The 288,358-nt window shown below is 42.7% G+C and overlaps 6 protein-coding genes across 12 annotated transcripts; 3 read left to right on the top strand and 3 right to left on the bottom strand.

Annotated features, from left to right (window-relative positions):
* Positions 1 to 137,129: 137,129 nt before the first annotated feature.
* TMEM114 (transmembrane protein 114) lies at positions 137,130 to 147,417 on the bottom strand (the record flags this gene model as incomplete). The annotated part of the gene is made up of 4 exons (XM_082064614.1): positions 137,130 to 137,362; positions 139,710 to 139,847; positions 146,144 to 146,224; positions 147,234 to 147,417. 4 exons carry the CDS (start codon positions 147,415 to 147,417, stop codon positions 137,130 to 137,132), a joined length of 636 nt encoding a protein of 211 aa, XP_081920740.1.
* Positions 147,418 to 157,049: 9,632 nt separating this feature from the next.
* On the top strand, positions 157,050 to 166,737 carry METTL22 (methyltransferase 22, Kin17 lysine). 3 transcript variants are annotated; one of them, XM_082064562.1, is made up of 11 exons: positions 157,050 to 157,171; positions 158,731 to 159,067; positions 159,444 to 159,794; positions 160,176 to 160,216; positions 160,298 to 160,442; positions 160,896 to 160,967; positions 161,547 to 161,600; positions 162,848 to 162,928; positions 163,566 to 163,668; positions 164,215 to 164,383; positions 165,889 to 166,737. In XM_082064562.1, the coding sequence occupies exons 2-11, from the start codon at positions 158,962 to 158,964 to the stop codon at positions 165,922 to 165,924; spliced, it is 1,158 nt and encodes a 385-aa protein (XP_081920688.1). In that variant the 5' UTR covers positions 157,050 to 157,171; positions 158,731 to 158,961; the 3' UTR covers positions 165,925 to 166,737. The 3 variants fall into 3 exon arrangements, with proteins under 3 accessions (XP_081920688.1, XP_081920690.1, XP_081920689.1); XM_082064564.1 differs by lacking the exon at positions 157,050 to 157,171 and adding an exon at positions 157,291 to 157,809; XM_082064563.1 differs by lacking the exon at positions 157,050 to 157,171 and adding an exon at positions 158,306 to 158,471.
* A 4,323-nt stretch (positions 166,738 to 171,060) lies between these two features.
* ABAT (4-aminobutyrate aminotransferase) lies at positions 171,061 to 218,507 on the top strand. Of its 3 annotated transcripts, XM_082064394.1 has the most exons (18): positions 171,061 to 171,236; positions 186,618 to 186,671; positions 190,622 to 190,745; positions 197,842 to 197,939; positions 198,794 to 198,823; positions 199,058 to 199,175; positions 206,055 to 206,104; positions 209,190 to 209,270; positions 209,785 to 209,877; positions 210,273 to 210,335; positions 210,748 to 210,811; positions 211,503 to 211,651; positions 212,574 to 212,711; positions 213,987 to 214,154; positions 214,869 to 215,015; positions 216,082 to 216,193; positions 216,428 to 216,545; positions 216,623 to 218,507. In XM_082064394.1, exons 3-18 carry the CDS (start codon positions 190,676 to 190,678, stop codon positions 216,816 to 216,818), a joined length of 1,695 nt encoding a protein of 564 aa, XP_081920520.1. In that variant the 5' UTR covers positions 171,061 to 171,236; positions 186,618 to 186,671; positions 190,622 to 190,675; the 3' UTR covers positions 216,819 to 218,507. The 3 variants fall into 3 exon arrangements, with proteins under 3 accessions (XP_081920520.1, XP_081920519.1, XP_081920521.1); XM_082064393.1 differs by lacking the exon at positions 186,618 to 186,671; XM_082064395.1 differs by lacking the exon at positions 186,618 to 186,671 and having other exon boundaries at positions 216,428 to 216,764.
* Positions 218,508 to 219,380: 873 nt separating this feature from the next.
* On the bottom strand, positions 219,381 to 221,973 carry TMEM186 (transmembrane protein 186). 2 transcript variants are annotated; one of them, XM_082064498.1, is made up of 2 exons: positions 221,843 to 221,973; positions 219,381 to 220,996 (listed from the first exon to the last, which is right to left on the bottom strand). In XM_082064498.1, the coding sequence occupies exons 1-2, from the start codon at positions 221,849 to 221,851 to the stop codon at positions 220,259 to 220,261; spliced, it is 747 nt and encodes a 248-aa protein (XP_081920624.1). In that variant the 5' UTR covers positions 221,852 to 221,973; the 3' UTR covers positions 219,381 to 220,258. The 2 variants fall into 2 exon arrangements, 1 of the variants encoding a protein (XP_081920624.1); XR_014185305.1 differs by lacking the exon at positions 221,843 to 221,973 and adding an exon at positions 221,721 to 221,835 and having other exon boundaries at positions 220,857 to 220,996.
* On the top strand, positions 221,930 to 229,265 carry PMM2 (phosphomannomutase 2). The gene is made up of 8 exons (XM_082064499.1): positions 221,930 to 222,015; positions 222,387 to 222,498; positions 223,436 to 223,512; positions 224,451 to 224,542; positions 225,271 to 225,370; positions 226,382 to 226,457; positions 227,600 to 227,715; positions 228,654 to 229,265. The coding sequence occupies exons 1-8, from the start codon at positions 221,950 to 221,952 to the stop codon at positions 228,756 to 228,758; spliced, it is 744 nt and encodes a 247-aa protein (XP_081920625.1). The 5' UTR covers positions 221,930 to 221,949; the 3' UTR covers positions 228,759 to 229,265.
* A 447-nt stretch (positions 229,266 to 229,712) lies between these two features.
* Positions 229,713 to 262,658, bottom strand: CARHSP1 (calcium regulated heat stable protein 1). Of its 2 annotated transcripts, none has more exons than XM_082064827.1 (4): positions 262,604 to 262,658; positions 245,211 to 245,403; positions 242,427 to 242,549; positions 229,713 to 231,672 (listed from the first exon to the last, which is right to left on the bottom strand). In XM_082064827.1, the coding sequence occupies exons 2-4, from the start codon at positions 245,381 to 245,383 to the stop codon at positions 231,510 to 231,512; spliced, it is 459 nt and encodes a 152-aa protein (XP_081920953.1). In that variant the 5' UTR covers positions 245,384 to 245,403; positions 262,604 to 262,658; the 3' UTR covers positions 229,713 to 231,509. The 2 variants fall into 2 exon arrangements, with proteins under 2 accessions (XP_081920953.1, XP_081920954.1); XM_082064828.1 differs by lacking the exon at positions 262,604 to 262,658 and adding an exon at positions 257,329 to 257,347.
* Between the last annotated feature and the right edge of the window lie 25,700 nt (positions 262,659 to 288,358).

Raw genomic sequence — 288,358 nt, 5'->3', positions numbered from 1 at the left:
CCACAATTCACTATTAAAACTGAAATGCATTTTGCTGGCTTTACTCAGCCCACTAATTGCCCATGAAAATTCAGGTCTGGTATTTGACACATTAATTACTCAAAAAACATTTACACTAGGGCTTGCAGAAAGAAACAAAGGGAAAATGTTACTGAGAGAATAAAAAGCTGGAAAGTGAGGGGAGGAGGATTTTAAGGCAAGTCTTTTGATGCATTAATCACACAATATTCTCTGGGGCCAAACGCTGACCACTGTAACACAGTGTGGAAGTCAGCAAATGCCCATTAGCTGGACCAAAACAGAAGGAGGTTACCAGCTGGGCTACCAGGCACGGTCACTGGTGCACCCACCCACACGTGCTCAAGATTTTGTTAGATGTAGAGGTGAAAACATATTGGGGTGAGGAGAGACCTTCAGGGAGTTTCCCTCAGCCGCTGCATTTATCCAGTCACGCAAGGAATAACCAGTGTCACGGCACGTTCCCACCTCTGCACAATCATCCGGTGTCCCTGAGTGTCCTCTGAGGAGTTGTGTCCTGGTAATATTGACTTTTTCTGTGTAGATGCTGGTGTCACTGCCTTGCCTGCAACAGGCTTATCATCACATACTAACTCTTCGGAGATCACAGACACTGGTGAAGAAACTGGGTGGTAGATCTGGCAGAGAGGGAGAGAACATTAATGGTGTGTTGGTGATTACACCTCATTATGGAACCAATGCCATTTACACAGGAGTAAATAAGAGGTCTGGAGAAATTTGGTCTTTATGAAGCCGCTGAAGAATACAAATGATTTTTTTTTTCTCTCCCAGATTCCATTGATTGTGGTGTAAAAAGTGTTTCTGTTGTGTGCCAGAAAGAAGGGGAGGAGGTTGTTTGCTGTGAGGAGAATTACAGAATGAGTTACTATTGAAATTAGTACTCTTTATCGACTCAATCCAGTCATCTCCAATCATTACAGTTTTACAGAAATGTTAAACTACTTTAAAACTTTCATTTCCCCTTTAAAACTAAATTACTTTTGTGTTTTCTCTGGCAGTAGTGCCACCCTAAGGCAAGCGAGTTACAGTAGAGCAAACATATAAACAACAATCAAGGCATAATTACTAAATGGGAATAACACTTTCTAATGCTGCTTCTCCCAGCCCAGCTCTGTGTGTACTGTAATGGAAACTCTCTCCTGCTATTTACAATCGAGTTCTTCAAGCAGATGTTGGATATGCTTGAGCAGTTTGGGATTGTCTGGTTCACTGATTATGCAGTTCAATCCAAAGCTCTTTCATTCTTTCTCTTAAAATAAGAAAAATCCTTTTTAGGAATAAATAGGAAACTGTGAATAAAATAATAAAACACATGAATATTCCTTCTGTTGTCTGTAGCTTTCACTGAAAATTGAAATCTTATTTTGGATTCCAAGATTCATTTCCCTCATTTTCCTACTATCACCTAATGTTTCTGTCTCAGTCACGAGTATTAATCTAAATTATGGCATGCTTCCTATGGAATAACACAAACAAATTCATCTTAGGCAAGAAAGACTATGGTCCCCTAAACTTTGCTTTACAAAATACTGATTTTGCTCCTGTTTCAGATAGCTTTTCAAAATCTGTGGTGCATATCCTATTAGAGTGTAGGTTCTGAACTTTTTGAGATTTATTCATCACAAATCACCTTGTTCCTGTTCATCTTTTGAAATTTGTCCTTAGAAAGAATTCACACACTGCAAGTTTGGAAAAACTCAGAAAGCTACGGCAAAGGATGGCAAATAACTTCAGATTCCAGGTATCTCTAGATACCACAGGTTCACAGAAGTTCTCTCTAGACATATATTGGGTTAAACTTTTATTGCAGAACTCAAAAACTATTATTGCTGTAAAATATGTAACTGCATACTTTTAGTCCCATTTATTTCTATTATTATAGTAGCCTAAAGCCCTAATCAAACACCAGCATATCATTGGGCAAGACATTGTACGATAGCAGAAGAGGGAAAAATACGTTCCTGCTCTCAAAGAACTTCAAATTTGCATCTTAAGGGAGAAATAGAGGAGAGAACTAAAAAAATCTAAGCAGAAAGAGAGATGCAGTGCTATCGGGGCACCAGCGCGCACTCCCATGGGATTTATTTTGTTTGTCTGTTTGTTTTTAGTTCTAGGGGATATTTAGAAATACTTTCAAGAGGTAACTTTGTGACTCTTTGGAAGGCAACAGAACTGGTGTAGACTTTCTTGGGTAAGAGCTGACATGTTAAGAAATAACAGATTAGATGTTAGGGACAGCTCTAGCATCACCAATGACATCTTTACCAACATGTTAATCCAGAGGTGAACTAGTTTGGCCAAATTTCCAATGCCTGTGCTCAGTTGTAGAGGATTACATGGTTTAATAAGTGGTTAGTTTTCAGACACTGGGTTCCCTAAGCCTACCTAAGCAGTCTGCAGCACTGACTCTTCATTCACGTCTTATACCAGGAATGGACTAAGGCTGGAGATGGGATGGAGAGTGGGGTTTGCTGCTCCTGCTGCCACTGCAGGGTGAGACAGACAGGCTCAGTGGCTGCTCTGCTGCCAGCCCATGGCCCTCAGTCCTGGCACAGCATGTGCCACACACTGGACTTCTCTGCTGGAGGCTCAGACTTTCCAGGGCTCTCACCTGGGCAAAATAAGCAAATTAACCATGGCTATTTTGCCCCCTCATCATTCTGCTGCCCTCCCCAGCCACCCGCTCTACCTGCCAGTGGGAAGCACCCGGGGTCAGGAGTTGCAGTAGTACAGGTCTGGCATCTTCAGTGCCTGCACGCTATGAGCTCAGTGGGTGGGGGAAAGTGCTCAAAACACTGGGAAAGCCAGCATTTTGTTGACTCCCTTTCCAGGTGCATCAAAACCTTTGCTGTGCTCAGCTGCCTTTGGCTGTTACTCTGGATCGGGTATGCAGAGGTGGGACTGGGGAAGGTGCTGTTTCTTTTCTGGTCAATATTTTTCAGTGGATGAAAAAATGACTTCAGTTTTCTGGGATCATAGTCAAGGACTGACAATTCACCTCAGGAAAATCACCCAAACATTGTGATCAGTTGAGCCCAGAGTTTTCAAATGTTGGGTTTCACCTCTTAAAGACAGATGAAAAGAGCTGAATATCTTGGTTCTTCGGTCTCTTCTTAAATTTCCATCCCAAGTCAGATATAATCATGATGCCAATACTTGTAATTTAGCATTAAAGTCACAAATAAGCATTTGGCATTGATAGAGAAAGAGAGTGTCAGAGCCCATCAGTGTGCTGTGCAAGAGTCCTTATGCGCAGAGCTGGCACGGAGACGTTCCTCGATTAGGCATTGCGGTGGAGTAACTCGGACTTGACTTTCTTGTGCTTCTAGTCAGAATCATTTTCTGTGAGTGAGAGTGGAAATGTCCACTGGGTGCGTGCCGTGGCTGTGACAAGAATGCTTCAAGCGGTAACACAGAGAGTTTCAAAATAAATTAACACTCACAGAAACTGAGAACTGCAGAAAGGCATCAAATCTGCCCAGGAATGTGAAGATATGTTCTGTTCAGAGATCAGCCCCCATCCTTTGTCCTCCGCACAAAGTTATTTAAAAGCCCTAATAAGACATTTGGAAGTACTTGGGTGTAATGTATGACAAAATTATTTTCCCTTTTTTTCACTTTTCCAACTTACAGAAAATATTCTTGTTTAAAGTGAGGTTTATTTGGCTCCTGGAGTGAAGTGGCTGCTTCATAAGCCCTAATCTAACAGTATTTTATGCAACAAACGAAACTGAGGTGTGTTCAAGGGCAGTAGAGGAACCCAAGCAAATGTGCATCTGGACATAGTGAGATGTAGAGGGAGACTGCAAATAATTTATTTTGCACTGTAATTGCTGTCTGATAGTTTTTAAGGATCTATGTGTACTTTGATCTCTACAGAGTTATTTGAGAGCCAAGCCTAATGGTGCACATATATATGCAAATAGATATAAACTTAAATGTTCAGGGGCATTGTGTCATTCACAAAATATAATGAGCCAAATTATCCTTTTCTTATGGTGCGAGGCCAAAATTCAGCAAAGCATAGCAACACACACTTAACTTTCACTCTGAAGGCAATGACACTTAGATCCGTGCTTAAAAGCTTCCCTGAATCAGACTGGACTTACATATTTGCTTACACTGAGATGTGCACTGAAGAGAGTTTTGCTTATTTGGAACTTTAAATAACGTTCTGTTCAGACTAGTGGAAACTACAGTATTTATTTCCTTTCTGTCTGAAAAATAAGTGTTAGGGAAGGGGGGAATCTAATTTGGTCCTCAGACAAACCTATTTTACAAAACATCAAAATAGACCTTGCTACCCTATAAAGTAAGTGCCACTCATCAAAAGCCAATCTTGAATGTAGGGAGCAGTAAGTCAGTCATTTGAGCTGGAATGATCATGACCTTACTTTCCTTTTCAACAAGATCAGCTCTTTTCAATTAAGCTACAATATTGTCAGAGGACCTAAGGGACAAGCAGGACACATGGCAGAGGGTGCTCTTGCAACAGCAAAGGCCACCAGAGCAGCGTCCCAGCTGTGCCAGCAGCAGCACAGCCAGCCGGGGAGGGAGCGATCTTTCCCCTCGCTTTGGCACAAGCCAGAGCACATCTGGAGCCACGTGTGCTGGTGCGCGTACAAAAAAAAAATGTTGATAAAATGGAACAAACCCCATGGAAGGTTGTTGAGGTGGCCAGGGGCTGCAGTACATGGGGTACATGAAGAGGCTGAGATGTGTGTCCAGCCCAGAGAAGAGGAGGGTGAGGGAGATTTTTACTGTGGTTCACAGCTGCCTAACGGGAGGTTGTGGAGGAGATGGGACCAGGCTCCTCTCAAGAGGTGCATGGTGGAAGGTCAAGGGGCAACAAGCACAAGGTGGACATGGGAAATGCTATCCACACATACATAAGAGCATTTTTCCTGTGTAGGTGATCAACAAAGGGTGCAGAGAGGTTGTGGCCCCTCCATCCTTGGAGATATCCCAAACTGAACTGAACACAGCCCCGAACAACCTGTGCTACCTGCACCCGCTTTGAGCAGGGGTTGGACTGGAGACCTCCAGCAGGTCCCTTCTGACCAAAATTACACTGTGGAGAAACATTTTTTTCTAAAAGGCACCCGTGTAGTCTCACATTTCTTCTGTCTTCTTTAGCAATGTTAAATCTGCTTGAGTTGCATGCATTTACCACAAGTCAGCATTTTCATTACTGTCTTTCTGTTTAAATGAAGTCTTCCGACCTGGAGCCATTTGGTGAGAGAGGAAAAGTAATTATGCACCAAGCTCTTGTCAACTGCAGATTTCCCACTCATTTTTATGTACCTAGTCATAATCTAACTCTCATAAAATCTAAGCACTGCTGCATCGCTAGCATTTCCATTTTGCTTGGTGAATGTTTTCTGTTAATACTGTGCTACCAATTTACTTGAAAGAGAAGCCAGACCCTCTTTTTATGGATAACATGTCTATTTTTTTTTATGATAACATGTCTGAATTGTGTTTTGATACTCCCAGAAACAGTAAATTGGGTGAAAAAGTCACTGGATTTTCTTTTATTGTATTCCTCCCAAAGAAATCAGTTGGATTATTATTCATCTGCTGACTTAAAAGTAATGTCACCCCCTTAAACTCCTTGTTCAGGCAAACTGAATTATTTCTGACAAGGATTCATCTGTGCTAGTACTGTGCATTGAGCAGTCATTGAAGGAATATGTAGATTTAGCTACTTCTTTCAACATAGGTGGGGTAATGACAGCCCCTCTCACCTGCGCACCTCAGAAATCCATGAGTAATTAAGGTAACCAGCCTTGATTTGTATTTGGAAAAGCCGAGTATTTGTGTGTAGTACTCAGAGAAATGATCTGTAAATGAATGAATACAGCTACATCAGTATTCAGCATTATTTGCTGCCACGGAGCAAAGAGAAGGAGAAAACAAAAACATGGAAATGAGAAGAGGAGGTAATGTGAGAGACGTGAGAAGGACAAAATCCTTCTGAGCAGTGTAATAGCAAGGACATTTTCTTTCTATTGTTTTCTTCCCTCTGCAGCAGAACAGTCGCTATTCCTTGTTGGGCTACAGTCATTGAAATAACCTCAGTGAAGACCAATTCACTTTTTAATTTAAACTCATGTATATCCACAAATTTGGAAATTTCCTCAAATGCTGTCTTGAGGATTTTGTCTCAGGAGGTTTCCAAATCGAATTTATAAGCTGAAGGAATGGGGGTAATTACACGAGGCTTTCCACCCACTTTGAACCCAGACTCATCCTCCTCCTTTTCTAATATAAGGCAGATGCATGTTTAACAGTAAACTTTCTAGATCAGATCACCATTTTATTAGTTCAGGTTTTGGACTGTATCTTTTTATATATTTCTATAATACTTCCCACACTATGATACCATTTAAAGAAAAAATTCTATAGTCCTGATATAAGCAATTTCTTTAGAAAAACAATGAAAATAGCAAGTCCTCATATAATCCCTGACAGAAGAGGTCAGCATTGTTGGTGCTGGTTTACAGAGCAAAGGTGGAAACTATGTCAGACAGAGAAATGACCTGGTTGCCCACCAGACGAGTCGAGAACAAAAGCAAAGGCTGCCTCTTGCAGGCGCATCCAAGATTTTTCAAGTTCACTTCCAATTTTAACCACATTTGTAGCTCTACACTTTGTTGAGCTGTCTTCTGACTTACAGCATCTTACTGCTAACATCAGCTTTGTTAATGTACCCACTGCTAAACTCAGTCCAACTGATGGCTCATGGGGTAACGATGAAGCCTCCACCACTTTTAAACTCGGGATTCCTAGACAGTTATTTAACTGTTATTTAACCCTAGAGGACTTTGTAACTAAGTTCATATAAGACACCTCGCTTTCTCCTATTTCTGTATTGTTACACACATTAGTTTACTATTCTCTGGTCTCCCCAGGAACTGCTGGTACTCCCCAGCACTCCTGTGGGTCCGAGGGAGCAGCCAGGCCAGGGTTGTGGTTAATGAGCTCTGACACTGGGGAGGGAGGTTCTGAAAACCTAATAGCTTTTATATTTTGTTTAGATGGATGAGAAAAATGTGATGCTTGTAAAGATGATGAGGGGAATGGCAGAAAGAATTTGCAGCGTTTAGGAAAACCTCTGGAAGTTGGAGAATCAAATTAATCTGTAAGGTTGGATGCAGTGTGAGAGAGGATCAGTTGACATCATTTTTGACAGCGTGAGTTTGTGTCATGAGAGGAAGAGAGGGCACCTGCATGAGTGAGCTGCTTGGGCTGTGTTCTATAAATGGAAGGCACCAGGGTCTGGTTTCTTTTGCTGGCATACTATTTTGAGGTTTTTAGACAGATGAGTTATGTTAATGTGAGGGTGATGGGTATGACGAGTCAGTCTAGGGAACCTGCAAGTACAGGAAGCTCTCTAAGCCGTCATAGCCTCAGGTTTAGTCCCAAGCTCAGTCCATGACAAACCTCTGCCCTCCCATGTGCATTCAGAAATCTCCTTTCAAGGCTATCAGCTCCTAAACCAGTCAGGGCATAGGAAACTTACATGCTGCTTTCATAAAAGTAAGAAAATTTCTCACTAAAGGCTTAGAAAATCTATGTATTTGCCATCCTTTTAATCCTTCTGGGGCAGTTTCAAACTATACCCTTGGGACACAATTTAATAACCTAAAAATCCGGGTAAAAGATTCACCTATTCCTCCAGGAGAACCTGTAGCTTTTGATGTCCTTTGCATTCCATTATTTAAGATGTTTGACGTATCAGTATTTCACACATGTCAAATATTTACAATGGGTCAAGTGTTATTTGGGCATTTAGAAATGCTCTCCCTCCCCCTTGCAGAGATGCAGCTGTAGCTTCCCCTGCAGAAGGAAGCTGCCGTGGCAGGGAAGAGGGGCTGCTTGGACATAAAGCTCTGTTGGGGACCCAAACTGTGCCAAAGCAGATCTGAAATAATCAGCACCACACCATACAGTGATAAACTCTCTCCTTCATGCAAAAAGAACTGACTGCCATTTGGCAATTGCAAGCAATGTGACCCCCTACTACAGCTATCCTAGCTTGTTCTTTTCAGTTTTTAGTTATTAATACAGACACTTCAGTTATCAAAGATTTGACAGGAATGAAGGATTGACCTCCTGTGATTGAAGACGCCAACAATCTCAGCTTGTTAAAATAATAAATGGGTACCTGTCAAAGAGACACTCGGAGCAAATGTGGCCCCTGTAGATGTCTCTATTGTAGATTTTTAAAAACTCCTTCTGCTTTCTTGTATGGATATTAATTAATAATAATATTTTCTTTCATTGAGATAGATGGAACTGCTAATTACTCTTTCCCCATGAATCCCTCACTAGTACCATTTATCCTGTAATAATTAAACATCTCAATGCAAAAAATGGCTGGTTAGAAGTAGTTAGTAGTGATTTAAGTGTGGGTGAAGAATTGGCACATAAATTACTACAAAGAAGGATGTGGTTGTTTGTAGGACCTATCTCTAAAGCAATTAGAAATAAGAATGTGGGACTGGGTATATTGTTGGGTACAACTCTTCAATTTATTTGCTCTGAACAGAGCAAAAGAACTGCCTGATGCTGGGAACAGCACGCTATAACCCCAGAAGCTGTGCGAGCCCTTCGGAAAGCGAGGCGCAGCCTCGGCAGGCAGGAGCTGGGCTCCCAGGTGCCACCATCTCGGCTGGCTCTGGTCCTGAGCTTGGGAACTATGATGCGGGGGCTAAGAAAATGGAAAAACCCCCAGCTGGTGTTCAGTGACATGCGATGCCTTATCCCCAAGGTCACACGAAACAGCAACGTGAGCTTTTGGCATGCTTTGCTATTCTAGACCAATTGTCATTAACGTCCATCATCCTGACGTGTCTGCTGCTGCTCACTGCACCTATTGCAGCGGCACCTCTTGCCATCAGAGACAGCACCAAACCAGGGGCAGCTTTTGGTACAAACATCTGATAAGTTTGCTTGTGAACTTACCCTGTTGCTGTGGTGCAAGTAAAAGCAATAACAAGCCCTTAATACCTTTGAACTGAGGCAAATCTTCCTCCCACTAGTCTTCAGAACCATTGGTGGTACTGGAATGTAAGACTGCTTAAAAAGGAAAAATAAATCTGTGTTTCCTTAGTCTGTGGGCGGACAGAGATACTTTAATTGAAAAACATTTCTAGTGACTACCTTGCTCTATTGTGAAGATCCTAGTACTATATGAGAAAGGCAATACATTGTTTTGCAAGGAAGTAAAGAAGCTCCCAAAGTAAGGAAACCTGCCCTTCTCTACAGAGAGTAATTGAATACGTGCACATGTTCTTCCATAATAGATTGTTAAAGAACATTAGTTCTGGACATTTGAAGCATGCTGAGTTGGTGTGGAGAGAGATAATGAAATGAGCAGGTATTAAGAAATGGCCATCAGAATCTCCACTGGAAGCAAATCTAACATTTCCAGGTATTTTTAGGGTAATTATTTTAAACTATGAGTAAAAGTGGTATTTTTTACACTGTGTCTGTGTGGAGGGAAGAATATTTTCTTTTCTTTTCTTTTTTTTTTAATTTAAAAAAAGGATAATAGACAGTCTGGGTGGTGTTTTGAATTTTCCACATGCTTCACTTTCTCAATGCAAGAAATTGAACACTAAATGTCTTCTTCCAAAAGCAGGGGGAGGGGGAAAAGAGAAAGGACTAGTTTCTTAGGTTGATTTTCTTGAGTATACATTTAGGTTTGTTTGTCTAATATAAATCTCTGTATTTGAATAGCATCACACAAGCATTTTTAATTTTCACCCTCATCCTTGTGTGCGGACAGCATCCTATAGCATCCTATAGGCATTTTTTATAATCATTCTTCTACGAAAGTCTCTAACAGTTGTATCCGATAGTCTCAAAACAGAAGATGAGCTTTGTAAAACTTCATGGTTCAGATTTAAATATCCAAAACTGATGCTTGGAAATCACTTACAATCTCTCATCATAATGATTTTGAAAAATTATTCCTTAAATAATAAGAAATACAGAAACTAGTTTAGGAAAGTTATGATCTGTTGGTAAACTAATTGGCACATAATATCTGTTACTGGAGGAAGTGGTGAGTGTAATTCTTTGTATTTTTTTTGCTCTACATTACATTCTTCAGCTACTACATTCGTTATTTCAAGTATTCTGGGAAGCAATATCTTTGGTTGGAAGCCCACAGGGAGAATTAACACATAATCATTTATGCTCCTGTTCTGAAATACCCTGCAAGGGAGGGGATCTCCAGCCAGCCTGAGATAGGGGACCATGAACAGAGCCTTTGTGGAAAGAGCTTCATTTTGTAAATAACAAATGACCTTTCAAGTAAAGGGCTTGAGTCACAGCAGCTAAGAAGTTACCATTTCCTTTGCTTTAAGCTACTGCCCTTGCAATGAATTTCAGTGACTAATGATGTACCAGCAGCTTCTCCTTTAATATGAAGTAGGTTTGCAAAGATCACCTTCCGTGGCTGATGTTGTGTTCGAGGAGGCTGAGGGCAGCAATTTTCCTCTTTGATGTTGTTGTTTCTTGTAAGTCCCAGCCCCTAGCTGAGTTCCAGAAGACAGAATCACAAAACAAGAAAATTATGCATACTCAGCTTTAGCAAATACAGACCGAATGATGCTGCAATAGTGGAACTTTAGCAATTGATTCGTTTGTGTTCTATGTAAAGAAATACCTGTGAAGAAAGAATAAGAAAGAAAACGCTAGTGGAATTCTCTCAGGAATCAATGTGGTGGCAGAAATCAGACCATTAGCTCTGAAATACTGGGAGTAGGATGTGAATAACTTTTTTTAACCAACTGAGGACAAAGGAACCAACTCCAGTGTTCATTAGTCGAGCCAATAAAACAGTATCACTGTATCACAGTCTTACTAAGATTGATGGAGATCGAGGCACAAATTTGATTTTTGTCTATGGCTAATAAAAAATCATTTACCACTTTCCAGCCACTGCAATATCTTTGGAACTAAAACTAGACTTGCAACTCAGTAAGTATATCATGATCCTCAAGAAATATCTTCAGTTCTTCATTTATCAAAACATTTCTGAAAGCTTCCAAGATAGAAAGGTTTAAAACAGCTTTGTGAGCATCACATGTGTCGTGGGGAAAGAAGGAATAAAAGTTCTAATATTTTCAGTGTGTACTTTCACATGTGGGATTCTGTACTGAGACCCATAAAGGCAGATTTTGCACTAATGTACTTGCTTCTAGGAGTTTTGGAAAAAAATGAGTGATTTACCCTTGTTTCAAAAGCAAGCTCGTAGAAGCCCTGACAGTTTTGTTTCAGAAGCTGGTCCTGTATGTTGTGCTGGGAGGAGCCTTGTGCTGGGAACAGCACTAGACTTCTCTGTTGGCTATCCTGCTGACTTGTGTCAATAACACTCAGTTGATCTATTTTGTGTATCTGATTCTAGGCTGTAATTATTTTAATACTCAACCCAGCCACACATGAAAAGAATAATAATGTTTTTGCAGCTGTAACATAAGTTAAATTTGCCATCAACGCCCTTAGATTGTTTGGAGTCTACATTTCAAACATAGGGCCATTGTTTTGAACTAACCACCATCGAGCCCAGGTGCATGTCTAATGCATGGTGCTCAAGCCATGCCCTCAGGAAGGAGCCATCATTTCTCCTCCAACAGGAGACATTTGTGATGACTATAAGCAGCTAGGGAAGGATGGGATCCACCTGTCTAGAAGAGGTGAGGGAAAGTTTGGCAGCAGGCTGGCCAACTTGGTGAGGTGGGCGTTCAACTGAAGGGCCTGGGGACAGTGTCCAACGTGGCAACGCTCACGCCACCACATCCAACTGGGGAAAATAAGCCAGGCCAACCAGGGCAGCGACAAATGTTCCTCAGCTGCCTCCCAAGATGAGAACCAGAGTGCCAACCCACCTCCAGGATGTATATGGAGCGTATCTGAGGTGGAACTAACTCCTAGTATTTTCCATGGCTTTTTGGTGCCATCCTCCTCTTGGAAAAAGTTGATAAGCTGAATTTCAAAATGAGATAAATTGGGCCTTTTGTTTCTGAGCTCGGCAGAAACTCAGAAAGTTGAAGGCTGTAGTAGAAACTTGCAGCACAAAGACATTCTAAATTCAGTTCCCGGCTTTTGTCAGATTAACTAGGCTGCTTTTTTTTTTCTCTTCCGCCAGAGACTTCAGGCAGGCAATTTTGCTTTTTCAGTACCTGTTCTTAGCAAACTGTATAAAGTATAAAATATAAAGATGTATGTCATATAAATAAGGTCAAAGAGCAAACAACAAATGAATGGCACATTGTGTTCCACAAGTGTAATGAGGAAATTGTGCTTGCACCAGAATTGCACAGTGAGTTGGTAGCAACAAGGCACTCACTGCTCGACAAAAGGATTCTGTTTGCTTTCTGACAGGGCTGCAAGGAGAACACCTTGCAGGTTGAGCGCATCCGCATCTTTTTCTTCTTGGTGCCTTAGGTTATTATTTTCACGGACCTTGGCACTGTTCAGAAAGCTAGAACACAATGAAAATAAATATATATGCAGCAGCTGCATGTTTCTTGTTTCATCTTCAGAGAATGGATATTGTCACAGATAAGGAGGAGAATATAAATCATAAAATCATTCACATGTGCTACCCTACCAGTACCATCTCTTTGCCTACTAGAGTGTCTTCCATGACGCTAATTCCCTTGGTCTTGAGGAAAGCAGCAATTTCTGCTTCTCACTTCATCAGGTGTCTAACCAGGCAAGTTTTTAAACCCCAAAACACTGTACTTGAAATTCTAGACCATCTGAACACAATACAGAATTGCTATAGCCTTCCCTGCTCTCAAAATTTCGTATTTTAAAGCATAATTCACAAGTTTCTGATTTTTTTTTTTTTCTCATAGCACTCATTTTTAGCATAACAGCTCTAAAAAGCCTCCAATGAGACCCCATTCCATACTGGCAGAAGCTGCACCATCTCTCAGTATCACAATAGGACCTACCCAAAAGACCTCTCAGACAGGCAAGACAGGCTGACAAGGAGTATTAGAAGAGCAGCATTGTTACCATTTTCAAGTTCCTGCTACTGAGTGTCTTCTAAATAGCACAAAGTTCTCCAGTGACTTAATCTTAGAGCCAAAACTGCCTAAGTATGGATGAAAATGTTTCATTTGAAATTACAAGTCAACTCTTCAGCATACAGGGCATAGTTCCTTTGATATCAGTGGGCTAACAATTAATTACTTTTGCTGAATATATAGGACCTATATATTGTTTCATTTAATGATGAAACTTCTCAGGCACTGTCAGTTATCCCTTCATTAAAAGGGGAATGCTCTCCCTCGAGGCCTTGGAGCAGATGGTGCACATCAAAAGGAAGGCTGCCCACAAAGCAGAATTTGCTCAAATGTGCATCCAGCGTTCTCATATCAAGCACTGGAAATAAAAATCAGCACTTCTGTCCCCAAAGTAAAGCTCACAACATCCCTTAAACCACCACAGGAGGATGAGTGCACAGAAAGAAATTCTGTTTGATGGCAACAGGATCCTGTGAAGGCTTCTGCTGTTTGAAGCATCAGGTGTGGAAGTGGTCCACGTTTGCAGTGATCTGCTAATCATCTTTCTCTGTGACTCAGAGAAGAAACACTCAGAGATGGTTCCTAAAGTAGGACTTGGCACCCAGGAGGTTCCCCTGTATGTTCAAAGTGCTATTTAAAGCGTCCCATTGCAGTGTTATGATGTCTGAGTATCTTTTTCTTTCCTTTCTCGTCTAACAAGTACTGATGGCACAGGTCCTTCCTTTGTCACTAGGACCAGATGGAGTTTCTCTGCTCTTGCCTTGTCTGGTTAGCCAGGATCTGGCAAGGTTCATCTAAAGTGCTGACAAAACAATCAAAATCTCCGAGGTCTGTTCAGTTCTGGGTTCCTATTGCAAACTGGAGCCACTCAGAAGCTATAGCTTTGGTCACTAAACCTTTTCAGAAAGTGCCACAAAATAAAATAAAGTTTTACAAAATATTTAAAAGAATGAAAATTTTAAAAAACCCTCTCACCTGATGCTCTTGTACATTGAGCTATTTTGTATTGTTCTGAGTGCAGAAGCAGCAGGGCTGCTGTTTCATTAGTAATTACGTTTGGCTAGTGAGCAGTTAGTGGAAGGCCATGGCCTGTAGCCGTTGACCTTGTTTTATAGCTGGAAATCTTGCATTGAGCTATGGAGGGTTCTGATTTCTTTCATCTTTATGTGAGTTGTTAATCTCAGGGCAGAGGCTGCTTATCCTTTTAGCATTGATGAAAAGAATTGACTAAAAACCAGTTGTTCTGAAGTGTTATTAAGCATTACCCATTTTTCATTCCACTTCTTTTTGCCATAGAAATTATGGAATCCAGTCAGATCACATAAAGTACAAACAAAGAGAAGCCAAGTGGTTTAGTGCAGCGACCAGAATGCCTTGCAGATGGGTTATAATGAGATGAGAGCTGTCTTTGTCAGAACTGAATCCATACTTTTCATGTACCACCTTTACAAATTGTGCCCATGTGGCAGAGTTTGAATTACTATTTTTACAGCTTTAGAAAACAAATGCAAAAATCTTTCAAGTGCATTCAAAGTCATTACGGTACTTTGCTGAACTGAATCAATTGTCGTAACCTCTGTGGGTGTGTAAAATATGAAATTACTATCACTCTCGTAGTCTTTCTGAGTTTGTAAATTAGAAGGAATTGATTATAGGTGCTTTTGGAAAGGACTCTGGTGTATTAAAAGTGTCTTGATGACAAACAACAATATATTATTTGTAAGACCTTGCTTGATGAAACTGTCTTGTCCACTAATGGCTGTTTGTCTTTGTTATTGTTCTGACTTGCCTTCTAACAAATTGATGTGTGGGCTGAGATTTATCATGTGATGACTTCAGGAAATAAGGACTTTGCCTATTAAAATGGTTGTAATACTTGTTTTATTTGATAATTTAAGATATTTTAAAGTTAGTTAATGTCAGTATTTTCCAGTTTAGTCGGTCTTTCCCCAAGAGCCAATTTTTATAAAGAGCTACTTTAAATTTATTTTAAAATCAAGAAAATTATCTGATTTTCTGACTACCTATTTTGCTATTCACATATTTTATTCACTTCAGAGGTTCTATAAATTATGTTGTAGATTTTTCTTTATGTATTGGAATTATTTCTTAACTTGTTATTTTCTTATCTCTTTTTTTTGTTCTCTGAACTTCAGTTAATAGCGATATGTGAACCTCAAAGCACCAAGAGTTTCATCTTTACTAGATTAGTAACCAAATTCAGCTAAAAGTCTATGACACTTTAATCATTAGAATCAAAATAGCCATGCAAAGTATTAGTCTCTGGTTTCAGAAAACAATAGATCAAAGGAACATAAAAATAGGTCATATTTTGAAAAATCTTAGTGAATATATATAGTTGAAAACTGGTTTTCGACTTCTAATTAGTAACGTTTTAATTCTTAATCTTTAGCTTCTTGTTAGGCAGAACATGTTCTGCTTGGTTTTCTCAGAACTGAATAGCTGTTTGTTCATTTTGCAATGCAAAAATGGCATCTCATGTTTCATGTAGGTATGACATTCAAGGAAAACAGGAAGATCATACATGAGAGAGTTGAAATAATGCATGTTGACATAATATATAGATCACTACAACTTGGTTTGAAGGTTGTATTGGTCTGGGTTTTGAATGGTTGGATACAGATAATATTAATACTTAACTATGGCGATAGAGGGAATGCACGTAGGTGAAGACCCACCTTGCTGTCTTTCTCTGAACACCCTCTGCAGCCCACCAACAGACACACCATCAGCCTTGACAGACTGGCCCATTATGGCAATTCTTCATGGGCCGTTATCCCAAATAAGCGCAAAGAAATTCCCTAGGCCAGAGTTCTTCATCCATCACATTGTTGGGAATCAGCCCTGTTGAAAATTGCCACTGGTAACAACAACTGGTTATCACGTGAAGGGCTGAACAGAGTTACCTGGAAGGAACAGAGAGAAACCTTCTCTGTGGCATGTGGGAAGTTTAGAATGTGTCAGGTTGTTAAAGATGATATTCCCATGTTTTTCATTGAAGCTTTTGGAGGTACATGTGATGGAAATAGATTAATAGAGGAACATATTGTTCATCAGGTAGGTTTTCTCTGTGTTGCATCAACTATGTGTGTGTATCAAATGACTGTATATGTGTGGTACAAAAAAATTCACTGGTTGTGCTGCTATTCAATACCCATCACACTTATTTTTTTCACAGACTGAAAAACAGCAGTTACAAACTGAAATGAGGGGTTAAATAAGATAGGAATATCTCAGTCTTAAAAGCATAAAGTGTACGTTTGAATTTGACAGGAAGGGCTTAAAGACTGTTAAAACAGCAACAAAGGCAGGAGCTCTTCAGAGACCTTTAACGCTTCCTTAACGTTGTAAGCTGACTAGGCAGTGAAAACGGTGACAGGTGGAGTTTTTACAGCTCTACTAGTATTTGTGCCAAAATTCGGACAAGCTCTAGTTCAAATGGCAGCTTGCATCCTCAGATGACAAATTATACCTGGTCAGCAGAAGAATGGAAAACAAGCAAGACAACATTTTTTTCTACCTCTGGGTTCTTTATGAAACTAAAATACTGTTTTCCTAGAGCTTGCTTGAAAAAAAACCAAACCAACCTGCCGCAGTGATAAATGTCCAGGCCAGTAAGTTCAACTGACCAGTTCAGAGTGGTCATCCAGGTGTGCTTGTCAAGGAACAAATAGATGATGCTTCTCTGCATGATCCTTAGTTACTCCACGCAGTGCCTCACTGAAACATTTCAGCATGTAATAGCTGTCACTCCTTTTGAAACTGTAAGCCTGTGATGTCTTTATATTGCTTCAGAAACAGTACAGCAGTTCACCATGGCAAACTTTATGGTTTTGACAATATATGCCTTTGCTCTTCTTTAAAACAAAAAGGGTATTGCTGAAATCCCCGTGGCTTTATTACATACAAGTGGCAAGCTCTTTACTTTTTCAGTAATCCACATCTGTCAGCCACTGCTTATGAGATAGCCCAGGGGTTCTCTGCCCTCTGTTATTGCTTTGATTCCTTTCATTTGTTTGCTTGCCCAATTTAATAACAAGGAGAGATCCAGCTTCTTGATGATTTTGTTAGCATAACACCAAGCTCATTGGCTTTAACTCCAAGGTGGTGCTGTGGTTGCAGCTCTACGTGTTGGAAGCTGCTATATTGGGTCAGCATCTTTGCCCAAGCATCTTGCTGTTTGGTTTATTCTTTGTTCTTCCTCTGTTGCTCAATAGTTGTTGTGCAGCAGCCATGTGGGCTTACTTTATCATCTCAGAGAAATGTTTCATAAAGCAACAAAATTTCCTTTGAGTGTAATGAACCCTTCTGTTATGTGAATTGTGGGGTTTTGTCTGTCTAAATGTTTTAAATATGAGGGGATACCACTGCTGTAGTTTCATGTTGTCTACCAGCATGCAGGAAAGCTGTGATGCATAAATAACAGATGCAGAAGAGAACAGAGCAGAAAAATGGCAATTAAAGAACATTGTATAACAACTTCTCCATCTGGGTCACCAGCAGGGTTTGAACCCAGAATGTGCAGCGCTGCAAGCACCAGCAGGCTGTGAGCCCTTTTTTCCAGCAGCCCTGGGAGAGTGATGCACCATAAACCCATTCTCACTTGTGCTGCTTTCCTACTGGTGATGAGGAAGGAGGAGTTTCTCACTTTAGCAGCACCGTGCAATAAAAATTTGGCCAGTTTGTTTTCTAGTGCAGTCAAAGTGTAAGATCTCTCCAGAAAATCACTTCATGCAATTTAGCAGGGTTGGTTGGTTGATTGTTTTTCCCCTTCCACAGGTGCAACCATAGTAACTAACGGTTTTTAAAGCATTGGTGTATATTGAGTTGATGATGTATGAGTTTCCCACCTTCCTGCAGGTGCTGTTGCTCACCTGCATGAATGTTTCCAGCATTGCTGGTCTGTATCTCCTCCTTTCTTGCTGCGCTGTTGAATCACCATCACCAGGCTGCCTAAAAATGAGCAGCTGCTTCCCTGTGGGTACAGAGGAGGAAGGGGAGTGTGAAAAGCATTGCTCTGCCTCCCTCATGGTACAGTCCTGTCTGTACTGCTTTGCAGAGATTGCTGTCTAGCAGAGGGAAATTTGCTCTAGCCATTGGTGTTGGGGATGTCTCCGATTCCATGAAAAATGACCCAGACACTGCTATAACTTCTGGTAATGTTTATTGATAAAAACTAAGTCACCTGCCAGTGTCTTTCCAAGAAGAGATGCAGTCATGGATACTGCAAAACAAATGCACTTCAAACTGCCTGTCTCTTGTTTGAGGAACCTGCCAGGAAGCAGCTCCTGAGCGTTGCTGCCCCCGCTTCCCGCAGCCTGTTTCATAGGCAGAGAGATAACCCTCAAATCATCTCCTCGTGACAGAATTGCCCTTGAGTGCCTGAGCAGCTCTCAGCGTGTGGGATGGCTCACCAGACCGCATGTGGGGGCGATGCTTTCATCAGGTAAAGAAGAGGGTTTCTGACACATCGGCAGGGAACGGTTCCCACAACCCCCCGTGTCAGGCTGGATATGAGGAGGGCTTGGCACCTGTACGCCAGCAGAGGTGTTAGCCTTCATTGTCAGCTTGCAGAGTGATTTACAAAATAATTTTAAAAATTCATGAACCTTCTTCTTTATAAAGCATTGTTGTGAAGTTGAATATTTTATTACACAAAGCAACCATCATTCATTTCTAGGAAAGAGTATGTGACTGCGGTTTTGAAAGGCAGAGATGCTGGGCTGGTTGGTATTGGAGGAAAGGAGTTCTTGGACTGTACTTAGTGACTAATCACTTAAACAAGACTTTCATACCTGGGCCATCCAATAAAGCACTACTGCTCTTTGGTCTGTTTTTTCAGATTTCATTTCTTTATGCAAACCCTGTCTGTGATTTGTTTTTAAAGATTGCATATTCATTCTCATAAATTAAAACCAGATCTCGTTGGAAATAGAAGTTTTCTAGTTAACCTGTTTCAAGGTCAGGTACAAGTTTTCCACATGGCTCACTGCAACTACAGCTGCCCCCCCAGAGCAGGACAGTGTGGATCCTACCAAGCTTTGCAAGTGAGTTCTTTCTGGTTGACAATAAGTAAATACAACAGAACAAAACAGCAATTAGTTCCTTATTTGTTGCTGTGAAGCCTTGTAATACAGTATTGCCTTTGCAGGTGAAAGACCATAATATTTGTCCTGAGTTTGCAAGGCCTCAGGATGGAGGCACATCAGGTCTGTCTTGTCTGAACTCTTCTTGATCTTCATTTGCTTTACTTGTTTCAACTGCGGTGGCAATTTCTGTAATTGATCAGGTGTCTGTTTTACGTTTGTTTGTCTGCGATGGAGATCTGCATTTTTCTACAGAGAGCAGTAACAAGCAGGTGTTCTAGGTACAATGGGATATTTACAACTCCATCACAGTGATGCAGTGTAGAGAAATCAGGGCTCGGTATGGCAGCAGGGACGTGGGGAAGGAGGTGCAGGAGGGGTACAGACATGGGAGGATGAGAGATTGGGCACAGGCTTGGCATTGGAGACGCAACAGCTGTGAACAATTCACTACCTGTCAATTAAAAAATATTTCCAAAAAGTGTGCTTCCTCTTTACCTATAAATGAGAATTTGACTATAACATACTCTATATTATTGTTTGATATTATAATAAGAAATAAAATGCTTCCATGCCATGTTAAGAGGTGATTGGCATACTATGCAAACATGGCCATGAAACTAAAATCCAAAGCACCGAGGACAATTTTAAAATGACTACTACATCTCCATGAGTCATGTAAATCCACACAGCTGCACTGAATGAAAGGTGTTCTGGTCAACTAGAGCATGAGCACAACGCTCTGACTGTGATTAATCATGATAAGGGCCATAGGTTGGGGTTTATGCCTTTGTCTTTTATTGAAAAAGCAACCTTTCTCCCACAATTTATTAGTTTAAAAACTGGTATTGACCTGAATTTGAGATAATATTGGTAGAGTATAACTCTATGCCTCTGTGACGAGCTACAGTGCAAGCACCTCCAAGTTCTCGTTTTTCAGCAGGCGAGATTCTTACATTTTAGGCTCCATCTTGTCCACCCTCACCCCCCTGCAGTCCCTCCGCTGGGAGCCCCCCAGGGCAGCTCTGCCCCCAGGCTCGCACAGACAATAAAGCCTCACTGGGCAGGATTCCCTCTGCCCCCAGCCCAGGGGATGGGTCCCTGTTCTCTGAGTGCTCTGGGCACATTACGCATGTTAAGTGTTGGACAGTGGGATCTTGGTTGGGATTCAAGGACCAGCACTGGAGGTTTTCCTGCTCTTGCTGGCAAGGTGCTATGTTTCAAGAGGGTCTTGTACCCACCTGTGTTCCTATGCAGGGGAAGGAGTTGTTTATGAGCTTTTGCTAACTACTTCAAGGGAGGCCCAGGAGGTGGCACAGTAATACTGGACAATTCTTAGAGTCTTCACTTTGGTTTTTCAGTAATTAATTCAAAACTACTAAATGTCCCCTCTAGGTTGTTTTGGGTTTTTTTGTGGTTTCCAACTTTCGCAATAGTTGAGCTTCAACAACTGGCCAGAAGAGGAGAAATGGCCCTTCCCATGGCATAAGCAGTCTGACAGCACTTTGAGGTATTAAGTATTAAGGTTTCATGCTTGAGAGACCCTGGTCTCCTCGATCTCCTGCCATGAGGGAGGGATGTGTTCTGTATTAGCATCTGATATTGTGGTGAGCAGCAAAAGCAAGCCCTTGAAGCACTCCAATATTAACATTGGTCATGGGAGTTGACAGGTGCTGGCAGGTACACTGCCTTTTGTAATACTGAACGGGATCGTGTGGCTATGGTTAGCTAACAGAAAGCACTCATAAATCAGCATTCCTTTTTCTTAACGTGTTTTATATTCCATGGGCTTCAGCTGCTAGCCGTTGGCCCAGGCTCTCTGCATGTGATGATAACAGCAAGCCCATTAAAACATGAGGCATGAAGGCTACCTTTTTAAATTTTGCTTTGAAAGGGAGAAGGACCACTCACAGCCGGTTACCACGTCGTGACTGTGGAGGACAGGAGGTTAGCCATGAGCTGTGACTGCTCAGCAAGCAGCAAATGTCCATCCCGTCATGTGGGTAAAACAAGCAGAGAGAAAAGCATCATCCTGAATTACAGTTTTAGCAGTAATAACAGTTTCATTAGAAAAGACCACAAAATAGTTCCACTGAATACGAAAGACTGTAGCCAAAGCAGGGGCCTGTTGCACTAATAAAGCATAAGTGTATTAAGCAAGATATTATTAACCTGGGTGTAAACATGCTAAAATAGTGTATCTAATGACAGTAAGTGTGCCCTGATGTTGTAGCACCACTGATAGGGTAAGCAGCAAACATACAAATCTAAGCAGAAATAGAGACACAATGTGTAACAACAAAGTGGTCAATGGGCAATTGTATACTTGCACAAAAGAGGGTACAGGAAAAATTGTACATAGTAAAATCTGCAAGAGAAAAGGGTATAGGACAAGCAGGAAAGGTGTATGGTGAAAGGAAAAAAAAAATCTATATAGGTTTCTTACACATATTTATATGTGTGTGTGTATATACACCACACAGAACAAGCAAGCAAGATGTCTGGTGAAACCAGAACACGTACTGGTCCCCCCAAAAAAAATAAATGGTCAGAAGCAGCTGGGAGCTCCTTTTGGACAGGTGGGCTGTGAGCAGAACTGCAGGAACGATAAGCAAAAGAAAGAGCTGGGTCACCCTGAATCAGCACTAACCACCTGCATCAACCTCGTGGCTGCTCTACACTCACAGCTAATTTAGAATAAGATTCTTAAGGGATAAGTGATTTGAATATGTAATGCTAATTATTCATGAAGACTAATAATTAACTATTGGAAAATTATATTGTTAGTGAATGTTAATCTAGTGAAACTTGAAACCGGCCTGGGCTATCTGTCAAACACTTGCGTCACATTGATCTCTTAATTGCCTCAAGAGTACTTGCAAACATATATGTGTGTGTATCCAGCTGCAAGAAGGGAAAGAGAAAAAACTCCAAGACGTGAGTTGCTCCAGCTACGAAAGCCAGGGCAGAGACTCTGGGCTACAGCCCCTGGCAAGCTGTGTCACAGCGAAGAGGGACAGACAGAAGAGATGCGCTGCCTGGAGTGCTGACCACAGCCAGCAGCAGCCAAAAATCCTTCTTGTTTATGATTCTGAATCAAAGAGTTCTTTCCATTACGCTGTTTGGCCATGAGTTGACCAGCGCCTGCCCGTTTCTGCTGCTGGGGCTGTGATGAATGCTGCTCTGTTGTAAGAAATGCACATCCCTACTGACGTCCATGCAATTCAGAGCTTCTGCTTCATTAGAGACCATATCAGAGGTCGATTTCTGTAATGGAATAAGCTTCGGCCTTTGTGCCACTGATTTTTAAGTGGAGAAAAGGAGGATCATTGACACGACAGGCATCAATTTTCAAATTGTATAATACATATATACTATTTTAAGAGTGTACATTATATATCAAAAGCATTTGACACCTCTTCAACGCATTCCTCTGCCTTCTCTTGTTTCTGATTAGTCTTTCTACCCCAGCACAAATTCTGAAACACTGAGCAGCTGCAAACAGAGATCTTTTATATAACAGCAATATTCAACTTGACATAGAAATGTTCTCATGTTTATCATTTTCTCTCCAAAATTGCTCTCATCCGTGATCGTTGTGTGTTTTTGTTACCTTTGGAAGTAGCAGTCTGGGAACACAAGTGTACTACTCTTTGAATTGGGGATTACCTCCCTTGACAACACTTCTCTCCCTGCAGTTTCAGCACACATCTATGTTTGGGACACCTTTAAATTACCTTGTGCTGCCGAACCCCATGCCGGTTAACCTTCCTCTCAGATACGCTTGCTCAGCACAAATATTGTTTTCAATCAAGATGTATGTATTTATTCAAAAATGTGCAATGTTTAACCCAGCATGGGCAGATATTATTTTTTTAAGTCTCACGAGATTTCCCAAGACAGTTAAACTTGTTTGTACCCCTCACAAAAGACACAGCTGTTGCTGACAGACCAAGGCAGGAGCACCCGTGGGTGTGCACGTACACCCAGGAGCTGGGAGAAGGTGCCTGCTCAATGTGTACAGACACCCTGCCAGTTGCCCCATTGCCATGATCACCTGGGCCACAAAAATATTGCATTTCTAGTCACTGCACTTAGGAATAAACACAGGACCCTTCTGCTGTGTGACCATGCATCTCCAGAGGGAGTGAATGAGCCTTTTGGGTGACATCTCCCTGCATTTGCCTTCAGAAATTCCTGGCAAACTATTTTGCAGGTGTAGAGAGGAATGCTGCTCTTTATTCAGTCACTTATTACATGAGCCTATGGTACTGTTTGAATCACAAATTGCATGCTAATGGCCTAATTCATAAACCATTGACATTTTTTATGAGTCCTTAACATTCAAAAATGAAGAATTTGTGCTCAAAAAATAATTTGCATTGCAAAATTCAATAATTTAGTTTCTTATATTCATTAATGCCTAAGCCCACACCACATAACTTATCCCACTCTAACTACACTTCCCAGCGCATTGATAAAAACAGGATACACAGTAGTTCACATAAAGTGCTTCTGTTTGCAACTAACTCTTTACCTGCACTGATTGATTATATTTGTAGAGAGGAGAAATCCAGCTATGCAGCAAATGTGATGAATGCACTAGGCAGTGACTGCTTTGAAGCTGCTTTCTGCTCTAATCATGTTTTCCTCCAATGGCATTAACTACCATAAAATATGAGATCATAAAGGGTAACGATATCAGACAACAAAATCATCCTACAGACTGCTCAGTCCCACTGTATCATGGAAGGATTCACGTTTCATTAATGAAAACTTGCTTTGCTTTTGACGTAATATCACTGGTTGTCAAAACCAGACGAGAGGACTAATAGTAATGTATAGCTCCTAAATCATCTACTCATTCCAAGTACTGTGTATCACCCCTTTTTACAGAGAGGGAAACTGAGGCATATACTAAGCACATAGCTCAATTGCTCTTGTAGGGTCAGCTGGACCTCTCTGACTCTGCCCAGTGGTCAGCACAGCTCCTGTTAGGTATGAATGTGCAGGGTGCTAGAAGGTAATCAGTGCTATCTAAACAACTTATATAAGCAGTATTTTTGGTACTAGAGGCAGAATAACTATGGCACCCTAGACCTCTGTCCTTTCAGGAGAGTGCATGAGCACATCTGGAAGGGCTGCCCATTTGCAGTTGGATTGTATTGCCCAGACAGCATTTGGTAAAAGGAAGTTACCGCGGGGGTCCTTGCATAAGGTAACGTGCTGTTATCTCCAAAAAAGGATGGTTGGTCGCTGCCTGGGTGGAAATGGGAATCTCTGTTGTAAGCATCCTTGCAGAAGTGTCTTCAACTGGTTTAGGTGAGACCCTTCAAACTACTGTGCTGCTAAATTCTTATAACTCAGCTGGCCTGTGATCCTAGGGGACAGCTCCAGTACATGATTAATTCATCGATATTGGTATTTCTTAACTAAAGACAAAACATCTCTTAAATATGCTAACTACACACAAATGACTTCCCACATACCATTTCTGCAGCAACAGTTTCTATTAACTGTTTACAAATGTCTTAGTGATGCACGAGTTGATCCCTTCCACAACAGAAATCACCTGGAGGGCAGGACCAGCTTCTCCACCCAGGATGTTAACCAGCACATTTAGGCATTCAGACTGGACAAAACACAGCAGGAACTGCCTGGGGCAACTTCTGCAGCTGTCCAAAATTCCCTCCCAGAGAGCTCCTATAACAATCATTCAAAAATTTAATTGTGATGGTTCAGTCAATCACCTCCTTTCCAGCTGCTGTGTTGTCTCGAGCCAGTCCCTTCCCTCATCAGTGCAGAGACTGGCTGGGCTTTCCTGGGTCACCCAGAGAGTTACTGGTACCAGTAACCAGGTGTGCACTCAAGCACAGCCCTGAAACCAAGCTACACCACAACTAGAACTAAAGTTATTTATACTTACATACATATAACTAACTTATAACTTATGTCCCCTAGCTCTTGCTGCACGTGTTTCCTGTACCGTATTCAAAAATGCCTTCAGATATCATCACACTGCACCATAGCTGCAAACTCAGTTTTAATAGATTAAGGATTGTTTTCCCTTTGCAATGACATTTCAAATAATAAACTTTTACTCACATCTTGAGGGGGTTTCTGTTAGGTTTTTGTTCAGTTCTAGTGAAGAAAAAAAAAAAAGATAATCAACAGGATAACTCACCAGCAATCATTCCATCCCCATCCCAGTATAGGGCCTGATCTTGAATTTAAAGCCTTCTCTATAACACAGTAGAGAAAAGGATGCTTACTCTAGACCACTGAGTGCTTTCCAGCATCATTAGCTTGTTGAAAATGAAGTATATATGCTCCCTTTTTTGGGTTGGCCCTGAAATTTTAGCCACAACAGCAGGAATCACGTAGGCCTGCACTTGCTGAATGGTCTGCAGGATCCTGGCCTTTTACTGTACTGTTTCTTTCTTATTTCAGTCAGCTCCTAATGTTTCTTTGGAGTACTGGTGGCTTTTGAACTCCAGTAGCTGAAGTTGCTTACAGTTAATAAAGAAGCAGCTACAATATATTTGCAGCTCTTCCTGTCTGAGGTTGGTTGCTAAACAGACCTGAAGCTCAGTTCCACAATTATAGGATGGCAAAGGCTTTGGGAGCTGCTGAACCATGGATACTTCAGTTTTAAAGGTCAGGTGAAATGCTGATTTGCTATAAAACAAATCAATACTCAAAAAAAAATTTAGCTTCCTCATTGCTAGTAGAAACACGTGATTTGAGACTGGCAGATAATGTATGTGTGTGATAAGTGGGCATCACTTCTTCCTTTCTCTGCCAAAGACAGAGCAGCATGAGACCTACAGGACACCCCTTTCCGTGCAAGATTCTGTGTTTGCAAGGAGACCTGAGTTGGTACCTAATGGTCAAAGGGACCAAGGCAAAAGCTGCCGTTGCAATTCTCTGTATGGGGTGTAGCACAATATAGCGGGTTTGGGATTTTTCAAATCTCCAGGCAAGCTCTGCTGTTTGTTGCTTTTCTACCATGTGAGAAAGGTGCTAGTGACACAGGTACAGATCTTTCCGTGATACCCAGACAAGCTTCCAAATCCTTCCCCTGTTCTGGGCATGTCTTTTTCTAAAATATCGTGTCCAACTCAAGAGAGCAGTCTGGAGCATTGGCAGTCCAGGCCTGGGTGGGTTTGGTCACCTGGAGGGTGGGTTTTGTCACCCATCAGGTGTGACGCCAGCAGCAGTGGGATGGTTTGCTCCTGCAGCGATGGGGTGGGTGACACAGGAACCACCAGTGACCTCCTGCTGTCGTACCCTCCCAGCTCCTGCTCAACGCTGCAATTCCTCATGCCTGAAAATGCTCTTACTGGGACTCTTTAACTTCAAGGGTTCAGAGTTCCTTCGGAAGCAATTTAGAATCTATTTTGCATTTTGATTAAATCTAAGGTTCTGTAGTGCGTCATATGGAGCAAAAGATAACTTTTAGACCCTGGTTGTGCATTCTTAATATTTTACGCACAGTCTATTGTAATTTCTTGCAAGAGGACCTGTCCATGTACAAAAAGAAGCTGAAATTTCCACGCGATCCTGTTGTGCTCAGGTCCAGCTGGGATGCTCTGAACTTCAGCACCTAGTTACAATGTAATTGCTGATGTAAATGAATGTACCTCGGTAGTGTTTTTCTGACCAATATATGAACTTTAATTTTGTATAGGCACATTTCAATATGCCCTCCTCCAAGTTAGAAGCTGTAATTATGAGTCTGCCTTTTATAAGACAGACTACGTTGCCCTTAAAAATGAATAAGCCTTCCTATTATTACTACACAGCAGATGGAGTGGCAGAACAGAGCTGCCTTGTGGATTGTTAAACCAAACTGTTGCTAAGAAAAAAACACCGCTGAAGACTGAGATTGGTAATCATTTCAGAAAAACAGGTTCCTGTGCCCCTCCAGTATATTTATATGTTGCATCCAAACCAAAGACTGACGAACATAGGTATTTGTATGAAATGCTGAAGCAGTGTGAGCTTAATGTTACAAGTGCTCCTAAGTGAAGGTTTCATTTGTAATTCAAAGTTGTTTCAAAGTAGTGAGGGGAACTAGGGAGTTGTTTGGGGCGATAGAATATAGAATATCATTACAAGCACACACAGATCATATTTTGCTTGAACTAATTCTTCCTGCTATTTTAATATCAAACATAACCCATGCCAGTTTTACATCTCAAATATATTTGGTATTTCAAAAAATAATTAATAGTGTCAGTTTTATTAATGTGTTAAAATATGAATTAAAAACACGACAAATCAACGGGAAACAGCAGTCTGTTTTAATGAATATTTCATACTGTACATCAATAAATCATAGATCAAAGGGAATGAAGCACTTCCTGCAATATTTCTTTTCTGTCAATGTGGGGCTACTAAAAGTTTCAGAAGTTGTTTTGGCACTTACGTAGTTGCACATTAGAATTAACGTTTTAGGCAGGAAATAAAAAAGTTATGACTTTGAATCCCGGAAGGCTCTGGTGTTCAAAACAGATTGTCCTGTTCTCTTTCTTGCACTGCTTGAAAAATCTGTGGTTTACCATGTAATTGCGGGTCTGTGTCATGACGCAGGTAGTTTGCTCTTCTGCCTTCCCCAGCTCCTCAAACGTGCACTAGAAGGAGGTGAAAATGTTCCTAACAAAGCACCTTGAGCTCGTGTCCAGCTTCATCACCAATTTGCTGCACGTAACTTGGGATCTCTTACTGCTGTCTCTGTTTTCCCAGAGGACAGGTTGATTTGAATTTCAGGGCTCAAACATGAAGCCCTGTCTTCATCTGTTGTACGTGTATATGTTTAGCCCCTGCAGATCCTTTAATGATGTGTGTTATATAAACACAGAGTTTCACTTTCTTTTTTCCAGTTGAAGCAGGAATCAGAACTGCATAGGAAGCAAAAGATCCATATACACAGTACTGCTCCTAAGCTCTCAATTCAGTGATTGATTAGCACTAGGGACAGTTAACTGGAGATGGGGACATGGGCAATACAGCTTCTCTGGAGAAAGCTCCTCATTCAGAATTTCAGGTTTTCTCTAAGCATATAGTTAAACTCTATCTTTTAGGCTGCAGAAGTGACCTTCAAAACAGGAACTGAATTGACATCTGCAGCAATGTATGCCTGAGTTTGTGCAAATAATGACTGCAGTGGACAAACTTGCCTTGTTTATCCTTCAAGACCTTAAGCTTGATCCAGTCCTGATAATATCACTGCAGTTGTCAGATTCAGTTGTCTACACTTTAAGCAAGAAATTCCTGACTTCCCAAAGATCTCATCAATGGATTAGAAGCAGCATTTAAATTTGCCTGAGTGAACAGAATTCAATTCATGAATCATACTTTAAGTTTATGCTTCTATGCATTTTAACCAATTATCTCCTTCAACAAACATTGGATTGACCCTACCTGAGGTACTTGGTTGGTCTTTGATCCTCAGAATCATTTCTTGGGCCCCAGGACAATTTATTATCAGAAATACATCATGGGTGACAGCTCACAATCAAGACATACTAAGTGCTGTAAAAGGGCAGGCATGTAAGGGAATGCAGTAGGCTAGGGATCAGAGGTTTTTACAAATGTGTTCATGCCTTCCCGTCTGTGAAGCTTTGGATCAATTAGCCATCAGCAGCACAGAAAATTTGCACTGGTGTAGTTTACTGTGGCTACTGCTGCTGTGACATCTCCTGCCAGAGGAGTCGACAAACTTGTCTGTGTGATACCTTCTAGCCAGGAGGATGGGCATACAACCATCCTTGGATAGGAAACCTGGAAAATGGCAATAAATCCCCCAAAGTTTTCCATTTAAACAAAAAAAAAAAAAAAAAAAGACAAAAAGCAGAGCTCTGGCATGTTCTTTGCAGACGAAAGGGCTCAAATCCTGACATCTCGAATTCTGTGGGCACTCACCTGCCCAGTCTTGTGTTGGTACCCATCATCCAGCAGTAGAGGTTTGCCTTAACAGCAGCCTTCTCCTCTTGTTTATTGCAGAAATGCTATACCTGCAATTAGCCCTGCTGAGGACACTATCAAGGTGACTTTTGGAAAAGGTACTATTACGAGTATTTTGTTTTCTCAGGAAGTTTTGTTTAATCCCCATTTCTAGGAGTTGAAATACTTTTGATTTTGTGGACCAAAGTGTTGATGTAACGGTTTGGCTGATAAAGTACCTTCATTTTCAAGGATATATTTATTTGTAAGCTTGATATTTCTGAGTCGGCACTGGGCAATCCGTCAGATATACTACATAACAACAAGTTTTTAAATCTGACCAAACCCCATTCCCACCAATAAAAAAGCTTCCCTGATATCTGTGGGATTTGGTTCTGGTTCAAACTAGGTAAGAGTTAGCTCATAGTCAGAGCTGAGTGAAATACTTGCAGCACACAACTCTTTTCCAGTTTAACAAGCTTCTATTTTCATTAGTTGCCTGTGAGCAGGCCACGAGTTGCATATGTTGAATGTAGCTTTTAGACATAGAGAAAATATCATTTAGCTGTAGTGGATGTGAATCTTTTCAGGAAAAAGGCAGAGGAACAGACAAGAAAGCCTATGGCACTGTCCCCTTCTTTTCCACAAAGGTGTTGGCTACTTATATACAGGTTTATAATGTTTCTTGCCTTGAAATTTTATCTAGAACTTGATACACTGTTTATTCATACTACTTTGTGTAGGCCAAAACAGTCAATAAACATTTTCTCACTGTAGCTGAGCATTCAGGGTTCAGTTTTGTGTCCTTTTTTCTGCAATGCTGAGAACTAGAAATCTATGGGGTGCCTTCTCTTTTTTTAAATGCAAGCTGGCCTTCTCACGCAACTAAATGAATCCAGTTTTGAGACTTAACAACTCTCATAAGAATAGAAATAGTTGGTCAGCCTGTTAAGCTCATTGTTCTCTTATACAGAGTCAAATATTAGAAGTGAACCTCATTCTTGTTCATAGACTCAGTGGTAAAATTATATATGAACATGGTTCTGTCTGAAAGACCCAAGGGTAAAGTTTGTCTGTTTGATCGACTGTAGCTCTCAATTAAAAGAAAGGGCTGGCCTTCCCAAAGAAGCCAGCTAGCTGCCTTCTGTCAAGTCCCTCATTCTTCACTTTCTTCTTTCTACAAGAGGCAAGTGTGCTGTTTGCATAGTGCCATAAGGTAAACGCAGTGCGGGCTGAAGTTGACCATTCTACTGCAGCTCACAGTAACAGATCTTGCTTCGTATCACTGGTCCAAGTAACAGAGGCTGATTTAGCTCAGAGTGGCTCAGAGATTGGTGCTGCACACACACAAAACCCCAAACTGAGAACCACATGTGTAATTCCAGTCAGACTCCTTTATCAAGGTCTCATTTCTGGACCAAAAACAAATGCTTTTTTCTGCAGTGAATTATTTTAATCCATGGGAAAAAAAGGAGTTTCCTAGAGAATCTGACACAGGAAAATACTGTTCAGACTTGGTGCATTTTTTTGGTTTTATAGCAGGAATGATGAAAATCTCCAAATATATTGAAAATCATATTTTCAGTAAGGTAAAATTTAGGAAGCCTGACAAATGACAAATGACCTATGAGCAGAGGAGTTTTGTAAGGAGCAGAGTATCAGAGGCTGACACCATCAGTACTGCACCTGGGTACTCCTGTTGTCACCTTCAGCCAAATAGCGACTCCCCTGAATGCCCTCCTGAGCCGGGACCAGGGGAGGAGCTGCAGAGCGGACAGAAATGAGGTGTAAGAAAGCTTTAAATGGAGACAAAGCTCTATTAAGTTCAGTGTACATCATGCAAAGTTTATGACAGTTCAGTGAAACGTTAGCTGTTTAGAAGGAATGGTGTTAGCACCTGTACATATAATTATAATCTCCCCTTGTTAGTGGCTCATCAGGTGTGGAAATGCAGAACTATCATCCTGCAGGTTCTTGTGGTCTTGGGGGGAGTGGCTTTGCCCCACAGGTTCAGACCATTCCTGTTTGAGTGTCCTACTGGCTACACCTGGAGATGACCAAGCTCTGCTGCTCCTTGGGATCATCCAGCAGCACTCAGCACCCCAGTGATCCCAGAGCTTCTGGCTCACATCCCCAGGAACAGGGAGCCCAGCAAAGGTGGGAACAGATTCCCTACAATTCACCAGGTTGATATTCACATGCAGCATATTTGACTGTGTTATAACACCGATCTCTTTTTGAAACTAGAAAAATAGAGAGGATTACACATATTCATCTAGTTGAAGATGCAAGGCTATTTACAGTAATTAGCTACTGCTAATTAAGTAGCAAGATCGGGGATAGACAGAAATCGTTCAGTGCATAACTGCTGAGCGATGTGGTTTCGCTGTACTCCACTGCTGTTCCACAAGAACAATAAATCCCCGACTTCTGCAGTGCGCAAAGAGGAGTTAAAGCCTAAAAATGATAATACTAGTGCCAGCAAAGGTTACAGGAGGTCTGTCAGGGTGTAGGTAATGGGGTCCATCCTTTTTTCCTTAGAGCCCTGGTCACAGGACTGTATTCTGCTCTATGGATCCCTCTGGGAAAGCTCTCGCTGTGTTGTGACACCCAGTCCCTGTGTAATCCCAGCAAGCAGGACAAAAAGAGCCAGAAAGGGAAAAACCTATTGAACAGCAACAAATAAAAACAACCTCGGTCTGTGAAGACAGAGCTGGAATGTCAGAATGTGCAGAGATGACCAATTGCTTCCCATCATATTCTGTGTATTTCACTTAATTACCTTAAGAATGGTCTGAAAGTGTAACATTGTTAAAGCTGCCCAATGAAAGACATGCTTTGCTGATAGCAAGCATGGCAGATAACGATATTGAAGAGATTTCTGAAAAGTTTTAATTAATCTTTCCCTCTTTTTTCATATAATTGACATTACTTTGGGCTCATTTGTTCTGTGGAACCCAAGCACTTGGGCCCATGGTTACAGGACTTTAATGGATAAAGGTCTCCCTGAAGAGAAATAATAAAAGGGGAGCCTCTGAGCTTATATGAAGGGTACTGCAAGATTACCTTATAGAAAAGATGTTTTCCTCCACTATGTGAAGCAAAAGTTCATATATCAATGTTGACATAAGATGGTGCTAAATGGGTAATTCAAGCGTTTATCTTCTCTAGCTGAGACCCATTATTTTATTGCACCGGTTGGAAACCACCACACTGCGTGACACAACCATGTTTTTAATTAGTCTGAAAAGTTTTAATTGGGAAACAAAGGGAGATATCTTATAGATTATTATTGTAACCTTTAATTGCCTGACTCAAGAGACCATTAATTATCTTGATGGGGAGATGACACACCTTTCTGAACTAAGACACTCGTATTTACAGCACCTTTTGCAGAATACAGTACCTGTTGACTTTCTTCCAGCCTTTCATTAAGGAACTGCTGTGATAGGAATTAACTAGAGTAATTCCATTACAAAACCTGCTGTCCAGTGGAATTTTTCTGGAAGATTAGATTTCTGAAAGGGAAAAAGGCCATTTAAGTTAAGCATTTCCTCAAGGCTCAAAGTAAATAACCGATGAAGAAGGTCAGAATGAATTTAGAACTCTTAAAGGTCTGCTGTACACTTGCATGCAGCGTACGAAAAATAAACAGTGCAGCTTTCCAGTACAGTGCTTTTTATTGTTTTAAATGTTTCACATTTCAGTTTAGGGAGAGATGAGAAACACAGAGGACAGAATCTGATCAAAATGATTTTACTTAGAGGAAGAGCAGCATTTTAAGCAGACATTTCAAGGTTGAAGTGATACTGGTAGCAGTAGCTTGGGATTAACACCAGAAGAAAATACTTGTTAAACCCATTGGGGCAGAAAGGCAGAGAGAAATCCAATGACCTGGGGTTCAGTTTATGCCACGGTGCATTCCCCATCCCTGGGGAGGGTTCATAGCACAGGCTCGGGGGGATATTTGCTGTCTGTTTATCAGGAACTTTGCAGGGTCCTGGTCCCCAGCATCCCTCTGCAGTGGGGGCCATTTGTTGCCTGCTTTCAGCTGCTGTTTTACAATCCAGATGCTTTCAGGGCTTGGTCATTTTTAGTAGGTCTGCATTGAGTAAACTTGTTGGGGGACTTTTAACCTTACTTTATATTGTCTTACTGGAAATTCAAAAGATTACTTTAAACTGTGCTAATATAGTTTCTATTGGGGGGAGGTTGTTTGTGGTTTTTTGGTTGGTTGGTTTGTTTGTTTTCTGGAGGTCAGCAGTATCTACTCTATTCCTGTGAAAGGAAATTAAAATATTCCCTGGGCTACCACAGGCTAACTAGATACTGAGTCTACTTTAAAAGTACAGCCAGGTGACCTCTTTTTTTGTCCAAGAGCAGGTGGACAAGCAGTGGCTGGAGCTTTGATTCCATACAAACCTGCTTCCCCACCAAGCTGCAGCTAATACAGCTCAGTGGGAGACAGAATTACACTCCTGCTATTGGAGTAATGAGGAAGGAAAGGGTTCTGTCAGTCATGGTACCTCACAGGTGATTCACAGGGAGTTGCTCAGAGATGGAACCAACAACACAATTAAAGTTATTGTGCCTTTTCTGTGCACAACAAGAGAGGTAAAGCTAATTCAAGCACAATGAACATATGCTGTATCCCAACCGAGAGTGTACACATACAAGTCCATACAAAAACTCATAGACATGGATTCCTCTTTGTGTGTGCTCTGTCATGCTGAGCAACATGTGGGGAAAAGTTTTAACATGCGTCTTCATTTGGGGAAATCTTTCCATAACCACAAAAGTCATTTCACTGCATCTGCAGTAGCTACAGTCATTGGAAGCAAAGTGGCTCTCAGCGATGCTGGAATGTCGTCTACAGCGGCGCTTTTGCAAATTAAGAGCCTGATGCTGCATACTGATTGAATGCTGCAAACTGCTTCCTCCTTCACTGTCCTTTATTTCTTCTTCTCTCAAGTTGCTGTCAGTAGTAATCCCTCTTCTAATATACTGAGATGGGGAAAATCTCTCTTCAGGGTTTTTCTGGTTGTTTGTTTGCTTTTCAATTAATCTCAGCTAGGGCTGTGTTCGGTTGATGACATTGGTTTGCTATTCACACGTGCGAAATTGCAGACTTGACACGTGCTATTTGCAAAATGTGCTGAGGGTAAGGAGCAGGGCAAAGGAAAAATTCTTCTAGACCAGTGGCCAGTTACACTTGACATCAGCTCCAAAAAGCTACACGTAGCTGTATTATTGGCTACTAATTTTAAAGGACTGTGCACCTGATGGCAAAAAAATACTGTTCTGTAGACAACTTTAGCAGTTTAAAAAAGTAATTACTGGCTCATTCCATCTAACAATGATGGCACAACTCAAGGTCCTGCAGTGTCAACCAGAACGTTTCTTAGTGCAGTGCTATATACAGGGCTACCTAGGTATTATCGGAGAGAAAGCATTAATGTATTAATTTAGCTTAATAAGCTGAATATACAGCTTTTTTTTTTTACTTTTATCTATTCAGATGTGGTCTCGTTTCCCACCTGGGAGATGAGCTGAATGAGCAAAGCCAGTCTGAATGCCTTAAACTTTTCTCTCTTTGAAAACAGTGGCAGCTTCACATCTTCCTGTCATTGAAAATGTGACCAGGAATATGCCAATTTAATTCATTTTATGGGAAATACAGCTATCGTTTCAGGATCTAGTTGAATCCTAGAGTCCTGTAAAAAATTCTTTAGAACCAAAATAAATGGGAAAAAAAAAGTAACTTGGTCTGTAATAATACTAAATTTTAATACATTCTTCAGAAATCCTATTTAATTTGTCTCATCTAAATGTTAGTTTTATCAACTGCCTCTTAAATGTTTAATTTGAAGGGGTGCAAATAAGAGCAGAGCGTACGATGAAGCCATCAGAATGGACTCACTGATTTAGTATGCGTGTCGGTGCTGTAGGAAGTACAGCGCTGGACTGCAGTTACACTCTGTAATTCCTTATTAAACTACAAACTTTAATCACCCGCTGAACCACTTTTAATGTTAACAAGCATTAAACATATTAATTGATGCAAACTCAGCTCCAAAGCTGAGTCTCCGAGATGACAGTAAAAAAGCATGAGAAGCTGCAGGTACCAGTGAGGGAATCTGAGCTGTGTGTGCCTGACAGACCCCATTGTCTTCTCCTTCCCCAGCCACTGGTGCTGGAGAACTGAAGGTGCATCCCGGCTGCTCTGGGCCAAGCGGGAGCCACCAGCACGAAGGGCTGTGACAAAACTTCAAAAGCTTTGAACATTCTACCTTTTGCCTCCTCTTTCTTTTCTGGGTTTTGTTGTGGTGGTTTTGTGTTTGTTTGGAGGTTGGTTTTTTGTGTTTTGGGTTTTTTTAATATCTTTAAGAACTTTTGCATTAATGGAGATTTTCCTTGTGTATCGGGAATTTAAAATATCACCTCAAACTCTTCCCAATATACGGCGTTTTTTCCCTTTGTAAGCAATTTTGGTTGTTGCTAGAAATACATTATATACATGGAAATTACTGGTTTTAATCACTGGTGAGAGAAAGATCATGAAGCAGACTCTCAGCTGTAGTAGGATGTAGTTTAGGGTTAGAAAAACATTGCTTAAAAATATCCTCACCTCTCATCCCTACTTGCACTTGCTAATAGTTGGTTGGTTCTTATCTAAAGACCAATGAAGCCAATGGAAACATGCTCCCAGTGGTATTTGGCCCCAAATAAATTTGTGGACCTGGACTTTCAGGGTACCAAAACTAGATGAGGAAAAATTATCAGGTTTTGATTTTCTTCAGGTTTCAGGATAAAGATGCCTTTTTTTGAAGTGTTTGGAGGTAAGAAGGTGCATGAGCAACTGTGTTCTAAGACCACAAGGATCCTGCTGTCTTTGACATGGTTCATTGCTCATTTACTAGGTTCAGGGAAAATGTGAGTAACTCATGAAAAGCTGCTCTGAGAAGGTGGTAGGCTCATGGCTGTACAAAGCTTCAAAGCAAAATAATGATTGTGTTTAAGATGGTGGTGCCTACAGTCATGAGCACTTGCAAACGAAAGAGAAAACAGCGCATTTTGGCTTTATATACCTTTTCCCCTGCCCTGCCCCTTTGTTTTTTACATTAGAAATGCTTACTGATTATTTGATTATCGTCTGTGTGTTTTTCAGGGAAGACAAAACTCGCCAATAGAAATTCAAAACCTCCTGAGACTAAAATCCTGAAGAAATACTGAATTGAATTGTACGTAGGATGATTGTAGGCACTGAATCTTATGAAGTTTATGAAATTACTGTGCTAAGCTTCATAAAGAATCACGAAAGATGAAAAAAGACCTGTAAGTAGCAGCCAAAACTAGTTCAATATGAAATGAAGCCTCACCATTTCGAACTGTTTAATTCCTATGATAGCCCAGCGCTACTTTCCTCCAGTGTCTGGATTTGGACCCTGGTTCCAGGCATCTCTGCCACCAGGAGGGGCTTGTGCTCCTAAGCCAGACTGAACGGTGGGGTTTATTATGTTTGCACCTAAACTAGATTTTAAACTGGATTTTAAGTGAACATTCTCAATGGAAGAACTCTAAGAACAGCCAGATTGAAGGGAAACACTAAGTTTTGTCTCTGTATTTAATTAATTAAAAAAAAGCCCAAAGGCAAGGTGCAATTATTTGGGACACCCAGGCAGCTTGACGTATCCTGTTAAATGTCTGTGCACCTATTCGTAGAATGAAAAAATTTGGCTGACATTATTGAGTACTTTGTGCTCTAAATGGTGGTGAAACTCACTTATTTCCCGAGTCAGCACTGGAATATTCCTCTCTTTGGCTTGTCACTAGGTTTTTTTCTCATTCCAAAAAGATGGGTAATGCAGCTATTCTGACACACTGGGATACTGACAAGCAACATCAAATCTCATGATAGCTTATAATGACTCTCATTTTCAAACAAGAAAGAGAAAAGGGTGTTATTGCAAAATGTTGTTAGATTTTGTATTAAATCTTGCACAGTAACAGTATAATTATAATGTGTCATCTCTGGCTCAGTAATTTGACAATTCAGTTCTTTTTTTGGGGGGCAGATGGCCTACAACATACCATATTTTTATAATTAGTTTATTCTCTGCAAACTCAGTATGTAATTACTCCCTCATTCATTACTAGTTTCTTTGAAATCTTCCTTTTCAAGAACTAATAAATCCTCCAACACAAGTGAAGCTTAAATCTCTCTTTGTACTGTTCTCTATCCTCTCTAAGGAACTTATATTTTTAATTCTAAACACCCTGCTTATTTCACACTCCATATTACTTTTAAATACGTCCTCAACATCACCCTCTGTATAATGCTTGTCCACCTTTCTTTTTTACCCCTCTTTCATTCAAAGAACTGTGAACTTATTCTTAGCTGAGAAATATGCAATATTATGATGAGGTTTTGTTGCCAGGATGGTTAGGTACATAAATAAGCATAGTCTAAAATGCAAAGAGCTATAGGTAGTTATGTATGTGTGTACACTACATTCTAGTATATGACGTGTCAATGCTGTAGCTCACAGTGCCAGTACAGCAGCATCTGTATAAATAAAAATTCTCAAGTGGTTTTTTTTGTCGTTGTTGTTAGCATTTCAATCCCAGCTGCAGTACCTGGTTTGTTTTAAATTGTGTTAGGTAATGACATAATCTTCTGGCAATAAAGTTTCTTTCCAAATCCACAGCCTCCTATGTAGTTGCAGGTGCTTCAAACTATCTCAACCACTCCTTTGAGCCCAGCTTAACACTCTGCTATGAGCTTTGCTCCCTGAGAACAGCCCCTTTGTTGTGGTGCTTATCTGGGTATTGCCTGTGGCCTGATGCTGCTACTCCAAAGTGGGTCCCACACTGAAAGCACGAGCTCAGATTTTCAGTTTGCCCTCTAAATAAAATGACACTTTTAAAAAAAAAGGCACAAACAAACTACAGGGGAATTCTGGCTCCTCTTTCTTTTAGGTGAGGTTGTGTTCTCTCTGTTTTCAGAATAACACTGTTATCTTAGATGTAAACCATATCATGGAGGCTGAGATTTTCAAAGCAGCTTAAAGGATTTAGAGACATTTTCCATTCAAATTAAGAATCTTTCTTTCAAAATCCTTTTGAGTGATATGTCTCGGTGTTTTTTGTACTTGTTCTTTAACCAGTGCTTCACTTCAATTGCTTAGAAATTCTTTGTGCTGCCGCCTAACATCTCCCAAAAGGGGGAAGAGGGAAAGGAGTGGGAGAAGGGAAACGCTGCACATTGCATTTGCTGTTTGTAGCATCTCACTGGCAGAGCAATGCTGCTCAGAAGTGCTTTAAAGTCTTCCCTACCCCATGCTTAGCTGACTTCAGGTGTTCTCCTGCATCAAAGCATGTGAGAGAACGAAGTTCTCAAGATTTAGGGTAGCAGCTTCATCTCCTGCTGACTAATTTAGTTACCATCATTATCAGCTCTTTTTCTGCCTCTTTCTTTATCCCTTTCCTGCCTGAAATAGGATACTGATTTGTGCCCCACGGTGCTGCACGGGGCTCCTCGCTGCATCGCACCTGTTGGTGTTTCTGTGCCAAAGCACATTCTGGCAGCTGCGATGGCAGGTACGACGGCAGCCTGGGCTGCAAACGGGACAAGTTCATCTTGCGTCCCCCAAGAAGCCTCAGCCAGAGCTCACGGCCTTGCTTGGACCAAGGGACAGGAAGCCACTTAAAGATGCCGAAGCCAAGGTGGGGCTGTGTGTGAGCTGTTGGTGTGCCTCAGGAGCCAAAGGTGTATCGCTCCTTGTCGCCCTTTCAAAACAGTGTGTTTTCTACCCTCTCTCGTAGTCCAAGGCAAGAAATGAGGCACTATTTTCCGCATGAGCCCTGCTTTCTACTCTGCCTGTACAACACAAGCTCCAGAAAACAGATATCTTGTGTCCTCTGCACCATAACTGATGGCTGTGTGGGGAATTTGTTGCAAATATTCAATTTGTAAGAGATGACTGGTGGTGAGCTCTATGCCATTAGAAATTCAGGTTTTTTAGGTCAGAGTCACCTTACTGTATTATATCAGTGGCCTGATTGTTTCAGAAAATGATGTCTGTGACACCGGCACATACTAATAGTTGAAAGAGAGTCTGTAGAAATCATTTTGGAAAAACCTGCACAGAAAACACTTTACATTTGCTAGAAATCATTTGTGCTACATAACTTGAGCCTTGAAGCATCCTACATTAGTTGAGATTTTTTTCTCTGATTTTGGCTGTTAGTGTAACCATTAGCATTTCAATTCTGGGTATCTTTTAATGTTAATTTTGAAAGTGTCCAACCTTTTTTAAGATGTGTTATATATATTCAAAGGGACCACTTTGAGTATTAATAAATGCTGCTGCAGTGAGTACCGAAGACCAGCTGAAAACTTAAGTCTTAATGATTTTGTCTTCGCTTAGGTTCAAAGGGTGTCTTTGTTTCCACAGGGCACATACCTGAAGCAACACATCTACTGATGATGTTGTGCCAGCACAGCCCACCCTTGGGAAATGGACAGGAAAACAAGAATGTGAGTCTAATTGTTGTGTGCATGGAGCCAGCACACAAATACACAAACGGTTTGGGTAGGTGTGTTTTGCAGGCATGGCAATATAAGCTTCTTATAGAGAAAACCTTTTAGATCGTGTTGAGTCACAAATAACTCTTCAGGAGCTACTTTCTTACTCACTGCTTCTTGTAAAGCTGATAGGAAAGGCACGTAGTGGAATGAACAGGCAGCGTATTCGAGACAGCCAAAACTGTTTTAAATTTGCCTAAATGAGATGAGAGCCTTGGTAATGAAGTTATTCCCGCTTGCCTTGTGCTGGACTCAGAGTCCCCTGCCTCCCTATGAGCTCAGCCCTGCCTGTGACATCCCCAGAGCCTCGTCGGAGCTTTTCTGGCTCAGCCGTGCTGCCCCAGCCCATGCAGTCCCCTCCAGACAGGAGCTCTCTCCCATAGATAAACTTGGCCACCCCTGCTGCAATCTAAACCCACGTACCCTTCTGTTTGGTTGCTTTGTGTATCCTGATTAGTGAAGACCTACTGCACTAAACGCATGATGGCTGTAATTGTATCCAGGAGCTTGAAGAAGAAACTGTATTTTTATTGTGAACCCATTATAAACCCTGCATTAAACCATCATTTATTTTTTTTTGCTTTGACATTTCAGTTTCAGACCATTTCCTCCTAAATTGTAAACATGCAGCTCCATGAGCAACGCACCTAATGAAGCCTGCTTTTCAACAGATTCATCTCTCTTTGGTTGGATTCCCTGGTGTCCATGATGATGTAAGCTCATTCTCAAGTTTTTATTGCACTTAGGACTGGCCTTTCTCCTTTCTGCCCACCCTCTAAGCCTTCCCCTTGTGCAGGAACTCTTTGTGTGATGTGTCATGCTGTAGTTTTCCGCTCAGCGAGATCTCTCTCCTCAGTGAGGTCTCCTGTACTTATGGATCAGGTAGACTTGATTCGGTAGCCATGCACCTCTCAAATATGGATCAGATCAGTCAATAGGGTCAGAAGGTGTTAGGAACAGGTGAACAAGCACAGTGTAACTAAAAGAAGAATAAAAATACAGCTTCCTTCCTTTCTCTTATATTTTTCCTTAGTTCCAAATCTGTTTCATACTCCAAAACTTTGCCTCCTCAATCAGGGTTCGGTGATGCCCCCAATGCAGTAGCAGTTACAGCACAAAGAACAAAACACCAGTGCAATTCCAGGGAAAAATGTACCAGCCTTGGCCCTTCTTGAAAACTGAAGTCAATTATTTGTTGATAAAATCCCCTTGACAGTTGCTTCAGTATTTGGCTTCTTCAGTGCAGTGCAACATTGTGTCAGATATTGGAAAGAGAAAGAGATAAAATGGAATACACTTTCTTTCTCTTACTAAACTGCGCATAGGAACAGAATTATTTTAATTATTTTTTCTTTCTCTATGATGAAGCTTTCTAAAAAGCTGCCAAGTTCATTGTCAGTATCTGTATTAAAAGTCTTAGGAAATACAGACAGTTCCTCAAGTTCCTTTCAAATTAATTGTATTATTGGTAAGTCAGCTTCTAGTATTTTCAGGAAGGAAAAGCTGAAAATCAAACAGAAACTTGTTTGTTCGCTTGTCCTCTGTGCTTCTAATGGTTACTGCCAACTGTGATCAGCAGCGAGACAGAGGATTCAGTGAAATTTATTTCAGCAAGTATCTTACAAGGGATATTATTAAATTGAATTTGTTTCTTTCTGTTCAAAGTTCAGCAGATCAAGATGTTTCCTCCATCAGGTCCTTTACTAAAAAGGACAAAGTGATTTGAGGTGTAGCACCTCTGCTTGGAGGAAATTATGGATAACCTATCTATAAAGAAAGCTTCATCTTAATTGGTATCCACTAGCACCAAATCCAAAGCTTACAGAAGTCAATAGAAAGTTTTACATTAACTCATGTGGGCTATGTGCCCACAGTCCACTCATAGGCTTATTTATTATTGTAGATGTTCTGGTCCACAGAAATGTTCAGTCCTTTTCTAAAACCTGCTAAGCTAAATTATATCTACCTCTTCCTTACACATTGCCTAAAAAACAGGGTTACGGAATGTTTCTGTATCATGTTTGATCTCTAAAATTGAACAGACAGGCTCTTGGCAATAATCACACTCGCGAGATTTCGGATACTTCCAGCCTTTTGCCTGGATGGGAGAAACTGCAATTTGCTTTCTTGTCTATCTCTGTAAGGATTTAGCTGTATAAATTTTAGACCAAATCTTAGAGAAAGTTCTGTTGGAATTTAGCATAGATGTGCAAAAGGGGTTTTAACTTGTCTGTGTCAGTTTGTTCAAGTCATTGAGATACCCCTAACTGTTATAAAATAAATAATGCTTTGTGATCTTCTCAATAAACCTTGACATTGTATTTAGCTTCTGTAAATGATGAGATGAGGCAGAACATGAGGGAGCTGGTATATCTGAAAATGCTACACAATTTGCAGTCCTTGGTTAGCAAAATATCCATATACATATAACCTTTACTGAGGTGCTTTATTATCACTGGTGTGACCACTCCAAAGGGAAGGTGTGCTGTCATCTCCAATTCCTGAAAAAAGAAGTGTATGAGCTTTACCACATCATTTACTCCATCCGTATTGATTAACAAATTCTCTAAGAAAAATAATAATATTGTTACAATAACAGTGCACTGACAAGGAATTAGACCTTGGGTTCCTTGCAGCCCGTAACCTGAAATCCATGACCAGATGTTAGGTCCAAAGATGGTCTTTACAGCGTTTTCTGGAGTAATGAATAGTACAATACTGAGTATAGTAACTCAGAGAAGTTTTATTGACATTCTTTTGTAAAACAAAAAGCATTCCAAAACTACATTCCTTAAAATACATTTTGGGAGAGGAATTTGAAAACCAGTGTGGTATAATAGGAGTAAAGCCAAGATAGATTCTCAGTTGAGGTAAAGTGGCTGAGGGAAATAAAAGTAACTACCCTAATGAGCGATGGATTTTGGCCTATTGTTTCTATTAGCCTTCTTCTGAGACTGGTTTTGAATAATGGGTAAAATCTTCTGTTGCACCTGCATGCCTATGCATCGCGCACCATGTGCCTAGGCAAGAAGTCGTGTCATCTCCACTCCGAACTTTTCCGATATGGGCTTTTCTTTCTTTCTTCCTTCAAGTTTTGACTGCTGTTTGTTCCCCTGGCCCCACAGCAGCATTGGCTTCCTCACAGCCAGAGCCAGAAAAAAGCTGCCACGGAGCCAAGCAAACAGCATATTGAGTAACAGAGCTGCTTGCTTCTGAACCGCCGGACCTCATCCATAATTCACTGCTGCCTTTTCCTCCACGCCTTCATCTGCCGTCCAAACAAGGCGGCGCAACAACCCTGCATCTCCAGAAGCAAACAGCAGTTGGTGATGTTGGCCAATTATTTGCTCTGCCCCAAAGGAAACTGGGAAAATCATCTTTGGAAGCACACAAATTTTGCTTCCTGTCACCAGAACGGTTACTTTCTTTTTCTCCAAAGGCTTTGGTGGATCAATTCTTTTGCATGGGAAAATAGATTAGAAACATGCCGTCAGGTACGCTGTGCACAAGATAGACAGATGGAGACAGTAGTATCTGTCTGCTACAGGGAATTGTCAGAGGGGCACAACTCATCGCACTGGTTCTTAGAGGGCTTAATTTGCTGCTGGTAAATAATCTATTTTTTATTACCTCGCATCCCCAGATTGTCAACATTCTCAGCTTTTTGCCACAGCTAATTAGACAGGCAAAAGCCTTATAGCCTAAAGAACAAGTCTGAGCTAAGCACCTGCCAAAATATCTGACTTTTTTTTAAGAACTGGAATGTCAAAGAGTGAAGGGGCTGCAGAACACATTTAAATGCTTTGAGCGTCAATAAGATGATTAGACCCATGAGGCAAACGTTCAGAATTTCTCTTAGACTCACCACTGAGAGAAGGCAAGATAAAACTCTGATAGATAAAAACTACTGTGCAACGGTACCAAAGCTAATTATTCTGCTGAACTCTTGGAGAAATCTTGCAGGGATTTGTTGACATCATGCTCTGTGTGGCCACTTCTGTTCAGGAAAGCAACATTTAATTGCATATTTGAACGAAGTCTCTTTGTGTGAAGCATAGCTTTTGGAAAGGAATTTGTCTGAAGCAAACAACGAATGACCTCGCTGTTAGCCAGCAATGGCAGAGCTGGCAGGGAACACGGGCTGTTTATTCTTTTTTATCGTGGTGTTTGTTTGGTTTTGCCATTCATTAATTAAAACTCCTGTTTCAAAGAATGAATATGAGTTTTTCTGAAGAGCTCTGCACCAAGGACAGAAGGCAGTAAATGATGTCCCTGTAACAGTCATGTCATTATTAAGGTATGCATGTAAATATCAGCAAAGGTGTCCTTACAGTCTCTGTGTGTCCGTAAGGGACAGACTAGCAGTGTCACCATCCCTGTGTCCCCATGCCCCACTGTCTTGTTGTGCCCAAGTCACATAGTGCAGGGACTGCAGCCCAGGCTGCCTGCAGCATCTTGTGGTTTTCCCCACTGAAGGAACAACTTCTTCAAGACCAGGAGAAGCTATAGTGTATCTGGGTATCTATAAAACTGAGGAGTTATGCAGTATTCATATATTTGGAGGAAAAGATGATGGCAGAAATACTGGAGACTAAAAATGGCTACCAGCTTCTCCAGACCTGAATGGTAATTCAGCCGAGTTGGACTGTCACTATTTAAATAGAGTGGTGCAATCAAGCTATTGACTACCTTTGATTTTCCATGGTTTTGAGCCTTAGCACCTATTTGTGCCTTTGGAAGTCATCCCAGAATCTGCTGACTTGCAATTTCTTCTCAGGGACCCTTCTTTCTCAGTTAAAGTGAATAACCTGCTTTTTCCTTGTATTAACTTTTAATGCAATAACTTTTTTGACTTTTATGTTTCTGATATTGCAGAGGTGGAGACGGAGTGGAGTTCAAGCAAGGAAAGTCAAGATATATCATCTGCCCACACTGAAGTATAAGCATTCACCAGCTAATGCCGTATATTGTTCGATGATGTTGATGTTGCTGGAAAAAAACTCTAGGGCTGAAAATAGTAAGGGTAAAAAATTGGCAGACTGTGTGGTTTATTTTCCTGATTGAATACAAGGTGATAAATTTCTTTTAGTTCCATTTATAAGCACAGTCTTGTTTTAAATTGATTTACTGTTCCTAAAAAAATAAAGAAAAAAAAATCAGTTCCAAATAATTTACAGTTATGAGAGAACCCACTCCACTCTGTCAACGGCTTTCCAAGTAGCAAAATCTAAAGTAGATCTTTCTGATTGTCCTCAGCACCCAAAAATGTTCTGCTATATAACTTCAATAATATCTACATCTAGATCTATCTATACGTCTACATCTATCTATATCTACTTCTGTCTACAGAGGTTTGATAAATTCTGAAACCAGCAACACCTTGAGAAATGGATTAAACCTGCTCTCTTGTATGAAGTAACTGCTTCAAGCTCAGTCTCCAAGGCGATACCACCATATTGTTTACAGAGGAATCACTAATGCAGAGTTTTAGTCAAAATGCAGTACATCATCCTCCACATGGCTAGTAACAGCAAAGGGTGGGAAAGGAATTAGTAGAAACTGAGGCAAGGAGCTGGAGTGGTCTTGCTCTCTCTCTTTCACACCTACACATATATATATGCCCACAAACACCCCCCAGGTGCATAGATGATCTTCCCCCCTTCTGGTGTCTTCTCTACAGCCTGCTCCGGGAGAGTTTCTGGGGCTGCCCAAGGCTTGTTGTGCGGTTGTCACCGTGCTGCACAGCTTCCCCGTGGGTGCTGGTGTGGCAGAGGCGTGGCAGTGCTGCCGGGGTGCTCGGTTAAAGAGCTGTGGGGCTGTAGTCGGATTACACACAGGCAGCCAAAGCAACAACTGATACTGTAGCTGGTGATGCACTTCTGCCTTTCCCAGCAGTCAGGTTAAGCCATCTCAGAAGTCCCAGCCTTGGCAGGGAAATCACACAGTTTTCTGGTTCCCCTGGCCTGGGAATGCGTTCCTTCTCTGCCAAGAGTTGATAGAAGTGTAGCCATAATCCACTGCTCCTGTTTATAGGAGCAAAGCTTGCTTTACTTTCCCTGAATTTAAATAAAGGTATTTGCACATCCCTGATGAATATTTTCCACCTGTATTTTGATCCATAATAGACTGTCTCTATACTAGCAGCGACTGATCAATTGTTTGGGGGCTGTTTGTTTTCAAGGCAATGCATGGGTGATTCTCGAGTCTCTCCTGTGGCAGAACATGTTGTTATCAATATGTTACTTTCTTTTCACTGGAAACATAGATTTTAGAAGGTATGTAAAATAAATGGGGTCTGTTTTAATGCAAGTGACAGTTCAGAAACATGTCTGGTAAACCAGCGTCCAAAGCCTCTTCCCCTTTGGAACCGACCAGTGCAAGACCTGCACTCGCAAGGTCTTGGTTTGTTTATCTTTTTCTAATTAACAGGAGGTAGTCTTTCAAAGTATCCGCAATAAGTGAAAGCCAAGAGGCTGGAATGAGTGCTCCTTGAGGTCTCAAAAGAAATGTATTTGCTTTTCAAGAGGAATAGTGAGACTGGAAAGAGGCCTGACATGGGCTGTCAGGTCTCCACAGCAAAATCCATGCTGCAGTGCCTGCGCATGGCTGGGGCCAAGGAAGCAACGCTCACAGAAATGGGTGGGAATAGTGTCTTTCCTCCGAGTTCAGCAGATGCAATGCTGATGAGAGGTGCCTGAACACCAGAGCAGACCGAGGCCAGGGCTCAGCCCAATGGAGATGTTACCATCGGGGTGTTGGGTACCAGCCCAGTGCGGCAGTGAGGACACAGATGCAGGTCTGGAAAAGCAGCTCAGATTCCAGCATCCCTTCACTTTTGGGCAGAGTGTGTCAAAAAGTTGTGTATTCTCACAGACCAGAGATGTGAGCTCTGGCCAGGTTCTCCATATCTCCTTTTCCCCTTCCATATTTAGTGCATTTGCTTTATCTAGACATAAAGAGTAGTCGTCACTCAGTGTGTACCTATCCTACTGCAGTGGGGTTTCTGTCTCATTTAGTGGCTTTAGGCAGCGCTGAAGTTCAATGAGGAGGAGCAGGGACCCAGCTGGAAATGCCAGCGTGCCTGCCAAACTGTCACCTGAGGTGTTTTCAGATGAGGATGTCTGCAGAAATTACACTGAGGCTTGGCATCACCAGGCAAAGCTACTCTCTTACATCTATTGCTGACTAATACAGACAGCATAGTCTGTTGCCCCATTAAGAAGCAGCAGCTGTACTGAAAAAAGACTGGAATTCTTTAGGAGCAATTTTTATTACCAGAAAAGAAACATCTCTCACATAAAAAGTCAGTCCGTTGCTGCAAACTTAACTAATTTACCTCTTATTTCCCCATCTGTTTCACTCCGAAATGGTGCTTCTCCTGGTGCAGCAGTGGGTGCTGATGGCAGGGACAGATGCCATTGCCATGGAGGTACCTGTCCCGAGCCATGGGACCCCAAAGCACCCAGCAGAAGGGCAGGCAGGACCGCCGAGCCCATCAGTCGAAGCCCAAGGCTGCTCACTGCAGCTGTGCAAGTGCTGAAGTTATTCCTGAGCATTGCTGAGCTCGTGCTGGAACTGGACCGCTGAAACCCAGTTCACCTCGAAAGGGGATTTGGAATAAATGTCATTGTTCAACTTTGTGTTTAATGTCTTGCAGAAATTTTTAATAGGGAGGTTTTGTTGTTTTATGTGTAAGGAGGGGGGGTCCCCCCCGCCCATCCACAAGCTCAGCTTGGGATCTCAATGTCAAACTGCTGTCTTTCTGGGTCACACTTCATTACTGACAATAATAAGAGTTTTCCAAATGAGAGAAATCTTGGAGCTTCAGCATTTTTACCATGCAAATGTAAGGATCATCATCTCAGTAGTTCTTGCAGACCTAAATCTTTCTTGCCTGTGTGGCAACCTGCTTCCGTGGCACTAACACAGCTGAGAACGAACAAGCATGAGCCTTTCCTACAGTTCCAATGTCAAGGGCATTGTCTCATCCAGTTCCAGCTTTATGTGCTTCTAAGAGTGAGATTTTTCACACCAAAAATCACCTCTTCACAGATCATCCTACAGACTTGTAGCTTCTTCCTATGCAAGTTTTTCCTGATAGTCAATCTGTATTTTACTGTTTTGTTTTGTGCGGCCTCTTTCTTTCTATTTTACCCTTTTGTTCGTAGTTTCTGGATTCCCAGATTTCCTCTGAGGAACCATCTGGGGCAAAAATACATCTGTCATCCCTCTGAGCTCTCACAGCTGAGAAACCTTCTAATAACAGAATTGCTGTGCTTCTGCTCCAGAGGTTTTGGAGGATGGCTGCAGGGCCATTTGCTGTGGCTGTCGGAGAGAATGCCTGCTCCTCTGCCTACTCTCTCTTACTATGCATTGCAGTTAAAGCTGGTTTTGTTGTCAGATTTTAAAAAGCAAGGAAAAGTTTCTGGTTCTGGGGAGGGTTTGTTTGGGGGATGTCTGAAGTTTGAACACAGTGCTTGGTAAGAACAGGATTGCTGTAGATCAAATAAAACCTTGAGGGGCTTGGAGATTTTTTTTATTATTCTTAAGAATATATTAGCCTTCAGTTCACAAATAAATCACAAATTCTAGAAAATCTGAATCTCTTGCTTGAGCCTCTAACAGGGTAAAAATAAACGTATACTTTGTTGCAGCGTGTTTGGGGAGTTAGAGAGATGTTTTCATTTTCCTAACCCTGATGTCTGTGTTTGATTCTGTATTTACCTTAGCATATATTGAACTGTGGTTCATTATTTTGGGCAATGTCAGTGCTTTTGAAAAATTAAATATCACACTCATATCACCTATTTTAATTTCAGTAATGTTCCACCCAAGAGATGTTAAGCTATGTCATGGCTTCGTGCCCAGTAACAGCATTTCAGGTATTTGCTTCCTGCAAGTAAGTACAGAAAATTTCTTGCAATATCTTGACTGGCTTGTAGAATCCAGTGTTGCTGATTTTCTGTGTAGGCAGAATTGAATAAAGGTATCCCCCCCTATAATTGCAGGTATTTCTATTTAGACCTGAGTTTCCTAGTCTTGCTTTGCTTGTGCATTGCCATCAGCACTGCTGGCAGCAGCCGTATGAAACACATTAACTACAGGGAATACCTCTCCTGGTATCGTTCATACTCTTAATGACTAGTGATTTTGGTGACAGGACTAAAGAAGCCTGGCTATTACACAGTACTGGGAACCGAGTCTTTGGAAATCTTTTACGTACCTTTTAGCTGGACTCTAAAATATATCTTACCACTTCTGACTAATGCTGGAAATGTTACAGTCTCGTTTTCTATAGAAATGAAGCGTGCTTAAGTTCTACAGGTAACTTAGTCTGTGTGTGTGATTTTCTGCCACTACACGTTTCTGAACCCATTGACAGGCTTCAGCTCAGTCTATCACAGGTTAGAAGTCCTAAAAGAAAAATACAGTTAAATTCCTGCATGTTTGCATGAAAGCTGGCAGGCAGAGACCAGTTTCTGAGCTTTCCCAGTAATAGTCCTAATAACTTCTGAACTCTGCTTCAGCATGGATTCAGTGATCACTCATATCCTCCCCAGCCTAATGAATTTTATGACAGCTAAAAACTTAGTATATATTTAGTATATATATATAAAAGTCATCCAGGAGACGCCAACAAATAACAAGCAGCAGTTCTCCATTTCCTTTGCTGATCGAAGAGATCATCTTTCTCCTGGCGTGCCCAGGGAATGTGGATCCCCACTGAGCAGATAAAAAGCAGTCTTGGGCAGAGCTCTCAGACATTCATCAGACTCTATCAAACAGACCTCTGATTCCACCTCTTAAGTCCCTTTGGTTAAATTTGTCTTTAAGAATTAATGTTAAACTCAAATAGTAATTTTTCTAGTTGTTGAAATAGCCTAGATATTTTTTTCTTCAAAAAATGTGCATGTCCAAAGCTTGGACGGAAAGAGAGACATGCTTAAATAAGTCAAAGATGCCATTTGAGGACTCAACTATTCTCAACATTTAAAAGGAGAAAATAACTTATTAATAGATCTATTATTTGTGTTAGTAAAAGAAATTCACACGGAGGCATTTTACAGGATTGTGGCTTTAAGCTGTACATTCCTTATGGCTTTCTGATTTTATCTTTAAATCCTCAGCAACAATGCTTGTGGCACTTGAAATGGCCCTGGAAAAACAAGAGCTAGGAGACCCCACTTGGTAATTCCAGGTGCTCAGTTTGTAGGTGGTAAATTAGCAAATGTGAACCCCATCCAAAATGAGTGACACTCAGCCCATACTGCACAGGTATTGACTTTTCTGCAAGACAGATGAGGGTAGATGTCCAACATTTGTCACTGTTAGGATACAAATATGTTAATCTTTAAGCAAGGAGTTTCTTTAACCGAAGTTGTCTGTAATACTTAATCAAATGTCATACAGCTTTGCTGGAAATATTCCTGGTTTTATCATTCCTAATGGATCTTTCTGTACTGTCTCTCCTGTTTATGACTGTTTAAATTCAAGTATTGTCTTCATATATTCTGAGACTCTTGATTTGAAGCACATGAAGCAAATTCTCAAATTCTTGAAACCAGAGTTGTATTTAACACAAATGCTATTTGCAACCCAATTAGCAAAGCTGGGAAACGCTGTGCTGCCCAGCCCGAGTGAAACTCTTAACAGCTACCAGATACCGGCTGTGCTGAGAAAAAAAATTAGATTCTTTAGAATTCAGTCTGAAAATCATCTGAGGACAAGAACGTGTGAATTCGCCTCACTTTATGCATGTCACCTGCAGTCAGCCGGTCTCTAAGGAGCCATAACTCAGAGCTAAGTGTTTGCAGCACTGTAATACAAACAGTGGCGCAGCTGTCCGGGCGCGATGGCCGTTCCCGGGAGCAGAGGGGCCGGCGCGGGCGCTGGGCTGCGCTCGGAGCTGGTTGGGGCTGCCAGGGAAGGGCAGGAGCAGCCACGCAGCCGGGCAGCCCGGCCATGCCGAGGAGGGACACGGGAGCAGCGCTGTGCCCGACGGCCGCGGCCACGCAAAGCTGTGAAAAGAACTTTGAGACTCAGACAGCGCCAGGAGCTTCACTTATTGGATAGTCACTGGCTACTTTTTGCCAAGTTTCTAGTTAACGCTTGGGATGTTCAAGCTTCATGGGATTTAGTGATTTCTCATCCCTGCCAAGCCCTTTTCCCTATGAACGAGACCTAGAAGTGATACTTCTGAGGGCCAGCAAATGGCAAATGTGAAAGCTGCTAGGAAAATCCCTCCCTGCCAAAAAAAAAAAGCTCATCAAGTTTGGTTTGGGATGTTTCATTATTTTTCTCTTGTTTGTTTGTGGGGTTTTTTGTTTGGTTGGTTTTCAGTTTTGTTGTTTGTGTTGTTGTGCTTTGTTGTTTGTTTTTTGTTTTGTTTTCCCCTGCAAGCAACAATCTAGACAGTATGGGATTGCTCCCAAATCTGAACTCAATCTCTGCTCCTCAACTTTGTTTTTTTCCCCCTCCTCTTCTGGGCATCTTCGGAAGGACAGTGAACACAGAGAACTGGAAGGAATGGGTAATTTGTTATAGGTGACTGAAATATGTGAGGAACATTAGATGTACTTAGTAGACAAAGGTCAGAATTAACATTTAAGTATCTGAACACATACATTTAGAGGAAATGCTGTGTTAAACCTGAATCTCTATTAGCCAGGATCACAAAATTCAAATCAAACATTTTCATATTAGGAAACAGGATTTTCTCACCAATTTGTTGCGTGCTGGCAGTTCTGGTATCCCCATCTATTTGAGATAATCTTCAGACAGAACCTTGCTTCTGAAAGAAACACCAGTCCCAGATAAGCATCCAAGCTCAAGTGCTTTACTGAGCTGGTTTTCAGACCCTGGGTCTGAAGCTTTTCATTTTTAATCTGTGTGCAGATCTGACTCCCTGGAACACTTCTGATTCACTTAGAATTAATTAATCTTGTCTCCCTCCACACTGTTATTTTCTCAATAGCTTCAATTACCTTTTTAAAAAAAAAAAAATAACAAAAAAGAAGAAGACCGTAACTCCCCAGTATAAAAGGCGGTGAGTGCAGTCACTGTCACCCTGGCTGGCACAGAACACTCAGAGCTTCACTTGGGTGCGAGGCTCTCGCTGACCAGGGCAGCCTTTCTGTGCACTGACCACAGTGCCCTCAAAAGCACATCTAAACCTGCCCATCTGATTTCCATCAAAGATCAGGATTCTCAGGTCTGGTTTCTTAGTTCTATTTATTTTGTTCCAGTTCAGCTTTTCAGCACATCACAAACACATTTACAAATACCTTGAATTATGCATTTCCCATGAGACAAAGAGTGTTTAGTCTAAAACCTTTGTATTTTCTTATATCTTATTCTGCTACTATTTCTCCCCAAATGGAAGGCAGCTGTAAAAGCTAATTTACCACAGCACCATGACACAGTCAGTGGTTTCTGGGAGAAGGAAGGTAGGGGTTGCCATGCTGGGGGGTTTGGTGGGTTAAGGGTTGCAATACAATGAGATTTCTATTTTCCTCAGCAATAAACCATAAAGCCCACAATGTATAACACACCAGAACTGAATTACCTAATAATTATGTAGAAGTGATCTGTGATTTGTAGGCGCCACCATCTGGGCATAACTTCTGTTTGCAACTGGAATAAACAGACTCACACAAGAGATTATAAACTTTTCCAAGCCTAACCAAACCTGATAATTATTTCTACTAATAGCATTTTTCTCTAAATAAATATATGTCCGCTTATCCCCGCAACGTACTCAGTCTGTGAGTGGTTAGAATAATAAATTCTAAGTAGTAAAGAAGGATTTTATTTATTTATTTAAGATTTAATTATGTTCTAGACTGCTGGGACTAAATCCACTAAATCAAGATGGAATTTCTAATCTATCAGCATACTGCTCCAAGCATGTCTGCACCCCAGCCAGCTGGTCAGTGAGATGTAAGGCCTGGGTCCAGGCAGGCTGGGAGCCAATGCCTATGCATGGCTGTGAGACCTTCTGACCTTTTGGGTTTCATGCTCCCTGTTTTTTTCACCAGTATTCATAGGAGAATGAAATAGGGTCAAGGGGAAACCCAGAGCATCACTGCATGCTCAGGAGAGCTTCAATCATTTATCTGGTAGTGAGGAAGACTATCCTTTTGTGGTCAAAACATGACCCTTTGTGCGCCCAGCGCAGAACAAGCCTGTGCCAGCGCCACGGCCGCTGCCTGGGCCAGGAGCAGAGGCTGAGCTCCTGTGACTCCAGGCACAGCAGCCAGGCCAGGGTTCAGCTATTTCCTTCCAAGATAAAACCCTTCTGAGATAAGCGTCTCTTCCACAATGAACTGAAAACACTGGGTTTGGTTTGCCTTTCTTTTTTTAAACTGTTCTGATGCTTTTGTGGGGATTCCCTCTGGGAGAAGAGCTCCAGGGCGCTGATGGTTCACAGGGGTTTCCATAGCTGTGACAGCAACAAGGCAATGGACAGTTTGACCCCAAGGGTAAACTCCTGGAAGTCGTGAAGTCAACAGGGCCTCCTAACACCTCTGCTCTGGATATACTGCCCCTGCAGAGTAATCCAAATGAATGAAGTATCTAACGAAATATAAGAAAAACACTGGATTTTTAAATGAGAATCACTTTGAAAACAGCAGAATCGGTATGCTGGGACAGAGCAGATCATACACATGTTGTTGCTGCTTCTTGCCTCCTGCTTTCTTTTCTAAAATTCCTATCGGTCCCATGAGGAGCTGGAGAATAAACCTGTTGTCAGTTTTATTGCAGAGCTGGCTGCCTAAACTGATGTCTTACTGCAACTTGGTTATAAAAAGGAAAAAAAGAAAAACTGCCAAAAAGGCTTGCTGATGTAAATGATATTCCTGTTGCAAGACTCTCCAGGAAAGGCCCTCTAAAACAGGAGAAGCCTAATACATACAGCAGTATTTTCAAAACACTGACTTAAAAATTTAAAGCTCTATGGCTTTTTTTTCACTGCTGTAAGCTGTAAGGAGAGCTGGCAGGGCTCTACTCTGAAAAGGATGGAGGGAACAGACCAACATACAACAAAATAGAGTGGTCTTGTGGTGATATTAAAATCAACCTGTGAGATGAATAATTTCCCACATTTTGGAATACAGCCTGAACTAAAACCATTCACACATTCAGTATATCTTCAGGAAATTACCATCCCTGACACCCTTGATTTTTAGCATCCGACATACAATGCCATTTCTTCTTTCTTTCACTAAGGCAGGTGCTTTGATTACACAATTCCTTGTGTCATTCTGATGAGGCAGCTTGTTGATACGAGTTGTCCCAAGGCCTGGCATGATGCGGAGACAAGGTTCTTAGGGACGTGGTTCAGTGCCAGGGTTGGGTTATGGTTGGACTCAATGATCCTGAGGGTCTCCTCCAACCCAAGTGACTGGATGACTGCTCACTTGCAGGCTGTGTGTGCTCTCCCCCCAGTCAGCACTATGTTCCTCCCCAAAGTCAGGTTTGTCGTGTTGTATTTGAAAATGTCAATACACTTGGAAATTTCATTAAAATCTTAACATTGTCTTGCGTTTGCATAACTAGGATGGAAATCTCATGAGAATATTTTTTCCCAGTAATGCTGCTTATATTTCTTAGTTATAACGAAGCAGAGAGCAATACCAATACAAAGCTTACTGAAGTCATGTACATTAAAATGAAACCAAAGATACTGATTTCTAAATTTCTAGAGTTCAGTTTGGTTTGTGACCAACATACCAAACTATGCATTTGTTCTGTGTGCTATATATGTTCTAACTGGGCTTTCACCGATACCAGGCATCCCAGGAAGTCATGTTCTCTCAGAGCCCTTAATGCCACCTGTGACCAGAACTACTGCTTCTGGGCAGTATCAGCTCTTGCCTATTCTTCATTGCCTGTGCTTCCCTGATATGGGATTTAGTTACTGACTTTCATGGGTCTCTGCTTGAAATTTTAAGAAAAAAATGTGTAAGGATCCATTTGACCTCTCTTCTGAAAAGCAGTGATGTGAAATGAGTATTTGTTGCACTCTTGATCTGTGCTTGTTCTTAAATACACTGTAGCCTTAATAAATGCCTTTGGTCCATCCCTCAGCTGGTGTAAATTACCCCGGCTCGATGAAGCTGAGCAGATTTACATCACCTGAAGACAGAGTCCTTGGCATGCTGGAGCTGCTTTTTGAGATTGTGGCAGTCAGCGAGCCGTTTACAGTGTCTACAGCACAGCTTAGCCTGCACGTGGACTCTTCTGATCACCAGGTAACACCCATTGAAGGACAAGCACCCTCGTTTTTTGTGATGGTTGGTGTCCTGTTTGGTGTGTTGCTTTGCTCAGTTGATGTGCAATAGGAGAGCGAGGGTGAGTTTTGGGGAGCCTGCACACCCAGCAGCCCTCGTGCCACCGCTGCCCCTGTGCTGCTCCTCACCCCTCAGCCAACCCCCTGCCCAAAGCTACCTGGGGCTCCCACTTCCATAGGCGTTTTATGACTCTTATGGTTGGAGCATATCATTTTAATGGGTGGAAACCAAATTAACTAAATCCCACTTGACCAGTGCTTCTTGTAAAGGCAGTGGAAATTCTGTTTGTTGCATTTCTTGCTCTCCAAACCACGGTAACCTCTTGGCCTCCAATACTTGCTCTGTGCATTGGAGTCCAGAAATTAGGGCCATTTAATTCTGCTTTGCTACAATGTGCTATTTCACAACAGTTTGCATTTTCATAAAGTGAAAATCTTAACTAAAAAGCTGTAATACTCTCAACACCAGCACACATGCACACTGATGGATTGAGGATTTATCTCCATTTGCAGAGTACTAATTGTGAAGACTTGCAATAGAACGGGGATTGTGCTGGATTATAGACATTTTAAATAAGACACAAGTGCAGACAGACTTTGAATTTTAAAAAATCTTTGTCCATTTGAGATAGTCAGAGAGCTGGGAATAATTGATCCAATATAAATCTCATGCTTCAGATGTCTGCCCTGTTCCTGTGTGTCTGATCTCTTCTTCCAGTCCTGCTGAAAACCTCTGCACTGCATGGATTTCTGGATATGCTTTTACCTCTTCCAAAAGTTTTCCGTTAACTAGTTGCAATACAAGCAAGAAAATGCACTTAAATGTTGTATCCATTTGCTCATGAGGCACTGCAACTGTGAGATAACTATTTGTTGGGAAACACTATTTGGCATCTCTCAAGTTAAAAACAGATTAAGATTAGAAAAGACCATAAAAACATCCCGGACATTATTCCTGTGTCTATGGGAAAGACTTGCAATGCAGTTATTTCAATAACGAGATGTGTGGGAAAGGAGGGGGGTCACGCTTCAGGTCTCCAAACATTGTACCACTTTTATTGCGATATTATGCATTCCTATGTAGCTTTTCCTCTCTCATATAGTTTTTATTCCCTGCTTGTGTTTAATTATTCCCAATTTTTTTAGGTGCATTTATTTGGTTATAACCCAAAATAGCACATTTTGTAGGTGGCCAGGGCTCATGATTTTCATAATGTGAATGATGCATCATGGCTCATTTGCTCTTTTTTTAAATTATATTTGCTATACAGGTGTGAACACATGTGAAGTTGCACTACTATGTGAACTTGCAGCATCTGTAGTCCTACAATTGCTCCTCACGTAATGCCAAGATGTGATATTATTTAGGTGTCTACATGCCCCATGGTATCAGCAACGTGGTCTTGCTGTCACTTGGGAGGGAACTGGGGTGATACAAGGCAGTTTGGGTTCTTTACCTCCCATCGCAGGATGTCATTTCTTTTAGTTTCGATACAATATTCAGCTGAGAAGCAGTGGCTATGACAGGCACATACCACTCCCAGGAAAGTGAGTGGAAGTTCTACGTGTAGCCAAGGACAGCACTTGTGAGATGAACGCACAGGAAAATCCCCAATCAAAGCCTTTCCAGCAGGAATGGCAAGGTGCAGTTATACTTTCACTATTGGTAGCAATTTGTAGTGTTAGGGCTGTTTGTTTTTTAATCCAAGTTTAATTTTTTGTACAGACGCTACCACCCTCTCCTGAGCACATAGCAAGATTTCCAGTTCTGCTTTTCAGTCCAGCTTAAATGAGCTGAGCCCAGCACTCAGGCCTTGGTGCAAACATTATATCCAGTTGAGCTGGACAGCTGTAAAGGCAAGTCTGGGGTTTAAGGTCTTTCAAGAACTGAGCACTTCCTTCAGTTAATCCTTTGGTCCTTGTCCCCTCTTCACCCATCTTAGCAGTATTTCTCGCTTGAAAGTTTCAGTTCCTTTCACATGATCAAGCTTTGGGTCTCCAGTATTGCAGACAAACAGCTCCCAGGCAACTGTAACCCCCATTGACACCAGTAAGGGACACTTTGAAGAGGAAGGTTTTGTAGGGGATTAAGTGCTTGATCTGCAAATCATACAGAGAGAATGAAAGTGGATTTTCATGGCATTGTTTTACAACATTACTTTTTTTTGCTAACTCTGTGCTTTAGTGATCACAGGTAGGGATATACGCTGACACTGCAGAGCTGGAGTTTGAATCTTTTCCAAACTTCTTTACTAACCAGGAGCCTCAAAGCTTTTTGAGAACTACAGTAACAGAATCCATTGAACACAAGTCTGCCAGGGCCTCTGCAGGGCTACTTGCACCCTGCTTGGTTTCCTGTTATAGATTATTTGAAAGGGGGTTTTGGCATCCAACTCATACTGTCAGATCTTCCAAAAAAAGAGCATCTCTTCTGATCTCATTGTGTTTGCTGTAGTTATTTTTCTGTATATTTCCATCATTCACAGGTTACGATTCACACTGTATTGGAGTGCAGACTCTGTGGAGTCTTTTATGCAAAATACTCCTTTACATTACATACCTTTGACTCCAGTTCTGGTCCCATAAAGAGTTATCCTTATCTTAATCTCCCCTATCCTACTGTGCAGCCACAGGAACCAGCACAACTGGAATCTTCTCAGGTGTAAACTCACGTCTAGATTGTGCTTGTTATCTTGTCCAGTTTTCAATATTTACTCTGCCAGCTGTTTATTAGAAATATCTTTCATCTTTTTAGAAATTGCTTGCATTGGTATCTTGAAAGGTATTGTATCTATGATTAAATTTCTATCATGGTGCTTAAGGAAAAAAATCTACTGCTGATCTCTTGTCTTTGTAGTATTTTCAAGCTATTGATCAACAAGGCTGGGAATGTCTGCGTTCAAGTGGGTATTATATTCCCTGGTGTCCTCTTTAATCTTTTGATTCAGAATTCCAAAATCTTCTTATTCCACCATTATCCTAAATTAGTGCCACTCTTCACAGCATGTCTCTAACAAACAAATTTGAATATTTTATTCCAAAGAGCTTTTACTTCAAATGCTTCACCTTTGTAAATCCTGTTTTCTATGACCTGTAGCAAGTCCTTGACTGACATTTCTAGCAGCCCGACTCTGGTTTTGCAAACATTGGTACAGACCAAGATGTGCTGCTCAACTCAACTGCAGGTTGCCACCGTGACAGCAGCTCAGGTCCTGCGAGATGAAAACTGGGCTTTCTGCTCCAAGCAGCTGTGCTAAGGAGAAACTTCAGGACCACTTTGGTGTCACAAACTGCAGAGCAAAGACAATCTGCAACAAAGCATTTGTAGGAGCAAGTGGATATTTTAACAGTCTCCACTTAGTTTTAAAATACACAGGTAAGTCCCAGAATGGACAAGTCTATCCTTCACCCTTTTGTTCTTAATAAACAGAATCCCTTGCACCCGTAGGTCTTTCATGGCTGACTGGAAAACGAGGGCCTGTCTGTTTTTCATATGCAATTGAAGTTCTCTTCCTGCATAAAAGCAGTCTTGTGTTAAACCTGCTATGTTTGGTCAAAATGCCATGTTTCTCAGTGGTACCGGGCACTACAGGACTCCCACGTATTAGTGTGCTGTCTTGCACACGGGGTTCAGAGTTGGCTTCTGTACCTCTGGTACTGCTGCCACAACTGTAATTACATTCATATAGGAAATGCAGAATATTTTCCTTGGGAAATATATATATGAAGCCTGTAAAGACTTTTTAAATTTTTTTTCATAAAACTGAGATTAGCTGAAAGCATTTCAGGGTAATACATAAAACAAGATGGCACAGCTGTCAAGACCAAATTCTCTGCTGATTTATAGGATTATGCTTCATAGTTATGGGAATGGTCTTTGGGAGTGGGAAGAATGAGAGGGGAGACCATGGTATTTCTCTGAAGTGTGTCATTTCCATGTGGTTTCTTGCTGAACACTTGCACCATGATCTGTATTTACGTGAAAGACTAGTGAGCAGCTAGCCCCGCTGGAGCATTTGACAAATTAAACATTGGGGCCATGACAAATTCCATCACAAATGGAAATGTAAAGGACACAACTTTGGCTATCTGTAGGGTAATGCTAGAGTCTACATAATCTGAGGAATTTTATGTGAACTTGGATGTAGGAAAAAAAATCCTGATAGCCTAAGCAGAAAAATACTAAAATACATTTTGCATGGGTACAATGTGGGGAAAAGGTAATGATGGGTTATTTTGCCTCAGAGACACTATGAACTGTTAGCAGATTTCCTCCACCTCATGTCTAACCTTCTGGATTAGGTTCAGTTTTCCTCTAATAAGCTAAAGAAGAGGGCATGCTGCTGGGTGCTCCTCGACCAGGTATCTGCAAAGAATGGGGAGAAAAACTCATCATGGGTCAGTTCAAGCTGGGCTACATGTTTAGTTTCTAAAGCACAGGGCAGGGAGAGGAGGGTATTGTTTAGGAGAAAGTTTTTCACTGGAGAGAGAACTATTGAACTTCATCATGAGGGACACAAGGAATTACTCAATGATGTAGCTGCTGCCTAGAGATTCATAATCTGAACCTTTCCTCAGCACACACAGAATAAAGCACCTCTTAGGCATGAGGATGCTGACTCCTCGATGACCCTGCTTTGAGTGGAAGGTGGATTAAGTGGCCTCTCGTGGTCCCTTCCAATCTGAATTATTCTATGACTCTATCTGCTTTTTTTTCCAAGCTTGCAGTGGCTGTCAGCATTCCTGACCAGTCACACTGTTGTAATAAAAACTGGAATTTTCAAGGATGGTTTACTGAATGCTCAGGAAGGTACAATTATTCGAACGTGAATAAAATTATGCTGGGCATAGAAACATCTTAATTAGAATGAAATGTGCAAGCAGAGATATAAAAATGAACAAACAAAAAAGCAACACACGATAGTATGAAATAGAGAGAGAATGGGGGGAGAAAGGAAGTAACAGTTTGGTGGCCACAAAGATCAGACACAGAGACTGTGTCTGGATATTCACATTGCAGTTAGTGAATAGTGTTTGATGGCACTTGAAAGTGGAAGAGGTTTTGAATGGGTCCAAGGAACTCCCAGAGCCTTTTGAAGCCAGAAGCAGAGATAATGAGTCTCTGCATGTGTTCATTGTTAAGTTGTTTTAGTTGCAAGATAAATCAAATTTAGACAAAAACCCTTTAAGCACCTAGTTAATGTTGCAGCTGAAATAATTTCTTCATTCATTCAGATACAGAGTGCCCAAATGTTTGAGGCGGTGGCAAACAAGACTGAAGTGGCAGTGAGGGACATCAGTCAGGATGTTTGTATGGCTGTGTGGTAACTACAAGCCAATCTTACACACTGGAAGTTTGTTTGGGTTTTGTTTTTTAACAGTGCCTTGTAGGAATCAAGAGATTGCCTGCAGGATCATTCTCTTCCAGTGCACCGGGCTGCTCTTTTCAGAAGTGCCTGGAGTGATTCCGATGGCTCTGCCCTGGACCCTGAAACAGAACATGTACCAGAGGTTCCCATGTCCTCCCTGGCTGGACTGCGGAAGGGCTTGAGTCTCATCACATGGAACCGGGGGGTGAGGTGGTGACTGAGGAGCTTTTTCCTGACACAGCCCACACCTCACGTTGCCTGTTCAACAAAACAGACTTAGCCCCACCGCACTGCTCGGTGTGCCGTTCCCCCACAGCACCGCGCAAGGAGCAGCACACATCTGCCACCACTGCACAAGCTTCTGGTTTGTGCCTGCAGCTCAGGTGCTGCTTTTTGTGGTTCTTTGAACACCCTGCATCCCATTTGTCACCTAGTTTAGTGTGTGACTCCTTCCCCAGCAGCTCCACAAGCCCATGGCATTAGCTACCCCATCCTTAAGGCTCAAAACAGCTTTTTGCAAGACAAAGATCAGTAAAGGTGCTTGAGAAGGGGCAGGTCCGCGAGGGCAGCGAGCGACCCTTTGTGCTGCTCTGGATGGGGCTTTCGGGGATGACTCTGTGTTGCAACTGGCTCCGTCTCTGTCCTGGTATGTGGAATTCTTTGCACGTGTACAGATGATGGAATGGGAATGTTTCTGTTCATCTACAAATCTAAATTTCTCATTAAAATTGGTCATTAGTGAAATTAGTGAAAGTATCTATTAATATATGCACTATCATTTGCAAATCTGCTGCAGGCCTACCAGTTCCAGAATCAATTTAGATGGCCATTTCTATGGCTTTGGCTATGTAATACATGTGGATGAGTTAATTCACATTAAGCATTAAACCCCTTATTAAACCCCTTACGGTTTTTGTTCTTTTTAACAAGTGTTAGCAATGCATAGAAGTGTTTGGTGGTGGGTTTTTTTTCAATTTCCAGTTTATGGGCTAATTTTGACTTATTCCAATTTTATATTTAAAACAATTTTCTTCTTTAACGTGTTTTCAAGGATAATCTGTTATTGAGAACACTAATGACCTTGGATATTAAGTTCTAACTTTTATTTCCCTGCGGCTGCTCGCTGTATCAAAATGGAGAAGGTACAGGACGATGTTGGCAGCTGTTATGCCCTTTTCCTTCAAATGGACGGATACTTAATGCATTTTCCTTTAGATTGTTTTGTTTTCAGTGGCGTTCTGAAAATTACATTCCTGTCTCATCCCATGAATCAGAAATTATATCTTCTGTGGGGGTTTTAGTATTTGTTTCCATTTCTTGTGATTCCCCCTCATAAACAGATTTTGATGCATATTGTGCTAATATTATGATTGCTGCTGGCTGTGCTGTCTCTATATCAGGTAACCTTATTGATCTTTATTTCACCTCAACTACCAGCAGTTTTGCTGCAACACACCTAATTTCAACCACTGAAGATGCTCTAAAGTATCGATACGAGCAGAGAGGTTATTTTTCTCTAACCATGACAATAAAAATAAGTCTAGCATTATCCCAGGAAGATCCAGATTCTGATAGTTCCATGTAACCATCTGAGCAGTACCGAGGAACTGAGAAGTTATATTCACTTCAGTGGAGGGTCCCGGTCTTGAGGGACTCAATACTTCCAGAGGAGAGGATAAGCACTTTATGAATGCATGAGCATATATACATGCTTGTGCACGCACACACACACGGGCGTCTTGAGGACAATCTCAGACAGAGGGAGACAAATATAGATTCCTGAAGGCCAAGAAATCATTTAATTTAAATAAGAAGTTTCTCTAGAATATATATATATATACACACATAAATAAAAATGAAGGTGCAGTGCAGAAGTTTGGTAAAAAAGTACAACTCTCTCTTCAGCAGAACCTGTACCTACTTTTCTAAAATGCTACGAGGTTTGCTGGCCTTTTTTTAAAGGACTATTTTTTATTGAAAACTGTCCCCTCCTGGCGCCCAAATTACCACATTTGTTGGCTGTGAGCAGTGCCTGAACTGTGAGGGCTGTATATTGATCACACCAGCCTCTGTTTGCATTATTTAGCTCTTGAAGAGCATCTGCTGAGCATCCATCAGGATGGGGTGTGTGCCACCACCATATGGGCTGCCAACTGCTGGTGGAGCCAGGGAGGTGCTGTTACGCTCCCATATATTCCCATACAACAATGCCATTAACATCTGGCGTTCCATGGCACACGCTTACTTTTGTGGTACGATAACAGCAGATTATTCATTCCTAACTACAGCGAAGATCCTTAATGGGAGTGATGGTACTGACTCAAAATGAAGTTAGGGAAACTGTTACTGCAACTCTCTAGCTGTGTGGAGCATTGCATGGGAAGGTCACGTACTGGAATTTTGTTCTTCCTATGAGCAGAAAACAGCCTTTTGGGTATCTGAATGGCGCTTCTAACACTGCCCTCTGCCTCTGGCTGAGACAGGAGGGCAGTGACTATAGGAAAGGTTTTCTCACAGTCAGTTGGAAGGTAGGGTTGATATCACAATAGCTTGATACTTCAATGTGTGCTGGTCTGCAAGCTGTTGATGTAACTGTGAATAAATCATCTGGAAAAAAAAAATATGGCAATTTTCTTCAAAATTCAGTAATATTTTGTCTTGCATAATGTTTCACTGCCATAAGGCCCAAAATTCTAATTAGATGTTGATGACCACGTTTGCTTGTAGCTGTTAGAAATTTTTACTGTTTGATGACCACACTTCCTGCTCTCCAACTATGGCCAGAAGGCAGAGAAAATCATCTCGTTTCCTTTTTCTATGCCATGTGCCCCTGTCCACAGCCCTGAAGTTGCTGTGTGCTTTCAGTTCATGTTCACTCTTAGGTGTTTTGCTGGATTCAGCCTCAAGTCTGAATCCTTCACACTCTGGCAGGATGAGGTTACGTAAATGTTTCAAGTTTTCTTGGAATGTATTTCTGGCTCATGGAAATTTGCTGGCAATATTTTTTCTCTATCCCCAAGTAGCTTCACACTGATCAGAGGATCTTTTGTCCCTCTGAAGTTCCTGAGGGCCCTTTGTTGTGAACTTACCGTTCATTCTTTATCGCTAGGTAGCTGCCAAGGCATGTGAAGTAGCTCTCCTGCCTGTAGATTTGCCAAGGAATCTCATGGCAACATAACAAATGTTCATTTTTCGACACTCTGTAGTACGTGATTTACAGAGGGACACCTGCCAAGAGAATGCACCAGGGCAGATTGTCAGAAAATGCTATTCAGATGTAACAAAGTATTTTCTCCTGTGATTCATCCATACAGGTCATGTATGTAGCTTCATCCATTTCCCTAAAGGAATTCCCTTTTAACTAAAATTTGTTACATGAGCTCAATTAACGGGAAAAAAAAAAAAGGTTTATTTCATATAACCTACCAAATAGCTGTCAGAAAGGGAAAACTGGCTTCCAAAGTGTTTGTCATACATGCAGCACCCATTCAGATGCTTTAAACTGGATGAACATTCAAAGTAGCCTAATTCCCAGAGAGAACGTGCCGGGTTTTCAAGATCTGGCTGCTTTATGCAGGCAGCTTCCTAAGACTTCAGCCCCAGCTTGTAAAAGGTATCCAAGGCTGGACTCCTTGCGACGTCAGCTGGATCCAGATGCTGAGACGCCTGCTGAGAAGCTGCAAACCAGCTCTTCTGTGTTCCCAGCTGCAGCACCGAGCGTTTCTGGTGCAGGGTTGCACAGGTCAGCCTGTGACCGACCCTCACATCGTCACAGTGCAGCGCAGGCCCATTTAGGATTAATTTTGCACTGAAGCGAAAAGAGACTATGATGCAGGAAACTCTGCCTTCTTTACTTTAGGACAGGCAGACTAAGAGAAATGCAGTAGAAAGAAAACGACCCATTCCCTCATGGTTCCTTGCACACTGGACCATAAGCGCAAATACCAGCAATGGGACATTTAACTCCCAAAGCTTGGCTGCACCCCAAAAGGTTGTCTGTAGAGAGCAGAGCACCCTCCTTGTCTAGCAGGAGTGAAATGCAGACAGAAGTGTGATTTCCAGCTACAGCAGAGAAGACATTCAAACTTGACAAATCTTGGTGTTATTCCAGTACTCTGAGGGCCATTTTCTGCCAAAGACATTTAAATGTCCTAAGTACACTTAACCGCTGCTCTTGACACCAGGGTCCATTCAGAGCAGGAGGCTCCTCTAAGCATAATTAAAGAACATATGAATCTGGACTTTATTTGCTTTAAAACCTGGAATAACTGGGATTTTTTTTATAGCTTGTTTCATTATAGATACTTTTAGTTTGTGCTTGCAGAAAATGTACTTTCCACCAACTGCTTTAGATGTGGAGGAACCTAAATATATTCATCCATTTGATTTGCCTCTTGGCATGACCTTAAAATGAGTCCGGGAGAGGAGAGGCAGAGCGGACAGTTCGGTTTCTCTCTGTAGCCAGGAACTGCTGCTGCAATAAAAGGCCAGTGTGGGAACCCCCTCCCCTGTATATTTGTAACCCCATCACTAAACACTCTTTGAGAAAAGATATTTCGCATACTTTTGCTGACTCATATTTATGGTTAGAGTGGTGGAGATAGCACACAGGTTTGAATTTGGTTGTAATTAATTCCCGTAAAAGAAAAACCTAGGCTACTAAACCTCCTCACCCGAAGACTGAAGGCTGCTCCTCCAGTCTGAATAAATTAGAATAAATTTTAAACAAAACAATGTCCAGTGAGGTTTTCCCAAACATGAAGACGATGACCCTCGCTCTGGCTCCTGGAGGGCAGCAGCTCCATCCATATAAATGGCAGCTACAAATGGGAGATATCAGAGGAAGAAAATGCAGAAGTCTTTGGTATCTTCCAACCTTCAAACAGATTAATTTTTGAAAAGTTGTTGGCTAACTTGTATCACAGGAAGAATAAAATGCTTTACAGGTGTTTTGTCACAGGCAAGCTGTATTTCAGAAGAGGTCTTTCTGAAAGACGACTTCTTCTCAGGCTGCCTCGGGTGCAGGACACCTTCCTGACGACACCACCACTCTCATCTCATCTGAATGTCCTGCCAGCATCCGCACCCCTCCAGCACGGCCCAGGGGCTCCCACTGAATTACTTTTCATCTGGCATTTTGACCAGGAAGTTTGCGCTTCCTCCTGAGCCCGATTCCTGCAGCCGTTGCCAAAATCCTGTCAGAGAGTCTGGACAAGGTCATGACTTCAATCCCTCTGTGGCTGGTGAAACCACGCTTCTCAGCTCATTGGTAGACTCCTTAGTTGTCTTTAGGAAGGTTATCATCTCAGGGAATCGCTGCCATCAAAAAGATTATTCTTAAAAGCGGCGGAGTTACTTATTCAGTCTGTCAAGCCTCGTTACATTAGAAGACTCTATGACAGAATATCTAAGAAATTTATCTTTTTGTTCACAGAAGGAAATGATGGTCCCACTAAGGAAACTGCAAATTTAATTATACAGTAGATTTCCTCACAGACAAAATTTCCAAGGACCTCAGTATGTCAGCAGTTGCTTTCAAATCTTAATCCTCAGCACACTGACTTTGGTTTTCACTTGCTAAAGCACTTCAAGTGACACCGTTCATCCAAAGTAGTTCTCTAGGTCCCAGGTCTGCACCCCTAATTCGCTCTGAGCTGTATGTACTTCCAGAAAAGGCCGGGGGATTCCTCGTTTAATATAAAGCTGGTAGAAGGTGCACCCTTAACTGCTGCTTTAAATTCTTTATTAGGCATTATCTGTTCCCGTTGAGCTGAGAGACCCCTGTGCTATTCCTGGAGCTGCCGCTGACTCGCTGCGTGCCTGCAGATAAGTCGCTCAGCTGCTCGGTGCCTCACCTCCCTCATCCCGAAATAGCGGCACTTTCCCTTTGCCAGCACTTTCCATCTGTGGTGTGTGCTGGAGTCAAGGGAGAGACTGCACAAGGTCGTTGTCATTATGCCTGTTTTGCAAAGGAGAAACTGAGGCAGGCAAGGACACAGACTTGCCCCAGCACTAGTAATTCAGCTCCGGTCTCATCACGCCACACCAATTCACCGCTCACTGGACTAGCTGCATCCCCAAGTTATTCCTTAGGTGGTAATCATTGGACTCAGATTAGGTTTCGCTGCTGAATTTCCTGTCTTCTTCCCTGTGTCCTTTCTTTCTATACGACTTCTGCAATATCTGAGCAGACGCTCTTTAAATAGCTGAATTGTTAGAAAGAAATTCCTGACAGATTTGAAAAAGAGCCCCTTCAGACAGCCTTCGCAAAGCTTAAGCTAATGACCTCCCAGTTGTATTTGCCCATTCCTTTGTCTCTGGAGAAGTCTGGCTTTTTCTCTTGGCTCACAATAATTATTAATAGATCTTTTTCAATTGAGGAGAGAAAGATTTAGTCTCTGTATTTGCAATTCTGGCCTTTCAGAGAAAGCCAGTATAAACAGCGCTGTGTCCTGGCCCAAATCCATTCTGCATTATTAGGGTGGCATTGATTTGAGATCTCACTCCATTAAAATTTGAAGTCTAAAGCAGTTTCTGCTACAAATGGGGTCTCTCAAGGTTTATACATTAGTTTAGCCCTCAACATTGCCAGATGGTCAAAAACTAGAATGTGTCACAAATGTTACTGGTGCCCTTCACAAAATGACACTTTAAAATTAGTCTCTATTTCCATCCGTTTATTGTAAGGTGCTACTTCCCATATGTAAAGAATGGTGATTCATTACTCCAACAGAGAAAAAACAGATTTTGTTGAAATGTAGGAACAAATGGCTCAGGTTCTCTTCCCTAGGTGAATGAATAAACATTTTCCTGTCTGCTAGCTGGGTCTTTCCCAAGTCACTTGCACGCTTATTACCTTGTCCCTTCCCAGTGTATCAGAAGGGAGGACAGGAACCGCCGATTTCTCCCTCGGTGGGGCACAGGGGGTGGTCCCGGGCAGGAGAGGACCTGCCTGCACCCCCCTCCACCCCAGCACCTTCCACACTGAGGTCTCCACAAGGCTCAGTGCTGCTGAGTAAGCACATGAGTGGAGCCCATTTGCTTTATTTCACTATGAAGTTCAGGTTTGGAGTCAGCCTAAGATTATTTGGAGCTGAGTAGACTCAGCTCTACTCCCACAGCTTATTGTAATAGCTTTTTTTTTTTTTTCCCTTCAAGTGTGTTCCCCCCAGCACCATTGCAACCAGGACCCTCCCCAGGACTCCAGGACGAGTCCTCTGTACTGACCAAAGCACCTGCACTGCTGGTATCACGCTTATTCCTGCCAAATTCCCTCACTTCCACTCCAGCCACAGATCCAAATGTTGAGCAAAGCTGTAAGATTAGGGGTATGTCTGCTGCCTCTTCCCCACATACAGCTCCTAACTAGTAACCTCTGTGTTGATGAGATCTGGCCTCAGTGCAGGCAGACATGTTGTCAAGTCCCCCAAAATTTCAGCCCTCCAAAATGCAGAGAAGCTGTAATTCTGGGTAGGTTTGTCTATACGTGTGTTGTTTTCTTTCTTTTAAAACACAGTTATATGCTGCATGGTTCGTGATGAAGCAAGAAATTCCTGAGGTTTCACTGTGTCTATCTCATTGATTTTTAAGAGTCCGGGAGTTTGGAGCCTCTGGAAGCAGCTTGACACGTAATGTGAAACCTGCAAGTCCTGCCAATTGCCACGGAAAGGTGAGAGAGGTGAAAAAAAATCATTTTACACTGTGGACTTTGGCTCATTTTTTGACACTGAGAAAACAACTTTTGCCAGCAAAAGCAAAACCTGCAGAGCACGGGGTGGGAACAGAAAGCCAAACAGATAGAGTTGTACTAGCTGCAGTCCCAGACCGATCGTGTGTGCCCTGTGCACCCCCACCACCACAGGGAGGGAAGCCAAATTTTCTCATGCTGACCCCAATTGCTTCTCAAACCTCAGCAAGATTTTATTTGCAGAAGAAGTCTTTGAGGCAAGAAGGTGGTGAGCGGTGTCAGAGTCTGACACTCTGCAAGGACAACTGTGCCACATTTCTATGGCTGTAGCTTACTCATTTCAGTATTAACCTAATATTTGCTTTAACAGCTATGTGATGGGCTTCTTCCTTTTGAAATTTGTGAAGCAAGATGCAGTTGTGATTGTATAATCTTCCTGCTGACAACCACCATCTCGTTCTTTAACTCCTACTTTCAGCATTATCCCAGTGTCAACCTTTGACTCCTACTGATAACAAACTGGTATGTCGCTGCAGCTACAGTGATCTCAAGAACACAGGTAGGACAGGGTAAGGTAAGGACAGGTTTGTAAGTAATGATGATATCTTTCATTAGACCAGCTGGTACACCTGAAAAAAATTAGACAAGCTTTTCAGTGCACAGATAAACAAATGCCTGTGTTGCACTAATGACCCATTCTCCCTAAGGAACTCAAAAAGCTCTAGAGAGATGAGTGAAGTGACTCGGCCGTTTCTGTGTCATTTGCTCACCCCATGAAAATGCATGGAAGCTTCTGTCTCCTGCTTCACCAGGACCAGATTTCAACTGCTGTGCAGTCCAGTACAGCTCTGTTACCTGTCTCACAGCAAGAGAGAGGCAAGATGGCATCTCTTACTTGCAGGGTGACTGCAAGTACAGATAGAGGAGAAGGGAACACTCGTTCCACGTGAGTTTCTCTTATTGCACCTAAGATGAAAAATGGAAGACAGGAAGAGGAGAGGGAGCTAAAAATCAAGACCCAAAACAAAAAGTCTGAGAGCAAAATATACTCCTTCCTGTGAAAAGCCAGGATGTTCTTAAACTATATATTGACATTCATTTGTAAAAGCAGTTAGCAATTATTAACCAGTTCCTGTGTTGGTATAGGGAATGCTGTCATTCCAGTGCCCCGCATTCTCTGTATCTGCCTCTGTTCCCTTGCCATGGTCTTCCACGTATCTGCTTTCAGCAGGTTCAGACCTTTGGGGCAGGGAGTTCGATGTCAGGTCACACTGATACTTGGAGTCAGTTCCAGCAGCATCTCACCCTGTCAGTGGTCCTGCTGAAGCCAGCAAGGCTATTACTGATGCTATACAAGTGAAGATATCATTGCAACTCACAGCCAAATGACTGCAGAGCATTTGAACACTACTGAAGAATAAACAATTGTAAGCAATAATATTATTTCTAAGTGCAAACTAATGCTGAGTATCCTTTAATGCTGTCATTCTCAGCTAGGATCCTGGATCTGTCCATGCCATGCAAGCTAAAATGTCCTTGTTCAAGAGCTTTGTGAAAACCCTGCTAGAAAATATTGCAGTTGCACATATGCCAGACCTAACTATTCATAACCTAACTCAAAATCCACTGAACGGATCATCTTGAGACATGTTTTGGTTTTTTCTTCCTCAATAAGGGCAATAAATCAAGCTAAGTTAAAAATTTTATAGCTACAGCTGGTTTAGACTTATGCAAATGCAACATTTCGATCACAACATATGGGAAAAGCATATTTTTTTCCTCTCCCTCACATAACTCAATAAACACTATCCTGATTTTTCTGAAGCTCTTCAGAAATTATCATCGTTGGGTGGAAGCTACAGGCAGGCAATACAACCCAGTAGGAGTTTGTTCAGCTGAAAGACTGCTGCGCAAATGAAGAAGATTAAATTGGAGATTTTAACTACTATTTGTTTGCTAGCAAGAACTGTAACTGGTAAATATTTATAAGATACCTCAAGTTCAAAATTATGATAATTTATTATGTGGGCTTCTCTAAAAGAGCATGCCTGAAAAAGTTGCTGTAGTAGATCAGTTAGAGTTTTGTTATTTTTCCAGCTCCTCTGTTGTTCGTTGTGCTTAAAGCCGCTTTGTGATGTGATTTCTTTGTTGCAGACACAATTCGAAACCACACGAACTGAATTGCATCCTGATGGAAATGAGTTGTCATCATCTCATGTTTTGCTTTTGAAGCGTCCTCACATCAGAGCGGCTGGGAACACCGGTCGCAAGGGAGGATTTAAGTGTCCTCACCTGCCACCACGGGCTGGGCAGCTGCTGAACTATCTTGTGAAGTACTGACGCTTCAAAAAAACACAGGGACAGCACACATCACACATCCAGAGCTCACTTAACCCCACGGCTTTTTTGTCTCCTGTCTCTCATTATTTAATTATTCCAGAGTTGTTCTAGAGGAACAAACCCTGTGGCTCTGAAACATACTCAATTACAGGTGGATTAATCCTGAACAAACATGCACTAAAACCTTATTCCTAAGAACCTTCTCTACCTACAAAGCACGGCATGCAGCCCCAATTTCCTCCGCTCCCCAAGACTGGGCAGGATGGGAGGGCGGCAGCGGAGAAGGCAGTTTTGTCTGGAGAGGAGTGCAGCGAGAGGGTGGAAGGTCATTAACACATTGGACACATTAGAAGATTAAGCAGATCAAACAGGATGCAGGAAAACCAATCCCAACTGCTACTTCAATGGCTTATTTCAGGATTTCAGCAAATGGCTCAGGTTTTACCAAGGTGCACCTTCTGGGAGGTGACAGATCTCCAGCCTCATCAAGAGGACAAAAGAAAATGCTTTGGGGTCCCCTCTAGACAAAAAGCCTTCATTTATGTATAAAAATGAAATACTCGCTTGCATGTGTGTGAGACTGTACAGTAATGCATACAGGATTTAGACTTGGGAGGTGACTCTGTAATGCACATCCTGCCAGCGTGGGACAGACAAATGGCAAGGACCCTGTACGGGGTCTGTAGGGCCTCTGTGACGAGATGGTAATCTGCAAGTGATTTTCCTTCACCTCAACACATGAGCTTTTCCGTCTTATTTTTACCCTGCTCCTGTTGAGGAGGGGAGTGAGCGAGCGGCTGTGTGGTGCCTGGCAGCCCACCACGGCCAGCCCAGCACCTGTGTCCAGGGAGAGTCCAGCTGCGCTCCAGGCCCAGCTAAAGGACAAATGGCTCGTGTTGGACCCTCAAGAGCCACAGGTGCGAATGCCAAGCACATGCTTACAAGGTTGTTGGTACAGGTTAGAGGACGAACTGCATCTCAGGTTTCTTCTACACATCTCGTTAAGCATAATGCACAACAAAAACACGGGATTCCTTTCCTGAGGCTGCCATTTGTAAATAGGTTCAAATGGGATGTAAATGCCTACATAAAGGATATAGATGTTGCATATTAGCTATTGTGGTCTGAAGGCAATTGGCGGCTCGGAAAATGCTGAACTGCTGGGAGGTGGAAGGGAGGAGCACTGTCTAGGACAGGGCAGCATGGGCGGGAGGCTGCTCAGGACCTGCCTGCCCTTGCAGCATGGCTTGTCGGCCACTGCCAGCGCCAGGCTGCTGAGCTAGACAGACCTTTGATCCCGCAGTTTAAATACATGATCTTGCAGTCTGGTATTGAAAAGGAAGGCTGTCTACAGCTTTTTGCACATCCCTCCACTTGAGGCCACAGGATTCAGTCCCTCTAAGATTACTTTTGGGAGTCTTTTATTTCTCACCCATAATAATGCAAGAGTCCCATTTGGGACTTGGAATTCTAAAATAACACCATCAGAAAAGAGCAGTATTTATTTCTTATTCTCTGAAATACAAAGCATATAAAATGACGGACATATGGATTCCTCTCTCTTCTTCTCAGTTTTGGAAATTATCATGGTTAGAACCAAGTAGTTTTGTCTTCACGGCTACTGTTTAACTAAGCCAGTGCTGAGTTGTCCCTTTCTCCTCTCTCATTATTTCTGTTACATATCACATGAATGTGTACACATGACTCTCCTATCATACATGTTTCCCTGTTTGCCTCAGACTTGAGGCATTAGCAACTTGCAGAGGAGCTGATCTGAAAGACCAGCTGATGCTCAGACAGAATGAACAGACGATGTTTCGGGGTGTGGCAGTTTGCTCATCCTGCTCCCCCAGCACTCACCCCGCTGCTGAACTGCTGGTGCCAGAGCCCATACCCACTCAATGCACATCTGGTTGCAGCTCAGTGCTGCAAGGTGTGGAAAAAAACTCCCCACCTTTTTACCCGTTTTTCTATTTTTCTTTGCTCTCTTTTAAGAGAGGGCAAAATTTTCCCCACAGTAGTAATATCTAGCTCTTCATGCAAGAGAACAGCTGTATTTACTTGACTTACGAGTATCTTTACTGACAGATTTATCCTTTGCATCATAAAATGCCTATTTGGGCTTTAAAAAGTGCACTGAATGCTTCTTTGAAGCTTGCAGCAATAGGCCATTCTCATTTGAAAGAGATATTATTACCCCAAAACTAAACATATTATTTTACACATCCCAGCTACCCTGATTCTTTGTGCCTAAGGGCGTCTAAGCAAAAGGTGTCATTTGGAGCACACGGCAGAGAAAACTCGGTTATGTAGATATTACGTTTCCTTGCTCCTTCTGTTCCAGAAGAGTTGTATTCGCATCTCTCACCAGGAATCTGCTGGGTTTTTCCTATCTGATGGCTAAGTCGTATCTGTGTATATGGTATTGTTATTTTTGGCAGGCACATACTTCACATTCTTAGCATGAAGAACGAGGCCTGGCAGCCAGTCACATTAACTAGCCCCTGATGGTTTGGTGTTTTGCCTTAAGCCAGTGCCTTGGGGAAAGCGCGTCAGGGTGATGCATCGCAGGGCTGCGGGGCGAAGCACTGCGGTGGTGATGGAGCCCTGAGCAGAGACGCTGCGGGATGAGGGACATGGGCAGAACGGGGCCAAGACTGCTCGGCTGGAGCTTTCTGCTGCCTGACGAACACTTGGCCAGGGTGCTGGGAGGTGTACGGTCAATATTGTACATACCTGGATCCCACACCTGCTGCCAGCGGTGTGACAGCACCGCTGCGGCACATGGGGCAGGAAAGCTTGCAGGTGTGGGGACACCACACCAGGACCCACAGAGCCAGCAGATTTCCAGCACAAGTGCCCCACAGCCCACAGATCCCACAGCTGTGGGAGGGAGGGAGCGGGGTCTGACACCCTCCGGCCCCAGGACAGAGTTAGATGAGAGATGTTGCCAGTGAACTGCTTCTGCCTAATGAACTGCTCCTTTTCTCTGCAGCAGCAGATAAGAGCAATTAAACACTAGATAGCAGATTAATGATTACTGCAAAATCATGCTAGCTCATGGTGACAAATCTGTATAAATATTCACCACGGTGGTAGGCGAGGTGTTCAGGCAGTGATGCACCCTCTGTGTGGCAAATCATTCAAAGACGATGCAAAGAGAGAGCGTCTGGTGCTTGTCAGATTCATTAATTATCACTGCAGAGGAAACTGGAGGAAAGGCCAGCTTACATACACTACAGTGCAGTTGCCAAAGGTGGGTTTGGACCCAGCTGCCACCCAGAAAACAAGGCAGGCTCTGGATGTGGATTTTACACCTTGGGAGGACACTTGCTTTGTGGTGTGATGGTCTGCAGCTGTGGAATAGCAGCTTACCTTAGAGCTGGCTTTAGTCTTTGGCTTTTTACTGGAAATTATGAGGAGTTATGTGATGACCTCCGGCTCTCACTTTCTCGTCTGTTCACCTCTTGCTTGCTATCCTTGGAGACAGCAAACGGATCTAAGTGAGTTCAGGGTCTGTTTCCATCTAAGAATGCCCAATAATAAAGAATGGAATGAAAGAGATGAAATTTCTGTCACTTATGTTGAGGCACTGGCTAAATTATTTTCCTGGGTTTTTAAGTGCTCTGTTATACAGCCTTATCGGTGTTTGAGATACACAAAGTGGAAGATATCACTGTGCTGCAATTTGTATAAACAGGTTTGACCGTGGCCTGCTTAGTATTACATGCAAAACACCTACAGACTCCTGGAAAGGCAGAGAAAGCAAGATGCTAATGGGACTTGGCTGAAGAAGGCCTGGATTTCTGCTCTGAAAACTCTCTTTGAGCAATAGATTTTACAGAGCAGCTGTATTCTGAGGATTCTGGGAGTTTTTGCCTTAAAGAGCATTTTGCTAGTGTCTACAAGAACGTTATGTGAAGTCAGGGTACCAAAAGGAATAGACTGCTCTAATATGGTTAAAATCTTAAAAAATAATTAAAGTATTTTGGCTGAGTTTATGTCTGAAAAGTCAATATGAAGTATAGCAATGTGCACAAGAGATGGATGCTCAACACCCTCTGCCACAGCAGCTGCTGGAATATCTCTCAGGGTGGACAGGGCAGTCAAAATCATGAATTGCTGTTTGGAAATCTTGCTTCATTTCAAGCAGACACCTAATCAATGGGTCATCAACCATCACAGAAGACAGCTGGGTTTGAACCGCTATCACGTCCGCCTTACAGAAGATTTCATAAACCTGTGTTCGCATATACATATCTATATAACAGGGAATTTAATGAGATTTATTTCTTAACATATCATCTGTGTCTCATATCAAAGGTATTTAAGTCTTTGCAATATCTTCAATAGTTTTCAGATCAGACCTGTGATGAGTACAACTCTGAAAACAAACAGTCCTTGAACAGTGGCTGGTAATAAGTATTTGAGAAGATGATTGTGCATCAGAATGAATCATAAAATCCCATAAAATGCATCTGTCACTGTAGTGTTTAAACTCTGCTCTCCCCCTGCCCCTACCCACCCTCCCATTTGCACTAATTAGTGCAGCATGAGGTACTGCCTAGATATTAAGAATTCTAGAACATTTAATTGATTTTTAGTTCCTGTAAATACTGTGCCTGAGGACTCAGTGGTAAAGAGCAAGCATGGCTCATATAGACACCATATTTACAGCCTCCTGCCACATTAAGGTGGCCAGAGGGGGTGGCAGCCCCGGCAGGGCGGGTGCCCCAGTCTGAGCTGCCCCGTGCTCCCCTCCGGCTGTCCCATGTGGGCCCTGGGACAACTGTGTCTCACCCACGGTCACCCGGGGGGCGAGTTAGCTGAGCAGTAATGGTCTCCTGGATATACCAGGTGTTTCAGTCCACGGTAACTTTTCAAATCCCGCTTTTTAGGATGCAGAAGCTGGCAAGGATTATGAAGTTTTACTCTTAAAAGTGACTTAATGTAGAATAGTGCTTATTGCACCCCAGTGACTCTCTCCTAAATGTGCTCAGCCGGTATATAAAGATGTGAGCTCTTTTTTACTCATCAGCTCCAAAAATTTACCTTGAATTCCTGCTTTGTCATCCATAATATGTTTTAAAGGCTCCACTGGGCACGTTGTTACCAGTGCACATAAAGCACCACAGCCCCTCGGGGGCCGCTCAGAGCTCCCCTCCAGCAGCCAGGGGGGCATCTGCACCTCCCTCTGACAGCAAACCTCCCAAAGTGCCCGATGCTTTCCTGCCGCACATGCCTCAGCACTACTCTGCCTGTCACACCCCAGCACTTATTTGGGATTTGTAATAATTATTTGCAATTAGGGACATCTTTCCCAGCTCTGCACCCCATGGTTCACCACAGGGTGCGCATGGCCAGAAGGTACCAGGCACATCTGCAGCTGAGCACGAGAGGGGAGAATGTCCCCCACGCCATGTCAGCCCCACTCTGCCCTCATTTCTAGCGGGGTAATGAACCCCAAAATTGCATTGGCAGGACCAAAGTCAGACGTAGCAGAAGCCACGTTTTGCAAGTCACTGCTCAGTGTCAAGAGCTGAGCACAGGAGCATCCAGAGAGACGGGCATCGCAGTAATGCCACGCAAATCGAGCTTGTTCTTGTATTTGTATTCATTATGGCATTTGGTTCAAGCTCTCTGCAGACCTAACCCCAACAAAGTCAATGGAGCAGAGAATTTGGCTATTTTCTTTCATTTAAATTCCTGTCAGAGCTTTTCGCTTGCCTCCTCTGCTCCCCCTCTCCCTTTGCTGGGACGGCTGCCTGGCGGGGCTGGCGGGGCGCGAGGCGGAGGGCAGGCCCAATTAACCGCCTGTGATCAGTTCTTCTGTCTTAAAATCCCACGCGCTTCCAAATTAATTTAGAATAGATTCAATCATAGTCATTTACAAGGTCTGCTGCTGGGCGCTGCAAGGAGCAATTTACTGGTGGGATCCTCATTCTTTGTAATGGCAAATTGTGCAAGTTCGCCATAACCATTTTCCACAGGAATTAAAAGCTGGAATTTAGATCTAATGCAGGTGAATGCTAAATATATGTATCTATTTACTTTGAAACACAGCTCATGATACGCTGGTGTGGCCAGGGGGCTAAAGCCAGACAAAGTCATGGAAGAACAGCTTCATTTTCATTGATCTATGGCCAGGGGGGAGCAGGCGTGGATACTCAGAGGAATATGTCCTGTAGCACAGCAATCTTCCTAAAAGTCCTTCCTCAGATCTCCATTTTCCTGACTGTGACTGTCCACAAAGCAAAGCCACCGCAGCTCAGGGCGTCCTCACTCATTTCCTCTTGTTGCACCACTGTCTTCAGCAAATGGAAGGCTGAAGGCACACTTGGGTGCTCTGATTACAAATGCCTTGTGCTTTGAAGAGAAGTGCCCTCTTCAGACTAATCGTTCAGAAGCCATGTTTTCTTCTTTAAGTCCTGCTTTAAGTATCACTTCTGCTCTGCCACGTCCAGCCAAGCTGACCAGCTTGAGCCTCTCCTGTGATATGGAACAATTCCTAAATAGAAACACCTACCTTGCGAAATTGTATGATCTCCTTGCCATAACCCTTATCATTCGATTCACCTGCTGCCTTTTGTTCCTTCGGGGTCGTTCAGCATGTGATTTCAAGAGTAAACAATCTCTGTTTTGTTTTTAGATCTAATTGATGGCAATGCTCTAATTCAGGATATGGAATTTCTCTGGACATCAACTGGCAAGAAACAGGTGAATCAAAATTGCCTTTTGGGTTTAATAATTATAGTGGAATGTCTATTTTTTTATCTGCCATGTAGCTAATGAAGTAAGGAAAAATTGCTCACCTTTTATTAAGCAGAAAGATTCTCAAACGGTCTTAGGAAAGGCAGGCCATAGGGACCCTACCACCTCCCTCCTGGTCCTGACTCCCCACCCCACACCTGGCAGCCGGGGCGCACAAGGAGTCGTGATCGCCTCAGACGTATGGAGATGTATATATTGACAGTGAAACCAGGCTCAGGTTTAGGGCTTCTCTCTTATCACCTCTAATGACTTCAAAGAATTTGCATCCACTTGGCTAAAAAAAAAGCTAAGGGTGACTGAATGAATGCAAATGAGGCAACTCCTCATCCTGTATTTCTTTATCTGAGGAACAGTTTATAAATTCAACGTAAGTATATCTTTCCACTAGCTTTGCACAGTTCTGCTCTCTCAGGGTGAATAAATTTTTTTGATGGGCGAGTTAAAACATCATTATTTTTTTCATTATCATTGTCATCAGTATAAATGGCAGAGGTGTAGGTTTTTTGCCCAAGCTTTTAAATTTTCATGACAATTTTACTAAGCTATTTTATACGTTATTAAACACACTTGTGATTTGTTTCAACCTATACCTTAATGTGATGGTTTAGGTGAGTGTCCCCAGAAGAGGGCAAAGGGAACCCGTGCCAGGGAGCCCAGCCCTGGGTGTCCCCACTGCCGGGTGCCAGCAGCAGAGCCACACACAGGGACGGCCAAGGTGCCGGAGAGCACCTTTTCTTCCACTGAGGTTTTCTTTTGAGATTCTTTTGAAAATCCCAGCCTAAGGGATTAACAGTGTTGATCATTCTTGAGATCAGGACACCTGTTTTGCTAAGACTCAAAAGAAATGTTTTTGAGAAAACAGGATCTGTGCAGGTTTCTGCTGGGAAAAAAAAAAAAAAAGGCTGTAGATTGAAGCTCTTGTTTACCCAAACAGAAATAATTCGTTCTTGTGGCCATTTCTAGAAACCGAGGTCAACGCTTGTACTTATTTTTTGAACACGACTTTTCAATGTGGTTTTACAGACAGCTGCTTTTTGTAAGCCATCGAAGGAGCAGGGGTACCGGGATTTCAGCACAACTCACACGTAACATCTGACTGCAGGAGCTGAACGGGGCCCTGCTCCCAAGGAGAAGTCTATTTTCGTGGTATTACACTGTTCCTAGTAGTGTATTAGCCATGTATCTTGAGGAAATACTGATTTCTGAAAAATGCAATGAAATTTGCTTGACCAAATCCTGAATGGTACAGTTGTCTGTTGTCACTTTATAACAGCTACAGATCCACCTCTCTAAATTGATAGGACCATGATTTCCAAATATTGGGTTAGTGCTAAGTCTCTAACTAACGGAGATGGGACTTTGCAGGTGTCTAACTCTTTTCTTGTTTGCAAAGCAAACTCTCTGCCAATAATTTTAGATTTCTGCTTTCCCAAATTCATCTCCCATATTATTTTTTTTCTTTTTACTATTGTCATGTAAAAGAATGTCATCTTGCACATACAAATTACCGCTCCCTTCTCCTGGGCCCTCAGATTTCATGTGAAGGACAAAGTCCTGAGTGTTTTTCTCAACTCTTGCTGAAGTTAATGGGAGTTTTTGCTGCAGGATTAGCTTTGAGTAGCCTTCCCAGGGCAGGATAATGCATCACACTAGAGTCAGATGTACCTCCTAGTCTAACTGGATGTGTTTCCAGTCTAAATATAGAAGCTTCCCCTTACCCCAAGGACTGCTTCATTTCCACCACATTTCTCTTCCCCGTGTATTTTTGTACTAGGCACTCAACATGTGTGTTACTATTTCTTTACAAAAGGGCCAGTTATCTATCAGGCTATTCCCCTCCCTTTCACCTCGATAATTTCTTGTTTTTCTGATAAGAGGTTTCAGGCAGAAAGGTTTTTCCTCTTCTTTTATGCTGCATGCTATGGTGTGTCCGCCAGGCCCCTCAGATCTAAAGCACACCATTAGAAAAACCTAACACTCCGTATCCCAAATGGGTCACTTCCCAAGTCTAGTGCCGAAATCCTTTTAGCTAATACTGTTCAGGTGACTTAGTACTAAATTATATTTTAGAAAGATATGGTCTGCCCTTTACTTTTTCATGGGGCTACCATTCAGTCAATTTTAAAGCTGTAATTCTTTTTCAGGGTTGCCATGGAAACAAGTTAGTGTTCCACTGCTGCCTTGTGAAAACGAGCAGAGTGCTCATACATCATTTTACCGCTCCTGGGTCGTTATGCAGTGTTGCCGTTCTGCTGCTCCTCTCCCACACATGCATTAGCAGGGGCAGAGCCTCACGCTGTTTCAGCTCTTCCAGCACCGCGAGTCAATTAGTGCAACCGCAGTCGTATTCCAAGTGTGAATGCTCCATTCGCTCCTTGCTCCTGGTGCTGTTAGCACCGATCTTAATATACACTCCAGCTTTGGATCCTTGGCCTTTGAAGAAGAGCCTTCCTGAAACCTGGGCTTTCTAGTGAAAGGACCGCTCTTCATAGTCAGGTTACACCCACATGGGCAGTACTGGGACTAATACCCAATTCCTGGACAGTATAAACACATTCAGTACAAATAGTGGGCCTTGCAGACAGCTACAAGCACATCGGCAGAAGACAGATGACAAGCCGTGGTGGTAAATAACCTGTTGACCCAGCTGGCCATTGTAACAGCAGCTTAGAGAGTGATCAGAATTAGCAGTCTTCCCTCAAACTTTCAGAATCGCTCTGAGTGCTTTGTATAGGAAGCTTTACCAAACCAAAAACATAACAAAGAAAACCCCTCATGTCTCTCCATCTCTGTGTGTACTAGACACATTTGTAGTCTGTATAAACATTTTAGAAAGACATCTATAAATATGTATACTATGTTAAATACGTCATCCTGATATTTCATTTATGTTCTTACACCCCACCTAACACTACAGCATTTAAATTCTTTTAAGTGGTGTGGTTAACACTCATCATATCATATTTTTTATCTTAGAAAAAAATTGTGCAAGGGAATACTTTGTAATTTGGATTTCTTTTTAATATCCTACTGTAGGCTTTTGTTGGGGAAGGCAGGGTCAAAAGAAAGATTGTTATTGCTTTAGGAGGTTTCTGTTCTCAGAAAGCATCCAAGAAAATATTTGATTAAAATCTTTTTTATGTATTGCTGAAACTCTGTTACCATTTAATATCACAAAAAATTATTTGGGGTACAGTTGTGATGTTGCTCTTTTCCCAGTGTTGGTTCAGGCTCTAACTACGGTAAACATACGGCTTATTCACAAGGAAAGGTGCCACGTGTAAAGACCAGGCTTCAAAGCATTGTTGAACATAGACACCAAACCCAGCCAAGCAAGACTCTTCCCTCTGTCTCCGAGCGAAGCACCATCAACGAGCTGCATTAAGACTTTACCCTATCATCTCATCATTAAGTTGATGTCTTTCATTTCGCTGACGGATGCTGATCAGACGTGAGGCTGCTCTGTCAAGCACTGCTTTAGCAAAAGTGCTCACTGCTTTTGCCAAAAGTAATGAAGGAAGGAAAGGCACGGCCATGGTGTGGAGGGATGACACTTGTGTGCTGCAGCACAAAAGCAAAGCTCCACCAAGTAAGCACGTGGCTCAAATGAGGACGGTCGTCCTTCTTTTCTCTTCAATTTTGTATGTTCCTTAGATCTGTATCTTCCTTGTAACTCACAGAGACTTGGGGTAAAGGAAATTTTTCTCCTAGAAAATATTTTTTTCTGTTTCAGCAGTTTCTCCCATGCCTAAAATCCATTAGGACGTTTTTAGCAGTAGATGTGCACTCAACATGCCCACATGGCCACAGCCACAGCCACTGCTGGTGGTCACTCCACCTGCATCGGGGTCAAGAGTTCTAGGGAAAGGAGCAAGGGTCTCGGGTTAAGAAGTGGGCCTGGATGTCATGATTATTTCTCTTTCTTTTCTGAACATCTTCCACCAGATCTGGTGACCTTGATGACCGTGTTACCTCAGAGCACCAACACCTGCATCGCTGGCATGCAGACACCGGCAGGCAAGAGCCAAGGACGGGTGCCTCACTCAAGGACATTGTCTCCGTTTCTTTGTCCAGTGATACCCAACAAGATGCTGCAAAGGTTAAGGCTACTTGGAAGCACACTGGCTTCGTCGGACACAACATGCTACCACTTGAAAACTGTTCTTCAGTGCTAAATACACCCAAAATAGCAACACACAACACTCATGACTCTGACCCAAACACTCCTCACATATGATGGACTGTTTGGTGAATGATACAGGAGCTTGCCTAAGGTGACCAGGCTGTTGGTTGTGTCATATAGATGCTGTAGGGTTAGTTTTTGTTAAATGTTTTAGTGTTGTCCCGGTGTTCTTGGACCCAAGAAGGCAGAGCAAGGCTGCACATGGAACAGCCAGGCAGCACAAGAGCTCAGAACAGGGCACTGACCGTCCATCCGAGCTGCAAAATGAAGTTGGCCAGATGCTGAGAGTAAACTTGACCCTTATAGAAAGTGACTACCTTCATTTTGTGGTTGTAATGTACTAATAGCAACTCTTGGTATAACCTGCAGGGCTGGAAATAATGAGGGAACTGAATACAATACTCCCAGGGCATGGGCTTAAAGTGATAACTATTCAAGCGTAGCCTTTGACTAATGCAGTTGCTCTTGCACATCAAATAATGTCAGAAATGCCACACTTCATAAGAAAGGGCTATAAAACTTCATTGTGATTCTTCAGCCCAGAACTTCACGCTTAAAGGACTAAAAGTGTTTAAATCTGCTGTATTACATATAGGGAAATGGACACGGGAATGAAAGATATTCCAGGTCACCTGCATTACATTAAAAACATGTTCTCCCTAGTCAATGTTTTTACAACACCACATCCACACACATCACTGTTTTTATATCTGCAACTTTGTTTCTGCAATATTATACCAGACAGATAAGGCTACTGGAGGGCAGCCAGTAGAGTGATACTTAGAGAACAGCATGGATGCCTCTTAAAGCATTTTGGATCTTCGCTCCAAGCAAAGCCATCTTGCAGCAGTGAGTCTGATCCATCATGAGTTCAGCCACGTTGGCAGCCACGATAGCAACAGCTGAAGAAACCGCAAACACAAGCATTTTCTGCCCAGCAAATGAATAGCACATTGGAATGAGTCCTCAATGCTGACTCTTGTGAGGGGAAAAAAAATGCCTTTGTTGTGCTTTCTGGGACAATTCCAATGATAATGACGGTGTAACAGAAACAGACATTCAAAAGAAAAAAAGTCCATCTGAAACACGGGCACAAGTAGCCTGTGTGTTTGTCTGGTGTTCGAGCACCTGGCACAACGTCCCAACCATAATGGTCCACAGACTTACAGAAAACACAGCAGCTCCGCACTGCGCCGCTGGTTGAGGCAGGTGCTTCTGAGGGCCGCTGGCCACCCGGTGAGTCTAACAAGACATTACAGCCTTTATTCCAGGTAAGCGGTATTGAACTCCAACTATTTAAACCATTAAATTAAACCATTATTACGCAACAATTAAATTTAGGTTATGGTTGGACTTGATGATCTTAAGGGTCTCCTCCAACTAAAATGATTCCGTGATTTATGACTGATAGTTCAGGTAAATGAATTTTCATATTTACCAAGACTCAAAGATGCCTCTCAGTCTAAAATAAGGAGCTTCTTTTTCTTTCATGAAGTCCAGGCAAGCTGTTGTTCACAAGTTTGCTGCTTTTGTGAAAGCTGTAGTTCCTCAGATGATGGCAGAGCACCTTTAGTGCTAATGTGGTAGGCAGGCACATTGCTGGCTTTACCCTGCTCTGCCCTTCAGTGTTTTTTTTTTTTGACCAAAGCATGTTTCAATGCTTTTTAGAGTTTTATGAGCTATATAATTTGTTGCAAAATAAGCATTTGAAAAGAGTGACTTTAAAAAAAAAAAAATCCATGTTAGCATCTGATCTTATCACTCCATTCTTGAATGGGATGTTCACCTGTGCTGTCAGACCTTCCACCCTCCTTTCCCTTGCATCCCTCTCTGGGTGTGACATTTCAGCAAATATTACCCAGCATTTTGCAAGATATTTCCAGCTTGGTCATACTTTGACAACATAACAGGTTCTTCAGCTTTCTCCATACGTCCCATCCAGCACAGTGGGGACGGGCCGGGCTCGGCCTGGGAGCCGGCGGTGCCTGCGGGGACCCAATGGATGTCTCAGGTTTGTTGGAGTCCAAATTTGGTTTTCACTTTTCACTCATCTCCATTTTTTTTCCTGGACAATATTCAATACTGAGGCAATCGTCTGCTCTCAGATTTATTACCCTTGGCTCTTCTCTGTCATATAAACCAGCTAATTTTCAAAGTCATCTTCTGACATACACAGAGATACAAGCTGGGCACAAAAATGTTCTGGGCAACCTTTCAAAGCAGTGACACGGCTTCTTGGTGGCAGCAAAGGCAGCCTCTCTCGTTTTCCTGTCTTGCAGTAGCTATTGATTTGGTTTGTTATATAATACAAAGGAAAACTTTATTTTACCACTAGTATTTCCTATCAGTAGCCAGTGAAGAAAAACCAAAAGTGGTATCTGTTGGGGGCTGTTTCTCTCTGACTCCTGACAGTGGACGGTCCAGCACTTGCTGGAATTTACCCTAGACCATTGCTGCAGAAACAGGACACTGCTTACAGCATCAGAAGGGTCATAGTTTTTATATATATACATATATATATATACAAAAAATATATATAAACTTTCTGAAGTTTTCTGAGTGAAATAAAGCCAAGGACTCCGTAAGAGCTGAAAACAGAAATCTCATTTCAAACTTTCTCTTTAGGGTAGTGGGTTAAAAAAAAAAAGGAGATGGCTACATCCTGTGTATTGATAGATCTTTTTTCATCTGAAGAGCTGCTAAGCTACAAAATAAGGGCTCTTGAAACATCTGCCTTTCAAACACTGTTTTTTATTATTCCAGTTTCTTTTATTATTGTTGTTGTCTTGGCATGTACGAGGTACCATCACAGAGCAGGGTCCCACTGGGGACAATTGCTCTGCGAGCACAGATAGTGCTGTAACCAGAGTAACTCGGGTGTTGCATTTCCAAGCGAGCACAAAACTGCCACCAAAAATGTAGAGTCAGCATGGCAGAAAAGAGAGAATGAAAGGGAAAAACTAGGCCTTTAATCTCAAAGGACCGCGTTATGCAAAATTAACTCTTAAAATACTGGTAAGAGAAAAACAATTAGAACACAACTAGAAGGCTGCAGCCAGAAAAGCTTTAAAACATCCCACCTGGGCCAGTGACTACAAAAATGATACCTGTATGCCCTATGAAAACTTAAGCTAAGCAGTAGAAAATGGCTTTATTTGCCATGTGATTCTTTTTTTCTACTGACTCTTCTTATATACCATGAAAAATGTATGCTTTTGTAAAAAAATAATGTGTCTATACAATTACATAAAAATGTCTCATTTTAAGAAAAAAAGATCACTCCAGCCTGTTACTGGACTGAGTGCAGTCATTAAGCATTATACACTGATAGCTTATTGTTCACTTATGTGATAATTTTACTTCCAATTATATGTGGTTAATGAATAATGACAGTTAAGACTTTAACCTATTTTCAGAAACCAGAGTTCTATCAACATGCAGTTATTTATGCTAATGAAAATAATGATCTTTTTATAGTGCTTGTCACTGACATGGAATGATGTCCTGCCAACTGTGCATGTTTGCCAGTGGCTACAAATTAATCAGCTAAACTGGAGTGGTAATTGGAGTAAAGACAAGTCAAGGGGCAGCAAGGCCAGCTCTGGCAGAAAGGCTTTTGAAGACAAATACCCTGTTCAGCACGCGAAACAAAAGAACGTGTTTGTATAATGCTGTTGTTTAATTAAATCTACGCAGCTGTTTCATCAAGAGGCCTTTGAAGACAAATGTGGAAGGTGATGGGCAGGGGAATCACAATATGATGATGATTATGTTATACCAGATTATACTGTACATTTATCTCACACCTGCCTAATGAAATTATTTCGTAGCGCTGCTGATTATAAACTGCAGACAGACACCTGAGTGTAACCCTGGCACTGAGTACACCCCAGCACCACCCTGGAGATGTTGGCTCCAGTGCTTAACTGAGCCCGTACAAAGCTCCGTCTCGGTGGCCCATGTGTGACAGCCTGGGACAGACACCCCTGTGCACAGACATGGAGCAGATCGGTGACATCCCCACTATCCTCCTGGATTTGTTTTGGCTCCCTAGTGCAAACTGTAGGGGTGAAACATGGGAAGTGTTTGTGCCCTGCTTTGCTCAAATGGCCTCATTTTTCTTTTTAACGTTCCTTTTTTTCCACCTTCTTAACTTTTTGCCACTTTCTCTGCTGAGGTTGTTTCTTTTACTCTGTAGGTACAACTAGGAATTGCTGTGAGCAAGACGTACCCAGGCAGTGGTCTGTGCTGGACATTTGTTCCCCATGAGGAGTGGATTCCTCCTGACAACTGCAGGGGGCAGTGAATCCTGGTGGTCCCATAACATGCTGCAGAAGAGGGATGGGTGGAACCTCCTAAGTGCTGAAAGCTTCATGGGCTGGAAACCTTTCTGTTCTCCTTCATGCTGAGCCATTCAGGGAGGTTCTTCCTCTTCCCTGCCCTGATCTTGTGCCAAGAGCTAAAACAATTATATTGGGGGTTTGTTCCTTACCTGAGGGCTCAGAAGCTGTGGTTGGCTAGGTAGGAATAAGTAGCCATAAATAGGAGCCTGGAAATCTCTTCAGAATTGTAGGAAATTGGTAATTATTCATGCATATGACATTTTAAAACACACTTTTAACCTCCACAATGGAAATACAAATGGAAAATTGGAAAACATGACAGTAGTGTACTGGAAAGACTCAAAAACCACAAGGCAGAGAAAAAACATGCCAGACTTTCACCTTCCATAAGCATCCCACACTTTTCTCAGGTTTTTCTCGATTTGACTCCAATCACCACAGCTGTTTGGGTCCAGCCATCCGGCTAGTTCTCTACCCAGAGAAGACTTGGACACTTGGACTTCCTTCTTTTAGTTTGTTCAAACTTAAAAGAATATTTCCTCAATAGCAGATATGGAAGCTTTTTGCTTAAAAATGAAGAATTAATTTCCAAATTTTAATTTTCTGACCAAATGTATTACAAGCAATTCACCTACTGTGAATCATGTAGCCCTTTTTTTCTCACAAAACACGCTATGAGAAACTCACGCTATCACGGACTCAGAAAGACCTTTGTTTGTCATTCAGTCCTGTTTCAGAACTTTCTATAGCCCTTACAAGAGCTGCTGAGCGTTGCTAAGGGCAGAGACCACACTGCATCCCAGAAGACACCACAAGTCATTCCCTCGTGAATATCTTCCTTTAATAGGTCAACAATTTTGATCTGTGCTGGATGGCAACAAGACAGGGAAAAGGAGCTTACTAGCTTTAAGTGCTGTTTAAAGAATGTTTAACACACTGTTGACAAGACACATTTTATCAGAGATCATCAGGTGGCTTTGTGCTGTTAGAACCCAAATCCTATTTCTCTTGCCATACAACAGCACTTCCAGCCTGAGAGAGTATTTTGTGAGCCTTAAATTCAATTGCTTCTCCTCGGTGTGTTGGGCTGGAGAACAGCCGGAATCCTGCAGGCTGTGCTGAGCAGCTGCAGGCGTGATCCTGCTGTCCTTTGTGGCAACAAAGGTGAACTTGTCTAGGATCAGGTCTTGTTTGAGTAAAGCACCATACCATATCGTATTAAACTGGCACCCCTGACTGCTTCTGTGAGCTTGGCCATGTGGAGTTTTCAATAAAACGAGAGTAATTATTTTATCAGGTGTATAAAGAGCTTATTCAAGGTACATGCTGCTTAAGCTCTTTCAGTTATCATTAACCCCTAAAGGACAACAAAGGTAATAATGCAAAAACTGTGGCATTTAATAACAGAGCAGAGTGGAGTGATTTAAAAGCACTAAGCCTCTCTCGCAGCCTTCTGCTGGGGCCAGGAGAATGAGAATGCTCACAATTAGTTAATGATTCTTATCTTACACTTAGACAAAACTGGATGCTTGGTATTTAACTGGAATGAATCTAGCATTCCAGATTGACTTTATGGTGATACACGAGAAGGAGCAGTCAATTCCAGATCAAAAAAAGAGGCCAGGTGAAAGACGCTCGCCGTTTCAAACAGCAGGACAAGGCACCGTGACGCAAGGGGCCTCGGGTGACCCCCTCAGCTGGAGAGGGGCTGGGGAGCAGCTCAACCCGGCGGATCCAGCAGGGAGCTGGGAGGGTGACCACATATGGAGGAGCGATGTGCTCCCACTGGATCTTCACCACAGCAAAAGAACAGGTCACACTTAACAGGCTGTTCTAAATTTGCACCGCAGTAACTGAGACCAGACAGTAGAGGTGGGAAGAAACACCTGCTTTCCTGAGCTCTGGCAGTGCTAAGAAAACTTCTTCACATGACTGAGAGGTCTGATCCACAGGGGCTGCTGGAGCCCCGGTGGAAAAGCAGCGTTATTTCCCCAGCTGCCTCATCCCACTCCCCGGCCTCAACTCCCAGCAGGGGCTGCACACAAGAACCACTAATCCAGTTAACTCAGCCTGCAGTGCCGGCAAGAAATATGTAAAGAAGATTAAAATCAGCAATGGGAAGGGGCAAGGAGTAAGGGTCATAAGGTGAACTGACGGGTCTCTACCCATTTGGCTGTTCCAGGGTCAGCTTCTCTTTTTTTGTTTCCTCTGGTGTATCTTTAATATTCTCCTGCCTCTCTGATACAAATCATTGATTCCTGCTCGAGTACTTGGCTCCTATAAGATTTCAGAGCAGAGCTGAAGGCTACAAGGTTACTGAACAACAAGCAGAACCTGCTTTATTGCCAAGCATTTAATATCCTATTTCAAACAGGCTTAGAGGAAAAGTATGGTATGATCCTTCTCCCAACATCTACAGTGCCTCCAGCATAAAGAAGGTGAGGAGGTACATTCAGAGCCATCAAATAAGAAGACATTCTTCTCATATTAGTCCCTTTTTCAAACAAATCTGCACCTGAAAAACTATTCACAGCCAAACAAGGCCCAAACTGTTGTCACAGTTTTATGTCCATCACCCCCAACTTTACTACTTGCTCATTCCTCACGTATGTGCCATATTGGATTGTAACTGCAATGGGACAAAGAACCAGCATCAGAATAGTCCACAAAATGCCTAAAAACTTAAAAATATTAAAAAATATTCATAAAGCTTTTGTGTGAAAGAAGAGTGTTTGTTGGTGGGGTTTGCTTCTTTTTTTTTGTGGGTTATTTTCTGACAACTAATGCTGGTTTTCTACCCTTAACTTATATTAAGGTCTTTGCTCAAAGATGGAATTTTTTATTATAGGAATTAGCTTTCAGGAAAGTCTTCTGCTTGGAACTTTCAAAATGGTTATGTCCAAAAATTAGTTTAATTCTCTCACTTCTGGGATACATGCAGGTTCTTTATACGGAAAGCTGTGTATATTGCGCATTCCCCACAGCTCACCAGTAGCTTCATGCTGAGTACCATCATTACTACTAAATATATTGTGATCAGAGTGTTTTAGGACGGGGGTTTGCAGGGGTCTGAGTGAAAAGCTGCCTTTAGAGAGCACGTAGCTTGAGGAATAAACATTTAAAGACGACTGTGGAGCAGATTTTGTAATACCATGAATGTGCAGCAGCTCGTGGTCCCTCTAGCTCATTCCGTGGTGAGATGCCTCTCAGGATGCTCCTGCTCTGCCGCTTGCCGCTGCCAAAGCAGCACAGATGGACCTTCCAGCCCTCAGACGCTGCGTTTCCCCAGGTCTCTCCTCCCTGCCATGGGGTCCCCATCCCCAGCAGCCACGTGTCCCGCCTGGCAATGTCCCCATCCCGCCGGCCCACGGCTCTGGGGCACCTCGCTCCTCTGAAGTCTGCAGCCTTGTGCTTGTCATAATCATTCCCCAAGTTATATCCCCATGCACAGGGATCGGGTATGGCTCTGGTTCAACAAGGTATTTAACCATCTGCTGAACTCATCAGCTCCTTCAGCTGGAAGCTGCAGACTGCGATGCAGAGAAAACAGCCTGAGCTCTCAGCGCACCCCACAACTAATGTCAAACCTTTCCCACACAGAGAACTTACCGAGTCCAAAGCGAATTTGGTGAGCGTTGCCGTCCCTGCAGCACGGCTCCCAGCAGCACCGCCGCTCTCTGGCTGGGGCTCGAGGCTGTGCCCTTAGCTCTGGAAAGCTGCAGTTACAGTTCCAGCTAAGATGGTTGTCACTGCACCTGAATCGCGACCACCAGATCACGACTTCTTTGCGGACTCCCCTACAGAAAACTTCTGCTCCACTGGGACTTGTTTCTATACAGCTGAAAAAAAAAAAGAAGGGTTCATTTTGAATAGCATCTCAAGTGACATTCAAAACAATGATAAGCATGTAGTTTGTTCTAGATAAAGGCTAAAGACTTTTATTATTAAAAATATTTCCAGCTTACCGTTTTCCATTCTCCAGGTGCTCATTTATGGGCAGGCCATTATGTGCTATATTTAGCAGTAAAAGTGAATTTGGAAAAAAATTACATTTTAAAGTAAAATGTGGTGAAATTTATTTACCTAGAGAAACATTTATGTAGCTATAGATCGACAGGCAACGGAGATCATAACATCTCAGGACGCACTTGTGTGTGCGAAAAGGTATGCATGATAAAAAAGATGGTGCTGAATAATATAAATATACATACACACATAGAAATCCAAGGAACAAAGACATTCAGGCTGAAACCAATGCATATATTTTTCTTATATTTACTTTTTATTTGGAAAAGAACAACAACAACAAAAAGACACAACTCGAGCGACACAGGTAAATGTGTACATGCACGCCTGCGTGCAGGACTGACGGCAAAATGTCATCAATTGACTTTACCACTAAAGAAAAATCCTCACATATTTAACGCTGAGTGGTTTTCATTGCCCTTTGTTGAAGGCATCTTTTTCTGGTTATAAAACTACTTCAGCCATCTCAGTCCCTAACAAGTGTCTATAAAATGGGGACAGTGGTTCTCCTGTTAACACTTTGAAACCCATAAGGGCAGCTGCTAATGAGAAGCTCTGGAAAAGCTGGATTCAGATGTTGGATATTCTCTTAGATCCTAAGCTCCTCTAAAATCAGAACATAACATACAATAATAAATAAGAACATATAAACCCGCATTGACTGCAGAAATATTCATATTTTGCCATACGTAAGTGGAACTTGGTCCAGCTTGCCATGGCACATGAACGGTCCTTAGGGAGCTTTCAGGACTGCTGGGTATTAGAAGGTCAGGTTTCTTTTAGATCTGGACATCCTAATTTAATTGCAGCTAATGCCTGACTTATGAATAATTTCTAGTATTCCTTAGTTTGGAACTAAACTTCTCAGATAATTTAGTAACTGTGAATATTGCTGCAGTAAACATATGCCGATTATTTTTTAGAAGCTAGAAAATGAGGTTACTCCCAAAAAAGTGGGTAAAATAATTAAAATGTAAATTGAAATAAATTATTCACACTACTAAATTTAAATAAATGACTCGAACACCTAAACTCAATTAAGGCATGTTGTTAGTTAGAATACTCAGTATTGTATAGCAGATGTACAAAGCCAAGAACTGGCACCAAAAAAATGTTCAATGTGCATGAATGTTTTATAGGTAACAGAGTGTATACCCTAAGGGCCTTGAATATTACATTAAATTATACATTTCTAATAAAGAAAATATAAATGAATATGGAACAAATGTCGACTTTCAGCTTAAAACACCAAATACTTCTTTCAAGATCAAGCTTTACCATTGCATAACAGTTGCAATATTATCTTGTTTAATGGCTTAAACACTGTTGTCAGCTAAATAGCTGTGTGTATGTACGAGAAGGCATAAGTGCCATTGGCAACTGTTGTGTAGCGTTATGGAAACCATTCTAAAATAAGACCACATTTACTGTCACTTCAAACTCTTTTAAAATTTTAATAGAAATAACATATTCAGCAGAGAAGACTAATTAATTTGCTGTAACTCTTTTTATTTTTTTAATGGCTCAGTTGCAATCACAAAAGGGAGCTACTGTCAAAACCTAGATATGGGAAGGGAATATTCACAGCTCTGCAATAGGTGCCTCGTGTCAGCAGCAGGACCGAGGGGGAACAATCTGGCAAACATTCAGTAGATTTTTTTTTTGCAATGGTTTTATAAAATACGATATTGCATGTTGAAAGTTTGTGTGTATATATAGTATTTGAGCCTACAGCCTAAGCTCCAAAATAGGAAGAATACTTTGTTTCTTTTCTTTTTTGGACAAAGAGGGGGACAAGCAGCTATGAAAAAGTTTTGTTAATGTATTTGATGTCCAAAAGATTTTTTTCTTCTCTCTAATTAGGTTTGAAGTGAAGATGTAAGCTGGTTTTGCTCCTCTGCAAAGCAACAAACAGATATTGAATTTGCCCTAATTGGATCTGTTAACCACCTAGTGAAGTCGTTGCACATTAACCACTTTCAATTACAGCGGCTGCAAATAAAGATCCAAACACAAGAGCAAGCGAGGAAAACAATGTGCAAACATTTCAGTCCAGGGAACCAAACTAAGTAGGGGTATGGTTTTGAGAGTGTAACACTGGGCTTGAAGGGGAGGGAGCAGTGGGGACTATCAGCCCGTCCTCTCCCTCAAACAGTGAATGTGCCACCTGAACCTGCTCCACGCAGACACAAAGACTTGGAGCAGTTTATTCTCTCAGCCAGCAGCTGAGGGAACAGGAGTGCTGCAAAGGAACGTGCAGGATGCAGCTTGCGCAGAAGCCAAGCTCTGATCCTTCACCTCCAGCACCAGCAGAACCCACTGGGCAGAGCTGCCCCTGGATGCCCGGCAGCGCTGGGGCAGAGCCCCGTCTGAACGGCTCCTCCCTCAGTCCTGCAGGCCCCATCGGGCAGGGGACAAGAAGAGGGTTAATGCTCTTTGCTTGGCAGTGAACACCTCACAGCTGCCTGTCCTCATTTCAGACACTGCCAGGGAACCTGACCGGGGCTGAATTTGTGTCCAGGCCCAGCTGGGGTGAGTTGCCATATCCCACAGGGAGCCATAAACCCCCCTGGCCAGGCTGGCATTTCTCCTGGTCTAACTTGACAGCCAGGTCTTTCCTGTAGGAAGGACGAGGGACCTCTACCAGAGAGGAAGACTCCAGCGTCAGGGCTGAATTAATCAGTTTTATGCATTGTTTTTGCTTATCTGTGATGTGCTCTTGAATAAAGAGAAAATACCTACACCAAGGACCAGTCTTGGCTTCATCATTGACATACGAGTGGTAATAATTCAACTAATGTTGCTAAATGCAAGTAAAATGAAGTTTGAACCAGTACAATATACAGTGATGCCTTAAGAAAGTTGGCTTTATAAAGCCAAAAGCCATTATGAGCAAAATCAACTAGAAGAGGAAATTAGGCAGAAAATATGGGAGCTTCCTAAGAACTACTTAAGAATATCTTATTTCAACAGAAGAAAGAAGGTTGTATCCGTGTAAAAACATACCAAAATACGCTCAGCATAATAAATCAAAAACTTCTGCAGCAAGTAGGGAGTGAATGCAGGCATACAAGTAAGTCTTACCAATGAAAAGGAAAAAGACGAATTTGACAGTAGAAGAGGAGAGATAATGGACAAGAAATACAAAAATGTGTCTTCGAGAACATTAATAAGGGCACAGCATTAGTGAAACATTCTGAAGTGGAAAAAAATAAACAAAACCAAACCCTTGAAACAGACCAATAGGTTTTGTTCCCAAGGAGAAATAATAGATAATTCTTTTTTATTTAGTAACAATGCAAGAGAATTCAATAAAGATGTCTGTTCTGTACTGGGGAGAGAGGATGATGTATTTGTTATATGATGAGGGTAATATACTTTCTATTCCTGCTGTAACTAAAGAGGATATTAATCAACAGCTACTGTAGTTAGACACACTTAAATCAGAAGTTCTGGGTAATTTGCATCGAGGAATTTTAAAGCAGCTGGCTGAGGAGCTTTTTTGGCAGCTAATGTTGATTTTTCAGTAACCCGTGGTCAGAGGAGAATTCCAGAAAGCTTAGAGAATGTTGGTTCCTTGTTAGTTTGCTAAAAAGTATGGGCAAGGGGGCTGAGATAACAGAGGCTGACATCAGTATGGAAAAACAAAGGAAAAGCTCATATTTAATTCAATTAACAGGGACTGGAAGGTGCGTGCTACTGTTAATGCTGATCAACAAAGTATGGAAAATATATCTTCTCAAAGTAACTTTAATCTTGTTAGAGACAGTATTAGCCTGGTTGATATTAGGAAAAGCGTTTAATAAAAATAGGCTTCAGCAAAACTTTGCCATGCAGCTGACAAAATAAAACTATGAACTTTAAAAAGTTTAAAAGAAAACAAATCAATAGGTATGCTGAAAGGTCAAACAGAATAGAAAGATACACAATAACCTAGCTATTGAGTAAGTAACTTGAAAGGTAGGAGCCACCAGAAAGCAGGAAACTCTGCTGAACAAGGAAATCTATAGCAGAACCCAAACTCCTTCAACTTTAAGCAACTCAAATTGTGTATATTCCAGACATATATTTCAAGTTGCTAACAGCAAAGCTTCATAAGCAGAGGAAGAATTTAATGAAGGTCACGATAGTTTTCACCACTAGGAATCTTTATATTAAAGGTGGATATTTTTTCCATCTGAGGCTACAGTTCCGCTATCACTACTGGAAGCTAATAAAGCAGATAAAATGTTTCAAGCCCAGCAGGAAACGCAGTTTGCCCCTGTGGCTCTGGATGCTCTGTTGGGCTTCAACATGTATATTATAGTTTGAGATTCTCACCTCTCCTAGATTTCTTTTCTTCTAATTGCTTTTTTTTCCAGCATGTGGCATTGACTCTTGCAACAGCATCCTAAAAAGTTTATTTATAATGTACTAGAAGATGCAATCTTTGTAGCCAAACCAAATTTACAGTAGCAGCATTTTCGGTGATGAAACTGCAGTGCTCCAAGCTTTGTGAGTGATGCTTTACTTGGCTTGGGTTTATTTCAACTTAAATAAAATGATCTTACTTGTTTTACGTCAAAGAAAGTGGAAGCAGAAGTGACTAATTTGATTGCTCACGCAGAAGCTGCTCACACCAGCTCCTAGAAATTAATATTCTTCAATGTTAGGAGATATAAATTTCAGCCAGGCATTCAAAAATCAAACCTCTTTCCCAGGTGAATTTCAGAGTCTCAATCTGTGACTCTCAAGTAGTAAACAGATGCTGAGGATGGGAGCTTTAGGGACAAAACAGCTGACCTTCAATGATTCTGTAAGTCCTTCCCTCATTTTCCATCAATAGTATGTTTATTGATCACAGAGCTGGCTGGTACTAAATTCCTCTGGAGAAATTCAGTATCAGAAAGGCTAAGAAAAATCTTTAAAGTGCATAGCTTAATTCTCTTGTTTGTTGTCATCAAAATTGAACCTCTGAAACTGCACTTTACTAACTAAAAAGGAGTCTCTTCCCTTGACTCTAATGCCACCGCGGCTTCCAAATTAAAATCTTATCTTCTTTCTAAACCTACTTGTAAGCAGGTGACTGAGTGTGACTTCCCCGACGCGCATCACTGTTTGGGAGCTAAGGTGCATCAGTTCTTCAGGAAACTTCATTGGAGATTAATCTATGAATTATGTAATCTGAGAAGACTTCAGTGAAAATGTCACCTCTGTGATGCCTTACATTTGTATAAGCTTCCCGTGAAGACAGCTGCCAAATGAAATAAGGAATAAGGAATGAGAAATATCTTCAATTTTTCCCTCCAATTACTTGGTTCATCTGCATGCGTATCAGGTGTAATATTATAACATTATTGCAGAAGAGTTGGTTGGTACTCACAAAATAGTTTGAGAGCCCTCTGGCAGTAACCACTGCCTTAGAAACAAGCTGGGAAGCAGTCACAAGTTAAATCAAAAGCCTGCTGACCCTGACCTACCAGGCCAAGGCTCTACACGTCATTTTGGTGTGTAAATACTACGAGCAGAAACCACCCAACACACTCACATTGCAATGTGGGATGGTGGAAAGCTGGAGAGCTGATTCCCAAGCAGCTCCATCGCTTGATGGTCTTGGGGGTCTTTTCCAACCTAAATGATTCTATGATTCTATTCTATGAGCCTTTGAATAGTCACATTCCCTTCAGATTTTAAGTATTCAAATGAGCAAGAAAAACTCATATATGCAGTATACATTGCATATGCAGTTATTGCTGAACACACATACACAGTGCATATAGTACATTATGTTGTACACCATGTTCAGTGTATGTATATTGAAGTTTGCCTCTTCCACTAATGCTTAAACTCCATTGCCAGATGATGTATGGCAATAGTACATCACTGGAGTGATGACAATCTGATGGTATATTACCATCATTTATTACCAGAATATCATCACTGGCATATTATTGCAATGTATCACCACAGCAGCAGCCAGCAGGAATATAGCTGCAAGAGAGGCATGTTATATGTTTTATTAATTCCTAAGTGATTGTTGTTGAATTAGTATGACATGGAATCAGCATACACCCTGCTTTCCTCTCGCTCACATACTTGCAAAACAAACACATATATTTTGTTTGATGTGTTCAGCATAGCCTGTTATTTTCCAGGTGTGAATCATTTCCTTGCTGAAATTTCAGGTTGGGACCCTCCTTTTGAAAGTTTCGTTAGCCATTATGAAATAACAAGAATCAAAAAAGATAATGGAAATCTGATCTTAACTGTCTTGTTTTATCACCATATCATCATCTCTATTGTATATTTAAGGAATATTTTTGTGGCCCTGACCAGGAAATTTTTTCATATTGTGCAGGGTATTATACAAAGACTTATAAAATGGACAAGCTGGTACGATACTCATTTACAATGATTTTTTTTTGGTTGGTTGGTTTTGTGTCTGCCTATGCATTTTAGAATTCAGCATCTCAGTTGTTAGCAAAACTAAAGTATAAACCCCAGTATTTCCTCCTGCCACTCAACCACTCAAACTTGGCAAAACGATATTAGATATTTAAATACCTTCACAAAAACTGAGTGCGCTTTCTCCAATCAATGTTAGTTCTGCCTATCTCACTGCACTTTGCACAAAGTAAGAGTTACGTATAGTCTCTGTTCCCCAGTCATTGCCTGAAGGAATTCTGAAAGCTCCTGCCAATGTCCCCTGGACTTATTTCATTGTACCACCAGAAAATAACGGTTGCTGCAAGCTTTATATAGAGCAACTTCTGCAAAGGGATCTCAGTATCAGCCTGTTCAGTCAGGAGGAGTCTGGTTTAGTCAGTGATAAGGCTCCTATCTGCATCCCACTAGGATCAGATGGGGATACTGGATAACCATAGTTAGTTCAAGTTACTCACTGGAGAGTTGCATTAATCATATCTGTGCTACCTCTGGCCATTATCTATTAGTACATAAATATCTTCATCTTTTTTAGCATCATGTATTTTTAGGCTTAAAAGGTCTCTCTGATAGATTGGTTCAAATATCCATCATTCATCTCTGATATATTGTAGTAGAACTATTAGGAGTGAAATTTAGAGCTATGAGTGCTGTATGTTTTTCAAAAATACTGAGCTAGTTTCAAGTTGCTGCACTAGATGAGATACTCAGCTTGCTTGACTGTAACTGTTCAAGACACAGACAGGAATGGGCAGCCTTGGAGAAGAGCTGCTGATGTGGGTGATGAGATGTAACAGCAAACTAGACGTAAACCATAACAGCACAGCACCTTCTCTGGAATTAATTTTTGGCTAAACCTAGCACCATGGTCACTGTAATAAACTCCACACACTGGAAGACCCTAAATAGTAGACCAAACTGTGAAAGAAGAGGTAGGAGGATGATTTTTGTGGCCCAGAGGGATCCAGGCTCTCTGGAGAGATGCTGAGAAGCACTGTGGCAGAAATCAACCCGTGTAGTGGCACTTCTGGCTGTGACCAGCTCTGTAAGAGCACCGCTCAGACTGGCCATCCTCCCTGAGAGCATGGGGCATTCAGCGATAGAAGTGAAATGTCAAAGGTTATACCAAATCTGTCTGAAAACAATTTCCTGGTGCTGGAGAACTGCCAACATTTTGTTACAATTTTCCCTTCATCCCTCCCAAGAAATGGATAATGTTCACGTAGGAACATGTAGATCTGGAGATTAACCCCAGCACGTGCAGTTTATTAGACAGGACAAAAGTGTACAAAACAACAACATCTGTTTCAAATGACTGTTTCTTGTTTAGCTGCACATCCACTGCTGACAAAAATGGATGACACTCAGCAACAACCCTACCCAAGATGAGCAGTTTGGAAGCCCAAGTCCTCGCGGCTGATGTCAATGAGCTTGTCCCTTGCTAAACACAGGGACCTTCCCAGGACCAGCTACCATCATAACAGCCATTAATTCAATCATGCTGCCTGACATGTTGTAGAGAACTAAGTAAAAACTGGTGAAAGACATACAGAAATAACAGAGATTTAACATCTTGCTTCTTTTTGTATACACTGAATGGAAGTGTTTAAACTCATCCTTAGATGCTGACGCCGTTCTCTGACCATGAGTAGCTGTACTCTTCCAATGCAGTCTGGCTTCTGCCATCAGAAGAAAACACCTAGAGGAAGGCACAAATGTCGGCATCCCTCCAGAGGGATGTTCAAAACCTTTCATCTTCTTTCCCCTCAACACCCCAGCACAGGACTCTGAAAGGATGGGTTGCAAAATGAAGGAATGCGAGTCTGATTAGAATTAAAAAAAAAATAAATAAATACATGCACAACACAGTTTGTACACTGCTACCATCTAGTGAATTACAAGAAAGCAAAACTTTTCCTCTGAAGTAAGATGAACCATATCTAAGGGTGTGAACCTTCACCACTGAAGTCACTGGGACTTTTGCCATTGACTCAACTTGGAAAAATCCTTAATGGAATAGACCATACTAAACATGAGGCATTTGAACTTCAAGCGCAATTACAGAAAGTATCAAAGACTGTTACATATATTTGTGATCTAGATAATTGCCATAATTTGTCCAGAATAACATTGAACCAAAAGAATCATTAGCAATTACTGCTTTAAGTCAGCGCAAATAGGTTCAACTGAATGAAAAGGCACATTTTAAGACTGGAACAAAGGGAAGCTTTTTCAAGGGTACTGCATCTTCTGTTTTAAATTGACTTAAACCTTAGGAAAGAGGTTTATACAGAAGCTTTGAAAAAATCTCAGTTCTGCATTTATGCAAAGAATTTCTCCTCAGAGTTCAGCCAACTTGCCTTCTTGCTCTTTTGTGTTTCCCCAAAGCAAGAAGGAATAAGTCACTCCCATTTACTTTAACTCTTATTTAGTGGGCATTTTTCTCAATTCAGCTGGCACATGCTAACTCATCTCACAAGTCTTTCACACTGAAACATCAGTGTTAATGCCCAGTGCAATTAAAATCCACACCAATTTTGACACTTCCTTTGCAGAGTCACCCTTTTATTTACCCCAAGGCATACATTCACTTGCAATCTGAATTACGGTACAAAGTGTCAGGATCAAATTATCTGTACTAAATTTGCAGCACTTGGTCCTTTTTTCCCTATCCTATGCCAGGAGAAATCTCTTCCAAGATGATTTTCAGGTTACATATGAAACCAGATGACTTGTGCCACTGCTTGGCTGCCCGTGACAACGAGCAACATGTCTGGAGACGCTGAATAGAATCACAGCACACAGTAAAGAGTGGCAGAAGAGGGTTTTTGAGCACTTCTGAAAATGAAGGTATCAGTTTCACTGTGATTCCTCTTCCCTATCTGTAAGCATAGCTAGGAAGAATGCAAGGACCTTAATTACCCAATATTAGTAATACAAATGCACTTCTGTGCAGTCATGCTTTAATCACTTCCACAATATTTATCATCATTAGTCTCATATCATAGTTCAGTGAAGATCTTAAGTGTATTCATAACTCAAAGCACCAGTATTTTACCCTTTACTTCTCAGCCTTAAAATTAGGGCCATTATTTGAGGCTGAGCCTAAAATTTGATCTCACAACAGCCTTACTTTTTGCTAATTCTGATGTGTTTATCTGGAGCTCAGATATACCTAGAAGAGAATGTTTTTAACAACGAAGAACACCTGATTAATTTTCTCCTTTTTTGTTTGCAATTTAATTACTTATATTAAAACTAGTTGTAAAACTGCTCTGCAGGACCTTCTGTCAGTTTTCTGCAGTTTTCTGTCACAAAAAAATTGTTCTTTCAGCAATTAAATCTTCCATAAGTTTGATATTTTAGAAATACTACAATTTATATGTCACAAAAAGGTGACGCTTTAGAAGAAAAAAATGAGTGCATTTAATTTCATTTTGAAAATAGGTTCTTAAATAGCCTATATTAGAGAACATAACGTCAAAAGCAAAAATCAAACCTTTATTTTTTTTCCTGAATTTTCTGTACTGTAGGTTTTCATAATACAGGGGGTCTCTTCAAAGATCTAATTTTGAAATCTTAAAATATTCTGTGAAATTACAGTGTCTACAATCCTCCTTGCACTGTCTTCCCAGCTTCCTTAAGAAATCCACCACATTAATAATCTGTTTTAAACACCTTAAATACAGCCTCACAAGGGCTGATGTAGCATTTCCCAGCAAGGCTGGTTACCCCTGAGCCTCCTATCATGGCTCACACATATTCACTTTAACTTGTACGTCGTGTTGCTACATAAAGCATTATTTTTCCTTTCTTCAGGGCAAATGGATGGAATCTGTAAAGCAAGTGATTTTGAAATGCATCTTAACTTCCAGATCAGCCTTTGAGAAATTAATTTCCACTTAGTTTTTGGAGTTGTTCCAACTCATCCTCATGAGTGAAATATAGGCATCAGAAGGTGGAACAGAAAATACAAAGCTAATGATCTGGTTCATGTTAGTTAGTTCTCTCTTAATCCTTTGAAAGATTGCATCCCCTTCTCTGGAATTTCCTCTCACTGACAGTTTTTAAAAGAAACAAGACAATATTTGCCATGCATTATATATTAAGATTAACTCAAGAAGCAAAGATGATCTATTCACCATCCCTATAAGCCTCTCATAATTAGGTGTACCAGCTTTCAAGGACAGGACTCTCTTTGCTTTAAGAATAAGAATTCCCCCTGAAATTTAAACTGTTCCCCGGTGTAAAGTTAGAAAGGACAAAGGGACATAATCCTCACCCCTCATCCACCCGTCATTTCTGCTGGCCTCAGAGTGATGAGCACACGAGAGCTCAGACCTGCGGTCACTCCTCTCCTGACAAAGGGACACTGCTCCTTCCCAGCCAGCCATGCACCTCAGCTTGCGTCACTGCTGATCTGCCCTCCAGCAGGGACCAGTGACATTTCTACGCATGTTGAGCTTCCCAAGTGTTGTTGGTTTTTCATCCAGTTTCTTGCAAACCTGCATTGCCTTCAGCTGAGCCACCTACAATATTTTTGCTAGAAGGGGGACGTAGGAGTCTGTGCTTGACTCTTCAGCAGTGTCTGGTGGATTTTACATCACGATACTGTGCAAGACAAAGAGCTGGTAGTTGACCTCGTGCATAGCTGTATCTTGGAAGATCTCTGCATTTCTGTTGTCAGCGGTATCAAGAGCAGAAGGTGCAATGTGGTGTGGCTTGGTGGCCCATCAGTTCCATGCAGAAGGCTTCCTGCAGCCAGCATTTCCCCGGAGAAGACGGGAACACACCAGTCACTCTGAGAAGCTTGTCCTGACAAGGACCGGAGCTCTTGTCCCCAGGCTGCTGCCATGGCACAGACAGAGGACAGCAGTCACCCCTGGAAGAGCCAGGGGTCCTGTTGAGGACCTGTAGTCCACCCATACTTGTTGCTCTTTCATCCTCCTGCTTGTGTCAGGCCATGCATGGCCCAGTACAAACCCCAGACCCAACTCCTACAGCTGGGAAGTTGGAACCAGCCCTGCAAGCTGGCTGAAGTAGTTTCTGATGGATATCCTGCAAAGATGTTCAATGGAAGTGCAATCTGAATGAGAAATGAGAATTAAAATAGTATCAAGTATGTCTCCTTCTGCTCACAAATTTCTTCTTCTGTCCAGACAGCTCTCTTGACAGACATACAACAACAATGTACAAATGGAAGTTAATGGCAGTATTACTGATATGCAAAGATAACAAACACTATTTTTTTATGTTGTGAAATGAACAGCAGATTTACAGAGCTACCAAGATTTTCTGTTTACTTACAAATATGTATGGGGGGCTGTATTTGCATGAAACTATCCCAGACAACGTATTTTTCCTTTCATATTTACAGTCCTGGAGAATGTTTTCATAGATCCATCCTCTTAAAGAAATAGCATCCTATCACAGTCAGATAAAGAAGGATAAATTTGAAGAGACAGTCTATTCAATTTTATTTCAATTGAATTGCAAACACTTCACTTTTTTCCTACTATTATTTCAAATGTTGGGCTGAAAAATTCAGGCCAGCTTCCAGTTGTAGTACTCAGAAGCTGCAAAGAAAATGAATTTGCTCATTTCCAAACAGTAAGGAAGTTTTGGGTTTTTAAATGAATGGAAGTTTCTTGGAAACAGCTAATTTCAGTCTTCATTACTGGAGATCAAGCTTAAACACAGACTTTCATCATTTCTCCTGAAAAAGGTAGCTTGTATTGAGGTTTTCACGATTCCTGATCTTTCTTCTCCCCACTCCCCCATTATATTATACAGATGGCGGGGCTCTTAGACTGTAAAATAAGACATTAAATCAGAGAGCCTGTGTTTGTCCTACTTTCCTCACTTTTCTACATTCAATTCCACACTTAATAGCAGGGAAGACAAAAGAAGGAGACATTTTCAATACTCAGACCCTAATACTATCCCTCTGGGATTACCTGCAGCTCAATACATCATTCAAAAGCAAAGATTAAAAGTAATAGTCACGTTAATATTATTTCACAATCCACAAATATAAATCCTCATTTGTTATTCATGAGCTTATCACACACACCTCTTAAGGAGCAAAATACTGCAGCATGTGCAGAAAGTGGTAACACAAAGTAAACAGTCAAGGAGAGGCAGACAACTTTATAGCTCATTTAAGGCAAAGATATTGCAGGTATGTTTGCTAACAGAGTAGAAGTGTTCCTGCCTGGCTTTGACGATGCAGTATTTATTGTCTGCCTAATCATTACTTAACCAGATCCCAGTCCTTAAGTGCCCACATCCTAAATGTGTTGCTTTTTGTGATGGGCACTCATAGAAATAACTTTTCTGCAAGAAGCGTGGGGTGGTGGAGGGCACCAGCGCCTTGCACCTCCCCTTCATGTGAGGTGACAGACCCAAGTCTTCTACAGGCAATGAATGAGCTTCTCAAGGAAGTTCAGAGCTAAATCTAAACCTTTCACCCACCACCTATCAGGATATTTCTGCCTTCTACACAGAAACGAGCTGCTGACCTTGAGCACTGCATATCTCCTCGGCTTGTAACACGCTGCCTCCTGCACACAAAGCTGTTCACAGAAAGCCTAGAAGCAGTGGAGGCTGCAAGAACCACTTGCAGGCAGGCATGGGCGAGCCCCCGCACCCACACCCCCCATTTTATTTCACAATTGAACCCCTTCAGGTGCCAGCTGATCACTGTAACGCCCACCGCCTGACCACTCTGAGCTTTGAGAGCCAAGCGAGCGGCGCTCAGTAGGTGACACGCACAGGCTGCTCTTGCCCCATGGCTGTGGTTCTGAACCGCAAAGCGCAAACCCAGCTGGAGCGAACACGTGCACAGTCCTCCTGATGGTGGTTACTGTAGAAACAGAAAGGAAACTTTCACCAGTGTTTCTCTCTTATTTCCCAATAAATAGCAGCATCTCCCCTAGAAACTATATCGATCTCTAGTTGTTCAAATAACTACTATTATAGAAGTAGATGAACTCTCCCCTGATAGACCTGTCAGGCTCCCTGCTGATGAGAAGGCTTCCATGCAATCCATACCCACAATTGCTTTGGAAGCAGACAAGCAACGTACCCTCCCTCTTCCCCCTCCAGCTATATCCCTGTAGCTTTTTTCCATTTCCCCTGTCTATGCTTTTATAAGCTCATACTTGTTTTGAGAAACTGCTCGAATTGTGACAGAAACTTGTGAGCTATCCCAGTAATTGGCCTGCCTACGAGGAACGGAGAGGGTGAGAATGACAGTGTAAGAGAACAGAACCTTGAAAACATCGCGTCTCGGGAAGCTCCTATCATAAATAGGGTCACGTTATGCGAGCTTGCCATGCGTATGCGCTGCTCTGTACAACGAGTATTTCTTCTCAGCTCAACATCTTCTCACGTATTTACAGATACAGGGTTTGATTTTATATATTAATCCTATTATGTCAGTCTTTTATATTTATATAACTATTGCAAACCATTTTTTCCAGCTCAGAGGAAAAGGCATTAAATACACAACTCATTTAAGCGGAACTGTTGCAAGTTTGCTGATGAAGACTCAAACACTGAAGAGTTAACCCAGGCTATCAGAATCTCATTATTACCTGGAACTACTGAGAAACCTAACATTCATCATGTGCTAGAACATTTTATTGTACAAGCTTTAAGCAAAAATTAGCATAGGCCATATCCTCAGCTGTTAAAAGCCAATAAAGTCACATTGATATCACTGGAACATCATCACTTTTTGGAGCACAGACTCTGGCCTGCAGTGGAGCTGTCCTAAGCAAAGACAATTTGCATTTCTCCTGAAAATAATTAATTGAAAGCTGCTTGGTAACTTTCTTGACAGATGGGTAACATGGTCTACTGCCCAATTTTCTGATGCATAGGGAGTGACCTGACTGAGCCAGCAAAGTTCTTAATACTTCACCACCTTGGCATCCAGGGAAAGATTCAGGCATCCAGCTTCTAAATGTTGGTTTGTTTTCTTAACTATTTAAGTGAAAGAGAAGGAATAAAAGCACTGCTCACGCCCTGCTTGTGACAAAAGGGATGAAGGAATACCCTCCTGAGCAGGCGGATGGCATGCAGCCCAGATGTATTCATTTGTCACCTGTATGTGCAGGTAACAAAGCCCAGGGACACTCACCTTGATGCTGTTATGTTTACAGTTGTCCTTAAGAGGTGGAGAAAACTGGGTGAGTGGTGGAAATCTATGAGACTGCAAAGAAGCTGGATACACTGATTATTCAGCTTCAGACTTTATTATATAGAGTTGGGCGAGGGGGAGGTTATAACCGTACTATGACAACAAAGCTTTAAAATTCCTCAGGTGTTAGCCATCTGCTGACAAGCTCCCTACTTAAACTGTCATTTAGCAATGTTTTTGGCATTGGTGTTTTCCTAACTGTATTTCCCTACTCGTCTTCCAAATAAATTCATTATCTGAGTGAGACTCAAAAAAAGACTTACGGAAAGGTTTCTCATATATAGACAGATGCCAGTTTGAAGTTCCAGACCTTTCCAGGATTAAAACCAAGTGCTCACTCCCAACCTTTCCTTCTCCCTCTACATAACGGACCTTCCTTTCCCACACTTCTGTTTTAAAATGTAATAAATATTGCTCCTAGTCAGATATTGGAGCCTGTCCCCCTCTTTAGAACACACAATTTCAGTGCAGAAATTAATGCTTGCAGACACCAGTGAGAATCAGCAGATACATCTCCAAGGTTTTTGGTTTTGTTTAAAGCAACATCTGCTTGAAAATTTTCAGGTGCCTGGAAAATTACAATAGGTCTCTTGGGAATGAATTAATAGGCCACAGACATGTGAGGCAAAGCTTAATGCTAAATAAAATACCTCACCTAGCACTGCAGTTCATCATGTGGGTTCCCATACCTGCAATAAACCTCTCCCATCTGTCCTTCCTGATACTGCTTTTAACCTTCTCCAAGGAGGGAACACCATTCACAATAAGGTTGACCCTAGCACAAATACTTTGATATTATAATGTATTCAACCCATTTAGCAGGAAAATTGCTGATGCTGCCTCTCTAAAGTAGAATGAGAGGGTGAGGATTATTTTTTTATAGTAACTAAATACTCCAGAAAGACCTCCAAAGTGTGGAGGTGCTAATGCACTCTGGTTTTGCTAAAAGGCTACCAAATTGCCTAGGCTGTAATTTGAAAAATGCTGTCTCAGTATCTGGTACTCGATTACTGTTAAGGGGAGACTGAAAGATATTCTAAGATACTTCTGTAAAGCCTTTGACACAGTCCCCCAAAACAACCTTGGAATCATAGAATCATTTCAGTTGGCAGAGACCCTCAGGATCATCGAGTCCAACCATAACCTAACTCTAGCACTAAACCATGTCCCTAAGAACCTTGTCTAAATGCCTTTTAAACCCCTCCAGGGTTGGTGACTCCACCACTTCCCTGGGCAGCCTGTTCCAATGCCTGACAACCCCTCCCATGAATAACTCTTTTCCTAATATCCAATCTAAACCTCCCTGACGCAACTTCAGGCCATTTCCTCTTATCACTTGCTACTCAGGAAAAGAGACCAACACCCTCCACGCTCCAACCTCCTTTCAGGTAGCTGTAGACAGCGATAAGGTCTGCCCTCAGCCTCCTTTTCTCCAGGCTGAACAGCCCCAGGTCCCTCAGCCACTCCCATCACACTTGTGCTCCAGACCCCTCATCAGCGTCATTGCCTCCTCTGCACTCTCTCTAGTATTTCAATGTCCTTCTTATGAAAGAGGGGCCCAAAACTGAACACAGGATTCAAGGTGTGGCCTCACCAGTGCCAAATACAGGCTGGTGGCCTTCTCACATTTTTTACACGGGTGGTGTAACCTCTGGGCCCAGGTTGTCCAGAAAGGTGGTGGATGCCCCATCCCTGGAGACATCCCAGGCCAGGCTGGACGGGGCTCTGAGCAACCTGAGATGGTGAAGATGTCCCTGGTCATGGCAGGGGTGGCACTGGATGAGCTTTGGAGGTCGCTTCCAAATCAAACTATTCTATGGTTCTATGACATCAGAGTAGCATTCTCCACAGAAAGCACAATGCAGCTGAGCTTAGCCTGCCTCATTCAGACCAAGCCCATGAGCAAATGGAGGGTATTTTTCCTGAAGGATGCTCAGTGCACCTATCCTCAAACCAATAAAATTATTATGTACTGGCTTAACATTAAGTCCAGTGAGCCTATTCACATCCTTAAATTTAAAGTCTGTATATAAGTACTTTTCTAGACTGAGCACAAGAGTGCACATCCCATGTCAAATCAAATCTTTGCTACATGATTTGCTGCTCCATTTTCTGCATATTAAAAAAAATCCCTTTAACTATCATGTCTTTTTATGTTTTTCTGTATCTATCTTATACAATTATTTGAGATACTCATACAAAATGCTTCATACAAGTGAGATTTCAACCTGACAGGTAAGTTCTTTACTCAGTCCTTCTCTGCATCAGTGTCTGCCTTAAAAGCCAGCCATTAGCCTACCCTTCTGCTGCGTGCATCTAGAGAGTGATGCTACATGGACGTGGCTGTACAGCACCAGTCCATGTGGCAGGAGCCGCCAGCTGACACTGTGAGAAGTCAGCAAGGAGCTCCCTGCTCCAGGAGCTGGTGTGTGGGCAGAATTCAGCAGAGTTGTCCTGTTAAGCCAACGAGCTCTTACAATTTTTCATAGACGCTTGATAATTACAAGGAAAGACATGCTGGCATCTAGGACCACATTTGCCTGGTGTCTGATTAGTTCACAGAAGGGTAGCAATTCCAGTTCATGAACAACAGCAGCATAATAAAATTTGATTCAATTCGCAATTAACACTCCAAGCTTCAAACTTCTTGCAGGAAAGCCTGAATGACAGCCTAGCTGGATGTATGAGACCATAAACTCCAGCACTGGGGACCAGCAAGAGCTGGGCTGCTCCATGGGGGAAGACAAAGCAGCAGACAAGGCACTGCAGTCAGCAACAGAGTCCTGCAGCATTGAGAGCTGATAACAGGGTCCGTGAAGAGTCCCAGAGCAGGGAAGGGCATGAGCCATGGGCAAAGGGTGGAGGCCACAGATGAGGATGCTCAGAGACAATAAGGACTATCAGTGTCCCCGGAGTCCAGACTCCAGGTGGCTGAGGGAGCCACAAATGGTTCTCGCTTACCAGGCAGGGTGCCACGAAGCAGAGTTGCTGAGGTGTCAGGAATCAAGGCAGAGATCTATAACTCTAGCCTCTATTTTAGAAAATCAGATTATTTCCATGCACTGTTTAAATTTTATTGAATTGGCTAATGGCCACAGAAAACCTCTTTTTCCCTCCAACTAGCTGTATCCGTAGTCCAAAGGAAGGGAGTGTTAAGAGAATTAAAATTTACTCTTAGCACTACTCTCCTTGCAGACATCAGGTTGGAGGCTGAATGAGGAGCAGAACCCAAAGTGACTGCATCCCCCTCAGCCACATCACATTTTCATTTCACTTGCACCCACATTTCCATAAATAAAAATCATATAAAATTACATGCCAGGCACAACTTATCTACTGCTGATTGGCCAATGAAGTGACTTCTGGGTTAGAGACATTTTCATAAGATCTGAGATTATCTTATTCAAAGCACCACATCCTTACCTGAACTAAGCTTCTGCTGGCTTAAGACTTGCTCTGTGGTGGGACTGATTGCTGCCTCCTCAACATCTTCAGAAGTGCGATCTTGGTGAAGGAGCCATAGGCTGAAGAAAAACAGAAAAAGTTCCCTTTTGTTTGTTGTTGTTTTATTTTTCAAATGTTTTTGCTAATTGATTTTTGTTTGAAGCAGATGAAAAAAAATCTTGAATATTATGTGGGAATCTCAGTGCAAATAAGGGACAGGTAGAGAGAGGGATTTTTAGAAAATTCAGTTTGGAACCCAGCTCTGCAATTTATTTGATGATGGCCATCACATGTTATGCATAACTGAGTGCACCTGTATGTGCATACATAACTTTAGTTTGACAATATTGATTGAGATCCTTTCAGTTTGATGAATGAGTGCACTATGCAGTGAACAGTGAAACCAGCCTTGATGAGTCATTGACAGGATTTTCCCAACTTTTTGAAGGCATCCTGTCCCATGGGCTAGAAGTCAGACGTCCTCCTAGCATGTCTGCTGAGCTCAGTTTTTGACTGTGACAAGACAAGTCCAGGTATTACTTCAAGGCTGTCAGCTCTTCCCACCTCTTCAAATCCCTCTACACATACCCTAATATACACATGGAGGATCAAGGGATGGAAAAATCTCTCAGGGTTCATTTGGACATGCAATGCAGCTCTTTCATGTTAATTTTCTTTTTCCTTTTTCTTCACCTCAATTCACTCTGACGTCTTGCCACAATATTGTCAGTCTCAGAGAAAACAACAAGCCAAAGCAGATGTGCTGAACACATGGTCACCAACAGGAGCAGTTCCCAAGCAAAGTTAGCATGTGAAATCATTCCAAGAGAGGAATGTCTCTTCCAAAACATAATCTGCATCTGCTCCTGTTGTTTGGTGGATTGGAAGAAGAAGAAAAAAAATACCACACCAGAGAACACCCACACAACAAACTTCCACATCTAAGTTTAAAGTCTGAATTTATCCAATTCCCTGAAGTTAGAAGGGTCATGATTTTAGGCAGTCCCCTCCAATATCATTGTAATGAATTTCTCTTTTGTTGAATAACAGACAAAACTTTTCTAGGTTTTTCTTTTATAAACAGTATAATTTTGCAAAAGGCCCTTATGTTTTAGTGTCTCAGAGATTATGATGGATAACTCCCCATTTCTGCAGGTACTCCAAGAATATTAAATGAAATTGGAAAAAAATAATCATTCTTTGAAAGAAAGATATGGTTTTCAATTAAAAAGAAAAAAAGGCTACTTTGCTTATCATGTTTCTCTATTCATTTTCTTTGTCCTATAGAATTTAGGTGTCTAATCTTAAACTGGGCTGTTGTCACAGAGGCACCCCGAAGTTAGTTTAAGGGACAACAGAGTCCGAAACAACTTTTATTAAACTGGTGAGAAACAGGGTTTTAGCCCTCCAAAAGTGACTTGAATACAGGTTTGGATACCAGTTGAGGAAAATTATTAAGGGGCAGCAACTGATAATTCAGGAGGTCCATAGTGTGCACACATGTGGCTTCACCAAAAACAATGCCGGAGCCGCCCCGAGTCCGGGAAGAGTCCACACTTGCCTGAACACGGCGGGGGATTATTTTAAAGAGATACATGTACTCGCATTGAGTACGGAAAGGGTACACTCGCAATCCTGCGAGGGTAAATTTATAACACACTCACAATCCTGCGAGGAGAAATACACGTGCAGATGTGCAGAGAATATTACACGTGCTTGCGTGGAAGCACGAGAGGAAAATACATTCGCGATTCTGCAAGCGTTAATTTATACACGTGCTCGTATTGAGCACGGAAAGTACGCGTGTATATGTGCTCGGAAAGTATAAATACACTCGCAATCCTGCGAGGGTTAATTTTACTCACAGCCGTGGCAGCGAGGCAAGCGCAGTCTCCATCCCGGCAGGGCTCTCGGCCGCAGCTCTCGCTTGTGCTCCAAGAGACCCACGACAATGGGCAGAGTCTCGACAAGAGTCTCGTTTTCTATTGGCTGATCAGATCTGACTGTAGGCATTCTAGAAGCTTCTCTGCACCCCCACACTGGCTGTGGGTGCCCCTGAAGCCTCCAAACATCCCCCACACTGGCACTCCCTTCTCCTAACGGCCGTGGCCGGCGTGCTCTGGGGCCAAACAAAAGCAGCTGTGAGCCTCTAACAGCAGAGAGAGGCAGGTGTGTCTGCTCCTTCCATACCTGAGGAGGGAGGGGGAGAGACGGGGGGTTGCATTCTGCCACAGCTGTGAACTCAAAGACAATGTATAGAAGAGCAAGTATACCTTTTTACTCCCGTTCCCTCTGAGGTCTGTAGGCACTGAAAATGGGAGAATATGAAGTAAACCCCCTGAAAAGCAAGACATATCTGGCAAGCTCTAAAGATAAGCTCAGCATGCCAAGGAGAGAGCACATAGTGCTGATGTCTGGCTTGGGTCTGAAGAAAGATGAGGAGGCAACTTTCTAGCTGAATCCTGCATTTTTAGCTGGAGTTTTGTACTGGATAAGCCCATTCACTATTTCCCTGATAGAGGCTGTCACTGCCCTGCAATATAAATAGCACAGGTACAGAAAAGCAAACCATAAGAGTTCAAGTAATGCAATAGCAAAATCCATGTCCATGTTTGGAAGAACGAGTGGCCAGGAAGCTCCAATACTCAAAACATGCAGCCTCTGAATTTATGAGGACTTGTCCAGCTGGGAGACTTGCCTATTGCTATGAGTTGATTACCCATACATTCAGATCGAACGTGCACCACCTGTTAACATACAGAACAAAACACTTCCACCAAGAGCATTTGGTGAATAAATGACTTGGAAAATTTTATTAAGCTCAAAACCAACATTTTACCATGTTTGATTTGTCACCAGATGCTGTGGGATCTGGAGATATGGGGGTGGGGGGGAAGTCAAACAGTGGCAATGAAAGACTAAAATACAAGGAAAAGGCAAGTTTGGTTGTGAAATTACAGTCAGAAATGAATGCAAGGCTCTTGTTCTACTCTGGACTATGTCACATACAATAAACCCCGCCTATTCATGGAGAGTAAGCACTCTGGCAGCCTTTGCCACACGCTTTTGAAGGGTATTGTGTCTCATTCAAACAGTAAACACCACATTAAAATGATATTTTTTTTTGTAGTGCATTGCCCCACATGCTGGGACAGGTTGATGTACGTATTCGTGGCAAAGAGGCAGTCTCTCCTCTTGAAGACAGCTGATAAGCCTTCAAAGACAGTTTCTTGCTGGGAAGCTGGATGCCAGCAAGAGTAGCAAGTAATGATGCCAGTTAAACTTCCATCTTTTTGCCCTTTTCCTCTTCTCAGGTTGAGGAGGAGGGACGGTTAGTATAAACAAGCAATAACATTCCTCTTAAATACTGTGAGTTTAGCAAACATGTTCAAAACTTTAAGTCTTCAGGGCTCCTTCCTTTATCTGATAAAGATTTGCAGGTTCTCTCTGAGAGTGACAGGTGTGTGTGATTCTTGGAAAATTCAGTTAGAAATACTAGTAACATGACAAAGACCACAGTTAGAAATGAGCACTGGCCATTGAAAAGAGACAGTAAGAGCTGTTTGAGCCTTCCCAGATCACTCTGCTTGGCACCTGTTCTCCCTAAACTGAGTTCACAGTGGGGCCAATAACCCCATCATGGTCCAGACAAGACCCTAGGGAAGGCCACCATGCATGGTCCAACTGTCTTGCCACAGCCTGGAAAGAGAGACAGCATTCCCCAACATCTCTACACTTCCAGCAGAAGGGCACTCTGCCTGCTCTAGCATGGAAGTGTTTGCATTGGACAGCTTTAGTATCGCTGAGTTCTGTTATTGTTCTTAATCTGGATTCAGGCCCCAAATTCAGATACAGCTCTAGACACCTACAGTAGATTGAGCTAAATGCCTTCAAACTGAAACGTGCACACTTTTTTTTAAGCTGATATGGTTCTCTTACTACTGTGCAAAGTGCTATTACATGGTCATACCAGAAGGCAGCAGAGAAGGCTGCCCAGGAGCTCATGCTTCACAGCCAGCTCAGCTGGCTGCAGAGACAACACCAGCTACCTTGCCAATTTATTCTCTTCTGATGTTTTTTCCTCTCTTTTTATTATATTTGAACTGAACTTTCCTCCAAATCAAGCCAACTCCAACACCGACAGGGAGATGAGAACTCCTGCAAATACAAACTTACATTACACCAAAACTGAGACCCCCTCTGGAGTCCTTGCTGTTCCCCAGGTCATAGAATACTGCATTTGGTACCTTGGTCCCCCATACAGATGACACCAAAACAAACTATTTCTTCAAGTACCACAGTTTTAAGGATATCTAGTGGCTTGGAGAGAAGAGATTTACCCACCCACCCTTTTGCTTTAAAGTGAGTGTGGGATGAGGTTATATGACTAGTTGGCACCAATGCAGGTTCTTAATGACGCATGAAATGAAGTATTGCTGTCCAGTGCACAGTGAATATTCAGTGCTCTGCACGATGATAGATACATCCTGTGCTGATCTGACAGGGGAGAAACACCCGTCACAGCAGCTGCAAACTCTGCCCTGCACCCAGCCCTGCTGTGTATCAAATGGGTTGCTATCTTCTGCTGCTACACGCTCTTCTCTAGGATAATACATCTGGCAGCTGGCAAAGAGAAAGCATTTTCCACGTTATGGTTCCTCCTTTGGGAAAATAAAGAAATCAGGGACCTTACAGATTTTCTAAACTATGTATCTTTATGTGGGATCTCTGCAGTCCAGGCCTAGATTATTAGTACATGGTATTCCAGCTTTTTGCCCTTTTAATACTTGTGGAAACGTTGCCAGTTGAAGCTGGACCTAGATGGATTAAAGCACTGCTCAGTCAGGACCAGGGTATCTGTAGTTCAAATGCTGACTTTCTGAAAGCTTTCTTACATCAGAGGGGAGAAGCAGCACAAAAAGGGTTGAATTACTGCTTGGAGAAGATGGGAGGAACATACGTACCTGTAAGAGACATACTACAGCAAGAGCAGGGAAACAGCCTGTGAGTAAAATATAAGCCATCCATAGGCTTTTTTTGCTTTAAAAACTTGTGATGTACTATTTGAAATAGAGAAAAACACTCACAAACTGTAAAAGGGAAACCACTTCAGGGCTTTTTACCCAAGAAAACTGACCACCAAAGATACAGTAAAATGGAACAGGACTATAGAGTAATAGTGGTTACATAGATGCTGAACAACAGTTGTTCTTCCTAAGGGAAAATGTCCTTCTGGATTTGTGTCCACAAGTATTACTCTGAACAGTTTTTTCTGCTTTATTTGTGGTAATTTTCTTATGCAGACAAGTGGCATCATCTTTGTCACTCCTGTGGAGATATATTTGGTCTAAGAGAGAAGAATTAAAGAATAAACAAATGAGAAAAGTGTAGGTTTCTCTTCAGTGGAGTCCCATCTCTAGTATAATTTCCTCCTTCTCCTTAAAGAGTGAACACAACTGACCAAGGCAGACAAGCCTTTAAAGACCTAGTATCAAAACCAACCCTCTATCTGATGCAGGCTGCTGTAACATTTTAGATTTGCAACCTGAGCGTGGCCAGATGGCTCTGAAACACCGCAGGCAAATCCTGCAATGTGGGGAGTTCAGAGGGAATCTGCATGATTTCAGAAAGAGAAGTTATTGTCCTTTTGCCTGTGGCATAACAAGGCAGACTGGGGCAACTGCAGCAGAGGTCTCTGGCTGCCCAAGGGCCAGTCTTTGCTCTGATTTCAGGGGCATCAGCTGGTTCACAGCAGCTGCCAGGCAGGATTGGCTCCGATCAGGAGGAGCAGGCATGGGACAAGCAGTGACACGGGGCACTGGCAGCTGCTGCCTGCGGCTCCGTCTTGCCCAAATCAGCAGGACCATTTCATCTGATAAACGCTTTTAATAGTCAATGGTACAGCACTTAATGCAACAGGAAAGCCTAATTCCTGGTGCGCTTCATATTTAATGGTACACAGAGATTTCCATATTCCTCCTGTTTCTGTTGATAAATAATCTGGATGCTCCTTCTCATCACTCTTATCCAGGTACAAAGGACAGTGCAAGCTACATGCTGTGCCTCATCTTTGCTCCTGATAAGCTCTATTCAAAATGAAAAGCCAGCCAGAGAAAGGACACCAAGGGCTGCTTGTTCAGTACTCCCCCTGTGTTTAGATTATTACACCAGGGAAAAGGAGGGACAGCAAAACCGAGTAGTAGGAAGCCAAGACCAAATAATAGGAGAGAAAAAACATTTTTATCCCACACCTACCACAGAAAGTCAGACAAGGACCTGTTACTGAATTGCTATGTGTTCTCTCCTGTCCCTTGTCCAGGGAAGACTGTAGTTTTATTGTCTTAGTCTCAAATGGTTCAGCCAGTCTATGTTAATTCTCCGTGCCTTCTTCCCAACCCCCGTCAACTCCTGCTCCTATCAACCTGATTTCAGATTTATCTTCATTCTTTAAAGCAGCTTGAATTGCCATTTCAGACCCTCCAGATTTACGGTTAAAATTAAAGTTTTGGCAAGCCTCTGTCACTACATTGCCCATTACTGTGGTACAATATAATGTAATTAATGTTTTTATGTTTAAGGAAGAGGAGGCACATATGTTCCTCAGCTGCTGATGAACAGATTTATAGGTAACACATCTGAGTCAGTGCCCATGTTTAGACATTAGCCTGACAGATCACTAATCATTTTCTAAAAGCTGTGCACCACTGCCCTGCTTCCCTAGATTTGCAAGCAGGACTGTGCTGGGCTACCATAGCGAGATGATAGATTTCAGGTGACACAAGGGGAGGAAGCAAAACATCAGTAAATGTTTCAGCATATCTAGCTCTTCATAAGCAGATGTTCTTGCTTAACACGTACCATTAAGCTAGAGCACACCACGTGCTTTCTTAAAGGAGAAACCCATCCTGCTCAGGGGAGGCAGTTCACGAAGGCACCTGAGGCTTCTGCTGCCTCAGGGAGATGTTCTAGATGTCTCTCAGAGCACTGCCCAATGTCTTTTTTTATAAAACATTAGTGTGCCTGTGTCTAAACACCACTGGGTTTCACAGCATTTCTTCAAACTTGCCCTGCTCCAGCCAGGACCAGGCGCAGCCACATGCTTGGCCACAAGCTCACCAGCCACGCTCACACTCCCCTCCTCAACAGGCCAGGGGGAGAAAACAAGATGGAAAGGCCTTCCCTGGGTAGTGATCTAAAACTGCGCATGACAAATGTGTGATAAATACAGAGATTTAAGTAAGAGAGGTAAACGTTTTACAACAGAGGAAAATCTGGACCTTCTCCTTTGCAACGGTCAAGTTTTACTTCGTCGTTGTTGCTCTTTGGTTTTGTTTTCATTTTGTTTTGGTTTTTATGGACTCCAATTAAGGGATTGGGTAACCTGGGAGCTTCCTTTTTTTTTGTTTTCAGTTCTGTCCTTAGGAGAGAGAAGACTGGTAAAAGGAGGAGATTCCAGACCTCAGCCCACTGTCCTGCACACCAGAGAAGGGAATTACTCTTCTTCCGAAAGGTACAAAACTAAGGTCTCATTGAGGGATTCAATTAGCCTAAAAAATGTGAGTTTTCTCCTGCACTTATAGCTGGGGGCTGCTTATGCATTTCAGTGAGTCATCCCCTACTCTCCAGCATAGGCTCTCTTTCAGAGCCCAGTGTATTCAATCTACTGACTTAATGGCATTAAAAAAAATAACGCAGTTTAAGAAAATCTTTGCACAGAGCAGATTTGTTAACCTATACTAAAGCCCATTCTGGGCACTCTCATTCAGAATTAAAGTGGCTTTAATTCAAGCTAGTGTTTGAGTTAAATCTAAATTAAATTTGAATTTAAATCATTAAATCTGCGCTGGGATTTAGTGCAGTTTACATAATCAATTTTAAGTTCATACCCTTCATTAATTTGGATGACTATCATCCAGTCTTTGCTTACTTAAAAATAGGTCTAATGCATTTATTAATATTATAATACTCAAACTGGGTTATTCGTGAAGAAACAGGGAGTTTGAGCTTGCTTTGAAGTTTCACAGAATGAGAGGATCTTGCTGAAGAAACTCACTTTGTTCTCATGCATTTTAAGGGCAGGAAGGGCTCTTAATGCCACTTAAAGATCTCCTGTGTTGTCACAGCCAGGAGGAAATGAGGAACCCAGCCCCTGCGCTAACCCGGCTCCACGTTCACCTCCCCTGGGGACAGGGACCAAACGTGACAGTGTATGGCCAGGCTGGCCAAGAAACATCTCCCACCCCTGCAGCAAACTGCGGGGCTTGGATAAGGGGTTTCTGAGAGCACTGCAGATCCAGCTCTGCCACAGAGATCCAAGTGCACTTGAAAAAGGAAGCCTTCAGTGCAGAGTCCCTGCTTTTACCCCTTCTCTGTGAAACACCAGCCGTTTTTTTATTAAAATCCCACCCATCACCGGGTTTCAGAGGAATGCAGAGTGGATTCGTTTTACAATATCAGAACCAGCTGCTCACGAAAATAGCTTTCACTCTCCCAAGGTCTACTAATCATTTCAGGAGACAAGCAGAGAAGAGGATATCTCAGCTGACACTGGAGAGCACAAATGTTGACACAAATATGAATCTGAATTTTCTGACAGTAGCTCATTGTGTTGCTTTAGAAGGTTTAACAGACATGCCACTCAGCCGACAAGACCCTGTTTAATGCTTCACTTTAAGTATTGGTACGATCTTTGGGGCTGTCAGTTCTGGGAATTGCAGTTCTTTGAGAGAAGTTTCGGCAATCTCCCTGTACATTACACCTTGAACAGCACAGCGCCCGCTTCTTTTTCAGGCTGGCCTGCTGATAATCTGAAATCACGTAATATCTACTTGCAAGAGCGGTTGCTAAATCTTTCTTGTACTTTCCTTGCTTTATAGCAGCTAGTTGTCATTGGTGTAAAGTGCTCGTTATGCCAACCAGGTGTGTGCAAAAGCAGCAGCTGTGTCACAGGAGGATGTGTCCTGGTCATGCTCTCTGGAATGCCACCTCAGATCTCAAGTGCTTCAGGCCTCAGACTAGAAATCCCATATTAACCTGGTTTACATTGCTTCTAATTTTTAGTTGATCAAGAAAATCTAGTTTCAAAGAGTTCAAACAACATTGGAGTGTCTCAATATAATCTCTTCTCTTTTGTTCAGCCAAAAATATATGACACGAATTTGTAGATAGTCATAAGTCTCCTCAAATTACCGTTTGGGGCAGCCAGAATATTCAGATGAAGGCTAACCCATTTCTAGCAGAAGTAAACTGCTGTGTTATACTTATAAGGCTGCATTTGTATATCGCTTGCTTCTGGGGATCTGAAATTTCATGGGAATGCACTTAAAATTATTAAAAATTAAACTTTGTATCTGCTTTATACATTCAGCATTAACATTGTCTTTCACTGTTTTCTAATAGTGATAATTAGGTGTTGCATTTCTCTAGGGTATGCCTCGTAGCACCCCTGGGAAGGCTTTTATGCACAAGATAAATACTATAATACTGTATACATAGAATTACATTTTCTTGAGATAAAGCCTGTGTTAGTTTCATTTTCATAATATTCACTTTCACCTTCTTCCTCCAGACACACAGGATTCTCTTAGAATTTCCCTTTATCAGCTTTTTTTTATTCCTTCTACATCTGAGTTGCTGTTTATCTCAGACACTTCAGTCTGCACCAGCATCATCCTCACCACGTGGGTAGACATAACCAAGTGGTTAATGCTATTCCATGTTTGGCTATATGTAATAATAACAATTACAAGGATGATAACAATAATGATAAGAAGAATAATAAGAAGGTAGGCCAATAGTGATGGATATCTGCAAGTTTTCAGCATTTCTGGACACCAAAAGATTTTCTTAGCCTAACTTCTGGTTTCCAGTTTAAAATTCCTGGCTGCCACCTGATAATCTGAATTCTTCACATGTCTCTACACAGGCACAGTGTCATTAAATGCTCTGAATGACTATTCAGTTCTTCCCCCCACCCAGACAGAAGGATATAGGCAAGCTAACTAGATCAGTTAACACTTAGTGAAGCTAGTAGAAATGCAGTAAGAATACTGCTGTCGTACATGCTTATTTTAGAAATTCTTAGTTATGTTTCCTAGATGTTTTAAAGTGGGTCGTGTGTTCCTACTTTTAGAGTTTACAAGACTAAAAAAATGACTCTGGGCAAAACTTGGTGGAGCAGTCATGTACAATAAAACAGCACCCTGGAGCTTCAGGAAAGGATCTATCTGATCCGAAGGTCTTGACTACAGGGATACAAATCCTAAATTTCAACAATAGGAAAATGGAGAAAGTGGTGATAAAGCTGCAGGTAATAATTGTCTGAGCATGAATTGTAAAAGTTGATCTTCAGTATTCAAAGCCCCCATGAAGAAAAAAAAAAACACATAGATTGCTGAATGCTATTTATTTGGTATTATTACTATAGCTATTATTATGACAATTGGCATGAAAGCCTAGAGAGGAGTGACCACCTGCTGTTTGTGTTGATGCTCAATTTGCAAACAGTCAAGTACCATTTGGCTTGTACCAGCTTGCTGCATTACTTCAGCCATAAAAGATATTGTGTAACCTAACAGCAGCTTTTTAACTAAAAATAGGTGTTCTGCTTATATCCGGTAGGAAACTGGTATTTAATGACTACAGTACAATGTATTCAGATTCTTTCAGCTGCTTCAAGCTGAAAGAACAGGTTTTTCAGCTGCAACAAACGGGGCAAACCTCCTTAGAGAAAAATTTAGTAATGCCAGTAAACTCAGAGACAAGACAATTGGACAAATTTACGGCTGCTATAGCGCAGCAAAGGGCTGCCTGTGTGACCCTGGGCAAGCCTTCCGATGTGGTTTGACACAGGCTGAGCATTCAAAGCTCCTCCTGAAGTTACTAGCAGGCCCAGGGTCTAAGCACCTATGAAAATCAGACCCTTAATCTTCACCATTTGTCATTCTGGTACCACACAAGGGTAAAAGGGATCTTTTGTGTTGACCTCAGAGAGCCAGACCAGGCCCTCACTTACAGGGTCCAGTTTGAATTCAAGCGGTTTTACTTTTCTTATTATGACAGATCACCTGTCCAGAAAGAGGTGAGTTAGTGCAGTTACCTGAGAAAATAAGCACGATCTTGTGTTTAGAGGGAGAAACTGAGAGTCAGAGCTCTTGCAAGCTGCTGTTATATCACATTGCGGCTTTGGGCGAGATGCTTCACCTCTGTTTTTCAGTTAACCCAACCAAGCATGATGATACTTAATTGTTAGTTATAAAGTGCTTAAGGATCGATGGAGATGGAATCCTTCAAAAATTTAAACCACAATCGTTTGCAGCAAATGTACAGAAGAGGGAATCTGTGTCTGGGCAGACAGAAGAGCTGTTCTGATCCCCATTCTCACTGCATGGGCACAGAATGTGTTAAACTGCAGCATGCAAGATGTTTCTTATTCATTAACAGCCTTATTGTGTGATGAAAGGAAAGGCAAACTCTGCGACCATTTTGCTGATGTTAAGGATTTCAAACACATAATAAATTATACGTGAACGTTGTTGCCATGCATCCATCCCAGAACTCAGCCCCTCGGGGACTCAATCACGCTGTTCTCCTGTAGCTTGGAATATCAATGCGCTGAAACAACGCGCTAAATCTACGTGTATCTCATCAGCAGATGTTATGAAGATAACACAAAAAGGGAGTGAAGGAATGTGGACCTCGCTCCCTACCCGATCGGGGGAGAAGGTTACTGACCTCATCATCTAATGTAATAAACACCACCCAGGTAGGGAGCTATCACAGAGCCCTGAGCAATATGAAGCCGCACAGAATGAGATACAGCACAGTACATGCAACTTTCATAAAGATTTCCGTGTGGGTAGTTTTTGTTTTTCATAAGAGGAGAGGAGGAGGCTGTGTGCCCAGCCATGAAATACGGGCCAGCAGCACCGAGCCTTTTCTCACAGCACCCTCGTGTGCTCTCGGCAGAAAACGCTCCGTGTCGCAGGAGGAATGCTGTGTCTTTCAGCAATGCTCTAACTTGCTGAAAGAACTAATTTAAATTAAATAGGACAGCCAGTACATATTAATTAAGTATCAATTGATTCTTAAAAGAGTACTTATTGAGGGTTCTCAAGTTGGGAAGGGATAAATCTGGTTGTCATGTAATTAATTCAGAATGACACAGGCAACAAATGCACATTACATATTTTTCCTCTGAATATTAACTTGTAAAGAATGTTTACATATCCAATTAACATTTAACGAGATAACCTTATACTACGTTAATTAGCTATCTTGCTAATTAAAAATGTACCAAAATTAATATAGACATTAGGCAAGTCAACTGCAAAACTGCTTATGCATAAGGGGAAATCAACACGAAATGTTTGGAAAAGCTCTTTGAGGCAAAATACGGGAGGATCTAGACCTATTATGTCCTCTGGAAACCAGCATCTGGCCAAAGTAAACAAGGAGCCGTGGGCTTCACTTTTCCTTATGTACGTGACTAATGAAATGCTTTCTGGCCACATCTCATCCCACTTTTGCTGGTTTCCATGTTTTGGAAACCTTATGAAACTACATTGGATGTATCTCTTTGTTTTTGATCTTAAAGTTGATGGGTCAGAAAAAAATGGGGGTTTTGAGAGCTATATGAAAGGCAGATAAATAAAAGTGAATAAGAAACTCAATAGTTATTAAGCTAAACACTTTTCTTGACCTCTTAAACACATCAATACTGCAAACATGTGAGCAGCCCCTGTGCACACAGTAATGCATCCTCCTGCAGCCCAGCTGCTCGCTGAACAGTGAAAGGAAAACGAGTGGTTGTCCCTGTGTTCTAGAGGATGGAAACAGTTCTTGCCCATTAAAATAAGACATTAGATAATACTTGTGTGTGTCTATTATTTCACTCATTTTAGTGTTTGAGCACTTGTTTTGGCACCTGTGAAGAATTATACACCTCTGATGGAGGGTGGTTTTCTGAGGCAGTCGGCCTTGCCTTTACCAGTATTTGCAGCTAACTGGAACATCAAGCCTGTTTTGATTCTAAAAAGGGCTGTGATATTCTGAGACTTTGTAAATTGGTCTGTTTTTGAATGAGGGCATTCTGAAAAGCAACGCAGAACTAGGAGTTCACCAAAGCTTTGTCTCCTCTCTTGCACGCAACAGACCTCTTGCTTACCAAGGCCCATGTAGCAAAGTGCAGCTTCCAGCCAGCACACGGATGGGAACACTCGTCCACGTGGGTACTTCAGTGGACTGTAAACCCTTGGAAAAGTCCTTTACACTCATCAGTTTAACAGTTGACTCCGTTATGTCTACTGCATGTGTTTTAATTTTGAGTGTGTATGTGCACACATGTATTTACGTGCAGACATGTATTTACACACACACGCATCACTGAATCTTTTTGTGTGATTACTCTTTCCAAACTGTAGCACTGATTAAAGTACTTTGAGATAACTGATCTTTTTAATACCATTGTCAAGCCATTTACATTCAAACATTACAATATTCAGTTTTCATCTGAGTTTAATCATAATATGGATATAATTTAATCCCTTTTGTAAGATTTTTAAGACCTATGAAATTCAAAACCTGACAAGTTATAATAGAAGTGAAGAAGAAGAGCAAATGCAAAGCACAGAGAGAATGAAAATTTTATAAGGAAAAAAAAGAACAATTAGATAAACACTGAGATGCAACAGTGAAAGGGAGTGGAGGAAGATGCCACAAAAAGAGCAAAGGAAAGCAACTAGGATAGAAACAGGACAGGAGGTGGAAGTTATGTTTCCAAAATAATGGAAAAAGCTGAGAATAGTGATTCTGCAGAAGAGTGAAAGACAAAGAGGACATGGGAGGGAAGGACAGATATCACATTCTTAATGGAACCAACTGTGCTAATACCCTGGCAAAGCCTCTCAGCACACCCCTTGAAAATGAGATGTTTTCAGAAGCCTGAGAAGAATCAGACAGAGTTGACAGCCTATATGGTCAGAAAAAAACCCTCCGGTTGTCTGTGGCTCCTCTCTGCCTCCTGCTGCTCCCTGATTCTTATAAGAAATCACCATCCTCCTCAAAAGCCTCTTCAGCAGACATAGGTACAGGGACCTGTGAAGAAATCTGAAGATTTTCAGTATACGTGCACTGCTGAAGAAGGCTGTCAGTCATTCCACTGCCATATTTTCAGCCGTGTTAATAAGGCAATGACCAGTTTAACTCCAGCTCAATAAAATCCAAGCAGCAGGGCTAAGCAGCAATGTTGGGCTGCAAAAACCAGCTGCTAGAAATATACAGAAGAGTGCTGAGCCTAGTGAATAAGCAGAGGGTACTAGTCAGTAGCTATAAAAAGACATTATTATTTGCACTTTGAAGTACTTGACTCCCAGAAGCATCACTCACCACTAAATAGCATGGCCAGGTATGCTTGGCTCATGCTTGTGCAGCACCAACATTTCTTCAGGGTGAAGGAGAAAATCAAGCTGAGCACCAAGCATCATCTAGACTAGATGTTTTCTAATAGTAGAGCAAGACTTCTTGGAAGAATGTGAATAGCTAAAGGACAAGCTGAAAGTAGAAACAGACCCCACATGAAAGCATTAGAACGCAGTAAGCCATTCGCAACAGGTTAGAGAGAACCGAGTCTGTGGAAAAGAGCCAATGCTGCAGCTGCTGCTGGTGAAGGGCAGAGCGGTTCGAGAGGCAGAGTGAGAGTGGAAGGAAGACCAGGAGTCACAGTGGTGCAGATCGGGAGCCAAAAGCATAGGCTCCACACGCCACGACAAATACAGAAAGGGGACAGATAGAAAAGGAGTTCTTGGCAGCACTCTCTGGAATGGAATGATTTTGTGACTGGCTTTTGGCACAAGGTGGATATGCTGGCTGATCACAAGCTCTTAGAAGGTATGATGAAGAAACAAATGCTCGGTGCTTCCATACAAGCACAGACAAAAGCACTTTCATTAAAAGTAAAGGCTTCATTAGGGAAATCCAGTCCTGGAGGCAGTTAGTGGAAAGGATATCCTTTTTAATGTTCCATGGAGAGGAAGAAGTTATAGTTTATGTGGCTGTCTGATATGAACATGACAGTGGACATGCTAGAGTTCTATCCAGAATTAAACCTTTTTTCACTTCACTTATAGAGGAAAGGGAAAAGATACTGCCTAGGCCCTGACCTTTCCACTGAGGAGCTGCTAAATCCTGATTTTAGATATATAAGCATTGCATGTATTACATCAATGAAGTGCAGAGCAGTTCTAAGTCCCACTCCCCACAGTTTGTGACTTATCTAGGACTGATACATCAGATGTGATTCTAGAGCTCAAGTCTCTAAGAGCAAAACGATTTTTTTGAGAAGGAGGATGCAGGTATTTAGCTTAATGTGAACTATCTTCAGGCCTTGGAAGGTTTTACCAGCTTCTAGGAAGGCCAGTTTTGTCCTTCACCAAACTCACTGCTTAATTCAGCTTTTAACTCTGTGACAGGCTTCTCATGGACCCTTCATACTACACTATAGCTCAGTGATCAGTAATACATTCTTTACCAGGAATTAATCTAACAGGTTTTCCCTTCCTGAAAGATTGTTTCAAAACCATGGAAAGCAGTATGTTCCCATTCAAATTTTAAATCACTGCAACCTTTTGAGGGTTTACGCACCTATTTGGAAAATGCCAAACAGGTAGCAGGTATCTAGATTGCTGAATTCTGTTCCCAGCTCTAAGAAATATTGGTTTACATGTGAAAGTAACTGCCAAGTAACTGGGCGTGGGTGTTGCAGTGGGGGAGAATGTTCGCTTTTGGAGAGTTTCTAAATGTTTTATTAGGATTGAACCTGGTCTGAGATTTGTGATCTGCTCAGAAAACCTCTGTGTTCTTTCCAGCCTCTGAACTACTTGTTCATTGGGGTGTTCTGGTACCGGGTATTTTGGTGTGAAACATGGTCCTGGGGTATTAGTATTCCAATAATTTCAGGCAGTGAGCTGAAGTAAGAATATCATTTACTAGTCTACTTTTTTTTTAATCCTGCTAATCTTTTAACGTGTGCTACTTATTTGAGTTTCTTGGTCTCTCTGGATGCCACTTCCCCATCTGAACAAGAGAAATAATGATACTTACCTTACAGATGAGTCATGAAGTACAGTTATGCTCATGTTTTTAAAATACTTTCAAGACACTGAATGTCTCAGCTTGGCTTATAAAACCCTTTGCTATTAATAGATGTTCTGTTATCCTCTTTTCCAGAAATATACTTGAACATTTTAAAACAAAGAGGACGAGCTGCTACTCACTTTAAAAAGATTATGTACGTACATAATCTGCTAGATTCTTCACTTCTCAGCTGATCTATCCACTTCCTTATACTCCTAGCAATCACAAAAATGATGCAATGAGGGATTCTCAACTGTATTTCTACTTGGGGGAAAATTTTAAATAAGAATGTCTTTGGAAACAAGGGGGCAGAAAGTGGAAAGGGAAGACAGACAAATAATAACATTTTTTGATACCAACCTACAAACATTTCTTACCTATCAGGTGGTTTTGAACCTAGAATAATTTGGAGGAATGGGCTGTTTGGGATTTTTAAAGTGTCAGTATTGCTTTTACACAAAGCTGTGTAAACAGAAGCAGTCTAAAATTTCAGGTTAAATTATGTGTATTTCAGTGTTTTTCCCCAGAACTCATAGTAAATGTATGGTCTCTTACACCTCAACACAGAGCAGGATGACTCCTATTTGGAAGCACAATAGCTGTAGTCCCAGAGGAGACAATAGTTATTTGCTATTTATTGTTACAGACGGCCGCATTACCAGAGGGACTGAAGGACATTTAGTACAACACGTGCACTCTATAACTGAGTGAACATGCCCTTTTGCAAACACATCTTCCCCTCTCAGTGCTGCCTGGAGCACTGAAACTCCCAGGCATTGCCTTATCTGCGATTGCTGACACCTGTTCTATGGGAACAGATAATTCTGGAGGCCTGTCATTTTCTTCTCCAGCTGCCATCTCACCTTCCAGTCTCCTAAGGGCCCTGTCACCCTTAATCACAGTTTTCTTCGTGATGGAAACCACAGGTGAAGAACCAGACAGGTTCCAGACTTGCCCACAGCAGAATAGTTTTTACTTTATTCCCTGGGAAAAGGATGGGGGAAAAATGGGGAGACAAGGGCAAAAATGCAGATGTACTACAATAGACAGCTACACCAAAAGCAGATGAGCATGAATAACTCCCCTGTTGGATTTTCTTCCTCATTAATTCCTTTCTCCATGCAGTGTTCAGGTACGCTAATACTCCAGGCAAGGATCATGGTGTCATAAGGTTTGGGCTGAATTAAGTACTTGTCTTTGCAAGACTGAGAATGGATTTTCATTCAAAGCTCTCCAAACCTACGTGTGCCAGTTCCACTCAGGTCAACAACCACAAAACTGATTTACCTTTGTGGAGCCTGAATTACCATTTATTCTTCAGAACTTTTTCAGCAAGATTTTAAGGTGCTCGCCATTCATAAAAGCTTGTCTTCCATTTAGGTATCTACATGAAAACAAAAATAGAAAACAAAAGTGATTGTTAGGACAGTGCTGGCTAGACTCTTCCATATACATCCAATACATTAAATCAATGAAAAATATGGCTATGCTGCTGATGTTAAGGCTTTTGTGAAATCTAGCCCTCAATAATAATAATTCATCGCATCTAAATTCAGACGTAACATGATACAGAATTCCTTCAAATTTCACAGAGTGAGGCTTAGACTGAGTAGAAGTTACATTCATCATTTGTTGAGTTCACTGTTTTGGCATCACAGGACAGCTCAAATGTTTTACTCTGATCGGATCCAGCACTCAATGCAGGACTCTGCAGAAACAGCAAATCGCACCCAATTGCTACTCAAAATAATATTCAGTCTGGGTCTGCTCAGGATTCAGCCGTCAGTCACCACATCCCACACTATGATTTGTGGTGGCACTTGAATACTCTGCTCATGGTCCAACCCCACATCACAAAAAGCTGTGCAGCTAAGGTAGAAAATGATACTCCCCTTCGAATGTCACTCTGTGCCATTTTTATCTGCTGTCACATTAAAAGAAAAAAAAAAAGTGAAAGGCACGTTCTGGAGTATAGTACTCCTAATTTAACCAAAACTGTAAGAAAACGTACTGTGCTCCTACTGCAGAATTATGTGCATTTGCTGAAACGACACTGTGGTTGTTAACGACTCAGTAAAGACACCTATTGCGTTCAGTGGTCTTTGGATCTGACACTGAGGCAGCATAAATAGATCACGATTTGGAGGAAGGTTTAACTGTGCACCATCAATTTTATAGCACCTTTAAACCAATATTTACAATAGCTAGCATCAAGTGATTCACTATTTAAAACGCTCCCAAACACACTATTGACAAACCTGCAATTTGCCTTCCATCGCCAAACTCTGGATGGGTATTTTTGGCCCTATCTTTTTTTATATATTGACACTTAACTTTTTCAGCGCTGAATGTATATTGACGGAGCCATCAAGACAGCAAACACATTAAGCCTAAAACAACAAGCAAAAGCTCTAAATAATACAAAGCTGGACCTACAAGCATGTATGCTGAAAAGCTTTAAATAACTGGGTCTGCAAATAGATCCTCAAGCTTCCACTTGGGCTCATGTAGCAAACAAAACACAAGCAAATCTTGCAATTATATAGATAATAACAATTTACGGTGTCAGGTCAGAGCCAGATTTGGCTTCTCCAGCTCCAACCATTTAGCAGTATGTTAGTCACACAAAGAACTAGAATCCCTTCAGGGCTGCCTTGCTAAAAACTGCACCAGCAAAGCATCTGCTAAAATTTTTGTCCAGTAAAAATCAGGTATTACTGGTTTAAATGGCAATTCTGAGCTAAGCCAATGGGCAAGGCAAAGCACAGCTCTTAACCCTGCCTGGGGAATGGTCTTACAGTCAATCAGGCTCCAGAGCCAGCACATTATTACACAGCAGCTGTGACTCCCCAGGGCCCCACTTTCTCTGCCAAGGTTTCTGCTTGAGAAAAGACTCTGGCCCATCGTTTTTGTCAGGTTTCTTTCGTCTGTTATCTGTAGGAGAGAAAACAGCCGCAGGTCAAGTATACTTAGAGCAGTACGGAAGCAGGGATCATCTTGACCAACACATGCTACTGTGAGTAGAGACCAAGACATCTGGAATTGCACATCCCTTAGCAGCACAGGACTGGCAAACAAAATGGAGAACAAAAGTTGTAGGCAAAGGTAATGCTATTTTCTCACAAAGTTTGAAGCAGGACAGACATTTTCCGTCTTCTGCTTTCAATTCTAGACTTTGATTCACTTCTGTGTCCCTTCACTTCTTCACTCAGCTCAGCAATCTTGAGGCAATTGTTTTGATCGCCAAGCTGTGTATGTTTTCTCTTTTATAAATCACCCGTCTCAGTAGGATGCAGTATTACAGCCCAGTCATTTGCTTCAGGAAAGGGTTTCCTTCCCTCTGGCAGTATGATCTCTCTCCTCTCATGTTTGTGGATCTGGGCTTATGAAATAAACATTGGTTTCGTAGCCTCAGAAACAAAACTCCTTGTTCTTGTGCTGCATGAAGAATTCTGGACTGATTTTAGGCTCCTCAAAGGATTAAGATCACGGCTGGAGGTTGCAGGATAATTTCTTTCTGGAATTTTCTGCCTTCCTGTGGCCCGGGATCTACAGCAGCGCTCAGGCAGAGGCTCAGCTCCTGCACACAGCCAGAGAGATGCAGGTATTTATTTCTGTGTCTGTGCAAGTTTTCCCAGTGTGGGAAATGCCAGGGCTCAGCCTCACAAAGTTGGCATCTGATTCCTGCTGCCTTTAGCAGGGCACTCAGGAGAAATAGAGGAACGCTTTTCTCAGGTTGAATCTCTTCTGCAGGCTAGAGATGTAGGAAAGCAGATGTGAAATATCTGTAATAATTACAAATCAGGGTAGTATTATCAGGAAAAATGCAGTCACATGGGAGTCATCACGCACCACACAGCCTGGCAGGAACACAGCTGCTCCAAGCTGAAATTTGTCCCTCAGCTTTGTTGCTGAAATTGGACCCAGACGAGTAAACCTGGCTTGAGTATTTGTACATGGCAGCTCAGTGTCACCTGCAGCTTAGGTGTCGCTTCCTCCTGATGATCCCAGCTCCATGGATTGCCAGCCAGGTGATGAATTACTACGCCAACAGCAGCCAAGCTGGGCTGCACCAGTAAGATCTGGTAAGTGCAGCTACCATGGATGCGCTGCAAGCGCAGTAGGAAAGTCCATGTTGCTTCCAGTGTGTCAAGTGCCACAGAAGATCCCACAAGGTCCCTACTTGCTAAATCTTTTCCTGTTAAATTTAGATATCTCTTATATTGTTAATTCGCCTCAACACCTTCTCATAGTTTTATTTTTTACTTTATCCTTCAGTCTCTTCTTTCATACACTCTACTAGAATTGTCTTCAGGGGCAGTTTCATTCTTCTTGAATTGTTTCCTATGAAACATTCTCGGAAAAGGAGTTAAGCCTCCTCACTGCACTCACATAATGTGACAATTGCTGAAAACCTGGAAAAAAGCCATGTGAGGAGCTGGGAATATTTCTGTATTTTTAGTGGCAAGTACTGGAAGGAGAAGCTCAGTGCTAGTCAGCTTATGTGACTTGACATAATTGTTGACAAAGCTTTCTTAGGAGTGTTGTGCTTCTAGAAAAACATCATTCAGACCACTGGTTGTACCTGCCTTTTTAGGCTTAACAATCATGCCAAATTCTCAAGCTCTTTATTTCTAAAATGACAGACTAACTCTCCAAAATTTCCCCTTCACTTGAAAGGAAAAATGTTCCACATCTAAGGAGGTATACATGATGTTGCTCTTACAGTTCTATCTGAGTATCTCATATCCTTAATTTCAGCCCTCACAGTAACGCGGTGAGGCAGGGTACGGTGTCAGTGCTGCAGTACTTGAGCATCAAGAGGTTTAGTGATTTGTCACAGTTCACACAGGGCGCGTGAAGAGCACGCCATTCCCTCCGGATCTTTGTATCCCTGGGTAATGACCATTCTCTTTTTACACCTTTAAAGATAAAAGATGGATAAAGCCTTTTTGCACAGGCAAATGAAAACCAGGAGTGACAGGTATGACCTCCCTTCAGTCCTGGGGAAAAAAATCCTCCTTGACTTCTGTAAGCTCCGTCCCTTGGTTTGTAGCACATTTTCTTCCCTAGATTGAAAAAGCAAAGAGACTCTCCAAGTCCTGCTTCCTGCTCACACAAATGAGGCTCTTTTGATTCTCCTGTGTGGAACAACAGTGACGTGCAGTGGCTGCTCAGGCAAAGCACAGCAATGTAGAACTGGGAATGCTGTTACCACAGGGACTGCTTCTGTGCACTAAAATTGCATCCATACAAATCACTAACAGTTAGTTGAGTGCTCATGTCATGATAAACATTTATAAATGAGTTTGGTGAGATGGCAAGTTATGATTATGTGTATTGCAAAACCCTTTTCAAGCACTAATTTATACTGTATCCCTATTTCACATGTAATAGGGCTATTTAGAGAGTAACAGCATTTTAACCAAATGAGTAGAAAATATTTGTATTGACTTCCAGTGCTTGTATGGGTTGCAACTGATGGTGCCAGCTGAAACCTCCATATATAATGACAGAAAATCTGATGGAAATGATTCAGACTCTAAATGAGCTATTGGAGAGGTTTAGTAAAGTCATTTATTCAACTCGAAGCAATTGAGTAGGAACACTGCCAAGATGATGTGCAGAAACTGATAAAAGTTAGTCCAATGTCACAAAGTTAGTGGCTAAGTAAGATTTTGGGGATGCATTTCCCCTCTTGGAGGGACACGCTGCTTTCTAAGAGCCTTTAATGTTTTAATGCTTGTCATGTTGTTTAAATTCCAAAGGAATTAGGAGTTACAACGGGATTTGCTATGTAAGCAGTTTGGTCTCTGTGGGATTATTTTCTGAACTCCTTGCGGCCACCGTTCCCACAGGCAAACCCAAGACAATGGGGTTAATCACAGGGTTAGCCGGTCTTTGAAAAGACTAAGGCTTACCTGTATCAAACTCAATTCTCTTCCCAAATGGGTGAGTATACAGTTCATCAGGCTTGTGAAAATCAAATGGCAGAGAAGCAGCTTTAGAAAGAGTGGGTGTGCGAGTTACTGCTCCAACAAAGAACATAGAATTGCTCAGGGAAGGATTGATGAGCTCTAGACTGTGTGTAGGAAGAGGCCCTTGAAGTTAGAGAGGGCAGTTTGAATTATAAGACAGATATCCCAGTTGTTATGGTGACAGAGGGTCCTGCTGCACTGCTATTGCTGCCGAGGAGGAGCACAAGGACTTTCTGGTGAACAGGAGAGCAGGAAAGTGAGCCTGAGACAGACTCTGAAGGGTAGGTCTGGGCATTGTTTTTCAATGGATATCTGCATAGAAAGTGGACTTTTTTCTCATCTATGTTGCTGATGTAACAGCCACCTGGCTACCCACACAGCGAGCCCGACACCTCCGAGGGAGAATAACAAATCTCACTTTTGAGAAGCAGCCAACCCAGCAGAGCTCCCTGCACAGAGCTACAGTGACACGTCTCTGCAGCTAATGTGACACGCAAGCAGGACAATAAAGACGCTGTACTGTGCCTTTTTGTTAATCAGCCCATTCACCAAAGATGTTGCTATTCAGCTGGATTATTAACACCAACTTTGGCTTACAGGTTCATCTGTGGCAAGTCACAAAAGTCAGGCATGACAGTTGTCTTTAAGACATGGTCTTTGGTGGCGATGTCTGACTCGTTTGCACCTGTTATTTCAGTGATTCCTGCAGGACCGTCAGGTCCAGCTGGTTCAGACCCTCCTTGTTGCTGTGTGCTGGGAACTCCAGGACTGACACCAGTATGTCTGCTTGATGCATATGATCAGGGGGACTGAGTGATTCAAGTAAACGTGGGGGGTTTTGTCACTTGTTCAGCAAAATGAAACTCTCAGTAATAAGTCCTGTCACTTGGGTTTGCATAAATTATAGTCACTTTGGGTTTGCATAAATTATAGCAGCAGTTTAGACAATGAATATCTGAGTATGAGGCAATCTTGTAGGTCTGAATCTAAAAGATAGGGTTGTGAATATCTCTGTCGGCTCAGAAAGCACCCTGTAGCCATTTCTTTCTTCTTTTGTTTTTATTAAATATTGCATTATTCCCGAGTCTTGAGAAGGAAATATTTACACTTTTATGCTGCACACTGTATCGAATAGGTCTCCCAGCGGAATGAAACAGGCCTGGTCTTCTCAGTTACTTATGCAGAACTTTTCCATTTTATCACAAGTGCCCTGGACCAAATCAAGGTCCTGTCATATGTGAAGTTTCCCACAGACCGGAAGGAGATAGAGCTTCCAAGTCTGCTGGCTGCAGCTGTTGCCATGCCTGTAATATACCGTTTACAAACAGAAAGGCAGATAACTCCAAAGACGTGTTATTGCAAGTTCTACAAAGTTTGTTCCTTCTATGGATTTTGCCTGACAGTTAAAAAATTTTATGTGGATTTTTTTTTGCATAATTAAATGCTTCACTGTATAATACTAGTCATGCAGGAGCTGTGGCAATAAAAGGTTTATGGTGCCAAGGGTTTTCACAGTGCTGATGTAGCCAATTCCAAAAGGCTGTGGAAACAGACTCCTCCACAGTGCAATTCCATTCAGCCTCTCTACATGCTGCAGGCACTACAGACAACATTAGCTTATAAATATTTGAGAAGGCCAGGTTGGATGGAGAAACATTCGCTCCTTCAGCAGCCAGATGTGTTGTCCAGAAGCATAAACCATTAGCAAATGCTGTTCAGCTACTGGCAGACAAATTCCTTTCAACACCTGGGGAGCATTACACTGAGAGAGTCTCAGCCTTCCGTGACAAGTGTTTGCTTTGTCCTTGGCAAAAATGAAAACAGGAAAATAATGGGCCAAAAGCTCTGCGGGGAACTGCCTTCCGTCCCTCCAACCCCAACTGAGGAGTCTTTCAGCCAGCTTTGACTATCACAAGGACTAAGATGCTACTTTTTAATACTTCACTGTTCATTGGCTCTGGTCTGCTCCAAATGAAATATGAAACCATCATGCGAATGGGACCAGGCTGCAGAGGCGGTGTGCTGAATAAATGCATTTTAATTCTCAAGAGTGGTGGGAGATGACTTGAGGGTATAAATACATTCAGTTGTGAGATCTTGGCTGATAAGCTGTAACTCATTAACTGATGGTAATTTGCCTACTTACAGGCTCGTATTCCTCCCTTTCTGACAGTTTTACAAGTAATAACTTTAGTGCCTTGTCCTCAGTGGTGATGGAGTCTGAAAGATCCTGTAAGATCACAAAGATGGGTTTTCTTAGGTGATAGGCTGAGAAACTAGGTCACACACAGCAAGAGATTTCAATCTGTCAGTGCCACTTTAGCTATGGTGGGTATGACACTGCATCCCTCTTCCTTTCCCTCTATTAGCTGACTCCACACACCTGCAGACTGCCAACCAACTACTGCTCATCTGTTTGGGGACTACAGCTCCTGGAGAAAGAAACTATCCCCAAGAAGTGTCCATCCAACACCTGCCATTTTAACTTCAGATGGCCAGCAGCTGGGAGATGTTACTGACTGGGATTCCACGGTTTCTATATGAGATTCTCTGGGCTATAAAACACAGAGCTAGGGCCTAGTGAGCGTGACAATATCCTCTGCTCTTCAAACCGTACAAAAACTAGTAGGTATGGATCTGAACAGTTTCTTTCCAAATACAGTCAACTGCTTAGCATAGCCATGAGATGTCAGCAGAGACCATTGTTTCTGTGCAAACCACTGTAAAACAGAAAAGGTCTCTCAAGTCAGAGCATTCAAAATATGATTACTAGCAATACAAACACCAAAATGGGATGTGACTCAGCAGTATATGTTGCTGCTAATGTGCATCCAAAGATTGAATGTAACAGTGATATCACTGCTGAAAGGACTGGCAAAAAGGAAGGGAGAAGTTTGAGGGCCAAGTTAGTGTTAAAGCCAATATGTAAAACATAGGAAAAAGCTATTACAGTAGAACAGCAATATAGTGTTTTAGTAAAAGTAGAAAGATCTAATTTTTTGTAACTGAACTAGAATGCAATTCAGTAGCTAAGGTCCTGTAACCTAAACCAGGGATGGCTAAAACTCTGTGGGTTGTACCTGGCTCCTGGGGTAGTTTTCTCTGGCCTCCCAGAACACCTCACTGAGTTTTTGTGAGCTTGCAATTTCTAGGCCAACAGCTGTGTCTGCTTAGCAAACAAACTGGGAGTACCGAGGCACAGGGGAGCCTCTCTTGAGCATGGTTATGCCAGTTCTGGGGACAGTGTGACCCTATAGTACAAAGCTAAAACATTAATTCTAACCTTTTTGGTCCTGAGCTGGGGCAATGTAGTCTGTCAATATAAAAATAACAGTCAGGAGGCCAAAGGAGTTATGTTTCTTGCTGATATATCTTGGCTGTGAACTACTTAGCTGTAAGGAATTTACAAAATGAATCACAGAAAAGCATATCTGTATTTATGAAGTAGGCTGTTTTCTTCAGATATTGTTTTTCAGTTCTAAGTAGTTGAGACCATTGGATTTCATTTGTAAAGCAATGAAAAAGATGTGATAAAACGGGAGGCTGAGATTGCTTGAGATCCAAGGGGTCAATCAAGCTTGGGAAAATTCTAAGTCTTTGGGATCTAAGTCACAGGCCAGTTCCAGTTTTCCTTACCAGCTTCAGTGGGCAGGCGTGTGGTCACCTCAGCAGAGAGGTCCTGGGCAGACTCCGGTTCTCTCGCCCTTGCTGACCAACAGGCATAGACAGAGCATGTCCTGTTTGGTCTCCAACCTGCCGTCCTTTTAAATTTGGAAGGAGGAAATAATTAATCACATGTGTCTGCATAGACTCAATCAGGCCTATTTGCTTTGGATCAGTGATCAACAAATACAAGGAGCTACTTTAAATGAAGCTGTATCTGAACCAATAATGTCCCCATAGTCACAAGAGGTAGGTATAGAGACATCCGAGCTGCTCTGCAGCAGCCAGCTCAGGAACAGCACAGGCACAGGCTGAATCATTGTGGTTTCATGTCTATGTTATATTCACCAGCATCTCCTCTAAATGCCTTGCACATCTGCAGCTTTTCACCCCCAAGGATTCCTTTGACCCCCTCCATCCCTCTGCCATCCCTCGAGGAAGCCTTTCCATTAGTGACCAGTATTGGCCAGCAGCTCTGTGTACTCTGCCTGCCCAAACAGTGCCACTCTGCTCAGTACATCTGCTTGTCTCCACTTTAAATGTGAGGAATTACCTACGAGTTTGCAATTCACCTGAAAATAATAGGAAGAGTCATTGTCCTCATCTCAGTAACACATTTTGGGGAAAATATAGCAAAAAAATGGGTATTAAATAAACATTTGTTTCAATAAGAGGAAGAAGCTGATAAGGTCACTTATATCAAATCACATCAAGTCCTTTCCAGAATGTTTTCTCTTTCTAGCACAATTCTTCAAAATGTTCAAGGCTTGTTTGACTATTGCAAACCATCTTTTTTTCTTTCTATTCAGAAAGAATTTCAGAGAAATTCAGGGGTTCTACAAATATTAAGGAGCAGAAGATACTCTTTATTACCATTGTGCCAGATATTGCAGGAAGCCAGAATGAGAAATTTAGGAAAGACATGGAAATGAGAATTGCTCTAATTCAATAACAGATTCATTTGCTTTCTAATTAGACTTGATCACTTGAGCATTTTCTATTGTAGCTGCATAAGTACCTTATAAATACCTACCACATGTGACACAGGCACTTCAAAAGCATCATATAAACTGTAGAACAGATCTGCAGAAAAAAGTTAAAGAAAAATACATATCTTAGTTCTTCCATGTCTTTGTAAATAATTCCCAGCTCTGAGATGTCATTTTATTTGATTTTACAACATTCAAAACCACTGTAAAATAACTTCTGTAATAAATATTCAAAAATAACTCAGATGACATTTTACTGTTACAGCTTACAGTAATGTCTGAGTAACACCATACAAATTGTATTATAAATAGCTTCATGAGCACCAAAACATAGAAATATCACCTTTTACATAACTCAATCACATGGAATTTTAGCTACAAAGGACTGTTTTCTTATTCTTCTTACAGAGCTTATGTGGTATGCTTTAACATGTAAAATGACTCAATTACACAGTCCCAACATAAGGCAACACAGAAAATATGTGAAAACCAATGTGGGAGCAAGTGAGAATTACAAAATTGACCTGGCTATTCACAGAATTTCGACGGCTCAGGCTATTCAGGATTTCCAGCCTTATTTCATTCTGATAACAAGCAAGGCTTGACAACTAATGTCTTAGACTGAGATTCAGAAACTCTGGCTTCATGTGATCTTGGGCATTTTTTCTGCCTCTGTTCTCCATTCACAGCATGGTAGTAATAATATGTTTCCTTGTATCTCCAAAGACTGTAAGCTCTGGGAAGCTCCCTGTCACTATTTTTTGTAAAGTAATTGGTACTGTGGGACTAAGATGAGAACTGAGCTCGGTAAATGAGCAATCTCTAACACAAGACACAAAGATAAAAGTGTTTTGCTATTTAACAGAGGTAGGTAGATGATGCCCTTTGTGCTACTGGAGGAAGAACAAGGGACTTGCCCAATGACACAGTGTCCCTGGGTGACACAGCTCCTGAGTCACAGTTTTGAACTGTGGTATGCTGAAATCCTCCAGAAATATAGGATTTAACAGAAAAGCAGTGGAGCTGTTAACACATTCAAGCCTTTATTCAAAGCCACAGCAGTCAGGGGAAAATTTCTTCATTAACCTCAATGGGCACTGAAGAAAAACTTCTCTTAAACCCAGAGGAAAAAGCAATAAAGAAAAACTACATTGCTTGGCACCTAAGAAGAAATTCAGGCATCCTGTGTGTTCAGTTTTACTCAGCGGTTTTTAGCACAAGTTAAACATGTTCTAGCACAAAGCACATACATAAATTTCATGAAAAGGAAGCAACATCAAAATTGCTAAGTAAAAACTGAGAAATGCATCAAATACATCTTCTGTGTTACAGAACTGAAAAAAGCAGCTAGTAACAAGCTGAAAGAGGTAAGTATGTAGCCTGAGCACCTGGTAGATTGGGGCTGGCTACAGTAGTTAGTCAAAACATCTGGAAATGCAGCTGTATCTGTCTCCTGCAGTACAGTCACCATTGCACTGCACTTGAACTTCACCATCATAGTCACTACTGCCTGCCAGATAACTAATATCAAGTCATTCACAGTATCTAGGCCTTATATTCTCTCATTTTATCACAGCATCAAAGCCCATTTTTAGAAAATGACTAATTTATTTGTTTTCACCCTATTGGTAATGATTTTAGGGAAGCGAACTTGATGCTGTGTCTCTCCTTAGACATCACACACCGCTGACATGGATTAGGCTTCTGGGGCTCTCTGGTTTCTCAAATCATCCCATTTTTGTGTGTTGTCACAAAGAAAGAGTGTGATTGCAGTACAGGAGAGAAGATAGCTTCCTTGGGGAGACATAAAGGAAAAGAAAGATCCTATAAATATGGAACATGTCTGCCAGAGTACAGATAAATATTCACCTCACCAGATGCCCTGGCCATGCCCTGCTTCTGGAGATTATCACTACAGTTCTCCAAATATTCTGCAGTTCTTTCTATTCTGGAACTTTATTTTCAATTTTACTTTGTGCAACAAACCCATGCTAAGTATGCAATATTAATCGAGGATATTTACATCTCACACTCTCTCCCTGGGTTCCGGTGCATAGACATCATATCCACCTGTGTGTCCCCAAAGGCAGCAGGAAGGTCACGCCACCCACCACCAAGAGGCTGCCTACGTGACCGGAATCCTAGGCACAATTTTTATGAGTCTCGGAGGAGAAACGAAGTGTGAAGTAGACTGTGCATGCAAGGTACTCTGAGGCACTTTGCTGGGACAGCAGGAAGGAGAAAAGAAAGCAAGAAATCTGCCCTGTTCTAAGCAATGAATGGAGATGTCTTGTGAGCTGCCAGATGCAATTATTCTGAAACACTAACACTGCAATGTACTTTCTTCTAAAGTCACAAGGGCTTCCTTATTGACAGCACTTGAAATGTTCTACTGATTTATCAGAATCTTTGTGGTTTACAGCAGCTGACAAGATACTCAGTCACAGCCTTGCCACTCACTTGCCATCATTACTCCCAGTGACCAGACGGACCAAGCAATCTACATTTCTAGGCTCTGCAGGGTTCTGTTGTTGCAATTATACCTGTTGTTCACAACGCCTGGTCACGTCGCCGTTTCAGACCCACAACTCTCGCTGCCAGGAGAAACACAGCCCCGGTGAGCACTTCTGCAACAAAGGAGATCCAGACTAGAGCCAGCGACCAGCCAAACCTGATGTCCACTTCTACCAGGAGATCTTTACTCCTCAGGAGGCAGACAGCTTCTTCAAAGGCAGCAGCTGAATATGCAATATAGACACTGATCCCAGTAAGTGTAACAAGAGCTGGGAAAGAAAAACATATAATTGGATATCTTTTAGGCCTTCTTTGCCACTCCTTCCTATCTACCCAGGACAGATTACCAGGTAGCCTCTCTTCACCTTTAAAGTATAGTTGAGGCTACTTTTTAGGGAAGAGTGAGAGCGAAGTTGAGAGGGTTCTTTTTGACCATTGAGTTTAATGTGTTCTCATTGTTAAATACTGAATCAAAATGTGTAACAGCAAGCCTCCCACAATAAAAATCTACTCATGCCTTCTACAGATATCTAATGCATGTCCATCTCTGTTTTCAATACTCTGTTATAATGCATCCTGATTTCTCATTGCTGTCACCACATACAGTTGTTTACCTCTATGTAAGAAAGGCCACGGAGACAGAGGTTCTTGCATTTCAGGTCAGTGATCTGAGTTTAGGCTGTTTTCTAACTTTGAGTATCGTAAAGTTTAAGCGTTCAATGTAAATGTATTGGTCTTTACTGTCACCTCTCACCAAGTGTTGTGGAGTCATGACTATTCGTCACTTCCAAATAATTAAGCCAAAGGCATCCTTGAAGCAGACTAAAAATAAATCAATACAGGCACTCAAACAGAATCCAGATGTTTTCAGAATGAAAGGACTGTACAGAAGCCAGCAAATTTAGGGAATGGCACATCTAGCAAGAGCACAGGCTACATCCTGGGCCTGGCATCCATGTCACTCAAAAGACATATACTGACCAAAGTCATAACTTTACTGAATCAGTGGCAGGAAAGTCAAGATAGAAAGGTCCTGGATTAAAGGACAGTAGCCCAGAATAAGTAGGTACTGGAACACTTGTAGGACAAGACAGCGTCTCTCTGATTTCTGAGGGAGGAAAATTTTGGCCTGGCTTTCTGATAAATCACAGTGTAAGTCTAGATGAGTCCGCATTTTTGCCAGAGAGACAAATTTGAGTAGAGGCAAACCAAGACAGAAGAGTATTGGGTTATCCAACAGTCAAAATCCATACTCATGAATAATCGTGCTATGACGCCTGTGCCTTATTCTAAGTCCTCTGCAAGGGGGGAAAAAATGACTTTATACGTTTTGTCAGCAGAAATGGAAATGACTGATTTGTTGACATTTTCAACAAGGTACACTGAGTTCTGTGATACCCCGTCAATGCGGTGGCATTTCAAAACAACGGCAAGCATATAGGATGTCCTGGGATGTGGAACATATCGGTTCTGGTGTTTTCCAAAGAACTTGGGTTTCTGGAATTGCATCAACAAATACTGATATTTTCTGAGACAGAACTGTCTAATCAATACTGAACTTCACGAACCAGAATATCCTATAAAACTATCCATGCCCATTATATGCATCAAGCCTCAATGCAGCTGAAACAGCTGAACGATAGCTCCTGAGCGGGAGCAGGGGCTGGTCTCACACCAAAGAACACGCTGCAGCCTGATCACGCTGTGCTGGGAAACAGAACTAGTTGTATTTTCACAACATATTCCAGCATCCCTCTCCTAATACTGTCTTTGTGTTTCCTTTCCACCTTTGCAAATCCAAGTGTCTTCAAAAGGCACAGTACTCCACTCCTCAGCAGGATAATCACACTTTGTACTTCACGGCTTTTCATCTTTCACCTGCTATTTGGAGTACTTTTCAAATAGCCTAGGCCTTTTTAGTGAATGCAGCTTTCTGATGTTCTAAGAAAATCAAAGTTTTGTTTGTTTTGTTTGTCAGTTTGTTTTCCAAAAGAAAAGCATAACGGAGGATGGTTGGTCTTCATAAGAGCATTTCAGACTCAAAAGGTCAGTCAAGACTTTGAGACAGCAGCATTTGCTTCCAGTAATCTCTTAGCTTTCTCTTCTTAGAAACAGGACTGTATGACCAGGTGATGGGGGCCAATAATGAACCCTTTACTGTTGAGGAAAATTTCTGCTTCAAGTTACATTGTGAAAACAGTACCGAAATCTATTCGGAGAAGAAAACGGAGATGGATTTAAACACAGTTTTACTACTTCAACAGAATGGTTTTAGTTTGAATTCATAAATGATTTTCTAAAACACAGAATTTTTGGGCACTGTGCTGAGAAAGTATTAAATCTTTTGTGCTAATGGGCACAGCAAACCCATGTTCAAAGTGTGATTCACTCCACAAGGATGTATGGTTGTGTGGGATTATTTGCCTTTGCTGACTCTAAGTGGCAGTTTTCTATTCCAGAATCCCACTGGGAGCTGAACAGACACCAAGTGAATGAACACCATCATTATTCTAAAAGCAAACTCTTATTTCTTTTTCCCCTGGAAGACAAAGTGATGTTTCCCAGATATAATCTCTTATTATTTAAAAGAGCTAAGCCAGGAGTTTGATACAATACCTCCAAAAAGAAAAAGCAGTCCCGTCATTAGAAGCAGTAGGTAGGCCCTGGCAAGAATACTGATGAATCCGGTCATTCCTCCAAAAATCATCAATATCAGGCTGAGGGGCATCAGGATGACAAATGTTCCATGCATGTCTGAAGAAAAATGAAGAATGTTAATGTTTTATTATAGTGTCACTGGATGTTCTAATAATTATTGAGTGCAGAGTCCCTGATCAGGATCAAAGCCTTATTCCGGGCTGCACAAACAAGGAGATGGACAACCTCTTGGCTTTTTGGTTGAAGTTGGCAAGACAAAGGTATAGTATGGAGAAAAAGGTAACATACAGAGCAAGCCCTTTACAGGATCACAGCCTGTGTTTCAAACAGAGACCACAAATACAAAGGATTTGTCTACATGGATATATTTAAGCAATTAAACTGTTCTCGGATATTAAGCCTAGCTGGATAACAGGTGGTGCGTTGCATATTAGGTAGTCACTGACCACCTTAATAAAACGTAGCCCTGGTTATCCAAATCACACAGATCGCAGTGCGTGGCAATGCTCTGTTCGGTGGTGAGATCCAGGAGACGCTTTGGTTTAACGCTTGCTTTTCTGTCACATGTGCTCTGCTGAGCTGTTCCAGCAAACTGTTGACCTTTTCCTTCGTTGCAGCTGACCATCAACTAGAGGTAAATTTTCCCATCCAGGTCTGAATCTCTGTCTGTCATTGATTTCTACAGCAGCTTCCCTAAGTACATTAACCCATCCTGGTTGCTTCCTCCCATGCTAAATGTTTTACATTAGTCTTTATTGATCCCTGTAACATTTAATAGCTGTGTAAACAGAAGGTTGCTATGTAATTTTTCATATCCACTGTTTGTTCCCTCTTATGCAATCTATCCACAGTGTTCAACCCAACCTTTTATGGAATAATAACAACAAAAAAAAAAGTAATTCCAGCTTCCAGTATCCATTTATTTCATACCAAAGTTCACAGTTACTAAGAAATAAAAGCTTAAAATCTACTTTCTGAAGGGCTCTGGGCATAGTGTCTCATTTAATTTCACAGGGGAACAACAATACACCATTAGCTGGTTCCCAAAGAAAATAAGTCAGCTAAGAGATCACAGTTTGTGTGTGATTAGATGATCAGTTTTTTGAGGGCACTGCAACTGCCCCCGGGGGTGGATGTATTCCAGCTGCCCAGCTAAGGATCCAGCTTATCCTCTTCAGTATCATTACAAAGATAAGACACAATCATGTCAGTATCTCTGTTCAGTTCTAGAACCTTGGAAGGGTGGGAAGAGCCTGCATGGGATCAGGGCAGTCACTGTTGATTTGTTTACTTGATTGGAACATGGTTTCAAGACATAATTATTTGTTTTGTGTAGTACAGAACATACTGACAAATAAAAATGTGGCAAATGACAAAGTTTTAGGAGGTGACCCTATTGTTCTTCCATTTCTATTTATTTACACTGGTATTATATTCTCGTATCTAGTCCCACATATCCCCAGATCAGGATCAGTTGATGCTCAGAACGCACGAATGCGGCATTCTGCACCGAATGGAGCACCCTCTCTCCTTGCTTCTAAATCTGAGGATACTCCCTGGACTTTCCTTCGGCAAAACCGGCCATGACTGCTGCTGCTGGCTAAGAAACCCAAACCTACAGCAATTCTTGGATGCTAATGGTCATGTCAATCTTCATCTTATTGTGTATAAACCACTATGTCAAAACTGTTTGCATATCTTAGTTGAATACCAAGAGGAGAAACAGCCATGGAACTTGGGTCAAGAGTTTTATATAGTTGAAGTGGTTGTCAGGGATGTGATGTGACAGAGCAGAGACTGGGCACACTATTTAGTTCTCATATTCTAGGGAGGCAGGAGGCACAGGCTTGGCTTCTGCCCCATTTGTGCTTCCTGAGGGTATCAGCCCTGATTTTGATTCCCCACCATTCTGACATCCACGTGTCCTCTTAGATTTAGTCTTGCACATAAGACACCTCTTAGGCCTTGGGGGGATAAAATCTGATGCAATTAACATTTTTATGCCTTCTTCAGTGAAAATGTAAGTTTTAGGGATATCTCAGCTGAAACCCAAAATCCCTCTGTGACAGAGCCTGACTTTTCCTACACACCACTGGGATCACATCTCTCATTAATCACCCGCAGCTTTTTAAAAATCAAATATTTAATGGAATGCATATGGTTAAACAGCACTTCTATCACCTCTAGTGTTTTAGTGAAATACTTATTACCCATTTGTCCTTCTATGAACTCTGCAACTGCCTGGGAAACTTATTCTAAAATGCTGCCATGGAAACCACTCAGGAATCTGAATTCACGCTGTCTGGCATATGATTTTATGCCATTATATTCCTGATTAGAGGGACAGAATTAGTTTATAGATGGACATGCCTTAAAATATCTTTACTGTGTTTCTGTCTTCCATAATAATCTGTGAAAGAAGTCAAAACATAAAATGTGCAGTCATTTTAGTGGTTTTAGGTTGTGTTGAAAAATATATTTATTCGTTATGTACTGTACATATAACTGTCTTCATTTTGATAAAATTAATTGAAAAAAAACCAAACCAACAACCTAAGCATCTTGCACAAGAGGTGTGTGCACTTCCCTGTAAAACAGAATTCAGTTTCCCACATCTGTTTCTCAACACCAGAGTTCTCTGCAGTCCAACCTGGAAGATTCGATAGTTTAAGCTTGAAAATACTGAAACAAACTGATGAACATATTTAAAAACTCGTTTTTTTTCTAGCAAAAATGCTTCAATTGCTTGGTGTGAGTTAATGTAGTTTTACATTAGCTAGCCAAAGCTGTTTTACTAGATGTCTGACCAAACACCTCTAAGAATGACACCGGCAGTGTGTTCAGCTCTGTAAATGTGGCAGACATTTCTAATTTACCACCCAACACAGTTGTTGCTGAGTTGTTTGTAGGAGAAATCCGTGGAATAACCTAGAAAACCTGAATGGCATCAAAAGTACCAGCTGCAGACCTGGCAGTTTTATTAATCATCTGTTAACACGCTGGAGCTTTGCTGTTTCAAACTAACTTTGAAATTGTTTGCACAGCTTGTAACAGCAAATAGTCGCTAGAAATCTGCTATAGTCACCTCATCAGAAATACTCCAAATGGCAGCAGCTCAGAAGACCTTAATTAAGGACCTGTTTATCTTCCCCAGCAACAACTAAATAGCCAGTTAGGAAGACCAAAGCTTGTAGCTGAAACAGAATGCTGGCAGCAGCTAAAACCAGCAGGGCTGCTCTGGGAAGACTTGGCAGAGGCAGGGAGAAACGCTGCGCTGAGAAAGCCTGACCTGCTCGCAAGGAAGGAGGGGAGGAAACAACTTAGACCAACAACGAGCAACAGAAAGACCTGCTGTGTGTGGCTAAATGTGAGACTGAAACCCCAGGGACACGAAGACCTGGATTCTCTCCTGTTCAGTGGAGAAAAAATGATGGTGGAGGATTGCTCAGAGGGTCCACATTCTGGCTTTGTGCTCTTCTCATGCAACAAGTGTCTGAGCTAAACTGAAAGAAAAACCGCAGAGACTTGATACAAGTGGGCACTGACAAACACCTTCAATACCAGGAATGGGTAAAATGATAAACGTTAAGTGACACACTGTGGTTCACATTCTATTGCTACGATATCAATGAATTTGAAAATGAGAACATTCATCAGAAGTTGTTGTTCATTAGGTCTCAGCTGCAGTGATGCTAAAGTCATCTCAGATTTCTGCATAAATTTATTGTAATATCTGCTCTAAGTACCAAAGTAAATGTTCACTGAAACCTCTTTGGAGGACACTGCACTGTTGTCCAGAAACAAAGCAGATCTGTTTAGGTATACACCTACCATAATAAAGTTAGAATTTACAGGTACATCATTTGGGGCTAATTTCGCTGGCCTCTGAACCGGCTCTTGCCTGGTATTCCAGCTCTAGATGTTTCCTTCTGATAACTTAAACCATGAAGGAAAAATTGTGAAGAACTATAAATCCCCAGGAAAACTGCAATGGCAGCCAAAGAATAAGACATTCTGGGATTAGGAGCAGGAGCATAAACATCCAACTCAGTAAAAATGAAGCAGGCCCATAAAGAGTGGGGAGAAGTGTGAAAGCAGCTGGTTAGTGACTGTTACAGGGTCCACATGCTGTGAGGAAATCCCGTCTAGTTGAACTGTACTATTAAACTAATTTTGTTGAGGAAGAGACCAAGGCAGCTGTTACATTAAACCAGCTGAGGTACCAGCAACTGCTCCTACTGCAAAGATCGTTTCCCTGCAGCAAGCACTGACTTCCCTGCAGGAACCACTAACTTCTCTGCACCTCATGGTTCCTACTGCAGTGCTGTCTGAAAAAGAAAAACCAGAAACACTCTGGGGAGAATAACCCCAGCAGTTGTGCGTGGGCAGCTGCACACTCCACTCTTGGTTTTATAACAAGCTTCATTCTCTAATGGTTTGTCTTCTGGCAGTGACCTGCACTCCTGTTCCCACTTAGACCCAGCGCTTTGCACTCACGTACAGACTTTCTTCCACCTTTTTGGAACTTGTGTCTAGTTAAGACATGCCAGGAGGAGTATGTGAGCTCTGAAGAACAGTGGATGGGATTACTGGTGTTAGTTAAGTGTCTGCACTAGGAGACAGCTCTTCCAAATCTTTTTAGGAATAATGGGCAAGAAACATGCTTGATGTTGCCAGAGGCCCTGAAATTGAGTCTGCCAATCAAACAGTGAGAAATATGGGTGTACAGCTACACAGAATGAGATTAATTCCATGTGAATGTGCCTCACACAGACACCTGCACACAGGAAAAGAATGCAAACTGTGCAATTAGCCTGTGTGCCCCATGCAGCAACCCATACAGAAATTACTAACCACACTAGTATCCACGATCCCAGAATTGTCCTCTAAAATTCCGGTTAAATTGTGTTGTAGATGAAGGTTTGCCCTGCTCAGCCTAAACACGATTCAGTGAACACAGTCAGAAAATACTTAAGAAAGAAGTGTAAGGCTGCAGTAGGAGGTAGTATCTCAGAACTTAACAAACCTAGCATGTCACTTAGATGTATCTATATTCCTAGAAGTTAAGAAGAACTGACATGGCATCTCCTATGTTCAGCTGCTATTGCTGTGGGTCTGTAGCCTCACCACACTGAAACAGCAATGAATCATTGAGGCTCAACATCTAAAATATCAAAAAATTCACTCTGTAGGGCACTCTAATCAAACCTAGTAGGTTCTTTCAATAAAAGTATCTTTGATTTCTTATCCCATATATTTTAGGCAGACTACATCTGCTTGTAATAAAATCTGCAAGTGTCTTCGCACATCTAACTCTTTGTCCAGGAGCCTAAAAATAGTACTTGATATGACAGTAAGAGATTAAAAATTTCCCTGAGGCTCCAAAGAGTCTGAACACACAGATATGAATCCAATTTTTACTCATATTCATTATTTTTTTACACTTCATTACTACAAAAGAGCTGTCCTTTGTTTACAAGACAATACCATTTTTATAACAAAAAGAGGTCTGTATAGTGTCTGCTTTTGTTTTTGCAGAATTCAGCTTTTATTGAAGAGCTGTATTCTAAAATCTCCTCACCTAGAAAAACTACAGCTGTATGTTTCGCAAATGTGAATGCAACTTTTGAAATGCTAATAGTTTTGTCCTAAAACATTAGATTATCCCTAACATAATGGTTGAGGTGCTCACACTTAAAACGTGATCAGTCTGGTTAGGTTCAATTAACCTCGAACTCTTAAAGGATTAAGTGATCCAGCAGACATCGTTTTAACCGATCCTCCCTGCTTTCAACAATACCAATCAGCTAAGGCCTCTGTCTTAAGCAAGGAAGATTAATGAAATGACACTTTCCAATTTGAAAGCACAGAAACAACCCGTGCTGTAGTCTCAAACCTGTCGATATGTTTGTACATCTGCTTCAGCGACCCACTGGGATCTTATTCCTTCTTTAACTTCCCAGTTACTGGTGCAACACGGCTGCATCAGCATCAGCACTTTGCCATGTTTGCTGCACTTTTAGCCATATCACGAAATGCTGCACCAAGGGACCAAAGACACTCTAATTCTCCCTGAAGGATCGCTCAGGGAAATGGCTGGTTTTGAGGGAGAGAGTACCATTTTAAGACATTCTCGCCTTTTATTTTTATCAATTCCTGAGCCACTCCAGGCAGAAATATCTTGCTCCCATGGAATAAATTAGCTGAACTTGACATCAGTTAGGTGGTGATGTCAACAGTTTGAAAGACCACATGCAGCAACAGATGTCGTACAGAAGCAGAGTCAAACCACTGTCTCAAAGAGCTCCCCCTCTGAATCAGAAACGAGAGCTTGTAAATGGCAAAGGAGGGAGGGAAGGGTGAGGTACAGAAATGACATAAAAGTTACTTACATAAAAGCTGCCTGTGTGAATCAGTGATGTTTGCATTCTCATGCCAGAAGGGGTTTATCAAAGGGTAACATTTGCTCCTCACTGATAGAGAAGGGAAAAAACAATGAGAAAATTTAAGCTATAATGTGTTATTGGGATATATCCTTTTTTATTTTAGTCTACACATAACTCATAAGAGTATTATCTGCTTTAAAAACAGTCATTTCTAGGCAGGGAAGGAGAGGATTTTCAGTACCCAGGACTGGCCAATTTTTGCTCCTATACCCCTCCGACCACTGAAGTCAGGAGGGAAACATCTGCTCTTCGCAGCAGGGCTCAGAGTACAGCACAGGGGGCAATTCCTTCAGCCAGCCCCTTCTCCCCTGCGCCACTGCAAGTAACAGCCTTTCTCACCTGTGCTGCACGTTACCTACAACTTGTTTTTCTGCACATTACTTGCAACTTGTTTTTAATGGTGGAATCAAGACCAAAGGTAATACGCCTGGCATACAAATTAAACTAAACGAGGAAAATCCTGTATTATCCACATAGGGTTTATGGGTCTTTCATTAAAATCCATAACAGTGAAACACCAAGTGAGATCGAACACAGTGCAATTACTTGGTGAACCTGGTGAGTCTTTAGTCACTTACCTTTAGTTAGCATGGGATTAAGTTAATTTTGTTTGTATTTATATTATGTATAGATATACATTTCAAAGTAATCATATTTTATTTATATTAATATTGTTTATTTATATAAGATATATATATATAGTTTAATGTTATTTATATTGTTATTTATCATTTTAATGGCTTGAACCCAAAACTTTTGCTCCTTAATTCCCCTGGAGACAATTAAAAGACATCTGTTTCCTTCCAGGTGGTTAATATTTATTCAATTAGTTTAAATTAAAAGTTGACATATAGTAGGCTTACAGTGGCAGAACACGATTCCTTCGACAAGTAACACAAGAGAGATTTGACCAAGAGCTGCCGATGGGTGCGGAGCACCCCAAGGGGCGGGGAGAGCAGCAGGTCCCGCAGCCGCCGGGGCTGCCCCGCAGCCGGGCCCCCCAGCCCGCTCCCGCTCCCTTCCCCCGGCCACTCACCGCGGCAGGTCCGCCACAGCCCCGAGTGCGAGCTCAGCGCGTCCGTGCCGTTCCGCGACGTCTCCAGCTTGGAGGCATCGATGATGTACCAGAAGTCGGTCGCGATGGCCACCACGAGGAAGACGAAGCTGGAAACTCCCACCAGCGCCAGCAGGAGGGACAGGAGGCCCAGGCTCGCCCTCATCTCGCCGCCGCCCCGCCCGGACCCGCCCGCGCCCGCCGGCGAGAAGCCCCGGCCCACCGCGGCCCGGCCCGCTCCGCCCGGCCGCCCCCGCTCCGCCCTGTTAGACAGCACGGGCAGATTCGGGACTCCGCGATGGTCCCACCTCAGGGCACAAACCTCCTCGTTGCAAACCCCGCTGTGACGCGGACGGGAGGGAGCGGTGACAGTGCTGGTGTTCTTACAGCCTTGCTGTTGCTGTCTGTATTCACCAGAGATTTCCCCTTGTTCTTTGCCTTCCAGATGCTGATCTCAAAAGGACGGATTTAACCTAATTTGTGTGAGTGAAGGCAGCAGGGGGGTGGTTGCTGGATGATGCACTGACGTGTGTGTCCTGCCTGGGACCGTCCTCCTGTCCCAGCGCCACTGACAGCGGGAGCACACGACCAGTGCACCCCCTGCCAAAAACTTCAGAACCATACACAGTTCTATAGTTTCCAAGGACACGCATGTTCATGTGTGAGCCCCCACACCACACTTTACCTCCCCTCCTGATTTTCAGCCCACTGATAGTTGTTGGGTAACAAGGAGAGTTGCAGTAACACAACCTTACTTTCAAATCTGCAGAGCATTCACAGTGGGGTTTTACTACGTCGTTTTACTGGTGTATCAACAAAGTGCAGGGTCAATAGGGCATCTTGTTTACTTACTCATAATTCTCTTCAGGCCTTCCAGGGAATTGCTAAGTAAGTACTAGTCATTAAAAAAAAATAAATCTCATTTATTTTCTAGCATGGACACAGGGTAGAATGTGTGACATCATTACCCATCCATGGCAACAAGCTATTGTAAACCAGTAGGGTCACTTAAAAGGAAAACACTCCTTGAGAAAGAGTGTTTCTTTAAACACAGTAATCGTCAGCACTGCAGACCACATGTTGCTTTGCAAAAGTACTGAAAGGTGTATGTTGCTGGGATTATAACAGTCTTTCCATTCAGGAATACACTGCTAAGCAGCTAGAGCATTATTTTGAGCTTTTGCCATCTCTTTCTTACCTCTCCAAGTTCTATTTGTGATACATGAAAGTGCCTGTGTAGTTCTACAAACTAAGCAGCTGTTACCTTGTTGTATTAATAATTGTGATGGTCAGGTGACAGAAGCCACACAAGGTTTACGAAGCAACGTGAAATGTTTTGTTGGACTCACTGATGCAGTTAAGAAAAAAACAGCGAGCTTTAGGGCACATGAGCCTTCACTGGGACCATAGGCTTCTCTGTTTTTTCCAACTATATTTGCAGAGTTACTTGAAAGTTTCACTTAACCCCATGAACACCATGTATTGAGCAGATGTTTTATCATCTCTCTTCTCGTAAATCTGGAACCAGAGGCATTCATACATCTAAACCATCACACCACTGCAATGATCAGCCATTCTCATCTACCAGTTAAAACCAAGGGAAAGCAAAGGGTGTAAAACTGCGGGAACATTTAACCCAGTTGTGTCCAAGCCATTAAGCAGGTACCATACAAAATGCTTACCAGCAATGATCTGTGTCCTGGAGAGTTCCTGTCCTAATGTAGGGGCCCACAAAGTTCTGGACATGTGCTTATTTTTAGAAACATTATTAAATAAGTTGGTTTAGCCATCAAGATATGCAGAGGTCCTTGTAGAATCTGTCTAGATTAATTTAACAGTAAACAGAATTTAGAACCTGCTAGTCCCTGATCCTTTTATAACCAGACTGTGATGACAGAAAAATTATGTCAAAAATAAATCAGCTCTACATGGAGGTTTAATTTCCACAAAAGCATAACCTATTTAGACATTCATTCTCATGCTGAGGAGAAAATAATTCCTACAAAGTTAGAAAACTAAAAAAGTAGAGTTCATCAAAACATCTTAATGTATTAATTATAGAAAAGGTTCATAATTAAAGGAAAAGCCAGTAGTACAGATTAGCTTCTCCAGAGATTTAATTTCCTATTTACTGAGGTCTCTAAAAAGAACACAAGACTCCAAAAGTTAAACCAAGATTTTCAGTATAAAAGCTTTAAAATGTTAATCTAGACATATCTTTGTGAAGAATGGGAAATTCACTTGGCAGAGACAGACTAGGTGTTGGTTAGATCTGCTTACACCAGTCTGCTGCCCAGAATATCAGATAATTCATAAAATGCTTCTAAAGTTGCAGTCAGTTATTAGTCCACAGAGTGGGATGCAGCACAATTAGCAGCCTTCCCTCTTGAGCAGAGCTTCCCGGGACTCTTACTGGGCAAAATGCATCTGCAGTACAGCTCCTTCTGCAGCAAAGGCCTCAGCCCCGTTATCCTTAATGATTGAGAGCCGAGTCCAGATGAAATCCTTGAGGTAAAGTTGCTGTGCAAGTACCACGCTAATTGTGCTAATGCTGCAAAGGAGGGAGTGGAAGCCAGAGAAAGTGATTTGGCACTTTGTGGTCAGTCATTCAAAATAGTTCGCTGAATATAAGCGCCCAGAGTGGGAAACAGCGTGTTATTAATCCTATTACAAACACGCTATCAGCAAAACATCCACGTTCGGTCTGGACTCAACTTCTGCCTGGATTTAAAAAAGCAATTCCTCTCATACATAGGTCTGGCGTTTGTCTTTTCAAACTATGTAAACTATCCCCACGAGTTCAGTAAGCACATATACTTTATGCGATGTTCATCAAAACCTTTCTTTTTAAAAAAGACTCTTATTGCAAGATAAAGTCCTCAGTTTTCACCAATGTTTATTTTATTTCATTTCCCTGCTGTGTTTGTATTTGTGAAAGAGGTGATTGCGTTTACTATAAGTAACTTACATGTAAACTGAGGAAAGGAGGGGTCCCCACAATGTTTACTAAGGAAGAATGGGTACCAATGACTGTAATTAATTGCTGCCACAGAAACAAGTACTATCAAGACACCTGATGTCATTCACAATCTTCTCCTGGGAAATATCTCATTTTTTCTACTTTTCTTCGTCGACTGAAGAATTAAACAGAAAACAGCTTATCATTCAGCATTCCAGTAAAGCTAATTGGATTCTGAAATTTGTTGTAATTTTAAGATATTAAAAAGTTACCACAATTACTTCCCCTGTGGTTCAAAAAAGAAAAGCAGAAAGTCATTGTGCAATATTACAATTTTCAGATTTGCTGCCCTTTGAAATTAGCAGCTTTTGGCTGGTTGATCTGAGGACGGACCATTCCTTTGCAGATTTAATTTTTCCATCATGCAGTTCACGTCCATTTTCTGAACAGCCACAACCTGCAGTGAATTTAAAGGATGACTGACCGGTCACAATTTATCTCTGATGAGAGAATACAGGGCATATATCACAATGTCCTGGCTCTTGCTCCGTATTACCTGATCTGCCAAAGAAACTCATGGAGTGTAGATATGTCATATAGAATTGAAAGGCGAATTACAGGAGGGACATGCCTGAAGTACCCAGCACAGCCAACTTTTTTTTTGTTTATGTCTTGTTGTAAATTGTTTTGATGGAGAACTAGTTGTTGAGGTTATAGTAGGAGGGATACCTCCCTTTGAGCCAACTGGAGAGATTATATTCTATGACCTTAGTGCAACAAATTCTAGCAATTTTATTCCAGCAAATTACAGCAACAAAAAATCTGTAGTAGGATCTATCATTTTGTCACCATTTACACAAAACTATGGTTTATAATAGGTTACTACTGCTGGTGCAAAAAAGGAAAATATACCAGTGAGTCCTGTAAACTCCATAGTGAAACAGCTAAGAACATCACCTATGAGCTTGTGGTGTGCCCCATGGGGTCTCAGGCAGTTGCTCAGACTATGTGTACCAAAACTTAGTATTTTGTTGTCTTTAGAGGTTTTGGCTTTCATACAAGCTATAAGCAATATATAAGGAAGGTTCAAGACATGCTGAATAAGCTCCCTTGGCATTCTTTCTTCATGTATTTGTGTGTTTCTGTATTTTGTCACGTGAAACCCAGGCTTCCTTCTTTGGACTGAGGTGAACTGTAAATCCCAGGTATCTCTATTTTCACTGTGTCAGAATATAGAGTGTGGGAAAGCTTTGATTATCCATGCTCATGCTGGGTGATATCATGAGCAAAAGCTGGTCTGAAGAAGGATCCAGTTAATCCAGTGCTCTGAATGTACAAAGTGTTAGTTCAAGGATGTGAAAGAAAAGCTCCTGGTTTAGGCATTCTACTTCTAATCCTACCTAATGACATCTGAAAATGACCTCGTTGTTGTATTGAATATAAGATTTCCTAACATTTTATTCTGGGCTTCATTGCCATCACTGTAAAACACCCAAAGATCAAGGCTGTTCTGATGTGTCACTTTTCTCAGTCAGGCACCTGGCAATCCCCAGTGATAATGGCACTGTGTTTCACCATAGGGCATCCCAGCTCAAATATTTTATTTAAATATACCCCCCAAAAGTAGCCTTAGCCTCACATCCCTCAGATACACAAGAAAGATGCCATACAAAAAAAAAGAAGCAAGTGTTGAAAGAAAAAAGGAACAGCTGGTCTCATTTCTCTTCTCTCGAATGTTGTGTGCTCTGGAAGTTGATTTATGGAGCACTGGTTTGAATTCTGACATGGCTACATACAAAGAACTGAATAAAACTGAGAAGCATAATCTGATTTACTGGAAATTGCTGTAGGAAACACAAAGTAAAAAAAGGAAGTTTGTGTTACTAAATCTTAGTCAAGCAAGTATTTATGTAGTGTGTCAAGCAGAAGAAGATGTATCGCTGATCTGAGTGCACTGAGCAGGTAGAACAGAGGCTGATAAGCTCAAACACTGAAAGTGACAGGCCTGACAAGGAGAAATGCTGTTCAGGAAGACTAAGGAAAAGAGGGCGCAGCACAAAGGCAGTGCAGGAAAACCGGCGAGGAACCAATCCACCCAGAACAAAAAGATTTTCCACTGTTGAAGAAGCATGTGGAAAAAAAGAGCTCAAAAAAATTGCCTCTTGTGTCTCAGCACCCTGACTTGCAGGATGCATTAACTTCGGTCTCTAAGACATATCAAGGAAAAGGAACAAAGCAGCTTTCAAAATAAAGAAAACATGTTAAAATATGGGACTTATTTTCCACTGAGACTTTCCCAGGGCAGGCCTTCTCCCTTTGCCTTGCCATGCTGTCTCGAAGTGGTCTCCTGCATTGCAACAGGCTTTTCTAGGTCCTCAGGCTTATCGCCCCATCAGCTCTGACACCCGGCCAGCCTCTGTTCTCCATCCATACCCAGTCAGGGTCTGTCTGTCCGCTGCGGTTTGCCCAGCCTGTGTAATTCCCAGCTGAGCACGTCTGTTTCGTCTCTGAAAGGCTGTGGTCTCTTGCTTCTTCCACAGAATCTAGTGGTGCAGATGTGGTGGGGGAAAAAAGAGACAGATAATGTTACAACACAGAAATGTCCCTTCTTGGGTGCTACCCAGACACTATTTATCCAGGTATTTTTGTTAAGAAAATAAAGCCTCAAGCACTCAGTCTATGGATGAGAATTCTAGGAGTCTTAGAGCATACCCTGGTCTGAATCCTCAAACTGTGAACAAAGGTGATATTAACAGCCTGCCTCTAAAACAGATCACAGAATAAATGAATGAGGTGGATGTGATGCAAAAAAAAAAAATCATAGTATCAAGGTCAATGGTGATGCTAAAGTGCTTAGTTTAATAAAAGTGTCCCATTTCCATTAAAGTTATGATTTGTTACAGAGCAAGTGAAATACTGCCCACCTGAGGCAGATGAAGGTGACCTCGTGTGTATGACGCTGCTTCAAGGGGATTATGGGACACTCTTACAGTCTTAACACCAGTAGACAAGAAGGCAGATGGTATTAAGCGACAGGAACAGCAGCATTTTTTGGCTAACCCAGCTGGCTCAAAAGAGGGTGTCTGCCATGGTGTGTGCAGGGAAATGCACTGGATGCAATGAGAGGGGGGTGAGGAGGGCAGGATGGCTGAGAGGAGCAGGTCTAATGAGAATCTAAATCGAGATTAAATGATCCCTAATGATGATGTGAACAGCCTGCAATAAACTGCTGTATTATCTAATTATTACTCTGTCTTCAATAGGCCCTGTTTATCTCTAGCATGGACTTCTTGGGACTCAGTCAATGGATGAAATTGGCCCAATTGATCATTTAAAACAAGCAGTTTAACCTCTGTAGAGCTGTCTGGTATGTGAGGTAAAGTCTTTACCTTCCTCTTTTTCATACACCGCAGGTCTCAGGCTGAGAAATGCCTGAGGCTGAATCACTGTCTTGTTAGGCTGACATGCTTGAAAAAACAATGAAAAGTAGTGCTGAGCAGAATGGATGGATGGCACTTGCTCTTACTTTCTGGAGCACTGATCGATGGTAAAGTCTTTGCTAAAATTTTAAGAAAGCATTTAGTATAGAGTGCATAATTATAAAATACTTTTCTGCAGTTCGCTGTAATCTAGTTTCAAGATGCTGATTTAAAAGACAATTCACAATCCCTGATTGCTGCTGAAGAATCAGCATGGCTTTTGTATTTTGTGCACTTGATCTGCTTGGGATTGAAACAGAGCTTTGCATTTACATTAATTTTGCTGCTTTTCCCCCGACTGAGGATTTTTTTTGTGTTTGCAATCACAGTCACTTGATTGACATTGTTCTAAGAATCACCTGAGGCATTACATACATGCCTCTCTCAGTAAACATTCTGTGCAAATCAGCTTGTGTTGGGCATGAGAAGCCGTGATGGGCTGATCTCAAAGGCATGCAAATTATTGTTCTGAATAAGCTCGTGGAGAAAAATGCTGTAGTCGAAGAGTGTGAATGTATCTGATAAACAACCACAAAATAGTTAATGAAAAAAGAAATCACTGTGGATTTTAGCTTTGTGCTGCTAATTTTAGTGCTCGGTAATTCAGTTTTCTTGCTGGTGAGGCAGTATGATTCTTAGTTTCCCCTGGGAAGGAGCAACGGATACTCAGGAAGTGTGGAGACAAAAAGGCTGACAGCTGCAGTTGCTCTTTTTATTTTTCAGTTAATCCTCTCATGCACTTTTCAACTTCAAGCAGTTATTTAGGAATTTTCAGCCTGGTGACCAGCACTGAGGTGCCATACATGCCTGGAGAGCAGAGCAAAATTCTTCACTGTTTTATCATCTAAAGCAACAGTCCTTCTATTTGCTGTGTGGCCTGACATTTCTTCATCCTGCCTGATGGATCAAGCAACTTGTCTCAAATACTTTGGATACCAGTAAACAAGATGAAGTGAAAACTAGTTCAGCATATCTCCTTTCAACAGCCCCAGTACAGTAGGTTGAAATTATGAGGGTTGATACACTTATTCTTCCTGGCAGCCTTCAGTTTGTTTTTTTGGGTTTTTTTGGTTGTTGTTGGTTTTTTGTGTGTGTGTTTGTTTGTTTGTTTTGTGTTTTGGTTTGTTTTGTTTTTGTTTTGTTTTTACAAAATGTGCTTCTGTCTGATAGACATATAATGAGACAGTACAATACATACTGGAAAGATATAATGAGTTGTCAGGGGTATACTACTGCACAGTTTAAGACCAAATATGTGCTGGTGTATTAATTCATCTGGTTATTCCTGTTTTCTTACAATCAGCTCTGTTCTCTCACCTGTTCCAAAGGAATTAGATTTTCCCTGTGATACATATTTTTCAGGGATGTCTGTATCGTTTTCTTCTCCTCTGAGCCTCCTGCAGCAGTGCTGGAATTTTAGAAGGCACACTGTAAGGAATTGTCCTAGCAGTGTCCTTTGGGCCATGAAATGACTGGGCAAAAATCATATGGGAAGAAGTCTTTTAAGTCCCGTAATTCATGTTGTGACATGACTATGGGATACTCTTGGGTTGTTTGCTTTGAGCGAATTCCTAGCTCACATGGCTGTAAGGAAGATAGGGAATGTAACTGAGGTGCATACTAAAGTCTTTAAAAAAGAGGTAGATGTCAGGAATTTGCTGCCAAAGCCCTCTTGTGTGTCATATGGAAACCGCATCTCCAGAGCTACATTGTCCCTAAACATGTCATGAAGTTATCACCCCCATTATGACGTCTGCAGCCACACAGGCTCCTGTAACACCTAACTGCATTTTTCATAAAAGAAATGGTAGCAGCTCCATTTTTTATATAATATACCCTTGTGTATAAAGATCCCATGTAGTGTAGTGAAACACCTTGCTTTTTAGCTACTCCTCCAGTAATACTTAGCCTGCATACCAGTAAGTGTCTCTTGTTGCAAACTGGTAAGATTTTGTGACAAATACAATCTGCTTTGTCTGCATGTTGTTAGCACTTTATAGCAGTGGGGAATATGCCAGCAGAGGGACTGCAGTAATAATTTATGTGGCAGCTTATCACCACAGGAAGTAAAATAATATTCTGCTCTTTCACAGGAGCCAGATAAAGGAAAACAAATCTCCAAAGCATTTTTGTCAGATGTTCATCCAATAGAATTCCCCACAGAAACTCCAATATGAGATCTGAATGGCTCACTGTGTTTTCCATTTCATTACCGCTCAACACTCCAGAGTGTGAAAACAGTGAAAGATTAGTTCATTCTCTTAATAATTCTTAGGTTTTACAGAAAGATGCAGATGATGAGAAACAGATACCTAGACATAAATACAGACTATGCATTACATTCCAAGGTTTTTTACCAGCATTAATTCTTTATTTTTTCCACCCAACAAGCATCCACTCAAGAAAAATACAAACATCATCTGTAGCACTTGACGTTAGTTTCACGCAAAAAAGTAATTAATATGTAAATGCCGCTTTTGAACCGGATCCTCCTGCCGAAATATACCAACAACTCCAATAGCCCCTGCGGATGAACTTAACTAGAACACAATGGGAGTGTGGAGCGTATCTGTGTCGATGATTTTGCACCCAGACGGGGCTGCAGAGCCATGGCCGGCTGCAGTGGGGTGGATGCACGGCCTGCTGTGCCCACACACCCGCAAATGTATATGATTAAAGTTTCCCACAGCCCTCTGGTATGGTGTTCGAGCTTAGCACCCAGCTCAGTCTTCTGTTTATTTCACCTGGTTCACAATACCTAGTTAATAACTCCGCAGAACTAAGCAGCTAAAACCTCTATCCCCAAAGTGAGCAGGTCCTGCTATTGCTTCATCTCATCTCACGGTGGTAGCAGAGTCCTGACTTTATTTGGGCTGAGCAAGAAATGCCCACCTGCCTCCATGGTGGTTTTTTCAGTTTTTGTTTTGAAGCTTGGAGGGTTTGCGTGGAATTACACACGAACTGAGGCAGGGTGAGTCACGCTGAACCCCAGGAATGTCAGAACCGTGGGCTCAAGCTCCGGGCAGCTGCCGGGGGCGTTTACTGTCAAGAATGACCGTGGCTGCTGGGGTTTCCTTTTACTGACTCCCCAGATTTATACCCAGGTTTAATGCTGGGTAATCCTAAAATAAAGAAGGGCCTCCACGAGCACAGGGGGAAACCCCACGGCACCATTTGCAGCATAAGGGCACGATCGTTGCGCCGGCTCACGGCGGTTCACGGCGGAGGGCAGGGACCAGCGCAGGCACCAGCGCAGGCAGCGCACCGGGGCCTGGGGGGACCCCCGGACCGCCCCGCCTGCCAGGGTGAGCACCGCAATCCGCCCACGCCAAACTCCGCTCCGCTCCGCCCCACCCCGCACCGAACCCGCGGGCAGCGTCGGGGGCCGGCGGGCGCTGCCGGGGCGGGGGCGCCGCGTCAGCTGCGCGCCGGAAGGAGCCGTCGCCTCCCGAATGGCGGCGGGGGGCGGCGTGTGGCGGCAGGTGGGGGCCGTGGGGGAGGCGCGGTCGCTCCGCCGCGTCGTTTTCGTGCTCCGCGCTCCGCGCTCGCAGCCATTCCCTGCCCCGCGGAGCCGCATGTTCCGCCGCCAGCCCCGGGCAAGGGGAGGGGGGCTCCGTTTGGGAACCGCCGGTGCTGGTGCTGGCCGGGCAGAGGCGGTGGCTCCTGGGCACAGGGGCTGTGGCGGCGGGCGCTGCGCCGGGCGGCCGAGACTCGGGGCTTCGGGCTGTGCCCGGGCCGCGGAGCCGCGTCCGGCGCTTCCCGGTAGCGCTGCCCGGGCTGGTCTGCTCCGCAGGCGGCGGAGAAGCCGCGTGTGGGGCTTGGCGTCAGCTCCGGGCGCGCGTTGTGCTCGGGTTTCTGGCACAGGGAGCGTTCGGAGGCCGGGGTGGGTTTTGCAAGAGTTGCCCAGAGAGGTGTTGGATGAACCATCCCTGGAGACATCCCAGGCCGGGCTGGACGGGGCGCTGAGCACCCTGAGCTGGTGAAGATGTCCCTGCTCATGGCAGGGTGAGCTTTGGAGGGCCCTTCAATCCAAACCATCCTGTGGTTCTATGAACTAAAGTTATGAAGGCTGCCTGTATGACCTGAAGCATTTTAACCCTATATGTTCAAGCCCAAGCAGGTAATACAAAAATTAGCATAATCTTCCAATATGTTAATGCCAACACAGGAAATGGCATCAACAGTTTTTACATAAGGGGCACTAGGGTGCTCGTAGCTGGTGAGAGCTGGGTGTCTTTGTTAAATACATCATTCATATAACACTTGGTGACTGTGAGTGTGATCTAAGCTTGTCATTTCAGTTTTTAAAAGACATAAATTTTGTTTTCAGATACATGGTTCATTAGTGTTTCACATACCCATCACAAAACATTCAGTTTTGCGGAGCGTAGGAAAATAAATGTCCTCTTTATTTTTCTGTTCACAAAATATTATTAATTTTTTTATGCCTTAAGGCAGAGATACAACTCAGCCTTGGACATCAGGCAGTGAGGATGATTTCAGGTGTTGGTTGGTTGTTGTATTTTTTTTTTTCTGGGGAAAAATAAAGAGCACCAAAGGCAGGAGGCATTAACTGCCCAATTAGTGCAGGCATATAAAAGTAGCTGAATTTTCTCCAGAAGGGGCAGATACTGCTTTTGCAAAATTTCAGGGACTAACCTATGATAATACATACAGTAATTGCATCCAGTTCTGCGATTTCTATGAAGAACATGATCCATTAAAGTGGTCAAGTTGCACACACAAGGCCTTCTGTTCCTTTGGAGACCTTGACTTAGCATTGTAAGTCTGTGCTTTCATTATAACACCTTTTTTTCAGGGGGATTGTTTTTGATACAAGCTAATCAGTAGCTCTTCCTAAAATACGCGTTGTCTGTAAGCTACTAACGATTATATATTTGATTATTCTTTGGAGCATTGTAAAAGAGCATTGGAGCATTGCAGCCCTATTGGACATTGTAAACTGATTTTTGTCACGTAAAATATCACTGAAGCAATGTTAAAACTGTGTCAGGATGTCACTATTTGTGTTTGGTTTTAGGTTGAATATCCTGATGCACAACTGGGTGTCCTATTGGAGCGTGGTGGAACTTGTATGATCACATCTTGCCTGAGGTTTCAGAAACGATGTCATGAGGGTATCTTGCTGAGCAAAACTGTAACCTGCTCATAGAAGAGTTATCATATCACTGTGACAGCACTTTGTGGGGGACTGTTTGGGTACCATAGATGTTCCTCTCAGCACATCGTGGTAGATGTACCAGAGGAGGAGATGGATAACGCCACATTTAGAAGCAACACTGTACTGTCTGATGTTCACTTACACTGTCCAAATAAAAGACATCTCATGGTGCGATTGAACACAGTTGGACAGCCAGGTAATGTATGTTTAGACTGGAGCTATACTTTAAGCGTATTCATATATTTGCAATATATGAATCCTGCTTTGAGTGGTTAATATGAATTATTACATTATTCCAGTGAGAATCACTTCCTACTCAGTCTTTAAGAAGAGATTGCGACTGAGTAGGTGCTGAGTCAGCCAGTAAACTGAAAGTGCTTCATTTATTTCTACTGACAGAACTTAATAACAGAAATATTTCTTCATAGCAAATTAAACTATATTTCAAGTTACCTGTATGATTTTTAATCCTCTAGGTTTTTGATATGTGATATTCATACCAAGTGGAAGCTGTGCATAGACTCTGTCCTTACCTGCTGTTGAACTTCTCTCCCCACTCTGTGTTCTTACAGTATTCCTGTCGTATTTCAAACTCCTTTGGAACACAGAAGATTCGTCATCTGAGAAAGATGTGAGAGAAGCTACAACAGAAAGGGAACACCCGTATGGAAGCAGAGATGTACTGTGTGACAAGGACGGCAATAATCTAAAAAAAGAGAGAGAGACAAATATTGAAGGAGTAGAAGCTCTGCTGGATGATGATGGAGACTTGGAAGTGGTCAGAAGACCTCGAAGTGCCTCTGATTTAGAAGCAGAGGATCTTTTGAGGGATAGAGTGTATCCTGTAATTCTGATGAAAGGGGGAGAAGATGCTTTTGAAGATGAAGAACAAGGCGGCACTTGCAGTGATGTTGTTAAAATAGGTAAACAGTAGGCTTACAGTTAAGGAGAGATGGAATAACTGTGTTTGTGGAAAACAAAAGAAAGCTAGATTTTCTTTAGAAATGTAATAGCAGTTGTTAAATGAAAGGAGATAACAAAATGAACATAATACTGTGATATTGCAATTATTTTTAAAATTTACCATTTTTCTCCAGGAGTGATTTGAGCAGTAGTATACCGTGGGAGACTCAGTGTTCCTTAGTTAGAGTGGGGGTTTTGGCATTATCTAGCATTATTATATAGAACGAAGAGTGTTTAGTTCTATATTTGAAAAGGAAGCATGACTTGATGTTCAAATTTGCCACTATGGAACCTGATTTGAACAACATTTGGAGATAACTATTCTATTTTCATTTTCACAGAACATACTATGGCGACCCCCTTAGAAGATGTTGGTAAACAAGTATGTATTCTGCTTTGTAGCATCTTGCTGTAGATTGTGCATCAGAATTTTCTCAGTTTTAACTGCTTCCCTTATCCACAGGTGTGGCGTGCAGCCTTTCTTCTTGCCGATTACATTCTGTTTAAACGGGACACGTTCAGGTGTTGCTCGGTGCTAGAGCTCGGAGGCGGCACTGGAATTACGAGCATTATCATGGGAATGGTTGCCAAGAGAGTTTATTGCACAGGTAAGGCAGGTGTTTTCAGTTAAATATTTTCATGAAACTTCATGAAGCAGTGCTTTCATCCTGGGATTTTGATCCCCATCTGTTCAGTTTTAGCTAATGATTTTTATTAATGTGTATAAAGTTGTGTTGTTTATTGAAAAATAACAAGAACTTTTTGAGCAGATTGAAAAAGCAGTACTATTTTTAAGCTGTGAACTTAAGATGGTGTGCCTAGCTCAAAATAGGTAGTAAAGGGATCTAACTTCTTTCTTCAAGGGTGACTCAGAGCTTAGTATGGAAAGACAAAAGCAAGGAGGGCACTAGGGAAACAATCATCAGCTGATAGAGCTGCTCTGAATTTCCCTTCATCTCCTCAGCTTAAGAGAAATTTCGGTTATTGATCTGAGGGGTCAGCTGCATGCACGGCCCATGCAAAATATTCTTATTTTGAATATCATTATGACTATTTTCCAGATGTTGGTGAAGATCTCCTGGCCATGTGTGAGCAAAATGTTGCGTTAAACAAACACCTGATGGAGCCGGGAAGTAAGTGCTATACAGTCATTGTTGGTGCAATTGCTTGTATATTAACTACTGTGGGATTAAACAGCACAGTCATTGAGTACTTGGCATATTCACAAGTAAAATTAAATTTTTGTCTTGGTTTAAAGCAACTCATTTAAAAAGAAAGATGCAAGATATCTCTCTGTAGTCCATAATGGGTCAGTTTTGGAGAAAGTCAGCAGTTAAGACCAGCTGTAGTTCCTATGCAGTTGCTGTGTGAGTTTCTTGGAGGTACTTAGGAGGATCACAGATATCCAGGTGCCAAGGGTCACAAAAAGAGTGTAAATTACAGAGATATAACTCTGGAAAGGAGAGGTATTTTGCAGGTGGGACATGTAAAAGAGAACATGGGTTGTCTTTCTGACCCTTAAGTTCATCCTGTTCTCTTGCGAGTGAGTAACTGGTTTTGTACAGTAAACAATTTGATGTTCAACTTTACTTGTTTCTTACATCCTCATAATTAATATATCTTCATCACTTGTCTGAGTACAGATTTGGACTCTTGCTTAGGTACTGCCTGGAAGGCTGCTTGTGACTGATGTGATCTTTCTTCACCCACAGGAGGGGAAGTTAAAGTAAAGGAACTGGACTGGCTGAAAGATGAATTCTGCACTGGTAGGTGGTTATAATGGGTCCTTTCAAATAGGGTTTGCTGGTTTGGTTTGGTTTGTTTTTTTCCCTTCAGAGCCATCAAGAAATGCTTATTCCATTGTTTATGAATAAAGCCTTGCAGCACACACGCCTCTGGAAAAAGAGTTGAAAGTACACGATTGTCTGTGGGTGGATCATTGCCCTGTGAATGAGTATGGAAGGGTTCACTGACAGGTTGGGAATAGCCAAGTGGTGGCTGTCCTTTACTGAGCTCAAAGTCCAGAGATATGAATGAGATATGTCTGTTATGTGGTGATTGTGGAATCCAGGCCCAGTGACGTGGATTTGAGCTGCTGTAATCCAGATGTTGATGTGATGGTATTCTGTGGCCTATGGCTGCACGAATACAAAACTATAAAAGGTGGTGGGGAGGGCAGGTGATGATTTGAAGATGTATAAATACTTGTTCCAAGTGGAGTGGTGAATGTGTTACATTTTAAATAATATTCTGCTTTTTGCAAAATAAAGACAACTAGCCTGAATAACATTTAAAGTGCAATTAATGATAGTAAAGCAGATCACTAAAACTTCAGTGGTTACAAGCTCAGCACAAAATTGTAGCACTTGGAGCCTACTTTATAGATTTTTATATCATCAGTTGGATTTGACGTAATGCTTCTAAAAAAATAGAACAACTGTTCAAGCGAGTGGCAACATCCTTTTTGCATTCCAAAGCCTCTCTTGGACCTCAAAAAAAATCTGATTAATGAAAATATTTGATACCACCAGATGAAAAGGCTTTATGTTTTTTAGACTTTCAGATAAAGTTTCTATATTTTAACAAAGTCTAAATTTTTAACAGCATGATGAAGTAGGAAGCTTAATCAAAACTCACACAAAGATGCATTTGTTTTTTTACTGAAAGCAGTATTCGTTTTCATCTAGTTAAATCTGTGGTCTTGCTACAAGATAGTAAGTTTTTTGTAAATTCTAAAGTCAAACTTACATACCTACAGACATAAGTCAAACTTACTTACATACCTACAGACATACTTACTCTTGCAACTCAGCCTTGGGAGGATTGGAGATAACAGAGAAAGCAAAGGGCTGCAGGAACTCCAGAGGATGAACAGAGGGCAGTTTTGATTTCCCTGGGTGGGCCCGTGGAGGAGCAGCTGACCCCAGGAGTTAAGGAGGAGTTACTTTTTTTCCATCTATCAATCATTCGGGACATTTAATCATGTACAGCAGAGCCATATTCTTTGTTACAGATCCTGAAGCTCCTTATAGCTGGTCTGAAGAAGAGATTGCTGATTTGCATGACCACTGTACTGTGATAATGGCAGCTGATGGTAGGTAAATATAAACAGTAAGCTTTTAAATCAAACACTTGAGCATTATGAGTAATACTTTAAACATACCTAGTTTGCTTTTGAAATCTAATAGCTCAGATTCTTACCTAATTTGTCAAAACGTTCCTGTCAAAGTGTTCCTGTTTGTATTTTTTTTTAAACAATAGTATTTACATTCTAAATTAGCAATAGGAGAGCAGATGGTGAAAACTACTAGCTTTTTCTTTCATTTGGTGTGGTAATTATTTGTGACTAAATAAATTACTCAAAGAACATAACCACAAGCAAGTGATGCATTTGACTTTCAGAAGAGAGTTTTGTGTCCTTTTTTTGTCTTGCATCAGACAAACTCTGAGCAAATAATGAAAAATAGGTGGTTAGACTAATGTATTTTACAATGTGAAAGGGATTCCTATTGATGAGAAATTTTAAAGAAAGCCTGACATAAATAGCAGCAATGTAGTCTGTTACAGGGTCAGTTGTTGCCCTTAAAAATATACTTTAGGATTTAGTTAAAATAGTGACTTGTTTGATTAGAATAATCAAACTAAGGCCTGTTGTTGTTTCATAACCAACACTTAAGTAGATCATACAGTCAAACATACGTATTTTATGTTCTTAATCCTTCTGTTTTCAGTGTTCTATGATGATGACCTGACAGATGCCTTGTTCAGAACACTGTATAGGATCACACACAACTTGAGAAATTCTTGCACAGTTTACATAGCATTAGAAAAAAGGTAAGTAATACCAAGAACTTAAAAGCACTAAAATCTTTACACACTTTATTTATTTGGAAGAAACGTGATTTGATTGAGGGTTGACTTCTGATTTTCATTGTGTTAGTTGATTGCAGGCTGCAGTATCTGCTCAGGACAAACATTTGTTGTCCTACCTTTTGTCTTGGAGCAGATGACCTCTATAAATAGGTGACTAAACTGATGTATTCTATAACACCTGGCAACATTTGCCATTTATTTCTGAGGTCACAGAATGGAAGAAAGAGGCATAGAATTAGGGTATACAGGAAGCCAAACCAATGATCCTGTTGTGGCAGAGGGCCTTAAAAATCAATGGAAACTTTTATCCCAGAATGATTGTGTATTGACGCTAACATAAAGTCATGTCTGCGTTTCAGGAATAGTGGGGGAGTTACTTTTTTTGGCTGTCACAGTTAGCTAGTTACACTGAGAAGACCCACATTTTCCCTTAGCTGAGGAAGGTTATGTAGCTACTTAAGATGTCAGTACAGGAGAGACATTTTCAATTAAATCTTCTCTTGCCAGGCTGAACTTCACTTTAAGACATATGGATGTTACATGTGAAGCCTACAGTCATTTTAGAAATACTCTAAATGATTTGGAGAACCTCCAAGATGGAAAAATGAAATATACTGTGGAGCCCATCAAGCTTGATTTCTGTCAGTTTCTCGTTTATGAACGAATTGAGCAGTTGGTAAGTGGCATTCATTAAAGTAAGTGTAATGTGTTGGGTTAATCATCTCAAATTAGTTTTCAGCTGTTTGCTGAACAGGAGAATAAACATGAACTTTTCATGTATTGCCATTTAGCTTTTTGTTGTTTTAAAATTATTCTTGTTTGTGCTTACTGAATCTACCCTAGATTGGCACAGCACGCCCTTTTCTGGTGGCTCAGGCTGCATCGTTTCCTCCAAGGTTAAGAAGCAATCTCCACTACTTTGAAACATACAGTTTTTGTGATTGACTAGAAAATGGGACCAATATCTCTTCTCATTTATTTGCACGTAAAAGAGCTTTCATTTCATAGTTTTAGTAATTACTTTCCCAGTTCAGAGTTCAGGAAATAATGCTCTAATATCTGTGAAGAAGTCAATTAGCTGTAAACTTCTGTTATTCAGAAATACGTCAGATATAATTTTTGTAGTTATTACCTCCCAGGCACTTATGGTTCTCTTTATTTTTGTTTTTCAGTTGTCTGCTCTTACAAATATTACTCAGGGTGGCTCATAGCTTGCTAGCTTCTAGAACAATGCAATCTAACAGGTCTTTTTAGAGAACATGTAAATTTTGTACTGCATAGCAAATCTCTTACTAAGAAAAGATGTTCCTGTAGTCGACAAACTATTACTGGGGCTTCTACAGTACATACGTGTAGTGATGTTATGAGGGCCACAGTTACTTCATGAGATTGATTTATTCTACTTAATGCTGATACTTTGAGGCATAAAAATGCAAAATTTTAAAATAAGTTTTGCAAGTATTTAAATGTAACCTGGGTTATACCTAAATGTGTAAACTCATTCCCTAACCTTTTTGTGGAAGGCTACTGGTCCTGGAAATACATGCATTTTAAAAACACCTAGGTTTTTTTATTGATCATGAAATATATTGCCACAATTCAAGATATCATGGTGAAGAGTATGTGATACTCTGCTTACTGATCTTTTATATAGCAAACAAAGCATATGCTAATTTATTCTACAGAAATAAAGTCTGGTTTTCATCTCCATTGTCCAATGGATAGAGAAGCGTGTGTGTGTTTGTGTAACACACGTGTTTGTGAGACTTTGATTCCTCAGTAAATTGAGTATTTTTACTAGCATTATTGAAAGCTTTCTTAACACAGGTTAAGAAAAAGAGTAAGATTATCAGTCACAATACTTCAGAAGGTCACGCAGTCCAATGGAATTATTTTAAAACAAATTATTTGAATGATACGGATATTTTTTTAAATTTTAAAAAATCATGCTACAAGAATGCAAAAGTCAATTCTATTCCTCTGTATCAAAGATAATTTGATGATTGTTCTAGGAGGTTACACAGATGGATTTAGTATCCATCCGCAGATGGACACTATCTGGAGATGGTGGCATAGGGTGTGTCTTAAAACTTATCTTCAAGTGGGCATGTTGAACTTTTTCATAATTGCAACCTACTGATCTGAGAAAGTACCTGTATGTATTTGTTTCCACTCCTACAGGAACTGTGGAGGATCATTGCTGAACAGCTCACATGACAGCAACATGAGAAAATAGAAGACTTTGTTAAAAGTGGATTTTCATCCCAAGAAAAGCATTTACCTGTTGGAACTGTGTTCTCACAAAGTATCGCTGTGCAGATTTGCTTTACTTCAGTAGGTTTTGGTTTGGGTGCTTGGGACATAGTTTCTTTGATGTTTCTTTTACAAAACTGTTTAATATTGGTCTTTGCTGTACGTGCTGGATGCCAAACGGTGGCAGGGACACAGTGGCTTGTTCTTTGGGATTGATGGCTTAGGTTTTGGAGTCTGACAAGAAGCTATTTTAACCTTTTCCATGTGGCTGATTTGCAGATGTCATGCATTTTACTTTTCATCTTCTGAACATGGACAATATTCTTGGTCTCATCCTAGTTCCACATTATTTATGTTTATGACCATTTGTGAAAGAGTGTTCTGGGCAAGATCTATTTGCCTTTCATGGACTCTTCTTTAAGTAATCTGCTTATGAAACTTAGTCCTTAATTTTCAGTTTGTCCTATCTAAATTATACTAGTTTAGGGCTACTATCCAAGCTGAAAGAAGATGAGATGCATTTTGCTTGAGCCTCTAAAAATACTCCACAGAGGTCCTGGAGCTATATTGTCCTGCTGAAATTTTAAGCTATTCTGTCCTCGCCAGGTTGAGGGTGGAAGATACCCTGTGAAGTGATGGATATGCTACTGTTCTTGAAATGTTTGGGATCCTACCCTCAATGTGTATGTGTGAGGCTGGGGAGAAGGAGGTGACCGAGAATGTCTTGCCCATGCAAATGGTGCCTTCACTATCTTTGACTTCAGATTAAAGTGCAACATATTGATCAAATCTCTCCTGTGTTATTAATGAAAGCAAAACCATGTCTATACATTTTATGAATTTGGTGTGTGCTGGGACGTTTATATTACTTGCCGTATGTACACTGTCACAGACATTCTTGTGCCTGCTGGATTCTTTAGCATTATGAGGTTTAGGTGATGAAGCTGTTGTGCTCTGGGACTTGTGGGACTGTGCAGATGCTACATTAGAAGCGTCTGGCTGACTTCTCAAAAGTCTGTTGTACGTGTGGTTTAGTTCAGTTGTCTTAGGTCAGTTATTTTATAACCTGCATATGTGTACAGAGACATATTTTTGTGTTAATTAATGACATGAAAGGTTGTTAGATGATGATGGCCTTTTCTTGTGAGTGTAGTCAAAGTAAATATTACATTATGTTAGCATCTCTTTGCCTAGATGAATACAAAACTTCTCTCTTATACCCCTTATTTGAACTTCAAAGATACAAAGCTGTATTTTAATCCACAGATTCCCAAACTAGTGTTCTTTTGTTTGTTTTGTAATGTTATTAATTTCAGTAGAGTAACTGAAAACAATTGGGTCTGAGTCTATTTAAGTAGTTTAGTTAAGTAGTAATTTTCTGAAGGCTTTAGCAAGAATTAATCCGAAGTGGAGTGAAATAGCACAGGCAGTTCAAGAAGATGTTTACTTAGACAGGACTTCTGAGAGTCTGAGGAATTATCAGCAGAAAATTATCCAGATAGACAGATGCTGTAGATCTTTTAAATGTGGAATTTGGCCATTTACTGCAGCTGGCTTAAAGTAATATCTGGAAAAGTTTAAAAACTTCTGAGTAAATGCAAACATCCTGGCTGCTTGGGGAGCAAGCTGAAGTAGAATTTCCTCCTAAAGAAACAAAGTTAATCTTTCTGTTGAAGGGGAAAAAACAGCTTTGGGGGTTCCATGACTGAGATCTGGTGTTTCTGGTAGAGGAGTTTCACCGATTTGTTGGGAAGTGTGCTCATGGATGGACACATGATATTCCCAGAGGCATCTTGTTTGAAACAAACTGCTTTTTCGCTTTTGTCGCTGGTGTATGCTGAAATAACACCTGTCCTTTCTCAGTGCCCACACTTCAGATGAAGATGGCAGGCATCCCTGTCCTGCTTTTGTCTTAAGAGGAACATGGATGACATAACTGTAGATATTGGTCAAAAGCACAACTTGAACTTTATGTGACATTTGAACGAGCAGTGCAAGCTGATCACATTAGTTCTTTTCAGTCTTTGTTGATGTCAAACTTGGAGAGCTGCTTTGTTGTGAACTTCTGTGTGCTATTTTGCAGTAGAAAGAAAAGCTGTTTAAGGTAATAACTTGATGGCATGCATTATGTATATTTATTACCTCTATGTGTTCTCATGTGTAGGTGGCTATTCATAGACCACGTGTGTATCTCCATCTGCTGTACAACATTTTGAGTCAAAACATTTTACAGTTTGTTACACACCCTGTGCCTTTCTACTTTAACAATATTGTATTTTGGAGTAACAGTTTAGGTTGAATACGTAGTTTTGCATTTCTCACCTAGACTTGCAGATATGTGTATTAGAGATAAGGTTACTGTGAAGATCATCTTAAAAAAAAAAAGTGATTTTGAATTACCTACTTTTTAACGGTAGCTTTGGGAGGCTGCCTCCAGCAGTTCTGGGTTTTCAAGAAACATTCTAAGAAGTGGACATAACTTTTTCTGTGTGGTAAGGATCAGGACTTAAATTGGGTCTCAAAGTTTTATAGCAGATAAATCTCAGGAGATTGCCTATTCTTTGACTCAACTGTTCTCATGAACTTGTACATACATCACTAGCGCCCGTCCTTTTTTGTTTTCACCAGATAATTAAGGGGGGGGGTCTAGTCCTAAATGAGGCCTGGCCTAGCTGCTGGAAATAAGCTGTTTCTGTTCAGATTCTTCTGTGTCTAGTTACAAATCCTATCCCTTCTTCACTTTCCTCTACCCTCTGAAGAGAAAATTCTGCAGTGGCTTTCATAGGACAAAGTATAAATTATTGATTAATGTGCTGTTACCCAGAGAGTTATACCAGACTGACCCAGCAACCACAGTGTGACGTGCACAGCTAAAACTTAAACAATGGAAGAAGACAAAAGAACCCTTTGGAGGTTCAAATCAAGCAATAGGATTTGAAAATGAGCTGCTTTTGCTGCCAGGCTGTCATATGCCCTGGCACATGACACGGGTCCAAAGGCTTGTATTTTATTACAGACTTCATCCTGCTCTTGTTTCACGCATCCTGACCCTGATTTTCTGTGTGTCTGTGCTGCAAGTTGGTGCATTAACCAAGGGCAAAGGTTCATCTCGAAAAACAATGCCTCTGGAGCCGTCAGGTGTGTTGGGACAGCAGATTTCTTCCAGCAGATGGCATGTGCAGTTTTCTAACAATGCCAGCACCCAAGTGAAGTTCCATGTATCTGCATATCTGTGTGTGTGTGTGTGTGTGTTCACAAACTGCTGGCCTGAGCCACCCAGGAGTGTCTGGAAGAGGAGACGCGAAGGAACATCTTGAGCTCCTTGGGCAAGGTGAGTGTATTCTCTAAGCTTCTGCTTCCTTTGTATTAGGGATTTTCTTTTGTAATAGGGATAGTGAAAGCAAATTGTAAAAATTCTCTTTATTCCACAAATTTTGTCTTCTCCAGTTTTTTATAGCTAATAATAACTCTGGAAGAACAAGAATCTCATTTTATGTTTATACTCCTAGGACCTGAGCTGGTCAGCCAGTGAAAATAATACACTAGCACCAACTAGAAAGAAAATAAGTTATTTGGAAAAGGAAGAAGAGAGTTTATTGTGGGAATATATGATGCAAACATGTCTTTCCAGTCTTTGAGTGCAGTTTGGTGCGGGCACAAGTGACTGTACTGCGTAATCCCTTGGGAACTTGTCCAGTCGACCATCTCTCCATTCCTCAGGAAACGCTGCTTTTCCCTTTGAATGCTGGGTATATTTGATAATGAATCAGATAGTGGCAAGCAAGAGGCTAATCAATAATAATTAAAAAGTAACTAACTCCTGCCGCAAAGATGAGGAGAAATATATATAACGAGTTAGGCAAGAAAGTCAACAGTGAGCTGGACGGCAGATACCATGAGAAAAGTAGAGTTTACTGCTCTGTAATGGCCCAGCTCCGTTCCTGCAATGGGATATTGGTAGTAGGTTTACATTGTAGGTTGATCAGAAGGGACACAAAGAAATTATCTCCTCTGTTTTCCTCTCCAAGTACAATCATACTCATCTGAGAATCCTGATGAGTGTTTGTCTTGGTTCTTATTAAAGCCTCTCACGATGGAGAACTTGTGTTTCTCCCAGTAATCTGTTCTAGTACTTCATTGTCCTTCCTGCTACAGAGGTTCTCTTCGTGGCTAAACTGCTGCCTTTCTTGTAATATTGGACCATTAAATCTTTCTTATTGTAATAAACTGTGACAGATTTCAGAGTTCTACTCAGGATAAGAAGATGTCTTCAGAGAGGACTGAGTCCTGGGTATAAACTTACTGATACATCAGCTGTGCCACTAACTTGATCTCTGGACTCTGGCGGTGTCAGTGTTAGGGACATGTGGTGCTGGGGAGGATTCGTGTGCCATCTGCATGTCACTACCACGTGCATCGCATCTACCTGCTTCAATCCGCTGCTGCCTGCAATTTTGTTCTAGGCTGGGCTTAAATATTAGTGAAGACTTGGATTTTAAATTTATAGTTTGATGTCAATGCTAGTTTTAACTTGAGTTTCTGAGTTATGTGTCCAAATGACTTCCCCTCTTACTGTGTTTGCTAAATTAAGTATGTCCCAAGTGACTGCAGGTAAATATTAGGAATTAATGGAAGGACAGTGGGTCTTTGTGAAGCTGTAGCAGTGGAGACCCAGATCCCCCCCACGATTAGCAAATGGGATCCCCGGCCTTTCTCAGCTGCACCATGGCCTACAGAGCCGACCTGAGCAGAGCAGCCCAGAGAGGGGCTGGCAGCTCCTTTTTCAAGAGGAAATTATTTGCCAGCAACAGGATTTTGGTTTCTCTTCCCTGTTCTCTCTGCCAGGTGTGGTGGGCACCCAGCCTGGTGGGTGCTCCAAGGGAGCGCGCTGTGCAGCGCTCACCGCTCGGTTCCGGCAGCAAGGTTTGGAAAGGCCCGTCCTCAGCTCCGCGACCCCGGGCCCAGGGGCCGCTCACCCGCGCACGCACCTCGCGGCCCCGCGCTGGGCCCGCCCCGCCCCTCCCCCCGCCGCCGGGGGCGAGCCCGAGCCGCGAGTCCCCATTGGCCGGGCCGGGCGCGGGGCTGCGGGCGGCGGCGCGGATTGGCTGCGGTGCGCGGAGCCGGCGGAGAGCGGCGGCGGGGCCGCGCGGGCAGCGAGCGCGGGGCCTGTGGTGGCGCCTGCCCAGCCCAGCCCGGCGCCACGGAGCGCGGCGGCCGCAGGAGACGCAGCCCCGCACGTCCGGCTGAGCGGCGGAACCGCAGCCCCGCAACTCCCGGTGAGCGGCGGAACCGCGCGGCGCCGCGGCCGGTCGGGGCGAGGGGCCTGCGTGAGCCCCCCGGCGCTCCCCCTCATCCGCTCCTGCCCGGTGAGCGGGGCTCCCCGCTGGGCCCGGAGCCCGCAGGTTGCCCCTGTGTCCCCGCCTCCGTCCCTGCAGGCGGCGGTGCCCTCCTGCCGGGGTGGCCCCGCGTCGCGCTGCCGCTCGGCGCGGTGGGGAGGGAGCGCGGTCTGCCCTGGCCCCCGCTCCGATGCCCTTCGCGCGGCGGGGCTGCCTCCTCCATGGCCGCCCCCGCAGGAGCTGGCGGCGCCGGGGCTGCCGGGGGGACCGGCTGTGGCCGCTCTCCGCTCGGCTCCCGCGGGGCTGGCGCGTACGTGGGGGCTGCGTGTGCCGCAGGGGGTGTTCGTGTTCCTCTCGGCTTTGAGGGTGTTGGCGTCCTCGAGGAACCCCTTTTTGTTTTTTTAGTCAGACCTGAGCGCGGTTCTGGGCCTTGCAGTTGCCAGGCAGGGCGCAGCCGTTCCCGGTGGATTCGGGGGACGATGCTGAGGAGCAGAATTTGTTCTTATCCGGGAGTTTCGCCGCATTAGGGGCGGTGGGTGCGATGCTCTGTGCCCCTTGCAGCCTGTGGGGTTGGTGTCCCACACAGCTGGTGTGCCCTGACACACATTTGGGGAAAGGCAGGAATGCAAGGGCACAAAACCCCTGAGAAAACATATGCATACCGTGGGGAAAACACGGTTGACTTTGACTTTCCTTTTCTTAATACGTTGCAGGCAGCTGAGTGGAAATCTTCAGTACTGGTGTTTATGGAGGCCTGCTGCTGCACTCCAGCTGAGATTCACCAGTTCTTTTCAGTTTCCTGTTCTCCAAATGGTTATGCTACAAAACCCGGGGCTTTGCCTTGGGACCTCCCTGTCTTCATTTACCTTAATTTGTGCTTTAAAGTAGCGTGTGCCTGTTTAACCAGAGCTTTGCTTTTGCCTCTGATTCTCCTTCTATGTTTATAAAATATAGCAAAGGGAATGATATGCCAAGAAACTGAACTAAAGTAGGAGACTTCCAGGTAATTTTGTAATCAGTAATGAATGTTCAGGCCTACAAAAATTGGATTTTGCCCTGCAGTTCAAAGGCATGGCTCACAGATGCGGGCTCTTAAAAGAGTCTTTGCTCCTACAATTTGAGGCAAGGAATTCAGTAAAAGATGAAAGCCAATTGGTACAAAAGGAGGGCACTAGTGGGGTTACCCTCAGGAAGCTTGGCACTAAGGAAATTCCCTATTGAATATTCTTATATTCTGATTATTGTTTTATAAATTGAGTTGAGGACATTTTTTGCAGCTCCTATTGCATTGTTGTTTGTTTTTCTACTGTAATTAGTCTTTCTGTGTATTTGAGTAATGTGAGTGTTGGGCAAATTGTGTCTGCGGTTAGTTTGGCTGTTCTGGTTGGAGTTACATATCCAGACTTGGAAGTCAACGATTCAAAAGCTGGATCATAGCTCACAGTATTAAAGCACAGCATATGCAAAGAAGGTTAATGCCTGGATGTCATAATGTTTCTCATCCTTAGCATTTAAAGCGCTTTGCAAATGAGATCAACATCACTGGTGTGGCTGTACAGGTGGGGAAACTGGGATCGATCCAGGGAAAGCAAGCTGTTACTGCAGGTAGCCGCTGGGTAGCCTCTTGTGCTCAGGATCGGTATTCAGGTCTTCTGTGTCTGCAGTCAGCCAGTGCTCTGCCATTAGACGGTGTTATACCTCTTGGACAAAGTGCAAAAGACCGTGGACATGCCCAGGTAATGGAGACCTGAGTCTGTAAGCGCACGCTGTTATTAGACAAGCTGACCACTTGTAAAATGCATGGGGAAATAATGCACCAGAACTGCTTTCTCCAAAGCACAGCCCTTAAGTCTTCTGAGGAATAACAGGCTTGGAGGCACACGTTACAGTGGGCGTCTTGTGCATTCAGATAGAAGGAAAACTGAAATAAGTGGATAAAATTGGATATTTATGCCCAGGAGGCAGTAAGCAAGCACAGCATGCAAATGAACACCGAGCAATCAGTAGGTGTCCTGGCAGCTGTGCTGTCATTCCAAAAGGAAAATGTCCTGATCTGGATTCTTTCAGAAACAGAGAGGAATTAAGATGCTCACAGGCCATATATATATATACATACATACAAGCCAGTTCGTGCTGCAACTGTCAGCAGCTTAGAGCTCTCCAGGTGATTCCCCTTGCCCCGTCTTGTTTGTGTGGTGTTTTAACAGTGCAGCTTCAGGACAGTTCATGCAAAGCTGCGTATCTATTTATCAGCAGTCCAGCAATAGCCGCCGGTGTGTCTAGGTGCAGCCGCACAGATCTCAGCCCCGACGGGTGTGTGACAGGTGACTCCGAGGTGTCACTTTGGCTGCGGAATTCCTCCTGGTTTGTGCTCTGAGCAGGGGGCCCGAATTAAAGCAGCTTAAGTTACCTCATGACATATATTAAAACCTCTGCTACTGCTTAACTTTGTACTTAGAGTGATGATAACGCCATGGTTCACAGCAGATCTAAGACAACTTGGATCTCTTTCTTGGCTTCCCAGCCCTGTTTTATGACTTCTACATTTGAGGTTCCATTCCAGAAACACTTTTAAAAATTTTTAGCTGTTTCAAGTACAAATGAAGATTTGCTTCTTTTCATATCCAAATGGAAACAGCTTGTGGAAATGTCTCGGAAGAAAGGTCTGTTTAGTGGTGGTACATGTGCATACTGAAGGGACAGTAGAACACTCTTTTTTTTTAAAGAAACAAACAATCCATCCTGTTGTACCTTAAAATCTTACTGAATTGACTGTATTCCAGAAACTTTAACTCAAATGATGACTCTTTGAACTTGAATGAATCTCCTTTGCTTTTGGCTTTGCAAGAGGGAGCAGGGAGAAGAAGGGAACAAGTCTCAGATTTCATGTAAGACATTTCTCTTCTTCATTGTTTTCAAAGACCATTTGATTCCTCCTCATATGTTGCAAATTGTTGATCTGTGTGCACCATTTTTGTTCAAGTGGGCTTTTCCAGTAGCACCTACTCTTATTTTACAGTTCTTTATAAGCTCTTAAGAGTTTTTTCAGGCATAATGGTAAGCCTGAATCAAATAGTGAGGTATCTGAACCCATTTGAAAGAGTGACTAATAGAAAATAGCTGGATTCCATCAGGAGAGCAGCTAGTACTGATGCGTAGGAAGCTCTGAAAGTGGAGGTAAGTAACGCAAAATGACACATCAGGAGCCCTGCAGATAATTATCGATATGGAAGGATGGATATACTTTAAACCTTACATAACAGATTTATCTTACAGGAGGCTGAAAACACTCTTTCATTGTTCCAGACTGATCTGCTTTCAAATTCCTTTTCTTTATGAACAGAAGAGGTTGCCTCAGGGGTCGGAGCTGCTACCAACTTAAAGTAAATAATTCTACCAGCCGCTGCCCTATGGCTTGAAAGCCGTACATCTCTGTCCCCTCCATTCTGAATTTTGTGATCTGCTGTATCAGATCACAGGCCTGTTTCCTGAAATGACGGCGATGGGCCAGGGAAACAGAGAAGGTGGAATTTTCTTAGCCATATGCTATTTGTGCAAAATTAGCAGTATTCTGGGGCTTTTCCAAAACGTGCAAAGTGTATAAACCAGAGAATATTGTCCTGAACTGTTTCTATGGTTTTCATACTCTCTTCTAATCTGTGGTAGTAGGGTTCTGTACTGTGTCCTTGTACTAAATTGTTTTGTCTTTCCTTTTGCAAAATATTATACTGTTCATTTCCCAGCTCTTAGTTGGCCAGATACTATAAATTCATCAGAAGAATCAGGTGGGAATCTTGAGTATGTGTTACAGTTTTGGTTGCATGGAAAAAGTAGGTTGTCTCTTCTGCTGTCCAGTAGAGGTACAGCAGAAAGAACATTTTCAGAGAGTATGATTTTCTTTTGAAAAGAAATCCAGTTTTTTGCAGCATGAATCTCATTTTCTTCAATCCTAGTTTGTGGATTTGGAGTATTTTTGTTTTGTGTGAGACAGCTTCTACAGTTGTACAGGTGTTTCAAAAAGATGGACCCAGTTTCAAAGCATATATTTCATGATGGCAATATGGTACAATTACACACACATGAAAAGGCATCTAGCAGTCATAATTTGAATCTTTTTATCCTGCCCTTTGAAGTGGTAAGAGTTTCATTTGTGGGTGGTAGAGATACAGTGATTTCCAATTGGGTCCATCTTTTTGGAACACCCTGTAAATTCTGTTGAGGAAACAAGCACATGTTCTAGCTCAGTCTGGGTGGTCATTTAATTATTTTAGTGCGTGGGTAGCGGCTGGTCTCGCTGGCTGCCTCCGTGAAGGTGCGTGGCAGCCACTTACGGAGCTGCACTTGTGAAGCCATCACACCTGCGGTGACAAGGATGCAGATCTGCCCTAGTGATGAACTTACTTTGTAAAAAATGATAAAGCTGTGTTGTGCTGGTTGATGTGAGAAAGCACTAAAGCCACTCAACTAAAAGTACTACATTTCGTAAGTGAACACTGCCAGCTTGAAGAAAAGGGCCAGGAATGTGAACTTTGTTATTCAGACTTAAATGGTAACCCTTTATGTCATCTACTGCAACTATTTTAGTAAATCTCTCTCAGTTTTAATGCAGAAAAAAAAGCATTTGTGTAGTGAGTGCTTATACTGTGCTGTACCAAACTCTTATTTTGGCCCCTGGCTGTATAACTCTTTCTGCGGTCAGGCAGAAGGCACCTTGAAGGCAATCAAGGTTCAGACTTGGTGAGTTTCCCATTTAGATTTTATCATTTCACTAAAATACAACTTGGCATTGGCGGGGAACGGAGCTCTCTAAGAAGTGTTTGGCTTCTTGTGACTCTCATAAAGCTCAGTAGTTTAAAAATGAAAATCTAATTCTGATGGTATTTCTGGGGACAGTTTAGAATAATGCAGCTTGCTGAAGATTTAATGTAAAAAGTATGTCTTAAGTACATTTTGGGTGACAAGATGTAGGACCAAACTACTGTTTCAGCTGTACAGCTGTGATTCTGAGAGTAAAACAACTTCTAAACCTGTCTCCAGTTTTCCTCATCTCAAACACTTTAAAATATCCCTTCTTCTGGATGGAATTTTCCTTGCCATCCCCAAGCAAAGTTCAGTTTTAATTTTACAAGTGAAAATACATTGCTTTGCAACTGTTGTACCCATATATAATTCTATTTTACGTAGAAATTTTTTAGCAATGTCCTCAAAATCAAAATGCCTTGAGTTTGAAACCTGACATAGTTCAAGTACTTTTGTTTTGGGGTGTTTTTTCATAAATTCCTAGCTAGATCTGGAGCAGGAAATTGGCTGGATAAAGCAAACACAGAGTAGTCACTCTCTGAGAAATTCTTACCTGGCACTTGCTAAAATACACTAGTAGTCTCTAATTTAGCCTCAGCCTGTTTGACATACAACAAACTGAGAAAAGAGTATTACCAAAGTGTGTGGATTTTCAGCACAAGGTTTTCTTTCTGGTTAGTTGGTGGTTATTTTGCTTGGTTTTTTTTGTGGTTTTTGTTGGGCTTTGTTTGTTTTGTTATTTGGGGGGCTTTGTTGTTGTTTGGTTTTGTTTTTATTGAAGGTGGTTTTTTTTTTTCCCTCCCCTTCTAACCTCTCACAGAACAAAACAGTGGATGTTGGGAGAAGACATAAATTAGTGATGATGTTTCCTGATGTCCTATTTTTGGTGTTTGGCTCCATTTTAAAGCATCCAGCTTCCATCTGTAAGCCTCATACCAGGCAAAGTGCAAGGCACCAAACTCTTTGTGGAAATCTGTACCCTAGTGCTAGATGATTTAGCGCTAGCTTTCCTGCCCGCAATCTGGTATTAATCAGCCCTTCCTCTTCCTCCTTCCTACCCAGCAAATGAACAACAGCTTTTTTCACAAGAGATGTCACCCCTTGCCTGTCCAGCGCTTTTCCTTTCTGAATGAAGTAATGCCAGAATATAGGCTTGCAGAAGGCACTGAGGAAAACAGGAGGAAAAAAATAGCAGTTTGCAGGGAAAGGAAAGAATAATTTCCCTCATTTGTATTTGGATAACATCAAGCTCAATCGTGATTAAAGACTTGGAACATCACAGCAGCATGCCAATTTTGTCTTCCTCTTTTAGCAAAGGATGGAGCGTGTGGAGGTTCTTGGCAGCATCCCTTGACAGTAAACACAAGTGAAATCAACTCCTATATTTTTAATTGGTCTGGAAATAATACAAACATGTGAATAAGTAATGTAAATAACATAAAAATTAAGTATTTTAAATAAGCTTGGTGGAACTCATTAGCAGTCATATTTTCTGTTTGTATTATGTTTCCTCCAAATCTATCTGTCAGACTTGCTTCATGTTAGACACCAAATGATGGGAACCAGCCATCCTGTTCTGCTCTGTCACCTCTCTTTCTGCATCCAGCATGAGTGACACATTTTTTGCCAGGTGCTTGCTTAATACTACTGTTGCCATGTACATCAAAAAAATTAGGACACTGGGAGCCAGGATGGAGGGGTAAGTTCGTATTGAAGCATTTTTAACAGCTCACTGTATGAATCTGATGATATAAATTATTGCCTCAGTGGGAATTAGAGAATATGGCAGGTTAAAAAGCGTTTAGAAACCAAAACTGCTGTGGCACGACAGGACAGATTTCAGGCACAAGACACCTCCTGGCAGCAGGGTAGAGCACAACCGGTGCTGGGGCTGCCTGATCCTCAGCAATTCCAGCGGTTCAGGCGAAGCTTGTTGCTGGGTGTGCTGACAGTGACGGTCCCCGACAGCAGAAACGAGGGGTGTTTTACCTTGATGGACACACCGTTATCCACCTCAGTGTTCTCTCGTCCTGGCTCTAGTCTAAAGCAAACCTTGTATTTTTTTCCACGGCCATCACTGCAATGCAGCTTCTTGGAGAGGGAAATAGGATTTTGCAATCTGTGCTGGTGGAGGGAGGAGAGCGGAGGACGAGCTCGGCTCAGGTGAACTCGCTCCTTGTTTGCGGTGCGGTTTTACCAGGTAACAGAGTTATGGGGTGAAAATCTTCAGTTTATTCCATGGTTTGGGCAGTGGGTTTTGTAAGGGGCTGGTGTAAGGTGATGCTTCTGCCTTGGCTGTTCTATAAAGCAGCTGAAGAAAAACATTAAAAGAGCCAGCTTGTGTTATTGAAGGTGGGAGTGGAGGCAAATTGAGATAATGACAAGCAGTGCTGGGGCTGAATTCATGGTGTTTTGGGGCCTTTGATGGGGAAGAACTTTTGTAATCCCAGCAACTGTCTGTGAATCGCAGTAACTATAGCTAACAAATCTTGTGCTTTTTTTCCTTCAATTATGAAATCCAAAATACCACTTCATTTTGAAGTGCCTTTTAGCAGCAGCAGCAGATCAGTGTCTACTTGCTTAAATTCTCATCAGTAATCTTTATTTTTACTTGGCCAAGAAGGTAATTGGAAAATACCTCTTCTGATGCAACCTGTGAGATTTCTGGTGTTAATTAATTCATAGAAGTTGGACCATTACATGATCATAAATGAGTTCAGAGTTTGTTCTTTTGCTTATCTGTGGATTTTGGTGTAGTTTGGACCGACTTGGGTCAAAATGATAGGACTGATGATGAACATGGGCTCATTGGTAGGTGATATTTCAACAATGAGTCAAGTGTGGTGGCTGCTCTGGTTGGACTCTTTGTTCCTCACATGGCTCTGTTGTTTCTTTTCCCTGATGTACCTCACTTTCTTTGAGCTGAAGTTGTGACTACACTGGATGCTGTGAAGAGTTTGGTGATGTCTCTTCTCCAAACTGGGAATCTTTTTGGTGTGAGTGGGAGATTGAGCCATGCAGTTAAAGGAGAGCTAGCAGAAAGGGAATTCTACAGAAAAGATGCTGAGAAGATGCTGCTACCTTCATCAAGCCCAGGTTGATGTATGGTCTGACACCATACATCATCATTTCTGCATGCAATGCTTGCATAAAGCATATTTTCTGTGCAGAAAATTTGCAGAGAAAATCATGTTCCAGAGTGATCTGATAAACTACAGGAAACAGCTCAGTTTCATTGTTCTGAATGGAAAAGGGAGGAGAAGGGGACTGTTTGTTACATCTGGTCAAAACCCATATGCAGCCTTGCATAACTGATCTCTGCTCTGGCTGCTGAGGAAGCTTGGCAGGCTGAGCTACATTCCTCTCACCTGCTGTGAAACTTCAAGCTCTGGTTATCTCTTTCTGCCACTGTCACTAGTTAACAGCAAAATGGGAAAAGGGGCTGCTTGGGATAAAACTGATACAGTGCTTCTAAAGGCTAGCAAAGATTTAGTAACTTTTATAAGGAATTACTCAATTACTAATAAATCCTACAGTTGCATCCATTCGGTGAAACTCTGATTTTATGAAGGAAAAGAAATAAATGCCTTTTTCTTTTTTTTTTTCTGAGCTGTGACAGTGCTCTCTTGTGGCCTCTGGACAGGGCAAGATCAAGCACCGCAAAGGAGGATGGACGGCAGCGCTCTGCAGGGAAGTGCTCGCTGTCCCATTGTGCCAGCGCTGCTTGCTTTCCCAAGCCATCCTTAGAAAGACAAATATTTCACTCAACAGAGTTTTGTTAAATAAATAAATAAGCTGTTTAACCTAACTACTAGCTCCTTATTCCATGCTGACTGTGTTCATCCTGGAGTACCTTTGTGGAGCTGCCAAAGATTTGCCCAGTTCTAGCAGCCTTCCCAAAACTGGCTTACACTTTTTAATTGCCTAAATGTGACGTACAGAATCTTCACATTCATTTGATTCGTAGCTTGTATGGACTAGACTGAAAAAAAACAAACAGTGCTCAGTCTCTCATGTGGGTGTCAGTGTTATTATGAGAGTAGAGGGTGCAGTATAAATGTACCTCGACAGGACTTCACCAGTGAGCTTAGACATTAACACACTTAGTAAGGCCTAATTTACCTTCTCAAATTTGTGTTCAGTACTTGTGTGAAGTGTTGTAACGCAGCAGCTTCATTATTTTTGTCAAATAGGCAATATATAAGGAGAAATAGCAGTTTATGCAGTAGCCATGTGTTGTTTTTTTTTTCCCCAGTGGGTAACTTTCAGATTTTGATAACCTTCAGTGAGTCTTGCAGTTACCAGTTTTTCTACCTTGTCTTTAATTCAACAGTGTGCTTTGGCTCATTCACAACTTCAGTTCTGTGAATGGGCGCAGTGAAGTCAGAGGGACTGTTTGAGAAATATGTATCATGCTGAATCAGATTGGCACTGGTTTCTTGTCCATCTGGAGCCCAAAAATAATTTTCAAAACATACAAGGGAATTTAGCTACAGAGTCTATTGATTAACACTGTGTACATATGTGTGTTCACTAAACTGTTTTGAAAACTGCCCAACTGCTGTTCTTTAACCTATTGTGTTAATTAACAGGCAGTAATAGGAGTTTTGCATAGTAGAAGTGCCTGGATGTTAGTGATGTTGTTTGCGGTGAATTCCACTCAACTCATGAGGCTTTTTATTTCTTTCAAAGGAGAAAAACTACCTCTGTATGCTTAGTAATGTTACGGAATGCACTACGGTAGGAAGCAGTCTTCTGACTAGGCATAGGTTGCAGAAGCTGCAGAGTGCTGGTTTTCCTGCAAAGCTAAGCAATCCCAGCTTTTCCCTGTATTTTCTGGTTTATGTTTGATGCAAGGGTTGACAAAAAGTATCAGTTTACTGCTGAATTACTTTCTCTCTGGAGGATGAGTTTCCAAGCAGTTGGACACGACCTGGCATAGCATGAAGGGCCTGAGTCTACAGGTGATGTTGTCATATAAGTTGTTAGTGCCTGTGTTGGCACTTCACAATAAGAAGTACTTTTCATCCAAGATAATTTAGAGTTTAGCCTCATGTCATGTAAGGTAGCACTCAGCAGGGGCACAAGAATGGCTTTTCCATACTTCCGTTTCCCTGGCTGCACCCTTAGAATCTGTGATCCTGATTATTCACTGAATAATTGAAGTAATAAATTGCTGATACAAATCATTGCCTTTGAATCCAGTGTTTAATATGTGGTGAGTGTAAATACCTACAACTTTTCTCACTCCTTGCCCATCTACTTTGTGACGTATCCCTTCCCTAACGATCTGTCTGAAGAGGCTTATTGCACTTTCTGTGGTAGATTAGCTAGTTCACAAGTTCAGTTTAGAGCCAGACGTTGTTTTACTCTCTGGCAACCAGTACAGGCCCATTTAAATATGTCATTTACAGTCTGTGTATGTAATTAATAACAGATTTTAAATTATGACAGTGAAGGATCAGCTTCAGTCTTTAATTTGGATCAAATCAGCAGCTTGTTACTTAGGAGTAATACAGGATCTCTCTTACAAACAACTGCAGTTTGGGCTCCTTCCTTGGCAGCTGTGAGTACTCACATGGGAGCCCAGGACACAGCCTTGGGCGAAGAAGGGAACCGAAACAAGGTTAGCACGTCTGGTTCCCTTCCCTTCCTGGCATTAACGACGTTTTCATTAGCAATTTGTCTGGATAGTGATCAGTTGTCCACTGTGTGTAGAAGAGCTCTGGAGAACAATGTGGTGACTTTACGCCCCAGTATAAAAGGGCTGTGTGGATGCAGTCATTGCCTTTGTTGGTGTATAAATTATCTGTGCCAGGATATTGTTACAGTGGGGAGAGACTGCAGAGTGTGCTCTGTCTACTGGAACAACTTTCTGTCCCTCATCATTCCTGTATTAGCACAGTAATCATCACAACATCCACTCCAAGCCAATAAATACTGCTGAGAGAAGGTGGAAGAAGGAAACGCGGTGCTGTAACAGCAGCACAAACTGGAGTCACTAAATTGCCGGGGACCTTAGCTGCTTTCTATAAGCATTGCATCTTCTGTCTTTGTCATTTGCTTCCGTGTCTGTCCTTCCCTCTGTCCTAGGCCCTTCCTTACGCCGCGCTGTGCTTGTGCCAAGCCTCTGGTTCCCCAAGGACCAGTCTGCTCCCGCCTCTCCCTCCTTGCAGCACGTAGGTTGCAGCCCCCCAGCCGGCCTCAAACCCTGGTCTCAGGACAGCATGCTGCCCAAATGTCACACCCCACAGCTGGAGCCTGCGGGAGACAGGGCTAACGCAGGTCCCACAGCTGGGACCCGGCGCTGGGCTCCCTGCCGCAGGGCAGCCCTGCCTGTTGTAGGGCACGGAGCGCCCCCTCCTCTGCTCGAGTCATTTTAATGCCTTGATTACCAAAGTGGGTAAGTCACCATCTCGCTTGTAATTACAGATTTTTCTCTGTGATTTTTTTTCACTCGCCGGTTGCCACAGCAACTGTGCAGTGGCTCGGCCGAAATGCTGTCACAGGGTTTTAAATCTGAAGCAACTCAGCCTTTTCCTGTGCTCTGGTGCATCTTCACTCTTGCCCCCCAGCACCATGGCTACCTGGTGATGGCATCCCTGCCTTGGCGGTGGTGTCCCTGCCTCAGCAATGGCACCCCATGTTCGCTTACCCTGCGTCTGCAGGTCTGAAGGATGCTGTGGCTGAGCCATTGCTGTTATTCCCTGTGTACATCCAAGTCTCTCGTGTTCCCATCTCAAACCGTGTGCAGCGGGAGGTGCCGTTGGGCTCTGTTGTGCTGCCTGTGCACAACTCAAAGTAACTGAACCGAATCAAGGTTGTTTTGTTACAGCCATGTCCCTGGGTGTCACCCTCGGGATATAGAATCATAGAATCATATGTGCAAATCAGAGTAAAATGAAGGGTTTTAAGGACAAAACCTGTTTTTCAGCTTCCATGATTCTTGAAAACTAAGAGGTTGTTTCAAACATTAACAGAGCCTGGCTCAGCATCTCAGGAGTTTTTCAGAAACGTGCCGAGAAGGCATTAGGTGAACTGGGGCTCCCCGGGGTCCAGCTGACGGGCTGCACCACGTGCCAGAGGTGCTGGAGCAGCAACACGCAGAGCGATGATCTGGGTTTGAGGCGAGTTGGGTGTTACCCTGCGCTGAGTGCAGCTTGCAGGAGCTGGTTCCGTTAACTGGGGCATCCTCCAGCTGAGCTGGTTCTGTTAACCGGGGCATCCTCCGGCTGAGCTGCAGGGGGACAGCGGAGGTTCCCGGCGGCGCTCCGGTCCCCGTCTGCAGGAGCTGGCAGTGATGGCATTTCTCAGCGAGGCAGCCGGCAGCAGTCTGCTCTGAAACGGAGGAGACAGCAGCAGCACTTCCGACCAGCACCAGGCAGCAAACAGCCGAGCCCTGTAAGTGCCTTTGCCGCGTGCGACCAGGATCAGCGCAGACCTGGCCCCGCGCGCGCTGCGCTCCCCGTTCTGCTCGGACCTGCGCACGTCTCCATGTGTGTGCAGGCGTGTGTGGTGCTAAAACGTCCCTGTCATGCAGGTGCACGGTTAGCTGTTCCCTGGGTTGTTTGCTGGATCCTTTGTAAAAGAAACCTGCATGCATCTGCTTTTCTGTGTTTTCAGCTGAAATGGGGGTCACCTTGAGAAACCAGAGTGCTTGCTCCCGTTTAAGATGTTTCCCTTGGTTTGGTGCAGGCTGCCTCCAAGTGAGCTATTTTGTGACTTCAGGAAGCAGAAGAATAAATTGTGCCTTTACAGTACATTTTATTTGATCCTATTTGTCTGTTTTCATGACCTCTGAAGAGGCAGTAGTAGGATGCTGAGGAACAAAATCTCACAAGGAATAGAACTAAATTTCCTTGGAGGAAGCTCTGCTGGAGGGTACTTTGCAACACTGTAATTTTTCCAAAGCTATAGAATGATTGTGGAACAACTAATGTGAAAAGCACAGCAGTGTCATCATTTCAGCTGTTTAACCCATTGAGAGCCGGGCTGGTTTGGTTTGGGAAATGTGTGGAAATTAACAGTCATGGGTTGGATATGTTGTTGCCATTTGCATTTAAAATAATGGATTTGAAATATACAGGCTTGAAGAGGAATTCTTGTGGATAGCTCACTAGTAAAGTTCACTGAAATATCAAAGAGCAATTTTTTTGACTGGGAGCTGTTAAGGAATGACAAACTAAAAAAATATTGGTTTTTTTCAACTAACAGTTTAGTTGTGCTTGGTTTTTACTAACATTTATGTACAGTTATGCCGTTTATGTAGGTATTTTTAGCTGTGCATCTGGAGCTTGCCCTATTTCTAACAGATGCTTTTTAGACCCCATTTTTTCTTTTGCCGAGACAATGTATTTCTTTCACGGGGAAGCTGTAGGTACATCTCATCCCAGCTTAGCTGTTCCAGTAGTTCTTGAATCAAAAATGAGCTGCCCAAAAGTTCCATGTGTCACCTGAATCCTAGGGTGCCATAATCACAACATTCCCACCTGTTCTTATCCATTGGATTATGAACCAGGAGACTTTTCTTGGTCCAATATTTGTTGGAGAGAGGGTAAACTGAGACGAGGGCAGGAAGAATACAAAAAGAGGGGTATTCATATCCAGCCACCAAACCCTGCTGAGGTGATATCTAAGGAGAACCTGGACACATGGGTGTAGTGACATTTCTGACTGGAGTTGAGTTTTGCAACTTCGTGGAAGGATTGAAGGTTTCTGTTCTGGCTTCACTGCTGATTCAGCTCTGATCGTTGGTCTCATTAGGCTGGTGGGATTGCTGTGTTGTGGTGGACACTGTACAGTCCCTCCAAGCTACAGATGTGAGGGTTTTCCTCATGTGTTTCATCTTCTTTTGGTCTCTTGTGCAGTTTTCAAGCAGCCTGACCTGAATGCCCGATTAATGTGGAGTGAGGTCAGGGAGCTGGGCAAAGGGCTGGTTTGTTAGGGACAGCTTATACTGTCCTGTGCGATATTTACTGTTTTGTCAGGACCTGAAACAAAACCAGTCTCCCCATTTCTGTTCTTCTGAAAAATAGTGGGGACTGTTTGGTCCTGTTGGTGTTAATAAATAAGCAACCATGAATAACAGACACTTGAGCTTTCCTTGTAACTATGACAACTGTGTCCTTGACAACTTAAGTACAATTATGGAGTTTCCAATTACATCCTGTTCTACGCAAAGTTGTTAAGGTTATTAGAGGCATAAACGGCAAAAGCAACTGTCAGCTTGTGGAGGGTTTTCTGGCAAACCCCGTTTTGATGGCAGATAGACGTTTCCTTGTGCAGATGGCTGTTGCTCGTTTTGCTGTCGGCGTTTGGTGGGAAGTGCCTTGGTGGGCTCCTCTCCAAGGACAAGCTCGTGTTGTAGGTGACAGCCACTCTCTGCGCTGGCTGTCCCAGCTGCTGCCCGGCGCGGGTGCCTGTGACCACCCTGGCTTTTGGAGTGCAGGGCTGTGGCCTTTGCTTGGGCAGGTTGAGGAGCACCTGGATTCTCTTTTCTGTGCCGGCTCACGAGGATGCTGCTTGGTACTGTTTCTCTGGAAGCTGAGGGTTTCAGCTCTGTTTTGTGCAGTGTTTGTGTAGATGTGGGATGGAAAATCTAATGCTGGCCTAATATGAAACCTAGATGTAAATTTTCTTGCAGCTACCTCTTAACAGGACTTTCCTATTCCTGTGATGATTTGAGATAGCCCTAGTCTAGCTATCACTAGAAATTCTTGATGTTATGGTAACAAACATTTCTGACAGGCAACAAACTTCTCTTGCAAATACTGTTGTAAGCTAATTCAGAAATACACCTTTGGAAAAACAAACGAACACAACAAAAAACCAAGCCTGTTGAACTAGAAGCACCTGTTGTATTCCAGTGTGTGCACTCAGGCTTTCATAACTGCATAGTCTGTATTGAACTCTTAACTCTGCTCCTGGGACTAAGTGAATTGCAGTTAAATAAGTCAACATCCTGGCAGGCTTATTTATTTATTTACTTTGTTGTCTACTGCATTTAAGTGGCTAAAGCAGTAAGTGGGATTTCTGATGTCACCCTGCACCAGGTCAATAACAACTGGTGAAGTCATTCTTCGTTTTCCTGCTTTGCTGTGTTGGATGTGGACAGTCCCTGTCTCCTCAGGGCAGGGTGGGCTGATACTGAGTGATCGCAGGGCATTTCCAAACAGCAAATGCTCTATACATTGAAGATTTTTATGTAGATACTGCAGTGCCATTAGGTTGCCCCATTCTTCCTCAAATGCAGACTAAGGAAGGACATGATTATGTTTAACGAACAAGAGATTCAACTGTCTTTTACCTCACCCATACTTCTTGGTGAAAATTTGGGGATATTCCAGGCCCTGGGATCTCTTTGAGCTGTTTTTAGAAGTAAAATACTTGATCTGCGTCACTGAAGTTCTGAAAGATGCTTGCTCATGAACACTGGGAACCAGGAGACTTGCCCCCCTTTAATAAACTACCTTGGATTTTTATTATGTTTTTAAGACAGGGTCCTTCAACTCTCTTTTGCAGGCCCCAGTCGCAGAATATACTATATCTGCCAGAAGTTGCTGAAAACGATAAAAAGTGAGTAATGAAGGATTTTCAGGAGTTTATGGGGTGCAGAATACAGAAAGACTGGTTAAGATTTTTCCTTCCTTTCCTTGTCACGCTGTTGCAGAGTAAAAGGTGACAGGCTTGGGACGCAGGAATGAGGCTGGAATGCTTGTCCCTGTCCCGCTCGAAGCCGTAGTCCCATCCAGCTCTGGTTTTGGCTGCCTTTCTGTCTTTCCCCTCTTTCAGGACTGCTCATCTCATCTGGTTTACCACACGGCAGTCACTGCTTATGTGACAGGGTCTGTGCCTTCCTCTTCTCACTGCCCATGTCCTGCCCCCATTGTCCAAACCCTTTCCAGCTTGCCTCTCATATATTCAGCCTGATTCTCTTCCAGAAAAGCTGCTTGAAGAGCACTGATGTGCAGCTGCAGGAGCATAGTGGAGGTTAGAAAAGGAGAAACAAGAGCTCATGGAAGATAAACGACACAAAAAACTGGACCGCTAATGCTTTATCACATTGTTGGTCTTTGTAATGGTAGTTGGATTCACTCTCTGGTGAAGCCAAGGAAATTAACATTTAATTCCAAGGGAAAATCAGCGTTGCGCTATTTTCCCACTTCCAGCACAGCTACCCGAGTCCTGCCAGGCTTTTCAGCATTGTTCTTTTGTTTTAGTCTCAGAAACCATAGCTGACTTGGTCTCTGAGTTTGCAGTTTCTTCCACTGTTGAAAACACAGGTGCAGAAGATGCAACGTCAAAGCGCCATGAGCTCTGAACTGCAGAGACTTCTCAGCTCTTCGGAAAACACCCTCCTCGCAAACCATCCCCACCAGCTCACCTGCAGGATGCAGGGCGGGCTGTGGTGTGCAAAGCGGGCTTTTGCTTTTAGGCAAAATGCTGGTGCTGCCTGTGGGCCCCTGACTGAGAGGATAGCTTGAGATATTTTAAATTTCACAGCAATTAACACATAGCATCACAGTACCCTCCCTGCTGTGCATCCTAGAAAAGGAAAACAGAAAAAAAAAAAAAGGAATGAATTTGCCTTTTCCTCCCTGCTCCCCAAATGCGGGTCGTGAAGACTCGTGGAGTAATTGCAGTGTGCAGCTTGCCCTGCTGTTTCTAAACCACTTAATTGTTCCTGGTTAAATAGGTTTTGGAGCAGCTGAGGGGCAGATGAATGTGCCCCCGTGAATTTCAAACAGGCTTCTGTGTCTTTGGCATGAGTTGCAGGAAGGAGATGCAAATCTGCAGCGCTGACTTCTCCTCCTGACTTGCAGAGTCTCTTCCCTGTGCATCTCCCGAGGATGCTGTCGGGGCAGGTTTGGAAGCTGCAGTCTGGAGCATGGATGTCATGCTGCATTAGCTTCTCTGCTAGCAAGCAGGCATGTTACACAAACTCCTAGCTCATATATTTTCGCTCTTTTATCTGGATCAAATTCCCCTGAATGTTGGGGTCCCTCTCTTATTTTTTTATTTTTCTAGGTGTTGCCCGTTAAAAACATTATCTTGTTAGCTCACAGAAACAGTGTGTGTTTATTTGTTCACAATAGGCTACTGCTGCTGAATGATTGTTTTTATTTCTAGTGACTAATTTTGCCTGTCAGAAATGATCATTCAGTACAGAATTTTAAGAGCTGCTGTTAAAAAAAATACATCCGATTTCACATTGTGTGCATTTAAAAAAAATCCACTTATCTGTATGTTTCATGTCCTCAATAGACTATACTAAGCTTCCTCTTTTAAAGTAATTTTTCTAACTAGAAAAATGTGACTTGAGCTGTGTTTGCCACTGCATGTGTTTGTGTAATGCAAAGTTACGTACAAAATATGTCCAAATATATTTGCAAAAATATCTGCAGTATTAATGTATTGAAAGTTCACTTCAGAATAGCTGTTTTATACAGTCATCTGTAACAATGGCCTTCTCTGGCCCAGCTCCCATTGGAGGAAAAAATATTTAAAGAAGACTTTTTTGAATCTGTTTTTTCTGTAAGGGTCTCACTTCTGTGAGGTGTAAGGTAGCAAGCATTTAATCACAGATCTAATCCAGACGTTGCCCTTCTCATCCCTTGTACAGTCTGAGATCTGAAGTCGGTGGATGTTTTTGTGCTGTGGGTGCACCAGGGTGATTTCTGCCGGCTGGCAAACGGTGCTGCTGCTGCTCGCCGGGCTGGGGAGGTGGTCCAGACAGGGCTTATGGAGGCAAAATTCAGCTGGTTATTATGATAACCAAGTAACACATGCTTAAACACATATACCCATCACATCAGCTGATCTCCTGCGAGAATCTATGTGTGTAATGGAGATGGAAAAGAAGTTGGGTTTAGTTATACTCAAATGGGATATTATATGATTAATTCTGACCCTGGACTAGAAAATGGTTAAACTTTTTATATAACAACTGTCAAGGAAAATTAGGGCTAAGCTACTTTATTTTTAAGCCTCTTGCTGTACTTTTTTTCTACGAGTATTTCAGAAAGCCAGTACCATTTCCAAATATATTTTTGAGCCTCTTATGAATATTTTATTTTAACCATTAAAGGACTTAGGATAAACAGTAAAAGGTAGAAGATAAAATAACATTTTCTGGGAGCAAAGACAAGAGTGGTTTGCCTAGGGAAGGAAGAGTAGGTACCACTGGATGCTGGTGATGTGGCTGGAAGGTTTGTTTGATTTGTATGTGGAGGGGCATCTCATCATTCTGGGGAAGGTAGATTATTCAGTTTGTAGCAAAACATCCCTGGGAGATGACTGAAGGAGACTAGAGCGACAAAGAGAGCCTCGGTGGGTTGTTTTAGCTTTCTGACATAGGTATGTTTGCGCTGTTCCATTTGTAAGTTCACATTAGCTTTAACAGGCTCCTTGAGACATTTAAAAAGTGGTGCTTTGCAAAGCAGAGTTAAGGAGGGAATTGTAGATCGCAGACGAACAGACCAGATAAATAGCTCTGAGCAGAGGACATCGGTCAAGGTGGTGAATCCTTGTAAGAGGTGCTGGACTGGTTCACCCTCAACAGCTCTTCCCACAGTGGCAGTCTCACTGACCTGTGCTTGTGTTTGGGTTTTCATAGAGGATGGTCATGAGATAAGAAATGTCTTGGTATTGTGATATTTCTTTGCGCATTGATTCTGCAAAAGTTAGCACAACTAAAGAAAGAAGCTGAAAGTGAAAAATTAATTAATGAATTAAATGAATATTATAAGTGAAGTTACTCTTGTCTGAAAAAAATTAACTAGTTCCCTCTATGCTTCTGGCCCAGAACTTTACAAAGCTAATCCAGCTTTTTTCATCGTGCACACAAGTGTTGTGCAAGTGTTTGCTCTTCTTGGCAAGTTTCAAAATACCTCGAATATTAAATTAAACTCAGAGCAAACTAAGTGAAACCAAGTGCGGTGTCAATTGTCTGAAAAGGCGCAGGAATTTCCTTTGTACCTGAGTATTAATAGGTCTGTGACTTAATAGATCTCCATAGGCAAGGAGTTTTTTGTTTTCTGTTGCCAATTTTGAAAAAGCTCCAGCGTGAAGGAAAGCAAATGGTATCTTGGCTAAAGACAATACGAAAATTAAATTTCTGAAACATTAGGGTCTTTTGGTATTAGATGAGATTTTTCTCATGAACTTAGATCGAATCAAAGTAACAGATTGGCTTGAGGGATGGACTGGAAACAAGGTTCAACATAATCTACATACATAGATAAAGTAGAGAAGAAAAGCAAGGGAAAATAGATACTGATCTTTAGTCCCTGGCCCCACTAAGGCTGGGAGATTCAGATTTAGCCTAGAATCTTGCCTCAACAAGACCTAACATCAGACTTAGGTCTCAATCCTGAGACTGCTCTGAACATCAGCAGTAATCCAGCAAAGTGCTTTCATTTGTTTGGCTTGAAATTAGTGATGGGGAAATGGAAATGAATGGCACAGTAGTGTTGGTTGCATCCACAGGGACATGAATAAGAGTTTGTTTTTCTTCTTTTTTTCAGAACATCAGCCAGAAAGACATCTCTCAAGATTGAGTATTTCTGAGTAAAGATAAAATGGCATCAATGTTGCTTAGTCGACAACTGACCTGTTGCCTGCAGCAAAACTCCAGGCTGCTTCTGTTTGGTAAGGTGGTTTTTTAAAGTATTTTCTTGGTCTGTGTTTGGTAAGTGTTCACTTTATGCTGGTGGAGCAAATTCCAGTGTGAACACTGCTGGATTTGTCTGGTGGTGTTGAATGCTGCAAAACTTGAAGAATATGTTCTGCATATTAGATAATGATGCGGTTGTAGTCCAGAAGTGGCCCACAAAGGTGCTGGGTTTTTTTTGTTGTGTGTTTTTTATTCTGCGAACGACAACTTATTTAGTTCATAATTTGCGCTGTGAACATGCTGACTGAAACAAAGCTCATGAGCCCTTGGAACTCTGCTCTTCCAGAGCTGCTTTCTGATGTTGTGTGGTGCAGAGATGGAGCAAGCATCCATCAAAATCAGCCTTTTTTGTCTTCGTGCTGTGTAATGTGACCCTGCTTGTCTTCTCTCGTGGGGAGGTTTTGTGTGACTGACACGAAGAAGAGGATCTTGCTGGGGTGTGTTTCTGCCTGTAGTTGGCTCTGGTGTGAAATAACTTACCACACAGCATCAAGCTACTTTCTTCTAAATGCATAACGACAAGTTCTTGCTTGGCCACAGCTTGTAATTCAGCATGTGTGTGTATGTTAAGCCTGCAATCTTTGTGAAATAGATAGAAAAACTAAATTTTTATTGGACAAAGCGGTGTAGAATGTAAGATCTAGCATCCATTTCATGTGCTCTTACACTGAATGCAGTATGGCTGAATGGCCATCTCTGTGTAAATATTAATGTTTCTTCTCTCTCCCAGCCCTTCTTCAGCAGTGCCACTGTGCTCCTTCTACCACAGACAGGCAAACACGGGACCCTTCCCTTTGCTCAGAAACTTAAACATTATTGATTTCCTTTTAAATAATACACTTTGGAGAGCAACTGACCTTTGGGTAAAGAACACAAAGCCTGGTCTTGTAGCTATTGGGCAAGTGTTAGGTCAGTGTTTCAGTACAGAATGCACTTCTATTGATGGGAGTGACGCACTGGTTCCCTGCACAAGAGAGGGATCGTTTGGTCGATCACGGACAACGGAAAGCCCTTGCAGCAGCCAGGCCTTCGTTAGTTGTCAGTCCTGTGGGCTAATGTGTCACCTTGGTATCACTTGGTGCTCCCTGTCACTCCATGTGTCTTGCACACTTCTGTGCTGCTCCCAAACACAAATACATTGCAGTTGCGTGAGAGACTTGAGGGCAGATGTGCTGTAACTCCCTCTTCCTTTCTCACCAGTGCAGTGAGAGGTGTAGATCTTCAGTAAGAAAGGAAAGCAACCCTGGGCTCCATTAATGCATCTTTGCTTTCAGGAAAAACCTGCTAAAATATTGAAGCAAAGCATAGAGGGCCTTGGCTGTGGGTTGTCTGACAAACCCGTGGCCTTTGGGACTGAACACTTTGTGTGTGTGTCCAGGGATGAGAACAACTGGAGCAAGAGGAGAACCCCTCACCAGAAGGAGCTGTATCACAGCAGATTTTTAGCGTGCGACATTCCTGGCTGACAGATGTTGTGCTGCAAATGATGGAGGATCTTATGATTTATTCGGATCACGAGATCAACATGAAAATTAGTAATTGGATGCTCCTGTAACTGCTGAAGAGATGATGTGGGATAAAGCTATAGTGGGGAGTGGGAACTGTTCTGACTCTTTTTTACGGGAGTTTCCACTTCTGTACAGCCCGTTTGGTTTTGGATTTTGTCTTTGGAGAATCCTGTTCCGAGAAAATCTCCAGTGTGTATGTGGGAGTACTGAAACACAGACAGTCTCATGTGGAAGAGCTGCAGATCTTACAGCGTAAGCACTCTGTAAATAGCAATCTCAGTTTTCACAATATTATGGAATAGCAGTGTTCATTTTCCAAACATCTCTCGCTAGCCTGGCCTTTTGTCATTCTCTTTCAAGATCTGCTAGTAACAGATTCTACTTGTAACACCTAAAAGAGGACTTGGGGAAATCGCAGTCCTCCTACTTTTGGCTGTCAGGGCCTCCACAATTCTGTCTGGAGGGTGGTTTGATAGGCGCTGTGGAGTGGAGGCTGCAGGTGAGCACAGAGCCCGCGGTTCTGCACGGCACGGGGCAGCAGTGCGATGGCACGTGGGGAGCGCTCACTGCACTGCCAGAGCAAAACGCTCAGGAGATCTGCTGTGCCAGCCTTTGTTTTCACCTGTCTTCTTTTTGCTTGTTTGTTTTTCTTGGGGTAGTTCCTTCTCTTAATTACACTGATGTAAGTTCAGTGCCTCCACTGGAGTTTCTCCCAGGTGATATTCAGTTGTTGTATGCTCAGGAACTGTGAGTATGAGAGTGTTACTTTTGGTCAAACATATCAGGGGTTTCTCTGCAGGCCTGTGTTGAACCTGGCTCTCGCTGGCAGAGATCACAGCGTAGCACACAGACGTGCTAGCAGTGGTGCTCTCCATGACTGCCAACATCACAACATGGTACGAGGGTGCACTTGTATTAATTGTGTTGCTGTAGCAATTTGGTACTATGTTAAAAATCACTGAGTGAGACACCTGCTGAATTATGACGGGAGCACAGAAAAGAGAGGTTGGAAAACGAGCTCTTCTGTCTCCCAGCAAATGATGGCATCCTGTTAGATGAAAAGAAAGGGTGTGATAATTTGCTGCTGTTACTCAAGTGTTAGAGATGGTGTGTTACATAGAGCTTTGAGTAGCCTGCGTGAACCCAGAAAAGTAGAATTTAACTTATTGCACCCACTCTCTTTAAACAGGATGGGTAGAAAATTCTCTGCAAATAGTGCAGCCAATGTGCTCTCTGGTAATTAGGTTAATTAATAGTACATGTGTTTTGGTTTTGACTTTTGCCATGATGTGAAGAGAGAGCTTTGTTTACCAGGGGAAAGAGCGTGCCGTTCTCTGTCATATTAGCTAAATGTGATTTAAGAGCTTTCCTAATGCTGCTTCAGAGACAAACACTCTGCTGTAGCCCATTAACTCTACACACTGAGGCCATGTTATTCGGTCCCGTTCTTAAGCTAATATAGCATAAGAACCCATTTCTCTATTGCAGTTCGATCATAGACCTCAACAGCGGATTGACTTGGTCCATTGGCTCAAGAGCATGACTTTATTTAAACTTCTAGGTACTGATTTACATACCAGTCATACTGTAACATGAATTTAAGAATAGCAACCTAAAATTATATTTTAAAAAATATGTGAGAATTTTTAGGCCCATCATATATTTTTGTTGAGCTTCCACCTTTTGCTTTGAATAAATTTTAAAATAGAAAAGCCCCACCAGCAGGGGGATTGGGCTAGATGATCTTCTGAGGTCCCTTCCAATCCCAAACATACTGTGATACAACCATTGGCTGTCTGCGCAGAGGAGTTAGAGCAGTACAGGTACGTCAGGATCAAATGGGGGATCCCCCCCATTTGGGGAAATACAGGTCTCACTTGACCCTTGTGGCATTTTCTGTATTCGAGATCATTTCTTACAAAGGCAATGCTGTTAGTTCACTGGAGGACCAGCCACCAGGGATTTTTAATTCTTGAAAATACTTTGCTTGGACATAGGACGAATGCCAGTTTTTATCTGTCCCATCTCTGCTGTGTTTTGGAGAGGCAAAGTTCAAAACCAGACGTGAAGGTCTTAAACTTGTTAACTATCAAATTGGAGTAGCCCACATTACGGGGCAACTTCAGGGTTACCGTTGCAGGGAAGCTGATATTAAAAAGTCAAATGGGAGTAATTTGGGCTAGGTTGTAAAGTACGTTGAGTACCTTCCAGACAGAAAAGCCAGCTGAGCCGAGCATGCTGCAGTTCACTGTGGAGGAAACAAAACAGTGAGTGATCTGATTTACTTGTATTTGCACCGTTAGGAGGACGTGATACTGACACTGGGAGGGGGGAAGCAAGAGGCAGAGCGGGGCCTCGGGGCTGAAATCCTCCTCAAGGCAGAACAACACGGGTGCTGATGCCAGTGTCTGGGTGTCCGTCACAGGGCGTCCCAGTGCTCAGAAAAGCCTTTTCTGGAGGGCGAGCCCCTGCAGAGCTGTGCTCCCTGTGCGGGCCTCGGGAGCAAGGGCAGCACCACGGGTTTGTCTTCTTAAAATCAGAGTTGTTTTATTTATTATTAACCAACCCTGTGAACAAATATGCATCTCTGTCGGACAGTGGAGTGGGATATTTGGAATAAATCTGTTGACCTTGCTAGAAACTGTGTGAGTTTGTGCCAATCATTTATGTTATACTCTCAAAGGGAGAAGAGCTTCATTAAAAAAAAGAAAAAGTCTAAGGATTAACTATTTTTGCTGTCAAAGGCTCTGTTTGAATGTTGAGGTTTTGATTTTTTTTAAGGTTTTATTCTAGCCAGTATTCTTCAGTCTCTAACTAAGAGGAATTAAAAAAAGCACTTTTCAAAATCTTTGATCTGGCAACACAGGGCATTTTCATTTTATTTATGGCAAGCTGTTACTTCAAAGTCAAACCATAGCATTTGCCTGAGCTGCGAGATCGAATGACCCCTTGGCAAGTGTAACTACCAATAAATCAGTATAGCTGCCATTGTACTGGTGTTAATAAAATGAGATACTCTGTGGGCTCCTGAAAACAGATATATGAAATTAAATTTGTATCAGTGAATCGACTTAGAAATCATTTGCTTGTGTAGCCTGATGATGTGTAGCATGCTTTAGGAGATAACAAGCAAATGAAGGGAAACCAGTCACTTGTGTTGCTTGTTTTTTAGATGGCTCTGGTTCACAGACTTACTGAAAACGATGGTGGTTTGGGTAATCTGCTCCTGAAGCTGTTGTTTAAAAACATAATGCCTCACAAATTGACCGTTACTAACTTGATTCAAATGATCTTTAAAGCAGCTCTTCTTTGGCAAGAGCTGTATGGTTTAGTTTCACTTGACCACTCTGTGCTGTATATGAAACCCCATTGATAGACAGGAGCTGTGCCTGTGCGAGTTACTGCAGCACCCACAGCAAAGTGCCGGTTGTTAATGGCTCGTGTGTGCCCTTAGCAAATATCTGGTTCAACATACCTGTGCAGAAGAGGCTGAGGCATTAAACAGGAGCAAAAAGATGCTGATCTTTGTTACACATCCTGGCTGATGGAAGCAACCTCCTCTTGACTTGTCATGTTAAACAAGTTAGGAAAACAGTAGAACGTTCTCCAAATGAATTCCCTGTCGTACAGCTGCGTAAATAAGTGTTTTCGTAGGGAGACGAAAAGGTTATTGCCCTTTGCAATAACCACAACAGAACTTTCTGAGAGCACTAATTAAACTTGTATATGATTTAGAATCCTCATCTGTTAGAATATTTCACAGATCGTCCTTTGGGGAGGTGGGAGAGGGAAATGTTCTGCAGGTCTCACAGGTGATGCCCAGGTGACGGTGGGTCTGGGTTTTAGTGCTGGCGATCAGGCGTCTGGCACGTTTGCGGGGTGGCTTGGTTGTTAACAGGAGAGGAAATCTTTAATCGCCGTCCAAGCGAGTGCATTTTTATGAGAACTCAGGCAGAGAGTCAAGGCTGGTGGTGTCCCTGCGCAAGCTGTGTGGGGATTGCTGCAGTCTCCGTGGGGAAGGAGCAGGGTGCACAACAGGGTTCTTTTGGTCTCTTTTCCCCTTTTAGACTTCACGGTGCGTCTACTAAACCTGCATCTTTATTGGCTACGAATTGTGTAGCTTGTGATCTTTTATATGCAGTAGCTTTATGGTTTTTTTTCCAGCGGAGCAGTTGTCACGCGGTCCCCAATTTACATGAACGACACAAAAATGAAGCGGCGTTGCTGTAACACAAACCTATTAATAGCTTTGCGGAGGGCACTGACGCATCTCAGATATAATGCTTGGAATTAAAACTGAGGAGCATAATCACCTTTGCAGACGACGTTTTCCCAAAATGAGCAGTGACTTCAAGCGCTCAGATAGAGACGCTTTCACAGGACTGTGATTTTTCAGATGAAATTTCAGTTCAGCATCTTCACTGATGAGAAAGGGAGTGAAGGATTCTTCAGTTTGGGTTTTCCAGATTGCACCAACTTAAAATGCCTGTCACAGACTAAAGTTCTGCCCTTGTCTTTCAGGTGTTGATATGGTACAAGTGTGATGCTCCTAAATTAAGCTTATGAAGATTAATTTGTGGATGCTGTCATGCTGGGTAAAGGTTTGCAGGTGCTTCATGACAAAAAATGTAATTGTTAAGAACGTTAGTTTAGGTCAACACTTAACCACGGTGTACAGAGCAAGCTCTTGCTGATCACCTTGGTAGAGCTCTTCAATCCATACTTGCTTTGTTGCCAATGTACAATTCCCATATTACCCTGTAATCCCCTCATGGAATATCTACATATTTGGAATATATATGCTTCCTAGGACTGTCTCTGTTGTATCAACTGTGCCTAAACCCCGTGTTTTCAGTTACTTCAGAAATAGGAGCAGAGCCTGTTACTGATGAAGCACAGGAGATTTTTGCCTTTTGTTTTAATTAAGATGTTGAGTTTATTATGATCCCCCAATTATACAGATGGATAAAGAACAGCAAGGTCAGAGGCAGGATCAGAGGAAAAACCCTCACTATATTTGACCCACATGTCAGAGCTGCTGTGCAAGACACTGATTCACTTCAGATTTTGAATTTGTTTTGGACACAGCCTTTACCTTTGGGACACAGATCTTTCTCAAACGGTGTCCTGTGAGCTGTCGCAGAACATCACGGTGTTTTTTACCTGTGGGGTCCATCAGGCTCTTGGGTTATTGCTGACAGTGAATGAAGCCAGCTCTGCTTAGGAGGGGGGAATTCACAACAAAGGCTTGTTCAGGGTGTAATGGGCAGAGCAACAGCAATGGAAGTGGGTCTGCTCTTAGTCCTCCTGTCCTTCACAGCAGGATCTGCCTCTGTTTCTCTAGGACTGCCTTGTCATTTCACTCGATTTTTTTAAAGCCACCTCACTGGTATTAGTTTTATTTTAACACTTGTCAAAGATGAGACATTCGGTCACTTCAGACAGTGCAATGTAATCGCTCTTATCTGTCAAGTGTTCTCAGTCAGGTAAGCTATGTATATTTATTTTGAGAGGAGAGTACAGAGAATATGGTCTGCACTCAGGTTTTCGTTATTTCTTACAGGACACAGATACATCAGTCAGGCTGCAGCTAAAATTGATGTGGATTTTGATTATGATGGACCTCTAATGAAGACAGAAGTTCCAGGACCACGATCTAGAGTAAGTTCCCAAAGTCTAATGGCTTGTATTTTTTTTTCTTTAGCTGTGTTTAACTTGCTAGAACATGAATTTCATTCCACACCTTAAATCTGATATGAATCAACATCCATTCACGACAGCGTAGGCCCACTTTTATCAAGATGCTGAGAATTAAAAGCTCACGAATTAAATGCCCCACAGAGAGATCTGAATCTCAGCTGCCAACTTCCTGTACAAAGTAGCTGAAAGCAAAAAAGCATCAGTTTGATTAAACATCTCATCAGACTTGATTACTTGTGGTCCTGCTGAAAACAGATACTTAGTTGGCTTTTTATCATGTGAAATAATGCTTTGGTTTTGAAAGGAAGCAAGATTTTCAATTTGCTGGACATGGCTTTACTCTGGCAGAGCCAGTATTTATGTGTGGTGGGGTTGGGTTGGTTTGGCGTGTGTTGTTGTGGGGTTTTTGTGGTTTTGTTTGTTGTTTTTCTTTATTTTATTTTAAAAAAAACCCTAAACCCTGTCTTTCTAGAACCAGTGTGCCAGAATCCTTTCTGTGTACCTCTGGCTTCTCTTATTTTCTGATTTCTCTCTTGTTTTCTTAGTTTAGTTGATGAATATGGAAGAGGCAGCTTTCCCATTTTGGGGATTCACAATGAAATTGTGTGTGCAGCCTGTGTAGCTCTGTGTGCCACAGTTCATAGTTTTGACTGTCATGGTTGCAAGATGCACTATGAGAGTTCATGTTGCCTGGTGAGCACACAGGGCTCCAAGTTTTGCACATTATTTATGTGATCATAAAAAGAAACATACATTCTTCTTCAGCATTTGGTAATTACATTCCTGAGACTCTTTGATGTTTGCTTTTTCTACAGGAATTAATGAAGCAGCTGAATGGAATTCAGGTAATTGGTCAAGTTTTCTGACTTTCAGGAGTGTTAATACTGTGATTTCAGAACTTGTTTTAAAATCCTGTTTGGTGTGTTTAATTCCATACAAAGAAAAAGGTAAAACACTGACTCTAGGTTTGCATGCTTAGTGGGATATGTGTGCATTTGAATAAAACCTTTTGTAGTGTATTAGTTGCACCTTCCTACACACTGCTACTTTGTAAAGTATTGCTTGTTTTTTCCTTTAAGAACGCAGAAGCTGTACACTTTTTTTGCAATTACGAAGAGAGCCGAGGGAACTACCTAGTAGATGTAGACGGCAATCGCATGCTGGATCTCTATTCTCAGATTTCATCCATCCCAATAGGTAGGAGACAGTTGTACCAAATTTTTTTGCTTTGTCCTCAATCTATTGTTTTCTTGCCTCAGCCACTGCCAGAGAAGTTGGTTGATTAACTGAAAAACCCCAAAGCTGACATAATGTATGCCTCCTTGCAGTCAGGGTGCACCTCACTCCTGCATGTTATGGACTGGTGGGTTCTAATAGCTGAAGAAACTACAAATGCAATACTTGCAGCTCGTGTGAAGAACATCGTGGTACCTGCAAGAAGCTCTAGTATTAATCTTAGTTTGAATATGCAAGTTCCACAATTTAGGTGATCTTTGTTCGCTTGGATTTGTGTGCTTTCCAATTCTGTAACAGTATGTTACTGTTTTAAATGTCAACAAACATGCCTTAAACATTTTAACATAAAATGATGTGCTTTAGTTAACATTTCTATCTCAAAATAACTGAAAAAATTAGTGGGCCAGGAGGGCTCCAGTAGGATGAAACAAAATCAAACACTGAATATTGGTGCTGAGTGAAAGCAAAGGTGGCAGCTCAGTTGGGCTGAGGGACCAAACAATTGACTTGTCAAGTGCTCAGGAAGGTCAATCGATGATTTTTCTTTTTTTTTTCAAAAAGGAAAAGAAGCAAGGTAGAGATGTAGGCCCCGATGACAAGGAATGTTGGTTTCAGTAGGTGTTCGGTTTTTGTTCCTTCTCCTTTGCTTAAAAATATGTTTCTGCAGAAGCAAAAAGAGCAAAAGTGCTGGTATAATTTAAAAGGTAGAAGTTGTGCTATGTATAGAAACAGTGATGACTCAAAATCATCCCTGCGGGCCTCCTTGTTGGGAAACAGAATTTAGTGATGTTCAGGTCATTGCCAAATTTTTGGTATCTTAAGACCTTGTGACTGCAATGGGTTTTCAGTTATCCCAATCTTCTTTGCAGACAAGTAACAGTTTCACTCTTGTGTAGCACCTCAATACACATGTGTAAATATTCCAGAACTCTTCAGCATTTGTTGAAGAGAGGAGACTGGGGGGTGACCTCATTAATGGTTATAAATCTGTAAAGGGTGAGTGTCAGGAGGATGGAGCCAGGCTCTTCTCGGTGACAACCAATGACAGGATAAGGGGCAGTGGGAACAAACTGGAACACAGGAGGTTCCACTTAAATATGAGAAGAAACTTCTTCATGGTGAGGGTGGCAGAGCCTGGTCCAGGCTGCCCAGGGGGGTTGTGGAGTCTCCTTCCCTGCAGACATTCCAACCCGCCTGGACACCTTCCTGTGTAACCTCATCTGGGTGTTCCTGCTCCGAGGGGGGATTGCACTGGGTGAGCTTTCCAGGGCCCTTCCAATCCCTGACATTCTGGGATTCTGTGATTTTAGAGGCTGCCCTGAGATAACTTTGTCACCACAGACATGGAAACAGGGGTGAGACAAAGGAGCACAGTGCTTGTGTGCTGATGCTCACCTAATTGAAACAGGACTGGATTTTAGGTTTCTAGGAGAGGATGTACATGTAGTGTTCAGGACCTCGCATTCTTCACACAAGAGTTGCTATTTGGAGAAACTAGTGTGTGATCGTGTAGTTAAAGGAAAGTCAGTGCGTACTCCAAATGGGTGAAATTAAGGTTGTACAGACAGTGCACTGAGGCTTTCTGACCTTCTAGTGCTTGTACTTCTTTTAATATAGATTTATGTACAAAATATTTAAATATTACTGTGGAAATAGTTTCTTAGTGGGGAGATTTTTTTAAAAAAATGTGTTCAGCTATTTATTAACAGCATCCAAAATGCCACATAGCTTTTTCTGACTTTGCTTAACATAATGGTAAGTTAAAGGAGTTTATGGCTAATCTTGTGGGGTTTTTTTCTGCATTTTTCTCCTGTTGTCTAAAAGACAGTTAACATATGCTGCAGCTGTCTGATAACATGATCTGTGTTAAGACCAGAATCAGAGTAAGTACTGGTTCTTGGACGGCCACCTGTTTCATTTGGCCTTTCTCATTTCTTCTCCAGCTCCTGTTTGACAGCCACCTGTGTGCCAAAGGTTTGCTCCTCTTTGTAGGTTTGGGGACAGCATCTCCTGTTGGGGTTTGGACATATTTGTTAGCTCCTTGTAGCTTTCTAATGATGGAAAACCTGTAAAAGGAGGTTGCCTGAATGGATGCCAGCCACAAATAGGAACTGTAGCCAACTCTTCCTAACAGTCTTGGCTGGAAAATACAATGAGATTACATGATCTGTTACTTCAAGCTAAAGGTGAAGCTGCTTGATACATTCACTCTAACATCCTATGACATATTAAGGCACAGGGCAGTGGTGAGTTTCAGGGTTTGAAAGGAAAGAAAAATTAAGTAAGCAAAGTCCATGGTTCACATCTTTGACATAATTTTTCCAGGCTATTTAGCTTGTTATGTGAATTTATTTTTCTTAAATCCTGTGATTTTTCTTAAATCCTGTGATTTTTCTTAAATCCTAGGATTTTGATGCTTTTAGCTCAATTCCTTCCCTCCCAGTGATAACTAAACTTTTATCAAAGCAAATATTCATGCAATAAAATGCAATCTGGAGTGGGAAAGCTACTTGAAATAAACATTCTGGATGCCGACAGGTAATTCTCAGGAATGCAATACACAGTCTTCTTGTCAGCTCCTGCTGATAATATAATGGAACTTATATGTGAATTAAGTATAGGAGAAAAGATGCTTTATGCTGCTTTATGCCAGATGTTGAGAGACTTGGAACCTCTGCTTACAGCCCAAGTGCAGCACAGGCCGCAAAACTGCAATTCCTGCTAACACTGTGCTGTCTGTGGACATTTGTTCCCAGACTGCTCCTCCCAAGCCCTGGAAATGAAAAGGCAGCTCTTAGCTGCTCAACTCCATGAGAGTGAATTTCAAATGCATAGGAATAAATTGCCTGCAAGATAGTTAACATAACCCTTAAACATTTCAATTGAACCTGCAATCAGTTCCAGTTGGTCTAAGAGATCACTTAGTTTTTTGGAACCACCTGTAGTAATGCCTGGTTTGGTTAAAATTGTTTAAAACCCTGATTCTTCCTATCTGTAGCACTATTATTAATAGATGTACTCATAATGTCATATGTGACCATAACTGAACTAAGATCTATGAACTCTCTTGAGATACATACACTAGTCGTGGGGTGTAATAGCAGGGGCTTCTTCAGTTTGCTTCTCTGCTTGACTGAAACTCTTGACGTAGACATAAGGCTCCGGTTCCTATAGCTGATCCTCAGCTAAGCCAGCTGGTTCCTCCCTCGTGTGGAAATGTCTGTGTGAGAATAAGCTGGGTTTTTTTTGTCCTAGAGGTCGTGTTCTTCAGTCACAAAGGAACTGTAGTGCAGTGCTCCATACAGCTGCTCAGAGAATGGCTCTGTGTTGTGTAGCAACAAGAAGTAAAAGGAAATTTAACACCTACAGGCTGACCTGAATCTAACTGAACACACAGCATTAATTTATTTTTTTTAAGTTGTGCTGAATGACAGGACCGAGTATCTGAAGCTGCAGAGGTTGCTAATCATGTCCCTTTTGGTGACAGGGTTAGGGTCTAGACTGGGACACCAAAACAAGATCACAAGCTGCATGCTAGTCATCTGTGCTTATCTCTCTGCAAGTAAATCTAATAAAACCTTTTATGAATCTGTCAGGACTCCCCAAGATTTAATAATGATCTACTACACTGGAATATATTTATCAGCAGTGGTTGAGAGGTAATAAGTGCTTGTGTGGAAAGATAAGAATTAAAGTATAAAAAACCTCTAGGTACAGATGTTCTGGGCTGCTTCTTGCTGAAAAATACAAATTAAAGCAGATTTTTAGCACATGGATTTTGGGAAGTTGTAGCACAACATACTCCTTTAAACCTGCATCTGATCTGCTTGATGGTTAGAAACCCCATGGAGCCAAATGCAAGAGGAGATTCTGTCGATGTGTTTACGAGCAAATACTCTGGACCAGCAAATGGAACAGTCTGGTTTTCATTGCTGGGAAGGTCTGTGTTTGTTTGGGAGATGTGTAGAGGTGTAGTTTGGCATTAGTGGCAGCTGCCTGCTGCTCAGTTCAAATGGGTTCCTTCGGCTTTCTCCATCTCGTTATTTTAGCAGCTCCAGTTTTTGTTCCTTTGCAGACAGGCGCATTCCTGAGCCCGGAGGACATGTACTTTCTGTCACATCGATCTAGACACACAGTGGGAGTGATGAAGCGGGTGCCCTCTCTGAAGAGCCAGCTCTGGCACTTCTTAAAGGAATGTATCTGATTTGTAAAGCTACAAACCCTTGCACTGGTCGTGTCAGTGAAACAAGTTGCTGTCTGTTTGCTGTCTCAGCCTGAACCTTTTTGACTTTGTCTACCGCGGTTATTTAACCATTTAGTTCTTGCTGGCATTAGTTCTGTGACTGTGAACCCACATAGCAGTTCAGCATCTTCCTGCACGCAGACCTGCTCTTTCAGGAGAAGTTGGGCTTTCAGGGCTCGCTCTCATTCCACCGGGTCCTGTTGAGGATTCGCCAGCAGAACAGGAGCGTTGGGAGGAAGAACAGGGACTCGGCCTGAGGAATAAGGGAGAGACATCTTGTGTAGGTGGGAAGGGATAAGTTATGGGTAATGGAAGTCTTGAATCCATTACACAAGAGAAGATGAGAAGATCTCTGTGTTCTCCACGCATCTTAACACCAGCAACAGAATTACACATTTTTACAAGCAATCCCAGAGCCAGTGGTTCAGCTTCCTATGCAATGGTAGCTCTTTATAACAAACTTCTGTGAGGTTTAGTTTGGAGATTTCTGAAGCAATAGATATCCTCCCAAAGGCTCTCCAGCTCCCCGGGGCACAGCTTCCAGCTCGCAGTCCCTCTCGCCTGACAGTTCTTCAGTGACAGCAGACGCAATGCAGATTTAGTTGTCTGTGTCCCAACTAACCACTTGTATTATCTTCATAATAATTTTAACAGATTCTTTGCAGCATGACATGCAGTTAAAACAGTCTGGCTATTTCCTTGTTTTGAACTAAAGTGTCCAAAACTGAATTTATAATTGATTTGTTAATGAAGTAGCCTAATGCTTCATCGCTCAGACAGGATAATCAGGGCTATTGTAATGCAGTGAGAATGAGGAGTTGAGAGGCATGATAAGCTTTTGTAATAAAATTAGAGTGGTCTGACTTCTTGAGCAGTAGGGAAGATGAGGTTTCCAACTGTTTCTACAAGGGAATATAAAAGATGATGTTAATCTCTGGCTTTGGCATTTCATACATTAGTAATAAGGCTTAAAATGAAATTTTCTGGGCTCCTTTGGTGAAGATTTTTTTTTTTTTTTACATCAAATACATTGTTTTACCTGTAAGCAAGCCAGTTATCCCATAATGTCAATAGGTATAAAATAAGCCCCTTTGTTGTGTTAAACCTGAAGCATCCTTAGTATCTCAATGTTTCTGAGAAAAGAGGACAAATTGTTGCATCTTTTTCCAACTAAAAGTTTGTCTAAGGAAAATGGGAAGGAAAAAAGTAACTGGTCATGAGAGAAGGTGAAAAGTGCAGACTCTCCTTTAATACGAGACACAAGTTTATCAAACAGGTGTTTTCATGGTGATGCACAGCTGAGGTATGTAAATCTATGACTGAGAAGGAGAGATTTCCTGACAGATGTCTTGGAATAGCTAAAGGGTTGTGGCAGGTTAGAGATTTGGGTGCTTATTAGTCCCTCAGTTCCAAGTGTACGGCTGTTTCTGTGACAGCCTCTTCCTTCTGGTAGGCCTGTTAATGATCATGCAGGGGTGGAAGACACATCCTCACGCGTGCAAATAAATGTGGCTGTATCTATAAGTGAAAGCCTGGAGAGTGTGGAGGCCAGGATATGCACAACTCAAATCTGGCAGCATCTTGTGCAGAGAGGTTGCAGTGGTAACAAACGCCGCGTTCAGCTGACATTGCAGAGGCAGCGGTGCCGCATGCCGTCCAGCTGTGACAGATGTCAAGGAGAGCTCTCAAGCCATTGCCAACATTCTGCTGGGGTCCCAGGGCTTAATCCTGCTGGGTCTGCTCTAACGTGTGCCCATTGCGCACATCAGCAGCGAGAACCCACGGCTGCTGTGCTGGCGAGGTTACCCTGTGTCTGCTGAGCTACAAAAAGCCCATGCTGATGTTTTGTTACTACATTATAATGCACTGAAATTACAATTGCCAAATTAGCTTTCTTTGAGAAATCTGTGAAGATGTGTATCTTTGCTTGTCTGTTTCTTATAGTCAGCTGCCAAAGAAGAATATGTGTTTCTAAGTTGATTTTACAATGACGAAAAATTTCATCAGCTGAAAAAAAAGCGCAGTGAGGGGAGAAAAGTTTTGTTATCGTGCTGGGGATCATCATTCTGATGTTGAAGGAGTGTAAAACTCGCTGTGAGATTCGCCGTGCAGCAGCAGCCGCTGTGAATGGCAAGGGATTCCTGCTCTGCATTGAGGGAGAGGAGAGGAGAGGTTTGCACATTGTGCTGCAGAGAAACCAAATATATGTGGGAAACCCAGGAAGGAGAAATAGTAAACGTTTAATAATGTCAGGCCCACAGTACTTGGTAGAAACTGTGATACTGCAATCAGGCTGTATCAGGCAAAAGACCCATTTGTGTTCATTTCTCTTTTGTGTCCAATTTTTACCTTTCAGTACTAAAATACATTTTGCTATTGCCTGACACCACGTTTGTTCCAAAGTTCCAGATAGGAATATTTTGTAAAAGGAGAGGTATGCCCTACTTTGAAAGAAGTTCTATTATAAATTGTTAAAACAAACAGGTTACAGAAACAGTTAAGCATCAGAATAAGGTTATTCTCTAGGTTACTCTTTATGCTGGTTTATTGACATCAGATAGAAATAACTGTTTGCTTTCTTTGTTCTTTTTAATTAGGTTACAGCCATCCCTCTCTGATAAAGCTTCTACAACAGCCACAGAACTTGGTAAGTGAATTGAAACATGAAGTACTTGAAAGAGTCTTCTCCCTCCTTGTGGCGTTCTGTCAATTTTTTCTTAAACGGATAATGCTTAATGACTCATACTTAGAGCATGGTGGGATCTGCTTTCTTTATTTCTCACTAGATGAAAAGAGCTCGATAGTGTTTAAGAAGACATCAAAACTTCTGTGAAGCTTTACAAGAAGTAAACATTTGAGTGATGCACTTGAGATGTTTGCGGCCAGTTTTAAATCATAATTCAATCATAGTGTTTGCAATTAATCATTTTAGGAATGTTCTTGAGTGAAGATTTTTGAGCCTGAAAGCAAGCACAAGTCCTTGAGAGACAGTATAGTATTTTAAATATGAAAATAGTGCCCTAAGTCTGGAAGGCTGTGGGTGGGTTTGGGTTGGGGTTTTTTTTTGAGGGTGGGGGTGGCTAGTGGCTGGTTCCCATCTCATAAGTACCAGGTTGACTAAACCACTGTTTTTTCTAAATACTTAAATTTACTCATAAAAATTATTTCTGAGATAACAACGGCCCCATTATAATGCAGCAGTAGTCAAAGCCAGATTAAAACAACAGCAGCAAAACCACAACACCAACCAAAAAAAAACACCAAAAAACCCCTGTTTTCTGGTGGCAGGTGCTAATTTGTCCCCTGGAAAAGGGCAGTTAGGAGGCTGTAAAAGGAACTGCCTCCAAAGTCCGGCATGAATGGTGCAACCAGGAAACATCTTTCCCACATATGCATATAAAAGATGCTGTTGGTGCCCTGTTTTGATTTCTGACACCTGCACTAATGCAGTGGGTGGCACTGAACCTGTTTGGCTGCGCCCGACTACGCGCTCGGGATTGATAGCCAGCTATAAAGAACAGAATGTGCATCTGTTCATTTGAGACCACAGCAGCTTGATGTTGATCTTCTGTTCTTCTCAGTACTGAGCATCTCATTAAAAACAAAAGAAAAATACACTTTTCTCCTTAATGGCATACATTGTCAATGGACTGTGACAGCCCATTATCAAATTCACAACAGATCTATGGTCTTGTACCTCTAACTTTATATGAAAATTTACTTCTAAACTGAGATTAAAACTCAAGTAAGATTTCTCATGTGTACTAAACAAAAACTTTTTGTTAATCTGTCAGTAACATACTTGCTTAGGTTTTTTTTAAGCTTGAGTCTCTTGAAACAAGCATTATATTGGAAGTAACACACTTGTACAAGTTATGAAGTCCCAGCCCGTACTCTGTGATATCTTGTGTGATATTGGGTTTTCCCTAAGAATTCAGATGGCGTGTTCTTACAGGTGCAGTGTGACAACTCGCACCTCTTACTGTGCTCTGCACATCTGAATGAATGAGTGCTCGTGTTGGGAAAAAAATTGAAGGTTGCTGATAAATGTGCAAGCTTGGGTTGCACTGAAAATATGAATGTTTAGGGGGAGGCAGCTTGTCCCCTCTGGAGACCAGTAAAGACCCAAGTCATTGAAGCTCAGCCTTTAATTTCAATGATGGCTTGTTACAACAAAAACAACGAACAAAACCAAGGGCAGATAATGCTGCTTTGAAGTTGACAAACATTGAGCTTGTCCTTTTCTGAACAAATTAAATTTAAAATAAAAAAGTAGCACATTGTGAATTGAATAAGATTACCTACAAAGACTGAGAGCAATGGAGAATCCATTTTAATCCGTGACGCTTAATTTAAAGTAATTGCGCAAACATGACAAATTCATCTCCATTAGGGGACTGGGGAGACTGAGAGGTTTTTTTCCTAGAGGTTTGTTTTTCTTTAGAAGCAGCCATGTGGGCAGTGGGCTCAGCTGCTCCTCACTGACACTGGGATTACCGCTCACAGAGGTGAACCCCAGTGGGGCAGGTTGGTAGGACCAGTAGGACAGTTGACATTGGAAGGGACCTCGGGTGGTCTCCTGTTCCAGGAGGGTCGGCTGTGAGATCTGACCAGGCTCAGGGCTTTATCTGGAGTCTTGAAAACCTCCAAGGAGCGAGTCTGCACAACCTCTTTGGGCAACCTGTTCACTGCTTCACTGTTCCCTCAGTGAAAAAGCTTTTCTTTATGCCCAAATCAGTACCTCTTGTGTTAGGAGAGATGACATTGCTTCCACGGAGACTATTTCAGCCTGGTGGTTCCTGGTCCATGTCAGACCTCAATCAGGAAATAGAGAGATCTGGGAAGCCAGAAACCTGCTGTTGTGATACACAATCAAGAATGTACCTGTAATTAAAGCTGAGGCACTGAGAAGGGTGACTGTGCAAAGTGAAGGCGCTGGAACAGGAAATATTTACCTGCAAATCAGCAAACTTCATGAAAACAGTACATGTTTAAAAAGGAGCTTCAGCAGCGTGTCTGGATGTATCACAGGCCGTGGTTTTGAGTTGATGAAACAGGTGTTGCTGAGCAGTGGGGTGATAACAAGCTGGGCAGCTGCAGCCGATCTCCTCCCCACGCTGCCCAGTGCTGTCCGTACCAGAAGAGTCCAGAACAGGCGGATGCCCACGTGCCCACGTGTTGTCAGGAATCTGTTTTATTGTCGTGTTGTGTTGCTGATCCTTCCATGTGTGTTATCTTTCTTAGATGTCGCCCCTGTCCTTCAGCCGTACCTTTGCCTTGTTCACCCACCTCCCATTGCAATAGTAACTGGAGGATGTTTAGAACCACAGCATTCCAAAATGGTCTGTCTTGAAGCTCAGTAAGGAAGAAAGTGCCACTATCCTAATTGAATTTAGATTTAGCTGCTCAAATTGAAGGCAAGTAATTAGGATTTTAAAGTGCATTTCCTATGCATAAGGAAAATTGAGATTGAGCAACTAAAATGTCAGTATTGAAGAGGAAATGTTGCTATCAGTTAGCATGCACCTTTTCTAAGGTGTCCCGCAAGGATTAAACAGAGAATCATATTCTAAGACATGAATATTATCCCCGGTTTTAAAACTCCTTTTGCAATGACTACAAATTTCTGGCTGGTATTTGTAACTAGAATGAAATGTAACCACCTTGATATCAACATGATATTTCTAACGTGACAGTAAAACGTAATAATTTCTCTTCCTTTGTCTTTGTAGAGCACTTTTATCAACAGACCTGCCCTAGGGATTTTACCTCCAGAGAACTTTGCAGACAGACTGAAGGAATCTTTGTTATCAGTAAGTCTGAGATAGCTGTGATGAGTTGCCATGTTCTGTGTTGATGGACACAGGCATATCCAGGGATCTTGTGGATTTTAATAGGGAACGTGACAGGTCGGCTGTTTGTCCACCTGCCTTCTCACTGCGAGTGATGAGGTGGAACCTTTGTTCCTGACTTGACAGCTGGATGTCAGCGGGTGACACGTCTGCTCTGCAGACACTGCCTCTTGCATTCTGGATTCAAGAACTAATGAGAAAACACATTTTCTCTAACTTCTGTTCACCCCGCGCTCATAAGAGAGAAGGGGAATAAGTGGTTTCTGTTTGTCTTGATTTCAATTTGAAGATCCTTGGGACTGAAACTGAGTGGAGCCTCCTCAGCCGCAGTTGAAACTGGTGCTTTCCCCATCACAGGCACGGTTGGTCTCCCACTAACTGAAGCTCCTGATGTTAAGGACTGATGAGCAGTGTTATCACTTTGCACTACATTTCTGCTTAATATTTAGGAGTAATTTTCTCTCTTCATTGACAGGTGGCTCCTAAGGGCCTGCATCAGGTGATGACCATGGCTTGTGGATCCTGCTCTAATGAAAATGCCTTTAAAGCAATATTTATGTGGTACAGAGTGAGTAAAACATTAAGTAGGGGTTTTTTTGTAGGTTTATATGTAGAAGCAAACATTTATTCATCATCAGAACAGTTACTGTAAAGAAAAGTAAGGCTTGGAGGTTGTCTTGTTCATTATGTTATTTATATTCAACTTAGTATAAAATCTTTATTAAAAAGTCTTCATCTAAGCTTTGACTATATACTGACACAACTTTAGAAATTAAGAAAAGGAAATAAAGAAAATGCAGATTGCAATCAATATCCAAGAGCCACAGTCAGTGTCTTTGTTAGCTCTAGTTTGGAATACCAGCATTACCCATTTGTGGTTTAACCATAAATGCATTGGTTACAACTAGAGGAAAACTATCTGTTGATTTTTTTTAGTTTATTTTTGGTGTTTTCTGTTTTCAGAAGAAGGAAAGGGGCCATAATAATGTCACTAAAGAGGAACTGGAATCTTGCATGATTAACCAGGTAACAATTGTTCTTTACCACACCTGCAGATGTACCACTGCCTTGGGTTTATGAGGGAAGATTGGTAGCATTGCATGGGGTTGCATCCACCAGAGGGTGGAGATTCTCCTTAGCCCTCCTTTTGTTGCTATTGTATTTACAGAAGCATTTTTTGTTCCCTTTTACAGTACAGTATAAATTGCCAGGTATTCGTTAGTATTAGTGATGCATTTTGGGAGATCAGGCAGTTTTTAGGGGACGACAAATGTATTTGTTTTAAATGGGTCAATATAGCCATTGCGGTGCCTGATGGTTGAAGAGGGATCGGATCGGCGTGCTGTGAGGGGCAGCCGCTTGGTCCGGCCGTGGGTCTCTCTGGGCTGGGGGGCGGCAGGGCTGGGCCCCACTGACCCCCCGTCTGCTCTGCTTGCAGCCGCCCGGCTGCCCCGACTACGCCATGCTCTCCTTCATGGGCAGCTTCCACGGACGGACCTTTGGTAAGCGAAGCACCGCGGCAGCTCCCCCGTCCTTCCCTCCGCCATGCGCTGAGCTGTCATCGCGCTGTACTTCCGAAAAGTGCTTTTGTCCTTAGATCAGTGCAGAAGCTGTAGGTTTATTGAAGGTTTGCCTTGGAAGCCCCGCCAGTACTGAAACAGAGTATTTGAGTGACAGTGGGAATTAATTTTATATGTTTTGAATATTTCTTTTCAGAAGGTTCCTTATTTTCATTCTGAATGCAAGGTTTCCTGTCTATACTAGAAAAAGCCTAACTCCTGGGGTGAAATTACCACAAAATACAAATGAGATGTCAATCATTTTAACAATTCTACATCGGCTCAGTCCCTGTTCTAAACATGTTACCCAAGAGGGCTGTAGTTCTGAGCTTTGCAACCAGTTGTCTTAGGACAGGTGAAACCCACCTTGTCTGAGCAACGTGTTGAGATTACAGAGGTTCTGCTGTTCTTCTGGAACAGTCTGTGTGGAAACTCAAGCTTAAAAGCTAGAGCGACCCACTTGAGCTTGGCTAAATCCAATTACCCAGTATTTCAGAAAATAAAGTAAAAATGTAGAGCAATTAAGAGAATTCTACAGTCCTGGTGTCAGGCGATTTTTCACCTCTTGGTAGCTTTTTTCCTGTGTTGTTCCTTGTGTCAGGTATTATTCTAATGTTTGGTTTTCTGGGTTTAGGTTGCTTAGCTACAACCCACTCTAAAGCAATTCACAAACTGGACATTCCCTCGCTGGACTGGCCTATTGCTCCATTTCCAAGGCTGAAGTATCCTCTGGAAGACTTTGTGAAAGAGAATCAACAGGAAGAAGCTCGTTGTTTAGAGGAGGTAAAAAATTCATTGGCAGCTTTCTGTTGTTTTTGATTTGAAATAATGAATAGTGTTGGTAGGATTAGCCACTTTTCACTAGAAGAATGTTTTCGGGGATTGGAACAGCGTGTGATTAAAACAGCATTCATGGTTGTTTACAGTCAGAAGTTTGTCCCTGCCCTGCAAAACAGCCGGTTGCTGTGAATTACAGAATCACACCAGAGTGAGATTTCATATACGGAAACTGGTTATATCACAGTGAGCTTGTCTGACAGATCTTGCAAAGGGATGTGGACTGAGAGGAGCACAGCGTGTTTAAGCCTCTGCAAAGAGAACCTGTAAAAATAGTTTAGGTCTTTGTTTTTTCTGCATGTGGCACAAAGCTCTGAAAGCTGCGAGAGATATTTCAAGACCAAATGACACGACTAATTGCAGCAACTGGCACTACAAGGTTAATTGAAACTTCTCTGTAAGCTCCTTGTCAGCAGCAGGATTTCTGCACTAATTCTTCTGATTTATTTTAAAGTATCTGAAGTGGATGATTAGAAAAAGTAAACTTACCAGATTACCTCCTTTAATGCATGAGCATTAAATGAAATCTATATTTGTTAGGTGGAATGACAGCAGTGGTATAGCAAGCGACAGTGGTTTCCACCATACTTTCAACTGAAATTTGCAACAGCTTTTACACCATTGTAGGTAAATGTGCAACTAGGTACAGTGTGTTTAGGATATGATTTAAACTTCAGCATTATTCAGGAACAAGAGGGCAGTGTTAAATCCTAGAGGAACTATTTGTTAATTCCTTACGCTTCCTAACACCTTTATAGCCAGGAATGTCTATGAAAAGTTGAAGTCCTCTTGTTGAGTTTTAATCTTTCTGGGAGGAAATTTGCAAATGTCCTGAAAAGAGAATATACCATCAGTGTTTGATTTACAGGTGGAAGATCTGATTGTGAAGTACAGGAAGAAGAAGAAGATTGTGGCTGGAATAATTGTAGAACCAATACAGTCAGAGGGTGGGGACAATCATGCTTCAGATGACTTCTTCAGAAAGCTACGAGACATCGCCAGAAAGGTACTCAAATATTTCACTGTTTACTCCGTGTTGACCATGTCAATACTTGTTGGTGTCTCCAGAGGCCTCTCCCTGCCCTGGCACTGCGAGAGCTGCATGGGGGCAGTTACAGACACATATTCAGATACCAGCAACCCTTGTCTGAACAGCATCGACTCCTCCTTTTGATGCACACCTGGTGGCTTCCTCAGTCCAGTAAATGTTCTGCTCACATCTAAGTGAGAGAGAAGTTACTCTGATTCATTAACTAGGGATTACACAGTAGTGCTCTTTTAAAGATAATGCCAATTTGTTGACATACTTGTCTTTAAGTGAAAAAAAAGCTGAAAAACAAATTGAGTCCAATTGTAAGTGCTGATGTTCCAATGAAACAATGAGAAGGATATATGTCATGATAATTTGAATGTGAAGTTACTGGGTTGGAAGTGACAACCCTCAATAAGACCTACTCCATGATTTTTTCACCCTCAAAACATTTGTGTGCTTATAGAGCATCGGTGACATTTGGAAAATTCTGTTCTGCCATGAGAAAAAGCAGCTTTTTCCATTGTTAACGGCTGCTCAAGCAAGGGTGATAGAGTAAATAAGGTAAAATTAAAAGGTTTGCCTTGTCTAAAACAAGACACTGCCAGAAGTACTTACCAATTGTTTTATTACAGTATCATGATATAGCTTGAGCTCCATGTCCCAAAGTTTCAACAATAGTCCTTTGCATAAAAAACCCCCGTGTTGCCAGCTAAGAGGAGTAGCTCTTCCAGCAGGCTCCTCTGAAAAGGCAGCTCTTCCAAGGATCGTTTTAGGCCCTTAGATGGAACAGATCTTGCTGCTGCTATTGCCTTTGTGCCACAAATGCCCAACTCAGATTAGAGGCAGAGACTTCTTACTTAAACAAAACTAGAAACGATGTTCTCCTTCCCTCAGAGGCTTTGAAAATGCCACCCAGGCTCCTCCCAGGTGCTTTCAGGTATTCTCTAAAACACTCAAGACTACATTAAAAAAAGCATAGATTATATAAAAACATGTACTTTGTGAATTTAGGTGGAAAATATGTTTCTAGTGCCTTTCTGAAAAATATAGCTGAACTTTTAATTGTGAAATCCAGTGCCCAGTGAGTGGCAGTGGTGTGGGGGTTGAGGAGGGGAGATGGGGAGCAGCAAAGGGAGAGAGAGGATGGACATTGCATGTCATTGGTTTGTATTTGTCTGCGCACCGAGGGAGGTGGTTTTGCTTTGGAAGTGCAGACTCCCATTGCCTGCCCCTTGCGTCTCTCGGCAGCACGGCTGTGCGTTCCTGGTGGATGAGGTGCAGACGGGAGGTGGCTGCACTGGAAAATTCTGGGCACACGAACACTGGGGCCTGGACGACCCAGCTGATGTGTTAACCTTCAGTAAGAAGATGATGACAGGAGGATTTTTCCACAAAGAGGAGTTCAGGCCAAACGCGGTAAGATTTCCAGTGAAACTTGGGCTCTGTGCTAGGTGGTGGCCCATCCACGGAAGAGACAAACTTCCAGTAACGCATGCTCAGCGAGACGGAGCTGCGGGGTCACAGATACTTGGTTGTGCTTACACAAAAGTTGTCGCCACTTCTTCACATTTATTCCTGTTGCTGTCAGTTATATGGCAAAGGTCGCAAAGGTGGTGGGAGGGAGTGGAGAACTGGGTTTAGTCTCATGAACTGACCTTTCTTTGGTACAAAACCCAATCACAAACGGATACTCTTTTCCATGGGGCCCTGCGTTATCTTTAAGGCTTGTACGTCAGCATTACAGATTTTCAGCAAGATTTCTTCTTTGCATTAATGGCATTTTAGATGTAATAAATTTTTTAAAAATGAGGGGGGAGAACATAAAGCTTGAATTTGAAACCCACATAGATGATGCTGATTTCCATGTCATCTGTAACTGTTTCAATGAGATGTCAGAGCAGCAAGACAGAATGCACTGAATTTGTAGCATCAAGTAATTGTCCTTTGTCTGTGCTCAGCGGGGCAGCTGTAGTTTGTTCTTACAACAACAAAAAAGGGGGGTTGGTGAGATTAGTGCATGCTTTTTCATACACCAGTTGTTTGCACTACCAGTTTGATGGCCTGCTTTGCGTTGTTATAGTGATTTGCCTGTTAACCTGTTCCACAACTCTCTCTCCACCCTTTCCCAAGCCCTATCGGATTTTTAATACCTGGCTTGGAGATCCATCCAAGAACCTTATGCTTGCTGAAGTCATTAAGGTTATTAAAAGAGAAGACCTTCTAAACAATGCAACCCACGCTGGGAAAGCACTGCTGACTGGGCTGCTGGATTTACAGGTAAGCACCTGGAGGGATTAAAGGAGAAATTTACTGATCAGTTAGGACCTGATCTAATCCAGTTTAAATACTTGGACTGAGGAACTCCAACTGGGAACTAGACCGTAATCATAACTTGCTGGTTTAGGTACTTCGATGGAAGCTTGAATAACTGTGTCCCATTTTGAACTGAAGTAAACTTTTAGTAACATAAGGATGCTTGTTTTATATAGCTTACTCCAAAATGAAGCATTACCCCCAAAGTATCTGAACGTATGAACTGCAGCTAGTGAAATCATTTTTCTAGAAGCCTCTGCTACCACAAGCAGCTACCATTTCATTGTCCCAAAAGTTCTTTTTAAAGGAAAGTGCCTTTATATTTTATTACAATTCAATTGGGCTGTTGACACACTTGTAGCTCTCCCTGCCTTGACTAAGCGCAGTTCCTTTACAGCTTCAACTGTGGAGCCCCACACGAGATGGGAAATCTGCCAGACAGTTAAGGGTAGACTTGCAGATGCTCACCTCTCAAACAGCACTTTGTGCACTGGTACCGGAAAATAAGCCCAAATACCATCTCTGTTCTCTCCACAGCATAGGGGAACACAAAAAATTAAAGCCTTCATACTACTAGTACTATCCAAAAAAGGTTACTCTTATAAAAGATGAGGATTGCAACCGATAGTAAGTGAAGCAAATCATACCAGCATCTTAGTGCAGCATAAGAAATGAGCAGGTTTCTAGCCCCGTTCCAGATTATTTCTGCTCAGGGTTTCCTGGAGCAATTTTGGGTGGAAGGTGTTGCACACTCGCTTCAGGAAGCTCCGAGTAAGATTCTACTTGGTCCAGCTCAGGGGTTCAGGTTCGTTCTCACTTCCCGCTGGGCTGTTTCCCTGCTTTGTGAGGAGAAGACCTGCCCGCTGCCAGGCTCTGCGGCTCTTCAGCCTCATCACGAAGGGCTGACGAGGACACGAGGTTGTGACGGGCACGGAGCAGGCGGGAGGGTCTGTGTGCGGCAGAGCCTGGCACAGCAGAGCTCCCGAGCAGCCGCCCTCGGTCACAGCAGCTCCCTCCCCTCTCCCTGCAGGCTCGGTACCCCCACCTTATCAGCAGAGTCAGAGGAAGAGGAACGTTCTGTTCGTTTGACACTCCGAATGATGCAACTAGAAACAAGTTAATTACAATAGCCAGAAACAAAGGTAAGAAAGTTTGAGTGGATTAGCCTCAAATGACAAACAGCACAGCTGCAGGCACCCAGCGTTCCCGTGTTCCGGGAAGCTCGAGGTCCCTTTTGCTGCTCTGTGCTGTGTCGCTGGGCGGTCAGCAGCGATGTGGGCCCTCCACTGTGAGGTGAACCTCATCCCGAGACCCGCGTTTTCTGGGTGTTTGGTGAATATGGGAATGACTAGAGCAACTCCTCTGTTCTCGTGTAGGTGTTGTGCTGGGAGGCTGTGGCGACAGATCGATTCGTTTTCGTCCAACGCTGATCTTCAAGGACCATCATGCACACCTCTTCCTGAACATTTTCAGTGACATCTTGGCAAACTTCAAGTAAAAAGCAGTTCCCTCGCACCGAACAGCTGATTATGAAATTAGTTTGCATTAATTCATGTCTTCTCTACTTACAGGATAAGTGTAATGTCATCACCTAAGGTTTGTCTTCTGTCTGTAATCCACGCAAACTGGCCCCAGGCAGAGCATTGGTACTGGTCACCAGCAGGCACGTGCAGCTGTCCCACACTGTGGCCCTCTGGCTTCTGGCTTGGGTCGTACTGGTTGCAGAGTCCTCTCTACATTCACGGCCCTGACCATTCGGTTGTCTAAGTGTGACCCATGAAGTCTCTTTTCACAGGTGATCCCAGTAGCAGAAGCATCAACACATATGGCGTAACGCTTCAAGCCGCATGCCGGCCATACCAAAGGTGCCATTCTCTGGTGGTAGCTGGAATAAAATAGGTGTTCCAGGGAAAGCTCTGCTTTCCACCACTGCCAAGTACAGGATTTTACAGAGTAATTTCCAGCTTTATTCCCCTGAATACAGACATCTGCCACAGCACCAGCCTGCACACACAGCGACAGACACCACACTCAGCCCTGTGCAGCGCTCTGAGCGGAACTGAAACCCTTCTGCTTTTCGCCTCATCCTGGATTTTAAAACTTTTGACTTCTCTTACAGTCAGACTTGTACAGAGAAAAGCTATACCATGAAGTATGTAATATGACAAAGCTTAGAGAATGGTGTGAAGCACATTATTTCCACCTCTGCCGGCAATCTAGAATGATGCGAGATTATTTTACCGTTTGCCCATAACACACAATAGCCATTAATTTATCTATTACAAGTTCCACCTCAGTACTTGAGGTATTTTGTAAAACTCCAGTAGAATTGCTTGACCTCAGCCATAACCTGACATCAGAGCCACTACAGCGAAGGCCTAGTCCTGATTGCACATTTATAATGCAAATTCTATTTTTGTTCTGATAGTGACTTCTAAGTCATTGATACTTCAGAGATCTATAAAGCCACAGGACAAGAAAGTGTCAGTTTGTTAATTTGTTTCTCTTTGGAGAATTGTTTTGGATGTCTCTTCACTATGTTTTCTCTTTGCTTAATGCTGACTTGAATAGGTCTGGTGCCTCTATTTTTTTTCTTTTTGTTGGCTAGCAAGCATCTGAATTTTGCCAAATTTAACTTCCTGTTGTGCACCAAAAACTAGGGACCACAATGGGCTTTACAGTTGCCCTATCAGGATCTGAGCACAATATTAAAGTACAGCAGTTAAAAGATTTACAGGGTTAATACAGCTACCAACATGTGAAACGTTTCTTACCTGCTTTGAGAAGTGTTAGTCATGGTTTTCCCTTTTTTGTTGAGTGCTGCTCAAGTACCCTCACTTCTGCTAATTAAAGATTACGGGATTTCTGTAAACCTCTCTGCAGAAACCAGAATTCTGGTACCAGCTGGTCAGAACCTGAGCAGGTTTTTGAACAGAGGTTGTAGAAATCTGGGAGAGGGACTGGTGAACTGGTGTTCAACAAAACCTCATTGTCATCGCTGTCCTTGTAAGCATGTTATCAGCCAGAGGAAACTCAAACCGAGAGCTGTATTTGGCAGCGTTTTGGGAATTAGTTTGTTCAACATATCAGTGCAGTAGTGGTAGTAAGTGTCTCTAGCAAGTCTCGTACACTCTTACAGAAGCAAAGGTCCAGTAATTTGAAGTCTTACCACATCTTCACTTTTATTATGAATACTCTAGGTGTTTTTATAATTTTTACTGACACTCAGTAACTGTATAATTGTGTACAACATGTTGATGAAGTCATGTTAGAGAATACATAGACAGCACTGCAGCTGAAACATATAAAGTTAATATTGTTTACAGCATACTGTGGACAGTGCCAAATAAATGTTGAAACAAATACTTAACTACACTTCATGGTGTAACTAGTAACTGTACACAGATGACATCTCATGTGTAATCAATATTCTTAAATAAAATATTTATAATTGAACTTCCCTGGACTTCTTACTTTACACCTAATACAGACCTAAACAGAATCATTAGTGCATATTAAATACATTCTTATGAAGACAAGCCTACAGAAAACATGCTCTATGCTTACAGTCCACTGTATTTTGCTGCCTTGGCATTTAAGCCAAGGAACTTTTCCCTTTTGATATTGCTGTATCACACACTATCAGCCACAGTTTAAAATAAGGGAGCCCCCATTAGGAAAAGTTCAGCATGAATAAACAGTAAATCAGGGTTACTCCATGCACTTAAATGGCAATTTTCCTTACCTGCATCTGCTGATTCACCAAGAGACAGAGGTTTCAATATGCATGAGGAAGAAACAGGGAAAAGAACACTCCAAGCTTCTCTGTTGGTGAGGGTGGGTTCATTTGCCATTGTTTGAAATGAAATAGCAGCTAGAAGAGCAGCGCAAAGAGTGAACTTGCTTCTGACAATTCCAAACAAGTTTCACCTGTTACAAGTGATGAGGTTTGATTCTTCCTCGGGTTTAAATCCTGCACCTCATCCTGGTGAGGTTTTGGGTTTGGAAAGAGAGGAATCGAACTAAAACCGCAAAACAAGACCACTGACCGTCACAGACACAGGTGCTGAGGTGATCAACCCTCCAAGCTCAACAGGACACAAAGTACGCATTTTCAGCCTTAACTCACCATAGCTTTTAGGTGTCTTACCTTTTTTCATTTTAGGTAAACCCAGATGGAGGGCGTAGGGAGTGGAAAGAGTATTTGGCAACAGAGCTTTTGATGTCAGAATATGCCCCAATTAGTAAACACATCAAGAGATAGAGATGACTTCTTTCCCAGGCTATAAGGTAATCTTCACAGAAGACAGTTAATTCACACAGTTTAAGAGAATTTTGGTAACATTTACTGGAGTTTTTGCAATTCAAATGTTACAGCATTGATTAAATGGCATTCATACATACAAAACAAATATTAACATATGCAAAGAGGACAAGTAGTTCCAAACTGATGAGCAGTAAGATCCACACTGAACAAAGGATCACAGACTGTCCCTGTCATTCACAGCACTGTAGTTGAGGCAATTTCTAGGAGAGGCTCCTGAAATGCTGGCCCGGTCTCTGATTTACCCTTCCAGCTGAACCCTCAGTGTGTCCTGCAACGTGCACCCTTGTTGTGCCCAGTTCTGTTCACATCCTGGAGCACCAGGAGAGCGCCCACACCTTACACAGCTCTACAGACCGCTCCTCCCTGTCACCTCCGTTCCATGAATGCACGAGCGTGGTCTCTGACATCCAGCGTTATTGGTCATATGTATGCATGAAACAAGTTCTAATTTCAATAGTCAGCTTCCTGGCCAACCTAAAATTTGCTAAAAGAAGCAATTAAATGAAAGTGAGGATGCGCTGGCAGAGCTACTGCATTTCACTTCCAGAGTTTTTTCTGTTCCAAAACCACCCAGCTGATGTTCCGAGTAGCGCAGTTTAGACCCAGAACTGCTGGTGACAACACACTGTGCACATCACGGCATCCGACACGGACGAGAGGCTGCTCACACCTTCAACAACCTGCAAAGACACTGAATCCAGATCCAGCGGATCGTTCTTTACCATTTCTACTTATACACTGCATGCACTCACCAGCAGCCTTTGTGCAGGGAAGTGGCAGAAGCATGTAGTATGTCAGTTTGGTAAATGAATTAAACTTCACTAAAGAATAAGCACAATGAACCAGCAACACGGAAGATCACTGAAAATTAGCTGCTGTGTCACTCAAGTTCTCCAAAGATTTGAGTAAACTTCTGTCTGTCTATAATCTGGCCAAACTTGATTGTAAAATATAAAATTTCTTTACTATTATACCGCTTGAACTGGTGAAGGAGCTCGCCCTTGCTATCTCCAGTTTCATCCAAAGTCATCACTGTCTCTATGGGACAGTAAATGTCATTCCGTCTTCCCCAAAACGTCAAGTGGGCCACTTTGACAGTACGGCCAGTCTCACTTAAGTAGATTAATCCAATAATACGTCTGAAAAAGTAGCTCATACCATACAACATTGCACCAGCGAAGAGCGCAAGGCCAGTCGTATACAAGAGGATGTTCTGAGAAACCTGGTCCTGCAGGTAGAGGCAGCAGACGGGCGGCAGCGTGAGCGCAGTGGTGGCGGTCTGCAGCAGCTTCAGCCGCGACAGCACCCTGCAGTACTTGATCCCCGGGAACCTGTACACCAGTTTGAACTCTTCTGTCTTCTCATCCGCAGCCGGTGGTTGGACCGCAGCAGCAGGGGCCGAATGGCACAGACGCACACACGGCACTCGCTGTCTCCCAAGATAATTATTGACACCATTAACTCGCCAGTTTTGTGACTGCAAACGCTCCCACGTACCAAAAAAACAGGGTGAGCGAGCATCGTCCTTTTTCCATGACCATGTCCAGAGCTTGTTTTGTGGACATCTCCCAAAAGATCGTGGTGTGCAGACTTTAGTCCTGATCCTGCAGAGCCTGGCCTACAAGGAAATATTCACACAGATCATCATTTGAGTCTTCATAACCGAATCGCATTCAGCTCAGTGCCTGCTCCTTAGGCACCTGAAGACAGCATAAGCCTGCCCGCCCACCCCAGCTCTCTGTAACCTTATACTTAAAACTAGTTCTATGTTAGAGGGCTGGTGTTCGTGCCTGCAGCCCTCCCTGCAGATGAGATGGGGAAACAGTTCTGATGACACCGCGATGCCAGCCAGCTGTGTAACCCCACGGCATCCCATGCTGCCCTCTTTTTCTGAGCAACCTCCAGGCAAACACACCAGCCCTACAGGCTGCTTTAAGCAGGGGGTAAGAGAACGTGGGCCTGCCAGCCGGTCAAATAATGAAACTTTAAACAACCACTTCAAAAACTATTTCAGGGAAACAACAAAGACGACTGAGCACTGTAACACGGAGGAGAGCGAAGCGCCGAGAGGGACCGGGCAGCAGGAACGTGCACAGCCCGGGAAAGGAGAACGGGAAGGGCTGTGCTGCCCACAGCCGCGCTGCCGGCCGGGCCGGACGGGGCCGCGCAGCCCAGCGGGGGCGGCGCCACCGCCTCGGGCCCGGGGACGCCAGCACCGCGGACCCGCTGCAGCGGCAGCCGTGCCGGCAGACGAACGAACACGCCGCTTCCTCCGGCGCCCTCCCAGCCCCGAGCGCGGCCCCGGCTCCCGCGGGAGCGGCCTGACCCCCCGGGGCCGTTACCGGCCGTCAGGCGCCGCCGCGGACCGCCCCTCTCCGCGCTGAGGCGCTGCCGGCGCCCCCCGGGAGGCACCGCAGACCGCGGAGCGGACAGCCCGGCCCCCCCGCGGCGCGGCCCCGCTCACCGCCGCCATGGCTCCGCCGGCCCGGAGCGCGGCTGCGCCGCCACGGCCAACCGCCGCGCGGCGGGCGGGGCCAGCACGTCCCGCTTCCCGGCGTGCCCGGCGGGGCCATGGCGGCGCGGGCCGGCGCGATTTGCCTGTTCGACGTGGACGGCACCCTGACCGCGCCGCGACAGGCCAGTCCCGGGGCGTGTGCTGCGCCCGGCATCGCCCGCCCGGGGCGCCGGGCCCCGGCTCTCCGCCGCGGGTCTCTCCCGGAGCGGCCGGTTCGTGCCGGCAGCCGGGGTCGGGCACGGAGAGCGTTTCGGCGCTGAACGGGCGCGGTTTGGCTTGCGGGCCGCTGGGTGTGTTACAGGATGTGTAGACACATCGGGAGCTGCTCCGTGATGCCCGGTGTGCGACTTGGCTTTGCCGTTAAAGGCAAAAAAAAATCCTCCCTTTTTTACAGTTCCGCACAGTACGGCGGGTTTTAAAATATCGCGAAACAGAGGTGCTGGTCTCATGCTAAGGATGCTGACGGGTGTGATTGTTTTCTTTCGGATCGCAGAGGATCACGGCGGAGATGGCCGCGTTCCTGCAGCGGCTGCGGCAGAAGGTGAAGGTTGGAGTCGTGGGCGGGTCCGATTTTGAGAAGATCAAGGAGCAGCTGGGCGAGGACGGTAAGGACGGGACAGCGGCACAGCGGCGGGGCAGCCGCTCACAAGGAAGCTGCTGCGACCGTCACACGTCGGCTGAACCCTCCCTGTTCGTTCTCCTTCCTTGCTGTTAACCTGTTTCCTGGTTTGGTTGCGTTGCACTCAATCTATGGAAAGCTGTTTACAGGCATTTAGAAACTGCAGCCTGTGTTTGCGTTATACAGATATCTCGGTGTCTTGTTAAGGGATGGTTACTAGTAGTGACATCCTGACTGTACCTTAGGAAGGCATTTTAACGCCTTTTTAAAATGGAGTTATGCAGGTAACATGTGCACGTGCCAGCTGCTCAGTTGTTGAGCTCATCCCAGAAGGGTCTGATTAACTGTGGGGTTACGATGCAGAGGTGAACTCTTGCTTTAGTCCTTTGAGAGGCATTTCCTTTTCTGTACAAAAGACTCTTTAATGGTCTTTACGTAGTTGAAGCCTTTGGCAATGCTGAGATAATTCAGAATTGGTGTGGCTTACCGGTGCTGTCCAGAGCGCTGTATCATCTTGCATTGTAGTAGGATTCTCACAGCTCCTGGACATTTGCTGTGGATTAGCGACACTGATAAAACAAACCTGTAATAGTATTTGATTTGCTCTCTAGCCAGGCTGTGTGCCAGGATTTTGTAATATTTAAGGTGTTCAGTACTTCCTTACATTTAATGTACTTGCAGGAGAGGAAGAGCCTTTAGGCAAAAGTACAGGTAACTTAACTGAAAGACTTATGTGTGATCTGAGGTGTGTGTTAATCTTGGAGAGAAATGGGAGTGGTTTTAATCTTGTGCTTGATGTTATGCTGCTGAATCTTTCATGCTTTATGATCTAATGTTTGCTGTATGTTGACTTATGCATAAGACAACTCTGCATTAAACATACAGAGGAAATTATAAGTCACTCTCTTTTTGTTTGGTTATAGTGGTTGAAAAATTTGACTACGTTTTTCCAGAAAATGGTCTTGTAGCATACAAAGATGGGAAATTCTTGAGCAAGCAGGTAAGGTGTGAAATTTCCAGTAAAGAGAAATTTTCTAAACAAGGTTTAGCTTTGTTGCCACAGTGTAGTCCTCTATAATCACCTTTCTAAGGCCAGAATTGCTGCTGTTTTCATGTGTTACATCTGTAAGAGATCATCACCTGCTGCTCTGATTCACGTCATGAAAATCTGCACCTTAAGCTTTATTGTTTGGAGTGTTCTCAAAACCAAAAGCTATTGGAGCCTGGAGCGTCTGATCGAGTAGGAGCAGTGAAAATCCTGGAACAGCCTTTCCCTCAGCTTATCCATAGCAAATGTGGCCAAGCCCTCTCCTCCTGGAGGTCCTATGGGATATGGCATCTCATACCTGATGGCTGTTGGGCCTTAGGGCTCAGGAAGAGTCTCGTAGATGTCTGGTAGCTGCTTTTTAGTATTAATTCAGAGTGCACATTCTGGTATGTTGCATAAGCTAGAAGATAATATAAATGTACAACTAATTCTAGATACGCTTCATCAGTTCAACATAAGTAATGGAGATTTAAAAGTTTAATTTTTTAATTGTAATTTAAATTCTCTTTTAAAGAGAACCTGGCTGAAATTGCTGACTTAAGTAGTGGTTTCCAGCTTACTTCAGTAACCATCTCAATTTCTTGGCTACAGTAGACGTTAACTGCAACTTTTTGTTTAGGTCTGCTCTGTTGGGCCCACACTGTTTCCTTCTAAAGCAGGTACTAGTAGGGAGCATATTAAATGGAAGTTTGGTATTACAGTTAAAAAAAAAAATAAGAGAAATGAGAGCTGTTAGTTGGTAGCGTGTGTGCAGCGAGAGTTCGTTACTGAAGGCACGTGTCTCTGTGGTGTTGGCCATGCCTGATTATGTATTATCTGTGTTTTCCACGTGAGTCGTTTTTAGAATCTCCAGTTCTGGACCCTTGGTTGAATGGTATTTATTTTGTTAGAACATTCAAGGTCACCTGGGTGAGGACGTACTTCAAGATCTAATCAACTACTGCCTGAGTTATATTGCGAAGATTAAACTGCCAAAGAAAAGGTATGTGCATACACGCATCTCAGTGTCACTATATTCTTTGTGCTAGAGTTGAGCATCAATATGTAAAGCAGGCTGCTCAGCGCAAAATGAATCATTTCTGGTTTAGGAACAGTGTGTGCATGAAACAGAGCTCAGGCCATGCATACAAAGACAAGGTCCCAACCAGAGCACAGCATTTGAAATACTGATTGAGTATTTTTATTTAGGAGGGAAGGAAGTTCCGTTTTGAAGTAGGAGTATTTCCTTGACACGTTTGGAATTCGGCAGCATAATGTTTTCCAGAGATGAGAAGAGTGCAGGAAGATCAGTGCTGTGTGACATGTGAGGCTGCAGCTGCTCAAGACATTAATACATACCACATGTGAGCCTGGCTGGAAACACGGCCGAGATTGCTGTAAATGTTGTTGTTTCACCCCAAACCTGACACATTAGCCTGTTGGGGTCTGAGAACTGGGTTGAGAGGATGCTCCAGTTACACTTTTTAAACCAAACATACTTGGACAAGTCAGTAAGGATGATGATGTTGCCAGATTCAAATAAAAGTCCACAACACTCCTTGATGCCAGAGGTATTGGTTCCTGCACATTGTTCTTTATGTGTACAGTGAGAGGCTGAAGGAGACATCTGGTTCCCATTGTCTTCAGAATTAAATGAAAGTTCTTTGTGATATTCAGCATTTTGAGCAATTTTTCATCTATTTGGTGTCTCATTCATCAATTCTTTTTCAGGGGCACTTTTATTGAGTTCCGAAACGGGATGTTAAATGTGTCCCCCATTGGAAGAAGCTGCAGCCAGGAAGAACGAATTGAGTTCTATGAACTTGATAAAGTGAGTTTCAACTCTTGAAACATATCCAGCTCTTCTGGAGGAGGCAGTTATGGCCAGGTTATGATTTTTAAAAAGCTTTTATACTTTGTGCATTTTTTTTCATTTTAATCCTTTCCGTGTGGTATAACTAACTTCTTAGTTCAGACTTCAGGAACTAGACAATAGTTTTTCTGTGGCAATAGTTAACAATTACTTGCAGAAGGGGTGGATTTGGCTCATGTTTCTTTTAACCCTGTATCCAGAGTACCGAACATCTTCTCTCTACACACAGGGTTCCTGGCAAACCCTGTCACAGATAAAACCATACATATCTGGGGTCATCCTTGGTCTACCAGCCTATATCCATTCAAATCAAGAAAAATACTACTTTTCTTGTCCACTCTTCAAAGCCTTTTAAAGCAGAATTTAAAAGCTGAGGTCAAACTATTCACCATTTATTTTCCTTTGTGCGCAGCTACATGTGCAGGCTGAAAGGAATCTGAGCCATGGTCTCACAGGCCGGTTCCCCTCTACACCGTAACAACAGTTTCTGACCTGATACAAAACCCGAAATCTTATTCCTCAAAAAAGTCTGTGTCTCAGTTAACAGATGCTGAAAGATATCTAAGCCAAGACATTCTGAAAATACCCTTTCTTGGAGTATATGGTATCAGATTAGTACCAGTTTTGAGACTTTTCCTATGCCTCAGTCTCCCCGTTTGTAAGACTGAATTTTATCAAGAGTTGAAGCATTCTTCCTTAGTATTCTCAGATTTTTCAGATAGAGAAGCAAATATCACAGCATGTTTGTGACTTTGCTCTCATTTTCTACAAGTAGGTAGCAGATTGAAGTTGCAATATTCTCAGTATGCTTTCAGTAATATAATATAGCTATATCCCACTACTCCTGGTACTGGGACCTTTGGATATTTTGGGGGTGTTTTTTGGGGGTTATAATCTTTTATTGATGAATTAACGCTGTGTAACTGATGTTTGGTTTTGGTTGGTTTGTTTTTGTTTTGTTTTAAACAGAAGGAACATATAAGAGAGAAATTTGTAGCTGATTTACGAAGAGAATTTGCAGGAAAAGGCCTCACATTTTCTATAGGTATCACATTTTAAAAATTCCATGTAAAATAATTTCATTTAAATTTCATTTAAATCATATCCTCTTATGGGTATGACATATCCTGTCTGATTTATGTGACAGTTGTTTCTCTGGGGGTGGTTGCAGGCACTGCATGCAAGACTAAGCCTCTTTTTCCTCTTAGGCTTTCATTTGGTACATTTTAGTTTAAATCCATCAACAAAGGGAACTTCATGGCTTGCCCTCAGTTCATTGTCTTGTAATGTCAGTTGTGTGACTGATTCTGCTCATTTTGAAACATATTATATGCTTCTGATTAGTCAGAGTTGTTGCCGCGAATCAGTTTTGATCAGAAATGCTACCTCAGTGCTGTTCCAGTCGCCCTTGGTTGGGTTGTGTAGCTGCATTGCGTGGGAGGAAGGAAAGAAAAATCCAAAAGCAAGTGCAAGCTTAAAAAGTGATAATAAGGAGGAATTAATTTTCCATGCCTTTTTTCTCCTCCCTCCCAGTATATCACCACATTATTATTTCTCAGAATTATAAGGAAGTGTGGTTGCCATTAGCGATGTGGGATTGAAACACTAAGGCAGAAATGAACTTCAATACAGCTAAAGCATGTTCTGAGTACCTTTTTGACACCCGCTTCAACTGGGAATCACACTGTTACGTACTGGTAAAGTCCAAGGGTTTGGAACTGGAACAGCAGTCGTCCTGTTAGGCTGTGTTAAAAAGGCTGATTTCCTCCTTTTTCTGTTCTGAAAGCTCTAGAAAATCTTGTGAATAAGACTTCATGGCTGTACGTACACCAACAGCTGTATTCATTTATGTAATTTCTTTCTAAAAGTAAAAAGATTAAATGTAACTTTTTAAAAAAAGGTTGAGTTTGTTTAGAGAGCAGTCAGTGTCTGGGAATACACAAATCCTTTTATATTCATTTAATGGGTAAATAATAATCTGTAAAACACAACTGTAATAACTAATACCCCATAAACCACTTTCTGTATTTGTAACACTTAACTCCATGGTCTTATAACATTTCTGTGGCTTCTGCAAAGCTCCCTTGACCAAAAATCTTACCCAGTTTAGTTTTCACACACTCACTCTCCCCTCAGAAAGGTGTTGTTACGCTAAAACAAAGTTTGCTTGGTTCATGTCTTCCCTAGGAGGCCAGATCAGCTTCGATGTGTTCCCAGACGGCTGGGATAAGAGGTACTGCTTAGGGATTGTTGCCAACGATGGGTACAAGACTATTTATTTCTTCGGAGATAAGACTATGCCAGTGAGTGTATTGGTTTGTATATACATTTCAGAGCGTCTGTTTTAAACCACGAGCACTGTGGGTTCTAAACAGTTGCCTTGTGCCTGACAAGAATTGAAGTCAGAATATCAATGTGAACGTGTGTCAGTGTTTACCTGGGTGTGCAATACTGGCCAGCGTAATGCCGGGAGATCGCCCTGAGCACAGATTCTTCCTCTGTTCCCTGAAGTGAACACAGTGTTCTTGACAGACTTAATACTGGAATATATTTATAAATTGAACTTCTGTAATTATGTTAAAAACCTAGGTGACATGGCTATATAGAATACATTATTCTGTTTGGTTATTGTAGACAGATGCTTATTGTTGGCTGGTGATTATTAAATGTATTTATTTTCCATTGAATTTAATACCATTCCTTTGCTAACCCCTCTGTCTCCACATTGAGAAATTGAAATTATACAGAATCCCTGTCCCTAGTCATTGGAGAGAGCTAAACAGCTCTGGAGGGGGATTCAGAGCCTTCTGAAAATACTGTCAGTTACAAAGAACGTTATAGTTTTATAAACCTAAAACTGCCAAGTTTTATATGAAAAATACAAGCTTTAAATTTTAAAGTCAATACTGGGTTGCTATACCACACTGAGAACACAGCTAAGCTATGCTGAGAGCTCTGCTCTCTCATTCCCAGCGCTGACATGCAGGTCAAGACGTCTCCCATAAGCGTTTGTGTTGTTGAGCAGCAGCTGCAGCACAGGTGTGCTACAAACACATTATGCAAAACCTCAAAATGGTAGTTCGCAAGTTTTTAGCTTACTGGAAGACATCCGAGACATGACTATGTTATCTCCCTTCTCTTCAGAATTTCCTTTGTGTGCCCCTTTTCCACCCCAACTGTGACTCTAGGTTAAGCTAAATAACATTAAATCCACTTCTGCTGTTTTCCTCTCCGTTTTCAGGGAGGGAATGACTATGAAATTTTCACAGACTCCAGGACAGAAGGCCACAGCGTCACATCACCCCAGGACACAAGAAGAATCTGTGAAGAGCTATTTTTTAAATAAAATACTTAGGGAATTCATACTTAAGAAACGGTTAAGACACCTTAATAACTCAAACCATCTTCCTCGCGCATGTTCCAGGAGGTGCATTGGGTCCAGCACCCCTGGGAAGGCTGGACCAACAGCTGCTCGAGTGACCTCAGCACCGCTGTAATGCCAATGCACAGGACGGTTCATGGTCCCTACACTTTCTGAATACTGTTTCTAAATCTAAAAAATAATTGAAAAAAATCTATTAACTTGAGCATAGTAGCAAAATTACATTTCTGATTTTCCTGCTAAGGCATTAAGGATAGATGAGATTTTTAGTACCAAGAAAAATGTTTTGATTAAAATTCAAGTTGAAGCACAATAATCAGTGTAACAGTTAATATTACTTTTCTTATCTGGCATTAGGAAAGTAATCGTGTATGAACAGCTTATTTTAGCAAAAGAACATAAAATCTCATTTTATCTTGAAAAATTACTATTTCAATTCGTCATTTTGGCAAATAAAATACATAAAGCAGATCTGTTGTATGCTGCCTGTCTTTACAAAAAAATTATTGACTTGAATCTTTGCAATTCCAACTTTGTGGTACTTACGCAGTAAAAAAGGGGAGACTGCAACCTTTGTGTACAAACCAAAATCCCCTAAAGGGCTTAGGAAAAAAGGCGCAGTGATAGCTGTGATGCATCAGAACTGTCTCGTCTTGTAACAGCCTCCTCATGTGCCAACTTCCACAGAGTAATTCAGCCTCAGCCATTGTAATGGGAGCAAACTGGAGCAGCACAGGAAGGCTGTGTAAAGATGGACAGATTTTAATTGCTGCTTTGGCTGCACGTGTGTGTGAAGTATCTGATTATTTGGTTACTTAATGCACGGTTGTTTCCTGTATTTGCAGAAAGTTACCTGTGCAAAACATGCTGTGCAGGGCCAAACCCTGATGTGTTTTCAGCCTCAAATACAACCAGCTCTGTGCACATACCTGGGTATGTTCAGCCTTTGAAAGCTTTCTAGTCCTGCACAGCCATCGCCAACAGCTGAGGTTTGTCTTCTGCCTCTCATACCTAATTGTTCCGGTAATGCCAGCGAGTTGATATTAAAATGCTTTAAAAACAAACAAACAAACCCAACACTTTAAAATGCCATCATACAGGTGTGCATCTTTAGGCAGCTGCATTCTCTTCCATCTTTAATGCTAATCATCGCCAACACCAGAGTTCAGACTGAAAACAAATAGTAAGGCATTATAAAGGTCACACATCTCGCAAAGGAAGCAGCATGTGATACTCCAACAAGCTGGAGTGTGGTAAATCTGCCACTACTAAGCCTTATGGTTAATAGAAAACCAAAACCTGGCTACAGGCTGGTCATTGTCATGCAGCACAGTGTAATACAGGTAAAACGAGCTGTGGCAGCCGTTACTGACCTCCACCCACCTGTGCTTTCCCCATGTCGTAAGACACATCATGACAGTGAGTGCCTCTTGTTAAATCTGCAAATAGGCAACTGAAGTTCTACTGTTTCACACAATTAACAGAAGAATATCATGCCTTATTTTTTTTTATTTGCAAAGTCAATAAAAATCCACTGTTAGGAACATAACAGAGAAAAAAACGCTTCAATTAAAAAAAAAAAATGAAAGGCCAATAGGTACAGAACTAATTCAGTTGCACTACAGCTACAAGAAATCTTGCAGAGCCAGGGCACAGGTGACCATATCACATGCTACCAAGCAAGTTGTCCAGGGAAACAGCTGCAGAATCAGGCAGCTGAGCCTGTTAAGTAACTCGCACAGTATTTTACACACGCTCATCTGAACAGCATAAAACGTGCATTTCGGAAGTACAGGTATTCTGCCTGCCCAGTGAAACACCACAGCAGACATTCAGCTATATGCAATCAAGAAGGCAATCTTCAGCTTTGTCTAAATTCAGACACGGTCAGAGGCTATGAAATATCTACTACTTTACAGCTTTATACCACTTACCTTGAGGCATTTTTTTTTTTTAATTTTGGGTTGTTTTCCTTTTTGTCTTATTTTAATACCGGCCTATAAAATCTGTTGCTAATCAACCATCAAGGCACCTAAGTAAATTCACAAACAACCGAGGCTTTAAAACCACAATGCTCCACCCATATGCAGACACGCCGTTAGCAAACAGTGCACACGGAGGGCACCCAGCCGCGGCCATCGGAGCGTGAGCACCAGATGGAGATTGTCCACCCTGCAGCAGCTGCTCCGTTCGTGAACTTCCTTCCACGGGGAAAACAAACGGCAGCACCGCGCTCCTCTCTCTCACGAGCCGCGGCATCAGGCGCTGTTATCGGCAATATCGTGCTCCAGCCCTTGCAGAGAGCAGCTCCAGGAACAGCTCCGGGGCTGGGCGCCGTGCGGCCGCGGCTGTCTGCGCTGGAACAGCTCGCTCGCCCCTCCAACCTCGTCCCAGCTCCCCTGGGCATCTACTGGGATCAGTTCACAACATAAAAGAAAAACCAAACCTTCCCCCCCTTCACCAAGCACACAAACAAGGTCTCTTTAAAATATGGTTTTGGTAAAGACATTACGCTAGATTATTTTTTTCATTAGCATTTGAATTGCCTTTTTTTTTTTTCCTTTCAGGCCAGCTGTAAAAATGGTAATTTCGGCCTGCTTCTGCTTTATTGACAATGCAGTATTTCCTCCCGCACAACACATAAAATACTCTTAGGACAGGTCCCTGCAGGCGGTTGTTGAGCAGTGACGGCGCAGGTGGCACCGCGGGGACACCTCAGGAACTGACCACGTGCCCCGACCAGGTCTCGTGCTTGGTCCCCGGAGCCAGGTGGGTGATCACCACCTCCACCGCCTGCAGCTTCTCGTTCTTCGGAGGGATGGTGCACATCTTGTAGGTGACCTCGTCGCCTGCCACAGGAACGTACTCGCCTTCGATACTGCGGAGGGGAAGCTGCAGTTAATCATAAATGACATAAAAACTCTTACCCTTTTGCAGCTTGTTTACATTTTTATCATGATGATTATCTTGGCTGCTCAAGATACATCATCTACCAAAGCTTGAGGTTGATGTTGTCTTGCAGAAAAATCCTATGAAAACACTATAAACACCCCCACGCCCCTAAAAAAACAAACAAACACACAAACACACAAAAACAAACACACAAAAACAAACACACAAAAACAAACACACAAAAACAAACACACAAAAACAAACACACAAAAACAAACACACAAAAACAAACACACAAAAACAAACACACACCCCCACACTCTAATATGCCTTAAAAAATACCCAGTTGAGCCCGGTCTTAGGCAACACTCGCTGGTAGCACTAGAGGGCAGGGCTGACACTCTCTAGTGCTTCCTTTGCAGTTGCGTTTTTAAACTATAGAAAGAGGATTTTTTTTTCCCCCTCCTCTCAAACTTCTGAAGCTTTTTTCCCCTGCCTTTTTTTTTTTCTTTTTTCTTTTTCTTTTTTTTTTTTTTTTTTAAAGAAGGATTGTACCACGTCGATCATTGATTTTACCTTTAGGTTACTCCACCATAACATAGTTCCCCTGAGGTATGGAAAAATAAGAGCCCAGGTATGACACAGTGTCGAACACTTCAAAAATTACTTGCTGTGGAAAAAGAGAGTTCTGTGACCATGACACTTCACACCACAGACACCATCAGAAGATTTCCAAGAGCCGCTCGCTCCTGCCCAGGAGCTTGTTACTGCCTGCGAGTCCTCACCTGGAAACAGTGGGAAATGGCAAAAGCGCCATCACCTTCTGTCCACAACCAGGTACTGAAGAAACAGAGAACAGCAAAGGGTAACAGCCTTCCTTGCTTCTACCGCTGCGTTCAGGAGGAGAGTTTTTAATAAAAATCCCAGCATGTGCCATGAAAACAGGCAGAGATGCCTTCCAACCCACATTGCCATGACTGCCTGGCAGCAGAAAGGATGCTAGTTTGCCTTTCTTTAAATACACCTACCCAATCCCATGCTCAGGTTCCCCTTCTCTGACAACCTAGGCTCTAGATTTCTTGTTGTTTCAGGGTTTTTTCAGTGTTTCTCAGCAGCATTCGTATTTGTGAACAGATAAAGAGCATTGGGTTTGTTACTTAGCTTCACTGAGAACATACTGGGACCACACTCACACCACCCAGGAATTTTACCCCACAAATGTTTCTGTTATTGCAGGGACCTAAGATTTTAGCAGTGCCCTTCATATCCCCTCTTGTCTTGTGCCCCATCATTGTTACGGCTTTTCTACTGCAGGAAAGACTGGCAGGACCGATAGGAGTTAAACACACTGGCCCTTGTTGCCAGTTGCTTCTTCACATCAGATTTTGCCTCTCCCCCCAGTTCTGCAAAACTGCTTCAGCTTCACCTCCTGCACAGCCTCGCCCCCCTCTAAGGGCTGTCCCAGCGTCTGCTCCCCCTGCCCCAGGAGCGGGTGGTGGGGCTGTGGCTGGGCAGGAGCAGCCTGGGCTCAGGGACCAGAACGGGGTGAGCAGGCGTGTCCAAGGGAAGCTAAAATTGACCCAGAAATTATAAGTTCTCCCACAGGAAATCTGGAAGAAAAGTCCATTGTTTGCTAACTGATTGTATCAACATGACATGGAAAACGCTCCTGTATCTAAATATGGATCTAAAACCTGCTACAAGGACTTAAAGGCATTCCCAAATCCTGTGACTTCAAACATATGTCCTTCAGATCTTATTTCCCTGGGCCAAACCCCCACTGAACAGCTGCCTCCAACCGCGGCACTCAGACCCAAGAAAGCACGTCCTAAGCTGAACTCTTCAGAGCAGTGTCTGGGAAAAGGACAGTAAACTGAAGGTAGGAAAAACATTTACAGAAAAGTCAAGACAAAGCCTCCTTCATCAGACCTGACAGCCCTTTCCACCCCACGCAGGCTGATCCAACTGACCTTTGTTTACCTTCGAAGTCCCCAGGCCAACCTGCCAGCCCAGCCCTGCTCCACACTAGACAGAATATTCAAGCTTCCACATCTAGACTCTGGCTGTGACTGTCCCCTTCATTTAGACGCCACCTTCCCCACTTCTAACAGGTTTAAGATTTCTTTAGGTGTGAAGGGGCTGCACACCCAACACTTGCTGTCCTTTCAGGAGCAGAGATTAATTCACTCTTTTTACTGCCAAAGGAATTTGCCAGCAAATTCTCTGCAGCTTACCCTGACTTCGAAATAGGATTTCAAGCAAGGGTGCGAAGATGCTACTTGTGCTGTCTCAGAGCCTGACAAGTGGACATGAAGCCCCAAGAAGAGACATGAGAAGGTCAAACCATGAGTGAAAACAGGAATGTCACGTAAAAAAGTGACATAGTCTTTCTCACTCAAACCCCGTGTTGCTAAAAAAAATGTTGCTATCGAGCTAAAACCACGTTGCCATGAGCAGTAACTTACAACACAACCCACGCAGGATGTCAGTCCCACCTGAGCAAGGTAGTGTCTTTCAGTGGAAGGCAATACAGCACAGGAATCCATCTGTGCAAAGGAATACGCGATTAGCAGAACATAGTGAGCAGAAGCATTTCCCAGCTCAGACGTAATGAACATGGACAATACGAGCCGAAGCGGAAAGTGTCCAGGTACAGCTGAGCCACTGGAACAAGTCATAATGAAACATTTCTTCATGTGGCCTTGAGCGCTGGGACCAGCTGTGGACGGTGTTTCAGCAGCTGGGACTAAAGCAGCGTCTCCTCTTGCCACCCCAGCCACCCACTCCAGCGCCCAGGTATGGCCTCTGGTTCCTGCACAGCAGAGGAACACGCACAGCGAGCGGGGAGCTCAGGCTCCGCTTTGCAGGCATGAAATGAAACGGATGCCCTGCCCAGGAAGGGATCTCATGCTTGCCTGATAGGTTTTTTTAATGAACAGGAAGCCTACATGTTCTTTAAAAAGCTCATGTAAAACAGGATGAGATGCAGTTAGCAAAATAAACATTTGAAATCTGCAAAAGATATCAGTAGGTACGGTTAATGTACAAGGAAAGTGGCTCCACACCATCTCCTGAAGCACCAGAGACATGCCAATACACCAAGGCAGTGTTTTAAGCTCCTGAAAAACAGAGATAAAGTAGTTACCACTTGAATACTCAAATTCAAGTGAGGAAGGACAGCTTGAGTGCTAAAAAAGATGGGGGTTTTGTTGGGGTCAGTTTGGTTTAAATTTAAATACGAATATATACCAGGATGTGTTCTGGTAAGAAAGGAGTTGTAGGTGTACTGGTGACCAAAGTGGTCCTGGTTTTTCAAGAAATTAAGAACAAGTGAATCATTGCACACACAGACACAATATGACTAATGAACAGAAGGCTGCAGTCAAGGAGAGAAAATGCAAAGGGCCTGCCCCAGGCTGGAGGACACTCTCAGCTGTCACCACGAGCCACCGCAGCCCTCAGCACCCGTTAGACAGCTGGCTGGAGTACTTACTGTTTACAGCCCCTGCTCTGCACAGGAAGAAAAGCAAAACAAAACATTCGCTAATGCAAATTTCTTATGCTTGAATCATGAGGTTCTTCTTCTGTTCTTCTTCTACATAGATCACATCGGCCCCCAAACGTGGGCACCCAAAAAGGCACTTTTCTCCCCCAGAAAGCACTTCTTACAGAACCGAGCACTATGCTGACAGCATCAGATCCCTTCTTGGTTTCTTTCCTTATCCAAACTAACACTACAAGAGACTGAAGCTTGTGACAAAAACCTCATTCAACCCCAACATGGGTTCTTCTCATCCCTAGTTTGTCTTATTTCTTCCCCTGATGGTTGAGGTGACCTTCGTTCATCAAGACCAGGCCTGTCCTTTGCACAGCTGTCTGAAAAGGTTGTGGCCGCAGAAACAGGTCAAATTCCTTTTTCTGCTTCTGGCCTTTCAATGTTTCTGCCACAGATCAAATATTCTTTTATATCCTGCAGCTTTCTGACTACCAGTTACTCTTGGTGCCTACTGACTATGAGATTATTAACCCATTGCCCCCAGTGCACATGAAAAGCAAAAGGACAAAGGTCTTAGTTTGCAGCCGGAGCAGACCTGTTTGTGAACAGTGTTTGCCCACCAAATGCTGCTCTGGGACAGATGCAGACTTAGTCCAGCACTGTTATCACTACGTGATGCTTAGAAGCAGGAACAAACAACATGCAGATCGTGCGGTACTGCTGGTGGTGTCAAGAAAGAACAATATAACGGCATTGGAATGGTGGTGAGATGGTGTGACACTGGAGGCAGAGCCGGACACAAAGCTGCAGGAAGATCCTCCAGCAGGAAACAATTGCCTAAGGAGGGGAATGAACTGGGAAAGGTCAGAGCAAGGAAATGGAGATCTTGGAACAGACTCAGCCTACAACAACCACTCCATACACAAGTTACCTGGATAATTTGGTAGAGGAAGTTAAACACGGGCTTTTTGATGTAATATATTGATTAAATATTTTTAGATCTGTATTCTTTACTTTTACCCTAACTATATCTTAAATGTTGATCTAGAGGAAGGTGGAGATTTTCACTGCTATTTAAGAGATTGGCATGCATGTTCTATTCAGTATCATGGGTATCTATATAACCAGGAACTTTAAGACACTTAAATTCAGATAAAAATAGGAAATGCTCTCCTGATGTTTGTGTCAGAGACACAACAGAGCGAGCTTTAGACTATCCAGCAACTCCCATTTCCCAGCTCAGCGCCAGTCTGGTACGGTGGAGCATTTTATCCTGCACTATTTTTAGGGAACTGGGAGGTTACTAGGAAATTACTTAAATAAGGAATGTTGTAGTTCTTCCTTCTCAAAGCTGCTATTCATATTCCAGGACTCTAGTTAAACCCCGTGGGACACAGACTAAGTCACATAGAAACATTTTTGAACAAGAGTTTGCAGTGAATTTGGAGCCTTGCTGATCAACAAGCCTGTCATAGATCAACAGGCTGCAGTATCTTGTGGGCTCCTTAGAGCTCATTTAACACCTCGACACATCTCCCAGGACACCCCTATTTTTATTAACCAGCAGAACATGATAGAGTAATGAACCCTATGGCTCGCTCTCTATTTTCAGCAGCTAGTTCGACACCAGGCAGCACACTGTGAGGAAGACACCGGTGGTCACCAAGAGCGGAGCTTCCCAAGGATGCCTATGTGGACTCAGTCTGAGGTACAGAAGGTACGTGTTCGTGCAAGCATCCAGTCTGGAGCCTCTCACAATAACACCTACTGTTTGCACCTGGAAAGCGAAGCTCAGGGCAGTTGTGTCCTGTGCTCACAAACCACAAAGAACCTCCACCCTCAGGTGGCCACAGTCATCTTCAATGCCCGCTGCCTGATATGCAGGTAGAGTGTAAGTCTTGGCTTTAACCTATTACAGTTTATATCATTTAGGTGAAGATTCTGGGCAGATTTTGCCACAATACAACCATGACTGCAGCAACCTGGCTCTCATGCATGCATCAGTGTGATATGTGAGCCTTCTGAGCCAACTGGGGCTTGTGAGGAACCCTCAGAAAAAGGCTATTCATGTTCTATTCATTTCCAACCCCCCGCTCAAGTAAGATCTGGTGTTCTGCTGTCTCTCCTCCCCACCCCGGATAATCTACTTATTTCAGACACTTAACAGATGCAGCAAGGCACCAGAAAGAGAGCACATCAGGAAGGAAGTGTGCAGCCCAAAGCAGGTAACTCATCAAGTGTTTGAAGTATTTTGAAGGAAATGAGAATGCTCAGATTTGGCTTCCCAGCAGCCTCAGAGCAGTCAGCTGCAGACAGCAGAAACTCTGCTGCTGCTGGTTCACAGAAAAGGCAGAGAGGCCGGAAAGGTTCTTTCTCTCAGCTCAGATTCAGCTCAGTTTGTTTAGAATTATGAGCTAATTTCCAACCATATTGTTACAGTCCACCAGAAGAACAGCATCACAGAAGAGCCAGAAGAAGAGATGAGGCATTAATGCTTTGCAGTAAACTTAGTGATCTGGCAGAAAATGAGGGGAAAGAAAGGAGTGCGAAAAGATGATCTCTCCATGGACATGGAAAGCTCAGAGCCAGCTCCTCAGCGCAGCAGGACGCAGCTGAGCTCCTCCCTGCAGGAAGATGTGGCTGACAGCACATCTCCAGCAGTGCCAGGAACTGGGATGCAAGAACAGAATGAGATTGTATCCCACCCAGGGGTCCACTGAGAGACCAAGTCTGTTCTGCTCAGCACCCGCGAGGCACCGGCACTACAAGCATCCTCTCCCGAGATCACAACACAATGCGCAAGCAAAGCACAGCAAACTCAGGATCTCTCCGGGGACCCAGGGGTGCTGCGTATCAACAACCAGGGGGAGCACAGCATCAGTTCTCCAAAGCCATCGCTGAGCACAGGGTCAGGAACCAGCCCGACGGACAGCCCGGAGGCCTCTGCAATGCAGCATTTTCCCCTTCAGAGCCAAGTACAAGCAAACTGCAGAAAACCCACAAGCACTGCACACGTTCTTTCTGTTCCATTAAATTAGCTGCTTTTGCAAAATCAAATCTTTAAAAAAAGAAGAGTGTGGTCATTCATTCGTCACTGCTCTCCAGCAAACGACCTCCTTGCCTTGCCCTTGCAGCTATGCAGGCTTCAGGCCAAATCCCAATCAAACGCAAAACCCCAGAGAGTTTCCATCATGTGCCCGCTCCCAAACACACTGGGAAAGCAGAAGAGTGGGATTCTTACACAGTGCTCTAAAGCACGGCGTTTGCTCTGCCGCTACGGGCACCTACATCTCACCACCCCTAGGGACCCTTTTGCAAGGCGAGCTGATGGCAACGCCCCCAGCACAAAGTGGGGGACCTCACCCCCCGGGATCCCCTGTCTGCTCCCCAGAAACCTGCCAGCTCTGCAGGAAGAGTGGCAGGAGAGTGAAACCGATCCCACCGGAGCCATCACACCTCAGTAACTCCAAACCAGCTCCTATTTGTAAGAGCTGACTTACTCCCACTATGAACAACAGCGAAGGAGGTAAGATATCAAGGATACAGCTCCCAGCACTGATGCTACACTAGCACCATCAATTTGGTGAGAGTGGATCATGATATAGGCTGCTGGAAATGAAAGCACTAACAGTACATGTCACTATTAAAAATAGTAATTAGGGGCTTTTTAAAAATTTCACTCCAGCAAATGAATTTGCCTTTGCTTCCAGCTCTCCAGAGCTATTATCTGGAATTAGTATCTCAGCAACTCCTCCATCTCCACGCTTGCCATCTAGGGTTTTACACTCACCACTAGCAAGTTTTCTGTTTGGGAGAAGGGTGAAGTATTAAACTGAGAAAAACAAAATCTCACCATATTCAATGAGCTATATAACACAATTGTTTACACCCACTTGAGAAGAAGCATTTGCAGTAAAGACGAGGAGGCAGGACTCACTGCGCAGAACACAGCGCTGAGTCCGTGGCTGTCACTTTCGGCTGCTGGCAGGGCTGTGACAATGTCCTTGCCGTGCTGGGCTCGTGTCTCCCGGCAGGGCTTTGATGTGCCCATCTCCAGTGGCAATACTGTCACAGTTCAGGGTTTCACCCACAGATGCTTCACCCACAGACCGACCCAAGAAGGCATTGCCACCACCCACGGCAACTGTCACCAGAGCTGCCACCATGGCTCTACCTGCCATGCCATGACAGCTCAAAAGGAGACACGACCACCCACCAGTGTCAGCGTTTCCAGAGAACTCCAGGCTGCCCTGGTTAACCGTACCTTTGTGTACATTTGTACCTAATCAGTTAAAAAGGAGAACTGGCTCCACACTCCCTCATTGAAGCGTAACCTTACAGCTCCCCAAAGCTTAGGGAAGAAAAAGATTAATTCCTCAAATTAAATTTTTATATTTAAAATCATATTAATCTGCAAGATAGGCAGCTGGTCCCAATGCTCAAAACCTTCACAGAGCATCACAGCTCAGTGATGAACACGGAGGAACAATCTATCTCACTGAATCCAAACTGGGGAACCATTTCATCTGTGCTCCTGCAATCCAAGCCTTGAGGCAAAACTGATTCAGGAGAAACAACCCCCTTCATTTCACAAACGGATCCCTATACAGCACCAAGACAGTGAACAGATTGATGTCTCTCTCACATTCAGGTTTAACTGAGTAAAATAGGTAGAAAAGAAATGCGTGATAAACACAAGCAACATCTCAAAATTCACGCTACACAAACCAGAGTCATTGGAGTCCCCTGAGCCACAGTGATGGTTACAGAATGCTGCTGCAATAAGCAATTCCCATTAATAAAGAGGAATGTTTCAAATTCACTGTGAAATAAACTGAAATGATAGGCATTATTAATTTGTCTTTCCAGAGCTGCCTTGCAGCAGAATTAAGACAGTGATACCATCATCCTCTAGCAGTAAAAGCTGTTTTCAACAATTCAAATACACACAGAGTAATTAAAGAACACAATGTGCCAAAACCTTCAGCACTTCAATAATAGCACTTTTTACTAACAGGCTGAGGGAGAAACATCAGCTATTTTTGAATTTAAGTTCGGAGATAGCACCTACACAAGAAACATTCAAAACAGTGGCCCGGTCCTGGTTCAATAGAAAAAAAAAAATCCTGTTGGCTTCAGAGGAGCAGAATTGAGTCTAAAAAAGTTGCATAAAGCACATCCTTCAGTCCTACAAAATTAATATGAACTAAGCTTGCTAAAATGTTTCAGAAAGAGAAAGGAAAACAGTCTTTGAACACATACATGACAGGCTTTAAGAGGAAAGGCATCATTTACCTGCTGTGGAGGTGGAAGGAGGAGTGAAGTGCTATACTGAAAGCAAGGGAGATGTCAGTTAAACATCAGAAACAATGAAGAGCCAGGTCTGTTAATTACAGGAAGAGATCACCCAGGGAAGCAGTGGATCCCCAGCACTCAAATTGCTACAAGTGTGTTGGATAAAGGATCTGTCAGAAAAGCACAGGTGCCTTCCAGCAGAGGAGGTCATCTCTAGGGTTTTAAAAGGGTTAATTGGGCATAACTGAAGAAAATATTACTGAACTAATTGGAAGAGAAAACATAGAGGAAAAAAAGGGCTGAAAATAGACAGTTCTTTAGAAATAATTTATTAGAAGGCTGAGAATTCATGTTTCTGTGAGAGGGCTGTTTTAACTAAACCCTTGTTGATCAGTAACTGTATAGGTCAGACTAGAAGTTCACAGTTACATTTTTTAATTGTCATATAAGAAATGTTATTTTTAAGTTATTCAGGAAATAGGGAGAAATTGTGCATTGGTATTAGATGAAAGAAAAAGAAGATCTTAAGTAACATTTCCTTGGGTTGAACACATAAACAGACCACTCAGCCCATCTGCACCCACAACTCCTAAAAAGCTTTCACTTGCTAACACCCATCATGCAGTAACATTTCAGCAAACTGGAAGACAACCAGTGTGCTCCTTTCTCCAAGGACACGTGCTATATACACACAAGCAGGAAAGACAGCTGGGGCAACATGAATAATTCTGGTAAGGCTTGTGTTGACTTATCACTGGATAACCACTCCAAGCAACAAATAAGGATTATACAGCTTCAACACTGTAAACAACAGGCGGGCTAAAAGCCAGTGATAGATCTAAAAGAGGTTATTGGAGAATAAACATTGAGCAATCTTAATACACACTCTCAGAGACCAGTTTCAGCCCCCAGGCTTGTCAACAACTCAAATCCGTAACTGTGTGTTAAACCCTGCAAATTGGCCAAGCAATAAATAACCAAGACACCGCAGTACGGAGCGTGAGCTGGATCCCGCGGCAGGTGGGATCTACTGCAACCAGATGTGCTGCGCTGCAAACAAAGCTGAAGTCACACAGCAAGGAACGCAAACTGCGCTGGGCTGCCAGGCTGGGTCTGGGACTGCGCCCAACGCTGACCCTGCAGAGGATGCAGAGGGCAGAGCAGATAAGCAACTCAGCAAAAGACCAGGGACAAGAGGGCTAATGCGATTATGGGATGTACAGAAAGGGAAACAGAGCAGGAATCTGGATGAGATTTTACCTCCATATAGTGAAAGTATGTGTACTGTGTATTGTTTGAAAATGATACTTAAATTCTACAGCACACTTAGAAAAGAGACTGGAAAGACTTTTAGACTGGAGAAAAACCTCTCAGTGCAAGACTTGAAAAAAGCTTAATCTGTTTGGTTTATCAAGAGGTAGATTCAGAGGTGAAGGTTCTCAGTGTGTTCAAGGTACAAAGCCGAGGTACTAATGAACCCTTCAACAGAGAAAGCTTTAGCTATAAAGTGCTCAAAACTGAAGCTACATAAATTCAAGGAAGTAATAAAGTATGACTTTTCTTAACAGTAAAGGTAATTAACCTTTAGTTTAAAAATGGTACAAGTGGAGCAAAGTAAAAGTAGTGAATTTTCACTGTAATAAATCTTTAAAAATGGATACTGCATAGATGACTGGCTTCAGGTAAATGCAAGTTTCTGGGTCTGGGTGAAATGGCACAGCTTATTCTGCGAGATTTGACAGGATCTTCTCATTTTTAACTCAACAGATTTATAGTAATGCAGGAAAGGAACAGCATGATCTACCACTGCCAGTAACATCTGCATAACTCCTCTTTGCTGAGGTAAGGGTGGCAGATTATAAACTATCCTTGCATGTGAAATGTCAAAAGCATTCAGTAATTAAGGCAAACCAAAGTTCCAGCCTTCCTTGGCCACCCAGACAACTTACTCAGAGATGTGTACGAAGATGTCGGCCCCCCCATCCGCAGGGGTAATGAAGCCGTGGCCTTTGGAGCGACAGAAGCATTTACAGACGCCTTTGTAGATGGGACCCTCCGATGCTCTCACAGTTCTGCAAAAGAGCGCACAAGAAGAATGGTTCATTGCTGAGCACGGATGCGACCAGGTGTGTCAGAGCACACTCAGCAAATGGGCACAATGGTCCAAACGCTTACTCCCAGTGAGCAACTGCTTACTACTCAGTTTCATACACTGCACATGTTTGCCTGTAGCCCTTTTAAGGGAGGTAAAGATAATGACGATGTCTGCTAGCATTATAATCCATCAGTTGCCATCTCAAATCCATCTGCTGTATCACCCTGCCAAATTTTCTGTTAGACACTCTACTAAACATAAACATCTTATACCTTTCGTGAGTTCAGGAGTGCATCAAGGTGTATGCACTTTCAGAAATTTAACAGTAAATACGTGCATGTAGTATTAAGAGAATGTAGTGCATAGACAGGTACAAATGTGTACACATGTATGTATGTATACACACACAGACATCTTTTCTGCATGCATGCCTATCATTATCCTGCCAGACTAGGATCCAGTGAAGCCAATATTTCACCTCCCACTGACCCAGCAGGTTTTCAACATCTTAACAGTTTTTACACAGAGGCATTACTACTAGATCAGGACCTTGTAATGCCATGGCTATTCAGTAGGTTGCTTCTGTGCTAGAAGAGGATTTTGGAGCAATTCCTCAAACTTAGTAAGTGATTGTGTTGCCATTTGGTTATATGCATCATGGCAACTCTGACATCACTTTCCCAACTATTAAAAGTTTACTGAAGTCCAAATAAAATCACTAAAAAATGTGGTAATAGCTCTGGTCCTTGAGTCAAACTAACACTAAAGAAAGACAGCTGAAAGTGCTAAAGAAAGAAGAAATCTTCATTAAATCCCTTTTTTTCCAGCTTTATAAAGCTGTCAACACACCTGACCCCACAAGTGCTTGTTACACAGAAATGTACTCACTGCCCTAAATAAGCCATTAAAGTCCAGCTGCATCTTTCAAGCAGATAAAGCCCCACACTTGCAATGAACCAAAATTAAATAATCCTACTGAGTAATAAGCCACAGCCTGTCACGTTCATCTTTTCTATACAACGGTGGGCCCAGAACTCACCTAGAGCTTCCCTTGTTTGAAGAGGACACTAAAAAAATAACAAAAATTTAGAGCTGTTTTGATTTTCAGGGACAACAAATACAACAGAAAGATTCCCAAATTAATTAATGAGTAATGAACTGTGGAAGCCAAATAACAAATTCTTCGGTTTTGTAAGAACCAGGCTAGGATAAGCAGCCAAGAAGAATTACAAAAGTTCATTATTAGCACTGCTCTGAGGAAAGCTGGCCTGGAATTCCCTTTCAAGGGCAACACAAATTATCAGGTCAGTTCATAGAATCATTTTGGTTGGAAGAGAGCCTCAATATCATTGAGTCCAACTGCTAACCCAACACTGGCACTAAACCATGTCCCTAGAACCTCATCTACACGTCTTTTAAACCCCTCCAGGGATGATGGTGACTCCACCACTTCCCTGGGCAGCCTCTTCCAATGCCTGACAACCCTTCCCACAAAGAACTTTTTGCTAATATCCAATCTAAACCTCCCCTGGTGCAACTTGAGGCCATTTCCTCTCATCCTATCTCTTGTTACTTGGGAGAAGAGACCAAACCCCTCCATGCTACAACCTCCTTTCAGGTAGCTGTAGGCAGCGAAAAGGTCTCCCCTCAGCCTCCTTTTCTCCAGGCTGAACAGCCCCAGCAATGGCTTGACTGCAGCTTCGTGACATACCCTCAGACACTGATTCAAAGGCCACTGAGATTAACAAAGCAGCCCACCTTGCCTTCTGCAAGTCAGCACCTCACTGGGAGACCCATCACAGGCACCGGGAAGTTTTTGCAATGGCCAAACCTTGCAACACCGTCCTCTGCTGCTGCGCTGCGAGAAGTGCCCGTTGGGCAGGGGACTCCAGGAGCCTGCATGGCACCACGGGGTCACAGGAAAGCCAGCTCTGCTGCAGGATCACTACCTCAAATAACTACCAACAGCAACAAACCTCGTCTCATTTTACGGAAAACCTCATATAATCTTAGAGAAACAGAGAGATCAGAGTTCATACCCTGAAAAACAACATATTCTTTTACAGGTCTACTGAGGCAATCCTAAAATGGAGATATGAAGGCTGAATAGGAAAAGGGAATGAGCCTTCTGAAAAGTGGCAGGGTCATGAGCCATCCCTAAAATATAACCTGGCTGATGGCAGAACTATACCCACAGTGAGATCTACTCCAGTGCTTGAGGGGCGGTGAGAAAAGAGATCATGCTGAAGGAGGATGTGGAGCTGATGAAGAAACACGAACAGGAACCAGTCCTGAGAGCCATAACCCAGTGTCTGAAGTGAAGCAAAGCTTCTGACATGGAACTCTGTTTTGAAACATCTCAGTGTATTTTCTCCTGCCTGTAAAACTTGGGTCTTAAAGAGTGGAAAATACTTTGATCATCCTTTACACAAATGGAGCATTGAAAAACTACAGTCAATTTGGAGTTAAAGTCCAGTGGCATCAAAATTTATTAGAGAAGAGATAACAGTAAAACACCAAAGCCTCTTCCAGATACAGCTGTCCCCCTGACTCTCTTCACCTCGGCAGAGGGCCGACCATTCTGCCCAAAGGCAGCCGCCTGGCTGTGTCTGTGAAATGCAGGTTTCCCAGTACTCACGCTGAAAACGTCCTGGTCCGCCGGGTGGGCAGCGGGCTGGGGATGAGGTACCCTCTCATGGGCGACGGGGAGCGGTCTCTGGCCCTGCGGTTCTCAGGCAGATGGAGAGAACCGGGTGAGGGTGGAGCGGCGGAGGACTGCTGTGAGGCGGAGGGAGCGGGCTCAGAAGACATTCCTGACGCCTGAGAAAAACCTAGAGAGAGGAAGAGATCAGACTTAGTCCAACATGAGAATTGTCATAAAAGCCACAAATTCTTCAGCTGATGATTTTGTAAGAATATGACTCACTTCCTGCAGACGTACACACGGACACAGTTGCACCAAAAGCTCCCGCGAGTCCATTTTTTTAAAAGTTTATTTTTAAATCTCACAGCTTTTGTAAGTTGTACTAGGAAGCTCCACTGAAAACAAGTCACTCCACGACTAACACGTATTTGCTGCTCCTGCCTCACTGGCAGGCAGCGGCTCCTGAAGCAGAGCTCAGCACCAGATACTGAGTGCCCCACACAGATGGGGTCTGGCCACAGATGGCACAGAGGAGCCCCCTGCATCTGCACACAAACACATGCGGCGAGAAAGAAACACTGAAAGAAGAAATGCTGAAATAAAGGCTGCACCTCCACAGCTGGAGGTTAGTTCTGCTGCGCAACCACTGATGCTAACTTCATTGCTACTGCTCAGCTATTAGCACAGCTCTGTCAGAGCTCCTAACACCTTCAGCTTCACTGCAAGAAGAAAATAATACAAATGCTGCTTTATTTTCTCTGCCAAGGACAGGAACACAAAGCTGGGAGGCAGTGGCTGACCACGAGGAGATGACCCCTCCAGGCCCCTGGCAGACCCAGCAGTCCCCTTTGGCAGCTCCAATTCTGCCACAACCTTCCAGCAGCTCGGAAGCCAATGGTCACATTTGCATTCAGGTGTCCAGGCCCCCACCTCAGGTTTGCTCTTATTCACGTCCTACAGCAGAGGAGGGAGAAGGTCCCTTTCTTAGTGCAACAGCAGCAATACGTGTCTCATCACACAACAAGCAAAACTCACAGAATCCACAGAAAGAGGACTGATAAGAAACAGCAGAACTTCTGTGTACACAAATGCACAGCTCACATGTGCAGCAGTAACAGAAAGAAGATAAACCAACCAGCGCTGAGTATTACAGTGTCACTCTCCATCTGCAGTGGAGGGAGAAAAAGCTGCATGAAAATAACCAATAACCCACCACACTCGTACTTAAGGAAATCTAAAATTATCTAGATGAGTTAGCAGAAAGGCTGGCGATCTAGGTCAAGAAAATACCATGAAGGCAAGAAAAGCTGTCTTTAAGGCCAATAGTTTAATTGAACTGAAATCTCTCATATCTGTTATGCGCTCTCCTTTGTACACCCACACTACCCAGCCCATGAATTATGGAGTGGATTCTTCACATGACATTTGAGAGATGCAGCCTTCTTGTCAATGACAAATCCCCATTATTTCTTCTTGAAACTAAGGACTAAAATTAAAAAGCCCTCTCAAGAATGAAGTCACCAGGGAACAAAGGCTTTTGTGTTAAATTGCTCAGGGTGCCATGAAAGTAGAAGTGGATAGTCATATTCCCTCATGTACCACTTTGAACTTTCCACACTGCTCTCAAGAGCAACAACTCAGCTGAAAACAAAACCACAGCTTTATGGATGGCATTTGCCACCTACAAGCTAATGCCCTGCCCAGTGTCACAGCACAGTGTTCAGCTGGGACCAAGATGATGACACCAAAGGGATGGGATTTTCCAAACATCCTCCTCCAAGAAACCTACCATGCTGGCTGGTACTGAGGAAGTCTCCTCAGATTTCAAAAGACCTCTCCTTTGGGCACCTTGCTTTCAAGGAACACAAGTTTGACATACCAGGACTGTAACAAGTCACAGGAAAAAATAAGAGCAAACAATTAAAACCTCATTGTGGTAACTCAGCATACATGGTCTGGCCTTTGCACAAGTGAAAATGCAGCTTTCAGAATCGGACGCTTTCTCTCCTAATCTAAATATAAACCAGCTTGTCAGGTGACTGGCAAAATGCAGAGCTATTCATCCATCCACAGCAACACAGTGGAGCCAGCCACAAAGTACTGCCCGTCCCCTTGCTCAAACATGGGTAAAGAGGTAGGAGAATTTTCCTTCCCTTCCTTAACACATAGGTAAACCACAAAAGTCTTTACAAAGAAGGCTAAATGGAGTTATAAGTGTGCTAACGTAGGTTTTGTTCCCATTTATGTTATTTTTGTGCCCTCTGCTCTGTAAACATAAAACAGTGATGTAGAACACTCAATGCCATCTCTCTGCACAAATGCTATTTTGTTCTCTGCCCACGACCCACAAATGGCCTCGACTCTCATAATTTCTATTACACTAGTCCTAAATTGTGATCAGAGCTCTGTGAGAGCTGATACACAAACACAGGCAGCTGGAGGCCACCAGGAGCAGCTCCCTCAACTTCACACCCACTGCAGCGAGTGCGGCTCAGAAGAGGAGGGGATGCACACGAGTAGCAGCAATAGGAAGCTACACTACAGCTCAGCAGCATTCTATATTGGCACGTACACTGTATCACTGCATGTGCAAGTGCACCAGCACATCCACTTGCCTCTTGGTCTTCTCTGACAATGGTAAAAATCGCACACAATGAAAAGGATTGGACACTGAATTAACAGGGTTTACCGTGTGCTCTGCATACGGTGGGATGGCAGCAGCTCCTGCGCACCTCTGCTCAGCTTGCTCAGGGCAGAGGATCACTTCATCCAAACCTTCTCAAACACAAAGGTAGAGTTCAGCTGTTTCAGTTTGTTCTGGTGTGGCCACTCAACACTGTTCATACAGGGATTTTAACTCATCTCCACCGGCAGCACTCGCGATGGAGCAGAAGTGCTGTCCCCAGGCACACCGGGGCTGGGCAGGGTTCAGCACGAAGCCCACAGCAAACACCCAAACCCAAACCTCGTGCCCCAGCCCTCCCAGCCTTCCTCTTCACACAAGTTTTGCCTTCCAAAGGCAGTTACTGGGAGCCTTCAAGACACTTTTAATACGCTATCCTGGATTCTGAACTCTGCAAATCTAGAATCACCCCTGGGACTCAGACAGCTGCCTACCAGCTGCGAATATCTTCCCTCTGTGTGACCAGCTGAACAAACCTGCTTGCTTATGTCTCACCAGCCACCCACCCCTGTTTCCATCAGTTTTCCCCTGTCCCTCCAGCCCAGCCACCCCTCTCCACGATCCCAGAACAAGGAGAACGTCCCACAGACCCCGGTCAGGGCTAAGGGACATCCTGCCCGAGCTGCCCCCAGCATCCCACCTGCTGTGCCTCCGACTCCACCGCAGCAAACCACCACCACAAAATACCAGCAGCACGAGATTCCAGCAACGAGCGACAACACAGACAGTATCTCCCTTCTGCTTGAGCCAGCAAAATATTTGCCTTTGAGTATTTACAGGACGAAGGTAACATGATGCAAGGTGGTGATATTATCAGGCTCTTTAGGAAACTCCAGCCACATGCCAACCTTACCCTTAAACCTGTCCACATTTCAACATGCATCATTTATCCTTCACTGACATGATTTTTTCATATTTTTTTAGACTGTAGGAACACACCAAACTAAAATATAAGTAAAATAAATCACAAAAGCATAATGTAAACAATACACTAATTTAACATTTTCAAAGCAAATATATATATATATTTTTGTACTACATTTTTTGAGAACAATTGGCCAACATGTACACCAAAGAGACCCCAAAATATCACCTGTAACAGGTGACCTACAAAGCACAGAGTGCAATACATGCTGGAGAAATTTCTGAAATTCTCCATAAAATGCTACGAGGAAAATAATTTAAACTAAATAAGGTTGGGGGTATGTAAGTGTCACTATCATTTCTCTGTATATCTATACATTATTTTTCTATTCTTCTCTTTTTTTTTTTCTATTTTTCTATTTTCTATTCTTCTTTAAGTCTACCCCACACCTCTAAAAATACCCTAAAAATAGCAGTTTGGGCGAAGTTATCCATTCTGACCAGCACAACACTACCATGGAAATCTAGTCTCGCTTTTAATTAAAGGAAATGCCTGGAAAAAAGTCAAACCGGATAGGGCAGGGTGACAGACTCCAGGAAACCTGGTTGTCTATGAACGGTTTCTTTTTCACACAAGGGACGCTGCAGCCGCTCCAGCAGGCACAGAGCTCACCCCAGGACACGTTGCTCTGTGTGCTCCGGCACCGAGAAAAAGCCCTTTGCAGGCTCCTTGGCCTGGACACGACACTGTCTGGAGGAGCCACTCTCAGAAGGTATCACAATGGTTTGTGAAGAGGACGGCACTGGCTGCATGTGCCTGGAAAACCTGGCTTTTCCTCAAAGAATGAGAGGTTTCCATACCCCAAAAGCAGCCGCTTTCAGCTGGGTTTTGCTGGAAGTCAGCTCTTTCATTTCAGCCTCTAAGAGGAATGTGGACATCTGAAAATGTTTGTTTTCTGGCCTTTCCTTGGATTTAGAAACGTCGAGAGCTCTTTTTTAAGTGACTCACTCTTAAATGTCCTGGTTTCCAAATTTATTCTACAGAGCTGCATTTCTTTCCTTCTCTAAGGAAGCCATGCAGATAAACCCCTGAGCATCGCCTGCTCCTCTGCTGACAGCTGCAAGCTCTTCTCAGTAAGAGAAAAACTGCAGCTCGATGGCACACGGTGAGCACTGCAGAGACCAACTGTTCAGAGCGTCCTTTCCCAACAGCCCCTGCCATCTCCTGAACAAGTGACAGCACCGGGACCCTCTGCTCGTCACATACTTTGCCCTGTGGAAGGAGAAGAACTGGGGGTGATTGGCCTCGGGTCCCAAGGGTGCCCCCAGTTCTTCTAAAGCAGCTCCCAGCTCCTCTCTGAGGCACCTGCGCACCCCCCAGCACCAGCCCCAGCGCTGCTCCCACCTGCAGCTTCTGCCCAAAGCACCTCTGGCACTTGGACCCCAATGCATGCCAGGAGCCTCCTGCGTCACAGAATTAAGCACTTACAAAACACAAGCAATTACGAAACAGCTGGTTCAAAAAGCTTCCTCTTCCAGCTTAGTTTGCATGACTAACTTTCCACAATTAATACTGGTATTTCAATTAACACTGAAACGCAAAGGAGTTGCAACATGCATGTGACGTGCCAACACGCAGAATTACAGTATAAACATTAGACTGTGAGAGGCTGCAGAGAAGTGCCCACGGACTGTAGTGATTTGGCAGTTAAGGGAGACCAGGACGTTGCCCAACCATACCCATGTCCAAGAAAAACCTAATTACAAGGAAAGCAAAATAAAACAAGGAAACTTCCTGCTGCTTGTCTGTGCATACAAATTAATTTGGATTAAAACAGGGCTAAGTTTAAGCAACAACAGGTATTTCCAAGCAGTCTCAGAGGTGAACCTTTTATGCAAACACTGTCTGCCCCTCTCGCCATCAGTGTGCTGTGTGACAGTAATGCTGCCTCAGCAGCAAAAACCAGCCCTGCACAGCAGAGACAACCAAAAGGGATGGGAGGGGAACAAAGCCATCGGCAGCTTAGACAGTACAGTGATAAAGACAAGGACTTCAAACAGTCCAGTACTCTCCACTGTTCATGTAAGCTGCCACATGCACTTAAAAATGCATTTAGGTTGAGCAGAGTGGAGAGTTATATTAGGTACATTTTGCAACAGGTTTATGGCTATACTGAAGAATATGCAGTGATACCCTGTGGCTCATTTGATCAGAAATAAAGAGGAATCAAGATCCTTTCCTGCTACAAATCAAGTATTTGCTATGATTGATGCTGCATAAACTTCTTGCTGCCAATTGCCCTGAACAGAGTGGCCAGGATCCTTCACTTGCAAGCCCAGGAGGTTGTACCCAGCTGCCACAGGGTGGCTGCCACAGACGACAGCACTGACCAGGGTTGGCCTAAAGGGCGAGTGTGCACAGTAATGCGAGGAGGACAATATTTCATCCTACAGCTTGTCAAAGAGTATTTCAGTGGGAGCAGAAGACAACAGCACCCAGCAGGAAGGTAACTCTCGGGATGATGCTGGGCAGCAGTCCCAGAACTGGCACAGAGCTGTCCCAGGACCAGCACACGGCCTCTCACGCTCTCATACAGCACAAGCCACCAGCCTGCTTTCAACACCCCATTTATCTAATTCTTTTTGTTTAAAGAACAGTTTAAAAGAAATGGAAAACTGTCCCCAGCTCACAGACAAGCAACGACAGGTCCCAGGCAAATATCCTCCTCTAGGAGCTCTTGCCAAGCAGGGATGAAGATGATGGGTGAAGATGATGGTGATAATTAGTTCATGCTAACCAGGTGCAAGTGTTACCCAGTAACTTAAGTTCTTGTACACATGTATTATTGGCACATACATTTAATGTCATCAAGTATTTAAATGACTGTCACCTGCAATGCTGTCCACTTTGCTTTGGTTATTTCCAGTACAAACCAAAAAGTCCACAACAAGACAGAGACGGCAGGAAGAAGGGATTCTCACCAACTGGACATGATGGGAGCCACCATGGTGGGGACAAGCTGTTACACCCACCCATGTGCTGCTGGGGCAGCTAACGTCCCATCCAGGGCTGCAGACAGGCCGTGAATCAGCCCTCCTGGGCTGGAAGGACCACAATGCTGAGCCGGCACAAGCCTGGGCTGTAACACCCAGCATCGTGCTTTGCTTTCCATCTGCCAACTGCTTTCTGCACAGGCTGCCGGTCTACAAACCTGGGTGTTTCTGCAGCAGCACAGTGACTCTGTGTCGCAGCACTGCCCAGCTGCTTGCAAAACCACTGCCAGCAACACCCACGCTGCAGGAGCAGAAGCACTTACGCCAACTCCCAAAGCCCTGCTCCAAGTGCTCTTCCCTGGAGCCAAGTACATGGCACGGCACCTCCCATAGCAAATGTTGATTTCCCCAGGTATACGCTAGACTTCACATGTCCCAGAATGGCTGTAATCAAAGGACAGGGAAGTGTGAAGGGAGACCAGAAAAGGACTTTTGCAGTGAAATGGGGGGAAAAAAATCAAGATGAATTTACTCAATCTGATGCTGGCAGCCAGATGTGGCTGCCTAGGTCAGAGATAAGTGTGAGTACACAGTGGTGCCAGCCCTTAACCTCTTTCCAGCATCCCGGATGTACAGTTAAAACAAAAGCCAAACTAAAGGTTGCATAGTTGTATTTGATAACCTCCTTTGACCTTTTTTTCAGGCCATTTCTGAGCTCATATAATCTTTTAGCACCTATAGTATCCTGTGGCAGAGTCCCACAACTTAACCGTCATATGAAAAAAAATCTCCTTTTAGTGGACAGTGAGGACTAGTCATTTTTACAGAGAAATTAAGAAAGTGCAGAGAGATCAAAAGACAGAACATAGCAAATAAGGTAAGCAAAGGAAAGGGAAGGGCATAATATGCAAGAGACCGAATGGGAAAGAAGCATTAGCTTAGAGGAGCACACAGGGGAAGGTGCACGTTTATTCGTAAATCAAACCTTAAATTTTCCACCAGAAGTGCCATAAATGGGATAGAGAGCAAGAGGAACTACAAGCTTCTTTCTCCTCTTTTAAATTTGTAAGTACAAAAAAAAACCCCAAATCTTGGTATTTCTAAATCACTCCCCTGATTTGTCACTCGAATGGTTGCCATTACTCTTTCTTTCACAATAAACCCTACTAGTATCAAATATTTCTAAAGATTTAGCTTGTCACAAGCTAGCTGGTTTTGGCCAGAAACCAGGTATTATCTATTCAATGTTTTATGGTCTCCAGCACAGAACCATTGCACTGATCACTCCAGACTCCTGCTCCTTTATCACATCTCCACTAGCCAAGGCTGGGAACTCTGTTCTTGGATAGCAGAGGCAACAATAAATATATCTCATCCTATTCTTTCTAAACAGACTCAATTGCAGTAAGCTTACGTATTTCCCAGATGAAGTACAATGTATGTCTGAACAGGGAACAAGCTGTCTCTTCCAGCACATGCTTTTAAACTCTGCAACTCAGTTCTTCCTTCCCCCAGTGCTTTTGCAAGTCAGAATCTCTCCCTCTGCCATTACTTCCATGCTGGCACGTCCCATGTGAATTCATTCCAAGATTTATTTCATTTTGGCAGAAAACATTTATACCAAGACATGAGAAAAATCTCCTGTATCTTGTGTCTAAGCATCTTAGGGCTCATCTACAAGGCAAATGGACTTACACAGTGTCACACTATTACAAAGAATAGTTATACATATGTAAATCCCTAGGCACTTATGGAAAGTTCTCCCTTTTTCAGCTTCCTCTCACATCACAAAACTCCAGCCATGATTATGGGTAAGTTTGTTCATGTGCAACTTTGAGCCTTTTAAGGCTACTGAAATCCCCTGAAATATTTATGTGGCTCAAGTGTTACTCAGAACAATTAGTTCACTGTTTCCTCCCTAATCAACATTTTCAATAGGGGAAAACAGTTCACATTACAAAGATCTATAACCATGGAAATTTATGAGGCATACAAGTGTTGGCAAAGTAAAAAACTAATCCTCCGAGGCCACTCCATCTGCAGCATTACGGCGAGAGACAGATGCAGAGTCAGGAACCACTCACAAATAACTTGATCTTCACACCGGTACCGTGAGGCACCCACAGACCCAGACTCCTTTTTGCCAGGCCTGGCTCTATTTCCTTGGTGTCCCAACGCTCAGGCCATCTCCCAGTCTCACTGCCTGACACCTCCTACATTTCCTTTAAAGCATCCTAGTCTAATAACCTGAGTATATTTCCATTAGATTTCACAGAAATCAATTAAACAAAAGGTTTGTGATTGAGATGCCATTAGGAATCCACATCAATATCAATTAATGACCAACAGATACACGATTTACTGAAATACTTTAGGAAACAAAAAGTCCTCTGTATCTGACACAAGAGTGGTTTCTGTTGAGCAACAAAGAGATGCTCTTAATTTCCATTAAAGCCTCCTCCTGTCCTGTCCCACAGCTTCCACCTGCATCCCACTGCCCAGGCTCCAGCGGCACAAACGCTCCCTTCACAAGCGGCTGCACCTACAATAGGTATTTCTACGACAGCAAAATTTAAAAGCTACATTGCACCTGCATGAGAGGTCAGCGACTGGCTTCATCGCTCCAGGTTGGTGAAACGCATATTCAGCCTGTGCTGACAGAGAACTCAGAGGTGCAGAAATGCACATTCCATTAAAATCAAACAAAAGGAACATTTTTTTTTTTTTTTTTTACGCACGCACACACTTAATACAGGAGATGGGATGACAGACCTAAATTTCAATTGAGGAAATTCAGATATATATATATGCTTATAGATCACTGGCCCATTTAACAATTGCATTTCTGTTTTTCTTCTTCCCTCCACATTTCTCAACCCGATTTACAGTACATCTCACCATGCCGTACTCACGCTTGTGCTTGTGACCCTGAGACCTCCCCGCAAGGTCCTAATTTCCACAGCTCTAAAGCAGAGATAACAACCTCCTTCACAGCAGCGTGGTGAGGATGAGCCATGTCCGTACCTTTGGATACAAAACCCCGACTGAGCCCCGACAGTCACCCTTGATTCCCTGCTCAAATTCAGAGCCAGTTGCACGCCAATCTGGATCATTGGAGAGGAACGAGACCCGAAAGCAGACTGCTCCAAATAGTCCCGATGGGCTGCTCTGACAAACAGGTAGTCCCGATGTGGTGCAATCAAATCTGCAACTGCGTGAACAGCAGCACAGCCCAAGCACACACCCCACACCCCCACAGCTCACCCTCCAGAGCCGCTGCAGTAAACACCCTGAACCCACTGGAAACTACAGGTGATACAAACATTCCATCACGTCCCCTTGGCCTGTTTTCCAGTTTGGAAAATATCATTGATAATACACTGTAGACATCAAGGAAAAAATTATTTTTAGTCGCAGAAATGGCTTACAATACCAATATATAGTCCAGCAACTCTACTGTAGGGAATGCACCGTTCTTAGCCAACTATCGAGAAAATGGACCTACGGGGAGTTTGATTGCTTTCCCCGATGACTGTGTGCGCACAAACTTGTCTTTCTGGCTCAGCACATCCACCCTCTGTGTTCAGAGCCAGTTAAATGGCAAAAGCAGTTGTATTGTGTTTTACTGCCTGCGAAACCGCAGCGCCAGCACAGGCACGTGTGCGAGGCTGGATTTCGTGCCTACTTACACATCAACAAAACTATTTACCATGCTGTGATTTCGAGAGCCGTGGCTCCAGCGATGCGCTGGAAGGGCACGGAACTGGACAGAGCTGTCCAGAATCACAGATGCTGTCGCTATTATTTATGTCTACTGTGTTAATGCCAAAAGCATTAACACACCAAAGCAAGGGAACACGCAACATAAGCTTTCCAGGGAAGGTAAAAATCAACTGTTATAGTTGGAAAAAAAAGCAGACAAATCTTGAGGCACGTATATTCTTCAGGTACAAAACTAAAAATCAATACAGAAGCACATGTTTAATAGAAAATTGTACTTAGCATTGTATTACAGCAGTCACTACCCCAAAGAGCTGTATCTACTTCAATTGCAAACAGAGGGAATAGGACACACAAGCAGAGCAAACACTACACACAACAATGGTAGTGAGTAATATTATTTTGATTTACAGAATCATAGAATCATTTCAGTTGGAAGAGACCCTTAGGATCATCAAGTCCAACCATAACCCAACTCTAGCACTAACCCATATCCCTAAGAACCTCGTCTAAATGCCTTTTAAACCCCTCCAGGGATGGTGACTCGACCACTGCCCTGGGCAGCCTGTTCCAACACCTGACAACCCTTTCCATGAAGAATTTTTTCCTAATATCCAATCTACACCTCCCCCGGCGCAATGTGAGGCCATTTCCTCTTGTCCTATCACTTGCTACTTGGGAGAATTTACCTGTTTGGCCACGTGCTAACAGTTACGTGACCTTAAGAATTTTTTTTGCTTGAAACCTGGTGCTACACATCTAAGAAACCTCAGGTAAGCCTGCACATCTGCCTGCCTCATGAGCAAGCCCTGCGTCCAGAACAAGTCATGTCACTGCACTGGGAAACCAGGTGTGTGCACATCTGGTGGGTTCACCCTGGTCTTGGTGGGCTCCACATCGGTGGGGTACCAGAGGGAGTGTTCATTCTCAGGATCTGTGCCAGGGAAGAGGCAGCACTGCAGCACAGCCATATTATAATGTTTAACAAATTTGATTAGGATCTCAATTATACCAGCTTAGCGAGTGTCCAGCAAAAAGACTTTTCTCCCCATGGGGCTGTGATAAATGCCAAGACAGCTCTGCACTACCTTTGTTTCTCATTTGATTCCTCTGTGAGGATTTTCAAGAGAGGTTTGTCTACATGAAAAGCCCAAGGGCTGGAAGGATGGGAAAGGTCAGCATGTGAAAAACTGACAGTGCAGCAGCGGTACGATGACACTGTGACCCTGGGATGCTGTCGGCAGTGCCTGTGCAGCAGTTCTGCCAGGTGCAGCCTGGCCTGGCTCCAGCACGGACTTTCCTTCCTCAGGTCCTCACTACCGTGGGTAAAAGACACTATAGTGCATCTCGTGTCCCCAGGGAGACCTTTCTCGCTTAAACCTGGTACTGGGGAAAAGTAAAACTGAAATTAAAAAAAAAAACCTCACATATCAGAAGACAGTAGAGCTGCACAGATATAGATGCAGATACATTCTTTCCTCTACAACCTGTGTTTTCAACATCGGTGAGAAGAATTTTTAGGACTCTGCCAGAGTTCCTGGGACAGGGAAAAGCAGCCTTTCTGCACGGAGACAAACCGCATGTTTATTCAGAGACTGAGCCTTGTGTAAGATCACTTTTCAGACACACTTTTCGTAAGACCATAAAGCAGAAAGCAAATACAAATATTCACTCTATTTACTCTCTCCCCTACCAGTAAAATGAAACACTCACCATGCGAAATACTTAGAAATACTTTGAGAACTTCTCCTACCAGTCTCCATCACAAAGAGGCTCTATGAACAGGCTATCACCATGTTTCATAATCCCCACTGATAGATTTTCTCCAAATATTAGAGGAAATAGACTCACAGCCCACACAGCTGGGTAAATTCTGCCTTTCCCGGCTGTTGTCAGCAGAGCTCCAGGTCTGGACATGCCACCGCACCGACAGGCACTGCCTTGCTCAGCTGGCTGAAAAAATCCAAATCATTTCTTTACACCCCAGTAGCAGGTCTAAATTTTGTAAACAGGAAATTCTTTTAGGTTGCTGTTTGGCAGTTTCATTTACCCTTTTAAGTAATTGTCAAGAAGCTGCAACCATGACTGTGGTTTACTTGAATCAAGTAACTAACTTCACTGAAAACAGGCAGTGCCTTTGACCAGCCTTCTGAGATCATCTCACCAAGAGAACACCATCAAACGATAATCACTGAGAACACGGAGCTCATAAAACAATATAGTCCATATCACTAGCATGCCTTGGTCAACCTGACTAGCTGTGCAATGTAAACAAACCAAACATTAAACAAGTATTAACATAAAAAGAAAATTCCTCCCCAACTGGACAGGCGAGATTAAATGTTTATTTCCTGGACGCAGACTACTCCTTGTCTGGACAGTCTCTTAAACAGCAAGTGGCGAAGAATTTGAAAGCTTGGGAAAAGGAGCATTCCTGGAAAAGCTGTTAAGATGCAGAGCTGTCTGAAGGAAAGCAATGTGACTGCCCGTGGCAGAGCTGTCATCACAGAACACGCCAGCCCTGCCCGGACCAGCCTGGGAACGCAAGGTGAACATCAGATGCTGCGCTGGCCACAAACCTCCCTGCTCATGACCAGCTGTGCAAACACCCTTTGGAAGCAGAGGCTCACACTTCGATTCACAGAAATGTATATATATATATATATATATTTTTTTTTTACTGTTAGTCATCCAAAAGCTGCAATCACAGCTGTGTCTCCACACCCACCATCAGCCTGTCCTCACCATGGGACACACACACCACTGCTGTGACATGCAGCACACGACATGCGGCTGAGCAAGAGGGAGACCCGCTGCCTCGGGGCACAAAAGGCAGTGCCCACCACGCTGCCCACACCCCACTGTGTCTCGCAGCTCCACCAGCGCTGGACCCAGCCTGGCCTCCCACCCCAGTCCCCAGCGTGTCACCTCACCAGCTCCCGCTCCAAGCAGCACAAACAGACTTTGGTTTTCGTCCTGGAATCAGCCTTAGCTCTTAATGCTCTGCCGCTTCCAAAGTTACGCGCAGCTCAGGAGGCATGGCAAAAGACCAGCATCGTTTAATATTCAAGAGAAACTGTTAGGTCAAGGTTCTCCGTTTCCCTCTGTCCCGCACAAAGCGGTCTGTGATCAGATCAGGCACAGAGCCATCGGGGTGAGGAACACGGTGCACATGCTTTTTCCAGAAAACTGTAACAGAGCCCTCCCCGCAGCGCTGCTCTCGGTGGAAAGCCATCCAGGGATTTAGCTACGGTTTATTTTGTTTTCTCTGTGTTTTTATCACTCCACTATCTGATCACCTTCCAAAGGGGAGGCTGCAGCTCGAGCCCAAGTTTCCCTCCGCAGGCCCCATTGCTAGGTGAAACGTGTGGTCACAGGCCACCGAACAGAATTATTACCCCAACAGCCCGGCAAGAATCCAAAGGCCAAATTCACATTTGCTGCCCTTGAAACGCTGTAGTATTTAAACATCTGTCGAGACCTTCACCCTATCTCCAGCTCTTCCCTGAAGAAACGCAGAACTTAAGACAAGTGTCAGATTAGCCAGCAGAGCATAACACTCACATCACAGATAATGGGTCAAAAATTTAATGTTCATTTCCTTTAGATTACTATTCAGTTTCCAAATTGTATTAATAATGCAGCAACCTCTTAATGCAAGTGTCATTAGCCCCAAGATACTCAATCGTTATTTTAAAAGGACTTCTTAGGTTACTTCATTATTTATCTATATTTTAAATCGACCTAGTGAAAAAAAGTAGCTGTGCAACAGCCTCAAACCAATGGCAAATAAAGAATCCGCATGTCTCTGAAACCAGAGGGTGAGACTGCAGCAGAGGAACCACTCAAAGCAAATGTGATTTAAGGGAGGCGGGAGGGGTTTTCAGGGCGTACAAGCTCTGTCCATTAGCGCAGGTCAGGCTCCCAGGGCAGAGCCCACGCCACATTTATCCCTAAGCCCTACGGCCAAGCCTGAGAAGATGCGACGTGACTCGCGTGGTATTTTACAGCTTCCCTGGGGGAGAGCAAACGACAGAAGCGCCACTTTAATGCACTCCACATGCCCCCAAAAATGACAGAAATGGAAGCTAAGTGTCTTCCTGCACCACACAAAGAGCGGTTCCCGTCTCTGCATCTTTCTTAATGTAATTTTGTCTTAGTAACTACCTGAGGGGAAAAAGGCAAAGTCTTCCTCCAAAGTGATCTCGCTTGTGCCTGTTTACAAAAACCAAAAGGCAGCTGTTTATTCTCAGAAAGCAGAGACTGTGCGAGAAGCAACGCGGCAACAGGGAGAGTTCAATGCCATGTATGCAGCACTATCTTTGTTAGCTGCACAAACACCATTCACTGCCTCATTCAGCACTCTTCCTGAGAACGTGGGCTATATCACACAAGCTATATCCACACACACGTCATGGAAAAGGAGAACAGACACAAAGAAAAGCCCTCAAACCACTACCTAGCTAGTAGAGGCCGGCTGAGCGGAACAAAATTACAGAACTGAAAGAGCAGCGCGAGGCTCTGGCTGCTTCCCCAGGCGCTGAGTTTCCCCCCGTGAGACCCAGAGACCGACCGACCCGCAGCGATGGATGGAACGAGCAGACACCAGCGGAAATGGAGATCGCTGATCCGGCCAGGGGGCTGCCTGGGTGTGAAGAACACACAATAGACTGAGACAGAAGGAAGCAAACCAACTGTTTCTGCCCTGCCCTGAGAGAAAAGAGAAAGCAGTCAGTCCGATGAATGCTTTCGATTTTTCATTTTATTTGAACTGCAGTGGGGAGTGACACAAGCAAACCCAAATCATTGCTCTGCATCGCTCATTTCTCAACAGCCTTTCAGCTCTTTCTTTTTGTTTGGTTCTCTACGTCAACCTGTTGCAAAGAGCAAGATTTTTTGTTTGCTTGTTTTTGAAAAGCTGTAGTGCAGAAAAAGAAAACCAAACCATGCCATTTCACTCCTTTGCTCCTCTTCAAAGACTGCTGCTCCTCTGCTGTGCAGAACGCTGCTCCCAGCCCCCAGCCCCAGGGAAGGGGCTCCCATGGACTCGCTGCCCTCCCCTGCTCCAAGGCAGAAGTTGATGCGTTTTGCACTTTTCAAACTCAGTTCATCTCCTTAGTTTCTGTCAGAAACCTTCCAGATGAAGGACAGATTAACCGTCAGCTCTGGCCACCAACACCCAGAATGTTTACCAGCACAGACTTGAACAATTATGAGCTCATTCAGTTTCGCTAATGATGATCCTCAGCTTTCCTCCAAGTTGCAGGCAATTACTATCAATCCCTGCTGAGTCTACCCCACCAGCAGTGATCCAAAAATTGTTCCAGATGGAAACTTGAGACAAATATAGATGAAAAGGTGAAATCAGTAACAGCTTTCACCCTGAAGCCCCCCAGCCACAACCAGCAGGTCCCATCTACTTCTGCACCCCACAGATCGCTCATGGTGAAATGGAAACGGGTGAGGAATTTCTTCCGCCACTTCCAGGATTAGCACCGAGAACATCCCTGGCCATTGCCTGCTGGTCCTGTCATCTAGATATAACCTCCCACACCACATTTCATCCAAAAAAATACTTTTCATGTAGTGTAACACCAACATGGTCTGCCAGTTTGCTGTAAGGGAGCTTTTCTAGCAGAGGATACATTCATATTCACGGTGCAAGTGTATATGAACACTGGATTCACCCAAAGTGCACCACTATGCAAATAGTTCTGTGCATACATGCGTGCAGGTAAAGGCGAGGATGATGCTGGTCAAAGTGTTCAGAACCACTGGCAAACCACAGCGACAGAAGCTCAGGGCAGCAGAGAGGGCACCTGTGGCCAGGTACACAGGACACAGTGGGGACAGACAGGTGGCACAACCGTGGACAGTGACATCACACGTGGGTGTCACGATGCACACAGGGCTGTGGGATAAGCACCAGCCTCAGTTCTGCCCCTGCAAAGGGCCACTCATAAGAGATGTGTTTTCTCTCCTTTTACACCCCCACGTAGCATGTGAGAATATACCCATTGCCAGAGAACAGTCACATCTTCCCCATGGTTCCTTTGGCACACACATTCTTTTCTGTTAACACAGAAAGTCTTCATATATGCATACGTTTAAAAAATATTACCCTTACTACGTTAGTTAAGTTTCTTTAGATTTAACAAGATTCTAAGCTGCATTCGTGAAATTGCAAGCCCTCTGCAGCTACATCTGTAGGACTTGCTATCTTCCATTAATAATCAACAGAAGGAAACAATATGTTTGCCAAACATAATATAATAATCAGAAGGTGAAGGTAAAGAAAAGCAGTCAAAAAACCCTTCTCAATCTCACACTAGAGCAGCCTTAAAATTTTCTCAGGCTCTCCAAGAATCAAATCTGGCACCACAGAAGGTTTTGCAAACATTTCTCAGAAGTAGCTTTGCAGTTCCAGAAAAAAACAGTGACAGAAAAGAACTTAAAATCCCCTCCCTAAAAGCCAAATGGAGGCACAGATCCAAAGATTAAGCTCAGAGGCTTCTCTACAAAGGCAAGAAGTGACATGCACACACATCCAACACACAAAGAGAACACAAAATAAGGGTTGCTTTCCCCAGATTTAACAAACAGAGGTGCTGATTGTAAGAGCGAGCTGTTCGTGCCTCGGCAACAGACTCTCTAGCAAGACTACGAAGTTTTGAAGCAACCCTTTAAGCAACCAGTGCTGTTTGACCTCTTCCTTCCTGGTGGGAGAAAGCTCTTATTTAGCATGTTTTGTTTTTCTCACGGTTTGTACAATAAGCAATTCTGACTGTAACAATGACACATCCCAAGATCCTAAGTGGAACAAAAAAAAAAAAAAAAGGCACAAATAAGTGTTTAAAAAAAAAGGGAGGGAGCAAATTAGCCCCAATATCGTCAGTGAAATGAATGCAGCGAAAGGAGCGCGGAGCCGCGCACGCCGCAGGTCCCAGCAGGCGCACCCGCCTCGGGTTCCCCCTCGGGCGGCGTTTCAGCCCCGGCCGCCCCGCACTCCGGGCGCTGAGCGACCGGACCTTCCCGACATCGCCCCCGTCCCGCTCCTCACTCGGGAAAACCCACGACCAGCGGCAAAAGCAGCCCAGGACCCCCCACCCCGGCGCCCCCCGCTCACCTCGGGCAGGGCAGGACGGGCGCGGCAGCCGCTGCGGGCAGGGCCGGGTTCGGGGCGGTGCTGCCGCCCAGCGCCCCGCGCTATAAGGCGGGTGGGCCGGGCTGGCGGCCCCGCTCCGCCCCGGCCACTGCCCCCCCCGCAGCCCCGCTCCGCCCCGGTCACCCCTGCCCGCCGGCCGCCCCCACGGGCAGCGGGACTGCTCGGGGACACCCGCCTCGGGACACAAAGCCGCGAGTTGGCGTCTGCAGATGCGTTTTAACTAAATCGACTCTGCTTTTCTACGTGTAATTTTATTCCCCCTGCAATTCCCACGGTGACAAACTCAATTCTTCATGCAATAATTTCGTGTATTTTTAATAGAATCATTGGAAAGAGGGCTGAAAGGAACCTTTAGACGTCATCTAGTTCATCCCCCTACCCTAAGGCAAGATCAACTATACCAAAATAATTCCTAACGGATGTTGGTATAACCTGTTCTTATAAATCTCCAGTCATGGAGATTCCAAAACATCCCTAGGCAATCTATCCTGGTGTTTAACTATAGTTGCTGTTTGAAAGTTTCTCCTACTGTTTAAGTCTGAACCACCATTACTCCAATTTAATCTTGCTTTTTTTGTTCTATTGACGAAGAACATGGAGAAAAGCTTATTCCTTTTTTTTTCCTCCCCACAGAAAGCACATACGCAGAGCACCTCACCCCACACACGGGCTTTTCTCCCCGTAACAGCCACCGAGACCACCACAATTGGCCATAGTGAAGTGAAAACGCTGTTAAAATCAGGATGATACAGCCAGAGTGCTCAGTAAAACCAAACGAAGTTACAGAAGAATAATCCTGGTATATTTTCCTGGATTTTGCAAGGAGGAGGGGTGAGGAGCTGAGCTGTGCACAAGCCCATGAGCAAGCCCCAACACGTGCTCTGTAGTAGCATCATTCACATGTGTTTGGCATCTCCTGCACGAACCAGAGCTGCCACAACAGAGCCTGAAAGTCAAAGCTGCAGCAGGACTACTGGTGAGACAGTACAGGACAGAGATGAGCAGGAACTCTCAGTTAATTGTCACGCATTTACTAGGAACACAAGAATCACTGAAATATGTCAGAGCAGAGAGAATTGTCTTCATCCAGTACCCGGTCAGCGGAGTTTTCACAGTGCTTTCATCTGTGCACAATTTTCCTAGTGATAATAAACCCCAGTATTTTAGAACATGGTTTGGAAAAGGTAGCTTAGGCACTAAATTCTTTCTGGTTCTTTTCCATATACAGGTCCCAGACAAAGCATGTCCTCATATAATCACAAAGGTACGATTTATAGGAGATACAAGTATACAATCCTTTAGCTAACCATAATCACAGAAGAAGCAGCAGTGTGCCACTTCTGGTAAAACTGCACAACTGGGTTTTAGCAGGGCTTTTTTCACAAGGAAAAGAAAACGCAAGTCCTATAACATGATCTGAGACAGTGGATCTAGAAGAGATCACACAAAATGAAGTAACCAGGTTCCTACATCAACAACACAGTCATCTTCCAAAGTATCTTAGCTCTTCGTCTGCTTCTGTTCCACACAAGATCTCACCCTTTGTAACATATACAGCAATACACTGATGACTTCTCTTGTTTAAAACATCAATTTTGTTCCTGGAAATCTTTTATCTTTTGCTTTATGTGGCAAAACTGACTGATTTTTTTGAGGTGGAGGAGGATGAAGGGAAAAGCACACCATAAGTAAGCACTGTTCAGAGCCATCTCCCCAATCTGGGATAACAGCTGTGCTTTCCCCAAAAGTTCAGCACTTGTGAATCATCCCGCTTCCTTTCCCCTCTCTCCCTCCTCTTCCCAAACAGAAATGCATGACCTGTGGGAGATACATTACAACGTATGCCCACAGTCACCAGGTTTGTTTTTGCTACACAATCGTGGGCTTGGGGGAGCCTCCATGTGCTTGTGCATGTCCCCAGCTACCACAGTTAGGAAATGGGATTTTGCTTGAGGCTTTTTTCACCAGCTGCTGGAGATGAGAGGTTCCAGCTTCCTCCTGAACTCCAGCTTGTGTTTCTCCCCTTCTCCGTTCCCTCAATACAATTACTAATGACCAGTTAATCATTTTCAGCATGCGTGCCTACCTTGCTCTCTCTGTCCCTGGCGTGGCCAGCAGTAGGGCGGTGTTGGCTCCTTCCCAGGATGCAGGCAGGGCTGGGAACCCTCCCCAAGGCCACGGCTGTTGGGTTGGGCCAGCAAAGGGCACTTCACCCTCAGAAGGAGGAAAGGAGGTGGCCCAGAGCTGGGGGGTTCTCCTGCCTCTCTGCTTGCCTGCTGGCTGGTCCCCTGCTTACTCAGCTCTGGGCTCTTGCAGGGACTGAGCGCTACCCTCAGCAGTCCTGACAGACAAAAAATTAGGATTTCTTGATAACACAGCACCGTGATATCACCATTCATTTAAAGTATTCGAAGTGCACTTACTTATGCAATTTGAGTCAAGGAAATGAGTGTGTAGGGGGAAAATGCAGCCCCTAAAGTGATTCATTAGTAAAGACAGGTAATATAGACTTGCTGCTGCACAGGGATGTGAGGTGTACTGAACAGCTTAAATAATTAGATGGGTGCTGGTAGTTGGCATAGGGCAAATATTGTCCACCTATATTAGAAAGGCATGAATTAGCCTAGGACAGCTCCACACATTGCAAAGGCAATCCTGAATACCAGTTCCTGTTTTTGGAGCTATTTAATCTAAAATATGTGGTTGGCACAAGCACAAAGAGTGTAGACTGGACATGAATGAACCATGCCTGGAAATTAGCAGCAAGCTCTTAGAGCAATCTGATTGCAGCAGAGAATAACAGGAGGAAAAATACCCTTAGCTCCTTGAATACATGACATACTAAGTTTGCTTCAGTCCAGAGTGCTCCATTGCACTTTACGTTCTCATGTCCAGTCACAATGCCGACTGGAAACTGAGCAATGAAACACCAATGTGCCAAACCAAAAGCACGTGATCTGCCTTTCACTTAAAGCTGTTTACTACACAACAGGATACAGTCATTCTCTTTTACAAGATCAATTTTTTCATACCAGGTGTCTGACAAGTTATTGTGTGCTCTCACTATCTTAATCATCTGTAATTTTGAATCATGCTTCGGATGAGTTCTGTTCAGTTTGCAAAGCGTAGGAATTGAGGACATCTTTGCTGTTCTCAGATAAATCAAAGCAGCAAGCCCAGGGGAATAAAAATGGTCACAAAGAAACAAATCTCTCCGTGTGGTTCCGATTCAGAATTCAGTTAATGCTAACTACAGATACAAATAACTTTGCGAATAATTTACAGAAATTTGAAACAATAAAAAAAAAGTCCCAAATTGCCATGTAGTCATCAATAACACAGTGTAGTAAAAGTAGCGCTAACACAACCTTCTCAACAAGACCTTAGTCAAACATCTTTCCACCTTTCCCTCAAAGGGAGGATTTAGCCCCAAAACTTAGTTATCAAAATCAGATTATTCTTAATAACATGGTGAAAAACAAGTTCCAGGCCCTCACGGCCAAGCGTGAGACACATATCATGGACAAGGAGTAAGTCAGCTCCAGGTTGCACTCACCTCCCATTCTGTACTGCTGGAAGCTGTACCAAAACCCTACCGAACAGGTATTGCTTAACTCTTCATTTGGCCAGTTGGCTGTTTCACTTGGCTAGTGAAATAGTGAGAGATGGCACAAGCTGACCTTTAGCAGGCTCACTTTCTTATGTTAATTCTTCTCTTTCTTATACTAAAACAGTTCCAGGCCCTTCCTCCCATGATTTGCATATAGGTGAAATTTGGTTGTCTTTGTTAGGAAGCAAGGGACTTCATACCAGAGTCACCAGTGAACAGCTTGGCAGGAGGCACAGTCCAGAACATTTTTTCTCTTGGCTAGCATGTCTTCAGGTTCTGCTCCTTCTAAAGAAAGGCAATGTTTGTCATGAGCAAAGGAACAGTTTTAATGAAATCGGACAGCAGCTACACAGCTACCAAATATTTTAGGGTCAGTCAGGTTGTCTGTCCATTGGTACTGATGCAGTCACCTAATATTCAGCTCTTGAACCTGTTATTTCAGATCACTTGTTTTCACTGTCATAAGGACACTGATTTTTCACTTCAGGAAAAAATAATGTATATGGATTGTGCTGAAACAGAAACACTGAGATCTGAGCTTTTCAGAAAGGTAAGCTCCAAGGAAACTGTGGTATTTTAAGACCAATATGTCATGTCTTCTCTGTGTTTCTACTTCACATGCAACAGGCATTCGCATTTCAGCAGCAAAACAAAGCCTTAAAGAAGAACTGTTTATTCTGCTGTTTACTTCTTATTTAGTAAATACTGACTACTTGTCGGAAATAAAATATTCTCCCCTGCTTCCTCTTCAGTTAACATCTTCCCTTACTCCTGTTGTTTATGTGTACTCTCAATCATTAGCACAAGCTGCCTCATGGGCACCTCTGCTTGCCCAGCTGCTCCATGGAGACTCGCATCCTCAAGCCGCCTCAGCCTCTGCCCTCCCGGAAAGCCTCACCTGTATTTTCAGTCGATGCCCCAGCAGACTCAGCACTGCAGCCACAAACAGGTCTGTTTGCTATGAACTGCCATCAGAAGCCAAGAAGCCAGCTTGATTTCTGTCCTTGACAAGAATCCACACGAGCCGGTGCCAAGTTTTGCATTACACATGCTGGAGGGTCAGGCCTGGAATGGAGAGACAACGGGCATTAACATTTGAAGACAAGATGCAGCTTCCCAGCTGAAGTTTCCTTTCTAAGGTACAGTGTATTAAGGAGAAATTAATCTACAAGAGCAATGCAGGGCACAAAGCTATCATTAAGATAGCTGACAGTGGTTATCCTTCTGAGTATACAAACTACTGTATGTCACGAGAGACACTAACACACTACATCTCACTAGTATATAGCAGTGAATTAGGAAGCTACTTTTTGTAATACAAAATATAAAAGCAGCTGCTCGGCAAACATTACTATGGCCTTTATACAGATTTCCAATTTAAAACAGAAACAGAGTTCAAACTGACTCATACTTTACTAATTCTGAGAGATGTCATGATCAAAAGGTCTGCTAGTTAACCAGACTACTGAGTCAGTCTTTTACAAATGTAGCATATATATCACGTTGCATTACCTGTAGTTATCTAAGTACTTTTTTTTAATCACACACTGGATAATAATATTCATAATTCATAATAATGAATTATGATGATAATGATTACATAATTCATAATGATGACATCCTGATGGTTAATTATAGCAAAACACCCAAAATGAAAGCTGTGCTCTGTCCAAATGAACACACAGCAAAATATTTGCCATGACAAAGAGCCTACAGAACAATCCTATCGCATGGGTGGGTTGGGTTGTTTTTAATGGTCTGCCTTGATAGATGGCAACTGCCTGGAAGAAAACCACAAACACCGTGTGTGTGGATAGCAGCATCCCCTGAACACATGACAGCTGCAGCTGTTAGGAGCTGAAATACAAAGGCTGATGATTTTCATGGACAGGTTAAGATGTTTCCTATTCCCTCACTATCTGGACATCTTCAGAGTGTGCACCATTCTCCTCTTTTCCCAGTTCGCCCATTCCGTTTAGATCCCAAACTGCACGCGGAGGTCATGTCTGTGCTTAAACTTTACATCCTGCAAAGAGCTCTGTTCATTATCAGTTGATTATTTGTGATAGCTGTGATTAAAGTAACATAAATATCTTCACATCTCTAGGACTGAGATTGTTATCTCTTTTGGAAAAAGACTGGCTCTTACCAGCAGTAAGAATTGACCGGGCAGCTACATTGTTCCAAAATGCTTGTAACTGCAACACCCTGCACAGCAAGAAAAAACTGTCAACAAGTGGATCAAAAAAAACCAAAAACAAAACAAAACAAACTATTGAGTGAAAGAAAACAGAGATGGAAAAGAAGATGATGAAGAGCAATCAGTACAAGACTCCAGTGTTCTAGCATCTAGAGGATTCGCTGTACTTCTGTATCCAGAAGTTTGCCACAGAAACTTATTCACAGTCCATACAACAAGACGCTATTTCCTGTGTTTGTGATCAGTGTGATATATGGGTTAGAGTATTTGTGTTTGTTTCATCTTGGCATTGATCCCAGTAGCCTTTCCACTCGCACACCAGGGAGAGAAAAATGCATTCTCCCAGCTACATTTCTTAATGCATGATTACTTGTTCCAATTTATAAGACACAATTAAAGGCACAGTCCCTGTCTGCATCTCAGTCTTCATTTTCTCTTAAAACCACTGGTTATAAAATCTCATGTACACATTACCTCAAGTCTTCTGAAAACTAACAATGGTGAGTTAGGTCTGGCAAAACAAGGGTGTTTTCATGGGCTAGCAAGCCTACCACTCCTGAAAGCCTGCCAGGTTTAAATATTTAATGACCAGACATGGCATTCATCCTCCTAATCAATTCTTTTTTTAGATACAAGTCTGAAGAGTCTCAGAAAGCACAATCAGGCAGTGCTGGAGACCTGCAAAGGCTTTTCACACCAAACAGTAAGTAGCTACGCTTGCTAGGAAATGAACTGGGGAGGCAGAATTCTCTTCCCTGTTCCATTAGAGGCACATTGAAGCAATAAAAGGGGTAGATTGCCTTGAAATAAACTGGCTTTTATAAAGCCTTCTCTTTATCTCCTTCATGTTGGTGGCATTTTTGTACTTAGAATTAAATGAAATGGAAACTTTTACAAAGTTGAAATAGGCAAAATTATTTCTGGGAGGGCAGTGGACAGCTATAAATTCTATTGGTGCAGAAGAACATCTAAGAGTTGTTTGCTTACAGAGCTGGCATGTACGAATCATGCAGTGGGTGCATGTAAAAGTGGGCACAGGTTTTAGGTTTGGCCAGCCAGTAAGTTACACCATTTGTTTTATAACCACGTGGGGTACGCATGGGCTGATGTAATATAAGAAATAAAAGTGACAGAAAGTCACAAAAGGTGTATCTGAAGTCACCTTTGGAAAAGAACTTCGGTACTTTCAGCCAAGTGCTCCACCTTCTCTGACTGGGACTCCTAACCCTTCAGGAGCCAAATATTTAACCCATTGCTTTCTGCAAAACAATAGCCTGAGGAGGGTTGGTATTTTTTCCACTGTTTAATAGCTGAAGGGACAGGACACTCAGGCTGAACATGGGAACCTCCAACTACAGTGATTCCCAGGAGAGAAAAGACTGTTCTTCAGTGCCTGTCTCTCAGCTGGTCTCTGTTGGCCCAAATAGACTGTACAAGTCATCTGAAGAGGGTCTTGAGTACTGGACTCTCCTCATCCAGCAGATTCCCCTCATCAACGGATAATGCTGTAATTCCTTAACAACTGGATTCATAAAAATTGGATTGTTCTTAAAAAAAGGAACTGCATCAACAAAGAGCTCCAAGACTGAAGACCGCACAGATCCACAAGAGCTACACATTCCAGATGTTGGCTCCAATCAATTCAGACAGAAGAATGCCTCCATATCTTTGGTGAAGTGCTGAGTTTTATGACACCTTTTGCTGCAGAGAATAATTCCTAGGAAATTATTTTGCTCTAACTGAAGCCAATAATAAAATTTCTTTTGTCTCCCAATGCAATCCAAGCAAGGCTCATAAAGCATTCAGCAGCTAGAGAAAAAATTTGTTGAGGATGGCAATGTTAACAGACAATAGTGCTCCCTACCCTTTTGTTTCTCTTATGGGCCCCATGGATGTAAGTTTAACTGTGATAGTTCATTAGCACAGCTTTCCTTTGGGCCCAGGGTTTTATACTCTGCATTTGACACTTAGAGCATGATGCAAGTACTTGTGTCTAAACAATAGAAGGGATTTATTTTGTGATGACTCAAAGGGCATCAAAAATTGGTTTGAAAGAGATTCAGTGAGAATTCTGATTTGCAGAAAGAGGGGAATGATGTATACAAGGATAAAAAGTTCTCCTTACAGAGCAACAGAATTGATTTGGTTTATTATGCCCACCCACCCAACAGTGGTGCTGTTGTTTTTTCAGCTGCAGCTTGTCCTTATGCAAGCAGCTTGGTTATGCTTTCCACAACATTCACAGGTACTTTTCATGGCACTTCATATTTCTCTACTGCAGAACAGAATAGGGACTAGGAAAAAATGTAGCTGTGATTTATTTCAAAGTGCTGTGCAATAAAGACTGTTGTCCAGTTCTTTGGATTATGTCCAGGATAGTGACAGCTGATGTCAGCTTCTTGCAAGAAGATGAAAAGGATGAGCTGATAAAGGTGGACATGCTTAAATATGATTGTATAGTTCTCAGAGAGTACTTTTATGGATCAGGTGCCTGATAAGAAAGTAGATATTAGTTTACTGGGATGGAAAATGCATGGGGACATCAGCAGTCATGTTCCTGTATAACTGCATGCTTCTCCATTTAAACTGCCGCTGTATCCACCTGGGAGGAAATCCTTCCAATAATTGCGAAAAGAGGGTCCCAATACAACAAACCATTTCAGCTTGTAAGTCAATATTCAGTTGAATGCATGGGAGCAGTGCACTGAGTGGGAACAGATGTGCTCCCTTTCTGTATTTTATATCAGCAGAAGCATTCACGTAAGGTACAGGAAATGTAAACAATCCTTGATGCACATAATTCAATGTACTTTCTGCAAATCTGTGTACAAGGCAAGACCAAACACTGACAAAGAACTTGACAATTAGAAAACTGAATAAAAAGTGTTAATCTAATTTTGGATTTTCATCAGGAGATCAAATATTGGAAAAACTGCTCAGAAACGCTGGTCAAAGTCAAGTCAAAATCTGCTGTACAAATTCAAAGTAAAAAGGACTGACAAATAAGTAAAATGTTCAGGCAGTGCCATCTCCTTTAGGTGAATGTCTATGGAGACTGACCCATAGTCACTGCTGGGGGAAGGATCCAGCACGACTGTGAGGGTGATACAGATACAGCTCAGCCAGAAAACTCATCAGTTACTGGAGTTGGTGCCTTGCTGAGGTCAGTGCTCACACCAAGTTCCACTGTGTTCGTGTGACCTTGTTTCTGCAGAAGCTGTTGTAGCACCAGTGAGCTACTAGAATATTTTGCAGCAGAGTGGGCTGGTTACCATTATTCTTGGCTCTGATTAGCCAGAAAGGCCTTTGTGATGACGTTAAACGTACCGCATTTCCCAACAACGACCATAATCTCAGCGGCAAGAGGAAATACTTCCCAACCCCTTTGTTTTGACCAGATAAAGCGAACAGGAAACATTTAGCTACCTTGTTCCCAATCTGCTGCCATCATTTCACTGCTTCCTGCCCATGTGAGAGAGAGCTGTTTAAGAAAACTGCATCTTTAAAAGTTCAAGTTTCACTTACACAGGCAGCTTGAGCCTTCAGTATCTCCCCAGCTGCCCCCTCCTCCTACTCCCGTGGTGGGGGAAGGGGCAGGAGGAAAAGGAGGGTTAAAACAGGAGTGTTTACACCATCTGCTTCTTTTAGTTATCGCATTTCCTCCTTTTAACTAATGGCTATTTTTCATAGCACAGAGAAATGGTTCAGGAGTATTCTCTCTGTAGTAACAGTCTGGGACCCTTTGACAATGGGAACTGGGCATACAGGACCAGACATCACAGCTTTTTTTTTTACTCTTTAGTTATTTGAGGGGAGTGAACCCCTGGCTCTGTATTTTATTTTATTATATATACATATACATATATATATATACACACATATATATATATATATATATATATATATAAAAATCATGCAGTCCAACATTTTTCTGTTGTTTTCAGAAAATTTGGAGGCATTAATGCAACATTAAAAAAAAAAAATAAAGAGGAATTCCTGTTTGCACGATAAATGTAAGGAGAGAAGGATTTTGTGTTTGTATGACACTAGTGTATGAAACAGGAAAAGAATGGAAGCATAAGAAAGATCTTTGCACAGAGATGGCAGCCTAAAAATGGTTGTGGTTTTTGCTTATGATGAACTTCAGGGAGCTGGAAACTGGGGTGCAGAAATGTCAGATCTTTGTTATTTTCTTAGGGAATATTGCATTTTTTTTTTATGCCACCATCATGGCAGCTGATAAGGAAAAGGTCAAGATAAGGGTGCTCTGATCAGGGAATTTCCTATATTTACTCTCTTTCCACCAGTGCAAAAGTATGAGAAATTCCCAGGTGCTTTGTTTGAATTATATTTTTAGAAGGAAATCAGCTGAACACTTTCTACTAGTTCATCAGGTCAGTTTCCAGCTCAACCAGCTCTCTCCTTTTGCAGCCACGTAGCTGTCTTAAGATGTTTAATTCCTTTCTGTTAATCTCTAAATATCTTTTGACACTCTGGAAAAGATTTCACAGTGAGTCTATAGATAGCCACCCCCGTACGATAACGTTTAGGAACAATAACCCCATAGGCATACATACTCAGTTTTGTACGTATTAATGATGAAGACAGCTTCAAGAGGTGTTTTACGTCCTTAAGCCTCTTGAAAACAGACAAAATAGGCATGAAGCACTTACCAGCTCCGATTTTTTCAGAATGACACCGTTTTCAGTTCAATTACGGATTAAGATGATCCCAGGACTTACTCCAGTTTCAGCTGAAGTAAATGGGAGTGTTCTCACCCAGAGAATCAAAGTCACACAAAAGCACCAAAAAAAGAAGGCGGCTCCTGTTCTTCTCCGGGTTTTCTCTGTGTATCAGAGGTATATCCAGGTGACAACAGTAATGCAGTGCTCCTCTTTGCCTCTTTTTAAAATTTCCTCCTGTTAAGGACAGTAACCTTGTGGTTTTCCATTAATCCTCCACCTGCAGACTCAAATTCCAGGCTGACAGACTAGAATTTGCTGTAAGAAGGATGCTTTTATTTATCATATAGATATTTGTATGTGTTGGAATACTTAGCCCCGACACATAAATGTTTCAGTGGATGAGAGAAATAAGATCTTAAGGCTGACACAGGAAGAAGTGCTCACTGAAGTCATTAATGTGAGCAATGAGGTGATTCCCCACTCTGATATTAAATCTGCTGCAATTCCACCAATGTTATCATTCGACAGCCTCTGGCAATATCACCTCAGTAACAGGTTTAGACAGCTTAGTTGTTTTTGTTGTTATTATTAACAACATTATTATTAATAATAATTTGTGCATGTCTTCAATTTTGCATCATGGCAAAGATGCTTTATGCCAAATACGGTATTTCATTTGGTGCAATCTATATTTTTCAATTCCGTTCGTGTTTTGTTTTGAGCTGTTTCAAAGTGATTTTTTTTTTTAATTTTTCACTTCGGCCAAGCAATTGGAAAAACAGCCCTTCAGCCGTACGACTCTGTTGCCAGGTACCAAATTGTTCAGTGATGACTTACAGACTCATTTGTTCTTGAGAAGAAATTGGCCAGTCTCAGATCTCACTCCTGTTTGAAGTTATTCACCATCTACTCATGTCAAAAGGAAAAAAACCAGAGATTAATTACATTTTCAAGTTCACAACAATTTACTTAGGTGCTTTTGCAAAAAAAGAAAATGTGCTAACAAAGCTATCTTGCAAATAAAGATATTTAAACTTGTCAGTGTTTGAACACCCTAGCAACATGTTCTTTAAAACTGGGAATCAACAGAAACATTGCATGGCCATGTGTTACAGCGTTCACTCACCTAATCTTCCTTAATTTGGTAAAGATACTCAGTCTGTATCTGTACCCATCAGACCGTCACATCAAAGAACTCAGAAGGAAGATCTTTCAGTGTAAATAGCAGAAGGGTTTGCACCAGCCAGCTTGCAGCTCATTACCTGAGGAACAGCCGTGCTGAACATACGGAACTCCCTGTCCTTGCTCCCCAGGTCACAGACTGAAGCAGTTTTCCCATGCTATTCCCGTGCTATCTCCTGAGCAGAAGATCTGGGGGCAGCCAGTGGTTTGGCACAGAGAGTAAAACAATCAGTGAGTTTTCTGTGGAGCAAAGAGAGTGAGCACAGGAGTGAAGCCCCTTTGACAAGGCAGCTTCACAGCTTTGATGTTTCCTCTCTCACCTTCTCTCTAATTAACTACATGGCTACTCTTCCCACAAAGCCTGAAAAACACTCCTGCATGGAGAAACCTTGGCATTATTTTGGGGTTTCTTGTGTTGCTATGTAAGTCAAGTCTATACCAGTGTTCTTCAGTCTGTGGTCTGCAGAGATAACATGGATTGGGTCTTAATTTAGGATATTGGAATACGGACTCTTTGGAATACTCTGGACTATTTCTTAAGGTCACACAGAAAATTAAGGTATTGTCAGTTAATGCAAATTCACTGTCCCAGGGCCAAGAGCTCAGTGATCTCACAGTCGCAAGCACTGGGAAGCTGCTGGGCCAGGATATCTCCATTTCTGCCAATGCTGTGCCCTATTGTCAGCCATTTGTGGTCAGCATCACCTTCATGGGTAAACATTTACCCTGCAACTATCACAACACCACACTCCTGCCTTCTAAAAGATTTTAAAGGTCACTAGCAGGCAGTGAATTTTGTTTAAACAACACACCTACCTCGTGGCTCCATTCTTGACTGAGAAACCGCTTACACTGGTTTTCCCTCAAGGGCTCCACTTCCAGCAAACACAATTAAGGCTAAACGCATTATCTACTGTACATCATCATTAGAAATTGCCTTTTGCTTTTATTTTGTCTTTTGGTGTGGTCTGTTCTAGACACAAACCATCCCTCAGTGACTAGGATGCTGCACCTTAAAACCCTTTGTAAGTTTAAGCAGTGGACTCTAAATCATAGTACAATGACATTACCCCCAAAATACTCCAAAATATTTTAAATCCTGTTCCAAATTTAAGCCAGAAAGGCTGTAGTACTACTAGCTGGCACACCAGGCTGGCTCAGAGCGGGGACAGGATGGTGGTAGCAGGTTTCCAGCAATGTAGAAATCCATCTTTGCATTTTCCTTCTGCCTCAGTCTCGTTTTTATGGTCACGGAAACTTTGGCAGGAGTATGTGTAAAAGGCCTAAATCAACACTTCCTGGCTTTGTACTAAAAGTGGCTTTTGCTCTCAGAGGATGCCAGCAGGATGAGTACTGATAAACTAGAATATCCTTACAGATTAACTGGGAAGGATGTAATTTTTCACACTTGTGTGTGTATGTGCTGGTTTAGTTTCACTACTTCCTCTGCAAAAGGTGTGTTGCAGAGATGGGTATTTGCAAGGAACACACCTCCTTCCAACAGAGCTTGTTACAGTCTGTCCTTGTGAGAGAATGAGAGGGAAGGTCCAAATCTGAACTCTCCATCCCTGGATCGCTCAGGTGCCTCCTCCCTCACAGAACTATGGAGATACCAAGAGGCACCTTCCTAAACTGTAAAAAGGGAGAGCTGACGGTAGGTTGTTTGGATCTGTAAAGCTGCTCTTCTTTTCCTCTGCCTGTCTTTCTCTCCTCCTGCCCTCCACACTCCCAGCACAGCCCCACACTGTGCCCCACACTAAGAACTCTGTTTTAGAGCGGAGCAGCGAGCTGACCGGACCAGGCAGAACGTGGCTGATCAGCCCATGCAAAGGCAGTGCTGAGGTAACATCTGGGGCTTTCTCTGCTGTCAGTCACGTCATTTGTTTTATGTGGATTCTGCTGATTAACACTGTTACAACAATCCAGAGACAGGTTGCAAGGGCAGATGGGAAAGTGTCACAGCTGACAGATCTACAGGGAAAAAAAAAATAAAGGAAAAAAGAAAAAACATATTTCTGAGCATCTCAACACACTGGTCTGTCTGACTGCTACAGGAAACTGTTAGCCATTTTACCATGGGCCATAGAGAGCAGAACTCAAGCAACAGCAGAGCAAGAGAAATATTTTAGCTACAGAAAAACATTTTGTATTTCACAACAATGGATGCCAGGGACAAATGAGTCAGGGGAAAAACAAAACCATGTTCACCAACAAAAGGTTTTATTATTGGAAGATTGATAATTGATAGAGGTGCCTGAAAACAGATGCATTATAATATGTTGCTCTGACCAGTATTTTTGCAGGAGTTAATGAGAGACAGAGCAGTGCAAAGCATTTCCAGAGGTACGTCTGGTTTCCACTTGACCATAGTGATCACAACCATCAACCTCTCCAGGGTACGTGACTGCTTTTTCATGTCACAGTGCCTGCAGAAAAAGAACTGTATTTAAAATAGTAGAATTTCAGCAGCTAAAAAGGATTGAAACCCAAAGTAGCAGAAAATTGCTTTAAACTACTCCACCGAGCACAAATGACTTGTAAATTCGGAAGGGACATACATCAACGTAAGGATGTATTCTCGTGGCCTGACAGGAGAGCGTTAACAGTAAGTACCTTAACAACCATCCTACTTACAGCTGATTCCAGGATAATTCCCTCTCTGATCTCCTGTACTACTTCTGCACACCTTTAACTCCTGCAACTCCCTCTTGGCATGGTTCCAGATACAGACTGATAAACATCTGAATGTTGCTGGACAACAGTTTCAGGAAATTGTTTCAGGCAGAGGATTCCAACTTCTCTACAGTGACCTAAGGTGTCTTTTGTTTCCATCAAGAAAAGCACTGCATATAAAGCAGATGGGATCATTTTAATTAGGCAGGACTTGATACCTCAGCTGCTGTTCAGTGCTCAGCAATAGGGTCATTCAGATGTGAGAGGGCTCTGGGAGCAAGTCCAAAAATAATATGTGGAACAGGATTATGGACTGTAGGTTCTGGCCCCAGCTTCAGGTACAGGAAAAAAAAACCCTCATCCTGTCCCTACACAAATCTTTGAATGGCCTGTTTTGAACTCAGTGATGGAAAGGATTCATAGCTTTTCAATGGTCATCTTCATGTAACACATAGTGAGATGACTCACTGGGTTAAAGAGAATTTGTGAGTGACCATTAATAGGCAATACTGTTTCTTCTTATATTTTTGATGAAATGCATGGCAAAAGATCTAAGTAGATAGCTCTAGGGGTTTGTGAGGTTTTTTGTGTTTTGGTTGATTGGTTTTGTAATTCTGCAATTTTGATAGTTATTCTGTAAAATCACAGAGTCACAGACCGGTTGAGGTTGGAATGGACCTCTGAAGATCATCTAGTCCAGCCCAAAACCTAGAAACCAATATTTCAGGATAGCAAATACAAATACATTTAAACCCGAGTCTTCTAAAAGTGAGAGAGACCTGCCAGATTTGTTTAGTCAGTCACTGGAGCAGTGCAGACTGCAGGTGGCAGCACCCAGTCACCCAGCTGCAGGGGACCTGAGCCCAGGGGACAACACCGCCTTTGCTGGCTCTGAATCCATGACCTAAACTGCAAGTGCTTTGATACCTGTACAATTTCAGTCTGATTTTTCCAAAATTAACGTATCATTAATCTGTATTTTATTTTTTTATCTTTATGACTTTGTTTTCTACATATATTGTCACATTCTCATACAACCGTAGTTGCATATTTTGCAGGTAACTTGCATAAATTACTCATTGATCAACAACAACTTCATCAACACAGCAGCCACGCAGAAAAGCTGTTTTGTCCTTCCTGCCGGGTACAGAGGTACAGGGAATGTTGTTGTCTCTAAGTGGAACCTCTTTTCTGGCAGATTTTTGTTAAGTGCTCTGGAAGCTCAATCAAGGGAAAGGGCTAAAAAAAGATGTGATCATCTACTGTAAGAAGAGAATATGTTCTCTTGTACAATGTCATTCTCTGCTTACCGAGTAGTAGAAGTAATCTTCCAAGAAAATCTCAGCAGAGGAGTTTCAAGAATGCTTAGCATTTCCACGAGCTAACTGATCGGGTTTTGTATCTTCTATTATGTTAGCAGTTCAGCCATAAACCAGCCACAACAGCAGCTGAGCTGAGCTCTCTCCATCCTTTCTGGTTTTGATACAATGCTCTATCATAGTGTTTCTTTCAAGTGAAGAAATTGAAGGAAGATCCAGGAATTCAAGATTCAAAGTTATAGTCTTCTATTGGAAAGAAAAAAAAAAAAAAAAAAAAAAAAAAGAAATAAAAAGAATTCAGATAATTTTGTTTGTTTCCTTTTCCCTTGAGGTACCAGAAAGATGTTCATTGACATTTTTGTGCATGGCAGAGTCCCCTGGGGAGGAAGCAACTTGCAAAATATTTTCATTGCACTTGCAACTGGTTTTTGCAAAGCCTGTGCAAAGCCAGTACACTCTTTGTAAATGAACCGATATTTTTGGCTTATTTAAACTATGTTCAATCTCCTTTCCACTTGGTGCACTTTTATAATTAAAACAAAGTAGAGATCTAAGGACAACTGAAATACTGAGATACTTATTCTTCCGACTGCATCAAAGTATGTAATTAGACAATAATTCAGCCATCTGACCACAAATTCTTTCTTACATCAGAACCATCTCTGGTGTGCAAGCCAGCTCTAGCATCAGCTCTTTCCAATGCCTCAGCCCTTATCACTGAGGTTAATTACTTGGCTGTGGATAACGAACTTCCCAAAATGACCCTGAGGGCTAATGGTCTAGCCCTCTTCCTTCTGAGGTCAGTATGATGATCTACAAGTTGGTTTTGTCATTCGCATCACATAGGTGTTGATTCCCATTGTCTAGAAAAGTCAGAAAGCCAATTAATTCAAGCAGAAAATTTTACAACTCTTGGACATGTCAAACAGATCCCAACTGTATAATCACCGGTGTCAGCACCACAGTCATGCCAGCAGAACAGGGTTTGTTCTCTCTGCATGAAATTTCTCAATTCTGTACTTTTTCCAGTTGGTGAGTCTACTCCTTCGCAGTTCTGGCTCTAGCAGTTGTTAAGGTGCGATAATAACCAGCAGGTGTGATTTCGTTCCTGTAGCAGGATTTCCCCGTTGCAGTGTTTCCTGCTGTGGTCCATTACTCCAAAGCACAAAGGGCTTGGGGATAAACTCGCAGCTCCCAGCCGGGTGCCTGGAGCCTCGGCTGCCTCGGCCACGCCAAACTGTGGTGCCAGTTTGGAAGCACAAATATTACTCTTGGTGTCAGGGGTGTATTAGCATGAATGGAGGACTTGTTGGGAATGTGAGGACTTGACTTCTCATCTAACAGGGCAGAGTCTCCCCTTGAAAAACATTAACAGCCAAAGCTGGTCAAAAGAGCCAAAGTTAGCAACATAAATAATTTCTCCATCAATTTTGAAATATTCTCACTTTTTCCATGTACTGTTTCAAAAATATGATTTTCAAGTACCAAATCAGGATTATGGATCTTTTTCAACATCAAAAAAACAAACAAACAAAAAAACATTAAAACCTTTTTCATAAAGGTATTCCTTGAAAACCAATGCAAATGTTCACTAATGTTCCCATGAATCAACTATTAACTTTGAATTAAACTGTTAAGCTTTATCTGCCTCACATTGTCAATGAGTAAGACTGTGTGAATGCTACAATTGTCATTCTGACACCAGGCTCAGAGCTTTTAGAACTGTTATATTAACAGGAAAATTTAAAAAAAAAGGAAAAATCATTACTTTTGTGCTCCTAACAAAACTAAGCAATGGTCCCCACTGTGACTGGGCACACAATTCAATTATAGCAGCTGGAGTTTCAGACCAGATTAGTTGCAGAACATACAGTGATTTTTCTGTTTCCTGCATGGCATGTGGCTGGTTCTCTTTTCTACGTCTTATTTTAGTAGGCAAATTACTATAAGAAGGCTATGTAAAATTTTTCATATTGGAGATCATTTTTCATTTGGAAACCACTGCATATCAGTGGTTTCTGCTTTGTTTGAAGCTATGCACCACATGCCACTCAAATATCTTCTTTGCATATTAAACCAACTCACCTTCAGATCTTATCTGAAAATAACGATGTTTCATATTTGAGTGACTCTTATCCTTCTTGTATAATCAGTGTTCTAAGAAATATCTTGCATTCAGATACCAAACAGAACAGGCAAGTCCCCAGCCAATAGGATGCATGCTCAGCAATAGCAAACTGGTGTTTTAACTGGGAGAGGAATTTCATTTCTAAAAAAATGTATTTTTGCATAAGGCACTGTAGGTATGTTAGATGACAGCAGGGATATTCACAGACATTGAGAATTCTCAAATTACAAACCACTTCAAGTTCCAGATACTGCTGACCGCAAACAAATACCTGCTGGTGTAAACAGGAGGGGAATTGTGTGCACAAGGTTGCTGGTTTTCTATACTGGAAGGACAGTTCAGATTTTTCTCTAAGCTTTATTAGGAAAGAGCCTTTATTCATTGATCGTTTTCCCAGAGCCCCCACTGGGGCAGCTTTCCCATGACACTGCCCTACACTGGGGCTCAGTAGCCAGAAGTGCTCTGGCTCTACCGGCACCACTGCAGGAATCCCTGGGTGAGGTTTTTCAGCCCATGTCACACACAGCGGTCCTTCTGATCTTAACATTGTGGTTACAACATCCACAGTCAGAATTAGGGCAAGCAACTGCACACAGGAAAAAAAACTCTCAAATCCAGTTGTCCCATCATATGAGATGACAGGAGAGAAGCCCCCAAATAATTGTCCATGTAGCTCTTTTGTGACCATAGGAAAAGCAATCAGCTCTGGTGGACTCTTTTATAATGATAACTACACCCTTGTTTGTCTCTGATAGCATACGTGATATTCAGGGGATTGATATAATTATTCAAGGGGACTATATAATCTTTGTCTTTGCTACGTATCACCTATCACACTGCTCCTCATGGAGCAAACAGTGTAATTAAGATTGCAAAAGAAAGCCAGTGATACGCATTGTAAACAAGTTTAAAATCACTCACTTCCCCCACAGGCTGAAGAATTGGTGGGTTGGTGGGTGACCACAGCAGGGAGGGAAGCGTGTGTGGCAGCAGACAAGAGGATCTTTGCATCCTCTCATCTCATCTGTAATAAAGGCTGGAGATGCCAGAACACGTGCCTGCCTCTCAGGCAAACAGCCCTAGAGCTTAAACAGCTTCATGTTCTTTCATGAGCATTGACTTGGCTCTATGTTAAGCATACAAAAGCTGTTCTAAATATTTAAGCATTTAAGCCACCCTACACCAGAGTAAGAATTTTTTTGTGCATGAGCACTTTTGGATGCACTCCTGAGCTTCATCACTTTTTTTCCTCTGCTCTTCAGGGGAAAAAGAAAGACGCCCCTCCCCAAAGAAATGGGCCCTTAATGTCCAGCTTAATGATGGTATCTCTGATTGCAATGTTATAGTCACTGAAGAGCAAGGAGTGAAAGATTTCAGGGCTAGTGATTACCATCTTCACAGCATAAACAAGAAGAATATACATAATTACTATATTAACATTTTTATATGTCAACAGAGAAGAGGGGAACTGTGGCTAAGTCTAAACTCCATGCCCTCCAGAACACCCAGTATATGTTCAGAGAAAAAATATTTAATAAAAAACATATAGTCTCACAATATCCTGCCACCAAGAAATATAAATTTAATATGCAACCACGGCCATCCTAAAACCCCTCTTTAACCTACCTGTCAAATGTTTCCATGAACAGAAAATCCAGTCCGTGCCAAGTGTCCAGCTGGTTTCCCACTGAGCGGGGCAGGGGCAGGATGGGGAGGGGGCGATCCTGCGCACACAGCCCCTGCAGCACATCTTGGTGGCCGTCCCTCTGCCCCAGCCTCGCACACCGTGGACACTTCACTCGGAAACAGAGAGGAATATAGATGCTTTTTGGTATCCATGGCTTTTTTCCCCAGATGCAAATACACGTTCAGAAACCTATTGATGAGGTTCAGATGGCAGGGGACCATCTCGCAAACATATTTTCACAGATATTTAGCTACCACATATATAAATAAACAATAGAAATATAAAGGGACTATCCTTGATTCCATTTTGTTTTAACGGTGGTACTGTTTTGACACATCTCTCTCATCTTTCTTCAATACAGAGTGTTTTCACTAGACCCTAAAACACCTTGCCATGGAATGGTATGTTGGAATATGAACACGCAATGAGTAAACCTCATCCAGCCTCTGTCTATACCGACAGGTAAGTTCTACTGTGGAACCTCTAAAAAGTTAAGGCACATTATGTGCTCCTCTAGTGCCACTGGGACATTTACCAGCACCCAGAGATGTATTCTGACGCACATTCTCTATTTCCTGTAAAGTTTTGTGTTTTCCTCTGAGATCCAGATGTACTCACAGTACATCTGTTAGAGTCTCAGCAGGCACGCTACCATTTCTGTTTTCATTTGTTTTGCTATTCTGTTCATCAACATCATTACTTTGTTCTTGATTTTCACCACGGCAAAGCATGTCATGAATGAACACAGATAAGATGTTTCCAACAAAAACTTACAAACACCTCTGAAGTGCTAGCAGAGGGTCAGATTTTTATGGATCAATTTGTTGTTGAAGAATTTGAAGCAACTGTTGACTGAAAAGCTTAGGCCAAGCAAAGAGCACATTTTGGACCAGCAATGCGAGTCCCCCAAGCAAACCTGATGCATCAGGTTTGGGTCTCTTTAGTTTGGAGAAGAGGAGACTGAGGGGTGACCTTATTAATGTTTATAAATATACAAAGGGTGAGTGCCACAAGGATGGAGCCAGGCTCTTCTCGGTGGCAAACAATGATAGGACAAGGAGTAATGGGATCAAGCTGGAACGCAAGAGGTTCCACTTAAATTTGAGAAGAAACTTCTTCTCAGTAAGGGTGACAGACACTGGAACAGGCTGCCCAGGGAGGTTGTGGAGTCTCCTTCCCTGGAGACATTCAAAACCCACCTGGACATGTTCCTGTGCGACCTCACCTGGGCGTTCCTGCTCCAGCAGGGGGATTGGACTAGAAGATCTTTTGAGGTCCCTTCAATCCCAAACATACTGTGATACTGTGATACTGTGATCATGGTCTCTCCTTGTCGGGAGGGCTGTGGATGGGCTCCTGTTGCATGCCTGTTGCAGCCTTTGTACAAAACAGCTTTACAGTGGGTTTCGACAATGATCCTTCCTAAAAAGTTCATATGGCCACCATTATACTTGGAGATGCCAAATCTGTTGTATCTGGGGGAGGTGTTTTGTGTTTGTTTCTCACCATCCAAATATATCTTAATTAGCAATAAATTAATTTAATTTTCCTCCAGTTAAGTCTGTTTTGCCTGGATGGTAATTGGCACGTGATCTCAACTGAACATTTCCATCTTCTTTTGCCCCCTTGGCCGGTTGATGAGGAGAGTAAGAGCACCTGGGTGGGCACCTGGCAGCTGGACGAGGTCAACCCACCACAGAAACAAAGCATCTATTTAACAAAAAGTCCAGTTCAGCCACAAGCCTGGTTACCAAGAAGATCCCAGCTCTAATATCAACAGTTACCACTCTGCACAGATATCTTTGCTGGTCTAAGCACAAATACTTAATTGGTCATAAAGTGATCTTTGATTTCAATAATAAATATCAGATCCCCATATACAACTGTACCTGTGGCCTGTCATCATTCTCTGTGATGGTTTGTATAGAAGCACTGTGGGTTACAACACACTTTTCTCTTCCTTGTCCTCAAGCTCCCGTGCTGCTCCTAATTGCCTTCATCTAGCTGTCAGGTTTGCACAAAGTAAAATTTCTGGGATATTAAAAAACTATCCATGAAAAAACTCAGGTGCAAGCCTGTCACACAACATTCCTTTTGCTGCAAAGCAGGTGTGAGCAGTAGGCTGGGACTGTGGGCGAACTGGGGTAATTATACACTGTATACCAACCTGCCTCGCTCACATCTCCAACTGGATACGCTACCAAGGCATGACAACACGTCATGTCACTGGTCAGGTGTGCTGCTTGCTTTCCTAGACACAGCCGCATTGTCAAGACAGGGATGAAGTGATCAACTTCTGAAGGGTTTTTGCTCTCCAGATTCGCCAGAGCTACCGAAAGGTAAGAGCTTTCAAATTACTATACTTGGGATCAAAACTATGTTTACTCCTTCGGAAGCAAGAAAAGGGCGGTGGCAAGGACTAAATGAGACAGTGAGCTTGAGGAGTGTGACAGCCATGGCTCTCGGTTTTAAGCGTTAACTCTTTACGATTAAATTATCAAGCTTTCAAAATGTGCAAGCTCTCTCTCATGTTCCTAAAATCTGGAGGCGAAGACTTTTCTCAGTATATTTTACCTTTAGAACAGGTCAGAGGTGGAAAACAGGTAAACTAGCTTTTTTATAAGGTGAAGCTGAGAACGAATGGGAAGTCAAACTAATGCAGCACAGGAAAGGGTTCAGCTCGCACACAGAAGCAGAGCACACACCTGCTTTCTTCAAATGAATGCTTATTCGTAACAACTTACTAAGAGTTGCTAAACCAGGTCCAGCTGCTACAAGACACAGTGCTTGAGATGCTCTATCAGTTTTCAATTGAAGGACAAGTTATGGACATTATTTTCACATGGGTATAAATGAAATACTGGCTACCCATAACTCAATGCTGTGCATAAGGGAATGTTAATCTGTAAAATAATTAAATGAAAATATGGCAAACATCAAATTTTAAGGTAATGATGAACTGCTGGGAAAAAAATCTGTAAGGCTGCCCTCAATTCTGACAGTTAGAAGGGAACGTGAAAGACAAAATTGTGCCAAAAGAGGACAAAGGCTGAATTTAAACTTGGCATTTCCTATCTTCTGTTGTTTGCCCAAGTTTGAAGACAAGGCATAACCACATGTGGACCATGATTGCAGTGTCTCCATCATACAGTGTTTCCATATACAACAGAGCTGAGTAAAACCAAGACTAATTAATTTGTTCCTCACCACTGTTGCAGAACAGGAACTGAACCCACGTTTCTCACCCCCCAGTCCTGGTTAACGTGCAACCCAGTGGACAATACTTCCTTTTAGTGGTTAGTACACTATTTTTAGAATGGTAATTAGGGATGGACGCGTTCTAACGCAATCCCAGGGCCCAGTTGTGTTCATCCTTCAGAATGAGAACCCTCTAAATGGGAGTGAAGTTGGTCATCTGAAGGAAGTAAGGGACCTTACCTCAAACAGTAAATTAAGGAATAAGTTTCAAGAGGTATATCTGGTTTGCACCAAAGGTTAATGCAGGAATCAATTATGGAGCTTATTCAGTATTTTCATTAATAACCTTGACAGAAATATAGGAGTGCCTAATAAAATGTATGAATGAAGAAACAAATTATGAAAGCAGAAAATATTACTTGGATTGAGAAAACCTAGAGAACTGCTGTGACAGAATTCCTGTGTATTATAATGCTACAAAGCAGTGCATTCAAAAAATTATATTAGGAATTTCAGCTACAAGCTGGGAGCTCATTAGTACAAAATGACATTGGAGGAGAAACACCTGCTGGTTAATGACAGCACAAATACAAATCATGAGCATGGTGCGGCTGTGGAAGAGGAAAAAGTGCTACTGGATTATTCTAACAACAACATTTCCGTTAAATATAAGATGATATTCTTACCATTATCTGGGCTGAGGACAGAGCTCATTGGTCCCTCACAGCCAAGAGGGATGGATTCACTGTGCAGAATGAGGAGGACCCACCAAGCTTGCTCAGCCCTGTGAAGGAAAGGCTGCAGAGACACAGGAATGGTCTCTGGGCTGTCTCGAGAGAAGAAGGTTTTTGTATAAAAGCACGATGCTGGCACAATAACAGGGCTAAACTACCATGAATAATTTTAAGCTAGAAGTTTTATAGTATTTTGAACTGATTTAGAAGCGAGAGCAACAAGAGCAGTGAATGTACTAAATTATACACGAAGGAATAATCTGACATAAACGCCTTACCCGGGACAGGACTGGAAATTCCAGGGAGTCCCTGCTCGTTCAGCAGCCTCGTGCGCCCTGGCGGGCAGGGCCAGGCTGCGGATCTGCACGCACAGCGCTGCAGCTCCTTCACACGCCCCGCGACCAGCCCTGCGGACACACATCGCAGCAAACCAACACTCCTTGTGCTTTTAAATAGCAAACAAACAAAGCAAAAACAAACCACAAAGCCTTCAAAATTTCTTTGCATCTGTGTCACCGTTTACAAGACCATAAAGGAGGTTTTCTCCAAAAGGGAAAGAGCATAGAGCTCTTTCTTTCTCAGTAGAGCTCAGTTCATCAGCATTTTACTCTTCAGTATTTGCTTCCTCCTGATCTTGTGAACAATGGTTACGCTTGTTTTACTCTATACTTCCATGTAAACCATGAGGACTTGGATTACACATGAATATGTCCCTTTCCACACGAAAGGAGGAGAAGCAGTATCTACACAGTGACTTTCTGGGTTCTGCCCAGCTCCTTGGCTCAATTATAAAAACATCCTGATGACTTTAAACAGATGAACAACCAAATTATTCCACTGACCACTTCAAGCAGCGATCTTATATATTGGCTGGTGAGTCAATGCAATCAACAAGCCAATGCAGCCAGGTGAAGAGTTTGCAACTTGAAATACAATTCATATTCAGTCAGATCTCCCATATCTACATCATCTCCATTTGAGACAGGAAGCTGGTAGCCTGATACAGACTTAAAAGCCAGAATAACTCCAGGATTAAAAATTAAATTCAGGAGTAAAGAATGGGGAATTGGCAGAGCATCCTTCACCTCACTGAATAGGTTGTCTACTTCATACATCCTGAATACTTTTTAATGTCCAGCTTCCAATTTGCTGTTGGCAGTCATCTCTTTTAGATTCTATTTTAAGAATAAGAACAAACAAATACCTGAACGTTGCTCCCCAACTCTTTGTTTATCGTTATTAAAGCAGGAACTTTTCCTTCCTGAGCATCTGAAAAGCCTCAGCACATTGTGAATGTTACCATAAAAGACCAGCACAGGGCTAAGGGAAAACATCTCTCCACTGAGGAATTCAGTGTTTCATTGCTAGCTGAAAACTAGAATTAACTGCTTCAATAAAGTAAAACAGAGGCACTTGGTATTGTTAAAGCCATAGATACAATTGCATGCCAGCAATGGCATTTTATGGTCATACTTTGAAATAGCAGAAATTGAAATTGTCTCATAAATGCAGCTGGGAGGGCTAAATGCCTAATAAAACATTAAACTAGTGGCAACAGGAGAACAAGAACACATTATAGCAAACTGAAAGGCTTTGGACCACTATCCTACAAGCCACTGGGAAAAACTGCTGTATCTTCCCATTTCCATGAAATCTCAAGATCACTTACTGTAGCGTTTTCATATTAATCTTCAAAATATAAAACTTTTGAATGCATTACCCTATCCTCTTCAAATACCTGAATCACTCGATGTCTCCTCCCAAGTTCCATGTTCCCTCTTTTCCATCTCTGAACCCATTCTTACTGAAGTCAATGGCGAATCCCACACCGACATCAGCTGGAGTTGGAATGGAGATTTGACACTTTTCTTACAAAGTTGCTGCTTCCTGTCCTGCCTCGGACCCAGTACCTGATGTGGCAGCCAAGTCAGATAACCTCCTGCCAGCTGACATGATCCTGAGCCAGCCCCTCTCGCCAGCTGCAGTACAGAGCACAGAGACAGCCCTTTGCAATTTTAGTCCCTCTCTCACGTACTGTCCCGGTTGTCCACACATTTTCTCCCCCGCTGCCAGAACTGCTAGGAATTTTGTGCTGTTACATCCGCATCTGGGTCCCTGGAGCAGCTCCACTGCTTCAACTGGAATAGAGATAGGCCAGTGCCAAGCACTTTTGAAAACGTTTTAACAACTTCATTTGGAGTCTGCAGTACAAGACCAACAATTAACCTTCTTGCTAAAACAAGCCCTAGTTGAATTTTTAAAAAATTGGTAAATTTTGATCAGCTTTCAGAGAAGTACCA

Source organism: Streptopelia decaocto, assembly GCF_964273445.1.
Source record: "Streptopelia decaocto genome assembly, chromosome: 13".
Classification (NCBI taxonomy): Eukaryota; Metazoa; Chordata; class Aves; order Columbiformes; family Columbidae; genus Streptopelia; species Streptopelia decaocto.
The sequence above is the reverse complement of the archived record's forward strand: the minus strand, read 5'-3'. Positions and strand labels throughout refer to the sequence as shown.

What these genes read in the sequence shown, in the direction of transcription:
- METTL22 (XM_082064562.1), top strand. Translation starts at nt 158,962, where the DNA reads ATGGATAACGCCACATTTAGAAGCAACACTGTACTGTCTGATGTTCAC. An exon ending in GAACACAGTTGGACAGCCAG is followed by an intron (nt 159,068 to 159,443) that starts GTAATGTATGTT and finishes GTGTTCTTACAG; the next exon opens with TATTCCTGTCGTATTTCAAA. An exon ending in CAAGAGAGTTTATTGCACAG is followed by an intron (nt 160,443 to 160,895) that starts GTAAGGCAGGTG and finishes ACTATTTTCCAG; the next exon opens with ATGTTGGTGAAGATCTCCTG.
- ABAT (XM_082064393.1), top strand. Translation starts at nt 190,676, where the DNA reads ATGGCATCAATGTTGCTTAGTCGACAACTGACCTGTTGCCTGCAGCAA. An exon ending in TACAACAGCCACAGAACTTG is followed by an intron (nt 206,105 to 209,189) that starts GTAAGTGAATTG and finishes TTGTCTTTGTAG; the next exon opens with AGCACTTTTATCAACAGACC. An exon ending in CTGGGCTGCTGGATTTACAG is followed by an intron (nt 215,016 to 216,081) that starts GTAAGCACCTGG and finishes CTCTCCCTGCAG; the next exon opens with GCTCGGTACCCCCACCTTAT.
- PMM2 (XM_082064499.1), top strand. Translation starts at nt 221,950, where the DNA reads ATGGCGGCGCGGGCCGGCGCGATTTGCCTGTTCGACGTGGACGGCACC. An exon ending in CCCTGACCGCGCCGCGACAG is followed by an intron (nt 222,016 to 222,386) that starts GCCAGTCCCGGG and finishes TTCGGATCGCAG; the next exon opens with AGGATCACGGCGGAGATGGC. An exon ending in GGAAATTCTTGAGCAAGCAG is followed by an intron (nt 223,513 to 224,450) that starts GTAAGGTGTGAA and finishes TTATTTTGTTAG; the next exon opens with AACATTCAAGGTCACCTGGG.
- CARHSP1 (XM_082064827.1), bottom strand. Translation starts at nt 245,383, where the DNA reads ATGTCTTCTGAGCCCGCTCCCTCCGCCTCACAGCAGTCCTCCGCCGCT. An exon ending in CGGACCAGGACGTTTTCAGC is followed by an intron (nt 242,550 to 245,210) that starts GTGAGTACTGGG and finishes GCTCTTTTGCAG; the next exon opens with AACTGTGAGAGCATCGGAGG. An exon ending in ATCTTCGTACACATCTCTGA is followed by an intron (nt 231,673 to 242,426) that starts GTAAGTTGTCTG and finishes TCCCCTCCGCAG; the next exon opens with TATCGAAGGCGAGTACGTTC.